The sequence below is a fragment of the Arvicanthis niloticus genome, chromosome 1, assembly GCF_011762505.2.
Source record: "Arvicanthis niloticus isolate mArvNil1 chromosome 1, mArvNil1.pat.X, whole genome shotgun sequence".
NCBI classification, from domain to species: domain Eukaryota; kingdom Metazoa; phylum Chordata; class Mammalia; order Rodentia; family Muridae; genus Arvicanthis; species Arvicanthis niloticus.
Genome location: NC_047658.1, coordinates 133,195,655 through 133,484,012, shown reverse-complemented (window position 1 = coordinate 133,484,012; position 288,358 = coordinate 133,195,655). Strand labels below are relative to the sequence as shown.

At 41.7% G+C, this 288,358-nt stretch overlaps 1 protein-coding gene and 1 long non-coding RNA gene across 6 annotated transcripts; one reads left to right on the top strand and one right to left on the bottom strand.

Moving 5' to 3' along the window:
* Positions 1 to 236,135: 236,135 nt before the first annotated feature.
* Positions 236,136 to 242,640, bottom strand: Dmrt2 (doublesex and mab-3 related transcription factor 2). Of its 5 annotated transcripts, none has more exons than XM_034511983.2 (5): positions 242,321 to 242,639; positions 241,092 to 241,643; positions 239,546 to 239,648; positions 237,858 to 237,939; positions 237,322 to 237,464 (listed from the first exon to the last, which is right to left on the bottom strand). In XM_034511983.2, exons 2-4 carry the CDS (start codon positions 241,605 to 241,607, stop codon positions 237,884 to 237,886), a joined length of 675 nt encoding a protein of 224 aa, XP_034367874.1. In that variant the 5' UTR covers positions 241,608 to 241,643; positions 242,321 to 242,639; the 3' UTR covers positions 237,322 to 237,464; positions 237,858 to 237,883. The 5 variants fall into 5 exon arrangements, with proteins under 5 accessions (XP_034367865.1, XP_076774813.1, XP_076774812.1 ...); XM_076918707.1 differs by having other exon boundaries at positions 237,323 to 237,464; positions 237,862 to 237,939; positions 242,321 to 242,640; XM_034511974.2 differs by lacking the exon at positions 237,858 to 237,939 and having other exon boundaries at positions 236,136 to 237,464.
* Positions 242,641 to 242,830: 190 nt separating this feature from the next.
* On the top strand, positions 242,831 to 245,784 carry LOC143435564 (uncharacterized). The gene is made up of 2 exons (XR_013105980.1): positions 242,831 to 242,976; positions 243,585 to 245,784. It is a non-coding gene; the product is annotated as an uncharacterized LOC143435564 (long non-coding RNA).
* The last annotated feature ends 42,574 nt before the right edge of the window (positions 245,785 to 288,358 follow it).

Genomic DNA, 288,358 nt, shown 5'->3' with positions numbered 1-288,358 from the left:
CATTAAGGCCATACATAAGGAAGGACCAGGACATGTGGACAACAGTTCGAGGTGATGACGTACAAATACACCCAGCAGTAAGCTGACAGTATCTCAATCCTGTGTCTATGTTGCCTACAGAAGGAGATGAGAAACAAACAGTCGTGTGACTCTGTCTCGTTTTTGACAGTCTGTTCTGGCAACCTCCTCAGCAACATCTACGGAATCCTCATTGGTCATAAACAAGTCACTTGGCTACCCTGAAAGTAGTAAGTAGAATTATTTTACTGAACTTACTGAACTTTGTACATTTACTGGGTATGTTTCTATTTCTCCATCACAATTCTCAGTTTGTATACTAAAGAAGAATGGGAAAAATTCATACTGGACAGACAACAGTAGCATCTGTCTCAGAGCAGAAATCAAATCCAGCCTCAGGCAACAGACGTGTTTCTGTTAAGTAATGATTAAGAAGAAGGATGTTTCAGCTGGTAGCCCATAAGCATAAGCAAATGTTTTAATTTTTAACCCATTATATGGCCCTATCACCTAATAAACTGATCAAGTATTGAAATACTTAGAAACAAAAACAGCTCATCCACCATGTGGGTGAAAATTGAACTTTTTAAAAATATATATCAATCAGGCAATGATTTGGCTTGTTTCTTCACTGTGCCTTCCCAAATGCAGCTATACGTGGTAAGTTAATCAAAAATTAACCCAAAGAATCCTAAACAATATGGCAATATTTCTCTAAGTATTTTCCTCATTCCTATGGCTCATAAATATCTTCGGGAGATACTTTAAGCATCCTTTCCATCAAGATAATAATTGCTCCTTTCCTCTGCTCAAAAATTATTTGCTTACTAAATTGAGAATATAGTTGATGCATGATGCCTTCCCAATTGGAAGACACAGCATGGAGCCCCACAGTGCCCCCACAGACCCATCTTATTGAGTCACACATTTCTCATTGGTTTTTTAAATTTTTTTAATTTAAAAGTTAGCATAAAAGTGATGAGTTTCATTATTGCATGTTCAGGCTTCTGTGCTGTTATACTTTGTTCTTCCTCCCACTCTGTTCACCTTATCTCTCCTGCCCCAGCCTTGCTAATTCCCTTCCTCCCCACAAAGAGCTGTTTCTCAGCTTCTCTCTGTCTCTCTCTCTCTCTCTCTGTCTCTCTCTCTCTCTCTCTCTCTCTCTCTCTCTCACACACACACACACACACACACACACACACTTCAAAATGAAACAAAAATTTGGGTTTTTGCGGGGAGGAGTTCAGCGTTTTATTTTGATTATTATTATTTTTTAGAATTGCATATGTATTTTCACAAACTTCATCCTCTCCACTCCATCCTTCCTCCACCCCCCACCACCACCACTTCCATCATAACACTTCACATGTTTACTTTGCCTGCTAAGTTTGCATTGCTCCCAGTATGTGTATGGGTGTGAGTCTCTCAGGAGAATTTATGTGGTTTTTAAAACAATTAAAAATAATCATCAGATTTAAAAAACAAGCTTGCTTTGAAAGCCTGGATTCCTGCCTTTACTTGAATACTATAGGACATGGCAGCCATGCATAAGTCACAACTATTTGTGGCTGATAACCACTACATACTACACCACGTTAGGAATTACATATAGTTGACATACAGGAGTAAGAGACTTAAGGTTCATACCTAAGTTTAGGGCAGTACAGAGTTATTAACTTTAATCCCCCCCCCCATTCCCACATTTTTACCTATAGCAAAACATTTTGAATGTTGTAATTACTTCAGAAATTTACATGAACATTCATCAATAGCTCTCTTATAAGGAAAAAAATTGCAGAAGATACACTCAGGCATTGGTAACTCAATGAAGTCTAAAGGTATGGCAACATAAGCATTCATTTCAGTGTAAAACATACATTTAATGTGTCAGACACTACAGGGCAAATGATAATTCTGTAGGCACTGGTGTTACACATATCACTTTTTTAATAAAGAAAAAGATGTAACAAAATGCATCCAAAAAAGAGATCATATTTCTCACTCAGCCTTTACACAACATCTGTCTTTACTGTTGGCCAAATTCTGAAGCATTCAATTATTTTAGCAGATTGGGCCCTCTTCAACCTGCCAAGCAGGCAGGTGTCCCAATGCTCAGCTAGAGAAGGCGAGCCCTGGGTAGACAGAGAGGGACACAGGAGGTCCAAAGGGAAATTGTCCAATTCTATATTGGGAACTATTCTGAGCCAGCTGTTCATCTGATGCCAAAGTATTACCCTTGTTTTAAAGAACTGAAATCAGGAGAGAATGAATATGTTTCTTGAACTATTTTTCATTATTTGCCAAGCTGAACAATGAGTCATTTTTTTCTGTTGTCATAATAACAGATAATATTGATTGAAAAATTTCAGTGTATCAAGTATTAGTCTAAGGAAATAGAAGACACTGTTTCACTTATTTTAATCTTCTCAAAAACTCTGTCATAGAAACAAGACAATAAAGAGTTATTGGGACAAAGAACAAGAAGAAAACTTGCTCCCCAAAGCCTTTTAATTCCTGTGATATAACACCTAGAAACAGTACAATCAGGACAAGTTTAAGTCTGTTGGACAAGAATATTTTGTGTTTTAATCAAACAGTAATCAGTATTTTAAAAAATACTATAAAACATAAGATAATCCAAGATGCGTTAATTCACTGATGGTACCCATCCTGAGGAAGGTATATATTAATATATGGTCTTTCATCTGTTTCCTGTTGGGAGACTTGTGTGATCGTTGTGGAACATGATGATGTAAAGACAAAAAGCACAAAAAAAAAAACAAAAAACAAAAAAAAAAAAAAAAACCAGCACACAGTCCTGATCCAACACAGACTTTCATCGATGCATATCGAAAAGCTTCTTACAATTTCTAGGAGAACTCGATCTTTTAATTAAAACAAAAGTAAAGTTGCTTGAGATTTCAGAGAGTGAATCATCTGTCTGGTCTGATTGGAGAAATTCAAGGCAGACAATAGAAGTGGAGGGGGATTTCTGCAGGTAGCAGTGGGGATGTAGCCCCATCCTAGGCTGAGGGGGCAGCTTAGTGGTAAGGCATGACATATGCATGAGTGAAGAGTACTCGGGTGTTTTCAGAACAGCTCGGGGTAGCTGTACCCAGTCAGTAAAGGAAAAAAGTAAGGAGGAACAGAAAGTGAGACGAGGCTACACAGCAGAGATGGAGAACATAATGGGCAACTGAGATGCTAACAGTCACTAGGTTCAGGCACCAGCACAGGGCAACTTAAATCAAAAGGTCAGCAAGCAATGTGGTGAGTAGACCAGATCATGGTATGCAATCTGGATTCTGGAACTTCATGGCTTGTCCATCCTGGAATCAAGTCTCTGTCCTACTTTGAGGGGAAAGAGTGGAAAGCCGTACTCACATCACTCTTCCCGTCCTAAGATATTCAGCCATTGTTTTGCTACTGATTCAACATGGCTTTCAAAGATGTTCTTCGGTTGTATGAGACAATTAATCTTATTTATTTCCTCCAAATTCCAATAAAGCTATTTGCCTTTTCCGTTGAGAATTTAAAAACAAACAGTAATTGGTAACTATATTTTTAGGTTTCCCTCAAGTAGACTCCATGAAAGAAGTACACATAGCACTGCCCTAAATAATCCAAAAGAAGGGGATAGAGAAGCCAGTCATGAAATTGCTTTGGTTTTTCCAGCATACAGGCAAAAATAAAATAAAATAATTGATTTGAAAAATCATGAGACATAGGAGGACTTGTCTTAAGACCACTCTGTGGGGACCTTAAGTTTAGGAATGAGAAAACACAGTCAGAGAGATCACAGAACTTGTCCACATCTTGATGCAAACATATTAAGGACACAAGACTGACTGCAGAACTATTTAAAGCCCTTGAACTTTAACGTGATAGAGCACATCATCTAGGTGAGAGGATGATAATGGAGGAGACACATGACAAATGCAGAATGTGTTCATTCTGATGATGTGATGGAAGGATGCAGGTCACTCTCTTGACTGTGCTAAGGAGTCTGGACTGCCATGTACTGTTTTTTGTCTTGTGCCTCAATCTCCTGGGATAATGGCTCTAAGACTCAAATATATTTACAAATACCTAGGCCATATTGCTAGGCATGTTCCCCGACTATCTCATAATTTAACATTCCATTTATTCTAATCAAAGTTCTCCCGTGTGAGAGGCTTACTTCTGGTCAGGTTCCATGTGCCTATCCTTCTTCATGTCCTTCTTCATATCCTTCTTCATGTTTTTCATGTCATGTTCTCCAACACTTGGCTCTATCCCAGAATCCTTTCTGCCTACTAGATGCCCCACCCTCTATTCTACCCTTTCTTGTAGGCCATTAGTTTTTTATTGACAAGTGATGTATTCATACAATACATAAATAAAATATTCTCTCTGCACTGAGCCACACACAGTAAGAGGTACAGAGGTATGAACAAACTTAACAAAGGCATGATTGGATGGGGTTTTTGACAATTATAACTTATTAAAACATTGTATCTTTTCAGAGAGGCTCTCACAAATCCCAGGCTAGCCTTGACCTTGTTATACAGCCAAGGATGACTTTAAACTTCTGGTCCTTCTGCTTCCAACTCCCAAGTGCTAGGACTATAGGGGTATACCACAATGTCTGGGTTATATAGTACTGGAGGTCAAGCCCAAGGCTTTGTGGATATTAAGCAAGCACTCTACCAGCTGAGCTATGTCCTCAGCCCCCCAAAATATCTTAAGACATGATATAGACCCATACCAGTAGTTACTGGTAGTGGCTTTTTTTTCCTGAAACATAAAGTGCCACCATCTGCACTCTAAATTAAGGTGTAGGTGTTTTCCTAATTTTTGAGACTTCTTTCACAAAGTGACCATAAACTCTATCTCTGTCCTGACAAAGATCACAGGGAGATAACCATAGTTGTTTATATTGAATCTCATGGGCTAGTTCTTCATTGTGTGAATGACCTCAGGCTTATATGCTTGACCCAAAGGAAGCTTCTTCATAGTGCCAGATGTCCTTGTAGCTCTCTCTTGACAAGTTTATTCCTACCAAGACTGTCACTCTCAGGAGAGTCCTCAGCAAGAAAGAAATCAAGTCTAGTTGGGTAGGTCAGGAGACACGACAATGAGGCAACTAAACAAACCACACAAAATATCAGAAGCATCATGCTACTGACAGATCCCAGAGAGAAGGGGCAATGGGCTAATGAGAGGGGGCCAGGGCTTGAGTCAGAGTCTAAAACACACTGCTCAACTGGAGAGAGGGGGGCCTGTAGGCAAAAGTCTTGCCTAGAGCCCAGGATAATATCCAAGCAGGCTTCTAACAGGAGTTCTAACTGGAGTATCTTAAAGCAATAGGCAAAAGTCCCCCTGAGTCTTGCTGTGAGTAAGAACAGCACCTGCCACACATTGGGTGAGTCCAGCAAGCTGGGTCCAGCAATCCCCTAAGGCAGTAGTAGCCCAGAGGTGGAATATGAGATAGAAATCTGGATTAACTACCCTGAACTGGGAGAAGTTTGAAAACCTGAAAGATGAGTCAGCCATCTAGATTAGATCCAGAACTGAGACTAAGGCAATACAATGTAGGACTTAACTACATGGAGTTTCTCAGAGCCCATTTTGGACATTTGGGGCTATGCTAAGCACTGTAGGATACCTGGCCATGTCCTAAGCATCCATCCAGTAGATGCTACAATATTCCTAGTTCCTGCAACTATGACAACCAAATGACACCTAAACATGCCAGGTCAAGAGGCACCAAAAATGGTCTTAATGATTGTAAAATACTTGAGCAGAACCTAATCACAGGAAACCTTACAAATGAGAAGTAAAAGATAAATAAATGCAGAGTGGTAGACGCGAGCCTCCCGATGTATGCAGGTGGTGTGAACATTGCATGTGAAAGCCAAGTTTGAGGGTCAGGGCAATGTAAGCCCTTCAGATGAGCGACTTTGACATGTCACAGAGCACTCTGTGTCTATTTCTGTGTGGGAGGCTGCATGAAGTTCTAATCTGCCCAGATCTGATTGGATGGCTCTCTGATTGCTCTATTCATCTGTTCGTTTAAAGTCTCTTTCATGCCAGCACTTTCTGACTGCTCTCATAACTGAGTAATCATCCCAACTCTATCAAGCAGGATAATGGGGCTTTGCTTTAAGCTGTGATACTCCACAAAGCATAAGCAGAAGATTTAGATTCAGTTGGAGTTTCTGAAAGTTAAGAGCATAGTGAGGGTTAGCATTTAGACAACAAACACCACCAGGCTGCCCTGGTTTAGCTTTTCCTCCAGTTGTAAGCATAATACTTTTGTGCTTTCTTAAAGCCTTTCTGTGAAGTGAGACCTTGCATGGCAAACCTCCCCTGGATTTATCCCTGGCTTCTGTTTAGGGTGGCATTGGTAGCTGACAGATGAAATGGCTAACGCATAGCATATGTGGCTGCCACACCCTTAGAACCATTCCTATTAGGTCTTCAAGTAGTGCTATGCTATAGACCACAGGACCAGCTTGCTTCCAAAAGAAAGGCATATTCTGTGTCATAAACAATGCTATGCCATTGGTGGAAAATGCTGTTTCACCCAGGCCTGGTAGAGAATGCCAACAGATCTTTCACCCCTGTCGGCATCCTAGTCACTCCCCGACCCTTACAGGAGCTCACAACACCTGTGCAGCCTCCTACTCCTGCCTGGACCCTGTGATTGCAGAAGCACATGAAGAAGTCACTTAACTTCTTGACCCACCCCAATCATTTGGTGGCTGTCACAGGAATACCAAATGTGAAGCAGGAGGTTGTCAGAGACGAGCTGGGTTCTGAGAGAAGTTCTGAGGGCAACAGAAACCCTAAAGAGCCTCCAGGGATCCATCCATCTTCCAGAAGAGCCTTGTGAACTGCAATTTAGTCAGGTGCGCCATCTTGAGAAACCATCCCACATTCCAAGCAAAATTAGTTTAATGTTCCCACATAAAACAGTCCTGAGCCAGGTGGGGGATCATTATATGCATACGCACTGTGGAACTAAAAAGGTTTGCATGCTGCTGGAAGGAATTTATGGGGGAAATTTATTACAGATCCACTTCTTATGTAAATTGTGTTGCCATATGATGAGCTCGGTGGAAGTAGCAAGGCCAAGAAAGGTTACTGGGCCCAAACATCATTAGAGCTTTCAGCATCCCCTTTGAGAAACAAGATATTCTTCATCCAGATATGCTTCCTTGTCCTATGAAAGGAAGAAAAGCAGAAGGAAAGACAGTACAAACATTCTACACAGATAACCTCTTCACTGTGGGGGAAATCTGTCTACTTCTATGCTCTTCCTGCAGACCAGGCTAATTTGGAGAACTAGAGAGACAATCAGAGGCCAGTGAATAGCTCGGGTTGACAAACATCATAATACCAAGCAGGGAGAGGATCTGTAGTGTTTGCGATTCTTGCCTTTTATTGTTTTTGAAAAGTATTGGAGATGGGAAGTCCTTCTCTATATCCAACCCCGACCCAATTATGTACATCACAAGTAATAGTGGAAGTCAAAACAGGGACTTAGAGATTAAACATATCCAGAGTCGATTTCTGATCCTCTCATTTGCTAATGGGAGGTCATTCTAACAAGAGAAAAATGCAGAGCAACAAGATCACACCATTCCTATGCTTCTGTTTTCCACGGGACCAGGTTATCCAGGGTTCAGACACTACAGTGACCCAGGACAGTGGGTAGCCTGAGCCTTGCTGTCTGAAAACATAGGACTACTATGGTCTCCTTAACCTCCTCTGTAACCCATGTTCCTAGGTCATGTAGCACAATGGCTTTGGGACCTCTGAACTAGCCCTATGAAATAAATGTAAAATATTCTCCAGATCCTCATACTTTCATGAGATCACTTGATCAAAAAAAAAAAAAAAAGTCCCCATTGTAAAATGAGGCCCACCTTTCTCCATCCTGTCCCAGAATCCCTCTATACCTCCTCCCTTGATTTTTTTTTTTTTTTATTTTACATTACACTTACAGGTACCAAAACACCATTCAATTATTTGCTCTACACTGAGTCCTGAACAAAGAAGGATACTCCAGGACCAGGTTTTTATTTGCTTTATCCGCTGTCAGAACCCTAGTACTTAAAACAATGCCTGGCATAAGGCAGTACCTATGTGGATGGATACAACTGACCACCTACTATGTGCCAGATACTTGACCAAGATGAGTGTCATATTGATCATACCAAGTAGATGCAAACAAAGAAGCAGTGATACCCAGAAGAAGCTTGACATAGAAGAAAGTTGACTTTTAACACATTGGTGTTTATTTGAGCTGCAAATTGGATCTTCCTAATACCCCAGCTTTTAAATTAGTGCAGAAAATTAACTTGTAACAATGGCTTGTGCTTGAGTGTTCTTTGTAGTTATTTTTCCTTACATAACCAAATCCTCTCCATAGCTCAGTGTCTTATAACAGCCATGTCATTCTGTTTCTCATCTGGGGGTTATCTGGCAAGTCCCTGCTGCTACCTCCATTGCATGTAGCATTCACAGAAGCTTCTTGGTGGCATTCAAAGTACTGGGGATGGTCTGGCACCACATGATGACAGTTTATAGAAATGAACCAAATGGAATCAACCAAAGATTATAGAAAGTCAGATGATTGAGCAGGACCAGATAAGAAAAGAATATCAAGATACTTTGAGCAACACCAGCAGTCCTCAAATAGCATTTGCCTTTTGGGAAATAGTTACATGTCAAAGTTCAACAGGCTTCTTAGAAGAGTAAATCCCCAAACTTGATGATGCCACATTTTATATAAGTGTTATTGAGTCATTAAAAGTATTTTATGCATGGAAAAGCAAAAAGTCCCTAGCTATAGATATAATGGGAAGTTAATTTTTTAATCAGACTTGCAGAAAGTACCTTTAAAGTTAGCCAACATTTGAGCCTAAGCATTAAGGTTTTATACCAAAAGAGCAACACTGTGCAAGATAAAGGGGCCAAACAGTAAAAGCACATCTGAACCATTTCATACATATTAAGGTTGGCCTAACATAACCTCAGGGTGAAGTAGAAAGCAGCTGTGGGAGTGTCTTTAAAAACAGAAGGGCCCATGTGCAAGAGCCTACCTACAACCTGCTTTTTCATTTCTGCATTGATGGCATTGGGGCAGGGAAGATATAATCCAAGGAAGTTCATGGAGAAAAAGCTTAGTTGTATTTGAAAACCAAAACCCTGTACATCTGGTGGTTTTTACTTAAAAAAACATCTTCACCAGTGTTTATTAGACCACTCCACCAACAGAAACATGTCTGCCTCTCAGGAAGCAGACATGCTCCTTGCTGCGCTGAAATACAACCAGCCAAGATGCTGATCATGGCAGTACACTAAATCCAACAGTGTGTATTGGTGCATTCTGAGTGTTGGCAGGTTCACACGAGCCCTATAGGAGGATGCAGGGAGGGTGCTGACAAGGCTGTAGGTGCTGGGCTTGCCCATCAAGGACCAGGCCTTATCTACTGCCCATCTTTATCTGTATCAGCAACACTTTTTGGCTTTTATTCCCTTCTCCAGATCCTTATATAGAGAAGAAATTGTTTGAGAAGTCCTTTTCCAGTTCTCAAGTTTATATCCTCTCAACTGAGCATGATAGTGTATCCCTGTACTCCCAGGACTTAGGAGACAGAAGCAAGGGTATCAGAAGTTCAATGCCAGCCTCGACTTCAGAAGTTTAAAGCCAGCCCGAAGTTTATAAGCAGAATTAGAATCAAATTCTTCTTGCTTTTACGCCTTGGGTTTACAACTGAAACTGAATGTCACTTTGGAATTTGTCTGTTGCAGGTGACCTGTCAGTCCTAAATGAAGGCCAAGAGTGTTGCAATTCTCTTGACCCTAGATTGATGACACTTCACAGGAGAATTTGCTAATGTTTGCTGAGGTAGGGCATTTTTACTTTCCTGGGGTTCCCCCACTTTTGACTTCCTTCGTAGGCAATACTTCAAGAAACTGTACAATTACGCTTTTGATCATAAATAGTCCCCCAAATTCATAGGTTCAAGATTTGGTCCCTAGCATAATAGTTTTAGAGTCAAAGCAGCTGAGAGGTTCCTGTATCATGACCACTGTGGCCTTATGGAGGGATCTGTCAGTTTATGGATTGATAACTTTACAGACACTTGAGAGAGGAGAGAAAGTTAAGGAGACACTGGAGAAAGCAGGTCACTAGAGGCATGGCCCTGAAAAGGTATACTGAGACCTCTGTCCCTTCTCTTTCACCTTTCTTCCCAGCTGTCATGAGATGGCCAGTATACCCTGCCACATGCTCTCCACCCTGATATTAGATATTCCATATAACTATAGGCCCAGCAATTTAGCCAATTGACCATGGGTGCGAGCCTCTGAAACAGGGAGTAAAAACAAACCTCTCCTTCCTTAAGTTCTTGCCTCATGTACTGTATCAAGCCATAGGTAGACTTGATACCCCAGAAAGCCCTGAGTAGTTCACTGCCTTTCTCCTGGAAAACTTAGCTACTCACAAATCCCCCAGTGCAAGAAGCCCACCCCCAGTAAGCCTCGATGTTTATCAACCAAAGCACCATTACAGAGGACAATTTTTTGAAAGGCTTTCTGGTATAAGAAAAACTTTCCTGCTCTGTGGAGAATCCCACCCCAAGTAGGAGAGGGTACGCTGATACCTGTCAGAGAGTCCTCCTAAGTAGTAGGGCAGAATCAAAACAGAAAACTAGGCATGAAATTTCTGCCTTAATGAGTTTCTCCTACCAAGCACAGTATTCGTCATCAAGTATTGAAATAATTCTGCTTAACAAACGGTGATACAATCTTGGTGACACACAACACATGGAAGAGTAAAATGTATTTATGTATTCATTATGTATCTGGTGTCAGTTGGAATTCTTTGGTCAGATGGCCATTGGCTAGGGCAACTGGGACTCCACTCCATCAGCCTATCATCTTTCAGGATGCTGGTCCAAGCAATCCTCATGGCAATGGCTAAGGAGCAGAAGTGATCAGGTCCATTTTTACAAGCAACTTTTAAATCTCTGTTTTATATTTGTTAATATCAAATTTCCCCAAAGACGAGATTCACTGAAGCAGGCTCCTCCAGCTTGCAGAAATCAGTCATTAAATATGTGGCAACTTGGAGAGTTGGCTAGTAGTGCTCTGGTAGATTGAAATGAAAAGTAAGGGGTCAGTGCCTCCAGAGAGCTGGTATACCACTATCCCAGAGCAAGCTACACGGATGAGGTCAAAAGGAACAATCCGGAGCATCATGCCTACAGGGGTCAATGCTTAATGTTACTTAGAAAGGGGAGTTGAGTTAAGGAGGGGCAATTGTAATGAACTGGGAACCTTTTTTTTTTTTTTTTTCATTTATCACAGATATTCAATAATGCCAGAACTGAGTGGTTTTTCAGGTTCCATTCAGTGTGGGACCAGTCAGGTTCCTTTTTATTTTTTTATTAGGTCATTTGAAGTCTCATGCTGACTCTCCATGTTGGCAAACTTTCTCCTTCTCATAAAGATTCATGTGGTCTGGGTGTTGCAAGAGCACTTTGAGTCTTTCCAAGGACAATGGGTAATAAAAAGCAGGGACCTGTTTCTGCAAGTGCCAAAAGCTCTAGGGTTGGGACCACAACCATTGCAGAAATGGAAACATATCTGGGAAAACTGAGAGGTGGAACCCATCCAAAATCAAAGCGTTGGAAAGAGGCATCAGAAAGGTCAAGCTTTCGGCTGGATCGTAAACAATGGCTTTTGGGCATGCACACAGGGGTGGATACAAGGAATATGGAAAACTCAGGGGAATCTCAGGGGGATCTCCTCACCACTCCATTTAACACCTGCCTCCATCACCTGTCACGGAGGCATCTGCAAATTACACATAAATCTGTTTTCTCAGAAGTTCATTAGAGTTCATTACATATTCAACAGGCAGTGTGTACTGTGACCTCATCTAAGAGAGTTTCGTCGAACATGTAGAAGTCTCTGGGAGCCTTCTAGGAGGAGAAAACCATCCACCCCGAATAGTCCTGCAATATTCATGGACAGAACTTCAGAGTATATGTCATCACTTCACGGGACTCTCCTGATCTATAAGGAAGCATGTGAGATTGCTTAGGTTTGGGTGGATGCTAATGTTCAGGGTGAGAAGACCACAGAACAGAGGAATATTTCAGTGGCACCTATTTTGTCCTCTCCAGTCAGAAAAGGTTGACAAAATAATCTTCAAGTTTTGGAAAAGTGAAAGATCAAAGTTTTTATAACACTGTGGGAGGATTTTCCCTGTCCAATCTATCTAAATATTAGTGCAGCAGGAGACCTGTGATTGGACAAAGAAAAGGGAGGCGGAGATAGGAGTTGTAGAGAGAGACGGATGAGAGAGAAGGACCCAAGATGGAGACAGAAGTATAGGATGATTCAGAACCAGCATGGCTTTAAATAGTGAAAAGTAGTTATGAATATCTTATAAGGTTAGAATAATTGGGATAACTTGTCTAATCTAGTTGGGCAGCTTGTATCATTATCAATTGGACCAAGAATTATTGTGTGGGCATCTTGTGAACTGAGAATTTATTGATACATAAATCTGACTTGTTAATTTTAAGCGTCAAGAGTTTTGTTTTACTGGGTTACTGGAATGTCGGTCCGCTGACCAAGGGGGTTATGTCTGAGGTGCTATGGGTAGTCCTGAGGCAGCAAACCAGAGCTGGGAAGGCTGCTATCGCTCGCTGCATGAGGAGAGCCGAGGAGGCAGTGAAGATGGCAGGCAGACAAGCCCCCCAGAGCACTGACTCACATACAACAGCCATTCCAAACGCTCGATCTGTAAAGCTGGAGCCAAACCGCTGTGGGAACTAGATAGAGACTGAGGCAGCAGGACCACGCCAGGGCAGAGTTGAGCACAGTAGCGTGGGAAGCCTACCGTACTATTTTTTAATATTTCCCCCAACATAGCACATATGTCCTTTAGGAGTCAACAGGGCTGATTGGCTCACTAGTTCTTTGTAGATCCAGGTATGAGGTTAGGTAGGTTGAATTTAGTGTGTTGATTTGAGAGATGCCCAGACAGTAGGTTAATCATCTTATCTGGATCTGTGGCCATATTTCCAGAAGAGCTTATCATTTCTATTGAATAAAGAATAAAGAATTAGTCTCAGTGATGTTGAGTGGGCATATTTTGTCTGAGTAAGACGTAAAGGGCACAAGATAGCTCCAATTCTGAGTCTCAATGGAGCTGCCAATCTGAACAGAACTGGGACTCCAGGCTCTCAGATCTCCTGATCTACACAGGGGATTTCTACCACAAGCCCCTAGATTAAGGCTTCATTGTACATTGTACCACCTGATTTCCTGATTCTCAGCTTATACATAACTATTCAGGAGACTTTGGCTTCGATAAATCACATAAACTAATTATTTTTTGTTGTTGTTTTTATGGAGAACTCCAAGAAACTAGAATAAGGAGGAAGCTATTATCTACAAATCTGTTCATCACTAAATAGAAGAAAGTATGAAAAATCAGGCAGGGCCTTAAGAAAAAATACCACTTACATATGTAAATTATTACCCAAGGCAGCCACATAGTCACAAACAACTTGTTGAAGGAACTAGTCCCTCATATTAATGACCAAAGGCTCCTATCACAAAGTTCCACAAGCTATTTGCTTATGATTCTGCCATCTAAAAAGACCAAATAACTAGGCTACATCTAAATGTTGGGAGAACCATGCTTCCTTCAGGGGCTCTATGCCTTCTCTCTTCCAGCTTCTGGTGACTGCAGGCATTTCTGCATTTATTCCCACCCTGCTCCAGCCTTCCAAGCTGTTACTCTCCAGATTCCCCTATTTTGTCTGTCCACATTCATCTCTCAATCTTTGTCTCTTGTAAGTATCATATAAACATCTAGGATTCACCTAATGATCTAAGATAATATCTAGAATTCAACATTTTTAATTTAATCACACCTGCAAAGACCCTGTGAAGGTTAATCTTTATTGTCAACTCAACTGGATGTAACATCCTGAAAACACACCTCTGAGTGTGTGCTTAGGAGTTCTAGAAAGCTTTGACTGAAGAAGGAAGACTCACCCCAAATATAGACAGCACTATCACATGGACTAGAGTCTTGGAAGAGGGAGAAAGCATATGGAGAGGCAGACATAATCTTCTCTGTCTTCTGACCGCACATGCAATGTGACCAGCTGTCTCTGGATGCTGTGGCCATGACTTCCCTGTCATGCTGGACCATAGCCTCAGTCTAGGAGTCAGAGAAGCCTTCACTTAAGCTGCTTCTCTCAGATATTTTAGAAGTAAGAGAAGGACTAAAAAAAAAAAAATACCTCTACATCCAAAAGGCAGTATTGCTGGCTATGGGTATTAGAACCATCTATCTTTGTGAATGTCATTCAGTATAAAGACTAGATTGAGTGATATTAGACTTTCCATAATCTTTGTGAACATCATTCAGCATGAAGACTAGACTGAGTGATCTTAAATAAACTTTCCATGTTTATTCTGTCATGTCTTATATTTGTTTGTTTTCTCAATAAACTTCCAATGGGAAGGCAAAAAATGTCCATCCTAATTATCAATGTATCCATCTCACATAGCAAAGATCATTTTGTTATAAGTATGCAATACTATAGCTAGAATTTCAGGTTAAGAGCATTTTTAGTCCATTTTTCCCTTGATGAACTACTGTTTTAAACATCTACAAATTAATCTGTCCCCTTTGGCTCCCCCAAACAATCTCAGAGTGGAGCAATAACTCCAACAAATAGTTTGTTATATAAACCTCTCTGACACCAGGTTCCATTTTATATCTTTGGAGCCAAATCAAGCAAAATAATAACTGTGAATTTTGTGGCTCTTTTTTTTTTTAATACGACAAAGGTTTCTGACAAACAGTAAAAGCAAAATTATGACTAAGCTGGAAGAGAAAACACATTGTTTAAACAAATAAAGCTCACATTTCTCAGTTTTAGAAAAGTCCATAAAAACAAAGTAGAACTTCATGTGGAGACAACTCACAAAGTCCATGAATGGAGGAAAAACTACAGTGTGCAATCAGGGGTCATGGTCCAGAATCTGAAACCCTAGGACGGATCGAGACAGACAAGTATGAGTTCCTAGGGGAAATGGACCTCAAGAGCTCACAGCAATGTTGTCTCGCCCTCTGTGCCATGCACTGTGCACTCCTGTCTTTCTGGGTAGCTCCTCCCCACCCCCCACACACACTTGCCTCTCAGTCTTCACATGTTCCTTTCCTTTTCCTAGGACACTCAGCTCTCAAGCAAGCTGCACCCCAAAAGCCAAGTCAGACTTCATTACGCCCCTGCTCAGAGCTGAGCTGGCTTCTCAGACTCATGAACAACTTTTGTGCTCACTGAGCAGAAGAAATAAGGTTGTTAAAATGTCCATAGGACAGAAAGGGATATACAATTTAATGAGCCCCACCAAAATGCCAATAGCATTTTATTTAAAGAAGATACATGCTTTTAAGATCCTGAAATGCACATGCAATCAATCAGAAAAGACCACGTAGAGGCAAAATGATTGTGAATGAAAGAATGAAACTTGAGGGATTATACTACCTGACTTCAAAATAACCTACCGATCTGAGTAGTGTTTGTCAGTGTGACACACTAGTTAATTGATAAGCAGAAGTTCAATGAAAAAAAAAAATGCCTTCAACAGACTGGCTGGAAGTAAAGCATTTTCTTGCTAAAGGATAGATATTGGAAGGTCCAGCTCCCTGGAGTGGTGACATCCCTGGGCCTACCCAGGACCCTGAGTAGTATAATGAGGCAGGCTGAATAAGCCACTGGGGAACAAGCCAGTAAGCTGTGCTCCCCTATGGTTTCTGCTTCAATTTAGGCCTCAAGTTCCTGCCCTAACTTCCTTCAGTAATGGAATACATCCTGAGAATTGTACGTGGAAATGAACATTTTCCTCACCAAGTTGCTTTCTATCATAGTGCTTTATCACAGCAATAAAAGCCTAACAAAGACAACAACAAAGCTACAGGAATCAAAACAGTCTGGCACTAGCATAAACATAGACATACAGACCAATGGAGTAGGATAGAAAGCCTGGAAACAAATCTATATGTTTACAATAGACTGCTTTCCAACAAAAAAAGTGCTATGAACCCATAATAAGTTTAAAAATACAATTTATTTGTTGAACAACATTGGAGAAGTTAAATATCTATATGCAAATGTATAAGGCAGTGCTATCTAGCATTATACATATACATACACACATACACATATGTATACATATATAACCAAAATGAATGAAACGCTTGCTAAAAAATCTGAAACTGTAAAACTTATAGAAGAAAATCTCTATAATATCATCTGGCCAGTGATTGACTTCAAAGCCCCAAGGCCCAGCAAACAAAAGCAAAATTAGGTACACAATTACACAGAATACAAACCTTCTCAGCCAAGGAAACAGTCAACAGAATAGACAGCCCCTGACTTCGCATGAAACATTTGCAGCCATTTATGTAATAAGGGTTCGATTTTCTTTTCCATTTTGTAACTTTAATTTTTCAAACCTTATTTTTTTGGTTTTTGGGATTTGCATATCTTTTTATTCTTTTTTAAATTTTTTCTTGGATATTTTATTTACATTTTAGATGCCATCCCCTTTCCCCATGTCCCCTCCCTAGAAAACCCCTATCCATCTCCCCTTCTCCTTTTTGCTTTTATACAATTATTTTTAAAATGTTAATTAAAGGCTTTATAAGTTTAGTAGTACTCAATAACAAGATGCCCATAAAATCAGAAGTGTAACCCAGTACCCAACCTAGATATATCAACTATCTTTGACTGGCAGAGACACGCGAACATCTGCCTACATGTCCCCCCCACCCCACCCCGACCTAGCTCCTCCTCTCGTCCATTTGTTGCAACGTTGAATCTCTTAGGTACCTGTCCTGGAGTGATGTGGCTGGGTCATAGGGTGGGTCTGCTTTTTGAGAAACCTCCATACTGATTTCCACAGTGCTATTCAGCTTATACTCCCACTGGCAATGTGTGAGTGTTCTTCTTCCACAGCCTTACTAGCATTTGTTGCTGTTTGTTTTCCTTCATGTTAGACACTGTGGGGTGCGGGGAGATAAAATCTCATGGTAGTTTTAACTTGAATTTCCCTGATGGCTTAGGGTGTTGAAAACTAAAAAAGAAAAAAGAAAAGAAAACTTTAAAAGGATGAGGGCAACTCTACACACACTGCCTCTTTGCTTGCCTCATCCAGAATTGCATTGCTGCTGTACCTCTACAACCCAGGCTCACTCCCCCTCCCTCTCTCTGGCTTTTGCAGCACCCATGAGAAGATTTTCCCAGCAGGTACAGTGCACCCAAGCCTGGCTCAAGCAGCGTGGTATAGCTGATTGTCCGTTTGGTTACTTCTTTAAAAAAAAAAAAAAAAAAAAAAAAAAAAAAAAAAATCTTTCTTTAGCTTTTACTCTTACAAGATTATGGGTTTTTTTTTCCACTTTAAATTGATTGTTTATTCCTTTTTAATTGGTTACCTTTGCTCTTTAACCATTTCATGCACATGCACTTGGGTTTCTCCATCTTTCCCCCCATCGTCCATTTTTCCTATCTCCCTCCCAACTTTATTACATACTCCCACCACCTCTACCAGCTTCTTGTAGACACTCATAGCTTTCCTTTTGGTTCTGAGACACACTTAGCAACACATTTGTAACACATCTGAGTGAACACTATACTAGAACTATCCATTGGGTCTTAGTGGGGTCCATCTTCCTGAATCGACTAGAAGCAAATAGTTTAGCAGTGAAGAAAATCGGCCCTAGATCCCTCCTAGATCCGTGCCTGACTGCTCTCAGGTTCATTCCTGCAGAGGTGCAAGGTAAGCATTCAGAGCAGCTGTGACTTGGTGATTGTAATGGTTGTATCTCTCCTGGAAGATGGCATTCTGTGACCCTTCTCTCTACTTTTGGCTTATAAACTTTCAACCTCCTTTCCCATGATTCCTAAGCCTTACATGGGGTAATGTAAATGCCTTGTTTACAGCCAAATATGCATCCATTATTTAGTCTCAGATGTCAAAGATAACACCTGGAGGAAAGACAGCATCTTCAACAAATGATATTGGGAACGCTGGCTATCCACTAGATCTTTATCTCCCACCTTGTACAGTAACAACCACCAACTCCAAATAGGGTAAAGTCCTCACTGAAGCTCTGAAACTGCTAAAAGTAAATGCAAAGTGGCCCCACCACACATAGGCATAGGTAAGGACTTTCTAAACAGGACCATAGTCACTCTGAAATATAAGATCAACACTCGACAAACAGGCCCTCATGAAACTAAAAAAAACAAACAGCAGATTGAGTGAAGAGGTAGCCTACAGCCTAGGAGAAAATCTTTTTCAGCAGTATACCCAACAGAGAATAAATATCTGGGGTACACAAAAAAAATTAGACATCAAGAAAACAAACAATACGGTCAAAGGGAGCTACAGATCTGAACAGGAAATCTCAAAAGAAGAAAGATAAATGGCTCATAAATACTTTTAAAGCTATTCAACATCCTTAGACATAAAGGAAATACAAATTTAAACTACCTTGATCTTGCCTCAGTCAAAATGGTATTCATAAAGAAATCATATGACAAATATAGGTAAGGATTATGCAAATAGAAGCCCTTATTCACTGCTGCTGGGAATAAAAGCAGATAAGACCCCAAGGAAATCAGTTTGAGAATTCATCGAATGCTAAGGATAGATCTACCACAAGACCTAGCCATTCCTTGGCTCAAAATCCTGCTTTAGGAATACTTGCTCACCTGTTCACTGCTCATCTGTTCATAATAGTTAGAAAATGTAACCAGGGGCTGGAGAGATGGCTCAGAGGTTAAGAGCACTGACTGCTCTTCTAAAGGACCTGAGTTCAATTTCTAGCAACCACATGGTGGCTCACAACCATCTTTAATGGGATCTGATGCCCTCTAATGGTGTGTCTAAAGACAGCTATCATGCACTCATATACATAAAATAAATAAATAAATCTTTTAAAAGAGAGAAAGAGAGAAAAGAAAGGAAATGTAACCAGCCTAGAGCTCCATTGACAGATGAATATAAAATGGACATGTACATATGAGAATGTTATATTGTACAGAAAAATGAAATTGGCAGGGGAGCTTATATGGAGTGAGGTTACCCAGGCCCAGAAAGAGAAGTAAAATGTTCTCCCTTATATGTGGATCCTATATTCCAGTCTCTTACTTTGTGTGTTCAACATGGAATACCCATAGAAGCCAAAACTAAAAAGAGGCCATTGAGGGAGGGATATGTCAAGGAAGAGTGAGAGTAGACCATGTTAAATATTTTTCACCCCATTTCACAGATGTGGCATTTAATCTGCCACCCTACCCAGAACAACTGTTTAATGTTTAAATCTATTAGGAATTCAAACTAAGAAACAGGAAGAAAGCACTTAATTATAAAATAGGCAAGGGACTTGAATAGATTTCCTCTAAAGAACACATAGAAGTTGATAACAGATATATAGAAAAATGCCCAGCATGTCATAGGTAACAGCTATCTTCAACTTTTGTCAATTAAAAAAATAAAAATAAATAACCTAGAAAGAGCCTGGGATGTAAAAAGCCTAGTAAGATCTACCTCATCCAATGGCTTCAAAGTTTATGTCTAAGAGGCTGATTTGCTGCGAATTAAACTGTATCTCCCAAAATTTTAACACTAAACACCTCCTTTCCACTGTGGTAGTTTTTGTAGATGGGTTCTTTAAAGGATAATTAGGGTTAGATGAGACATGCAATATAGGGGGGTTATCCTGGATTTCCTATCCTTGTAAGAATAAGAAAGACTATACCAAGTACTTAGCATGCTAGGAAAAAGGGTCCTCACAAAACCCAGCCATGCTGATCATAGATTTCCAGCCTTCCAGAATATCATTTTTTAAAAAAACAACCCACCCCACCCCACCCCAGGCTGTATTTTTCTATAGCATCACAAAAGGCCCAAGGCCTAAGCCTGGAGTATGTGACTTTCTGTTATTGCAAAGGAAAGAGACAGAAGACACAAATCCCAGGACAGCTAAGAGATTTTCTGGACATGGATGGAAAAGTGAGCTCAGCCCATGAAGCAAACAACACACCCTGCCACATCTGTGTATCATCTCTCTGACCAAGGATTTGAAAGAAACGACATCTTTCTTTCATACCTCCCGTGTACTTGCCAGGCACCGTAGGCCACAGCTCATGAAAAGGTCACCAAATAGTTTTTCTGGCAGTTACCAGGACACCACTCAAAGTCACTGTCAGACTCAAAGGATATTTATAGAGGTAACTGGTTCTCTCCTTCAGTAAACCCTAGATATTCAAACAACTACCTGCTTTTGTTACAGGCTTCATTGGAAGGAACAGAGTACCCGCCTCCTCTGAGTAACAAAGCCATGCTTTAGCTACCATGTTCATTGAGTTAAAGTCACAAATGGTCACTTCTGGTATATCTTAACCACAGAGAAAACGAAGCCATTAAACATGCTGCCCTCTATCTTGAAGTTCCTTTAATATAACTATTTGTTAAGGAAAAGAAAGATTAAATTAGAGCTACAGTGAATATCCCTTTATAGCTAAAGCCAAGCAGAATGGTTTTATTCTGGGGATACTGAAATATGGTGGGCATGGAGTCACATGTCTGTAATCCTAGCACTCAGGAGGATCATCACAAGTTTAGGGCCAGGTTATTATACATGGTGAGTTCCAACCACCTTGGGTTACAGAGTTGAGACTGTCTCAAGAACAATATCTAACAATAATAATAATAATATTGAAGATTTAACTATTTTAAGCCTCAAATTGGCTCCAGGTTAAAAAAAAATTCTGTCTTTCCCAAGATCACCTGCTCTTAAAATCCTTTGCTAATCTTCCATCTCCTCTTCCTTGCAGTCTCCCACTGATTTTTAAGAAGGGTATTATTCTAATGCTTTTTTTTGTGATTTAGTTTAGCATTGTTCTCATGTGTGTTGAGGCTTATTTAAAAGATGATATAATACACCTGTTTTAGATGGCTGGCCTGGCCCAAAAAAAAAAAAAAAAAAAAAAAAAAAAAAAAAAAAAATCTTTCTTCTAGAGTAAAATTTTCCAAATCTATATTTCCATCTCCAAAAATTTCTTGTAAGCTCCTTAGCATACATTTCTAGTTGGGACTTGCACAGGCAGATGGTTCTTATTTACCTTGTCATCATTAACTTCCTAGTCACCTCTGCTAGAATGCTACATGTCTACATACATCTCAGGACATGGGGTGTTCTATGGAGGATTAGTTTCTGGACCAGGAAAACCGTTTTAACAAATTCAAAAAAAAAAAAAAAAAGAAAGAAAGAAAGAAAGGAAGAAAGGAAGGAAGGAAGGAAGGAAGGAAGAAAGAAAGAAAGAAAGAAAGAAAGAAAGAAAGAAAGACACTTTAAAGAAGCCAATATTCAGAAACCATCAAAAGCTGGAAAGCCATACAGATGAGTAAGTAGATCTATATACAGAAAGTCACTTGACCCAAGATTGTAATTAAAGAGCTGCCATGTCCCTTATGGGCGAGATACAGATACAGAGATATCATAGTTGGACTGTAGATAGCTGCAAATTGCAACATTTTCTAGTTATAATTGAGAGATCACTCTAGGGTAGACTTGAGGCCATTGTCAGAGAGAACTTTTTAAATAAAAAAGTAAATAAATAAATATAAATGGCTGTGAGAAGCCAAGGCAAGTAGCTCTAGGACATGGAGAACTCACTATCTAGTAATGAGCTATGAGGATGCACACTAGTCCCCTACATCCCAGTCTAAGGGAGTCTTCAAGCAGAAATTGAGGTTATTTTGAAAATTGTATATGTGCAATAAATCCTAGATAAGAGGAAAACAGAGTAGCAATTTTCAACAACTGTGTTGACCAAAATTCATTTGTAGAGTTAACAAAGCTCAAAGAGGCCACACAGGTCATTGAAAGAGGGCAGACCTGAGACCTGTGTTTTCACCAACCCCTCCAACAGATTCTAACAAAAGAGACATTTAAAGATCTTGAATATATAGCGGTGGTTCTCAAACCTGACTCCCATTGGAAGTTAAGTATTATTGATTCTGACAGGCATTGGGAAACATGCCTGCAGCCCCAGCACTGATAAGGCTGAAGCAAGAAGATTGCCATGAGCTTCAAGCTAGCTTGAACTATGTAGTATGTCTCCATCTCTCTTTCCCTCATGTCCTGATCTGTCTCTGTCTATCTTCCTCTTACCATTGCCTCCCTCCCTCCCTCCTTCCCTTTAGATATATATCAAATCCCCCCTAGAAAAATAAAATTTAACTGGCTTGAATATACTTGGGCATCAAGATTTTAAAGGTCTCCAGAGGCTAAGAAGCACTGAATATAAAGAGGAGTTGGTATTCCCAAAGAACTATAAAGAACAGTCGAAATCTCCTAAGAAGCAATCTCTATGTGTTTAAAAATCCAGTCAACCACAATCCAAAACTCTTATTCCTATTTCCCTCATTTAAAGATGGAATGCATAAATTGGCAGGTTCCTCAATAAGATCCCGGAAAAGAATGAAAGCCATCATTCTTGTCTTCTACGCATTGGATGCAAAGTGACAATGTCTCCAGGTGTTGCCAAGTGCCCCAGAGGGCAGGAATCAGTGCTCACAGTGACACCACAAGTGGCACAAAAGCAAAATCTTGGATGCTCAACAGGTTGCTCAGGGACATAAGACTAATAATTATCAGTGATGAGGAGGGGAGAAACCAAAGACACATAAACATACCATGCACATGTACACACACAGCTCAACAAAATAGCAATTTTTCTATCCTAAGAAAAAGTGAGATTCATGTCATTCTTACCCTTCTTTGAAAGAGGAAAATTAATGTAAATAAAAACTTGAAGCCACTTGCCTTAAACATGCTCTTCATAAAATATTATTTTTCAATCACAAGATATGGGAAATCGGAGTTTACTTTAGCTGCCTTTATTGCAACTGTTTGCTTGTTTGTTGGCTTGCTTGCTTATCTTGAGACCAGATCTCTCATTTCCCATACTGGCTTCTAACTTGCCATACACTCAAGGATAACCTTGACCTTCCAATCTGCTGTCTCTCTTTCCCATAGACTGGGAGTGCAGACGTGCACCGCCACACCTAGACTGTGCAGTGGTAGGTGTCAAACCCAGGGCTTCATGAATGTTTTGCAAACACAGTATCAGCCAAGCTACATCCTCATCCCTAATTTAGTATTGTGGCTACAGACCCACATTGTTCTCAGACAAGGTTAGCCACCCCCATGTCAGCCATGTCTCCTTCATACAAATAGTCCATAAATTACCAGTGGGATGCTTACAGATGTTTGGCTCAACTATTCATGTTAACATAATTAGACATTATTTTACTCATTGTAAGTGAGTTAGAAATTAGTCACAATACTACATGTGTATAAAAGTAAGAGACAAGATTGAAGGTAGATTTGAATCTGTCAAGAGTGATGTTATCTTAGGTGAAAAATTAACACTGTCTGCCATTGGAAATGGAGCTGGTTTTGGGTTACCGCAGAGTAGCTTTGGATGTGACCCATGGAGCAGGGGACATTTTTCCTTTGAGTTGCCTCCATGAAGTGATATTTCCATATGGGTCACAGACTTATGTTACAGACAAACATTTCCTATCATGTTCTCTCATCTCTGTCTGCAGATTATTATAATACTTTCTGGAAAGGCTCAAAGACACCTAATAAGCAAAGAAGCCAACATGCAGGTACCAGAATGTCTTAGCCAAAGACAACAAAAGCAAAAGAGAATTTTAAGTAGAAGAGAGTATCAACCTTTGGCAATAGGAGGTTGAGCAGAAGCAGAAGTGACATGTCCCCCAACACATTACCTTATAAGAAAGTAAGAAAAACTCCTTGGAAACAAAGAGAGTAACGATTTTGTAATTCAATAAAACTGAAAAAGCCAAGCCTGAGATCGTCAACAACCATGTTCTCTCCCACAGTGTAGCTCCTTGCTCTGAGCCTGGGTTCTACTCCCTGTACATGGAGATGACAGAGGCCTGGCAAAACTAAGGTGGGACTGTGTATGTAAACATCCTAGCTCAGTGGCTAACATTTACAAGTTATTCTGTCATCTTCTTCATTTTCTTTCTTCTTTTTCCAGATCCACCCTGAGAAAATAGAAGGCAAGAGAAACAGGTATGTAAGGGTATTTTTTTTTTTTTTGTCAACTTTCCTGCCTGTTCCTTCAGTATCTGCTCAGGAGGACATGAATGCTGGCCTGAAATTAGACCTTCACTAGGTTAATAATAGATCTAAACAATTATTCCACCTCTGTCTTCAAAGCTGGTGTAGGATCATAATGTTCTAGTGGAAGTGGCCTGTACATAACCCAGCATCCATACTAAAACATACTGAACATACTAAACATACTAAAACATACTGAACATACTAAACATACTAAAACATACTAAAATAGTAGTGCTCAAGCACTAGGCAGAAACATCCAAATTCTGAGTGGAGGCAAAGAAGAGGACAGATGCAACCTTAGGCCAAAGGGAAAGGAGCCTGGGTCACTCCAACTGTAAATATTCTAGAGAATAATCTAGAGGCTGGCTCCCCTTCCTGATATATACCTTTCAGGGCTTAAAATAAAAATAACTTCAGATTTTATAAGGTTGGTGACTAGATCTTCTTTTTTTTTTTTTAGTAAAAAAATTGGTACCCAGAGATTTATGTTCTGCCTGAAGCTAGTACTGTTAGAACTTTGTTTTAGAAAGTTTGGCCTCTGAAAAGCTCCATTCTTTATGAAAGCTTTATTCTGCAAAGGGTTATCAGCACTGATTAAACAGGAAGCATCTTGCTTCTAAGGATAGGGAGGCAGCTGAGTACTTAGAGATGCTGCAATATCCAGAATCATATCATTCTGCTAAACAAAGTCAGAACTGTGTTTGTAAATAAGAGGAATTACACAAGACATTCCCCAATGACTTTTCAGTAATAAATGTGTGGGGACCCAATGGAGCACAACAGTCGTGACATGTTATTCAAACAAAGTCATTCAGAAATGAACCACTAATAAGGTAAAGGTTTGGGGCATTTGGTCATGTGGGGTGACATAGAGACATGGAGAAGGAGCTGCTAACCATGAAGAGTACAATAATTGGTTCCTCTCCATCTTCTGCTGGTGCCCCCATCATCCATGGCCATTGGAAATAGAAAACACAAGATTTTGGTAACACAGACTACATCAATCAATGTGATAAAAAAAAATGGTGAAAAAATGGATAATATGGCATGTAGCAACAGTTTACAGTGAAAATTAACCAAAGTGTGATAACCTTGATGTCTTCAAGCCTAGAGGTGCCCTAGATACACAATTTTGTATGGTCTTTGTCTGATGGAACCTCAGACACCACAGAGGCTACCTAGAGCACTAGTCTGCAGCTAAAGGCAGCCTCAAGTACGGGAGTAGGGTGGGATATGGACAACAGAGAGGGTCGGGAAAGGGGCTGTTACTGAAGCAGAAGTAGCAATAAGCCAGAGGCACAATAACCAGAGAGACTATGCTTCAGAGATGTGGCCAGGAAGCAACCTGCTGGAAATGAGGTCCTCCTGCAGAGTAATCCTCCCACTCTTCAACTGTGATGAATAAGAAGCTGTGCAGAATGAGAAATAGGGAGTTCTTGTCTAAGTGCAATCACAGAGATTGCCAACAGCAGACAGCAATAAGAGAGCAGGACCCAGGCATTCTCTGTTGGGTCTGAGTTTATCCAGCCTATCCACACCTATCCTCTGCCTCTCTACACACAGTTAGAGATGATCTTAGATGATCTTAGATAATCTACTCCGTCCTCCAGCAGGGATGCTGCCTCAGTCCATTTTAGAGCTCAATCTTCCTCCTGGTTTCTCCTCCCATGTACCAGTGTGTCCTTCCTGCTGCCTTCTGTGGTACCATGACTCAGTTCCGCTAATGTAAGTTCCAGTTTCTAGGACTGTTCTACTCTGGTTTCTGATCTGGACCATGGGCCTCAAGTATGCCTTTCCATCATAACCCAAAACATAACACTTGAAGTTACCTAGAAATGCATACATAATATGCAGTGAGCATCTAAGACTCCTATAATGACTATAGCATCTGCTATGGACTGGCTATTTTTACGTTCCAAAAAATTATATGCCAACTGCAAATCTCCAATGTGATGGCATAGCTTTTATGAGGAAATGGAGTAGTGAACATGTATCCCTTATGAATGGCATTAGCAACAATGAAAAATAGAAACAAAAAGTTTAGATGGCAGATCTATAGTGTGAAATGGACAGTCGGAAAGGACCTCCCGGTGCCAAGTGTGCCATAGTATCTATTATGCTGGGACAAGAAGGAGTAAACTCTACGTCAAACCACTTTGCCGGGAAAACAATTAAATGCCATATTTTCAAACCTTAAAGAGCTCTCCTTCTATGACTAAGAAAGAGATGAACAGGGAAATCATGTGAACATACTATGGAAGACAACCTGAACTCAAATTTGATGGGTGCAAAGACTGAGGGGCGATGGTGGACAGACACCCCGAGTTCCATCAAGAGGATTTTAAACACAAGCAAAGATTATCCACTAAGGACATCCACATTTTAAAACATTTTTTAAAATGAGAAACAGAAAAAAACTAGAAGATATATTCATTCCAACACATGTATAAATCACTACAGAGACACACAAAAATATAAGAGCAATTCAACATGACACCTGCAAAAGCCCATGACTCTCCAATACTAATAACTAGAATGCCAGCTAATAAGAATCACTGTGCCAGTCTTAAAACTGTCTAACAACTTTCAAAAGGATTTAAACATTCAAACAAGTGAGTAAGATTGTCAGTTCTGAATCTAGTTATGAAAGTCAGCAACACAGATGAGAACAGTAACAAAAGAGGGTGAAAAATTCAACAACGTGGAAAAAAAATTCAGCAAGTAAATTATGATTGTGATAAAAACAACAAATGGACATAGCAGAAATAAAAATATTAGTCAAATAGAAAACAAAGTGGATCAACAGACAAGATGGTGCAGAAGAGTGTGTTGGCCAGAGCAGACAGGGCACAGGAACTGTTACATTCACACATAAAGATAATGGGAAAGTAAGCAGGAATAGTCATAGCTTACTGAAGCCCTGAGATAAGATGAAGAGTCTAAAAAAACTAAGACTGTGTAGGGCAGAATGAACCAAAATAAAAACTAAAAGCATAGGGAAACCACTCAAGGAAATTATAGCAGAAATTACCCAAAGCCTAGGAAAAGATTCTAATATTCAAATACCAGAGGCTTTTAATCTTTTACATCTATTTGTGTATTTATTTGTATGTGTGTACACATGTGCATACATATACATGTGCACATGTGCATGCCTCAGCACATGCACATCACAGCTTATGGGAGGCAAGAGTGAAACTTGCAGAAGTCAGTTTTCTCTTTCTACCTTTCAGATTCTGGGTCCAAACTCAGGTCATCAACCTTGGCAACAACTCACTTGATAAACCATCTCACTGGCCCACAAGAGGTATTTAAGTGCCTCAAATGGGTACCATCATGAAGGAAATTTCACCAAGACATTAAAATATTAAAATGAAGGCTGGTGAGATGGCTCAGTGGTTAACGGCACTGGTTGTTTTTCCTCCATAGGACCAAGATTTAATTCCCAGCATCCACATAGCAGCTCACAACCATCTGTAACTCTAGTTCCAGGGATCCAAACCCTTTCTGGCATTGTTAGGCAACAGACATAGATGTGGTACACAGACATATAAGCAAAAACAATAAAACACACACACATACACACACATATACATATGTGTATATAAATATATATGTGTATGTATATATAAATATATATGTATGTGTGTGTGTATATATATATATACACACTAACATCAAAGCTGCAGAAGAAAGCATTAAGAGCAGCAAGTTTTATAAAAAGCCAAATTATGTATGCAAACTCATTAAAATATCATCAGACTTCTAGGAAAATTTCTTAACATCCAGAACAGCATAGAATGATGTATTTCAAGCCTTGGAAATAAGTAACTGTCAACCAAAATTATTAAATGCAACAAAGCTATTCTTAAATGGGTGGGTATATAAAGACTTTCTAAGATCAGCACATATGAAAGCAATTCATGGCTACCAGCATTACAGAAGGTTCTTGAAACAATTCAACGCCCCACAAAAGACAGTCATTAAACAAGAACACGGGATAGAATAAACCTCATGAGAGAAGAGTGTAACAGATGAGAACTAGGAAATGGTCCACATGTCCACCTCAGTGAAACACTTTGTTCTTAACATTAGTAAGGAACAAAGAAAAGAACAAATGCCAAGTGAACCAACCAGGAGAAGAACCCAAAAAAATTATAGGACTCACCAAATGGTTCCCCAAAATAACTTTAAATAGTAATTATTTCCATTCTCTAACTAAGAGATGTAGACTCACTCACTGGATCAAAACTTAATATCCAACCATTTGCAGCTCACAAAAGAAGCACCCCGGTGGCAAAGACTCACACAGATGAACACACAAAGAATCAGAAAAATGTACCAAGCAGACTGAAGCAGAAAACAGGAAGGTGTAGCCACTCCTATAGTCAAGAAAGCCAATTTCAAGCCAAAACTAGCCAAAAGACATTAAGAAGGTTACTGTGTATTAGTAAAAGTTACAATTTTTCAGGATGAATTCATTATATATGACATATATATGTGTATGTATATATATGATATATATATATGTATGTATACAAATATACATACATACAAATCATAGTATAGCTAATTTCATTTAAAGATACTACTGGAAATAAATGGAAAGGTAGATTCACATATAATAAGAATAAATAACATCAATGCCCCAGTCTCATCAATGCGTACATTGCCCAGACAAAATGAACAAATAAACTTCAGACTTAAACCATCTTACAGAACAAATGGACTCAGCAGACGTCTTTAGACTATTTTACCAAAAGTGATAGAATACACACTCTTCTCAGTATGCTATGGAACCTACTCCAAAGCAGGCCACATGCTGGGTCAGACGTCCAGTATTAATAAATAATAAGAATGAAATAATTTTCTATACCTAATTAGATCATAATGGAATAAAGTATAGGACAATGACAACCCTATAAAACATGTAGAAATTGGATAGTATACTCCAGATTGTCTAGACAAGTCACTGAGGAAATCATAGAGAAAGTAAAAACATTCCTAGGATCAAATTAAAGTAAAAATACAACCAAATAGAACCTTTGGGATACTGCAGGGGTGGTTTTTAAACAGAACAGCATGGCTACAAGAACCTATATCAAAAATTCAGACAAATCTCAAGCAGCCTAATGATGTTCCACAAGGCCTTGAAAAAACAAGGAAAGCCAGCCAAATGAGTAGCCGGAAATAATTAATAAAGATCAGGGCAGAGATGAATGGTGTGGCAACTGAAAAGAATAAATGAGACCAACTGTGGATTCTCTGGAAATAAAGCCAAGATGGGCAAACCCTTAGCCAAACTAATAATACGTAATACCACAAAAGGGAGGACACCATAAAAGATGCTAACAAAACCAGAGGATCATTAGACAGCAAGAGATAAACTCCTGGACACATATAACCTACCAAAGTAAGTTATAAGTAACTTAAGCAGACATGGGAATCTGTGGACTTGAAGCAGTGGTAGAGAACTGCAGGGCCCGTGAGATGACTCAGTGGGTAAAGGGACACACAACCAAGCCTGACAACCGGAGTTTGATTCTTGAGACCCACATAATAGGAGAGAAGCAATTCCTGCAAGTTGTTCTATGACTTCCATACTTGCCCCAAGGCGCAAGTAAATCAATAAATAGAATAATCATTTAAAAAAACTGTTCTTTTCACATTAAGTCCCAGGACCTGGCTCATCATTACATGAATATTTGAAGTAGCTGGGTGTGGGTACACAGCTATTACATAAAGCCCACACTCAAGGCAAGAAGATTGTGAGTTCAAGACCAGCACAGGCTACACAGGAAGAGCTTGTCTAAAAAATCAAGTAAACAACACAAGAGACTAGAATTCCAAGGCAAACCAACTTACTACTTTCATGATAACTTGGGGCAGTCAATAAGCCCTGCCCCCAGTCTCTGGCTCATTCCTTGTGAACCTGGGAATGAAGCCCACAGACGACTAGATGCTGGATACAGACCTGCAAACAGTGTGACAGCCCTGGTACTTTGTGCTGCCTCTCCCCCCCTTTTTTTGATGAAGTCACCAATGAAAATCCAGCTTCTTAAGGCTGACTGCTTCTATCTCAAAGGTACTTTACCCGTGATCACCTCCGAAAGATTCAGGCAAAATTAGTGGTAGATGATTAGGGCTCAAGTAGGGGGAAATACAGTAAGGAATGAGTGCAGAAAATGTCCAAGTAGTCACTTGTTCTGCCCAAACTCCCCCAAGTCTGACATCCTTCGGTGTGTACATCTTTACGTAGCCTTGTTTTGACTTGTTCTCACCGTCAGATCATGCCTCCTCACCTAAGGAGTCTCTCCTAGAAGGTGGAATTCTCCTGTGTGTGTCTTTTCTTTTGAGATTTATTTTGTGTGTGTTTGTGTGTGTGTGTGTGTGTGTGTGTGTGTGTATTTGTATTATGTGTATGAGTTTCTGTCTACATGTGTATTGATATACTTTGTGCATGTCTGGTGCCTGTGGAGCCCAGAAGAGGGGGTGAGACTCCCCCTAAAACTGCAAGCCAAGACGTTTGAGCCACTATTTTGGATGCTGAAACTGAACTTGAATTCTCTGCAAGGGCAGCAAGTGCTCTTGACCACAGAGTGCTCTCTCCAGCCTCTCTGTGTCTTTCTGGATGACTGGTTATTAGTCTGACCATGGAAGAGAGCGTTAGATGCGAAAAGTTTCAACTAACCTGAAAGTTCCAAGTCTACATCTCATCAACGATGTCTTCCAATGCTATTTTTAAATCATTTGCCAAGCTGCCATATTTGAAAGCGCTGGAATTATTCTAAAATATTTCTGGAAAAGAGTTAAGCTACATCTTGAGGACTTTTCAATTAAATCTGTGATTCTTTCCCCCCTCCAAACTCCTACCAGAGTTGAAGTGATTAAAGCTAAGAAACCAATCTATATGAAAAATAAAATCTATTGAACATTTAGTGGTGCCATCCAAGAAAGGCACAAAGGAGTCCCTTTGCCGCTCAGATGGTCCCAAAGAGTCGATTCCTCCTCTTGAATCCAGGAAAACAGAAATGGTACAATCCCAGCACAGAAGCTTTGTTTGACAGAGAACACAGCAGAGAGTGATGCTTCCAGGGACAGGGCAGGGGCTGAGGAAAGACAGCTGCAGGGCCTTGTTCTCAAAGGCCACCAGGGTTAACAAGTCAGGCAAACTGATGGCATTTTGTAGGACACGGTGGACGGCATCAAAGTGTTCTCTGTAAATCATCTGCTAAAGACTCCCCTTGAAGCTGCTTCAAAGGCAGGAGCTCAGCCCAGGAGTGATGGCCGTAAGCCAGATCACCTCATCAAGGCCCTATCTGCTAACGCTGCCATACTGGCAACAGCTCAGTTTTTTGGGGTGAATACATTCAAGTTGTAAGCGCTATGGAAACAGGTACTGCTTTGGATGGCTTAACTGCTTTCTTTAGTGGAGATGATCTCTTAAAGTCTGCCGCATAATCTGTACTCGTTCCTTTGAACACGGATTACAAGTGTGCTCACATTGGTGGAGATACAGATAACCTTCATCAAACATTAATAGTAATGACACTAATATTAGCCCTCAGAGTTTATGAGCATTTGTTTAGACAGATTCTGTTTTGAATGCCCACCTTATTTAACGCCTGCTGTGTAGCCAAGCAATTATTCTTGTTTGGGGAAAGAAAAGTGGAATTTGGTGAGCTTTAAGCAGTTTTCTAGATACTTGAACAATGGTTAATTTCCCTTTTTAATTTAATATTTGTGTGTCTGTGTGCCTGCACACGAGCATGAGTGCGTGGGTGCAAAAGTGTGTGAGTGCATGTGCATGCATGTATACATGCCATGGCACACATGTTGGGGTCAGAGGACAACTCTGGCTTGGGTTCTCTTCTTCCACCTTTATATGGCTTTCAGCTCATTAGTTTTGGGAGCCATCTCCCTATCCCCATGGTTGTTAAGCACCCAGAAGCACTCAGAAACAAAGCACACCTGAGTATGTCTGGAAGGGTATTTCCAAAGAGAATTATCTGTGACGGCGGAGGCCTGTGTGAGCAGAACCATCCTGTATGCTGATGGCCTGCATGAAATAAACAGAAAGAAGGCCCAGAACACAGGCAATCTTACCTCTGCTCTCTGGCCACCATGATGTGAGCTTCACTCAGACCCCTGGCCTGCCCCGACTCCAGGGTGAACTGATATCTTGACACCATGATCCAACATAAATAAGCCTTCCTTTTAAGTTATTTTTGAGATGGTTTTGTTACAGCTGGGAGGCCTCACATACACATTTAAATGGGGGCGAAAACAGGATTTGAATTCATGTGTTCTCAGTCCACAGAGCCGACTCCTGGACTTCAGGGAGCGGTCATCTGAAAATGCCATTAACAGTGCCAGCTCTTCGCCCACTTCCTTAATTCATTCCCACATGAATGAAGCCAGGTAGCCACTGCCTGCCAGGCCTTGGGAGAATTTTCTCCCTGTGGTACTTGTCTCTTCCTCGGATCATTCCAATCACAGCAGCACCTTCCTTTGATTCTGTGAGAGAAAGCTGCCAAAAAACATTAGCACCTACTGAAAGCTTGCCGGCAGTGCGGGAGCAAAACTCTCTCTCTCTCTCTCTCTCTGCTCCTCTTATGGAGATGAACTCAAGTACCCAGATGTGCAGCGATGTACAGCTCTAGACTCTCCAATCCATCACCTCCCTTTTCCTCAAGACCTAGGAAATTTTTCAAATTAGATGTCAAATGACTAGTAGAATTCCAAATCATTTTAAAACATGTGAGATTCGGCCAATATAGCTAGGAAGTAGGTAATTTATAGGTCACGTGGGAACTGTTTGGGTAATTGGGGCAGATTAGTTTCATTTTAGTGAGAGACACTATGCAAATACAGTCCATTTTTCCTGATCATGTGTCCTACTTACAGTTCTAGGTGGTCTGACCAATCAGTGCTACCCCTAGTTTTTATGCTTCTAAAAAGTAGATTCTCTAAGAAGAGGTTAAAATTTCCTAAAGCCTCTGTAGATCTCTTAGCAGCTACAAAAATTAGAGTTGATAAAACTGAAAGGATTGTATTGGAAATCATACACGTTTTTAGCTTCTGCAAGGAGCACAGTCCGTATTCTTTCAAATTACTTGTCTATTCTTCTCATCTTGCTAGCTTAGTACAGCTAGCAATTATTATTCACGTTGCACTTAAAATACACTGAGGTTTTTATAGAAAGTGGTAACTTTTGATTTGATGTTTGAAAATGTTATGATTTCCCTCGCTGTATAACGTACGGAGCTACTGTTCCAAGTTTCCACTGGCTTCCGCTGGCTTCCGCTGGCTTCCGCTGGCTTCCGCTGGCTTCCGCTGGCTTCCACACTCACTTCCTCAAACCTCAAGTAAATGTTTAAAGTCACTTCTGTGATGCCTTCAGATGCCCACCAACAGCTGACAGTGTCTTGTAAGTCGTTTTCTATCATCTATCGTCCTGTGACAGCCCCAGCCTTTCTTTTTACCATCAACAGCTCCTGTGTGCATCTGTTTACTGCCTCTTCTCTGAATGGAAACCTCATTCAACACCAAGTCCAGACATGACCATAGCGCCTGTGTGCATGCAGTAACCTGAAGCCGATTCTGATCCCCCGACTACTGGGCCAATGCTGAATTTACAGCTATCAAACTCAAGCAAAGGTTGATATACAGTTTGGGGATGATCTATGAAGACTGGGTGGATTCTCTAGACCCTCCTGAAGTAAAGTACATTTCTTTATAACATGTAAGGTCATGTAGGTTTTTTTTTCTTTTGTTTTATGCGGTGTTTTTTTACTTCATTTTTGGTGAGCTTTGGGAGATTGGTAGGATCTCTTTTAAACCAAACTAGCCTTAAACTCAATAGGTAGCTGAGGGTACCATACCCAGCACTAAGCTATGGTTCAAGAGGAAGGCATTATTGATATAGTATGGGCAAGGCCTGTGAGAAAAAAAAGGCCCAACCTGGAATCAACAGAAAAAGACCTACCTTCTGCTATACAAGATTCACTAGTAGCTCCAGAAATCAGAGAACAAAGCCAATGACCTAAAATGCCCCAGAAACCCAGAAGTGTCACCATATTAGAGATGGGAATGACTCCGCCAACTGCCTTTAAAATAAGGCTTTAAAGACCCTACCTGACAGTCTTCACGCATCAAAATGTACCAAGCCAGCAACATGCACAGCCTGAGCAGGAGCTATCTTGTGTCTAAAACCCTAAGGATTTTTAAATATGAATAATCTGGACTAGAGCAACTCCCCAGTATCTTTATAGAGCAATGATGTGTGTCTAATACCAACCCACGAAAGGTAGATGGACCAAGTAACTAAGCAACAGACAGGAAGTTAACATTTCTGTATTGATTCCTATTAACAACTGGAGAACTTGGAGCCTTTTAATGCTGGTGACTGGGGTTAAAAAGAGGTCTCCTAAAGTTACTCAAACTCGAAAAATACCATCCTATTATTTGAACTGACTTACATTGCTAGAGCTAAAAAGGACTTTAAAGACCATTAGTGAAATCTATTCAGTTCAGGAGAACTTCTTTTCAGTTGGCCAAAGCCACACTGCTGACTTTTCTTCTTTAACATTAAACAGCAATTAGGCAAGATTCAAGAAGAGCAAAAAACCAACGAGAACCTTTCCTGGGTAAAAATGGGTTTGAAAACCTAAAGTGACAAGTTGGGATTTGACACAGACAACCAGAAGTCAGTAAGAGCCCCAAAATGGAAAGGACACTGCAGCAAGGACAGGGTGAGAACTGAGTCACCCCTGGCCAGTACTTAACTAGTGACACATGGATTGTTTGGAAATCAGCAGAGCGGTGAGAGACAGAGTCACCCTTGGAGCTCATAGAATATTGGACCTGCAGCTAGATTAGCCCCATCTTGCTCAGATAAGGAAACTGAGGCTTAGGGAATAATAGGGACTGATTTACACATGTTCATACAGCCAATGAGGGGAACAGGATCCAAACTCTAAATTCCTATGGCCCTGCATAGGACACACGTGTGAGTACACATGTATGGGCATGATTGTAGAAGCCAAAAATGTGACCCTCCTGGCTATCTTTCTCTATCACTTTCTGCCATATTTTTTTGAGTCAGGTTCTCTTATTGAATCTGGAGCCCACCAAGTGAGCCAGACAAGTTGGACAGCAAGCCCCAGGGATCCTCCCTCCAAACTGCTGGGGTTAGAGCTGTCTGCCAGAGAACCTGGCCTTTTTGTAGTGCTGGGAATCCAAACTCAGGTCTTCATGCTTGCACTTTACTGACTTAGCCATCTCTCCAGCTCCTGGTTTCTTTATTTTGTGTTTGTTTGTTTGTTTGTTTGTTTGAGACATTTCTGATCTCGTAGACCAGGCTGGACTCCTGACAACTCCTGTGCCTCAGCCTCTTGAGTACTGTCATTACAAGCATACGTGGCCATTTCTGGAGTAAGAGAGATTCCAAGCCTGGATAAAGAAAGCAGATTTCAGGATAAAAAAATAAGTTCAACAAGGACATCATTGTTTTTCTATCTATACTTTCTTTGTGGACAATCTTGATGGAAGCTAGGGCACTTGGTGATTTCTTAGTAATATTAGACATCTATGATCGGGAAGAGAAGTAAATATAGGGCTGAGAGAAAATAACGGCGTTTAGATTTCAACATTTCACTGTCAGTCGGGACAGTGATCCATATAGAAGTAATGTGCTCATTATGAATGTGTAACCACACACATGTGGGGACAAGAAGTACATCTTTGCCCCGCGGGATAGAAAATCAACTACGATTTCTCTTCTGTCATACACTGTCATACCTGTGACTATGCTGACACTTTCAGGCCTTCTCCATCAAAAATTTTAGAAGCAGCCTTCTAGCCCTCTGTCCATGCTGGCTATAGTTACAGCGAGGTTGGTGATAGCCACTCAGTGTGGGTAATGGAAGCGCTCTTCTATCTCTGTGTCCTCAGAGTCTGAGAACCACTGCTCAGATTCCAGAGTAAATGTTTTGGGGAACAACCTGTCTTCCTCTGAATGTATAGGCCTCTCAGAGTCTTATCTCCATTAAAAATGTTGACAGTTTGCTCATCATAGGGAGTTTATGAGCATTCAATTTTTAATAACATACTAAAATATTATTTATATTGATCACTGGAATTGTATCCACTCAGGACTTCTGCACAAGCCAAATGTGCCACTGGCCTACATGAGTCCTGTCACTCACTAAGGCATGTGATACAGGAGGTTACAGAAGCCACATATACTATGAGCTTCTGTCTCTTCTGTAGGTTCCAGGCTGTCCTGTCTCTCTGGAGAGCCCTCTTTCCAGTGCCACTATCCCTATCCAGATGTATTTCCATGTCCTTCCTCCAGGAATCTAAGTTGTCTGGGAGGAGAAGGCCAGGAACTGGAGCAGGGTAGATACTGCTTCCTCAAGCACTCGTTCAGCTCTATCTCTATAGCCTTCGACAAGACAAGGATCCCAAAGTCAGGATTAGAATAGATTTGGTGGAAAAATAAACCAATTAAGATGGTTAAAGAGAGATGAGCACAGAATAAACATAATCACTGGCCCTCAAGAACTGCAGTGTCCAAATACAAGTGCTGTTGGTAGAGAAAACTGACTCTCACTGGTCTCCTGTTCTGAGGCCAACATCCAACTCATTAAATAGGGAAGCACAGTGTGATGGGAAGCGAATGAGATGATGGAGGAGACCAGCATCATGACTCATGTAACACAGGACAAGCACAAACGAAAACCAACAATAGGTCCCTTAAGAAGATATAAGAAATACAAGCAGGGAAGATATCATCTGGGATGAAATGGGGTTAAGTAAGGTCTCAAAAGAGCTGATGATAGGTTGGTGAGACACAAGAGAGAAGACTGAGAAAATCAAAGCAAATTAAGTAAGGAGACAAAAATAAAGGGAAAACAATGTGTTGCTATTCAGACCAGAGGGAGTGATCGAAGGGAGAAACTAACCCTTCTGGAGGACTCTAAAATTCCAAGCCTGGAGGACATTCACCTTAGGGAGGCATCCCACAGAAGATGCCTGTTTGCATGGAAGCTGCGACTAGAAACTGGGGACAGCAAGTGGCCATGTTGGCAGATATAAAGAGACACAGTAAGACTGAATCTCGTGTTAACAATTTAGAGCGATGTGCTCAGGAGACTGGGGATGGGAGATGAGTCAAAAGAGTTTCTCAAGAGGAACACAGACCACATGAGTCTAGAGTTAAGCAAGTCCTTAAAAGGTACAAAGGAAGAAAAAATAAGGAAAAGAAGGGGTGGGATATAAGAATGAACAGAAAAAATTACATCAAGGCAGAGAGAAGGTAGTATGGCCGTTGAGACTGGTGTGGAGAATTTGGGAACCTATTAGGAATTTATAAGCATCTACATCCAAATATAAGGAAATGTCTTTTAAGTATTTCTCTTCAATCCATCTGCCACTGAAGCTGCCAGCCATTGGGTAGGAGTGGATGCTGTGCCCACTGGGTGGGAGTAGAGACCCCAAGGCTCCTGATCTCTTAGCCCTAATTAGGCAGGTTATCTCTTGACTTTTGGACTGGTCTATAGAATTCCTTGTCTCTAGAATTTTCTGCCACATGTGCAGTTTTAACAGTCCTGGCAAGAAAAGTGTAAGCATGTCTGTGAGGGATATGATCCTAAAAATGAAAAGGAGAAGCTGGCTTAGCAGCTCCCTTTATATTTGAGTTAGTAAGAAGACACTGAGACAATACAGTAAAATAATAATGCATTATACTTTCAGTTAAATACTCTTGTGTGAAATGCATGTAAATAAAAGCATTAAAGAATTAAATCAAAAATTCTAACTATTCTTCCAAGCATGTATTTATTTGCATCATGTCTAACAACGAAGAAGCATTTTCAGAAGACATAAAATTTCTTTACAAAATAGTACCACCAATGTCTATCTACCAACTTCACTAATAAAATATGACTTTATCTGATTCATATTGCTTTTGTTGATCTTTTACTTATTTTTTATTTTATTTTATCATATTTTTATTCACTTATTACAGAAGTAATGTTTTGACTAATCTGTTAGGAAAGACTAACATTAGATAAAGCTCTGAAATCATATAATTCTTCCAGCTGATAGACTGAATTTCTCGGTCTGTTTTGACCTAAGAATCCTCAGTAATCTAAAGCATAAAGTTATGAATGGATGATAAATACATATTCTCCACATTGTGGTCTTTTCAATGTTTCCTTATTAAGGGCTCCTACTAGAGATTAAAACACTAAATATAAATGGTGTAGGCAGTTTATTTAATGACAAAAAAGGGAACATATCCCTCAGAAAGTGGTTTGGCTGAATAAAAAAAAAAATCCTTATAAGAGGAGTTAACAATGGCTGACTCTCTCCATATTGTCTGCTGTCCAAAAAATGGCAACAAATAAATTATCATAAGCCCCACGGGCTTTTATTGAGCAATGAGGAAGGGCAGGAGTCACAAGACAAAAGTTTGCATCTGTAAGCAAACACTCAGATCCAGCTCACTCAGATCCATAGCGGTAGTACAGGATGTTGGCCCAAACCTTGGTAGAAAAACTGTTGGATTCCACATTCCTGAATCAAACGAAGGGTTTGAACCAATCAGGTTTACAGGGGGTGGAGTAAGAATCTTGAGACTTCCTTACCCAAAGAAATAGGGAAGCCGTGGCTTTTCTGAAATCAAGTGCAGCCCCATTGTGTGCCTGCACCCCACTCTGCCAGGTTCCCAGCTTCTCAAAAGCATCTAGAAACTACACCTGAACAAGATGTCTCCTACCCTTTGGAGGGCTAGCAATAAGTTATGTTGCTAAAGGGGAAAAAAAAAAAATGGAAAAGAAACACCGAGTTAAATCTCTGCCTTTAAGCAAGAAGGAACCGCAGGGGTCAGTCTGGACTGCCTTCCTCATTCACAGAACAGTGGTTAGAGAAGACTGGTAGCCTGAGAGAAACAGAATATGAAATGAAGCCCCACCCACCCAGTGTTTGAGAATACACATGAGTTCGGTAGAGAAAGGATAGTCTTTCCAACAAATGCTGCTGAGAATAATTAGCTATTCCAGTGGCAGAAAATAACCCTTTGTTGATACTTCAGAACATTCACTAATTTCAAATGCATACAGACATTGCCTAGATTACAAAACTATGAATCAACAATGACAAAAAACATTACCGTTGCAACTTTGGGGTGAGTCTCAAATAAGTATTCAAAATTGGCAAAGAGATCCCACCCAAAAAATAGTAACAGCATACCACACGCTTTTTAAAAATGTAAAATGACCTGTAATGAATCAAAAAAATGTAAAGTAACCTATAATGAACTAAGCTAGGCAGAGCCGTGAATACATTTAATTCTAGCACTCAGGAGGAGCTCTGTGAATTCAAGGCCAGTCTTGTCTATATAATGAGTTCCAGGACAGACAAAGCTACCTTGTGAGACCTTCTCTAAGAAAGGAGTAGGGGATGGACAGGAACTGGGGGGGGGGGGAGGGGCCAGGGGCGGCGGGGGGGGGGGGGGGGCAAGGCAGGGACTCAGAGAGACAAATTCAGGCATTGTCTAGAGGGGCTGAAACAGGATTACCCAGGAAATATGACAACCTTTAGTGATAAGTGTACTAATTATCTTGACTGCAATGGTGGCTTTTCAACACTGAGTGCAACTTACAGTTTACTATGTGTCATTATGCCCTAAGATTCAGTCATTCTCTGTCTTTTCTTTCTCTCTGTCTCTCTCTCTCTCCTTCCCTCCATCCCTCCCTCTCCTTCACTCCCTCCCCAAACAATAACCAATTAAAGGCAAAATCTGGCATGCTGGCTTCTATTTCTCAGATTCCATGTTTGAAGGCATCTGGAGTCACTTTCTTTGAAATCGAGCCAAGACCACAGCTAACATTCCATTTCTAAAGATAGTGATGTTACAACAGAGAAGCTCTAGAAAATACTTGCAGTTGAAAAACCTGGATATATGGAATGTATTAGCATAGATAATTATTAGATGTTTATCATGTTATGTCATCATTTTAATACCCAGCTTATTTTCCACAGACTATTACTTCCTTGCTATTCGGCAAAGCCTAGTGGGTCTCAAGATGGGCGCAGGTGCAATGATACCTCGTGCTGCATTCCAGGACAATGAAATCTCGCCACCGCCAAATAAAACACGAGTTAGTATAGGAGGTGTCCTCCTCCAAAGGCCACCCTTCAGTACCGACCCTGAACACCAGTGGGCTTGGAACTTTGTCTACTCGACAGCTTCATGGTCATTTTTCTCAGGATGCTATAGAAATCGCATGGTTGTTTGCATACACCAACAGGGCCATGTCACAGACCACAGACAGATATATTCACAAACCTGTTTGCAGAAATTGCCAGGACGTATCTGCTCTGTGCGAGCACTTAATGGACATAAGATACACAGGTGTGCAGGCTTTCCTATTCTCCTCGTATAAATTTCTGGAAATGTGAGTGCCTCTCAAGAATATTGAGCATTTTTCCAGGTTTAAATGAAAGTGTCCAGAGAACACAGAAAAAGAGGTGAATGGCTGTCTGCCGCCCTCCCCGCCAGCATCGGCTTTCACTTGCCATCAGATAAGCCACGGAGTGATGGAGTTGATAGAACCCAGTTTTGCCAGTACAGGCATATTTCATGGTAGACTGTTACATGAAAGGGGGGAGGTGGGGTCTGAGGAATGTCATTTATTCTCTGTCAAAACAATGTGATAAAGAGCCCTACTATCAAAGGGTTACCCTCATTTTGGCCAGCTTGTTGTAGATAGGGTCCCATAAAACCCCATTCTGGAATGCTGTCCATGTGTGAAAGGTCACTACTTCTGGGCTGTGTGCTTTCTTTTTCTTTAGTCTGTTGTTTTGGAAAATATTGCTGGTGGCCTTAAAAACACAGACTTGAGACACTTTTTGTTGATCAGGTTACCGCCTGTGTAAGTGTTTTCTATACCTTGTTCGTGAAAGTCCAGACAAGTGCCTCATAAGAAAAGTAAACAACACCTCCCCCATAGTTGTTCACAGATTGTTCTGCTTCCGTTAGTCACTCACTGCTGCTCTGACGCTCTCTGTGGCTGTCTCTGAACAAGCCATTTGATAGCGAACCATTTCACAACGCTGATCGCCACCTTTAAATGGATAATTAGGGGAAAGGCCATTTTCTCCATTAAAGGCACATTGAAGAAAACAGACCAGGAACATATGTGCTGCTGAGACAAGCATGAAGATCTCTCGACACAGGAACTCTACAATTGCACTGTAGGCAGCGTTCCTCCACTTTTACAGGAGGAAATGAATGCTAACTCTGAATGTATATTACAGATGCAGATACTGGGGCTGGCCAGGTGGGAGAGTAGGTAAGGCTCTTGCCTCACAAGTATGACGGACCTGAGTTCTGGTCCCAAAGACCCACATAAAAAATCCATGCATTTAGAGTCCCAGTGCTAGACGAACAAGCCCTTGCAGCTCACTGGCCAGATAGCCTAGACTATTGGCAAATTCCAGAACAATATGACTCCCTATTTCAAACAAAATTGAAAGGTGTCTGAGGACTGGCATCCAAGGTTGACCTCTAATCTCCACACTCTTGAGCGTGCATGTACATCCCCTCCCCCATACACACATACACATACACCCACAGATAACACATACAAATACATATAGCATAGAATTAAAACCCATAACGAATGTTTGGGACATTTATATAAAAACATAGCAGGGCCACCTGATTGTTAACTACAAATTAGCAGAATTGTTAATCCAGGGGTACTAAATAAAGGAATCTCTCTAACAAGGAGCTGCAGTGGAGACAGGCATTTAATATTCTGGTTAAGAAAATAAGTCTTGGCTCTTGTAGAATCGAAAGGAATGTCTATTATTCATGTACCATTATGTGGTAGATGTACACTTAACTCTTTTATACATCTCATTCAGAACCCAAGACTATGCTATGATATAGTTACTGTCGTTAGCTCTCTTCTCTGACAGTACCACAGGGGCAGATCTATAGAAGCAGTTCAGAAGTGATGAAATAATGTCTGTCAGAACTTTTCCCCATTGTCCCGTGATTTAGAAGACAGGGACTACGGGGTGGTAAGGCTGCAGAAACTGGTATGATCTTTACTTTTCTGTACTATCCTGGTACCTATCATTGGTAAAATGCCATTGCCAGTGGCCTAGTGTACTTACTAAGGCCGCCTGGTGTGCACTTACAGCAGATGATGTAGAATGTGAATGAGGTAGAAACCATTTGTAGACAGAATAGGTGGAGCATGCAGGCAAACTTTCAGGTGTCCACTAATCTAAGACTAGACAAACCTGCACCCTTACTGGCAAACACATGGGCCAGGTTTAAGGTCAGCCACTGTTTCAGTACACAGTGCTTGGTTTTATAATAGTGTGTGGGTTGTTTTATAAGTTTCACCGTGGTGCTCTGCTGTAGTCATACAGCTACTTAATCTCACTTATAATTTGATGGTACAATCATGTTAGGAAGTTCCTGCAGTTGAGTTTTGGAAAAAAAAAATATTGAAAAATCCCTCAAGATTCTGTAGCGGCACAATTAAAAGAACTTTGAGATTGCAAAGTAATCTATCAAAGCTTCCTTTTTCAGGACTATTGTTGTTTTAAATATTTATCATTATTTCTCTGTGTATGGGCCTATGTGTATCTGTGTGAGTTTATGAAGTATGCACCTGTGTGTACCTGTGTGAGTTTGTGTAGATCATGCATGTGCAGTTGTGATCTAAAATTTCGCTGTTGGGAGCTGAACTCAAGTCCTTTGCAAGATCAGTAAGTACTCTTAACCGTTGAGCCATCTTTCTCATCCCAGAACTGCCACTTTTAATGAATAAAGATTTTTTTTTTTTTTTTTTTTTTTTTTTTTGCTTCTTTAAAACCAAAACATGAAAAAGCACGACTTACCAGCCTTCAAGCCTGGTTTTAAACATTTGGGTGCATTGTTTATTCCACTAAAGTCAGTGACTTCATCAAAGTGCAGAAGTGAAAATTTAATTTTATAAATGAGCTGTTTCCAAGATGCCCCATTTGGAGTTCCCTGTCCTTTCTATTGGCTTTGGAGTTGACTATGTTTTTCTCCAACGTCCCATTCCTCCTCGGAACTCTGCTTCTCTATGCAGCGGCTGAGATACAGACACGTGGGGCCCATGGGCACCTCCACTTGGGTTAGAGTCATCTGGGGTCATTCTCTCTGTTCTTCTGGGAAAGATGGGGATGGCAGATTAAGCCAGCCTCTGTCTATAGAAGAATCTAGTCTGACATTTACGACTTCTGGGCTAGAGCAAGCCCAGAACCACATGCAGATGTGCAGAGCTTCTAACAAAAGTACAGTTGTTAGAGCAATTCTTATGACACTGTCCACAAACCCCAGACAGCTTTGCCATCCAAGAAGGTGACAGGAAAAGGCTCTCTAGACAGAGGTCGCCTCCTCCCCTCCCTTCAGCATCTGGCCCATCAGCTCTCTAAGCATTCTGGTGGCAAGAACAGCTCATGACAGCAGCAGGAAGTGTCCAGGAAGCTTCCAGAACTTACCATGAGGCAGGTGAGGTGAGGGAGGGGCCACTGACCCCCCCTCCCCCTCCCCACCAGCTCTGAGTGGTTTCTCTCCACAACCTCCAGGGAGAAGACACAAAGCCTGTGTAAATAACGGTTCTTCTGGAAAAGTCAAGCCAAGTTGATCTGCATTGCTGGAACAGGGCTCCATGTTCCTCTGTAGCTATACAAGTGCTGGTTAATTGCATAATATTCTGCTCTTAGCTGGTGTTGCCTTCCGGGCCTTTGCCTGAAAGATCCAACAGCTGCTTCACTTGGCTCCAGGCATTTATGACTTTATTCTGAACAAATCTTGAACATTTTCATTCGATTTTTCCCCAACTCAACTTTGCAACTCAAAATTTGTTTTAAATTTTACGGTCCTTTTTCAATCCCCCACCCCCTCTATTTCTCTCTCTCTCTTTTTTTCTTCTTTCCTTCTTCTGCCAGCTGTGGTTTTAGAATTTGAGTAGATTTTAGGCCGAAGTGGATTTTGTGATGCCAAAGAAAGGAAGTTTGCAGATGGGCAGGGAGAGGGAATGGCGGAGCAGCTAGGCAGGGGCAGCTTGCTAACTCTCGGCGCCCCTCGGAACAAGCTAAAACCTAATACTATATAAATATTGAAGTACACAGTAGAAGCAAAATATTCAATAAACAATTGCTGTGAATGGAGGCATTAGGGGAGGCTTAGGCCCCGCCTGAATTCCCATGAAATTTGTAAATATTTCTTTCATTTGTTCTCCATTTACAATTAGTTGCGGTCAAGCTGATCAAAGCCAGAAGGGGCCTGCTGCCTGTGAACCCGCATCCCTCACAATGACATCCACAAAGCAGAATGAAATATGGAATATCGGGTTTCCACGGATGTATGAACTTGTAAAAAATCTGAAAGAATAGGAGGCTTTTCACACTGGGTAATGTGAAACATTTGGTGCAGATTGGAGGCCTGTGAAGAGGAAAAGAGAGCTCGAGTCCCCAGATGCTGGCCCAAGAATGCACCAGGGGCTTCCCTGGGTATCCAGAGGCTCCCAGCTGTGCAGGAGACCTGGTGCAGAAGCCTCTCATCGGTAAGGGGTGCAGGCTCCATGTTCCGACCAGGATGAATAGGCCAGAGTGCTCTGCTGGCCCAACTATCCAGTCCAGCTCCCACTCCGGGCTCTTGCATTGATGGACCACTCTGAGTCTGACTCTAGCAGGCATCCACACCTCTGCCAACTCACCCATTCCCAAACCATTTTCAAGGAGACAAGTATTGGAGTTAACTAAGCAAGCACAAATCCTGTGCCACAAAACAACTTTTGGTCAATACACACACACACACACACACACACACTCAGGTGGTCCCATAAGATCACACAGTTGAATGACACTGTGGTCATCACAATCTGGGATGTGTTTGCAAAATGCTGAAACTGCCCAAAGTCACATTTCTCAGTGTTTGCTCTGTTATTGGGCAACATGAAGCTGTGCTTGAGTAAGAGGACATACCACCATGGGGCCTCATGGACCGAATGGCTCCTCCCTGCCATCACTACTCCTTGCTCTTCCCTGTCAGCTAAAGCTGGATCCTCTTTTTTAAGCTAAATCGGGGTGGTTTAGTTGTTTTCTGTGCTTTTCCCAGCTTCCAGGACATCATGTCAGGAGCTGAGCAGGGAACATGGAAGCTTAAACCCCAGTTTGTGTTCTTTCACCTCCACAAGTGCTTAAGGCCATGAGGCAATGTCTCATCCATTAACTAGAAAACTGAGCGGCAAGGACTTCTACCCAATACTGGCAATGGCTCCTGCGTGTTCTCTGCTCACTATGAAAAGGATAACCTACCCTCTTCTTACTAAATAATCCTCCCCTCACCCAAAGGGGCTGCCTTCAAACTTTTCTCCTCTCCATATTCTTGAGGTGGACAAACTTTGTTCAGAATACATTCTAGAACCAAAACAAAGAAGAGAGATGCTGAAACTCACAGATTGAGGAACGGGTGGTTACGAAGGTTAAAAATTAGAGGGAAGCTGAGAGAGATGGGCATGAAGGAAGGACAGGTAGGGGCTAAAGGCTTAGAGGTAGAGCCGCTTGTCAAGCATCCATAAGGCCTCCCAAGAAGAGACTATGAGGAAAAGAGAAAAGGAGAAGGAAGGAGGGAAATAGGAAAGAGAAGGTAAAGAAGGAGGGAAGAGGGAAAGGGGGAAGGAAGAAAAGAGCAAGGAGAGGAAAGAACACAAGGGAGGGTGGAGGGGAGGAAAAAAAAAAAGAATGAAAAGGAGGAACTGTGCAAACAACTTCTCCACCCCTTACCCCTCCAGTTGTCTGCCTTCATTCACTCAGTAAAATCACTAGAGGAAGATCCAGTAGCCTGTACAAACAGCAGATGGCCTCGGTGGTGCAGAGAGGTCATCTTTGAACTGAAAGCCACTGTGCGACACCAAGCTCTTCTTTCAGGGGAAGTTTGCCAAGGCTGCATAGACACTGGCCAGAAGGAAGAAAGGCTGGCAGCTCTCCAGGCTCCCAAGAACGGATAGAAATGATTCTCAGTGCTGGAAGGTGCCCACAGACTCCAATTGGAAGAAAAGGATGTGACCTGGAGTGGAGGTCTTCAGCCAGAAAGTGCAATCATCTGGTCTTCAGATTCCTGGGCAGAGCAGGAGAAGATTTCAATAGTCAACAGAGTCTCCAAAGGCACATAGATCAAGAAGTTGGATTGCAATCACATTGCAGCAAATTGCTCACAAACCATTTGAAATGTCAGGAGTTGGGACCAAATGAATGGGGGTTGGTAGTCTGGCAGAGGGGTATGGCCCACATACGCACAGCTGTAGGTTCTGTAAAAATAAAGCAGGGCTTGGTGAATTCAGCCTGCTCAAATGTACATACTCTCTAGGCTGTAGGTGATTATAGATCCACTGGGCATTGCCATCCAGTCCCATGCAGGCAAGAAAAGCTGCTGCTGTCACTGGACTTTAATGGTTGCTCTGCATCCTTTCCAAGAAAAAAATTGTGGACAAACCCCAGAAGCTATCAATGTTGGTTGCAACCCACTCTTCTTATAAGAGGACGTCACCATGGACTGCTGGTGATAAGACACATAATGAAAATATGCATTCATACATATATCATATCACTAAACATATATGCTTAATTGTCTATGATTTATAATCATGAGATTAGAGAAAGACTATTTCCTAACACCTTGCTTTATTTAGCATTATGGTCATCTGGTTGGTCCTTGCTTATGTGCATAAATGTTCCTGTTTGTGGCTGTGTTGACATTCTAACATGTGACTACAGCATGCATTTTTATTTACAGATATATGCATACATACACACATATATAGTATAAAAGCCAAATTTTATAATGGCTTGACCTAGGTGCCTTTGGAGACTCATGCATATACATGTATATATGTCACATGCATGCAGGTGCCACAGATCTTCTAGAGATGGCATTAACAGACAGTTGGGAATTACCTAACATGAGTTCAGGAAACTGGTATCAGATCCTCTAGAACAGCACATGCTCCTAACTGCTGAGCCATTGCTCTAGCCACAATACATTTTTTAATATAATGTAAAATATTTACATATTATTTGTAATCAATATATAAGATATATAAATATGTCACATGTGTTGAGAGTTCCTCTATCTCCAGGTCTCAGTTAATCCCAAATATTCCCCAATGACTGGTGTGAAATGATAGGTTTCAATTTGCATTTCCTGGCTAACAATGAAACTGACCACCAATCTGCCATGCAAAAGGGAGTCTCTACAAGTCACGTCATTTGTCCATTTTTTTCAACCATGTTATTTTCCTTGCTTGTTGATAAGCAGTATTCAGATAGCATTTCCTTCAATTGTTTGTTTGGGCTGGGTTTTTAAGTTTTGAGACATTCTCTATGAAACCCAAACTGGCCTTAAACCCAGTCCTACTGCCTTGACCTCCTGAGTGCCGGGATTATAAGTCTGCCACTATACCTGGCTTTATGGTACTTTCAGTAACCAGAAATTCCAACTGTAGACCATATCAATCAGTATTTCCTTTTATACGCCATGCTTGCTTCGTCCTTCCTCAGCCTTACGTTGTGAGGACTTTGTGTGTAGTCTTCCATCTAATCTCCAATACATGTTATAATCTTGCCTGTCCATTAGGATCCTTGACGGACAACCTTTAATTTTTTTTGCAGGCGTGTACATGCATGTGGAGACCTGAAGTTGATGCTAAACTTCTTCCATCAATCTCCACTCACTTACTGAGGCAGAGTCTCTCACTGAGCCTGAAGCTTGCTAATCCTGCCTAGTCTAGCTGGCCGGGCCAAGCTAGAGATTTTCTGTCCCTGCCTCCCAAGTGTTGGGATTTCAGACAACCACCAGGCCTGCTCAGCTTTTTAACATAGATTCTGGGTTCCAAATTTGCCCTCAACTCTTGAACAACAAGCTCTTTATCCACTGAATCGTCTCCCCAATCTAAAATTTACTTCTTAGTATGGAAACATCATGTCTTCTATTTTCCAGTAGAAAATTTTTTCCATACACTATTTGTTTAAAAAAATAACCAAATTTTATAATGGCTGTTAAGAAATGGAGTACTACTATAATCCTTATTTAAAGGTTAGAAAAAAATAGACCAAAAAAAAAAAAAAAAAAAAAAAAAGAGTAGTTAGTTAACTTCAGTCAGCTGACATCTGGGGCAGAACAAACTGCTGCCTGGCTTCTGTTACAGTGTTTTGTCCTGTGTGAAGACTGGTTTAAATGTTTTCTATGGCAATATTTATTTTACTTTTCCCTCCTAGGTAATAATAGTTACTAGACTGTGTGTGCCTTCTGTATTCTTTGACAATGATTTAAAGGTCTTGGAATTTGCATATACCATATGACATGTATTTTGTCAAGGAAGTGGAAAATCACTAAATTTCCTATTGCTTCTTTCTAAAACAAAACGAAACAAACAAACAAACAAACAAAAACCAGTGTGCTCCACACAGCCCGAATTTTATAAAGTAGTGATGTTGTTGGCTGGTCCTCTTCATTCTTCAGGACCTGATGATTTGCAAGTGGAGTGCAACAACAAACTAAACAGTACTACATTATGGTTACTGAAAGAGGTTTTTAAAGTGTAATTTTTCCCACTGTATATTCAATAGTATAAACGTAAGTAGCCCATAAAGTTGAGGGACATGGAGCTTGAACCAGCCATCTTCTGTAACCAGGCAAGGCTTCAACTGGAGGGACTGAGACACCAAACCAGCCATAAAACCTTTGAACCACAGTTTGTCCTGCCTGCAAAGTATTCTGGGACCAAAGCCTAGCAAAATCCTCATCAAAAAGACCAGAGAGATTTCATCCAGCACCTAATGAAAGATGATACAGAGTGTTCCAGCCAAACATTAGGTGGAGCTCCAGGAGTCCTGAAGAGAAGGAGAAGAAACACCAGTAGAACAACGCCCACAGAGTCAACTGACTGGGACTCATGGGGACTCACAGAGTTAGGGAACCTGTAGAGGTCTGACCTAGGTCCTCAGCATATACGTTGTGGCTGAGTAGCTTGGTGTCCTTGTGGTAATTCTAACAGTGGGAGGGGGAGAGCACAAAACAGATGTTACAAGTGCCTGATAAGAAGGTAACAAGAAGCTCACACCTTCAGCCCAGCACTCTGGAGACAGAGGCAGGAGGAACTTGTTTAGTTCTTTCACCCTGGTCTACAGAATGGGTTTCAGGACAGCTAGGGCTATAGAGTAAAATGCTGTACTGGAAAAAAAAAACAAAATAAAACAAAACACAGTAAGTACTTTAATGAAGGATGAGAAAATAAATTAACTCAAGTTTGGTTTGGGGCTTTGGTTTTGCTTATCTTTTAAGCAAAGGACTAGTCTCAAAGGATATTATACAAACAGCCAACAAGTTTAGCAGGTTTATTATCTGAAATATATAAAGAGCTCAAAAAACTTAGACATCAACAAACCAAATAACCTAATTTAAAAATGGGGTATAGAACTAAACAGAGAATTCTCAACGGAGGACTCTCTAATGGCTGGGAAGCACTTAAAGAAATGTATAGCATCCTTAGTCATCAGGGCAATACAAATCAAAATGACTCTGAGTTCCACCTTACACTCATCAGAATGACTAAGATCCAAAACTCAAGAGACAGCTCGAGCTGGCAAGGATGCAGAGCAAGGGGAACACTTCTCCATTGCTGGCGGGTATGCAAACTTGTACAACCACCTTGGAAACCAATTTGCTGGATCCTCAGAAAATTGGAATAGTTCTACCTCAAGATCCAGCTATATCATTCCTGGGCATACACCCAAAGGATGCTCCACCATATCACAAGGATGCATGCTTCAATTATTTTCAGAGTAGCTTTATTCATAATAGCCAGAAACTAGAAACAACCTAGATATCCCTCATCCAAAGGATGGATAAATAAAATGTGATACATTTACAAACGAAATATTACTCAGCTATTAAAAATAATGTCATCATGAAATTTGCAGGCAAATGAATGGAACTAGAAAAGATCATCCTGAGTGAGTAACCCATATCCAAGAGAATATGCATGATATGTACTCATTGATAAGTGAATATTAGCCATTAAGTATAGAATAATCATGCTATAATTCATAGACCCAACAAGCCAAATAACCAGGAGGGCCCAAGGGAGAATGCTTGAATCTCACCCAGAAGAGGAAATAAAATAGACATTGGAAGTGGAGGGAGGGAAGGGTAAAAGAAGGGAGGAAGGGAGGGGGGAGGGAACTGGTTAGGAGAGGGGGGGATGGGAATGGGAGGGGTCAAGTGTGGGAGGATGAAGGAAGAGGGTATTGGGAGAGAGAACTGAAATCAGTATAGAGGCATCTCTGAGATGAGCTAGAAACCTAGGACAATAGAAACTCCCAGGAATCGATGAGGGTGACCCTAGCTAAGACTGCTAGCAATAGAGGCTATGGAACGTGAAATGGCCTGTAACCAGGCAAGGCTTCCAACGGAGGGATGGGGACACCAACCCCGCCACAGAACATTCAACCCATGATTTGTCCTGCCTGCATATGTGCAGAGATAAAAGATGAAGCAGACATTGAGGGACTGGCCAACCAATGACTGTCCCAGCTTGAGACCCATGCCATGAGAGAGAGCCCACCTCTGACACTATTAATGATATTCTGCTATGCTTGCAGACAGGAGCCTAGCATAACTGTCATCTGAGAGGCTACACCTAACAGCTAGTGGAAATAAATGCAGAGACCCACAGCCAAATATTAGGTGGAGTCCAGGAAATCTTGTGAAAGAACAGGAGGAAGGATAGAAGCCAGAGAAGTCAAGGACACTACAAGATAACCTACAGAATCAACTAACCTGGGCCCACAGGGCCTCACTTGTGGGTTCCCAAGCCAGATGAGGAATGGCAGAGAGCCTTCCATACTCTGGACAGCTCTCAGCAAGTACTGCAGGAGTGGCACCAAATCAGGCTAGGGGCTTAGTCAACTCCATAGAGACAAAGGTCACATCATAGTAATAAAGCCAGATAGACTTCTGTTTCCCCCATCAGAGAACTGGCTTCTCGGAAATCATGTGACTGGCAGTCTGCTAATCTAGTTGATATACTTAGAAGCCCCTGACCCATTCAGCACCTCCTCCCTAGTCCTCCCCTTCCCCACTTTAACACAATCTCCTGGGTGGTTTACACCCTTATCCCTGCTATTGAAGCCCGAGATCCTGTTCCCCAGCGCCTTAACATTATGAGACCTGGTGCACAATGGTCTATTGTGGGCATGGGAATCACACTCACCGAGACTGAGCCACTAGCCAGAGAACATACATGGGATGGACCTAGGCCTCCTACATATATGTAACAGACGTGTAGCTTGGTCTTCATGTGGTACCCCTATCAGCAGGAGCGGTGGCTGTCTCTGATTCTGTTTGCCTGACTTTGAATCCCTTGCCCCTAACTGGGCTGCCTGTCTAGCCTTCTACTGCAATATAGTATGCCAAGGTGGCTTGATATTCATGGGAAGCTTCCCCTTCTGTGAAAAGAAAGGAAGGGGTGGGGGAGAGAGGTGAGAGGGAGGGACTTGGAGGAGAAGAGGGAAGGGAAGCTGCAATTGAGATGTAAAATTAATTAATCAATCAATTAATGAATGAAGAATAAGACAAAATATAAAATGAGGCAACAAGATGGTTCAGAAGGCAATGCCTGGCAACCTGAGATCATTCTTTAAATCCACTTAATAGGTAGAAGGAAAAAAGTGACTCTGCAAAGTTGTCCAATTCCCCACTGTGCACCTGCTATGGAATGTTCACACACATGCACACACACAATAATTTTAATTTTAAAAAATGACCAATGTCATTAACCATGAAGGAAATATAAATTAAAAGCACAATTAAACATCACCTTACATCTGTTAGAATGGCCATATCAAGAAAGGTAAAAATAACAAATGCAAGAGAAAATCTTGTCAAAGGGAAATGCTTTTAATTTTTTTATTACATTGATTTAAGTGTGCAGATTTATTATGTCTGGAATAGGACCTGAAATTCTGCATTTCTAGGACTTTCTCAGTGAATGCAGTGGCTACAGTGAGGAGCAGAGTTCCTTCCTCATGGTGGCACTGGGCTTACTGTGGAGCAGCCTGCTGTCACCTACAGGTCACTAGAACTTATTAGATCAAATGTCTTTTCATCCTAAAGCTGACACCTTATTCAAGAGCATTTCTATGATATCCTCAGCCTCTGTGCAGTCTTGTGCTTGCTTCCTCAGTTTACTCTCTGACTATATCTTTTCTCATCCATACTATTAATCACTCAATTCTCTGAGTTCATTAAAAAACTGGGGGTGGGGGGAGAGTGCATATGGAACTGGGTCTTCTAACAAATCCCTTAGCTTCTTCATATGCTCACAGCTACTGGCATCCCCTTAGCCTGGGAGATACATTTTAGCCAACTCTGAAGTCAGTTAGGTGTTGCAAGTGCTGTTGTCAGACATATCCTTGCATGCATGCATGCATACATATTTGACCAAGTACTACCACTCCGGATAGACATGTGACTTGGCAGATTCCTGCCCACCCTATGACTTTAAGATTTCAGAGAAATGAAAGGGAGTTGTCCTCTCCTTCACATGAAAGTTTGCTGTCACTCTGCCTGAGCCATAACTACTTTGAATGCCACCCCAATGCCCCTGGCATACATGGCTACCTCCACCACAGACCTAATTTTGCATAATCCTTTTCACTAGCAACAACTATCATTTGGCTTGTGCAGAGCATATAAAGATGGTCACTTTTGATCGGTATAGTTAAGAGTGTCTTTGGTTATGGAGCAAGGAAGGTGTGAGATCTTCACTGGGAGAACCCAGGGGTCTTTAAGGAAAACAGAAATCCCAGCCACAGTCACTTAACAGTCTGTCATCTCAGTCAGCTACTGGATTCCTCAGAACTCCATTTTCCTTATTTGGAAGGTGCTGCCAATCATGCCTACCCTCATAGAGCTGTTACATGTTGCATGAGGTGTCCATGAAGTCGCCAGAGACTGCCTAACATTGGCTTTATCAAAACTAACAACCTAAATCAGAAGCCTAAATGAATCTTATCTGCTCCTATGGATTTTTTTTACTCTAATAGAGACCAATTGCAGGGTGCATATGCCCTGTGTCTCATCTTATAAAGCTCTGAACCACACTGTTGGGCTTTCCCATTACCATGCTACTAGTCTACCAACCAAACAATAAATAGATGAATGAATAAAAGAAATAAAAGTCACCTCTGTCTTCCATTTATGCTAACACCAATCAGGCATGAAATCACCCACAAAAGTCACTCTCCTTTCCAGTTTCATTTCTCTTTCTAAGCCTTGGAAGAATTTGACAGATTAGGATATGGGTTAACAGAGTCTTGGAGAGAGTTCAAAGATATATTTAGGACTGATAAGGGGGGGAGTAGAGAATTTCAGAAGCTCTAGAGCCAGAAGTTGAGGAGAGAGAAGACGGGTGTAGGGAATCTTCTGCAAGATAAATAAGAAAGAAAACAACCTGAGTGAAGGGACTTCAAACAAAAATATTCTGTAGTTTCCAGAAATGTAAAATAATCACATCTTAGAGCTTCCAGTTTTAAGAAGTCACTTCGTTATACTGTCCTATCATCTAACCTTCTAGATCTAATACATTTTTAAGTAGTGTATATATTATCAAAACAAATAACATGAACTTTCATGAGCTCATCCTTCAGCAAAGCTGCCAGCCATTGGTGAAAAAGATACACTCACGTCACTAGAGGGAAGGAGCCTGAGAACCTTCCCGGCAAAATGGACTAAGTTCAGTTGAAGGGGAGGGGGATGAGGAATACTGCAAAGTCTCCATGAGATTCTGTTTAGTGAACAGGACAATAATGCAAAGCATTCCCTGAAAACCTCTGTCTCTTCCCTGATCAATACTAAAGACACATGGTGTCACATTAGTACATTATAATCCCTATTTAAAAATCACATTGCAGAGAGTATGTAAAATACAGGCAGATACTCACCAGGGGCAAGTCCTAGAAAAAACAACAGGGTGAGAACAACACACTTGACCATGATGCTGGCCTCACCTTTAGACAGTCCCTTGCTAATTCCTGAGTCCCTCCCCAGCAGGTGCCAGAGATCTCTGTCATCCACACACATGGAGCCATGCATCATGACCTTGTTTTTGCCTGGAGCTGAACCAATCAGTTTATTGAGGAGAGGTGAGAAATGTGGTGGAATTGTGACATCTGGAAGGTATTTGAGAAGAATAGGAACCAGGACCCTGACACCCCACAAATACAACTGTGAAGGTGCTTGTTGTATATAGACATAAGCTGCAAGACCACAAGGGACTGTAACCAGAGCCTGGATCCACAGAATTGTACGACAGAGGCTAAGAGGTTCCAGGATGAAGATTTCTAATAATGAACTCCAAATTTTCAAATCAACCTTTAACTTAAAAAAAAAAATCTAATTCATTAATTTAGGGTAGCTTTTAAATCTACAAAGGTAATGCAGCAATCCAACCCATATTCTTTGTTGCATAGAAAGCATATCTGATTAGGAAGAGATTTTTTAAAAAAACCTAACTTTTGCTTTGGGAACAGTGACAGATAAGGATAATGTTTGGAGCCTCTGGTAGTCTCCCATAAGTGAATCACAGTGGAGGCCCTTGGAAATTTTAGAACAAGGTCCTGCTATCGTATAAAAATAACTCTTCCCATTGAGAGGCAGCCTTGGCCTGATGTTTGTCCTTTAATGGAAATTAAGCAGCAGACAATGGGCCTCCAAGTTATCATGTGATATGAGATACCTAGCATGGTCTGTGTTATTTGGTCTACTGTTGGGCCTTGGACGAGGTAACTCCATTTAACCTGTTACTTTCAATCACGTAGGACAGGTAGAGGGCGTGATTAACAAGTCTCTACCTCCAGAGATTTAAATATTAATGAATTATCAAAAGGCCAGGGGCGTAGCTAATTAAGTTATTCCCTCCCCTTTCTCCCTTCCCTATAAGACTGGTCTCCCCTGGCCTTTGTCGGGGGAAGCGCACAACACCTGCATCCATTCACCATGCCATGAACAATAAAAGCTTTGGAAAACTTGACTCCACGTGTCCATGGTCTCTCCGCCTGATTCCCAGCTTTTGGAACCCTGGAACCTTGCCGATGCAGCCGCCGGCCAGCCCACCGACAGCTGCGTGAATGTGGGATCCTCCGCTGGCAGCTCGGGAAGCCCTGAGACTCTGTCGCCGGACTCCCTCCCTTCCCCCCGCCCGCGAGATTTCTCCCCACAGTCTACCAAGCCATAAAGTTAAGTGTGTACAACATCAATCCATCACAAAATGAGTGATACATAGGTGTTCTGACCCAAATAGACCCTAATGGGACAAATAAGTAACATCAAGAAGTTGCCTAAATGCTGGTAGCTTTTGTGCCTGCTATAATACCCTTGGTTTCCAAGAAGGCCCATTGGGTATACCCAAAAATTGTCTGATTGGGAAAAAGAAAACTATAGCCCAGTTTACAGATGGTACGCTATGCAAATGCCACCAAGAAGTGACAGCTGCAGTCCCACAGCTCCTTTCTGGGACAACAGAGAAGGGCAGTGATAAGAAGCAATCTTCACAGTGGTTGTGCATTTTTCTGAGAAGGAAAACAGCCAGATGTATAACTGCATACTGACCCATGGGGGGTACCCAATGGTTTGGCTGGATGGCTGCTGATTTGGAAAGATCGTAACTGCAAAACTGGTAAGAAAGGTATTTGGGGAAAGAGTGTGTAGATAGATATCTGAAAACTGGCAAAATATATCATGACATTTGTGTGTCATGTAAATGTTCTCTAAAAATATGACCTCAGCAGAGAATTTTAATAATCTAGTAGATAAGATGATCTGTTCTCTAGATAGCAGCTAACTTCTTTTCTTAGTCATCCCTGGGCTCATGACCAAAGTGACCAAGGTGGGAAGTATGGAGTCATGCACAAACTCAACAACAAGGACTTCTAATCACCAAGGCTGACCTGGCAGCTGATACTGACTGACAACCTGCCATCGGCAGAGATCAATCAGAGCTTTAGATATGTCACCATTCCCTGGGTGACTAGCCAATGTTCAGGTGACTACTCTGGACCACTTTGATCAATCACATAAAAGGCAGCATTTTGTCATTCCTGGAATAAGATACTTGTTCTGGGTATGGATCTCTTTTTCCTGAATGCAATGCTTCTGCTGAAACTACCATCTTGGACTTATTATTAAAAAAGCTTGTTCACCGTTTTGGTATTCCACACAATGTTGTTTCTAAGCAAGGAGCTCATTTCAAAGCCAGAGAAGTGTGGCAGTAGGTTTGTGGTCATGGAATTCATTTCTCTTACCATCCTAAGGCAGCTAAGGTGAAACGGCCTTTTAAAGACAACATTATAGTACCAACTAGGTGACAGTGACCTGGAATGATAAGACAAAGTTCCATAGAAAGCAATAAAATACACTCAGTACTATTATTTCTACCTATGTAAGCTCCTCTGTTTTCTCATTCAAAAGCAAAGGAATAATCAATGCTTACAATATAGGCCTTTGATACAATGTAAGCCCATTTGCTAACAAGAAGCATGCAGTAAACATTCAATAGGTGCTATAGGTGTGCAGCGTATACACTATCGTGTGTCTGCCTACCCTCCCATCAGTTATAATTTTGACCTGGGTATTAAAAGGATTGTATTTGATCAGTTTTACTTCTAAATTCCAAAATGATTTAGGAAGTCATATACACAAAAAAATAAATTGCTAAATGAAGCTGTAGAGTCTTCTTTTTATAAATTACTCAGTGATGTGTGTTCTATATTAGCCATTTTCCAATAAATATATTGAACACCAAAAGTCAGAATCTAGAAGCTTCTGCTCATTGCCTTTAAAAACCTCATCAGCACCCAGACCGTTGAGGGTAAGGGAAAAGCATGAACATATGCTGGTCCTGATCTTTCCAAAGTTCCCAAATGTATTCTGTTCCTAGACAGAGCTTCCTCCCACTTATTCCTCCTACTTATTTTGACAACTCTTGAAACAAAGCAGAAGAAGCCAGTGGCGAGATTCCTGCTTTGCCATAAGGGTTCTCTACCATTTCCTGCTGGTAAGAGGCCTTTATACCAAAGTGGGCTGCTTTTCTTTCCAGGGTGCCTTTGGTCTCATTAGTTTCTCTGACCATATCCTCATTTCTCAGAGTGATTCCCCCATCATATGTCTGCCTACCTATGCATCAGCCATAATTTTGACCCTCTAGGTTCCAGAAGGATAGATAGTATTTGATCAGTTATACTTATAAATTCCTGGATATTGAATCTTACAAGCCCCAGTAGCTTTTGATGAGAGAAAAAACTAACTTCAGAATTAAGGTTTAACCATTACGAAGACTTCAGAGTTTGCCTTCAGCTTATTTGCATTATCTATGATCGATGTTAATGTATTTCATTTCTAGGGTTATGAATGACAAATTATTGGTTAAAGGATACTCAGTGATACACAGCACACGGGTCAGGTTTTCTATTTACACTTTCCTCCAGCTATTACTATTCAACCCATTCATTAAGGAGCAGTTGCCTTATTACAGGGTCTGTTGGGGATATATAATGGAAGAGAATCCTGCCACATATGGATTGCTTTTAGGTGCTTGGTTGTTTCTTATATAACATCTGCAGATTAGACCAGGATAGAGAACCCTGTATCTATAGAAATCCTGGGTAAAGGTAACTTTGATGTCACTGCTGAACTGACAGTGTTTTCAACTCTTCGGCCACTTCCCATGTTGATGATGAAGTAAGAGTTTTACGAGAGGCTCTGCTGTGGTGAAGCACATCTGGTCATATTCATGACTACATGAAGAACACTTAGTACTGTCGTGAACAACATCAGCACCAGGGCCCAATCAGGGAGAAGACTGGACCTTATTAGGATATGTAGAACAGAAAAGCCAAGAAAAGACCAACTCAGGAAAGCAAATACATGTTTAGTTGCACATGACTTTGTGCATATAAATTACATCACAGAGCTAAACTTCACTCAACAACAATGAAAGTTGTTCCACCACACACACACACACACACACTCAAAAAAAAAAAAAATGTCTGGAGAAAAAGTATACTATCTCCAGACCTGATCTTATTACAAAGTAACAATTACATTTCTATTCTCTGAATCATCTCTATGGATAAATCCAGACAAACTTCCATGATATCAAATTGTTAGGTAGCTTTCAAAGCCAATAGGCTGGTCCCTCTCCATTCTCCTAACAAAAGACATCAATGCCTGAAGAATGTGAAAAGCATCCTGAATTTCAATGAGAAAAGATTCTCGTTTGACTAAATAAAACAGATGTTTGATGCTTATACCTACATATGTTGCCTAGTTTTATGTCAAGCTGGAGCCATCTCAGAGATAGATTTGAGAAACTGCCTCTATAAGATTGGGCTGCAGGCAAACCTGTAGGGCATTTTCTTAAATAATGATTGATGGGGGAGGGCCCAGCCCATTGTGGGTGGGGCCATCCCTGGGCTGTGGTCCTGGATGCTATAAGAAAGCAGGCTGAGCAAGCAACATGAAGCAAGCTAGTAAGCATCCCTCCATAGCTTCTACATCACTCCTACCTCCAAGTTCCTACTTTGCCTGAGTTCCTGCCCTTTCATTCAGTGACAGACTGTTATATGAAGCTGTAACTAAAGTAAATCCTTCCTCCCCAAGTTGCTTTTGGTCATGGTGTTTCATCACAGCAATAATAACCCTAAGCCTCCGTGCTTAAAAATACTAATGAATAAATACAAAGTTAATAATTAATAAAAAAAAAGAATGATTAAAACTAAGGATAAAATATACCTTTACAGTAACACAATCCTAATATAACAAAACCTGGAGGAGCCAACATGCTTGTTCTTTCAGGTCATTTAAAAGGAATGGAGGGTAGATGGTGAGCCACCCCAAAATCCATAAGTAGTTAACATGTAGAGAGTAAGAGAGTGGAATGTTCAGTCCAAAGCGGAACATCTAGATCACAATCATTCTTTCCAAGGCTAAGGGACCATTATGAGGGAAAGAGGATAGAATTAACAAGCCAGAGATCATGGAGGACTGCCATATAATGGTGATTTCTGACTTGAGAAGATTGCTACACAGAGAGTAACATGCACCATCTGAGACTGCATACAAGACCCATACAAGGTCAAGGCAGACAAAAATTCAAGGATGGATGGGGGAGGGAACACAAAGTTCCATCCTAAGGAGCTCTTGGCAACTGATGCCTGGTAGGATAGAGATAGTCCATTTCGTTCAGGGACGCAGCCCCTGAAAGGACACTCATGCTGCAAGAAATGTCCCTACACATGCTGGCAACACTAAGTGAACTCAGAAAGTGAGAGGCGGGAGGGAGGAAGAGTACCCACATTTCTAATATGAATTATTTCAAAGGACTCCTGAACCGTCTACTCTTTTGTAGTCTCTACACCACAAATTCACCACATGGCCAGGTTTGTCTTTCTAATGACATGTCACATTCCTGTATAAATTATTCTGGTTATCTCCATTCATTCTCTGAGAAGGAAAGAGTCAAAATCCCCCTGGCCCCATCTTCACCCAAAACCTTCCCAGTTTTATTTTCTATGGCTCCGTTTCACATGCCTTGTTTTCAGCCAAATGACGTTTTCCTTGTCCACTCAGCGATGGTGACATCATGCATGCCTCTATTCATGGTATTCCTTCCCAGATCAGAATAGCTTCCTGTCCCAAAATGCACTGTTCCAACCACAGCCCTTCACAGATCAATCCAAGCTACTCCTTCCATGAAACCTTTCAAGGATGCAGTAATCTCCAAATATTGCACTTTGCACAGAACCAGTTGCTTCCCTAAACTATAGCTCTGTTCAGAGCTTATCTGTTCTTTTGAACTGATAGCCTGCACTGAGAGAAAAGCATACTTAGGTACATGTAATCTCAGTTCTAAGGAAGGTGAGTCAGTAAGATCGTCATGAGAAGGAAAGAGAGAGAGAAGAAAAGGAGACAGATTTGGATTACATTTTAGCCCCTGAGTTGCATACATAATGACTCTCAGAAGCATTTGTTATTGAACAAATAAAAAAGAGAATTATAAATTATGGTGACTTTTGTGATATACAGTATGGGAGGGCATTGTTTAAGCAAGGGTTAAGTTGTTGTCGCTTAAGAACAACCGCAGGGTACAACTGAGGAAGAAAGGATGCTAGAGTAAATAATGAACACAGTCACTAATGGCCATAGTGGCTTTAGGGAATCAATGTAGCCTCAGGTGGCCTCAGTATTGTATCTGCATCACTTACTTTACAAAGCTGTGGTGAGAATTATGAGGGGAATTTTTCTGAGTGGGATTTTGAAATAAGTAGGTGTCCAACAAATGTTAACTGCTGCTGGTGTCAATTACTTCTTTGCTGAACATTTCCTCTTTGTTCTGTAAGCCAGCTCTAGTGTGATGGATCCTCAGGTGAGTTGTTGATAAGAGTTGCAGGTGTCCAGACTCAACAGAAAGAAGGTGCCTTCCCATCAGAAGTAAGGCAAATACACTCCAATATGTGGGAGATCTGAGGCAAAGCCAAACTCAGCCTGAATTAGGCCTGCCCCAATATACAGTAAGCAGGTCAGTATTCTGCATTCACTTGTCTCTACTGTATGATTGTTTAAAAGATGATTTATTGATGGCATCCCTTAAAATTCCTTTCACTTTTACTCTTAATTGTAGACCATGTAAAAATAGCCCATCGTATGTTGTCCACATACTTGAAACATAGTAGTCACTAATGATGCTGTTCTCTGCCTGCCAAAATATGAGCTGTTAGATCCTTTTCACATCTTTTTATGACTTTTCAACTTTTGCTTGTGGAGAGGATGTTTTCAATGACTTCTTTTCTTATTGGTTTCAGATTTTAGTCTCTTAATGTTTAGAAACTGGAAAAATTCTCCTGTGAATTATGTAGCAAGTGGTTTTCCAAATTCTTTCTTTTTTTATAAAGGGCATCTTGATACACAGAAGAGACAGAAATACCAAGCTGTTCTCAGCTAAGCTGCAGAGGTGACAGTGAAGGACTATAACCAACCATAGGAGGGATCCTGCTTTCCCCTGGCCTTCTGTAAACCACCAAGAGTCTACAGGTAATCCCCAAGGGCTTATATCAAACATTAGTGGTCGCTGACAAACATGAGAGCTTCTAGAAATCAAAGGAAATCTATCTATCTATCTATCTATCTATCTATCTATCTATCTATCTATCTATTTGTTGGTGGGCTGGGTGTAGGGTCTAATTATATAACCTTGTCTGCCCTGACTCACTGTGTAGAACATTCTGGCCCCAAACTTACAGAGATCTACCTGCCTCTGCTTCCTACGCCAAGGTAAAGGCTTGCACCTCCTTGTGTAGGCTTTTATTTCCTTTAAGAAACATTTTTGTGAGTTTAAGCCCAGCCTGGTCTACAAAGTGAGTTCTATTTGCTAAGAATAAAATAGATGAGCTTAGTGAAGAAGCTAGATAAATTTAATTCAGAATTTTAAACCAGCTGAACCCAGTTTCTCTAAACTCTGGATTTCATTCTTTTCTTTCAAGCATGCTAATTGGAGGAGAGCTAATTCCTATGAATATTGCAGGGCCTGAGTTAAATAAGGACATTTCCTTACAGAATAGTATTATACAAATGTTTTTACTATTACTATGCACAAATATAAATGACCTTTGGAGTGTCTGCTGTTGGACACCGTCTTGCTAATCAAGCCCTATCAGCCTCCACAAGTATACTCTGCTCTCCTCTATGAAAACACTACTCTGTACATGTTACCAACACTAAAATATAAGAAACTACTCAACAAATTTTGTGCTTATTTTCAAAAGTACCACAACTTTTCATTGCATAGTCGGAAGCTGGATATGATATTCAAGCAAATTTATATCTGAAAGCACAACCCATTGGACTGCGAATAGATCACACTTGCATAAGCTCCTCACTGGCTCCTCTTTCTTCCCCATCACCTCCTAGACATTTTAGCCTATTGTAAATGGGCATAAATTGAATAAAATACCCATAACTTCACCACTAAGTGCTATCAGTGTGGCTGGCAGATCTTACAGGTCTCCAATTTGTAGCTAAAAACCCGAGGGTTCACAGGTCAAATATAGCCAATGATATAGTAACAATACAGGGCAAGACAGGACTAGTCTTCACAGATCCTAACAGCCCAATAAGCAAAGCCTACCTCCCCTGTCATTGAACTTGTGACCTGTAATGGGTAGGCAACTAAGGAGCTTGGAGGAGTATCTACTAGAATGGTGACATCCAATGTTGTCCCTCCACAGCATTTTTTAGTACTCATAAAGTAGTCTCATTCCCCAAGTCTTGCACCCTGCCATATATGCATGTTAGAATCAAAGGTGATTGAATTTTAGTTACATAAACCATGACTTGATAGCCCTGAAAAATATAAGACTGTTAATGAATTTCTAAGTATCCCTTTCTTCTCCCTCTTCCCCTCCAAAACCCTCTCCATTTCTCTGGCACTCACTCTCATCCTCTCCTTCATCTTGGTTATTTGTCCTGGTTTCACAGTGTCTCAGAGACATTCCCATTACCAACTATATCCTATCAAAGAAGATGAATATTGCTAGATGAAATATCTATCTGAGATTACTTATATGACACCCTCTTAGTTAACCCACTGCCACTTAAGAGTCATTCAGCATAAAAACCATTAAGATGATCATAGCAGACAAGGACCTTCACCTCCACGGTCCAGGCTACACCACACATCCTTGTCCCACTGGAATTTAGGACTCTTGATCTAAATTCACAGTCTTAAGCAAATGGCAGGCTGTGCTTTGTGACTAGAACTAGAACTTCCACTTTGCCACTACTGGGCACTTAAGCAAGCATGTGCACACACTATCATCTCTTGACTTCATGGTTCCCACATCTATGGCAGAGATAGGCATATCACCTTGTCAACAAATGTTAAGGAGATTGAATTGACTTGACTTGCATAAGCCATTTAAAGCAACCAGAGCAAGCTGGGGTATTTAAATTCAGTTCTTTAATTTCCTATATTGAATACTTTTATTGCAAATTTAAATCAAAATCAGGCATATACATTATCCTACATTTTCTGATAACCCAGGCCACCTAGCTATCTCTGACTTTATGCACATAATCAAAACCTGTGGTATTTGAATGGGGCTTTTGAAAGGTCCACTTTTATCTCATGACCATATTAAATCTGCATTTATTAAAAGGATATCACTTAAGGATGTTTCTAGCCTCAGTCAAGCTTGTAGGAGGATGTAACGGTGAGGTTATGATTAAAACCTTTTGGGAAAGCACGAACACATGATAACCAGCTAGGATACTTTTCCACATTTTTGTAATATCTAAAAATATGTTCGGATATCCAGAACTGATCCCACAACTTGATTTATTCACAAGTCCCCCGAAGTGCTTAATAAGTACAATATGGTACAATGAAAATCATGCTTATTACTGCTATTGAGTTGGTAATTCTCCAAGATGAAATCATACTTTTCAGGTTATAAATATATATTTTATTGTTGATTTTATGCTGCATTTTGAAATACTGCTTCTCTGCTTTCATATTTTCAGGACCTTACAAGGGCACCATAAATCAGCTATAAACTGGAGGAACGCTAATTGATATCAGGTGATTTCAAAAATGAAGGCTCCGTTAAACTTGCTGTGTGCTTCATGAATTTCAGTTAGTATAGAGCTTTTTCAAAACCAAGACATGCCAAAAATTCATCTTCCAAGATTAATTAAGTAAATGTTTTCATGTTAGATATATTAGAGGACTTAAAGAAGGCATGTGTACAACCCAGCTCCAATGCCAAGTGTATAAAAGATACAAAGATGTGTCATATCCACCACATGACCATGGGGTCCAGTGTTTTCTTAGTAAAACAAGGAAAGTTGTATTTCCCATAATTTGATCTGAATAATTGTTATAGCTTTCCTGACCATTTTTCTTGCTCTCAAACAGTGTCATCATGCTGTTTGGAATTTTGGGTGTAGATCAACAGATAGCATGAGAGAGACAAAATTTACTAGTTTTCAAATGTCTTAGTGCAAAAGCAATCAGGTATTTCTGGTTGTTTGGGGGCAACTGGCAACAGTTTAAATGGTACTTTAACCCATGATCCCAGTGACAAGCTACATAGGGGGAAAAATAAACTTTATAAATAGTGATGATTAGTTAGTGGCTGGGAAGGGTGAATGACAGGAAGGGTGGGGGAAGGGGCAGAGTCAGGACAATGCCTGCTATATGTGTGTTTAAAAGTTACACAGCAAGTCCCATTAACGATATACAAATCACTGTGTTATAAAAATCTTAATAGTAAATATTTGAATAGTTGTAAATTGATCTCTCCAAAAATACTATAGCAACATTTTATAAATCTATACTAATAATAGAAGAATTATAGTCTTCTAACCTGTTCATACACATACACCAGCCGAGTCAGGAAACTCTTATTCATGCTTAACAAGACAATATACTTGAGAAGGTAAGGGAAAATTTCAAAAATGGTTACTGCAAAGTCTATATTTTTCCCAAAAGAAGAATCTGTGGAGTAATTTGATATATAAGTTAATTTCACGTGTAAATTCTAGTACAAATACTAGGACATATTTCAAAGAAATTCCGAGTGAGTCAATGCTAGCACTAAGAATCTTAGAAGTCAATCCAATCCCTACCTCTGAAAGGTGAAAATCAGAGACTAGAAATTTAAGACTAACTAAAAATGGAAGTTGTTTTGCAGCAAATCAAGGACAGTAAATGAAGTTTTTTGCTCCTACAGAGAAAAACCACTAGTTTTCCACTCACCTGATAGGAGTAGGGATCCTCCATGGGCCCCTTGCCAAGTTTCCCTTTCCAAGAGTGACAAGTGAGCATTGGACTTAGGGGGGCAGGATGAGGTGTGGGAGGAGATGGGGAAGATGTACAGAAGGTCGGGAAATTGAACAGAGGTGCGTAGCAATGGGGGATGGGGAACAGGGGTAGCCAACAGAAAGTCCCAGATGCCGAGAAAGCAAGAGGCTCCCAGGACCCAACGGGGATGACATTAGCTGAAATACCCAACAAAGAGGAGAGAGAACCTGTAGAGACCAAGTTGGGTCCCTGGAAGAGAATCTAATGAGTGCTCTTAACCACTTAGCTGTCTCTCCAAGCCTCTTATTTGCCATCTTTTAGGTTGTTGAGAGAAGTAAACCCCCAAAAAGGAGATTGTAAAAATGCTATCACTTTTCTTCAATTAATTATGGATTTACTATGATATCTCATCATCAATTACTACTTGAACCTTATTCTCCCTTCAATGTCATTTGTCTTTGCTACATTTCCTGTCACTTCAATAAAAGACCCTTATAAAGCAAATTAAAAAGCAAATTAAGGAAGGGTTTCTTTGGCTGACAGTTTGAGGGTACAGTCCATCACAGCGTGGAAGTCAAGCAGCTGGAGCTTGAAGCTGCCAGTCATATTATATCCAGATCATGAAGCAAAAGGAGGTGAATATTGGTATTCAGCTTACTCCCTCCTTTTTAGTACTTTAAAGCCCAACTCCAGGGAATGGCACCACTATCCATCATGGTGGATCTTCCCACATCAATTAATTGAATCAAAATAACTCAACACAGGCATAGCCAAAGGCTAATATAATCTAGATAACCCCTTATGGGTATACTTGGAAGATTGATTGTCTTCTACATAATTTTGTATCCTGGTATACTGACAATTAATAAGGACTATCATAGTTTATTACTCCTCATCTGTATGTGTTCATGGAAGAAAGACAATAGGGGTCAGAAAAGCACAAACTGGCTCACTTAGTCTCCCAGCCATTGAGCCCAAACAGAAGGCGAGCAGCAAGCATGTGTACCTCCATGTCTATGACCAAAGCTGGGTGACCACCTAGTGTAAAGAGTCACAGTGTATGGTGTGTGATAGATGTTTTCAAAAGATCTGTTCCGGGCATATCGTTTTTGGTCACTAAAAGAACAGGACAGAGGAATAGTTCTGCTTTGTAAAAGATAAAACAGTCTCCAAGAAGGTAGAGAATTGAATCCCATGTTGGTGTTCCTGAGAAAAAAAGAACCACCTCTCAATACTAAAATGTGTGTGTGTGTGTGTGTGTGAGAGAGAGAGAGAGAGAGAGAGAGAGAGAGAGAGAGAGAGAGAGAGAGAGAGAGAGAGAGAGAAGGAGGATATGGGTAGGGTTGGGGGAGGTGAAAAATATAACTAAAATATACTGTATAAAAAAAGAGGTTTTTAAAATAGTACATGTCAAAAAAAAAAAACACAAAGAATTACATAATCCACTTGAAACTCACCTTGACACATTTGCCATTGAATTCCTGCTTCTGCCTTGAGAGGAGAAAGGAATTGTTCTCATGCTACAAAGGGGAATGGGTGGTCTGAGAAGCTACAGAACTGACCCTAGTCACTCAGGACATCTGACTCCAAAGCCCATTCTCTCGAGGCAATTTCAGTTCATAGTTGAGGAAATTAAGGTCCAAAGAGACGCAGTATTTTCTAGGGTGAAAGGTCAAGTAGTAGCAGAGGTGAGACTAGAGTCCATGACTATAGCACAGTGGGTTTTGCATAACTTTTGACTCTCACAGCTTGCAAATTCAGAAATAATGGCAAAACAGCACAGGGGGCTGTGGAGCATCATGAGTTATGCCAAAGCAGAAAGGCAATATACATTATATATGCCTACCAGCTTGAGTCGTTGGCATAGGTGTGCTGGGGCCAATATATTTACATGGATCACTCATGTCGTGTATCTCTGTCAGTTTTGTATGTGGCAGGGAAAATGTCAAACTTTAATAGGTTGAGTTTTCGCTTTTTACTTCCATTACTAAAGATTATTGTTTTGCAAGAAAAACACTGCTCTCTTAAGAAATCATCTCCATGCATTACATTGGCAAGTAAGGGGGCACACCATAACTGACATTCCAAGGAAAGGGGTGAATAAGAACAAAGAGTTAGTTCCTCCACCTGCTTGTCTGTCCCAACTTGGTTGTCTGGAAACTTTGGTTCCCTGAGAAATGAATCTTGGATCAGAGAGGACCTGTTCCTTGGAATACTTTGACCTAGTTACAACAGAAGAAGGTGAAACATAGTGGAATGAACGAAAAATATATTCCACAAAAGGTGCTTTCACTAAGAAAGATGGACCCACTTGCATGAACATGAGGAGAGTTGACTGAGTGTAAGTGTGTAGAGGGTGCCCTTAAAGCCTATGGCTGAAAGCATCACTGGCTGTCTACCAAGGAAAGGTCCAAGAGTCTAGTGGCTCTTCAGTATACAAAGCTAGATGTCTCAGAGGGTGGTCTTCAGTATATTCCAGAATCCTGAAGTAGGCTCTAATGCCAGTGAAGAAAAGAGCTTGCCAGCAACGTGAGTCAACTTCAAGTCAACATCCCCCCCAAAAAAAAATTCCAACCAGATAATTTGGATTTTAACTTTCACTGTGTGACAGATGGCTGAAAAATCCCTTTTTTATTCGAGCATCTGACAGAATGTTACCCCTCGTAGAGGGCCTCTTTGCCCACACCTCCTATCTCCCTACGTGTCCTTGCCACTCTCAATCACATTGACCTGGTACTTATTTCCTGAATGCATTATGGGTTTTTTTTTTAAATATTCTTCTTTATATCTTCAACAGAATCCAACCCCAAGTATGCACAATAAGCTTTCCCCACTTGTCACTGCTACGTTCCCAGAGCTACTTATGACTGAGCCAAGCAAAAGTACTCTTAAAGTATTTTTGTTGAATGAGTAAATGAAATCCTTCAAGTCTACGTTCTATATTCAAAGGCCTGAGATATTGATACAGAGCAACTCAAACACAGAAGTGAGAGAAAGACACTTTCCATTCCTGGTAAAGGGTGTCTACAACACAAAATCCAATAAAGAATAGTTAAAACTCGACAGGAAATAGGAAACAATTCACAATGTAAAGATTACCCATGAGCAACAATTCAAGGAAAGGGCCAGCTCTCCTCACCCCTTAAACAACTGCACACTGTTGGTGAACCCAGAGGAATGCTGACAAAATAAAGCCAGACTGGGGAAGGACATTTGGCAGGCTGAAACTTTAATGTCACTCTTAGCCTCGAAGTGTAGAGCCAGCAGTGTCCTTACCTGTCAACAAACCAGCTGGACTTTGGAAATCAACTCTTTCCAAAGCTGTTCCTTCCTGCTCATCATGAACAAAAGAACAAACTCTTGTTCTTCCAAGGATAAGGAAAATGGGTCATCAGAGGGTACAGATGGCAGGCATTGCAGGATCTACTACAAAAGGGAGTTCGGGAAGAATGAAGGTCCTGGAGAATTGGGAATGAAGTTAACCATGTTCATACAAATGACTGGTGCTCAGTGAATTATAACACAACTCAAGGTAGCCATGCTTGCCAGAGGTTGAGAGCTACTGGTGCCTTGAAAACAATCTCAATACATTCTACACAGGACTCAAAGGATATAGCTATTCCAAGATACCACAAAGAGTTTAATTTGGGGATCTTGGTTCCAAAGGGTTAGAGTCCATGACCATCATGTTGGGGAGCATGGCAGCAAGCATGGAACTGGAGTAGAAGGTGAAAGATCAACCACCAGAAGGTAGAGAGAGCTAAATGGGAATTTCATGGGCTTTTGAAACCTCAAAGCCCACCCCTGGTGACACACATCCTTCAACAGGGCCTCACTTCTTAATCCTTCCCAAATAGTTCTACCAGCTGGGGACCAAGCATTCAAATATACAAACCTATGAAGGCCATGATTATTGAGACAATCACAACCTTTAAACAGCAAGGCTTCAGCTGCTATTGCTCTTCCCAAACCCATCCTTGGTTTTGTTCCTGCCAGCTATACCAAGTGTTCTTAAATTTTCTTCCAATGTCTCCCCCTTCTCTTAAAGTCCCAATGACAAACTGAGATACATTTCCACCAGTGTTCATTCTGGGGAAAGCAATGAGTTTATTAGGCTTACTTAGATAGCTCTGGCAAGGAGTTACAGGCAAGAGTATGGGTGGTCTCCAAGCAGCCACACTGGAAGATCTGTACTTACCATAGCTGATGACTCCCACATGGCCATATCGATGGAGTTTTCCTGCCTAATCCTTCCCAACCTATATACTTTTATCACTTCCCTGAGGTCATGTGTAATTAGGGCAAAAAAAAAAAAAGCTGCAGAAGAAATTTTCACAAGGCATTCTGTCCCCATGTGGCAGGTAGTGGTTGGTATGCCTTTTGGGAGTAGTTGAAGTCTCATGGGTCATGGAGAAAGTAATGAAATATGTAACTCAGGTGAAGCCATCTGAAGTTTGGGCATCCACAGGGGGAGTCCCAGGATAGAAGTCTTCTGTGTGGTATGAAATGGTACAACTTGCCTGTTAACTGGGATTACAGAGATGCTCTGAGAACAGTTGAAGTTCTAAAGCAGGTACTACATTTTTTTTAAGACTAGCACACCAGAGACAAGGTTATTGAAAAGTGGCTGCTGAGGTTGCCTGGCCACTTGAGTGAATAAATACCTCCGAGGCTGAGATGGCTGCCCAGAGTGACAATGTGTGTTTAAGGAAGAATTATGACAGAAAACGGCACATGGCTAGCATTCTCCATGTTAACCCCTAAATTGGCAGGGAATTGGATAAAAGATGGGGTGAGATAGGGGTGTTGGCTTGCTGCTTCTCATGGCTGGGAGGTCACAGAGTAAAGGAGTCACAAGTCAGATCTGTGTTTTCTGGGACTCCAAACCTAGAAGCCACGGGGGAAGTTTAGTAGTGAAGAGAAAGAATGAGAAACAAAGGAGACAGAAGATACCTTGTGGTATCCCCTCTGATACATAGAGAGAAATGTGACCTGGCATAAAGGTACAGCCTTTAACAATGGTCTTGTCACAGAGAGCACAGGAATTTGGGGGAAGTTTCATCACTGGACTCAAGGTTAAGCCTTAAATGAGCAATGAAGCATCTCTCGTGGCCTGGCTTGTGAGACTGTGGGATAAGAGGCAGATGGAGTGAGTCTGAGCACTGCAGAAAGTGAGTCATGGTTTCTGGGGAGAATTAAGACGCATTCTTTCTCAGTTGAGGATCCAGCGTGCGGTAAGATGTGCTAGCTGGTGTGACAGTGGCCTGAGTAAGACTGACAGAACCATCTTTCTGATTGGACTTGTGTACCTCTCAAAAGGGGAACACTCACATTTGGTCCTGGGAACTCATCACCAGGGAAATCCCGGGCTCTAATGGAAAAGCTGATGTTATTGAGTTGTTTGATGATGTTCCAGTGCTTCTTCACATTTGTGTTTTTAATCAAAGGTTATTATTGCAGTCAGTGTCCTTTCGGGTAGTTTTCTGTTTCCCATTTTCCACCCATTTGCTCTTATGGTTTTTAGTAGAAGGAATACTCCTGACAGTTGCCAGCATCCCTGCTCCAGAAACAGGGGGATAAATGATAGAGCTCCAGGATTGGGTTTCATGCCTGGAGTTGAAGAACAGCCAGACATCTATGTTACCCCTCCTAAAGCTCTAGGACCCTTGTGGAAGTGGGGAGGAATGGAAAGAACACAAGAGCCAGAGCAAAGGTGTGTGTGGTGGTGTGAGGGCTAAGCCAAACTTAAGCCTTTGAGCCAAACTCCCACTATTTCCATGACACCACCTATGTCAACTTACAAAAGTTCCCTATAGCTGGTCTTGTTGACTGTTGGTCCTTCCTTAATAAATGGAGGGTCATGTGTCCCTCACCTGAGACTCCAAACACTCTCAACAATAGTTGTTTGCAATTCTGCCTTAATTGGAAATAGTCTTTGGGGGGGGGACTATAAATATATAAGGTGCATCATATATAGGATATTAGGGAGGAAAACTAACTTATGCGGCTTTTGAGGGAGTTGTCATCATCTCTGATGGGTGCAGTCTTTCTAGTGTGGTTGTTTTGAAGCACCCAAACTCCTGCCTGCACACCTCCTCTCCCTATAAGTAAGCCTAAGGAACTCATTGGCTTCCTAGGATGAACTGTGGTGGGTTATCGTTGGGACCTGAGGAAGGGAGGGGCAGACACCTCAGGGAAATTATTTTAGCAACACCTGCTTCTGTGCTCCCTCCACAGAAGTGTGTGCTTCCACAGGCCTTTTGGGAAGGCAAGCTCAGCTTCCCCGACAAAGACCTTCCAAGACCTCAGGGAAATGGAGGCCCTAGGGCAGTGGTTCTCAACCTTCCTAACGCTGTGACCCTTTAATATAGTTCCTCACGTTGTGGTGACCCCCAACCATAAAGTTATTTTTGTTGCTATTTCATAACTGTCATTTTGCTACTGTTAGGAATCATAATGTAGATATCTGGGTTCTCTGATAGTCTTAAGTGACACACTCACACCTCCACTGAAAGAGTCACTTAACGCTCCAGAGGAGGTCACTACCCACCAGTTGAAAACCACTGCCCTAGGGTATGGAATTCTCAGACATCACTGGGGGGGGGGGGGGGGAGGAGGAGACAGTTTCCCAGTTGTTATTTAACAAAACAAATGGATCATTCCATTAGGCAACCATTCACAACCATGGGCAGGGGGAATGAAGAAAATTATTTTCTTCTCCATTGTTGCTGTTAAGTCAGAATCCCTCATAAAGTACCATGAGACAGTCAAAGCCAGGTAGATAAGTAGACTTTCAAAGAAAACAGTGCTTTCTAAACATTGGCAACATGATGATGATGATGATGATGATGATGATGATGATGATGATGATGATGATGTAAGTAGGTTTAAACTTGGCCCTTCTGTCAGCTTGCATTTTACACAGGAAATTAATTTTCTCCATCTTGTTGGTGTTGTAGGGAAGAAGAGAATGTTGAAGAGGACTGGAATTCCGAAGAGCTGCCGTATAAACTTTAAAATTAAACAGATGTTTTGTGGATCACATGTAAATTGGAGCCATGGGGACCTGGGTCATAAAGTGAATGGGAAGGAGAGGTGGGTAGTTTGGGGCAATTACTGAGGCCTGTGGGTCAAAAATACCAAGGAAACGCTGATCTTGGTGTTTCGGCAAGTTAGTGATTATTCCAGAGCATTTTATTCCACAAATCCTTTCCAGGGGATTTTAAACTTCCTGGGGGCACAGGTCATGTCATCCTCTCTGTTTTGTTCTCAACACTTAGCCTGGCACAGGCAAGACCTCCAGACTATTTTCTGAAACCAGTTCTTGGAGGAGTTGGATGAGGCTGCAGTCCCAGAAAGTGACCTTTCAGTGCTTAGACTCCTACAGCTGACTCCATTTCAGTTTTACTGGTTTGGTTTGGGTCAAGGTTCTCAACCCTCCTAACGCTGCTGCGACCCTTTAATACACTTCCTCATGTTGTGGTTAAACGCGCCCCCCCCCCCCCCGCCATAAAACCATTCTCATTGCTACTTAATAACTCTAATTTCGATGCTGTTGTGAATAGTAATGTAAATATCTGTTATGCGGGATATCTGAGATGCGAACTCATGAAAGGGTTGTTCCACCCCCAAAGGGGTCACGACCCACAGGTTGAGAACCTCTGGTTTAGGTTTTCCTACTCAAAGCCTGAGGCAAGGACCTGGGTATAAGCAGCATATAGTAAGGGTGATTCCAAGAAGCATGAATTTAGTGGGAAAGACAATCAAGAAAGATGGAAGTTGAAGACAGAATTGCTACATCCTTGCACAGCCTCAGGGTCTTGGCAGCAGGCCATGAATGAAAACAACAGATACATGGACTCAGAAAGAGTTTCCTCTACTCCCCAGAGTTAAGGAGCATTATTGAGACCTTGAAAGTCACAACAGTGGTGCTAATTTTATTGAGACCCTTCCCAAGTTCATCCATCCCAACCAGGAAAAGCTGGGCGTTTCTTTATTGGTTCTAAAGCACTCATATTGACAGAAGGTACCAAGGTGGAAACACGAAGTGTTGCACAAAATGTGGGTCCTGTTCTGATAAGCTGATGGCAGGAACTAGAATCAGAGGTTGGCAGAGCAATGTGGTGTGGGGCAGAAGATCAATTTCTCCCCTTCTATGCCAACTGCTCTTCCCTCTTCCTCCGAGGACGATAGTCTTATTTCATCTGTCCTCAAAAGCATTGATGGCTGCATCAGAATAGAAGCAGATTCATTCTTTATTTCAAGCAATTCATTTTATCGGTTGAAGTGACAAGGTAAGCAAAGTATCAGAGAGGCTGAGATCGCCTTCTGACTCTATCACCCTCAGATGACTATGGCAGGCTTCATGGGGGGAAAATACCAGAAGGTCTGTCTACTCCAAGTCTGACCAGGTCAGCTTCATTGCTTCACCCTTCCCACTGTCTCCTCCAGGGAGCGCTGTCTCTGCCATGGCCGTTCTAGTTCTGCCTATATCTTTGCTGCTTCAAGTTGGTCATCTGTCACCTCCTCTCAAGAAGTCTCTCACTTTTCTACCACTTTGCAGGTATGACAGGCTAGTTCATATGATGAAGTTCCAATCCTGTGTACCATGCATGTAAGCTTATTAATGAACAGGTATTGACAGATATTGTGAGTCTGGATGAGGTCACCCTGAAGTGAGGTGGTTCCCTCATGAAGTATGTCTGCTATCTTTATTGAAGGGGAAATTTGGATCTTGGGAGAGAAGCAAGGAGAAGAGAGTGTGAAGACAAACAGAGAGATTATGGTTATCTTGTAGCCAAGAGAGATTTGGAGCAAGTGTTTTTTTTTTTTTTTTAACTTGTAGTCCCAAGAAGGGACTATCCCTTGCCCAAGCCATCAATACCTTCATTTCTCATTTCTAGTTTCACACACATTGAAACTCAAACTCCTAGTGACTCTGAATATGACCTTCATAGCATACAACAATCATTCTTAAGTGACCTCACTGTATTTTTACTATTTTATATTCTATTGTGAAGATGTACTCTCACTTACTTGACCGACTCTATTTTGTTTTATTTTACTAATCTACTTTGTGGTAGGGAGGGTTTGTATGTGTGCCATGGTACACAGATAGAGATCAGAGGACAACTTGAGAGAATCCATTCTCTCCTTCTACTGTCTCCAGGGATCAAATTCAGCTTGGCAGGCTTGGGAGCCTTTACCCACTGAGCCATCTTTCTAGCCCTTAACCAGTTCCATTTTAGTAAATGTTTAGGTTGTTTCTCTTATAGAATCGCATACATATTTGATACTTATGCAAATACATCCAATTGTCCTAGCAGAAATGCTAGTCTTAAAGAAAAGTATAGTCAAAGTTTTGGTACTTACTGCCATATTGCCTTCTAAAAAGTCATTGCTGATATATGGCACTACCAGGGGTATATTAAAAGACCTATTGAGAAAAGGTAAGGTGACTTTGCTTGGTATAGATGCCCAAGCCCCATGCCCTTTGAAATTTTGACGAAGTACATCTAAGGCAGTGCCCAAAGAATGTGTATTTTTCATACATGCCCAAGGGACCTAGAATAATCAATCAGAATTAAGAGCCCTGGTGGTAAACCATACACCATGGCAGAAGGTACCCATTAGCTACATATCAGTTATTCATCTTACTGAGAATTACTTACACATGTGGCTCTGACCTGTGTACAAGAAAGTAGCATTTGAATACCAGCTCTTCCCTGGGGAGACAAGCTCTGTCTGCTCATCCTATTTCTTACATATAGCTGTGAAATGACCCAGCTCATGTTGCTAGGCTTGGATCGAAAAGATTTTTTTTCAATGTTTTCTGACATTTTATTTTAAGAATGCTGAAAAAGATAGCATATGCCTGCTGTAATGGGGAATTAATAATGTGACTCAAAGAAACATTGGTGCTTTGAAAAAGTTGCATAAGCGAAGCAGTCTTTAGACAGTAAATACTGAAAACTGAAGGTATCTGTGGCCATATGCACCTTCTCACCATGGTGGGAAGTTATAAACCCCTTATCCTGATGGTGAAAATACCCGCCCTCAAAATTTCCCAGCTAACCCTAGCAAGATACTTATCAGATGCATTTCTGCATCAGTCTGTAAGATTAAAAATACTCTCAAGTTCAAAGACCCAACCAACCCTCCATAAATCTAAAAATCCTACCCCTTAGTATTCAACCTGGATCCACTACAGGACCACTTACGTGGGCTCAGCAACTACCAGTGCCACCATCAGAAATGGATCTATATGGTCCATGTAGAACACTGCATTGGGTACCTTCAGTGACTATACGATTGAGCATGCACCAAGATCAAGAGCCACTATATAACCTATAGTTGGTGGGGAAAGGCCTGGCAAGCCTCCTATCGCTCCCTGTAAGAGAGGAGCTTGAGGATAAAGTTCAATAAAACAGGAAAAGGAAATGTCCTTGATCTTCCCTCTTCCTTCATTTCAGTTCTCCAGCTTCAACGCCTACCTCAATGCTGCCCAATGCCAGGCTCAAAGAGGGTTTGGATGGGGGTGGGGTGGGGTTAGATAAAACATGACAGAAAACTCCCAACACCTCAGAGTGAGAAAGCAGCATACAGGAAGGAGACAAACACACACAAGGGATGTGGCGAGTCTCCACCCACTGGCCAGTGCTTAGTCCTGACATGGCACCGCTATATATAGTTATTCAATTCTAATGGCCCTATGTGAGTTAATTTTTCTAAAGGTACCAAAACCAGGTTATACGTGAAACAGCACAATTTGTAAAGCTTGTAGACCAAGTCCTTTATTTATTTATTTTTTGCCTTTGTTAACTCTGATTAAGTTAGCCAGAAATCTAAAAATGGATCAAATAAAGGCCCCAAACTGCTAGATTACAACTCACAATACAAAGTAACCATAGTTCAAATCTGAAAACATTGATCTTAAGAGTAAAGACTGTAAAAATACAGCTAGAACTCCAATGGTGACAGTTTGGGTAGCATATTAAAGTGCGGGCCTGTTATCTCAACCAAGTAATGTCCATAAAACTGTGGATAAATGGTTCAAGCTTGCGTTTAAGAGCTCACACAGATGGGATGGGTGGAGCTACTTAAAGACCCATCTTTCCTGGAAATCATTTCCCTTTCATTTCCTCCCCATAAAAGTCCAGGTGTGCCTAGGCTCTGCCGCATGTCACAGAGGCTCCTCCCAGCGCGTTTCTTCCCTTGGTCCACCATCTGGACCCCAAACCCTGCATCAAGCAGGCATGCAGTTGTCAACACCAGCAAGACAGAAGCATTCCCATAATAAATGCCTAGTATTCTGCTGATTCCCTTTCCATACAATGTAGATTGATTGGGGTTTTTTTTCTCTAGGGAGTGCGTAGTTAAGAAAGGCCAAAACCAATAAGTACAAAGAGATGGGGGAAAATAGATATGGCATCAATTAAATAATAAGGAAAATAAAAACACTAGATAAAATTAACCCCCATAGAAGGTATGGTTGGCAAAGGTTTTTCTCCCACACTATAGGCTGTCTCTTGTCAATTAAGAAATTTAAAAAATGAAATAGCAAAATTAAAAGGAGAAAAAACTAATTTAAGGGGTTACAATTATTATATAATAGAGAAGGTCTCAGAAATACATGTTATGACTGCACGAAGTAGAAATGGCTCCTGCTGCTATTCTCAGTTCTCGGTTTGTGAATGAGGAACAATATCCCGTTCTTTGTTCCAGATTTTCTGTCCCCCAAGGGTGAGTATCCTATTATAATAATGTACATAAAGGGATAACAAAGATCTGTTTGGTGAAAGTATGATCAGGGTGGATGTCCTCACAGGGAGTGTCCTGAGCACTTGGCCAAATGGGAAGCGCAATGCACCAGGGCCTGGCCAAGGAAAAGAGAGAAGCTGGGTTACATATATGCACTCCCACCTTTCACTGGCCCCAGACTGATAGCAAAACTATGGGTCATGGAATAAACATTTCCTATGTTTCTCCACCTTTCTACAACATAGTTACTGTAGCCACTTGAAGACCTAAAAATTGAATACCACTCTCATTTTCTTCAATGCAGTATTTCACCTGCATAGTTAATCTCAGATGAACTCAGCATGGCTGAATTCTTTCCCATGTCTAGCATAGAGTCACACTAGGAGAGAATTCCTCAAAATTATCCTCCTCTCCCAACTCAGAAAAGCTAACTTCACCTATGTTAGGAAGGATAGGAATCTACTTAAAGAGATAAAAAGGTAGACCCAGGAGGAAGAGAAAAAAGAATCTAAGAACTGAAAGCCATTGACTGTGTTCGGCCATTGGGTCTATGGAGGGGTACAAAGCAGGGTGCAGGGTTGCTGCAGGAGAAGAAAGCTTACCCGGTCTATCAGGCAGTATCACCCCCCTGGTATCTAGATGACTATAACAAAGATACAATGGATATCCCATTAACTGTAGAGTTGAATGAAAATATTTTCTAATATTTCACAACAGAAACCGGCCAGAACAAGAATTTGCTGTGAGTTATAATCAGAAGAGTTAATTCAAAGTTCAGAGCAGTACTAATTTGTTGAAGTAATGAGATGTATGCTGTCACCAAAGGTTGTAAGTGATCTGAAATGTACAAGCCCAGTGTGACGAGAGCCCCAGGGTAACACAGCCAAAAGAGATTCTGACAATGCAGAGGGGTTTGTTAGGCTTGGAAGAGAGGATGTCTACAGATTTTCTGAAATGTAGGGAAAGAATATAAGCCATAACAACTACAAAAGCCTGCAGCTTTACCAAACACGGAGCATTTTCACAGAAAATCTGATCCCACGTGCCATTTTCCCATTTCAGAGAGTAAAAGACAAAGTTAGTCCAAAGCCCTGCTTAGCAGCCTGAGCCAATAAAATGGGAGAATTGGTTCCCTAATGAAGGAGAGTTCTTTTCAACACGCTTGGTTCTCAAAGGTAATTGGGATGAGCTGAGCCCTTCATATGCTTCTGAACTGAGCTTCTAAAATTTATCCAGATAAGAAGTGAGTGAGGAGGCAGGCTTACTGGCAAGTAAGAACTCTGAGCAGGTACAGGAAGAATATCATTCAAGGAAAGGGATTCGAGATGATGGAAGACCTGGAAAACAGACTTAAGAGAATTTGGCCTGGATCCTTAAAGCAATGGATGGAACCCTAGCCACCTACCTGCATACACATTAGAGGAATACGCTATATGGTTCACTGGATGTAAAAGCATAAACATGCATCCAGACAAGGCTCCTATCTTCACTGGGCTGAAAATTAATGAAAGCATTTCCACAGGACAATATGTGCCTGCAGCAGCTAAAGCTTGTGGGAAATCGACCCACGTAGAGGGGTAGAAAGAAACACAGCCAGAGAATGCTGCCATGGCTGGTAAGAAATGTCAACACACCATCAGCTCAAACACCAAGCTGAAAAGTATGAGGAAACCTGATAAGTCCAGTTCGCTCTTTCAGAACATAAGCTCGTTGTAGAACAAAGGTATTAGCATCCCAGCATCTAAAACTAACTCTCTCCCCACCTCGGATTTCTTGGGTCTTATCATGTTGAGAAATCAGACACTGTCTCTGGCTTAACCTGAAAGGCATTTGCTTTCTATGCATGTGAACACATACACACACAAACACAAACAGTACAGAATTTTTGCAGTTTAATGGCCATGGAGAGGAAGAATCACTGCCCACACTGAAAGAGTACTAGGTGTTCATTTACCACCCCATTCTTAGAATTTTAAGCAAATGAAAAAAGAGAAACAAATTAAGCCCCCATCTGTAATGACATGACCATGCTAAGAGGAGACAGAAAAAGAAAGAAAGCAAGCTAGAATGCAAAGTATGGGTACACTTTCTACACAGACTCATCAGCCCTTAGAAAGAAGTGGTGGTTGCTCTCAGCTGGCCTGGCCCACGGACTTAGCCGCACCTTTTATGGTTCCCTGACTACCTACTTACTGCCTCTTCTAGTCTGCTTTCTGTTGCTGTGGCAAACACCATGACCAAAAGCAACTGGGGAAGGAAAGGGTTGATTTCATCTGACCCTTCCAGGTCACAGCCCATCACTGAAGTTGGACAGGACCTAAAGCAGGAACTCAAGACAGAATCATGGAGAAATGCTGCTAATTAGCGCTCTCTCTGTCTCTCTGTCTCTGTCTCTGTCTCTGTCTCTTTCTCTCTCTCACTCTCTCTCTTTCTCTCTCTCTCTTGCTCTTGCTCTCTCTGTCTCTCTCTCTTTTCTCTCTCTCTTTTCTCTCTCTCTCTCTCTCTCTCTTTCTCTCTCTTCCTCTCTCTCTCCACCCCTGCTCACGCTCAACTGGCTTATAGCCTGCATAGGAATGGTAAATAATGTTATACCATGAGTGAGGTCCTACTGTGGGTTAGAACACAATCAGTCCCTTCTCAATTAGCTACATATAGAATAATTCAGTCTAAACATAAGAAGGAAGTAGCTCACAGGATCCCAGGCTATGGGGCTCATACAAGCTCATCTCCAGAGCTTGACAATCCAAATACATTATGTGCTACAAGGCAAACAATTTCCATAAAACATCATAGCTTTTTGCTCTTGAGAATAGAAGGGGGATAAAGAGGTTTTAGAAGAGTGAAGTAGAGGGCCTGACTAATGCATATGGAGTAGAAGCAAAATTGTAAGACATGGGGGGCTGCTGAGAAAGAAAGTCCTCTGGACATGACAGGACTACCACGTGCTTGAACTCACAGCAGCTAGGATTGCCTGTACAAGACCTGAACAAGATCAAGCCATTTGACACTGCAAGATGTATGGGTGGCATATGAAACCTGTCCCTAGACAAGAGGTTAGTGATAGTTGATGTCTGCTAGGAAAAGGAAAATCGGTTTTCTGTAGGGGTGTGGCCCTGGTAAATTGGCCATGTTCCAGTGGGTGAACCCATACGTGGGTATGTATGGGCTGCACTAACTGGGCTCAGTGGAGTTATTTTAAAAATAAAAATGGACATGAAACTAGTAGGGAGATGAGAGATCTAGGAGGAGTTGGACAGGGTATGAGTATGATCAAAGCACTTTGAATGTTGTGTGTATGTAAAATAAATGTTTAAAGACATAAAAAAAGTTCAAATAAAGTTAAATGTTAAGTAATTGGTAAATATATTCATTATAAATAGGATAAAGGTTTAATATCTATTCTACCTCTAATTTTATTTTTAAAAATTAGTAAGAGAAACACTAGCTTTAAACAAAAGTAGAAAGGAAGACAGAAAACCTATGAAAATATAAATAGGACATTATATATATGAAAAACAGAGGAGATATTTACTAGTAATTTTTCAAAACACAAATGAAAATTCCTAACAGATTGACGAATATTTTAGAGGTGATATTTAATACCAGTAGGAGCAAGCTTTCTCGTATATTACTATCAGAAACTTAACCTGGAAAGCTATTAGGCAATGTGCATAAAAGTCATAAAAATGTTCATACTTTAAAATCAATAATACCACTTCTAGAAATCTATCCTAAGTAAATGAGCGATGTAATAAAAGATTTATGTACAAAAACATTTATCACCCAGTTAAGATCTGCCACAGGAAAAAGATTCAGTAAGTTATAGTGTGGTCCTGTAACTGAATATTAGGCAGAAATTTAAAGTAATATTGTTGAAGAATATTTAGTAACAGAGGTAAATGGTTATGATAAAATATTAATGTTAAAAACACATGGTACAAATTATGTACACTAATGACTCCAATTTTATAATATACGAATGTATCAAATTTTGTTACCTGTGCACATATATTCTATATGTGAGTCCAAAAGACTGGAAAGAAATAGATGAGGGGTAGTAGCTGTTAAACCCAAGGAAAAGGACTATGGGTAAACTCTACTTTCCTGTTACAGTTCAAAGTTTTTCAAACATCTTGAAAGTGAATATGAATTAGTTTCTAGTGACAAATGCTAAAAACAAAAATAAAGTGGTAATTATCCTTCCCATAAAATATGTAAGTATTAATAACATACATAGCTGCTTATCTGATTTTATGAAAAATTAGACAATGGATAGTTGTGCATGCCTCTGCTTAGTGCTCCTTCATGAAGGACAGAATGTGTAGCTATAGCAGGTTTACAAAAGGAGACATAGTAGAACTAATGGTTTTCTGAGCACAAATACTAAACCCATATATGGTCATGCTTTCTCTCATTCATGAAGGTTCTATGATGGCCATGTTCACAGACCTCCGCTTACGGAAGCATGTCGCTCTTGACATGCCCTTTGTCCAAACAAGCGTGCACCACAGGGAAACAACAGTAGCTCCCATTGTAGCATCCCTTCTCTTACCACCTTAGCTTCTCCCTGGGAGGCAACAGCCCTCAGTGCCCCCATCCCCTCAGTGGGCCTGCAGTTTGGGTGACATGAATAAAGTGGTCCACCCTTCTCATTCACCACATCACAGGAGATTCCAGCCTCTTCCCTTAGCAACCAAGATTTGCTGAAGGCTCCCTAGCTGGCCACAAAAATATAAGGTATCATTCACTCTGTTCAGACAAGGGACTCCAGAACATTGAAACTATGCGGTGACCATAAGATAAAATCATTGCATTGCCTTTCAATGTTTTGTTTGGGCGAAGTGTATATGACATAAACATTTGCCATCATACCAATATTACCTGTATTGTTTGGTAATGTCTTCACCCTTTTCTTCTTGTAAGCTAAAACAGCACCCGTCAAACACTGACTCCCCATGCTCTGCCTTCTCAGCTCCTAGCAACTACCAGTCTGCTTTGTTTCTGTAGATCTTACCACTGAAGATGGCTTGCTTCTTGTAGTATCATGCCCTCAGTGCTGACCATGTCCCGGCATCAGATCTTCCCTCTTTCTGAAATATATATATTTACGCTACCACCGATGGTACATAAGGGTTCTCCTTTGTAAAGGATAAATAATAGTTATGTTTTTTCAGGAACCTTAATTCTATTTTTTCCCCTTGGAGTCTGTATGCTTTTACTCTACCATGAGGTACAATGCACCATGGGTCCAATTTTTCACATTGTCAACAGTTGCTGTTGTCTGAGGTGGGCGTGATTTTTGCTGCTTATTTTTGACAGCATCCATCCTACTAGGTGTGAAGCAGTACTTCACTGTAGCTCTGGTTTGCATTGTCCTGGAGGTTAGGGAGGTGACCATCTTTTCATGTACTCCCGGGTCACTTTTTATATTGGAGACATGTCTGCTAGAGTCTCTCTCCCAGTTTTTAACCAGTTTGTTTGTTTGTTTGTTTGTTTGACTTGATATTTTCGTAGCTATGTGTATAATCTGGCTATTAATAGACATAGTTTTCAGACAATATCTGCCAGTCTGTTGGGTTGTTTTTATTCTGTCAGTCAAGTAGAGCACCCCTGTTTCAACATCTGAAAACCAAACTGTTCTGAAATTCATTGAACATCAGCATAACACTCACTTTGGATTTGAGATTAAAGTCTACGAAACACTCATTCTAAAATCCAGGGAACTATGAAATAAGAAACCCATCTTAAATATTTCAATTAAGGGATACTCAGTCTCTGCTGACTTTTTATGCACTTTTTAAAACTTTCTATGAAGTCCAATTGTGTGTGTGTGTGTGTGTGTGTGTGTGTGTGTGTGTGTGTGTATGTGTGCATGTGTGTGTTTAAATTCAGTTGCCTTTGGTGTCATATTTAGGAAACCATTATCAAATCTAATGTTATGAAGTATCTGATATACTTTTTTCTAGAGGTTTTATAGTTTTGGGTCTTTCCTTTAGGTCTTTGGGCCACCTGGAGCTTCCATTTGTGAAGAGTTGCATCAATCCAGCTTCTTTATTTAACATGTGGGCACCTAGATCTCCAAGACCATCCGTGGGATGGACCCACTGCCTTTTCACTTGTTTAGAGGTAGAAGAAAAATTTTCAAAAATAGATTACCCTGCATTATACTTGTATGCATTATATGTCTTTGTGGAAAATTTTTAGCACCCTCAGGAATTTTTGAAGCACCAATCTGCATAAGCTCAATCATTAAACCAAAACAAGTTGTCATTACATCTGATCATGATGGGCTCCAAAAACCACAATCAGAATGACGAGAGGAAATGTATAAAGAAATGAATGAATGGTGTTCTCCAGCCACTACTGTCACAAAGTACATTGAAACTTACGTACCTATACTATCCTTCTTTTAAGGAACTATAATGTACTAGAGGCTTTCCTTACTCATATTCACTATGAAAATCATTAAATGCTAACACCATCAAAATTCTGCCAAATTCCATGTGCGATCTAAGAGGCGATAGGGCAGGCTTCTGCAACCAGTGACCTTGCCAACTTTATGCTCTGTCAACTCGATCAGTGACTTTATTTATTTATTTATTTAATCATTTATTTATTTTTGAGACAGGCATTCCAACTGAAAAACCAAAGTTAGACTAGGTCAAAAAAGAAGTTCTGCAGAGAGCACCTAGAACCCAGGTCTGCAGAAAAGATAGCTCTTGTCTATTCAGTGAGAGCAGTCCGGTGTTTTCACGGCCATTGGTCCTTTCCACAAACCTCAGGGAAGGTCCTGCAGGCTCTGACCCAACACCCACCATTAGCGCAAACACGGGACTGCACTCAGGGGTCTGGGTTTTCAACAGGAGGCCTGTGGCTCAAATGATTCATGGAGCGATTCTGCCTCGGCTGAGATTCAAGCCCAGTGGTGATGGTTTGCATATACTCAGACTCCATCTTCAAACTCCATAGAGGACTCGGACTGGGCGGAGTGAACACAGGGAATCCTTCACTCAGGAAGAGGGTAAATTTTTAAGGAAAATCTCACCAGCAGCAAGAAGCTTTAAGACATGAATAGAGTCAAACACAAGAGTTTATATGTCAAAAAAGGGCTGAAAACATTTCACCCAACACATCTTAGTGTGGCTCACACTCTCTATATTCTTAGTACAATTATAGCTGAAGGACTCACATGGCTACATGGCTACGCTCACCTTAAAAAGTGGCATTTCTTTCTTTCTTTCTTTCTTTCTTTCTTCCTCCTTTTTCACAATGAAGGAATGGATTAAATATTTAAAGAAAAGTTCACTGTTTCATATTAACCTTAAATAAACAATATGCAGCCATTTATAGGTGTTACCTGTGATCATTCTGGATTTGAAAATTGCCTTTAAAAGGTGCCCGTGTTCACTAAGACTGTTGTGTACAAAATGCATTTCCACACTGTGAAGATCTTGGCGTTTTGAGTGTAACTTCTAACTTCTCTAGTCAAATGTCACCAAATTTCAACTAAACAGAATGTACCTAGCTGGGGGCCATCCTGGAAAGTTGAAGACCTTGGAGTGTTGCTATGGCTTTAACCTCTTTTATTCTTTAAAAAAAAAAAAAAAAAAAAAAAATCAAACTTTCATAGCATAACTTGGAAGCAGCAAATATTTAAGCACAGTCCTCAGAAGAAAATAATTCATGTCACAAATATTCAGCATTTTGTTCTTAGGCGTGAAAGAGGAACAGAGACTTCTAAACATCATTTTTAAAGTTTACCTAATACTTTCTAACAGAAAAAAAAGTTAAAGAATGCCAAAATGTCAATATAAGATGTCAAGGACCAATAATATTTTAAAATACTAGTCTTGCAAAGTCGTTAATGTTTCTACATCCAGACATTGTATCTTATTTAGGGATAATTAGAATTGACTCCCTGGACAACTCACTGAAATTCATATCATGTATTCAATTACAGAGAAACGTCCCCCAATGCAGACGATCAATTACGTGTGACTGCTGAGTTGATTAAAGCTTGCATGCTCCTTCTACCCAGGTGATTTTCTTCCTTCTTGTGCATGTGTTTGCTATAGGCTGGATTTAGTCAGGCATCACAAAAATTTACATTTGTCAGGAATCCAAACATTATCAGAAAGTGTGAAATGCTAAACACTGCCCCATAGAGCCATTCAGGAATTTATACATCACCTATTCCATGCTCAGCTATCTGCTGGGTAACGTGAAACTGAAGAGGGGGAAGGGGAAATGTGTGTGTGCTAGTTCTGGCCGTTGAGAGACAGGTCTGAGTTAGGAATCAAGGGCACAAAGATTTCAGTCAGACCCTTCCAAGTTCCAGATTAGTGAACAAGTCATTGGTTCTCTGAGCTTCCACATTCTCAACTCTGAAGTGAGGGGACAACTAGGCTGGGCTGTGGGAAGCTATGGGGTACACACAGGTCATGTGCTTAATACAATAGACGGTAAACGAAGTACAATGACTGCTAAATGGTACTAAGTCCTGAGAAAGAAAAATGAACTTAGAATTATTTCTTAAAAATCTATAAACTTGGCCGGGCAGTGATGGTACATGCCTCCCAGCACTTGGGAGGCAGAGGCAGGTGAATCTCTAATTTTGAGGCCAGCCTGGTCTACAGAGTAAGTTCCAAGACAGCCAAGGTTACACAGAGAAGCCCTGTCTCAGGGAAAAAAAAAAAAAAAAAAGAATCTGAATTCAGTGAGCGTTACTGTACCTATGAGTGTGGAGAATGAGTGAACTGGAAAGAGTCATCCTCTAAGTCCCCAGTGGGAAAGGCCAGACCAACATGGTGGTGACGACAAAGAGCACCAGACCTAAGGAAGGACAATGGCTTTGAGCAGAGTATGTATAGAAGACAGCTCAAGAAAGTCTGCATCTCCGCACATGAGAATCCATTTATCTGGTACTCCTGATGCTAGGGAAGAACTGGTTCGTCTGGTTGGAGGATAATCTTCTCAACTCCATCAAGACAATGAAGTCTGGATTTTCTCCTACAAGCAGATTTGTTGTTAAGAGAATAAAAAGAGGAGGGAAGAGAAGGCCAGGGACGGCATGGTAGGGAAAGGAAGACAGAAACTTGAAGAGGTTAAAGACATTCATTTCGTTGTCCTCCAGACTTCTCCCAGCTCTGGAGATGGAACCCAAGGTCTTGAGCATGTGGAACTTGCTTTATCTCTGAGCTACAACCTCTGTCCAGCCTGATTCTTTAGCACAGAAGCCTGCACAATTTTCAAAAACAGAGCTCAGATCTCTGACTGACACACTATAGTAATTGCAGCAGATTGTTCTGCTCTGCTTTGTACGATGTCCATGCCTGCTTGAGTACAGAGCCAACTCAATATACCGGCGTTTGGCTGAAACAGGGGCATCTACAAAACAGGATACAGAAGCTAGTGCAGCAACATGGTTATCTTCCACTCCAAGTCCCACAAGGACAGCCTGTCAGAGGAGCCTACAGTCTGTATTTAATCTCAAAGCACTGTCCTGGAATAGCACTCCCTCTGTCAGAGGGGAGATGAAGTCTAAAGATAAGCAAAGGTAAGAGAACTCCACTGTAGCCATTGCTCGCCTGAATCCACTCAGGAGGGACCAGCAGGCAGGTATGAGTCACCAGTGAGAAGGCTGTTACCTCACTCAGGCAGTTGCCATGTTTCCTGGAAGCTCTTAGCAGAGACTTGAGAGTAAGTTTGAGATGCTGTGTGAACTGTTGAACTGCAGACTTAATCCTGGCCACTGCCAGCTCTGCTCCACTAAGGAAGAAAGCATCTTTCTCCTAGTGCCTCCCACTAACAGGCTCACTGAGGCAGGCTTCTGAAGACAGGAGATTTGCATCAAGCTATCAGTTCCTGTAAATACCATGAATGAGCAGTTTACTGCTAGCCAGCCATGTGAGCTGTGATGTTTCAGACCACCCAAGGCTGACGCAGACTCCAGAAAGCCCCCAACCACAGACTCCGGCAAATATGGTGGGCACTGCAAGGAACTGAGAAGTCCAAGGTCTATTTTCATATCAGGGATGCTTTAGCCAAATTGCCCTCTCATTCTAGACCAGTTGCTAGGATACAGTAAGAAGATGAATGCTTGCCACCCAAGTTACTTTAGTACACAAATCCTTTTTTTCTGGAAGTTTTGCAAATGATGCATGCATTTTGTTTGTTTGTTTGTTTGTTTGTAGTTTTGCCTTCAAGGTCAAAATGAACTTGTGGATGTTAGTTTTCAAATTATGAAGCACTAATATGATGATGATATCAACTTTTTTTTAATCACACCGATGCTGAAAACATCCATCCATGAATACACAGACAGAACCAAGAGGTGTTTTATAAGGAGGAGATAGAAAAGGGAGTAAGGAGAGTATGAGAGAGAAGAAAGAAAAGGAAGGTGATATCAGGGGGAAACAATGGGGAAGAAAACAGAGGCCATGGCCAACCAATATCTGAAGATAAAATATTTTTTTTCAAAAACGTTAACTCCCGTCTTCAACTTCTGTCTCTTGTCAAGAGTTCCTCGCAAGACTTTTACACGTGAAACTTAACTCTGGCCTGTTTAGTTAATTATGGAAATCCAACATGGAAACCATTATTTCCCAGTGTAAATTAATTCACCAGGTGTTGTCCACCCACTGCCCTCCTGGTCTCAAGCTGACAAGAGCAGCCCGAGGCGCCTGAGGAGCGGGCAATCCACAGGGAGTCTTCACATCATTCCTAGAGATGCCAGCTGGAGGAGGCAAGGCTGTTCCCTACCCCCACTGGGCTTGCATTGTTAAAAGATAAGTGGATGGTGAGACTTAACTGTAGCACAAGGTCTGTGTTGGGAGGAGTTTCCCCTGGCTTAAAAGCTTACAATGTGTTCTGCAGGCAAATCCAGGCACTCCTGCTGTGGGGGCTGAGGGTAGGCTAGAAGCCTACCAGTGTTGTCTGAACTCACAAAGGTTGCCAAGCCATATACCAACCTTTTTTTATTGCCAGTTGTCTCTACTGGGTCCCCCTATCACAAGGGTAAAAGATAGTTTCTTAGAGAAGCTTTTGGGAAACTTGCAGGCATCTGAGAGGAGCAGAATTACAGGCAAGGGGAAGGAGGGAGGCAAGGTATCCTTCCAGCTGATTCTGAGTTTCACCCTGATCTTTGCATGGAAGCATGACTTGTAACTGAGAACCACATGGGCTGGACACCAGCAATACTTGGTAGTATACCACACAGTTGCTATAAACAGTGATTGCCTAACTCCTTTCAAGAGAACGGGAATACATACCCTTCCATCTGGCAAGGAAATTGCCCAGGGCTGAGAAGATCCCAGAGACTTGATCTACCATACCTAAAGCACTTGCTCCAGGAGATGGTCTAGGCCGATACTGCCAGCAGTTCGCACAGTCTGCTCAGAGCTCTATGTTTCTCCCATTGAATTCAGTCCTCTGAGCCCAGCTTCTCTAGGGATTCTGGTTGGTCAATACTTCATGGAAACCTCTAAGAGGAAGGTTAATTGGGGGGCAGGGGGGGAGTGTAGTTTCTTTTGCTCCTTTAGTCCTGACTAGAACCAAGAATTTATCAACTCATCCCTCATTGAGGAGCGCTAGCTTTTTTCACCCTTTGCATTCCTTTTGGTCTAAGTGCTACACTAGAGGAAAGTCAGACTTCTTCCCTGAAAGACCCACCTCATGCTTATCATGCCTTTATCAGACAGTTAAGTCCACACAAATGGGAGACCCCAGTGAATCCAGTGTAATTCCTTACATTGATCTTGTCAGTTACGCTCACCAATAGACTTAATTCTTTTTATCCCAGCTTTACTGCTGCATGAAGCATCCAAAGTGACCAGCCACAAAAATCACTTTAAATATAGTGTGATTTCTACTTTGATCCCCATGGAAGTCCCTGCTCTGCTCAAGAATCAGAGCCCATAGAACCACAGAACCAAAAACTTCAGAGACAAAAAGAAAATCTCCCAAAGGGTTACCTAGAATGATGGAAAGCAGCTTCACTATTCCCATCCCCTGATTTTAAGCCCTGTGTAGTCTACCCGATGGTCACAGGTCTGAAACATGTATCACATACTAAAGAAGCATACTCTTTCCTCTTAGAATAGTAGCTACAAGCTGGAGCCTTGGTGGAGGTGGGGAGGGGGGAATTTATGCCACCATATGCTGGAATTTCTAGGTGGTACTTCTATATTTCTAAACATGTGTTCACTGCACTTTGACCAGCTGTGAGTTTCTTTCTGCATTAACCAGTATCCATTACACAAAGAAACTTCTCTAGTGAGGTCTGAAACCTGCACTAATCAACAGGTGAGAAGATACAAACTTAGAGAGAAATTTGACACTATATCCATTAATAAAATAATAATAATAAAACAACTTACCCCGGGGGGCATGTGTGCTCCCTAGCCCTGGATTTTGGGATATAATTACAGTTTACTTCTATAGATCTTAACCTATATTCAATCAGAAAGTGGTTGGCTACCCCCATAACATTCACACTACTACAGCACTCAAGGGTATGTCTTACTATACGAGACATAATTGTAGTTCACAGCTGAGTAAAACTGTTGGTGATCCCCGGCTCCCCATCAGCCTATATAGCACCAATCAGTACTCTGAAAGCTAGCCAGCGAGGAGAAAGCTTTCTGGAAAGTACTAACTTGCTTTCTCCATGCTCTGTGACCAAAGTGGTATCTTCAGCACTAGGGTTTTATCATCGAGTTCTGATAGGCAACCAAGAGCAATGGAAATAATCTGTATTATTTGGGGGGATCACCAAGATACCCATGATAACAACTTGAGGGAAAGTATCCCAATCTGGAACTGGGCTTTTTATGTGCCAGTCTATGGCTTCTGAGGGAAGTATTATCTCATATCTGGAATAATTTCTGTACAAGTAGAAATGTTCTATCACTAACTTGCTAGAGTGTTGGCCCAGAGCGCTGCCAGCTGTCACAATATTCATTAGAGACAATTGTGCAGGGATATCTCCTGGTGAGCATCACTGTGTGACCTGAAGTTCCTCATAATTTGTTCCTGTTCCCATAGGTTGATCCAAACCCTTGCTCCTCAAGCCACCTTCTGCCTGACCTTCTAACCAGTCTCTAATGAAATCCCAACCAACAGCTAAGGCAATCTCTTGTGGCCATGATTCTTTATTTTACCTTTGACTGTTTGTCCCACCGCACAAACCAGCTATTCAGGCTCTCAGACTAGAACTCCATCCTTCCTTGAAGCTCAGGTTTTAGACGCGCACCCAGTTTGACTGTTAGTACAACAGCTATCTAGTTTTGCCTTGCATTAACAGTTTGCTCCAACCATGTGCACAGGTTTTCCTTTTACTGGCCAGCTATTCGTAGAGAATCATCCAAGACACCACGAGTGCACTGTTGACAGGGAGCACGCAATCCATACCATCTGTTTGTTCAGCAACTGGAATCCTCTGACTGACTTCTCAAGCCAAGCCTACTACACCCTTCGACAATGAATCTTTGTCTGGTGGACCTTGATACCTCAAGCTCCCAGTGGATAAATAGTCACTGTCTTCCCATGAGTAGGTACTCAGTCACTACTCAACCAAACACCTCGTCAGCAATGGCTTTTCGATAGTGACTAGTCCTCGGAATCAAATCAAAGATAACTTTCCCAGGAGCCCCAAGGATCCGAGCAATGGATGACTTTTCAGAGTTGCCTTATGATTTCACCTTCCAGGGTTCCTCTAACACTAGAGTAGTTACTTTTCTCATTGCTATGGCAAAATGCCTGATGAAAACAATTTAAGGAAGGGTTACTTTTGGCTAACAGTTTGAGGGTACAGTTTATCATATTGGATGCTGGTAAGAACAGCTCTAGCTATGGAGGAAACCTGTTAAAACAATCTACAAGGCTTCCAGCTCCCCAGAAGTTAAACATTAATAGCCAAGTTCATAACTACGAACCTGTCTCTCTTTCCCCAGGCTGTGAATTTACCTGTTCGCAGTAGGATTGTTCTTTGATGGAGAGATTGTTAAAACCCAGGCTGTAGGCACAATCCTCAAATCATCATGTATGTCTGCTTTCATACAGAACAGAAAACCACACACACAAAATGATAGGTAAGCCATGTCGTGTCACGCTGCATGTAGACAAAGCCAGAGATACCTAAGCTGACCAAGCTTACTGATTATCAAGTTTGCATGTTTTGATATAGTAATAACCATGCCTAGTCTGTTCAGCATGGACCAATGATGTCTCAATCCTGGTTTTGAGAAACTGCAGTATTTCTATTTATAATTTGTATTCAAAAGAAACTCTGATGACAATAAATTTATATATTTTTTATGTGCTCGGCCCAGGGAGTGGCATTATTATTTTTTTTATTAGATATTTTATTTACACTTCAGATGCCATCCCCTTTCCCCATTCCCCCCCCCTTAGGAAACCCCTATCCCATGCCCCCTTTTCCTTTTTGCAATAAATTTATATTTTTAAAAGGCCCAGATAGGGCCAGTTTTGTAAGGCTTTTTTATTTCAGTTCATTTTGCTTAAGTTTGTGTGTGTGTGTGTGTGTGTGTGTGTGTGTGTGAGAGAGAGAGAGAGAGAGAGAGAGAGAGAGAGAGAGAGAGAGAGAAATTCTCTATAAAGTTCAGACTGGGATCATCCTACCTCAACCTTCCTGCTAGTGGAACTATAAGTGTGCCAGCTCATTTTTTTTGTTTGTTTGATTGATTGATTGATTGATCTTTTTAGGACAGAATCTCACTATATAGCCAAAGCTGACCTTGAACTCATGTTCTTCTTACACCACCTTTCCAACAACTAGGATGAACTGGCATATACCACTACACAGGGCTTATTGTTAGGAGGTTCTGTTCCTCCTAAGACCCAGCCTCTCTGGTCATCAGGGACCAGAGACATTCACTCCAGTTTGGCCAGACAATCAGACTGAAGCCTGGCACTAAGGTAGGCCATGTGGAAGATGTTCAGCTGCACATGACCTATGTGGTGGGTGGATTTGAACCCAGAAGTTCGATGTAAAGTGTTAAGTTAATTGCAGAGAATGGGTACACAATGAAACCGAATAAAGAACAATGTGTGTCCCAGTCTCTGACAGGCAGTAAATCGCCAGTCCAAAATCACATTCTCAGTTTCTGTTTTAATTTCTTTTTGAGCTCTAAGCTTCCTGAAAAAAAAAAAAAATGAGTTTCTCAGTAGGGCCCCCAAACTGACTGATTTATTTGCTTCACAAAGGTTTCAAGGACTTGAAAAAGAAATGTGATTTTAATTTACAGCTTTTAAAACTCACTCTGCTTCAAGTGGTTTACACATTAAAGTTGTAGCTACATGTCAACATGGCTTGTTGGAAAGTTTAGAATTCAACCTTTAAAGCTTGTGGCAGTGACGATGGCTATGGTGGTAGCTATGTTCTTTTGTTGGTTATAGAACAAGTTGAGCAACCAGTCTGGCTAGTTTTTCTCCTGACTGATTTGACAGCTGATCTTGATATTATTGTTTAAACAACCTGCTTTTGGCTGCCAGCTCCCCAGAAGTTAAACATTAAGGGCAAAGTTCATAACTACATAAAGCACATTCATACTTCAAGCTGGACTCACCATCAAGATTTTAGCAGCTCTTAAAATGGGCTTATTAGAGTTAGATCTTACAGGATACAGTTTCTATCCCATAGCTGACACAACTCGGTGATTAACACATCCCTGCTGGGGGACTTCTCCCCTTGAGAGGAGTTCACAAGATGGGAAGTGGGGTGTGTAACGTGGGCTCAGAACTTAGCTAAGCATGGAGTACAATTTCTCTACTTAAGGCAACCACTTTCAGATGTTACCCTCAAGCATTCCTGTTACCATGAGTCGGCCACAGACACAGCTGCTTAGGAGGAAGCAAGTGTTTTCTTCTCCACTTCTCAACTCTTATCCTTTCTTAACCATACTACGATTTTCAAAAAAGATGAGGGATGTAAGTCCAACAGTCAAAATTCCTACCATATCTGTCTTCTGCTGACCCTTCATCCCTTCTCCCTCTGAATACAATAAAAACAACAAAACTCCCTCTCTTCTAAATTAGTAACTGACCACAAACCTTTCATTCTGGGCTTTTTCTTCCATGGTCTAGCTTCCTGCCTTCTAATCCCACGTGTTCCGCCCTAAGGTTGTCATTGTCAGTGTTGGTATCTAAGGATGGATAAAGCTTCGTGTGAGGGTAAGTCATCTCACTGAATGGGTTCATACAAAATTAAATGGCTTATGGATAAGGAGGTTGAGGTAGAGGCGTGTTGGGTCTCCTTGAATCTTGAGATTCTGTCTTATTGTGGAAAATCAGTTTCCCGGGCAGCATCAGCATAGTGGGATCCATACAGTTACATTAATAGCAATGAACACCTTCCTGGTTATTTCTAAGCATCTCTACGGAAATCTCACTACGTGTGTTTGTGAGTCCTAACATCTGGCCTCTTCTTTCTCTCCTGTGCAACTGCTTATTATGCTGACTCCTTTTGAAATTTTTGATACAATAAACTGCTTGTCAGCAGCACATGGCATGACTTCCGGAACACACTGTCCAGTTGCCCCTATCAAGTATATTAATCTTGCTGGCCGATATTATCAAATCTACCAGGTGCTGCCTGTGATGCATGGAAGCATCCAGGTACCAAAGCAGGTCTGAATTCATTGGACTCCTCAGCATGAAAGGTACAGGATGCAATGTGGCAGAGGGACAAAGAATACCACTCTTCCTATTGGTGATGATGCTACTATATGGTCCAGGGCAGAGGGAGTGGGCGGTGCTGAATCATTGGCTCTTGTAGTAGCAGTGTTCATTCCATCCTCTCCATGACCTTGTGATGGGCAGAGTATACTTCCTGTCCTTTTACATTTCCTTTGGCCATAGAACTTGCTTTGGCTAATGAGATATTGGGAGATAAGACATAAGCAGATGCCTTTGACTTATTCTTTGCTCTGCCATCACTGTGAGAACCTCTCTGGGTAGCCTGAATCTCAACATATAAAACCAAGTGTAAAATTTATACCCAGATATTGACAGATCCAAAACCTACATCAGAGTCACTGCTGTTCACCTCCAGAACATGGATATGACAATAAGGGATGATTTGTTTTGCAGGATTATTGAAAATGCATTAAAGTGATCCTGCTTTAAAACTGCAGTTCCCAAACCCTTGCTACCAAAAATGATTCTAATGTTTTCTTTGCCTTTGCAGCATCTCCAAACTCATAAACATACAAGGATTTGAAGATTAGGCTATTTATAAATCTGAATGCTAAAAATAGCATTACATGTGGAGTTCATTGTCTGCTTTGATGCCTAGAAGTTGACTGGGATGAACTTTTTAATACCAGTCTCCACACTGATTTCCCCAGATCTGTGGAGAATCTGTTGAGGAACCCAGAAGAAATTCACAAGAGGACTGGGGAAGGGCCGTAATTTTAGAAGGGCCTTGCCTCAGTTTGGGCTTCTTGTTAGTGTGTGTGGGGTGTGTGTGTGTGTGTGTGTGTGTGTGTGTGTATGCATGTATGTATGTTAGAGCTCTCTATAATGTTTCTTTGAAGACATGGTTCATTCCCCTCCTTAACAATAAAGGAGTCCTTGAAAATCAGAGCAGCCTTGTTAGAAAATAACATCATTTTCAGTCCCTTGAGTGAGGATTCTCCAATCCTTCAGAGCTGTCTAGGAATCCTACTGTGGTTTCTTGGTTGGCACACTCTCTCACTCTCTACTAGACTGATTCATACTTCCATCTTTAAACCTCTAACCTCCCTGCCCCATCTGTCTCATACCTCTTGCCCTTTCTAGTTTCTTACTAGTTCCTCAGTCAAGAAAATGTCCCTACCATATTGGCCTATAGGGAGACCTCTGGGGCATCTTCTAATGATTTACATAGGTGGGCCCATTGAATGGAAGAGGAGTACCACCTCTGAGCAGGTATGTAAGAAAACAGACCGAGCAAGCCGTGGGGATCAAGCCAATAAGCACCATTCTTCCATGGTCTCTGTTTTACTTTTTTTTTTCCTCTAGATTACTTCTGTCTTAGGGGTTCCATTGCTGTAAAGAGACACCATGACCAAGGAAATTCTTATAAAACACAGCATTTATTGGGGCTGGCTTACAAGTTCAGAGGTCCAGTCCATTATCATCAAGATAGGAAGCATGGCAGCATCCAGGCAGGCATGGCCCTGAAGGAGCTGAGAGTACTACATCTTGTTCTAAAGGGAACCAGGAGAAGATTCAGCTAGGCAGCTAGGAAGAGGGTCTTCAAGCCCACCCCCACAGTGACACAATTTCTCCAACAATGCCATACCTACTAATAAACAGTCCTACTCTCTGGGCCAAACATATTCAAACCACCACACTCTTCCTGCTTGGATTCTCGCCATGTCTTGCCTCAGTAATAGACTGTTACATAGAAGTATAAGCTAAAATAAACCATTTCCTTCCCAAGTTGCTTTTAGCCTTGGCGTCTTATCACAGCAACAAAAAATAAGACACCTCTCTAATAAGGACTCTCTATTCCACTCAAATCTGAACTATAGTGGATGTGTTCGTTTTCAAATTGCTACGACAAAATGCCTGACGAAAAGCAACTTGGAGGAGGAGGTATGTGTGGTCATGATCTGAGGGTCAGTCTATCATAAAGAAGAAAGCGTGGCAATGGGAACATGAGGCATCAGGCTGCTTGCACCCACAGTCAAGAATCAGAAACAGGTGCAGATACTCAAAGCCAAACACTGGATGGAAGAACTCTTATGGAAGAGCTGGGGGATAAGAAACACAGGAGGACCAACAGAGTCAACTAACCTGGACCCTTGGAAGATCTAAGAGACTGAACCACCAACCAAAGAGCATACACAGGCTTAACCAAGGCCCCTAGCACATATGTAGCATATGTGGGGGGTTCCCCCCAACAAATGGAGCAGGGGCTGTCCCTAAAGCTGTTGCCTGTCTCTGGAATCTATTCCCCCAACAGGGCTGCCTTCTCTGGTCTCAGTGGGAGAAGATATGCCTAACCTTGCAGAGATTTGATGTGCCAAGGTAGGGGGATACCCAGGGGGTCCACCCTCTCAGAGGAAAAGGGGGAGATGGGGGGATGGACACTGTGATGGGGGGATGGGGGCAGTAATTGGGATGTAAAAGGAAGGAAGGAAGGAAGGAAGGAAGGAAGGAAGGAAGGAAGGAAGGAAGGAAGGGAAGAAGGGAGAGAGGGAGGGAGGAAGGGAGGGAAGAAGGAAGGAAGGGAGGAAGGGAGGAAAGAAGAATCAGAAACAGGTAGATTCTGGCTCCCCACTCACCTTCTCCTTTTTACTCAGTCTGAGTCTCAGCCGGTAGAATTGTGCTACTCACAGTCACTACAGGTCTTCCCACCTCAAGCATTTCTAAAGTCACCCTCGCAGACACACACCAAGAGGTTTGTTTCCTAAGTGATTTTAATATTATCAAGTTAGCAGTCGTATTTAACCATCACAGTGGCACAGTGGGTACCCAAGAATTATTCAGCAGATGAATGAATAGACCGTTTTCTGAGGGACAGCTAGCTACCAGTGCACCTCTGACAAGAGGATACGCACTTGAAGGGCAGTGATCCAAGAGAAGAGCTTGAAAAGATAAAGCTGGAGATCTAGTCCACAGCGCATCACGTGGTCCTGATGTTTCCTCCAGCTCAGCTTCTGTGCTTACACAATAGGAAGGTTGGGAGACAGAGAGAGAGAGAGAGAGAGGTGGGGGAGGGAGAGAGGGAGGGGGAGGAGGGAGGGAAGAAAAAAGAGAGAGGGAGAGAGAGAGAGGGAAAGAAAGAGAGAGAGGGAGGGAGGGAGGGAGGGAGGGAGGGAGAGAGAGAGAGAGAGAGAGAGAGAGAGAGAGAGAGAGAGAGCCCTAAATGTACCCATGTTTCCTGCAGACAGTCGCACCTCCTCAGTCAGGGGTTTCTCAAGGAATGCCTAAGATCCTATATTCAAAAGAAGGGCGTCTGGTCTTCTGCTAAACAAACTTTCAAACTCCTACATCAAGTGATCACTTGCAACACAAACAATCCAGAGCACCAAGGGATCTGCTTTGTTATTGCAAGAGCCTAGTTTGTACAGGACTTTCCCAATGAATAAAGACCCCAAGTGTCTCAAAAACCCTCAGTTCTGGGCCAACCATGACAGTAGTCACCCTACTTTAATGCATTCTCAGCAGGTAAGTTTTTCTAAAGAAATGACTGGGGCTTTCTGGCACTTTCCACTGCCTTCCTTTCTGTTCTTTGGACTGTATCCAAATACTACAAGGTCTTACAGGCTATTTCTCCATTTCTGTACATCTAAAAGGGGCTGCTAGACCCTAAGCTTTAGTCCTCAAACTATCCCACTTACTTCTGATTACGGTGCCAGGGAGCTTCTAGGACTGGCCAATAATGAGGATTGGAGGGAAAGCCCAGGGTACCAGGGGAAAGCCTGGCCTCTCCTTCTGCTTCCTGTTATAAGACAAAAAATGGAATCTTGAAAAACCTTTGTCTAGTGATGGAGCTGAGTTTAAAACATCCCACACTCATCTCCTTAAAACAACTATGAATATAGAAGCTTTGCTCAGGAAAAACACATGTCCTTTTGGTCTTCCATACACTAATCTGAAAACATGAATTTCACCAGCTTGGCATTTCTCAGACATTTGTTTTGAGCAACACCAAATAAGAATGGAATCACTCAATAGCTTTAAAGGATTACTTGTTCCATTTCTCCTCCTGATCACTAATTGCTATTTCACCTATCATTATTAATAAACATGCCTATCATGGTTTCAAGACACAAAACCTAACCTATCCTTTAAAAGGCAATCTGGGGACTAGAGAGATGGCTCAGCGGTTAAGAGCACTGGTTGCTCTTTCAAAGTCCCTGGTTCAATTCTCACCATCCACATGGCAGCTCAGAACTCTCTATAACTCCAGTTCCAAGTAATCCCATGTTGCCTTCTGGCCTCCACAGATACTGCATACATGTGGTATACATGCATTCAAAACAGTCATAAGTAGACATAAAATAAAAATAAGAGGTCAACAAAATTTTTAAAGACAATCTGATTTGGACAGTGAACATCAAAGGAAAACAGAATGCTTAAGAGAATCCGAGTTTTCTAAATTTAACCCAGCTTCAGGCTGGCCAAAGAGAAAGTCTGTGTGTCCATCACTGCACAATGGTTGATGAATTATTAAAATGTTATTTCATAACTAAAAGTCAGTTTGTTTAAATTTTTTTAAAACTAAAAGCAACTGTAAGATGGGTGAATAAATCGTGATATTTGCAAAATAAAATTCTATACAACAAAGAAAAAATGCAAATTTGTACAGGAGCACACTGAATCCTAGATGTGAAAACTAAATGAAAAGGCCAGATATACATATATATATATATATATATATATATATATATATATATATATATATATAAAATATATGTATATATATATTATAAATACAGTTCCATATATGTATATATACAGTTCCTAGTATATAATCCCATTTACATGAAATTTAAGTCTAAGCAACACTAATTTGTAGTGCTACAAAAATCAGCAACCTTCTTACTCACCATAAATGAAAAAAGTTGCCAAAGATTTTTTTTTTTAGCTGCAAGAGAAAAGTTGGGAAGAATCCTGAAGATCTGTGGGGATTCTGCCACCACAGAACACCATTTCTCCTCCTCCTTGATTTCTTCTAATTTAACAATGTTTTAATTATCTATGCAACTATCTAATCATCTGTATAACAAATCTATGTAACTGAAATCTATCTTCTGTTTGAAGGTGATGTTTCTCATAGGAACCCTGTCTTTGCCAGCCCAGAAAATTAAAAAAAAAAAAAAAAAAAAAAAAAAAAAAAAAATGTCACACTAAATAGTAGAGATGAGGATAAGAAGAAAATTTTATTAAGGTTAAAATTACAGGCACTGGGGATGGAGAGATGGCTCAGTGGTTAAGAGTACTGGTTACTCTTCCAGAGGACCTGAGTTTGATTCCCAGCATCTCCATGGTGGGTCATCACCTTCTGTAACTACAGTTCCAAGGGATCCAATATCTTCTGGCTTCTGTGGACACTAGGAACACATGTAGTGCCCAGACTTAGATGCAGTCAAAACACTCCCACATACAAAATAAAACAATAATAGAAGCTTTTTCCTTTTTTTCCTTTCCTTTTTTCTCTTTTTTTCTTTTTTTCCTTTTTCTTTTCTTTCTTTCTTTCCTTTTTTTTTTTTGCAAATTTGTGGCACTTGCCACAAATCAGTTGCCAGAAGACACAAGTAAATATTGGCACATTCATATGGCACTTAGCATGTACACTAAGCCTGCTCTATTTAACTGTTCTATGACCTAGATAATGTTTTTATATTCATCATACAGATTAGGGGCCTAAGACTAATAAGTAACAGAGAAATCAGGTTTGGCTCAGGAGATTACATACTAGAGTCTCTGTCCTCCACCACTTCATATTTTAATATGTCTAGCCTACTTGACATTTCTGTATATTGTCCCCCCCCCCAAGTTACATTTACTGAACTATAATAAACCAGGTTGCTATGTGTTGTTGTTGTTGTTTATTAGAAAGGTTTTGTTGTTTTGCCCTTGATGCTATTGGATTCATGATAGACCTGGATCACTGAATGTCTGTGTCTTTTTTTTACCTTTCACTTGTTTTTCCTTCTTCTTGTAGCAGAGAAATGGAAACTTGCCTCTTCCTTTCCATCTTCACATACCACATTGACGAAGGCCAAGACTCTCTGGGCAGGCCAGGCCTGGCATTTCCAGCAGTAATCTAATGTGCCATAAAATGTTTCAGAAAGATATTGATTTACTCCTTAGAGTGCTGATCAAGTTCTCCTAAACAGGATCACGGTGAATTTTATACCAAACCAAAGCCAAACAAGGGAAGGAGTTAAGGGTCTCTGCTTCAAGGTAGAGTCATCTGAGCCCCCTTTCTTTTCCTACTCTGTAGCGAGAGAGAACCAGTGCCTTAAATCACAAACATTGCTGTCAATACATACAAGAAAACCTAGCGCACCAGAGGGCAGAAAGATCAAAGCTTCACACCTGGAGAGCACCACATGGTGAAGATTTAATAAAACAATGCCACCTTGACATAAATCCTGAAAAGATTGCTCGTGGACACACGCTGCCCCCCAAATGATTGGAGGGGTCAGATAACGGATATCTAATACACACGGCTTCCCAATGGGAAGTGTCCCTTTCTACTCACCTAGCTGCTGACACGAGGCAGAGAGACTATTTTGTTTTAAGCTCCTTGTGTCTAAAATTGACATTGCAGATTTTTGGATCAGGATGCGGCACATCTGCAAGCTGGCGGAAATACCAGGGTCCAGCATGCTCCTTTGATTGTTACATTTAAGATATCATGTGTGCTACCAGCTCAGCTGCTGCAAGGCATTAGTGACCGATCCTCGGGCTTGTAAAGTACTTTGGAAACACTATAGACCGGGATTAGAGTAGATGAGTATTCCACATGGCTTCAGGAGAGATGATAACCAAAAGGAGGGCTGGATAGTTAAATTGATCTATGAGCTGCGTGTGGGAAACAATATCTTCAGAATCCTGCTCAAGGTATGCACATGAATGTGTGGTGGTAGTTCGGAAAGTAACATATTGGTTAAGCTATAGAGAACAGGGACGGCAGGGAGAACAGGAGGTAGATATGTGTCCAACCCTCTTATCGTTTTTTGTTTTTTGTTTTTTTTTTTTTTAACAGTCTAAAAGCAAAACCAAAACTGAATCCCAGTAACCACTGCTGAAATGTCACTTTGGAATCCGGCTGACATGTTCTGTGGCTTTTTTTTTACACAAGTAAGAAGCCAGTCATATGGAAATTGTGAGTGGAGTGTAAGGTAGCAGGGGGTTCGGTATTACACTGAATGTAGGAAACTTTAGCATGTGTTGATAATGGCCTGGAAACATTCCCAGTGATAAAAAATAAGATCACTTTCATTTGTATAGGTCACTCAATGTTGCTGGATCCCAAATAGCATAGAGAAGTCTATGTGGGCATATCTAAAAATTATAAATCATTCTAGTCATATGATTTATACTTACATGGTTTATCTGATACTCACATGATGAGAAACAGGCATCTACATATAATAAACACACCATCCATGTGACCTGAGGCTTAGTGACCAGGCAGCATGGCTCCCAATATTTTTCTCATGCGACTTACCACCACTTCATGTGTTAGGAAAAATAAGCGTTGTAATTCATAATTTACAGATTGTGAAACTGCGTCCCAAAGAAATGTAATAACTTTGACAAGTTTTCATAGGGAATACGTAGCAGACATTCCACCGAGGCTAGGATAAATTCTAGAATACCAGACTTGGGGCATGAACAACCAAACTAATTGGCTCTGTCAAAACCATTGTCAAGAAGCTTTTGGGATTCACGGATACTGCAAGAGATGGGATGATGGTAAAGTCTTGTAAGGTTATTTGCCACAGCATTACCTCTGTAGTAAAATACATGCACGGCATCATTTACTGGGAAGAGTTTAGTCAGGCCCTGGAGGCTACTACAAAACAGGCATTGACATTCACTCTCCGAAGTCAAGGTTTGTCCTATGAGGAGAATGAGTGCTTACCTCTTGTAATGTCTTATACAACAAATACTCCAGCTCAGGATGTGCATTTGAGGGGCTTGCTGTTCTTGTTGAGTGTATGTTTGTGTTTTAACTGGAAGTTCCTACACTGTTGGAAATGAGTTAAAGAGCACGGCCGACTTCTCAGGAAGTGGCAGAACATGCAGCAGCCTGAGGATAGCTTTCTATAGAAGTGGGTCTGAGTTACACAATGTTGCTCGATTGATTTCATTGTAAGATATCATAAGGAGCCAGGAAGAGGGGGTTGGGTGCTGGAGAAGAACACAGTGAGGTTCTACAGCAGATTCATTTCTATGCTGTCTCCAAACACTGGAGGTGGATAAGCAGAGTGCTCTGGAGTGTGTATCCCACTGGGCAGCCACTCTTGCCAGGACTTGGAAAGAGGACAGGCAAGATGCACTGAAAGGGAAGGAGACAGACACTCAGTGCTACCTGTCTATGGCTCATCTGTGAAGCAGAGAAAGGCTAAGGCCAGCCATGCCCTAAGCAAGAAGTGTCTACATCATGCAATTCAGAAGACGCAGCTCTTGTGTGTTGACTGTACTCTTTTCATAAGCAGAAGCCCATTGTCACTGTCCAGCTTGAAGACATCGAAACCTGACAAGGGTCTTTTAAGTTAAACAGTCCCAGTGGTTCTGATTGGGGTTTTAGTTAACTTGCGATGGCCCTTTTCAGAATGGACAGGCCTGACTAGGGAAGCCCTCAGATTTTTCCAACAGCTGGCCCATGGATGGCAAAGTGAGAGCCCTGAGCAATTGCTTTGATCCACATTTCTTGAACTCCAGGACTGCCTCTTGCGAATGGCCTCCCGGCAAAACCTGTGAGTCCTGAACCCCTGGGAAAATGGGCAATACAGAATACAGCCCTTTGTTCTTTAGCTGGCCTGTCAAAATTCTTTAATTTAAAATATATCCCCTTTCTCACTTGCATTCAGTTATTTCTTGGCTAAAATGTCTCCATGAGTGTATGTATTTCCTGCTTGGGTTTTTCTTTAAAAAAAAAAAAAAATCTTTCTATATTGGAGAACAAGTATGTCTTGCACAGTTTGAAGCAGAAACCGAACTGACAAAAAGCTTTTTATTTTATTTTTTTAACTACATTAGCTGCGGTTACAACTTCAAGCCCTGGTAGGGTTTCAATCACACTGAGATACATGCAGTTTATGACAAAATAAAATAACACTAAGACACTTGAAATATAAGAATATTCTTAATTTACCATTTTTGCAATACTGTAAAAATATACCTTGGTGCTTAAGTGAACATATCAGGTTTTAAAAGTTATTTTCTTCACAACCCTAATAGAGATTCAGGCATAGAGGCTGTGAATGACTTTTCCGTGAAATTTTAGGGAACTTGGGTTTCTGTCCAACAGTCAGCTGTGGGGACATTCTGCTGAGCACAGTATATTTCCATCTCCCTTCTGCCCCTAAATTCTGAAGGACACAAATTACTAGTCATAAATCTGCCTTGTCCACTGAGGGGGAAATTATATCATTTGGGTGACTTTGGTTTTCTAGTGGGCATTTTTCCTCTTATCCACTTGATAAGCTATTTCCTCAGCTTCTGGGGATTTCAGTTATATATGCTTTTTCCAGTGTAATCTAGTCTTTCTATCATGATTCAATTTCATTGGCCTTCATTTATGTACAAAAGAATATAAACAACATGGATAGAATATTCTCTCAGTTGGTAAGGGTTTGGGCTACAGGTACAAGGACCCACATTAAAAAAAAATATGTAGTTATATACCAGATATGGTATCGTATGCCTTTAATCCCATCTTTCAGGAGGCAGAAGCAGGCAGACTGTGGAGAGTAGAAACTAGCCTGATTGATACAGGAAAGTCCAGGCCAGCCAAGACAACACAATAAGACCCTATCTCCAAAACACAATAATAATTAATTAATTAAAAATATATATATTGTGGTGGCATGCAGTTGTAATCAGAGAGCTAGGAAGCCAGATATGGGTGGATCCCTGGGGTTCACTTGAAAACCAGCCTAGTCTACTTGACAAGTTCCAGGCCAAGAGACCTGGCCAGGTCTCAAAACCAAGGTGGAGAACAGCTGAGGAACAGCAACTGAGATTGCCCTCTGTCCTCTGCAGTCACACACACACACACACACACACACACACACGCAAACACACAAACACACGCGCAAACACACACGCAAACACACACTCATATTGACTATAGATTGGACTTACCCTTATCATTCAATGGATAACTGACACAGAGTATATTCAGATGGTTAAACTAATGATATGTGTTAGTCAGTATTCAGTATTTAGCAATAAATGCTACCAAATAATGTTAAACTAAGCTCACTTTTGTTTTCTTTTTTTAAACTGGCCAAAAAGGAAGGTTAAGAGGGAAATCATTCTGAGTGAAGGTCTACCTATGTGGGGCATATCTATGAATGTAATATAAACGCATATCTTATATACTATATAGTATATGTGTACACATACATAACTACACATCATGCATGCCATACTAGAGCATCTATGATATTATAATGCAAATTATGCCTGTAATTACATATATAAACACATAAAGGTTTATTCTAGAGTCTCAGCCAAAATTGACTGCATTCCTTTACTTGCTAAGAGCAGGGACAGAGATTTTCTTTTCCCCACAAGGGAAATCAAAGCAATTTCTAAAGTGCTTCACTGCAGGACTGTGTTTCTCTTTCGCTGCCAGCTGATCCTGCCTCTGTTAAGTCTGTAGACCCACCAGGCTGTCAGAATCCACCCCTTCTGCAGCTCATTCAGCAAGGCAGCCAGGAGCTTTAGTGCTTAGCAGAGACGCAGTAAGAAGGCTAATGTCTTGGCAGCCATTTCAATGTGTAAAAAAGGAAAAAAAAAAAAGTGGCCCGAACAGAACCTCATCAGATGTCAACGCTGGCGTTTGAGGGGTATTGAAACCTGCCCAGAACCATAATTTATTTTGCCAAGAGGTAAGAAATCAACTAGAGTTCAGAATGTAATCCTTCTTCAAATATTATTTCTGGGAACACTTTTCTCACCAAGCATGACCCCACAAATTGAATCTTGCCTTTCCATCTCAGGTCTACATTCCATAGGTTCTGTTCTAACAGTAAACTGTTTATGAAGGCAAGAAGTTGGTTTTCATATGAAGCCGAGAAAGACTTGGGAGTTCATGCTAATAGCTTTTTGTTCTTTTCTTCTGCTTTCTCCAAAACAACCAAATAACCAAAGCAACCATTGGAGCTCACTGTAAGTAGAGCCTGTAAAGGTTGTCCATACCACATTCAGCACTTTGACTGATCAGGGATAAGGATATTGAGGAGAGCAAGTAATAGTACGAACCTCTGATTGTCTGAACAAAAGCCTTGGGTAAGTGGGCAAGCTCATTTGCTCTAGCTGTCAAGAACCCTTCCCAGGTTTGATGGGCAATACACATGAGCAGAAGGACAAGGCTGCCCAAACTGTAGTGCAAGAATTCCCATCAATAGTACACACATGGTGAGCATCAACTATTACTATCTACCATTTGCCAATCTCTATGGCTTGTCTACTAGTTATCAGCGGCCTACTATGAAAGGAGTCACATGTCCTCATTTTACATGCAAGGAAACTGAAGCATAAGATACAAATAAGTAACTATAAAATCAAACAGCTGTAAGCAACATCTTTTGACCCAGCAACCCATCACTGAGAATAACCCAAAAGGAAGCACACATATATGGCTTTGAGATGATAATATATCCCAGATCATAGTGCTAGTAGAGAAAATATTTTCTGTCTATATGGATGTGGTACCTGTCAATAATAAATCTGATGGCCTACAGCTTAGGCAGGAAATAGGAGGTGGGATATCCAGGAGGCAGAAGGATTCTAGGGTAGAGCCAGGTATGGGAGATTCACCTGGAAAGATATGACAAAACAGACACATGGTACCTAAGTACAGGTAACCAGCCATGTGGCAAAATGTTGGTTAAAAACTGGGTTGTTTTAAATTATTATTTACTCAGCAAAGAGCCTAGCTATATGGCTAAGGTATTTGTAAATATATTTTGTGTCTGAGTCATATTCCTAGGAGCCTGGGGCTGGGAAGAAGACCCAGGCCTAACTTCTACAAGAACTCATTTATAGAACTGAGATTTGAACCCAAAAAGACTCTACTGGGACCAAGCACTGAATTGTACAGTATGGTGTTTAGTAGTATACCCTTGGATATCAGTGTGGCACAAAGAGAACATGAACACCTGGAGATAATCAGAAGCCAAATGACCAAACCACTGTGTGGTAGACATGCTAGCATGGTTGCTTGGTAAAGAGTTCAAAGTAGCACCCTGGAAGAGGTGACTCAAACCAGTAGGAGGATGAGAAGACCTCAGAGCCAGGAAAGTAGCACCCTAGTGAATAACTGCTACCCTCCACTGAGCCATGACGTGCACTAGATGTGTTTCTGCTTGCTTTCTATTTGTCAACAGTTCACCCAAATAAGATGTGAGCCTTCTGCTCAGGGTCATAACCTACCGTGAGGAAGCATTGAGAAGGACGGAACCTTAACTGTACTCTAGCTGATGGAGGATTTCAAATAAGGTGTTGCCTTCCCATCTGTCTCCTCACCCACCAGACTTCATTTGGAAATCTAATGGAGAGAAGAGCCGAGGCAAAATGTGCTCCGTTTTTCAACCTCAACTCAACTGGGTTGAGGTTCAAGACTCCCCCCACCAGTTTTGTTGTCCACTGAATTTCAACTCTGATTTTCATAATTTTAGACTGAATCTACCCATTTGATTGAATCCATGACATAAATTTTACAACCAAAGGATATCCAAATATTTTTAACATTAAGAAAGTCATCACTGTCCTAGTACAGTTAATAAATGTTTTTTTTAAAAGTAGGGCTTAGGCAAAGAGTCTGGGACTCCATGTTAGATTGTTCTTGGAGTATATATACAACTTGAGCAACCTAGGGGTCGGTCAGAGGAGATGCTTAAAACTGACCTACCAGACATTCAACATAGTCCTATTTACCATAATCCTATTAAGTATTCTATTTTATTAAAATCTTGTCTAAGCTTATATGGAGTGGTTTGATTTGCCATACAGACATGTTCAAAGAAATCATCTATGATCCATCAGTATATCACCTTGTATTTCCAGCTTTTTTCTTCAACTCATTTGGCTTGCAGTCCTAGTCCTTTCTGGCTGCATTGAACACCACAACATAAACCTGCTTCTCACAACGCTCAATGCTGAGAAGTCTGAAACCAACACGCCAGGAGCTTCAGTGCTCAATAAGGGCTGGCTTCCTTCTTCACAGATGGCAGTCTTCCTGATGTAATGTCACATCGGAAGGTGTAAGAAAGCTCTGTCACATCTCTTCAAAAATGTACTTATCTCATTCTGAAAGGCAGGACCCTTTCCAAGGGCTAATCAATTCCCAAAGGCCTCACAGTTCCTGATGCTATCAATTTGGGGGATTGAATTTTCACATGTGATTTTTTTGAAGCAAAACAAAACATATGAGCTGCTATCACCAGTATGATTATATACATGAGGGTTGCCAACTGTCCTGTGTATATTCTGGACTAAATGTAAGTATAAAATGACCCTTGTTGTCCAGTTGAAGTACTGCTTTAATATTCAGACTTAGATTTGAAGGCAAACCCAACCAATACTGATTTATCAATGCAAACACACTTATTTCCCTCACATGTCAAGTCCAGATATAGGTGATGGTCAGCTTTAAATCAGAAGTTCAACAATGTCGTTATCCAGTACTTTGTGACCTTTCGTTTCTGGTCACAAGATGGCTTCTGCAGCTCTGTCTATGCTAACCACAGTGCAGGGCAGAAGAAAAAGGGGCAAACACAGAAGCAAATGCCCGCATCAAGGAGCTTTCAATAAACCTCACCAGCAACTTCAGCCAGTCTCTTCCATCAGAACTACGTCACATGGTCACCTACAGGAAAGTACCCTTATATCCGGACACCTCGCCTTTCTATCCTCAACTAAATAAGAAGCTCAACATCTCACCACTGACCAGCCATGCTCATCCAGCCCGCATCCTGTGCTTCCTGATAATCAACTTCCTCCCTTAGGAAGTAGGTATTGAGTTCAGCCCCGTGTCAGCTCGGGGCCAGAGCAGACTTGTTACATGCTCAGTGCCAACGCTGCCCCGTCTTCTATTTTATTCTGACTCAACTAAGCTCCCACAGTAGTGGGTTAAGTAGAGCTGGGAGGGGAATTTCTGACTTTCAATCTCATGACACACATTAGAGAAATAAGTAGGTTTCAAGAATCTGTATGGCCATCCCTCATATATTCTGTCTTAAGATTGCAGAAGGAGAATAAGCTATAGAATAAAAGAGATCCAATCTTAGCTGTATATGATTAGCCATACAACTTTAGGCAAACCATTGAAAATACCTCTCTCCCTCTGCCTCTCCTCCTCCTACTGTTTCTCTCTCCCTCTTTCTCCCCCTCTCCCCACTCCCTCACCACTTCTATCTCCCTTTCCCTCTCTCTCCTTTTCCCTCTCTCTCACTTCCCCTTCCCCTTCATTGCACTCTTGGTCCTAAGCAATAATGATTCTTCTTTCGAGTTTAATTTGTCTAATCAAGCTTGGAAATTTCATTAGCTCTTACTTTGGGTGCAGATTATCACTTTGATTGAGCATGGTAGCCATATTCATGAGAGACCAAGAAGCTACAACGAAGACAACAGAAATTCTGGATGATTTCAGATGGTCTTTAACCAGCCCATTTCAGTTCAGCAAACCAGGATGTAGTGAGCCGCTGTTTCAGTGGCTACACATTTGCATTTCCAAGATGGCACTGGCCGCGTGTCTTCTCCAGATGTAAACATTTATCTGCGCAGTTGCTAGGCAGATAGGCGTGCTTAGTCACTGCCAATCCCGAGGCATGTGGTGAGCGAACAGCCAACCAGAAGTGAATACGTCACTCTAGACTGTACTTAAGCCGGACCCCTTCCTCAGCCCTTCCCTTCTGTGTCTCTCCGCGTTTCTCCACGTGGGTGATAAAGATTAAAAAGCCTCGTTTTGCAGTAACTACCTGATCTCTGTGGATGCAAAGCTCAAAGGGGGGGCGCGCTAGACCAGGAAGGTAACACATTTAAGTTCAGTCTTCTTTCTTCGACAAGAAAAGTTGTTCAGTTGTTCAGTGTGGCAAGTGAATCTCTGGATCTAAAAGAAGTAGCTAAAAAGGATTTTCTAAGAAGTTTCCAGATATTTCATGATCTTCCTGCATTAAAGCTGAGGATGACTATTCCTGGAGACAATAACTCTGCTTGCATGCACCTTTATAGGAGACATTATCTTTATATTTATGAGTTTAGCATATCAAACTCAATAATAAGCCTGGGTGACATGCCTGTGTTCTAAGGAAGGAATGTTAAATTCACAGAGACAATAAGCAAGGGGACCAGGATTCCACCTCTGAACATAAGAGCCATAGCACATTGTTGTCTTGAGCAGCTGGTCAGATGGTTAAATATCTGCCTGCTGAAAGTTACTCTTAGGTGACCACCTTAGGAAAAATCTTCTATTAAGCAGAGTCTACAGCCCTTCGTGTGAGCATGGAATCATTTCTTTTTCTTTCTCACTTGAGAATGAGGTCATTTTAAGGTCTCAAGTACTAACAAGGCACTTCACACAGAAGCCTTTGAGAGGTGGTTGAGTCCACAACCAGCGGGTGCGTCTATCTACTGTGGTGCCTGGTTTCCTCAGTACATGGCTTCCCCCATTAAAGTCCAACAATGAGAGTTTTTAAATTGCCCTGCTCCTTTTAGAAAGAAAGCTCAATTCACTAGAGAAAGGTAGCTGGGAGCCACCAACGTTTCAACAGCCAGAGGATCATTGCTCTGGCCCAGTAATGAGCTGATGGGAGCTTTAACAGAAACCACTGAGGGATGGAACAACCAAACCTCATTCCAAGCAGCTGAAAGGAGCAAGTGGCAATCTTATTCGCTTTAAGGACATTTCCCAGAAGGGATTTACAAGGATTTTTGAGCATCCCATTTGTCAGAAATCAATCTCAGGGCCAACAAACAACTTGCAAGGGACACTGAAGAACTTGGTCTTTATTGTAGAGGCCTGTTTTCCCACACATAAACTGGAAATTTAGTTACTCAAGACACTGGGAGAGAATTAGCAGTCTGTAACCCTGACTGCCATTTTTGATCCACAGGGGAAGTCCCTCCCATGAGTGGGTGTCTCCACATGCCTGAGTTCCTTCAGTGATTCCAGCCATCCTTCCCACTGGGTTAGCACCAACTTTGAGAGGTGCTTGTTGAAGTGTATCCCAGTCTCATTCCCACCTATGAGGGGCTTTGTACACTGACAACTTACAGTTTGATGTCCTCATGTTGAAAAGCACTTCTCTCTTTTACTTCCCATGTACAGTCAGTCCCAACTGTCAATCCTGACTTTTGGAACTCGGACACTATTTTCCTTGTATGGTTGAAATAAAAAAACAAAATCACTTTTAGACAGCTCCCTACACACACTCTAGTGTAGTGTTGCCCTTATCTGCTGCCCTTCCCATAATGTCATGAAATTGTAATTGCACACAGGTGAATACCTCGCTTACACACAACAGTGGTAGAATTACTAGGTTCATCTGAATTTGGAGCAGGGAAGCTCTCTATTAATTCCAAAGTTTAAGAACTTTTAGTGACTCCCAAGAGGCCCATGTCTACTGTAGAACATGTACTACATCCCTTCTCATATGTGGCTCTTTCCCATTCTCTCCAGTCCACTTGGCTTATATCATATCAAAGCATCCCCTAACTCTCTCCCTACTCCACCAGGCTGAGATCAGAGTGACCCATGCCCTAATAAAGTACATCTTTGTTTTATTAAAAAAAAAATAAAGAAAGAACTAACTTCAAGGCCACCACTGCATTGCGAGGGTGCACGTCAATTGCATTCAACATCATATTGTTAAATTATAAACCAAATTATAAAAAGATGCCAACCCTTGATGGTAAAGTGACCAAAATACAGGAACAAAAGCAGAAACATAAATGGCAATAAATCTATGAAAGGAATATTCAACTCCATTAATCATCTCAGAATATGAAGTTAACAGTGAGACATCTTTATTTACCTTTTATTTATCTTATTGGTAACAATTAATAAGCATTGCAGAGTTATAAGAAAAGATACACTGTTAAAACTCACTGACTCAAGTGGAAACTGGTAAAACCTCTGGGAAGCCAATTAAAAACTAATCAAAACCCTCCTGGATCTCAAAATATCTGTCCACATACACTCACATTACCTGGGATATTGCTTTTTAAGTCATGAAGCACACAAACACACACACACAAACACACACACAATGAGCAAGTAAAGGAAAAGTTTGCATAAGGCTACTTATCTCAGAATTCGTGATAAGGGATAGATCCCCAAAATGATCAGTGCTGTAGGCATGGAACCCAGACCTCCATGTAATGGAATATTAGGGAGTCATTCAGAGTTCTGAGAAAAATCTAAAGCTACTGAAGTAGAATGATATCTGTCACACTTTAATTTAAAATTGTTTTTAACTTACAAAATGGTACACACCCTATAGGGTAAATCAGACTTAAAAAGACCAAACTCTCATGCTCTGTCTCATGTAGATTCTAGCTATGTCATTTACATGTGTAAGGGAGGATGGACATGGAACTGGGAACAAGGATGGATGCGATAAAAGGAGGAAGCCATGTGTTGAGAAAGTGGGAAGGGCAATTGGTCACATAAAATACAAAAGCAGAAAGGTGGCTATCAGTCAGGGGATGGTAGAGGTCAGAGAGCAGAGGAAAGCAAAGTTTGTTTCAAGATATTATAATGAAGCATCATACTGTGTGCTAGAGGTAGAACATACTTTCTATGCAATATTATTTTCAGAAAATGTGCATTTATATATGTATTTTTTTAGATATTTACAGTATTAGTGATCTGTCTGAGCTAAGATGTCAACACATTTCTTGTGATTTTTCTCTAAGGTGTAGAACTTCCATTTCCTTTTTGCATATCTTTACATCCTAAACCACTCACAAAGTTTTCACATTACCTGGGATGTTGCTTTTTTAAGTTATAACAAAATGTAGTCAAAATATTATTGAAAATGTACCAATACTATAGAAATTCAAACTTCCCATAACTCCAGCTTTAGGGAATATGATGCCCTCTTCTGACCTCTATGGGTGCCTGCATGCATGTGCATATTCACACACATACACACACATATACACATAAATATATAATTAAAAATAAACACACACATAAATACATAATTAAAAATAAAATATTTTCAAATAAAATGGAAAAACCATGAAGCATGCAAACAGATAACTCTAAAAATGAGAACACCTATAAGAAGCACATAAAATCACTATTCATTTGGTTATTAAAAATTAAAATCATAATTATTATGTTAGGAGTTGTGTGAAGCCAGTTTATCACACATTTCTTTAGCTGTGGAAATTGGTGCAATACTTCTAGAAAACCATGTGGCAAAAGTCATCAGAACCCAGAAGACTAATTAGCTTTTGACCCAGTAATATTATAGAGAATTAATTTAAAAAAATTACAAGCAAGATGATGATTCTGAAAGCTTTTTAAAATAGAAAAGTGGAGGAAATTTTTAAGATTTATTTTAATATTTATTTATGTTTATGTATGCATGCACATGTATGTGCACATGGGTTAAGGAATCCAAAGAAGCCAGAGAGAGCATCAGATCCCCTGGAGAACAACTTACAGGCATTTTTGGACCATCTTACATGGGTGCTAGAAACCAACTTAGGTCTTAGAGAAGAACACCATTGATTTCTTAAGTGCTAAGCCATTTCTACAACCCCTAGAAATGTTTTTTAAAGTCAACAAAATAGTTTACACATTTTCTATATAACAGGATTGTAATTACAACATTTATCCTTTCTCTTATCTCCCTCCAAACCCTCCCATTTAGCCCTCCCCAACTCTCCTGCAAATTCATGGCCTCTTTTGTCACTGATTGTTAGTGTGTGTGCACGTGTCCGTGTGTGTGTGTGTGTGTGTGTGTGTTCCTAAATATAACCTGTTTCATTCTGAATAAAAATATTACTTGTATGTATGTTTTTAGGGCTGACCATTCGGTACTAGACCATGAACTGCTGTTTTCTTTCCTCAGCCCAGCTTTCTTCGATTGCCTATAGTTCTTTGCATAGGGTTGAGGCCTCATGGGATTTTTTTTTTTTTTTTTTTTTTTTTTTTTTTTTTTTTTTTTTTTTTTTTTTTTGTCTACCTTGGCGTGTCCATTAGTGTCATCCTTGTTCAGCTCACATTTGGGCAGTCATGTTAGTAAGATTTACAGGTATGGCTCCTAATGTTTCCAGAAGACACAATCTCACAGCAAACTCCCTGATCCTCTGGCTCTTAGAATCAGCCGCCTCATCTTGTACCTGAGCTTTGGGTGCAAGAGTGATTTGTAGATCTGGGTTCTACAACTCTGTTTTGATTGGTTGTAGTGGTCTCCATCTGTTGCAGAGACATGTCCTTGATACCCGGTGAAGAACACTCATCTGTTGGTATAAGGACAAATATTTACAGACTATTGATAGGTATTATGCTAATCGAGAAAATTAGTGGTTGTAGACTCTTTTCCACTGTGACTTCACTAACCCAGGTAGTTGAATTATGCCTGGTACAGGTTCCCAGTACTAGGCATAATTTCCCTCTCATTTAATGGGTCCAACTAAAGAGTTATTGGTTACCATTAAGGCATCAAAGCCACTACTGCATCCTTAGGACTATCATGCCATACTGGTTGTTGATGTGATTCGTACATGTAGCAAAGTAGGACTGTTAGTTGCCTCCTTCCTTTGGAAGCCAGAATGGTACCTTCTGGTACCATGAAAACTAATCCTCCAGGAAAGGACATTCACATCAGTTCCAGCTCAGGAGTTTCTGGTCCCTGTTTCTGAAGTTCATGGCATCTTTAGCAGTAGGAACTTGCCTTCCATGTCTGGTGAGTAACCTGAGACAACAGCAATAGGATGTATTTTGGGAGTCTCTTGGATAGCCCTGACCAACAACTTAAAAGAGGGATTCTCATGGCTAGTATCATGGTTTTGTTAGATAGTCTTTGGCTCTTGGAGGGAACACTATCAGTCCAGATGAGAAAAGTTTATTAAAACTATATATATATTTTATACAATAAATTACATGTATTATGGTTTTTAGATAAATAGTAGTCTGTAAAGTATTTTAAGAGTATTTTTTAAATATACACTAAAGCAAGATATACAGATATGTTCAATTAACACCTTTTTATATTACCTATTGTCTCCCATGTCAACAAGTCTGTAAAGAATCTGTACCTTTTGTGTCTTTGTCAGGGTTCTCTAGAGAAGAGAGAAAGAGAGAGAGAGAGAGAGAGAGAGAGAGAGAGAGAGAGAGAGAGAGAGAGAGAGAGAGATTAGAGTAACTTAACTTACCAGCTGTGATCCAGCTAGTTCAGCAATGGTGGTCAACCAAAGTAAAGTCCAAGAATCCAGTAGGCTGTTTTGTTTGTGTCAGCTAGTCTTGAGTACTGCTGGAATCCTGAAGATAGAGGTTCTCATGCCAGTGAAGGAATGGACTTGCCAGCAAAAGCAAGGACAAGCAGACAAAGCAAAAGCTCCCTTCTTCCATGTTCTGTATATAGGCTGCCAGTAGAAGGTATGGCCCAGATTAAAGGTGGATATTCCCACCTCAGCAGATCTGGATTAAAACTAGATCTTCCTACTTCAAATGATTTAATTATGGGGAAAAAACGCAGCCACTGAGGTTTTAGTTAATTCCAGATATAGTCATATTAACACCAAAAGTAGCCATCACACTTAGTAATATGTTTTAAGTAACCACCAGGAAACTACACAGTAAATTATGTTGTGTGAATATTTCATGTTCAGATGCATATGTATAGTAAAACAATATTCTCTCCTTAGAAAACCGTCTGCTATAATGAATTTATATGTAAAATTTTATCACATCTTGTTATCAAATGTATATACTATTGTAAAAACTTATTTATAAGTACAAGGTAGATACAGATCATAATGAATAGCCTCTAAAACTTCATGGGCCAGGGTGGGGTGATACCTGGGGTCCCTTCACCCTCTCAGAGGACAAGGGGAGAGGAGAGAGGGGGAAGAAATGTTGGAGGGATTAGTTGGGAGGAGGGGCATCAAGCAAGATATTAAGTGAATAAATAAAAGTAAAATGAAAAAAAAAACCAAATAGCCTCTAAATTTAGAAAGTCTAAAATATATAAAGGAAGATGACCAGATCTACATCTTTCTTACTATATATAGAACTACAAATCATTAATCTAACATTGGCCTTTCCCACCAAACAGAAAATAGTCTGGCCATGATTTTGATGGGAGCATAGGAAAGAGAGATAGACACATATTAGTGTTTTGAAAACTAGTTTTTGAGAGACAGGAAGCAGCCTGGACTGTAGCGTGAGGGATGACAGTGAACACGGTGATGATGTCACTTCCTACTTCCTAAGCGCTTTCTAATTCCTTCTTGTGATTGGCCATCCACCAGCCTGGCCTCAGTCCCAGAAAATACAAAACATGCATTTTCAATTTCTCCCCCAGCCTCTAAATCCAACTCAGAGAAAAGGAAAAGATGCCTCCAGTCTCCTTTCTTCCTTGTCAACCGTTTCCAACCTGCCAAACGCTCCCACATGGCTTTGACAGGACTTGTCAGTTACCTAGTCCTTCTCAGAAAACAGAAGACACCCCCCCACCTCCCCACCCCCGCGCAGCTTCAGTAGAAACAAGGAAGCCCTTGCCATGACAGCCTAGACCTCTAGGCGCACATCTGCTAGCCATTCCTACCATGCTGAAAGAGGGAAAAACCTGGAGAAGACTGCCTTCAAGCAGCCATGAATACTCTGCTTACTGCCACGATTTTGAAGAAGATGCATTTGAGAGAAATCGGAAGCGAGTAGCAGCTAAGGAAGACTCTGGCTCCTTGACAGCCTGGCCTCTCGTGTTATCTAATAGCTGTGATTTCCACAAGAGCACTGTAGCATAGCCATAATCTTTTCCAGGATGCCTTCAGCATGGTTGCAGCTCTTACTGAGATTCACTCGCCATTACTGACTTAACCTGATGGGGCAGATTTCTGTGTGCAGGTATTTTTCCAAGCAGCCTGGCCCTTGGTCTAATAAAGTACCTCGGCCCAGCAGTTCTCGATACTCTAATAGTTACAAATATGAACCATGGTCCGATCCCATGGCCAAAGTCAGAACCAATGAGTCCCACATCTACACATCTGCAAGAACACTCATCAGAGAAGTCAAATGCTCAGCTTGTTCCTAATAATCATTTAAAGTACAGTACATTAAATAGCAACCTTTCCTCTCCCAGTAAAAAGTATTTTCAAATTTGAATGCACACGAACATAATATATGGAAAACTTTTAAGCCACTGAAGGTTTTCCATTTTTAAATCATTAGGAACTAAGTGTTTTAGATATTAGTAATGAAAAGTTACTTATGACATAATTCAAAACTATACATTACTGTGACTTAATTGCCTTAACCACTCAGTAACCCAGGGCCAACTTGGACTTCAGAGATGTCAAAACATAGCCGGGTCCATTCTTGCTGTCTGGGAGCTAAACAGCCTGGGCTTTTGTGGCTTCGTCTTCAGTTCTTTGCAAAGCGCATGCATTGCTCAGATTACTCTTCCCACAGCTGATTCCCATGGGATTCACCCAGGATTTTCCTTCTCTCATCAATTGCTATGTCCATCACAGGTTATGAGAGGAGTGGATCCCAACTGAAGGATCTCAGGGGTGACACTGATCCCAGGGGTCGCTAATTGAAGTTCATGGTCCAAGCAGTGACCTGCTTGGCATGTTCTTTCCATCCCTACATGTACATGTCCTAAATGTTAACTGATGCCACATGTCAAATCCTGCCAACTGTGATCTCTGGTTATATTTACTTTGAAATGTAGTATGTACAAAAGAACATATAATACACACATAGAGCTTAGAGAATAATAATAATAATAAAAAAAGAATATCCACAATACCAAACCTTTCTGACAGGGACACCCACTACATTGGATTTTTATAAGCATCATTCCTTCTTTTCTTTAAGATTTTGTTATTAATAACAGAGGTCTATGCAAAATGCTGTTGGGTTGCTAGGATTTACATTGGTTTTAAATCTACATAAATGGAATTATATTATTCTGTGACTAATAAGTAATATGTGACAGGAGTGGTTGTTTTGTTTGTTATATGATGGTAGAGATAAAAGCCTGAATGTTAGGCAAATGCCCTACTACAGAACCACGCCCTCAACCCAAAATTACATTTTTGAGATCACCCTAACTTGCTATCTACAATTATAGCTAATTATTTTCACTTCTACATGGCATTCCATTATATAAATATGCCCTACTCGATTTGTACTGCGGAAATATTTCCAGGCTACCAGCTTGCTTTTATAAATTATTTTGTGAGCATCCTTGAACCTACGTCTTGATCAGCAGGAGCAAAGGTTTTTCTAAAAGGTTTTCTTGAGGGTATAATTGCTAACTCATAAGGAGTCAGATATTCAGTTATATGGTGAAGTACATTTCTTCATATCCTGCTTCCTCTGAGTTTTCAGCTTTAGCCAACTGGTCTTACATATATTCCCACACCATTATCAAACCTTCTTAACTGGGGCTGGAGAAATGGCTCGACAATTAAGTGTACATATTGCTCATACATAAGACCCCAGTTTGGTTCCCTGCCCTCATGATGGAAGGCTCACAACCACATTCCAGATTCGACATCCATTTCACACCTCTCTGACCTGGTCACACAGAGATACACATGCACATAAAGACGTGCATATAATTTTTAAAGCATTTAACTAAACTCAATTATCAAAACTTTATTAAATGTCACAGTGAAATGGGCCATACTCTTCTTTTCCGGTGGGTTTTTTATAATGCAAATGATTGAATCGAAAGCCTCCATGTGCTAAGCCTGTTCTCCATCCCTGAGCTACACTGTAACCCCTTTCAGATGGATATACCCTTCAGAAGCCCTTTGCTCACACCCAACTAGATTTTAGAGTGTGTGGACTTGTTACCCATCCACCAATGTGTTTCCTCTTACTGCACCACTAGTTCAGATGTTAGTTATAACTACTATGAACCTGTGAATAAATAGGAAGAAAATTCAAATCTTTCTACTCAGTGACATGAAACATCTTTCCTTTCAGTTGGAATTTAAGTAGCATCTAAGTTTCTTGATGAAAGTTTGCACTTCATCCTTACAGACTGCTATGTATTTAGTGATTTTGCAGTTGTTGTAAAATATAAAACTCTGAAATTACACACAACTTTTTATGGCATATGGAATGTTATTGTCTTTGATATACTAATTTTAAAACATATACGGAATGCTACTGACCGTGATAGATAGATAGATAGATAGATAGATAGACAGACAGATAGGTAGATATGCATTGCTATTAAATTTTAAAACTCTAGTATTTTATGTAAATATTTTTACCTTAAATAATGACAGTTTGGAGCTAGAAAGATGGCTTGGCAGGTAAGAGCACTGGCTGCTTTTTCAGAGGACAAGGTTCAATTTCCAGCATCCACATGCAAGTCATAATCATCTGTAACTTCAGTTCCAGAGAATCTAACTCCTTCTTTTGGCCTCCAGATGAACTAAACATGTACATGTTAGACAGATACATGTGCAGGCAAAATACCATACACATAAAATAAAAATATTAATAATTTTAAAATGTTAATGGCATTTGCCTCTTTATTTCCAATATATAATCTATGGTGGGTTTTTGTTTCCTGGTTTGTTTGTTTGTCTGTTTGTTTGTTTGTTTGTTTCATCTCCCTCAGAAGACTAGCTAGACCCTCCAATATAATGCTGAACAGAAGTGGCATGGCCTCCTAATGGGATCCAAGTTTTTACAATTTCCCTCAGTCATGTTAAGAAAGTTCCTTCTAATTCATAGTTCATTAAGAATTTTTGCCATAAAACATTCCACTATTCATAGGGGATTGCTATGGAATTCCAATTCCTAGTTATTAAAATGATACAAACCTATTGACCTGCTAAGTCATCTTGCCAGAAAACACCCAGGCTAAACCCAGCCAGAGTGGAACCCACAGCCGGTGTCTCATTGAAGCATGATCATGACTCTAACCCCTTGGTCTCAAGTTGGGATAACTTTACAGTTCAAGCCTTCAACTCTCTTCCAGAGCCCAGAGAATCAGCTGAAGGCACTTTTATACTTAGTTCCTGTCCTATCTCTGCCTCTCTCGCTTGCTCACTGACCGTCGTCCCTGAAGCCCTCAATAAGGCTCTTGTATATGACTCTCCATCTCTGCCTCTGCTTCCAGGAAGCCCTACCTAAGACACAACCAGAATACATAAAGGAGGAACTGTGTTTGTAATAAATAGTAAATGACTTTGCTATAGCTCTGGCCAATTTCCTGCTTAGATTTTGGCTACAAAGTCTATGGTAAAACTCCACCAAACCAAAACTGTTTCACCTCACTGCTACCTTCACCATTAGAAGAAGCAACAACCAAAACAGACAGATTGCCACTGGGGCAATTAAGTTATTTTCTCAGTGCAGTAACCACTGATCAATTATTCATGTGACTTATGGTTGTGTACTGTGATACCTTGACCTGTAGCTTAGGTTTGAGTTTGATTAGCTGACCATTTGATTGCCCCCTTGTTAGGAGCCTCTCTCTGTCTTGTATGGAAAAGACAAATGATATACCACAACAGAGTACAGAAAAGGTCAGGAGGGTAGAAGACACAGCCATATTTCAAAGAATAATTCATGAACTACAGTTCAGACACCATCATCCTTGCAGTGAGAATAGTCAAGTAGTAGAAAGACATACTTTTACATCCCAGCAACACCCATGTCATCTAAAGTCATCTAAACTACATCAAAACTACATCTAATGTCATCTAAACTACACGGACCCTCAGAACACCTGGTTCATCCAAACCAGGCACCCCCCAATCTTACTTTTAAAAGTGACATCCTAGGTCTTCTCTGTGATAATCTAATTGTGGCCATCACTGGTTCATTTATGCATAGTGTCTTGTGTGTTTAAAAAAAATATCTAAGTATGAGAAGCTATGTTTCTAGTGGGCATGCAAAGTAAGGCTTCATTCTTCAAATTCATCAGAATTCAAGAAAAGAAAAATGAGGGTTTTCTTCATAAAAAGAGTGGAAGTTAGTGGTCAAGAGTATGGGATTTAGAGGGGAGGAAGTCCTAAGTTCAGATCTCAAATTTGTCATTTATCAGTTGAGAAGGCATAGGTAAATGATTTAACTTCTTTAAGCTTTTTTTTCTTCATCCATTAACGCGAAAGTAATGCTTAGCCGTGTTGACTTTAAACACACTCAGTGCTTATACCGGTCAGCACCAAAATACAATGTCTGACACACAGGAATATCCACAGATGCCTGTGCTTATTTTTTCTTTTCTAGGCTCATACTTAAAGGTAAATTAAGTAAAATATATTCCCATTTATAGAGAAAAGAAACTGAACATCCAGTGTGTGGATACAAATTCATAAGAAGCAGTGACAGTAACTGACTCGGGAACTGAATCTCATCAAGAACTATTCTTATGTGCCTATTCAAAGTTCCCAGCATGGTGATAGCCACTCTACTTCAGCCATTGCAGGAGAACTCAATCTAAGCTCAAAACATTGAACCTAAAAGACAAATCCTTCTTTCCTACATATCAACTTTGAGTTAATCATCAAGCTGGTGGGAAGTGTTTTGGGGTGCTGTGGCTACTTCTCCATCCTTAGTTTGCATCTCAGTGCCTATGGCATGGAGAAGAGAGAATGTGTTCATAATAGGTCATTTGTCTACAAACTGCCAAAGAGCTGGTCACAATCTTGTCCCTATGGTTTTCTGAGGCCCAATTCCTGAACTCCTGATGCAAAGTCCAATGACACTGATTTGAGAGAATGTCTCCGGAATTGTCCACCTGGATACAGCATTTGGGGCCTTCCTTCCTCTGCAGGATGCTGTCAGGATCCCCACTTTTCTAGGACCCAAGGGACTCTTTTACCCTGACCCAATTCCAGGCCTTTTAGTGTATAGCAAGCAGGCCACTCAGCTTCCTTCTGAGAACCACTGGCTATTTGCCCACCTTTGTTGGATATTTTAAGCCTTCCTATGGTTTGGCCTTTGAAAACAAAGCCGGGATAAATAGAGGACTCAATTTTTCTGTTTTAACCCGGCTCTTGGTTTCCTCAAGGAAGCCAAGTGACATTATATGAAAGGAACCGGAAACAAATTATCACAAATTACTTTCTCAAAGTACTTGTAGCTACACTGCCCTAAGCAGTTAATTTGAGGAAAAAGCTACCACATGTCTGAAATTAGACCCTCAGGATCCACATCTGCCTTTCTGTGGGTACCAGCTTTAACTCTGCTATGCTTGCCCATCCCAGCAAGACAATGGTATAGGCTTCATGATACAGCCAGAAGTGTATCAAGGAATGGGCACTGGAACTGAAATACAGTATTCTACTTAATCTTATTTTCTATTTAGAAAATAACATTAATTTAAAGTAGCCAATCTGCCATATATATTGTATGTTATATTGTATATTTTATATATTATAGTTTATGTTATATAATATATATGCACAATATAATATATCATATATTAATTTTACATTAATTTAGTATATAGTATATAGTGTGTACTTATATATACTATATAATATAGTATATATTTACATAGTATATATTATATATTATATATTTATTATATGTTATATATATTATATATCTATACATACATACAAGACAAGATTTTCAAAGCAGGTTAACTTGTTCACAAATTTTTTAAAAAATGACTTGACCCACTTTTCTTGTGTTAAGATGCCTTTCTTAGTCTTTCTTAGCTGGAAAAAAGTTTTGACGCCTTCTCAGAAGAATCAGGATTTCCTCCTGGCATCAGCTGCCAGTACAGTTTTATTTGATGATGATTGAATAATCAGCCTCTTAACCATCACACCAGCAAACATCACATTCACTTCCAGAGGTTTTATGCTTTAGGAGTTTGTATACTTTTTCCCCAGATTGGTTTATAACAGTTTTTAAAATACTGAAGATGGTTAATTACACTTATGTTGTGAGGAAAATTCCCCCCAAGATGTTAGACACACACAAGCTTTTTTTCCCCCAATCAGGTACTTGCTCTCTGTGTGGTAATGAGAAGCCCAGCTCGGGGCATTCTTGGAGAGCTGGGCCTAGGAGACTTTGAAGGTGAACTTGAAAAGACAGCAAAGGAGTCTAATATTGAAACCCAGCTTGAGAATGCTACACACCCTATAGAGTTCCTCCAGTATGGAATAGGATTCTTCTTATTTCTGGCCATCAAGGCAAGCTTCCTCTATGTCATATACCCTGGAATCCTACCTCTTCCTCATATACCCTGGAGTCTTAATCAAGCTTCTATCTCCTAGTGTCACCAAGCCAACCTCCTAAGCACCTCCACTGCTGACTTAAATCCAAGCTGTGGGTGAATACAGCTCAGAGGCAAATTCCTAAATCCATTAAGAGCCATCCTAAAATGATAGATTCCCACCAAGAGAGTCCAGAGATCAAAAGCCTTGAGAAAGAAGAAGAGACCTTCCATCTATTACAGCAAAAGCACCCCAAATCCACCTCCTCCTGCAGACTTCATTCAGAACAGGGCAACCCAGGTGGCTACATTCAATCCTTGAATCTTCCTCATTTGCAGTCTAAAGAGCAAGGCTGGGATGGATCTTCTTAGAATGGTTCTACAGGCAGACGGTGACAAGGAATAGACTGCCTACACACTGCCTTCAGGGCTACCAATAAAAGTTAATACATATTAAAGTTCTTAAAGTTGTGAGGAGAATATGCTAGACAGATTTCTGCTCATATTCAAAACACGATTGTCTCTCATATTTATACCCTGTGGAATGGATGTCATTGTCCAGCGTTGTCCATTATTACATAAACCCAAAGCATTCACCTTCCTGTGACCTTTCTGCAAAGGTCACTAATGCCTCTCTTCAGTCATTAGCTGACCTGGGAGAGGCAGAACCACTGAGTCTGTAAGTCTTAATAGAAAGCTTTCAACAGATTCTTTCCACTCGTTTGGGCTTATTTAGTGATTCTAAGGGGGAAAAAAATTAAGTGTAACGTTCCACAAACCCGCTGACACCAACACCATTTATTCTTCCAGCACCTGGCTTAGCTGCGCAGAGAGAGTGGCAGGAAGACTGAACCGAAGGGAGTGAGCCCTGGCCTGTTTTCACTTATGAAACCGTCTCCCCAGCAGGCAGATGGAGAAGCAGGCCAGAGCCTCCCGGAGGCATCAATCTGCTTGAATGAATGTGTTAGTCTTCAGAATCTGAATGCTGGGCCTAAACACTTGCACTCGGGAGAAAACACCATGTGTGTCTAGCTATGTGGCGTAGAGTGTCGGGGAAACCAAGGCATGTGGTCGACTTGACAGAGCATGTCTGGATGCCATCAATCACCACTTTGCATGTGTTCCTTACAATGGCCATACAAAGGGAACATGAGCATTGTTATAATATTAGAACCATCTCTGCTTCCGGGGTATTTTTTTGAGACCTAGCTTATTGAATTAATTATTCATTTTTCTATGTCTTTTTTTTTTTAGCTGTTTGCTTTACCATATTCCAAAATTACTCTTATTTGCATATGCCAATTTAGAAAAATAGAATGTAGTAAAGGTCTCTTACAATTAGCAAATTTTAGCAGAAAATATATGTGAAATTTTAATATGTAACATGTTATGTGTACCTATCTGATTTTTATTTTATGAACAGCAAGAAAACAAAGCAGGAGAAAAATGTATGTCTATTTAAATTAATAGTAATACACAATAGTTGAAAATCACATTAATGAAAAATATAAAGATGCTTTTAAAGAAAAATGACAGGAGATTATTTTTAAAAATTAAAATTTAGGGGAGCTAAATGAAAATACATGTAATTACCTTGATGGAAATAATTAATATTTAATAATTGGAATTGTCAAAATGTCAAATTTATGGTAAAGGTTTACTACAGTGCTAATTGAAAGAGCAGTTTAATTTATCTTTTGCTAACAGACAAAGTGATTTTGAAGTTCTGAAAGAACAAATAGGCAATAACAACCATGAATAAGAACTAAAAAGTAAGTGCACATGTACTGCTAGTAGTTAAATATAGCACCTCAAAAACAGAAAGTAATTATGATACCAGCACAAAACAATACAAACAACCAGAGTACTTACAAGCCAGAACTGACCTACCCTTCTATATTTGCAAATCCCAGTATACTGTGTGAATAAGGCGACTCCATTAGTCTGTGGTAAAGCTGCTGAAGTGATCAGATTCATCGCCGGTTTGCCACGTGCTCCATCCAGTCTTAATACATTCTCCTTAGATCTTGACAGTCCCTCACATTGTCTTTCTCAAGTAACCTCTTGAAAATTCCCTCTCTCCACTCAGACGCAGCCATGTGAGGCTTTTCCTCAAAACTGAGACTGGGCTGAAGAGATGGCTCAACAGTTAAAAAGCACCAATTTCTCTTCCAGAGGCCCAGGGTTTGATTCCCAGCATCCACACAGCAGTTCACAACCATTTTTAATTCCAGTCCAGGAGATTCCATGCTTTCTTCTGGCCCCTATGGGCACCAGGCATTCATGTGGTATACAGGCATATATGAAAGCAAAGTACTCCTACACATAAAATAAATAAATCAGTTCTTTAAAACGTAGATAAACCATCCCTAAACACACTGCTGGTCCATAGCTCTGGACATAATTGCTCAAAGATCCCCTGGCTCTGGTCGTGGGAGGGATATGAGATCCCCAGCACTGGCTACTCAAATCAGCTAGAATGGGTTCTGTTGTTTGCAACTAAAACACTAATAAAACTTGATCAGTCACTTTAAGAAAAAAAAAAAAAAGTTTAGAACCTCACCTCCTGCACGTTGAAATAAAGTTCATGTATATCAAATTCCATGGCCTCTGAAAGGAGGAAAATTCTAAAGAAGAAAAGCATGATCAGACAACAGCAAATAGATTTCAACATTTAGTGCCGTGTTTCTGGGGCTGAAGAAGACTGTTCAGTGGATAAGAGTATGACCTCTGTCAGCATGAGGACCAGAGGTCAAAGCTGCTCAGCACTGCCATCAAAAGATGGGCACAATTATATAGCCACAGCAGTAGAGGACAGAGACAGAGACAGAGACAGAGACAGAGACAGAGACAGGCAGAACCCAAGAGTCACTAACCAGGCAGTATAGCCTCAATGGCAAGCTTCTGTTTCACTCAGACACCCTGTCTCACAGCAATAAGGTAGAGAATGATAGAAAAAGACACAGTGCTCTGTTCTGGCTTCTGCATGCATATCACATCTGCTCCTTCAAACAAGACATGCATGAGCATGTTACACACACACACATGCAGGGTCAAACAAGAGGGTTGTTAAAGCCCTAACCTTCTGTGGGGAAGACATTCAAAAAGCTAATAAATGCACAGTACTTACCTCATTTATTTTTTTACAAAGGTCATCAATAACTAGATACAGTAGAAAAGACAGTTTTACCTATCAAGTTAGCCAAGATGCTATTAGTACTACTAATAAATCAATTCTAAGAAAAATTCGTTCATTTGTTCAGTTTGTGGGAATGTGTCTTGATGCAAATTTTCTAAAACAGTTTCATAATGCTATAATAACAGTCCCTTAAATATTAATGCTTCGGGGCTTTTACTTCTAAGATTCTGTAAAAGAAAAGCATAAATTATTTATACTTTTCTGCGCTGCTTTTACAAGCAGAGAAACACAGGTATTATAAGAGGCCTAAGCAACGACTTAATGAAAAAGAAAGAAGCTCCAAGAAAAATCTCCCTGCAAGATTGCTTTAACATAATCTCTCCCTCCCCACACATTTAAAATTACACATTACGGGGAAAGCGAAAGGGGAGTCGCTTTGGTCTGCCAGGCCAGAGTGCAACAAGCCAGGTAACTCTGCCCTGGGACACACCAGAGGCAGCAGCCTCACCCTCTTCTCTTCGGAAGCAGCAGGAAGGAGAACCTGGCTGTGTGCACCTGCTTTGCTGTCCAGCTCAGCACAAGGGGAGAAAATAGGAAAGTCCCTAAAGTATTTTAGAAATGCCTTCTGCTTTTACAGTATGGTGGAAACTCAACCCAAACTGCCAGAAAAAGAAAAAACTACCATAAGGAGACCAGAGAATGGTTTGAGCTATTTAGCTGATGCTCTTAAGGATTCCTGTGTGTATTTCTTTATAAAGCAAGTCAGGTCTTCTTTACAGACCTCAAAGGTGAGGTCCGTGTGCTGTGTAGAGCCAGAGCCAGCCCAAGTAGGCAGGACAGCGGGCATTTGGGGGCACCACAGCCAAACCAGCTGGAACGTTAAGTAAGAAGGAAAGAGTCATGAATTATTTTCTACATTAAAATGGAAGGCACAGACTAACAATTCCCAATGTATTTTTAGTAAACTGCACGACAGAAACACTTAACACCAAAACAATCTCAAAACACCAGTTGTCATGTGATCCTGACATAGCTTCCATATTTACAAACTGATGTCCCAAAAGGGTCCGTCTTAAAGGGTAGGCATGTGCTTAGAGATGCAGCCTCAAGCATAGCTTAGCCTCAGTTAGCTGAGGAGTGTGATGCAGGTGTAACAAAAGAAGCCAGTTCTCTTCTACAGCATAAACAGGACAAAATTCTAAATACAGTGAATCTAAACTGCACTGTGCTGGCTAGGTGTTGTTGGTGGTGGTGTTGGTGGTGCTGGTGGTGGTGGTGGTGGTGGTGGTGGTTGGTTGGTTGGTTGGTTGGTTTGTTTGGTTTTTGGTTTTGGGGTTTTGGGTTTTTATTATTTTTTTTGTTTTGTTTTGTTTTGTTTTGTCAACTTGACACAAACTAGAGTAGTCTGAGAGGAGGGAACCCCAATTGAGAAAATGCCTCTATAAAATTGAGTTGCTGGTAAGCCTGTGGGGAATTTTATATTATTATTAATGATTGTTGTAGGAGGGCCCCGCTCATTACAGGTGATGCTACCACCCCTGAGTGGTCCAGGGGTGAGTAAGAAAACACTCAGAGCAAGCTAAGAGAATCAAGCCACTAAGCATCACTTCTCTATGGCCTCTGCTTCAGTTTCTGCCTCTGGGTTTCTGCTCTGAGTTCCTGCCTTGTGTTCCCTCAAAAGGTGACCTGAAAGTTGTAAGCCAAAATAACCCTTTCCTCCCCAAGTTGCTTTTGGTCATGGTGATTTATCACAACAATAGAGAGCAAACTACTAAGACTAAGACGCATATGGTGAATTGTAAAAGTTCAGCCACACATCTGAGCTTTATAACAGTGTTGATGTACTTGCTTCAACCTGGAATAAACGCCTGAAATTTTAGATCATCCTCCCATGACTATTAGTGAGATATTAATTCTGTTCTTTACTTACAGCTACTTCATAACATTTTTAAGTATCACCTCACTTATGACTGGGAAACCTCCGTCAGCCATTTTCAAGATACCAAAAAGCATCCCCCACCAGGCAAAAAGCTCCAGGACCACATGCCTCCAAGATGCACATTTGGGGACAGGACAGGAGTAAAGCTGGCAGTGGCCAGAGAGAGTCAGATCCTGTGGTCTGGAACTGCTTTCTACAATGAATGCTACATAGTTTCTATCTTTTCAAACATACAGGTGAATGGAAAATGGCATTTGGAACATCATCCACGGCCTCTAAACACATAAAGGAAAAAAACAAAGAGGCTTCGTTTATTTTTAACTTGTTCTGGTAATTCTAAAATTTTCAAGTTTGAATCTTTGTACCTATAAACTATAAATGTAGTTGACACATAACTCTTAGCTTTTAATCATCACTGTGTTTATACATGTGATCAGAGATGAGAAGGAATACAAGCTCATTTTTCAGAAAGGAAAAATAAGAGATAGACATCATGCCCAAGAAATGCAGCAGTATGACTACAATCTACACCTGACCTGTGACAAATAGTGACAGAAAAAAAAAAAAAAAAAAAAAAAAAGAACACAAAAGCAACACAGATTCTTTCAAACAGGGACAGCCACAATTCAAAATAACAAAAGTAACCCTATAATATCAGAAAATAACCAATAATCATGTCCTTTAGATTATCCAACAGACAGATCATAAATCAAATTAAAGTATATTCAATATGCATTTAAGCCCCATGATAGTATTCTTTATTAACATATGAAATTCAATCTATTTTGTATCTGCACAAAACTTGTCTTATTGTTTGATGAGGAAACTGGCACAAGTTGGGCATTTTGATCTAACCTAAGGTAAAAATGTTTCTCCTTTATGCATAATTCCAATTCCAAGAAGATATGGTTATAAAACTTTTTTTAGTTTTTTCATTGGATATTTTATTTACATTTCAGATGTAATCCCCTTTTCCCATCCCCCGACACAGGAACCCCCTATCCCATCCCCTCTCCTCCTGCTTCTATGAGGATGTGCCCCCACCCACCCTCCTACTCTAACCTTTCCACAGAGGATTTCCCCCACACTGGAGCATCCAGCCTTCACTGGACCAAGAATTCCCTCACCTACTTATGCCCGACAAGGCCATCCTCCCCTACATATACAGCTGGGGCCCCCATGATCAGCTCAATGGTTAGTTATGAGCATCCACCTCTGTATATTTCAGGCTCTGGCAGACCTCTAAGGAGACAGCTATATCAGGCATGTACTTCCTGGCATCCACATCAGCGTCTACCTTTGGTGACTGAACAAGGGATGGATACCCAGGTGGAGCAGTCTCTGGATGGCCCCTCCTTCAGTTTCTGTCCCAAGCTTTGTCTCTATATTTGTTCCCATGCGTATTTTGTTACCCCTTCTAAGAAGGACCAAAGCACCCATACTTTGGTCTTCCTTGTTCATGAGCTTCATGTGGTCTGTGATTTCCAAGATAAAACACTTTTAAAGGGACACTTACAGAGGACCATGGTAGAGCAGTGGACAAAGCTTGGGACAGAAACTGAAGGAAGGGCCATCCAGAGACTGCTCTGGTTGGTTGGTATTGTTGCTCTCCTCATGGGGCTGCAACCCCTTTCAGCTCCTTCAGTCTTCTCTCTAACTCCTCCATTGGGAACCCCTTGATCAGTTCAATGGTTAGCTATGAGCATCCACTGCATATATGTCAGATTCTGCCAGACCTCTAAGGAGACAGCTATATCAGGCTCCTGTTAGCATACACTTCCTGGCATCGACATCAGTGTATACCTTTGGTGACTGCAAATGGGATGGATACCCAGGTGGAACAGTCTCCAGACAGCCTCTCCTTCAGTTTCTGTCCCACATTTTCTATCTCCATATTTGCTCCCATGAGTATTTTGTTACTCCTTCTAAGAAGGACCGAAGCACCCACACCTTGGTCTTCCTTCTTCATGAGCTTCATGTGGTCTGTGAGTTGTATCTTGGATATTGCAAGCTTTTGGGCTGATATCCAATTATCAGTGAGTGCATACCATGTGTGTTCTTTTGTGATTGGGTTACCTCACTCAGGATGATATTTTCTAGTTCCATTAAAGGAAATTATAGAGAAAAAAGTTCTCTCTCCTCAAAACTACCACTTTTGTCTACTGCTCTACCATGGTCCTCTGTAAGTGTACCTCACCTGCTACCCTGAGGATGCAGGTTGATGGCAGGGGAAGGAAGCCTCTTACGAGAACTAAGATCATATAAAAGCTTTGGCTGTCACATAGCCCATCTTCAGTTTAAGGCCCCTCTAGGTGAATCTGTTGCCTTGTCCTGTTCTTTACTGCCCATGGTCATTTCAGAGGGTAGAAACTAATGTATAAGCTCTTCGTCACTCTCTAGTTGCACTGGAGTTGCAAGGCCTCTCTAGTCTGCACCAGTTAATGAACCATCAATACTGATAGCATGTCCTTCATGTCAACCAAGACTTTCGTCTCTACTTAGCAACAACTCCAACCATTAAACTCAGAAATCCGCATTTTAGCCCTATTCCTAAGACCATTGAGATGCGTCAGCAAGAGCACTGGCATCCTTACCTCCATCCCAACCTCATGCAACCAAGAACCAACCAAGTCAACTGCAGACATCTAGAAAATTGTACAAACCTCTTTCTAACCACAACATCCCAAGCACTTCGCCATCTTTCATCACTCCAAGCACTTCACATAAGGTATGTACCTCGGCTACCTGCTTAGCACTGGAATTGTTACTAGAAAAAGAATGCCGCTTATTGTAAGGTAAGTACAGACATGCCTAGTTTTTGAGAATTTTTATGATGAGTTCTAGGCAAAAAGACACTAGTTACCTGTCCCTGGATAGCTGCCATCTAGCTGGTTCACATATATGCTCGTCCTTCTTTGATTACCCTCTTGACCTCATCCCATTCCATTCCATGCATTCTTTTGTGCCAGAAAAGATGGCCTCATTGATTCCTTCACTGCTGTCTTCCTGTTGGATTCGACTAGCAGCAAAGGAGGGGAACTCAAAGATAGCAAGGAAGGCCGACAAGAGACCAGGACATTTGCTTTACACACATATGCACCCTACATATGGTCTTCTATTTAGCCATAGTCATGAACTATGTAATTACAACATTGGGCAGGAGTAGCAGGATTCTTATTCTGCTACATTGTATTTGCAGTGGAGCTTGATGATTAGGCAGTAGAAGAGGAGGTAGAGCTGGGAGAGAAAGAGAGGAAGGGGAGGGGAGAAAAAGAGGAAGGGGGAGGAGAAATAGAGGAAGGAGAGGAGAAGAAGGAGGCTATCAGCCATGGAGAACCACAGGTGGGTCGAAAGCTGTCCTGGGTAGCAACTTCTATCAAAAGGTTAGATACTGGATAAAAACTAATTGTGTGGGCATCTTGTTGATTGAGCAGTTCTAAATATATAAATCCTTTAGATAATCATTAAGCTTTAAGAGTCTCATTTCTACTGGGTACTTCAAGGATGGCAAATATTGTCTGGGTTTCAGCTGAGCTTTGTGGATGCAGCATGGGGCATTGGCAGAGCCATCTCCCACACTGGCATCTCATGGGTGCCAGGGCCTGTGCATCTAGCTAGCTGGAGGCCCAGTCAGAGCTGAGGAGCAGCAGGAACATGGCGGCTGCGCAGGAACAAACCAGACTGGGCTCCATTTTCTAAATATTACCCCTACAGGCAGGTAACCTGTTCTCAGTGGTCTCCATTCTCATTGGCTTCAAGGCACATTATATTCTCCCTTAACTCTCTAGATCTTAGTAGTGGTAACTCCCATATGTCCCTAGTCCCTGAATATTCTACCATTCCTTGGTGACTCTCTTAACTCTATTTTTATTTTCTAAGTTGTCTCTTCATCATTTCATAGACCATATAAACTTGATTCTGTTTTCTGAAAGGTCCCAGGCACTTATCTACCACTAGGTTCTTCCTGTTGTTCCAACATTCTCCTAAATTCCCCCCCCCACCCCTTAACTAAGCCACTATAGCCCCATGAAAAGTGCAGTATCAGCCTTGGTCTCCCACCAAGAATTTTAACCATGCTATATACTATAAACATGTTATCTATTCTATCAGGAATACTGCATAGCTTCAATCCATGAGTAAGATATCCATGACCTGTCTACCAGTTCTGACCAGTTCTGACCTGCAGCTGACACCAGTATATACTGTATTTATGCACACTACTTTTGATCCACCTGTGCTCAGCATCAGTGTGGTAGATGTATCCTATTCTAGACTCTTCTCTTTGAATTGATTCTCAGTCAGATCCTAAATACCAGCATTCAAGTACTAGCCAAGGTCTGGACTGTCCTCTTCTCCTCTATGCTCTAACTATCCCAGCTAACCCATAAAGAAACCCATTAACTGCCAGCTGCAATAAGGAGTTGGACATCACTAACAATGCCCACCAAGTAAGAGCTTCAAATTCTATCAGTGTCCATATAGCAAACTGAGCTACATTTAAGACTACATGAAGAAACCTCATGGCCTTGGGTAACTTTGAAGAAGTTTCTTTTAGAGTACCATGCTCTCTGCATTTAAAAACATCCTCATCTTGCAACAGAGGTCTGCATGCCCAGCTCTGCAGCATGCCTCCATCTGTCCAGTGTATGACCTCTCTGTAAGAGCCCCCCCCCCCCCCCCGCCTCCACTTTGGCACCATCCTACCCTAGACACAAAGCAAATAGAACTGCTTCTTCCCAAGAGCCTGACTTCTTTCGATCCAAAACACCACTCCTTTTCCCTTGCAAAGGCCTCCCAGCCCTTCCTAACCAGAACACTAGCTCCCTGCTTAATAAATAATTCTTACATCTTCATCCAATATTCTCCCTTTCTTCCTCTGTTCTTCTTGATGCTTCACTTACACAGTGATGTCAAAAAGAAGGTGGGGTAGGGAGGGTTACAGCCAGGGGGGGAAAGGATGTATTATTATCTTGCTGGCATTTTCTAATAGGGTCTTTAGAAATAAAAAATAAATAAATAGAAACTTTGAGGGGAGCTACACAAGCTGGAACAAATTTCTTTCAAGCCATTTAGCCTTTCTTGTGCTTTTTCCATTATCATTTTTATAGCGGAGATTTCGGTGAGGATTCACAGTGAGTCATTTTATGAGGCAGCTCCATCTGTACCATCTGCAGGCATGACTTTCCCATCACTCTAGACATTACGTATCTCCTTGTGGCAGCCTGGACAGGGGGTGGAGATTGCCAAGCCAGGTCACATGCCAGGAGTCCATCACTCATCCAGAGGGGATGGGCAGGGTCTGCTTACAATTAGGTTCAACTCTCGGTTCTGGATAATATGTCGCTCTGGCTGCAAATTCCTTCTTGCCAGCTCCCTGCTGGGCCCAGGAGGAGTTTAAGCACTGCCTTCTTGGTTTCTTTCCTTCTCTTTTGCTCTCTGATGTTTCCCTTTGTCAATTTCTCTTCCCACCATTCCATCTTTATCTCCCATGGACCTTTCTTCCTTTCTTTTTCCTTCCTTGTCTTTTTAATTTTTAATATCATTTCTCTTGCACGTCTCTCACAGTTGCCTTCTTTCTTCATGTCTCGTCCCTTGTCTTTCCTTCTGGATTTGTTATCTGTCTCTGGTCCTTTACAAAGGAAATTTTCACATCACACTAACAGAGAACACAGCTGTTTCTCACCATGTAATCCAAAAACCAGGGAAGAACTAAGAAAAAAATGATCAGTTTCTAATGGAGAAAACCTCACACTGAAAATATTTTGAGACTAATTGGAGCTTATATGTAATGCTAATTACTAATGAAAACAACCTGACACCCCTAGGGGTAATGGATAAAAAAATATTATTTGTAAAGTAAGAATTGCAGAAGTTGGGTCACTATGTAAAGATAAAGTAGAACTCCTATGGGCAGTCATTTCAAATCTATTTATCACTAATGGAGCCCCTAAATTTAAACACACACACACACACACACACATATATATATAATAAAAATTTCTATATTTATAGAAATACATATTTATAGAAATATTGATTTCTATAAATCAATAATTGAGGGGATTTATTTTTAAACCAGCAATATATATGTATATATATATACATATATATACATATTATATATATTGTGTATATATATACAATATATATATTATATACATAATATATATATTGTGTATATATATACAATAAATGTATATTTAAATATATATTTAAATATATATACAATAAATGTATATTTAAATATATATTTAAATATATATACAATAAATATATATTTAAATATATATACAATAAATATATATTTAAGTATATATTTAAATATATATTAAGCAGCAATATATATTGTATATATTGTATATATATATATATATATATATATATATATTGCTGCTTAATTCTCCTACAGCCTATTCCATTTATTTGTAGAGCAATATGTCCAAAAACTAAATTGTGACTGTGGTTTCACACCAAATTTCATTCATTTGCATATAATTTGAATCTTCCTTATAAGAGGCATATAAACAGAGCCTTCCAAACAGTCAACACTGTCAGTTCCACTTAAAGGATCCCCAACACTGGAAAAGGGCCTGCCTTTCAGTTAGACTATTATCTATTAAACAGATGATGAACCTATTTTATGATTTTGTGACATTCACCACAGCAAATCTAAAGATCAAGGGGATTTATTTTTAAACATCACAGAGATATTAACACAACTGGTACCAGAAATTCTCAAGGAGCTAAATCCAAATTAATGTGTGTTCAGATCCCTGTTTGGTAACTTACATGCTACATGGAAGTTCACACCCAAGAGTCTGTGTCCTTGGCTGGAAGTTCTGAAGTGATTGGAAGAACATTTTTAAATGAAGTTCAAAAGTCTCAGCTCTCATCACAAGCTGTGCACTCTGGGTAGACTCATACTGTCTCTCTAATCCTCAGGTTTTAGATGTTGAAACAGACCTAGGGTAAAAGATGAAGATTGAAGCAAATAATATATGAATATCGTTTCCATGAATAGTAAATATCTTTACTTTCCAGAACATAAGTAGTATCAAAATGCTAAACATCCCTGAAATAAATGATGGTTTGAGCAATATTTAGTCCAGGAATCACTTGGCCAACATAAGAACATTAAATATGCTATTATCCACCAACCAAAACCTCACCCCAGGAAGAGTTAAAGATGGGGATAATAATGGCATTTTTGACAGCACACCAGTAAGAAAGAGAATAATACACTAATTCATGGAAATATAATAAGTGAATGTACACTAATTTATACAAAAATAAGTATGATTCATGGCAAAGAAAAATAAGAAGTCTGCTTTATTTCTATGTACTAATGTTTTCTATACAGTTTTCATCCATACATTCAGATTATCTTATTATCTATGGGGTTTAACTTGAAATCTGCTAACTAGAAAAAGAGATAGGGCTTGAAATTTATGTAGTATGTTTGCCTCTACTGTAGGTGACTCGGGGCAATCAACCACTGGTATCACTGGAACCAAATTTTGTTGACTCACCTGCTAACTCCTTGGGGGGGGGGTGGGTAAAGGAGTCATTTGCAGTGTTGTCCCTGCCTCTTCTCACTTGGGAACTTCCGGATCTGCCTTGCACAGGCTCTCCAAGGCCCCAGAGAATGAGCTTTCACTTTCTCGGTGCATCACACACACAAGGGTTAACCGCAATCAGGAAACGGCTCGCAGACTCATGATGGATTGGAGCCTTCCAAACACAGAAAGCATGGCTCTGCCTGCCTTTTCTTTGGGGTTCAGGTGGAAAGATTGACTTCATATCCATTTCCAATGAAACAGAAGCAGAGCTTGGGTGACAAGGAGGAAGCAGGATGGGCTGGTAGCCAGAGGAAGTAGAATTCTCCTCAGATGGCCTCCACCAGAGGACAGAGGAGCAGCTTTCTAGAGCTGGACGACATGAAACCCAGACAAATTCTTCAATCCTTCTCATCTCTGCTTTCTTACCTATAAAAATACAGGCCTCAAGGAGATGGCCTCTTTAAAATTATTAAGCCCAGTAATTTTAAGTATTCATTAGATTAAACAAAGCCAAACAACTTTGACTTCTGAGTAAACCATGATTTACTCTAAGAGGAAAAAAGCAACTCCTTTGGGGGAAAAAAAAAAAAAAGATTAGGAATCAGAATTGCAGTGTCCAGTTTCGATTTTAACTCTGCAAAGCAACACATGCTAAACACAGGCTCCAGTCAGCCCAGTCTCTTTGGTATGACCCTGACACTAGTGGAAAAAAAAAGTTGGGGAGCCTTGTATCTGTCCCCTTGACTATAGCCCTCTTCCATGCAATGCCAGCAATGCCAAAAGAAATTCCAATCATGCAAATGCGGTGGACCTCACTGTCTAATGGCACAGAAAAGATCTCAAGTCAAAGATCATGCTCCTTCTGCACAAGATGAATATTCTTCCTAAGAGCAAAGCAGATCCATCTCCATGGTGCCTCAGGATGGGAGGAGACAATCTTAAGTCGGAGAGAGGGGTTCTTTTCACTTTGGACCTCATCTTAGAGCATGTCTCTGTATCCAGACTTCTCCAGTTGCAGGGCAGCAGGATGAAATGTGACAAGACTGTGAAAGGGGGGCTGTAAGGATGCAGGTCCGGAACCTAACTACCATTCAGCTTGAGCTGCCCTTGGCTCTCTTAATAGGCATTCCTTGCCCACCTCGATGTCTGACCTAATATCCTTGTGGCTGTCAGGTGAGCCCTTTTGAAACTTATTAACTTAGTGATTCGTTTTTACCAATCTGAAGACTTAAACACATCATCAGATAGCATCTGAAACCTACAGCAGAGGTTTCCCCACTTCCCTGTAACCCACCATGCCTGTTGTTTCTGACAATACTTTTGAGAGGCTTCTTGATTTATGACTTTCCTTATTCGATTTTTTTTTAAGCTTCAGGAAACAGCAGACCATAATACAGGGTAACCTAGATCTGTGATCCCAGCTTATGGTCACTCATGTTTGGCTCCTGAATAAACCATCATGGTGTCTTCTGTTACAATGAAAAGAGCTCATAGGTCTGAGAATCAAGACATATAAAAGACTAAAAGAGATGAAGGTATCTACAGTTATTACAGCAAATTCAGGAAAGCTAAAGTTTAATTGTGCAAAGTCAGCCAAGATCTTACCAACCAAGGCAGCCATATTCATTTATCCATCCTCTGGAATTCATCCCCATACTCATAATGAGCACATACTTAGATTACCTACTAAAGGAATCGAATCGATATGCTATCGCTTATCTTCTGTGTGTGCTTGCAAGAGTTTACATGCACCATGTACATGCAGGAGCCCATGGAGATCAGAAGTCACTAAATCCTGGACTGGGTCCCAAACCTGGCTCCTCTACATGAATAGTTAGTATGCTTAGCTACTGAGCCATCTCTCCAACTATTCTTTATCAAATCCTCTATCTGCGAACATCTATGTTATTTCCAACTTTTCTTTGTTAAAAGTGTATGAACATATGCTTATCTGACGTTATACTCTGAAGGACACAGACAAAACATAACACACTGTGGGAAACACCTTTGAACATGCAAAGCTCCATAACCATCCTTTTATGATTTTTTTCTTTGTAATATTACAAGATATTACAAATTCCAAATCTCTGCGTGGCTTGAAGTTTCTGAGATTTTTTTCCCCCAAACTGTAGTGAACACAAGTGGCACTCTTAAATTTTTCTTGCAGAGGAGCCACTCCCCCCACGCACCCCCCTGCCAGGACTCCACCTTCTCAGAGAAGCAGCTACAAGATACCCAGGACCGGATGCTAAATGGCATGCAAATTCCAGCTGCCAAGGAGCCGATGGGAAATAAATTGGAACACTTTTGAAAGTACTAAGGTGATTATTGCTCAGTGCCCAGAGGTCTTTCAGCAATTCGCTTAAAATATTCCTTCATGTCAGAGCCATAATCACCTTTTCAAAATTGTGCCGTGGAGAGTCGTGGGTATGCATTTGGTGTGAGGGGCATAAATCTCTCTGATCCACACTGCAACCTGCAGAGCCTCCCTTCCCACAGGAGTGGCTGTTCTAGGCTGCACGGGACAGCTGAAAAGCACATGTCCGCTCCCCAAATCTTACCTCCTCTGGGGCACCCTTCCCCCAACTTTCGAGCCTTGGGTTTGCACATTTCCGCTTGATAATTCCTCTCAAAGACAAAGCACTTATCTATGCAAATCTGACTTTCATTATGCAAACCACACCTAAACACACAAAAGAACAGCCGCACTTAATGGACGGCAAGCTCCATGTCAGGATGATCACACAGCAGTAGGACTTGGTAGCAACTGTTTAGTTCCTCCATTAAAAAGCTTCATATGTGTCTGGCAGCTGAGTAGGAAAGGTCATTCTGGTCTGGTGAGATGGCTCAGCAGGTAAATATACCCGACACCAAGGCTGATAACATGAGTTCAATCCCCAGGACCCACATAGTGGAGAACAGCCTCTTACAAGCTGTCCTCTGACCGGTACCTACACGATATGACACTTTCGTACACTAGGGGAAAAAAGAACCTATTCCATACACATGCAAACAGCCCCTCAAGCCATAGGGTAAGGGTTTTGAGTCCCCCAAAAATTTAAGAGTGCCACTTGTGTTTCTGGGGGCTTGGGGTGACCTCACATACATCAGCAAGTGAAGGCTTGCCCAACTTGACTTGTCCACAGATAGCACTTGCTATCTTTGAAAAAGTTTGTCTTTTATGTCATTACAGCCTATTGTTGATGTCGAGTGACTGATAAAGCCCCTGAAATGCATACAGAGCCTTTGGCTTGGCAGAGTTATTAAAGCCCATGCTTGTGTAAGACCTGGAGTATGGAGTGAATGTTCTACCTCTGTGTCCATGGTCATTCTGAGTTTATGGTCATTCAGAGCTTCGAGGCGGTTACTAGGGGCTAAAGACTTAAACAACTCTACCTGTGTTGTGGCAGCTGTATAAAACTGTACATTTCATGGAGGGAGATATATGGATATGGGGACCCTAGAGGCTGTTTAAAGAATATGCATCTCTGGGAAGAGAGCATCTTTCTCAACAAGGCTCTCTGGAAAGAGTGGATGCATTTATCCCAGCTCAGCAGCTTCAAAGTGATGGCAAGTGTATCAGCAAACACTCTCAGCCAGCCTAAGTCCCTAAGGACAGTCTTCAGAGTCCAACTCCAAGAACTGATAAACAGTAGTCACAAGGACAGCCAGGCAGCAGCGGTAAACGCAGTGATAAAGTGCTGCTCTACCTGCCATTGTATGCTTCTTTGTAAATGGAACTATACATGACTTATGTTGAATCCTAATGTTTATGGGACAAGTGCTGTTTCCAATTTCACAGGTGTTTATCCTGAGGCTCAGAGAAGTGTCATCGATTAGTCAGGTCTACCAATTAGAAAGTGGCGGATCTGGGTTTGGTTCCAACTCAAACTTTGAAGCACCTGCAGGTAACTTCTAAGCCATGCACACAGATGCCTGATCACTCCCAGCTAAACATTATGGCCTACATTAAACAAAAAACAAGAACATTTACTATCAATTCTCATGAGGCGGGCTTCCTTCTCACTGGCAGCTGACCCAGATCCTATCTCCACATACTAGATCACGTAGACATATCACTGGAAGGCTATCTCCAACCCCAAACAGCCATCCAAAGCGCCCAAAGCAAGTGATATCCTTTTATCCACTGTTTCCCTCTTCCACTCTTCCCACAAAACCATTACCCATATCAACCAAGTGTGAAACTAAAGCCCGTATTTATCTAACCTTTCTTCCTCAACTCCATGCTGTCAATTGAATCCTGTCTTTTCTCCTTAAGACTCATTCATTACCTCCTTGTTTCCTGTCCCCACTCCAGCACCAAGCCCCCCAGACCCCTCATCTATCCTTCCAACGAGGCCTCTAGAGATTTCTATTGCTTCACACCTCCCCCGGGTGCTAACCTCACAGCAAATTCCTTCTTCTGGATAACAAGATCCCCCCAACTGTTTCCACTCTATACATCCCTCCCACATAAAGACAGCTGTGCATAATAAAAGAGAACTCTTCCACTATGCTGCGCTGGGAGCTGTGGATGTTCGCTTGACCGTGTGTATGCTCCATATTATTCTCCTCATCAAGAAAACCCACCCCAGAGATCTGCACCAATCCAATCCAATCGCTGTTGAAGACTCACCATCCGTGCCCCTGTACATCTGTAATTGGCACCTTTGGTCTATTCAACTTACTTCCTCATATATGAACTTCACCCTATTGGCATTTGCCTCGTAACTAGATGCTATAGTTATATCGATTACAATTATGGTCAGATATACTGTTTTTCTTAATTACATGAGTACTAGTATCGAATATACAGATAGATAACCAAGTATGTAGGGAGCGTCTTCATACTCATTTCTAAATTAACTATGATAAAGTCAAGAATTTTTTTTTCCAAAATCACCAATATTGGTTTGGTCTGACCTTGTAGGAAACATCTCTTGGCCACTGGTTCATGACAATCTTAAGTGAATGAGTTGAGGGACACGGCCAATGAAAAAGCCATGCTGAACACCTAGGACTGTGTTTTGAAAAACATGGAGACTAGATAATGAAATAAGGCCCATTACTTCATTAGATAATGAAGCCTGTACTGGCCTAGGCATATAAGTTCATTCTGAAAAATGTGTGTCACATGGACCACCAATAGAAGTGGGAGAGAACTGAGGAAGGAATATTTAAGTGATTCCGGGTTAAAAGCTATTGAAAGAAACAGTACCTTCAAAAACCCATGCCATAGAAGGCCATTCTAGCAGAGCCAAAGATACAACCACTAGGTGGAAGATTTAGGTGTACAATACTCCCAGTTTGGTGTGTATATGAAGTATCTATGTTCAACATTAAATGCCTACATCAGAAATGCTTTAGAAAGGTTTCCACCTTAAGTAGAAACTTCGGTGTGAGCCTGATGTAGAAGCATATGCTTGTTATCCCAGCACTAGGAAAATAGCAACATGAGGATCAATACAAGGTCATCCTCCTCAGATCCAAAATGAGTTCAAGACCAGCTTGGTCTACATGAGACCACACGTTATAACCAAAAAAGGAGGAGGAGGGAGGGAAGGAGGAGGAGCAGGAGGAGGGTGAAGGGAGGAGGAATAGAAGAAGAGGAGGAGGAGGAATGGAAGAAGAAGAAGGAGGAGGAGGAGGAGGGGAGGGGAAGGGGAGGGGAAGGGGGAAGGGAAGGGGAGGGGAAGGGGGGAAGGGAAGGGGAGGGGAGGGGGAGGGGAAGGGGAGGGGAGGGGAAGGGGAGGGGAGGAGAAGGGGAGGGGAGGGGAAGGGGAGGGGAAAGGGAGGGGAGGGGAAAGGGAGGGGAGGGGGAGGAGGAGGAGACATACAAGCTATACTTATTTTTGAACCAGCCACAGTGAGCTTCATTTACGGTAAGAAACCCAAATACTTAAAGCAGGCAGGCAAGTAGCTAGTTGTCTGTATCAAACTGAGAAAGGGAGCATTAGAATAAAAGTCCAGTTCAGAACTAAGTTCAGAGATTGCTCGGCATATCACACTCTAGTTATTTTTAAAAGGTATGTCAGGGAAACTGAAACAACTCATTTCCAACCCCTGATGTGTAGCACCAATGATGGCACTGAAGAATTCTGGTTTACTTTGCTCCGTTTGCTATAGCTACAAGTCAAAGTTGAGTAGTATAGACTTCAAGTCTGAAGGACTGACTTCATTCAGAGTTAATAGCTGCTTTTCTATCAGCTGTTTTCCCTGGCCTCTACTCTGCCATGGTTTCTCTAGTTTTTTATATCGATCCTGTAACCTACACATACATGTAGTCTAATTATTGTTGATTCAAATTATGAAGTCTGAGAGTTAATACGCAAGGATTTGTGCTTGCCAGTAGGTAACTACTGAAAGGAACTAGGACTACTACTTGGTCAGTTGCAGCCAAAGCAGCTGACATAGCTGGTGGGTTGATTGTTATTCAATCAATTGTGGCATTATAGAAAAGCACAAACATGTCTGTTTCTGAGCTAGTGTACCTATAAAATTATCTTTTAAAAACCTAAGTTCACCAAGTAGCTCTACTCAACTTTTCAATTGTCTAGTTGTTTACTAAATTGTCTAGTTGTTTAAATTTAAATCTAAAAGGTGAACAAAATGTCAATTTTGAGAAACAAAAAGCTGATGTGAAGTCCCGAGAGACTTTCATCCTGATTTCTCTGTACTTTGATGAAGCTTCTTATAGTCTCAGCCTCCCAAGACATCAAACTGCTCTTGCCTCTATCCCCAGTACCTTCTGGGGGATTTACATGAGCTTTCTAGCAGAAGTGAATGGTGGAAATTGGAACATTACCCAAATCTGGAGCCATTCAAAGAGCTGTGCTGCCCCCCTCCCACCCCCCACCCCACCCCCACCCCCCCGCACACACTTACAGTATCGCCCAAGTCCCAAGCTTAACAGGAGGGACTTCAGACTCAGGCAGTGTTCTTTGCAATTGGAAGCACATTTCGAGTTGTGAGTCATCCTGGACATCCAGCATGTGCTTTGCCTGCCAGAACACCCATCTTTCTCACACTCCCTACCCACGCCTTCAAAACACCTTTGATAATTGGACCAGGTGCCCATGAGAGGAAGAGGAGGAGAAGTCATTCTCCTGACCCTACAAACCATTTGTTCACACCTGGCAGCTCGTGCTTTGATTATCCTCAACTCTGGTTGGGTAACTACAGATGTCTCTAATTTTCACAAAGCAAAGGAGCCCTTGTCTGGAGTAAATGAGATAGATAAATTAGACAGGGAAGGGAAGGAGTCAAAGGTGTCTCCCCACTACTTTTCATCTGTGGCAATCCAGGGCTCTAATCTATTGTACAAATGTCTGCACACAGCATGCCCATGCTTGCTTGTAAACTTGCAGGCAAAAATCTCACCTGGAGACAGTGAATAATGTCTGTTTCATGCCTTTTGCCCCTAATATACTTCCTGTTTTGAAGGCATCATATGGATTAAGTTAGTAACACCCATCCTTACGTTTTCAAGCCACTATCTTCCCCTAAATCATCCCTCTTTGGAACTTGGCAGGTGATCACACCTTGTTCCATTTCATGCCACCTCTTCCCATGAGCAAATTAGTCTTGCTTCACAAATCACAGGCTCTTTTCCTGAGTTACAGGAACTCTTCCCTCCAAGGTGTCAAAGTTCTGCTTTCTAAAGTCTGTGGTGTTCCACCGAGGGGCTTCATTGTTTTAAAACACCACATCTTGCTCCATATCCTTGGCTGATGGTATTATCATAAAAACTCCAGAAGAGACTTCGCCAAGCCTGTGACAACTTCATCTCCACATTTAACAGGGTATCTTCTGGGCAAGGCTCCAGGTGGCCCCAGCCTTCCAGCCTTCAGAGGGACAAAGCTTTACCTGAAGCTGCTCTCCCAAGTCTAAGGTGCAGAGAGAAGGGAAACAGACTGTCAGCATTGGCCCAGTGTAGTTTACAAAGTTAAACCACAACTGCTTGTAATTTGCCAGCTCATTCCAAACCACGGTCAGACCAAATACAACCAGATGCGGCAGATTCATGTAAATAGATACCACAGATGGGTCAGGAATGTGCGTCCTTCTCTTGCTCCTATCAAATACCTCATGCTTACACTGTCCTGTCTCCCTACATAGTCATTTTTCTGTCCCCTCACAGAAAATAAGCTTAGTGTTCCTATAGAATTACATTCTACCTAATGCAATTTTGTTCAAGTTGGGTAAAACAACCAACCCCAAGATCCATGGCATTCAAGGTGAATGTTTGACAAAGCCTAGCCAGTAAAGTCATTCCTTCATACATATACATATACATAGCCATAGTATATGTGACCCAGATCTAAGCACTTCAAAAAGTATAGGGGAAAAGACACAAAATTTCTAAGCCAATAAAATATAAGCCTGAATCTGCTTGTGAATAATTTTGTCACCGAGAATCAAGGGCCAAGAAAAAATTCTGTGTGAGGATAGCACCCTTGAAGTTGGAAGCTCTGTCAACATAGAGAGGTAAACCAGGTGTGGTAACATATTACTGTACTCCTAGCACTTGAGAGTGGGCTCAACAATAGCAGGAGTTCAAGGTCATCTCCAGCTACACAGATGTTGTAAGCTAGCCTGTGCAATGTAATACCCTGTCTCAAACACACAAACCCAAAGATGAGACATAAATGTGAATACACTGTTGAAGGATTGTGTGCAGCCATTGAAACACGTGAACCAATCAATGTGCTTCCTGGCTTAAGACCATTTTATCTAGGTTTCTATCTGAGTAGAAATTCTGCTAAACACCCAGTGACAGGAAGGAAGTCAAAGTCATTGGCTGTCCCACATAATTCATGCACCGGGTCACTTTTAACTCACATGTCCAACACTTATGTTAAAGCCTACGTTTGATGTGAGACACTATCTTTACCCTGATGGGTTTACTCTCAAGAATCCAATTTTAACCTGATTCTTGATTTGAATGGTTTTCAGAGTTCCAAGTATATCAAGGATTATTGAGTTCATTTTTACTAAGAAATGAAAGTGCATGGATTTGTACCAAAATCCGGGATCTTCACACAGTTCACACCCATGCGCTTCTGTTCCTGATATGGAGCTTACTCCCAGTACATTGATGAAAAGGACTAAAGTTGTGCCTAATAAATCTGACAGAAAGGAATATGGTGGCCACATGTTATTTATTCGCACACAGAGTCGGTCCCTCTGATGTGATTTTGGGAAACCCCTCCCCATCTATATCACCTACATGGCTGATGAGATTTTCACATATAGGATGCTTGCTTTCAGCCCCAGACAGGACCACAAGATGCAAGATGGCCCAGTCAGTGAACTACTCCTCAGTCCAATTTTGTAGCTCCTCCTGTCATCTTCATGCCTCAGGGCTCTTCTGTTTTTCATCTACATTCACTCCTAAATTGATCTCCGTCAGCCTTGTAGCTTTCAACACCACCCATCCGCTGTTAGCTTCCACTTTACAGACTCCATTACAGACCTGCCTGTGAGCCTCAACTGCCTACTGCATGTCCCATTTACTGTCACTGATACTTCCATCGGCTCTCACCCTAACATATCCAAGCCAGGCTTCGCAATGCCCTCAACCCCAGATTAGCTCTTTCCTGCAACCTGTTCCATCTTGGAAAGTTATTCAGGCCAGAAGAGTCAGGAGTCACCAAAAACTAATCTCTTTCCTTCAATCCCATATCCTTACTACCATCAAATCCTGACAGCCGTTTCTTCATAATCCTGAACTATTTATTCCTCTTTGCAGCACTGAGCTCACTCTTGTTCAAGCCTAAACAATCTCCCACCTGGAAAACTGCAGCAGCTTTGTTACTCCTTTTGCTCCACCCACCCATGCTTTCTGTATCCTCCATCCAACAGTTAAAGCACTCTTCTGAGAATGCAAGTCATGGGGCTGGAGAGACACTCCATGGTTAAGAACCCTTACTACTGTTGCAGGGGACCCGAGTTCAGTATGCTTACAGGATATTGGGCGTTGTCTATCTGTTCACGACTGTAATCTGAGAACCTACAACAGTGGTTGTGCTCAATTGGGAAATGAGTGAGGAATAACCATAGTTCTCATTAAAAAAAAAAAAAAAAAAGCTGTTGGAGCAGCTTCTGAGACCAAGGCCTGAGAGAAAACCAACCGTTAGCAGCTGCCTCTGCAGTCTAAGCTCTCCTCTGGTTTATCTGGAGGCTCAGCTCTTCTGTTTCTCTGCACAACCCAGATCCAGCCAGTAAGTTTCACTCCCACAAGATTGCCCAGTGGTTAGGGGAACTGACTTAAACATATAACAACAGACGGCTTCTCCCTGTGACTTTCGTGAGGTGAACATCTGGGCATTGAATGTTCCACAGTAACTTTAACTCACTGTGGTAGGATAGCAATGCTGTCCCTTATCTCCCTAATGTGAAAGGTTAACTCAAAATAAACCATAGTATCTGAAACAGCTTCTTGAAAACACTACAAAATCCCTGTGGTTTTAGGTTGGGCAGATATTTTCTTTGCTAGGCATAGAAAGTATAAACTATTACAGAAAATGTTATAACTCAGCTGTGAACTATCCCTCCAAAGGCTCATGTTTAGAAAACTTAGTCCAAAGTGATAGTGCCATTTAAGAAGATTCCAGTAGCTGAAGCAAGCAAGTCCTTGGGAAGATGTTCTTGAGGTCTGTACCGTGATTCTTGGTTAATATTCATCTCTTTCTTTTTCTCTCGCTCTCTCACTGCATGTGTGTGCCACATACTTCCCTCCTTCCTTTCTGTCAGCTACCATGAGATGTTCTGCCTCACCACACACCTAGAATCAATAGACCCAACGACTACAGACCAAACGCTGTGAACTGTGAATGCAAATAAATCCATTATTGTAAGAAGGGAGGAAGGAGAGAGAGAGAGAGAGAGAGAGAGAGAGAGAGAGAGAGCAAAGATGTTAGTCCAGCTCTCCTACAGAGAAAAGAAGTGTGAAGAGAAATACCTTTTCCTCCACATCAGCAACTAGAACTTCAGTCTGATCAATCTAAACCTGACAAAACTCAAGCATGAGGCCTATGAAAAATACTATATGGTCTTTAAATACACTTGATCTCAATCCTTATTAAAGAGAAAAAAGAGGAAATAAACCATAATATCATTAGTGGTTGTCTTGAGGATAGAATAGGTAATGATTTGTGCTTGTTTATTCATCCTTACTGAATTTTAATAAAATATCTAGTTAATGAACAAGTGTTCTTTTGGAATAAAAAAGAAAATTTTAAATCTGGGTGTGATGGTGCACCACTTCAGCCCCACCACTGGCAAGGCAGAGGCAGGCAGATCACTGAGTTCAAGATCAGCCTGGTCTACACAGTGAGTTCCAGGACATTCAAGGCTGCACAAAGAAAATTGATCTCAAAAAAACAAAAACTTAAGAGCTACAAGGAAGGTCTAAAAACCATGACAGGGACAGACAGACAGACACACACACACACCACATGCAGAAGTCACAAGATGTGAAGTGAGATCCTTGTCTTTAGAAAATCTTTCACTCCTGGAAAACACTAGAACACAGGGACAGGAAAGGACAGGAAGTCCACAAAGAAAAGCAAGTATCCACCAGTGCTTCCCAGGTGACACTCAGGAAACTATCTGTCTGTAGCAGAGTCACCAGATACCTATGAAGAAGGAACATTCCTGACACCCAGCCCAAACTTCTAGGGTCAGGCCCAGGGAGGTGAGCTGAGCAAGGCCCCTGTGAATGTAGTGTCTGCTTAAGCCTAAGAACCACTGGAGGAGAGACGATGGGAGATGCTTTAAGCCTCTGCCTGGGATTCAGCAGAGCTCTGCTTGAGTGGCTCCAGCTGACTAATAAAGTGTAACTGAGTAGGGAGAGGAAAATGCAATCCATCAGCAACATCACTAGGTTTGCAGTGTGCGTTCTGTTGTGAAGAAAGAACCTACATCATATGCCAGTAACACATCTGCTCCACCAAGCGCCGCCGTCAATCCGTCAGCCAATTGCGAGCTAATACAGGAGAATCTTCGTGTGAAAGCTTCTTTGACAAGTGATAGTACTTGAGGCTTAAATCATTTTTCCCATGGTAACAAAACTTTCCTCAGTAGATGCCTGATCCACCCAATCAGCACTGAATAAACACATTTGTTAGACTTCTCAGAAGTTTAAGAAGACAGTGTGTTAATAGATAATCAGTTTGATATGTGCCTAGCCTTGCCTCCCTTTGCACTGGGGGCTTTCCCACCAGGGGCGATCACTCTCCATGCTTCACTAACCACTTCTTTCCTGAAAACTTACAGGTACCATGCCTGTTGCCCATTCCTCTCCCACAGAAGGGCCACCTCTTCTTCCTCTCCCTTCCCTGGACCTCTCCTTCAAGGCCACATCAATTAGGATTTGACCACTACAAGCACAAACCCCATCCTGGTAGCTTATAACCTAGACAGGATAGGCATGTAAGGACTTCATCCATTTCCAGGGTTCCTCAGTCCTCCTACCCTACCCTACAAAGCTCATGGATTCCACCTTCTCAGTTATAAAATGGCTAACCCCACTGCTGGGCACCATATCTACAATGCTAGACAAAATAGAATCAAAGGGTACAGGCAGAAGCCTTCCAGGCTAAATCTGGCGACTTTTTAAGTTTTGCTTACGCATGGCTGTGCAGTTTGTGCATGCTTGGTATCCACAGAGGCTGTAACTGGAGTTACAGAAGGCTCTGCACCATCATGGGGGACAGGGATGCTGGAAGTGGAACCAAGTTCTCTATAGGAGTAAACAGTACTCTTAACTGCTGAGCTAGTCCAGGCCCAGTCTGACCCTCTTTGTACTGAGGGGCAAAAAGGACTAATACTTCCCTAGAAACCCTTCTGGTGTTTAATTTATTGGCAAGGAATTTTGCCTAGTCTAAATATTGAGAAAGGCCATAAATACAAGTTGGAGGTCCAAAAGCCAGTGAGCAGTTCTTAAAGAGATTCTGGATGGCGAGAAGGCCATGGAAGAGTCGTCGAAATAGTGACTGACCATCATAGGAAGAAAGTACACAGACTTAATAAGTCAGAAAGATCTGGCTAGAAATTGCAGCCCGTGACAGGAGCCAAGATGGTGATCTATGCACCCGCCCACTCCCAACCCCCCCTCCCCCATCCCCATACCCCTGTCTCCTCCTCTGTAAAGGAGTGATGGAACTTTCCAGAGTACCACTAACCAACATACAGCACCTAGTTCAGAGGCAGGAGCAGAGGCATGGTGGTTGGAATACAAAATCAAAACCGCACAACCCAGAATTTCCCTGCTTCATATTAACCCAAAGGATTAAACACAACACAAACAAACAAAAAACCCAATGGTCAAACATTTATAGCAACTTCACTCATAACTGACAAAAACTTAGATACAACCAAGATGCCCTTCAGTTGAGTGAATGCGTAAACAGTGGAATGCATTTCGGTGTCAAAAATAAAAGAGCTTCATGGCATTCAGTGACGTGTAAGTTAAATGAATATTACTGTTAGAGAAGTTAGTCTGTATGTTAATCTGTGTAGCATTCTGAAAAAGAAGGAACCATGGAGACACTTAAAAACATAATTAAAATAATCAGGGATTAGAGGGGAGGGAGGGATAAATTGTAGGAAGATAAAGGATTTTTTTTTAAAGAAAGTAAAACTATTTCAAATGACACTATAATAGTGGACCCATGTCATTATGCACTGTCTAATCCATAGGATAGAGATGACCAAGAGAGACTCTGTGACTATACACTACAGTGAGAGGGACATACCAGGGTGGTTTATCTGTGCAGCAAATTCACTACCTCTAGTGGAGGATGCTGTAATGGGGGGTGGGGGGGGTGAGGGGCTGTTGCTAAAATCCTCTCCCTGGAGGAGACAGAAACAGTATCTATTCCTCATCTGAAGATCCCAGTGACTAACTGAGGTTTGATTCTATCTGTTCACTCTGAGAAACAACCAGTTTATTAGGCTTGACTTGTAGCAAGAATAGACCTCAAACCAGCCAAACTGGAAGGTGTGAACCTGGAATATATACCTCCCCGATTCTGTCCCCTCCTTTCCCACCTGTATACTCTATGGACAGGGCCCTCCCTGCCCCTTCTCTGGGGGAATGTCAATGATCAGAGATCCCTGCTATGGTGATCTTTCACAAGCAGACACAGCTAAACTCTTCAATATGGTGGCAGCTTGACCCAGAGGATTGTCCTGTATACCCCGTGCCAATGGGAAAGCTCTGTATGTTCCCCTCAACTACACTCTAAACCAAAAACCTACTAAAAGGTAGTTCTGAAAATGTAAGTAGATCAAACAGCATGCAAAAGCATGCAGCCCATTACCCAGGAGTTGGTCTGCTCTACAAGAAGTATTTTCTCCCTCTGCATTTTCTTTTCTTCCAGTGTTTGCTCTAACGTAAAGTGCCTAGGCTGTGAAAATGCTTCTCAAGCCAAAGCCCATTTGATTAAGATTTTAAGCACAAGCAGCAGCATTCTCCGCTGAAATTAGTCAAAGCTTAAGCATTTCCTTCTAGATAGTCTAGAATCCCCTTAAAGTCTCTCCCTCTGAAATTAAGCTTGCCATCTTCACCGTCACTGCTCCTGGGACTCCTTTATTGCTGTTTGTTAGTCTGGGTTGAAACAGACTCATTTCATTTTCCACTAGACTAGGCAGTGGTCCTGATGGGGTCTGGGGTTTTGTTTGTGTTTCCCCTATTTGTGTATTCGGGGTTTTTTTCAGCCAGGGCCTGACAGTTACATCCTTTACCTTGTGACCAAAGTGCTGCATAACCTTTCTGTCTCACTCTTCTTGATGCCTGAGTCACACTGGGGGCTGCTCTCTGTTTCTGGCTTTGAGTTTTACAAAGCATTCATCCTTTACTCTCTTCTGCATCCCTGCATGGTCCCTAACTACTTCACAACAAGGGCTTCACAACTCAGCCCTTGGAGGTCAGCTGTGCATTGCCATGGTGCATCACACGGACCCATGTCTGTGTGAATACTGTGGTGCCTTCCATTTGTTCCAGACAACATTCAAACGTTTGTTCATAGTCCAAAATGGTACCTCGCCAAAATGTATTCTTTTTTTTTATTATTATTCTTTTGTATTTTTAAAACCTTCCTTTTATTTGATAATTTATACAAACTTGAAATTTAAAAAAAACCTCTTGGAATCTTTTGGGTGAAAATATGTTTGAAACTGACAGTTTCTCATTTTGGCAGCCTGGGAACAGGCTTTCAGATAGAGTTTATTTTATGTCATTCTAATAGTTTACTTTCCTTGGTAAATTGTCCCCAGCTCATATACGAGCCAAGGTGGCCATATCTCAGTTCTCTTTCAGCAGCTTGGCAAATCATTTTGTAGGCCTCTTCCTAAAATGCTGTTTCCTATTTTATTTTTAATTTTGTTGTTTATCACTTTATTATGACATAGGTCTGCATACATGTGTCATGGTGTGCATGTGAAGGTCACAGGACAACTTTTAGGGGTTGGTTCTCTTCTTCCACTGTGTGGGCTCCAGGGATGGAACTCAAGTGGTCAGGTTTGTACATCTGTGTCTTCTTCATCTACTGTTAAGCCATCTCGTGTGTGTGTGTGTGTGTGTGTGTGTGTGTGTGTGTACTTCTAATGGGCCCTGTGTGATGGTCTCTTTTTATCACTGAAACTGTCACATTCTCTCCCAAATCAGCAAAGCTTCACTTGATCACCTCCGCTCCCTTTTGATCCTGTCTGACTGATCTTGTCATTTCAGGCAATGTTTCAGAGAAAAATAAGACATTTGGGGAAGTTTTCCCTGTAAACAGTATGCGTTGTGGGAAGCATAGGAACCAGTTAATGTCTATCCATAAACACCCGTCCTGTGGTTACAACAAAGGTCATGGTTGTAAACAGTTTACAGTCAATTGCTTGGTCAACAGTCATTGCAATGAAGGTATTCTTAGCTCTTGTTCTGCCTCTGTGCCCACTGCCATCCACCGTCGCCAGCAGGAAAGAGCCTTCTAACTGGCCACTTGTTCACAAATGTTTCTAATTTAGCTAAACATCTTGATAGGAAATATCATAAATTATATGTATAGGCCTGTCAGTACAATTTTCAACAGCAGTAACATGAGTTCAGTTGGAAATAAAATGAAAACTTCAGACCAATTTCCAGACTTGCTACCTTGAATTTTAATCCAAAGCACATTAATGTCAACAAAGAAGAAAAGTCTGGGAATTCTTGGATTAAAACCTGAAACTAGGAAATATACTTAAGAAGTAGTAAGCCATTTTTTTTTGTTACCATCTTCTGGGAGTTTACAAAATATACTGGAAAACCTAGACATGTTCCAGCAGGTGAAAGCCTGCCTCAAGACCTAGCAACACTGTCAGACTGAGTGAGTATATATAACTTACATTGAGACGTGGCTTCCATTAAAGGACCCTGAGCTTGTTCCCACACAAAACCATAAGAAAGGGACCACTAGCACACTATGCTGCTCATGGTAGGTGCTGGCTACATAGGAGAGAGGAAACGAGGGCTGAAGAAAGAAGTAGATTTGAATTTCTTTTTGTGGGAGCGTATAGGGTGCATAAGCCTTTTGTTTATGCAAAAGCAAGCAAGTCTTCCCTCAGTCCCCATTCCAAGAGAACAACCCTCCAGTTCATGAAACAAGGACAACAGTCAGTGTTCTCTGGTTTTGCTTGTTTTTAAGAGGTGAAGTGTTAAAGTGAAGATACAGGCTTCAATAGGCAGATAACAACTACATAGTTTCTCCTCACCTTTCTCTCACAGAGATATGTCTCCTAAAAATTCTTTCTTGGATGGGTGCGAAGATGACAAAGCCAAAGTCTAAGATGACATCATAGCCAAATTCTGACATAGCCAAAATCTTAGATGACAACCAAAGTCTAAGATGATATCATAGCCAAAGTCTAGGATAACTTAGTTGAAATCTAAGATGACATAGCCAAAACAATCTACCTTGGAAGATGTCACAGACTGGAAATTAACATGAGGAGCTAGTCCCATGAGTACTGCCTTTCTGTGAACAAGCTTGGTATCTGTACAATAAGCTGAATTCCTCTTCCAAACAACGAAGGCAACTAACTTAATATTAATGTTATTTTAATATTAATCCCATGCTTGGTGCAAGCTATAATTAAAATCTTTCTCTTAAGAGTTCATTGGTTTCCGTATGGTAGTTGAGGGAACTGGAAATTGCCTTTAAAATGTCTGTCATTTCCTGTGTTATTCCACGAGTGTGACATTCTGGAAAAGGCAGAGTCGTGGGACCGACGAGACAACACATCCATCATGGTCAGAGACAGGGAAGAGGGGAAGCAGACTACAGAAAGAACAAAGCAACATCAGTAGGCAACAAGACTTTCCACATCCTAACTGCGGTGATAGCCATGTGGCTGAGCATGTATGCCCAAATCCTTAGAACTATAAGCCTCTATAATGATATCTCATTGCCTCTGACATTTAAGAATATCTATGGAGAAAATAATCTGTTGCATAGTTCTAATATAAAAATAAGACCAGAAACTATTTCCCAGTTAGAAAGACAAATTTTCCAAACAGACTTTAGACACTGTTTGCATGAAGATTTCAGCATAAGGAGAAAAGGCTAGACCACTGCTGAACACCCTAATAACAATAGTCCAGTAAGAAGGACCCAACAGATGGTTTAAGCACATTCTCATTGTATAATGATGTGGAAAATTTTAAAACACATAATAAATAATTCAAATTACATTGCATGGCTGGGAAGATAGTTTAATCTGTCAAGCACCCGGATTGGAGTTAGCTCCCCAGAATCATGTCTTTAAAATAAAATTAAAATGTGGTTAAAATAAGTTTGTAATTCCAAGAGAGGTGGGCCCCAAGGGCTCCTTGGTCAGCCACCCTTGCCTGCTAGGATAATTTCCAGACCAGAGAGAGATCATCTTTAAGAAACAAAAAATAAATAAATAAATAAATAAATAAATAACAAAACAGCAGACAACACCTAAGGAACAGGATTCAAGACAGTCTGGTGGCCCACACATGCACATGCATGCCCACACATGATGCATATCTGCACACATGAGTGCACAAACAGGAACATACATGCACACACATACTAAATAAGTGCATTTTTAAATACACTGCAATCAAGCCTGCTTTTTCTTCACTTGTCCAAATTAATAATGTTCTAGACTAGGCTAGCAGTGGGCACGTTTTTAGTATAAAGTACTAGGAAAATGTTTCAAATACCTCCAAAGCAGCTATAGAAAATAGTGGGTGTGGTGCTGGCCTAGTAAAACTTTATCTGAATCGAAATGCATTGAAACTGAACTTTACATAATCCTCACGTGTCACAAAATATCCTTGTCATTTTTTTGCAGCCATTTAACCATTTTGAGATCAAATGCAGTGGGCTGGATATGACTTGAGGGCCTCAGTTTATCAACATCCACTGTAGGGTCTTAGTAGACAATTATGGGCACCATTCAAGTATGAGTTTTTTCTATGTTATAGATTTCCTTCCTGCTAAAGTTGCCCATTCCTGAAGCCACAGAACTGTGCCCACAACTACTCATGTTGCCTAGACTACAGTTTTGTAGGAATGAAGGCATGAGAGACCTCTGAAAATACATAGAAAATGAAATTCTGACTGCCCTAGGAAGAGGCAGAAAAAAAAAAAAGTAGATCCACGCATATATCCTTATAACTAAGTTTTTCTCAAGTTTCCAGATCAAAATGCACAAGGAAGTCTTGCCTGTGAAAGCTCCAGGTCCTTTAGTTAGTGTCACCTGTTGGGACAATGAAGTCTGATATTAGCATTCTTTCAGTATTTAGACTGGCCACAAGTTGCGTGTATTGATTCTAGATACATCAGACGGTTTGGCCTTCTCCCTGACTGGGTGATGCCAGGAAAGGCATGCATTCATCTCTCACAGATGTATGTGATGGCAACGCTTCCACCTGCGCAAGGGAGGCAACATCTACACCCAAATTAGACCAGGAGTCAACACATCTTGTTCGCTTATTACATTTATTGCATCAATTATCTACAAATTAAATACAGCTGCATTGTCAGTCACCCCAAATCCAAGCCGGGGCTTAATGAGCTTGCAAGGTAGGCCAAAGAGCAGGAGTGTTCACTGTCAACAAACAGAGGAAACCTGATCCTCCTACACACAGGACTTGGCCCAGATGAAATCCACTGCTTCTGTAGGCAGTGAGCATCGTGTTTTAAAAGAATCTAATCAAGTTTTTATCCCAAACATGAGAAGCAGTACATTTGATGTATTTACTAAATAGAAATTGGGTAAATCTGGCATCCAAATCAGAGTTGCCAAGGTCACTTGAGTCACCCTGATGTGAGGGAAGGACCAAGGCAAAAGACACAAGCCAAGTTTTCCAGCTCTGCAAGGACGGCCCAGCCTGGTGTTCTAATAGAGCCTTTCTAATCTTTTCAACATTTCTTCCTACAAAATGGGGTTCCAGAACCATATGCTCCCAGTTTCTCCTGCTTTTTTTTTTCTCAAAGAGAGACAGGATTGGGGGCCTGGAAGGACTGAAATGAAGTCAGATTTGGGAATTGCCTCCATATTTCTACTAGCTGAAGGAATTTCCAAGAATCTCCCCTATTGCCAGTATATATTTTATAGGCACTGGATGGACACCTGTTTTCAATCTCACCTTCAGATCAGATGAGCCCTCTAAGGAGTGGCCTATGAGCAAAGAGAAAATGGCCTGTCCGTGGCTGTCTTTTCTGTTTGCTTTGTAAATGATTTCTGAGCCATGTGTGGGCAAAAGGCCTGTCCCAGCTCTGGCTTACATCATGTGCGTGGAACTCAAGTCCCGCCATGGAATGCCATGGAGGGGCTGGGGGGAGCGGCATTTGTTTAAGCCTCTGGTCAGCTGAGGTCTTACTCACTGCAAATGGATTTGGGCTCATAAACTATGGGAGATTAGTTTTAAGCCCTCACAGTAGACCTCTAGGAGCAGACTCCAGGTGACATGAAAGGCAGATGCGGGGCAGCTGGAACCTGGCCTTGTACCCCTTCCAGATGGCTTGACCCAGAATCCAGGGCTTGGGGATGGATATCCAGGGCAGCTGGATCATGAAGATGTAGCCCGAGCGGGCTCCGCCTAACAGCAGCCACGTGTGACACATCTCCTTTCAAAGTAATTCATGAAACAACAAAAACCTTTGATCTCTGGTTATAGATGGGATTGTCATTAAGGAGGCCTCTAGCCAGCTCTCCTAGGCCTGAGCTCCTCAGCACACACTGAGAAACTACTTAACCACCAAGTCTCTTAAGACTGAAAGCTACGGTTTAAGACACCTACCCCCAGGGCTAAGGAAGTCTTACCTTGGCTGCTTGCTTTGTCTTGCTTGAGATCAAGGCAATTTCATGACCTCCACACCAACGCTGCAGAAATTCCGGAGAGTCTAGTGACCAGCTGGAGTTGGGCTGCTTCCTGATGCCAGCTGAATCCCAGCAAAATCTGGACTTGCTGTCTTCACACAACACATCTCTCTCCCATCCTCTAAGCTCTCTCTTGCCAAACCCTGCTCTCGAGCAGCTCTGCTCCCCACATAGAATCTTGGCTTCACACCTCAGTTGAGTGTTGTGCTGAGAACACTGAGACTGAGCAAGATCAGAGCATGTCTGAGAAAAGCTGCCAGGGATGCATGTGGTAGACCAGAGAACTCATTAAACCAAAGGACAAGCCCAAGTAGCTTCTGTCTCCAAACAAAGATGACCAGGGACACTTTGGGGACAAAGCTTCCCAGCAGCTTTTTATGAGGCCTGCTGTGTCATCTTTTAGATAAGACAAAACACAATCTGGGACCAAAGTTAGGAGTCAGGACAGTATGTTAGTACTAAAATTTTCTGACCTAGACAACCCTTCAGCACACTCAAGTTTTGGGGTGCAAAGAAGGGTGTCCCATCAATTGGTGGCAGTGTAGGATGGACAAAGACTGAGGTGGCTGCGGCCAAATGATGCACAATCTAAGGTGACAGCTATGTGGCTTCTGTCATCTCTCTTTCCTACTTACCAAGCCTCCTTCCACTGAAGATAATGACATACACAGCAAAGCCCACGCGTTAGGACTAGACATTTGTCTGTGCCTCACACAGCCTCCCCACACAGATATGATTGTGTTTTGTCTTACGACTAAAAGAATTCTCCAGTCCAGAAGCCTCAGTCAACTCAAGAGGCTCAGTGAAATCCATGACTTGGTTTGCATGTCTACCCATTTTAAACCACTGATTAATGGTGGCTAAGCATCCACAAGGTTTATATTCCTGGACACAAAGACTTTTGGACATGAAACACCAGTGTTTTCTTTCCTGTTATCATAACATCAGACCATGTAATGCCACCCAGTTCAAAAAATAACTCGTCACTATTGAACTGTTTCTCTTCTCTCTCTCTCTCTCTCTCTCTCTCTCTCTCTCTCTCTCTCTCTCTCACACACACACACACACTTGTCATTGTGGATCTGCCCATCTGTCCTTTACAAGCCAAAAACAACAAGATCAAAACATTGTGAGTGACACAGAAGTCAAGTGGTCCCCCTGGACTCCCACTTAACCTCCTCCAGAGGTCTGGCTGGAGCCTGACAAGGAACTGATTTGTCGAGGAAAGCAGCAGGTTTCATTGGTAAACACATCCCCACCCTCCTTGTAAATCCCCAGGCTAAGGACAGGACAAGGACTTTACACAATTACCATCTGCTCCTGGAGAAACACACACAACTGTTTTTTCAAAGGCAGCTTTTGGCTGTTCCACTAATTGGAGCCATTTATAGCCCAATGTAACAAAATTTGATGTTGCAAACTATAAGTATTTTCCCTGTTGTTGTTGTTGATGTTGTTGTCTTTTCCTTAGACCCTCCTCTGTTTTTATTCTTAAAATGTTATCCCAAACCAGGTGTATGAAATATCTAAGCAGCAGTTATGTAATCAGGGTCTTTTATCTATCTGACAGAGATATATGGATATTTTAAGAGCTAATGACTACAAATAGGCAGGGAATTAGCATGAAAAAAAATTTCTATATCTTACCTCTAAGCAGAATAAGCATCACTAATTTATGTAAAGATCGGGGCTGGACTAGAGTGCCCTACAGCCCTAATACAGTAGCACAGTTTCAGGTAATGTTGAAGCCCTCAATGCCATCCTTCCAAGTTGCAGCTCCTTCTCTAACCGAAGGAATGTTTCCCCAGTTGTATACACACAATAAGATGAAAACATGGAAATTTTCTGTGGCTGCTTGGCTGGAACAAGCTTACAAAACATTCATAGTAACTGGACAATCAAGTTATATCCTGTAATCAGATAACTTTTGCCTTTAGCAAAGTGGTCACTTAGCAAAGGAGAAAGTATGTTTGCAAATCAAACATAGACTGTGACGTAGCTATAGTTCAATTTCCAATTCCTACGGTCACTAAATAGCCCTCAAAGGTTCTAGTGACTTCCTTTCCTTTAAAAACATACTTGAAACAGTTACCTTCCATGTGGCTTTGGAGTAGTTCTTTTTTATTAAAAACATTTGATGGTCATTACTTACATGCTTTTCACTGAGTCTAGACTGTTTTCAACCTTGTTCTTTGAATGAAAGCACCACACTCAAGCCTACAGCAGGTTTTATTGGACTTTGCACTTCACCTTTTTCCCAAAGTCAAGGGAGTCAGGCTGCATATGAGCTGACAGGCATCTTCGATGGAGAGTCAATTGGAGATGATGGCCAGTAGGGCTTGTGACAGTCAAAGATGCAGGCAGCCATATTTGAGGGGTGCAATCCAGTGATGTGTCTGATTTCATTTACATGTGTATGAATGCTTTGGTTCCAGAACTGTTATGGACTTTGACATCTCCTGGGGTGCTCCAAAGATCTACAGATAGATACACACACACACACACACACACACACACACACACACACACAGAGTGCCAAATGACACCTTAATCATAACCAGGAGGCACAGTATTGTGTGGCTGGACACTGTGGGCACCTTGTTCCCAACACTCAGTTTGCCTCTGCCATTGTGTGCAGGAGGTGGGTTCTCTGAGGCTGCCTGACCACAGGAAGGGAGCCATAAAGATGGAGGTTCCATATGTCATGTAAGATGATGACCTATGACATGTTTGGACAACTGCAAAGGACCTCCAACCCTGTACTCTGTCCTAATTGGCCCATTTGGGCGATACATTCTACACTCTTCCAGCAGAATGGCTTATGGAATATCATCAGTACATCGTCCTCCTCTCTCTGTGCCTTTGGTCTCCCTCATTCCTCCCCAGAAATTCCTCCTCCTCATCCTAAGATCCACATGAAGCACAGCTCATGTTCCAGGGTCCCAGGTCAATTCCTACTTCTTCCAAGAGCTTTCCTAGCATTAGCCAGATGTGCTCCGGAGTCCCTTTCTCCTGAGAGATGTAGAGTTAAACTTGACCAGTTTCCACTTCCTTACTATGGCTGCCATGAAGTTCCCTTTGTTGTGTCTGTGGGCTGCAACCTACAGTCTCTGTCTACACTCAACTGCCGGTGCCTTACATTTAGCCCTTCTCTGACATGGCCTCACTAAAGCCAAGACACGCAACTCTGTCTAGTTCGCCATCTTTTGCATAGTGCTAAAGACTTAATGCTTTCTGAGGAGCACAAGCCTTAAGAATTTAACTCTGCATCCTCTCCTCACCACAGGGCAATAATCTTCGCTTTTCCTCCCCTCACCACCTCCCCTCTTCTCCAGTCCCCTCCACTTCATTCCTCTCCTCTCTTCTCCTCTCCTAGCTACAATGGACAAATTTCTGGCTTTGTCCTCAATAGGAAACTTTAGTCAAGACACTGAGATCTCAGTTTTCATTCATAATGTGTCAGGAACTTAGTTTTAGAAAATAACACACCACTTACCTAAATAAAAATTCCTCTAAAGATGGGAGTTTTCACAAAATTACCTTCCAAATTAATATATCTCCCAAATTCTCATGCTGTATGTCTATATGCTGGTTGTTCTTCTATACTACCATATATAAGTATAGTATCTATATATGCACTCTATATATCTTTATTCTTCTCTTACTTGGAGAATTTGTAAGCTACATGACATGTATCCTCCTTATCCCTACTTTCTTTCTCATTTTCTTTCTTCCTTTTATTTTCCTGGGTTTTTTGAGACAGAATTTTTCTGCATAGCCCTGGCTGCTCTAGAACTTGCTCTGTACAGCAAGCTGGCCTGGAACTCAGAGATCTGCCTGCCTCTGCCTCCCGAGTGTTGAAATTAAAGGTGTGCACCACTACTACTTTACCAAAATTGAACATCTGAAAGTTTCTGAAACTGTCAGAAAAAAAAAAAATGCTTAAGGATAACCCAATGTTCTTCCAGGTATTGTACAGCTATGCTTTCCTCCACTTAGCCTGAAGAGTTATCTTAAGATGGCATTCGCAGAAGAGAGTTCAACACCATCCTTGCCATCACAATCCAGGTCCTTAACCTAACACAAATATGCCTGAAAGAAGACAATCAACCTGCCATCAGACTCACTTTGGGGTTTTTTTGTTTTGTTTTGCTTTGTTTGTGGAGAGGAGTAGGTTCTTGGTGGTGGTGGTGGTGGTGGTGATGTGGATTGATTTTTGCTTTTTCAAGATAGGGTTTCTCTGTGGGTCCCCAGCTGTCCTGAAACTCACTCTATAGACAAGGCTGGCCTGAAACTCAGAGATCCACCTGCCTCTGCTTCCAAAGTGCCAGGATTAAAGGTATGTGCCACCATTACCCAGCAAACACACTTTTAAGTAATCCATTTTTTCTGATCATTTCAGTCTGAATATTTGTATAGTTTAATACTTCTCCACAAAGACTATTTGTCATTTACTTCTTTAAATATGGTAAACATGCATTATATTTGATATTCTAAATATAGCAGTATCTGAAACCCAGGTAGATCCAGGAATTGTTTCAGTTTGTTCTTCCTCAGAACTTTTCTCCTGACAGCCTAAAGTTTAATACATGGGTCCCACACCTGGCAAGAGAGAACTAACCCCTAAGAGCTGTTCTCTCTAACCTCCACATACATGTTGTCACACACACACACACACTCAAGAGTATATGCAAGAGTAGAAAATGAAATCTAGAAATCTTGTTCTTTTTGGAAAGAGAATATTAAGTTTTTTAGAATTTAATAAGTCACCACAGCTAATTCCAGAACTGATCATAAGTTGTTGAGGACCACTCTGTCACACATTTGGGGGCCAAAATGTTTTGGCCTGCACTGTCCCACACTTTGGGGCTACTAATTTGTTGTCTACAACTGCCCCACGCTTTTGGGGCTAAGTGTTCTGGTCAAGAGAGAGAGTAGAGAATGGAGGGCCAAGAGACTCGAAGAATGGAGACAAAACAGGGTGTGTGGTCAAGTCTCATTTACTGTCTCCCATTCACTATAGCCACACCTCCTATGGACTACCTATTGACTATATTGACTCTCATATAGACTTCTTGTATTGACCTCCTATATACTATACTACAAGGAAATCCTGGGTATTTATAAGCACAAACAGGAGAACACAGGTGAAGACACTTTACCACGTGCACCATGCAGCTGGGGTCACTAAACAATAAAACAAGCTATGTGAGATAAACAAGATGTTTGTCAGAGTGTGCTTCAGCTGTTGTAGGCTGTTGAAAAACAAGTCTCTTATCAAGATATATGGTTTGAGATGGCTGCAAAGTTGATAGCTGCTTTCTAGCCGCTTTCTGCTTAAAGTCGGCTCCCAACAATAAGTAGAAATAGAATCTTGTTTTTTAAAAAAATCAAAAAAATGACCAATAAATTTAAAATCAATTATGCAGTAAAAGATAATAAATATAAATGCAAACATATTCATAATGTAATAGATGTAAGCAGACAAGAAGCACCAATAGAAAGACCGGGAAAAAAAAAAAAAGCTTTAAAGGTAAAGATGACATAACCATTTTTTCATACCCATTACATGACCGAAAGAAATCCCACTATAGATGTACATGGAGGCATATAACTTTAATCCTAGAACGCAGAGGCAGAGGCAGAGGCAGAGGCAGAGGCAAACAGATTTCTGTGAGTTCAAGGCCAGCCTGATCTACAAATGAGTTCCAGGACAGCCACAGCTGTTACAGAGAAATCCTGTTTCAAAAAAACTAAAGGGAAAAAAATCTCACTATAAATATTATTTATCCTTTATGTTCACCATCATAGAGTAAGAAATATAAGCTGAATATGCCCTGAAATATCAAAGGTAAATGAAAACTAAAAAAAAAAATCCCTCACCTTCCTCAGATGAGCTCTTCAAGAAACCGTCTTGGGGCCGTTACTGCTGCAAACATTCTCCTGCCAACGTGTCAACAGCCCAGATAACAAGCATGATGGCTAATCTTGATTAGCAACTTGATAGAATTTAGAATCACTATGGAAACAAAGTTCTGGGTATATTGGTGAGGGATTATTGAGATGAAGCCAATGGGGTTTGAAAGACCTACCTAAAATGTGGACAATATCTCATGGACTAGAGTCATAAGCTGACTAGAAAAAGGAAGTAACAGAGTACAAGCACTTACCTCTCTCTCTCTCTGCTTCCTGACTGACAATACATTGTAGCCTGCTTCCTGACTCTAGATACAGCTTAACCCTCACCCTCCCTTCCCTGCTATACCTTCCCTGTGCAGTCATGCCTTCCCTGCTGTGATGGACTTCATGCCCTGGAACCCTGAGCCAAAATCAACGCTTCCTTCTTTAATTTGCTTCTTGTTAAGTATAATCCACAGCAGCAGGAAAACTAACCATGGCAACAACTGACTGCGTTAAAAAAATCATAAGGGAAATAAACGGGATGAGGGGAGGAGGAAAAGGAAGAGCAGGCAAACCATCCTCACACACCAACATATTCCCCTACCTAAATAATAAAATCCAAACTTGATCGTCCAAGTGTCCCACAATATGGCTCAGCTCAGCTCCCACACTCCTCCTTCTTACTCAACCTTTCCAAGCTCATGGAGATTGTTGGCTAGGTCCTAGATGCATTATCTTCTCTCTCTCTCTCTCTCTCTCTCTCTCTCTCTCTCTCTCTCTCTCTCTCTCTCTCTCTCTCCTGCCTAAGTCCCTCCCATCTGTTGTTCAAGTCTACCTAGAGCCCTACCTCCTCCTCACAGCCTTTCCAATCACTCCATAATGATGTTTACTTCTTGTTGATAGACCCAGAAAGACAAAGGCTGGACCAATATGTCTACTTCTGTGAATGGAGGAAGCACAGAGTTGCGAGGGAGGGTAAATCCTGCCAAAGGTAGATTTTCAAGTTATGTCTCCCTCCTCAACCGACTGTTCATTTGTTTCCACCAGTTTTCTTCATGAGCTACACACTGACATGTTCCTTTCTCTGAAACGCAGATATCCTTATTTTCTTTCTCACTACTCACCCTGGACCCCTGTTCTGCACATTTCTGCTCTCTGGTCCCCTGACTAGGCTAAAGTCTGATTTTGCTGGCCCAATGTTAATGGTCTACCCAGAACCACAAATATGATTCCCACATGGCTCATAAGGTGCCACCAAATACTATAGGAAAAATCCACATGCTCTTGAAAGCCCTGCCTTAGCAACTAGACACACACTCTGCAAAGATACCTCTTACAGCCCCTAGAGCTTTTCAACAATAAAATGATAATGATGCTGATATTACTAACAGAATATAAAACATTTATTGTGCTCTTATTATAACCCAGATTCCATGTCAAGAGGTTTACAAGTGTTACCCATTTAATTTCCACAGCAATCCCCTGCAGTAGTATTATATCCCTGCTTTATAATGAGGTTGGACAATAGGAGCCCAGGAGAAAAACTTTAGTAAGATATCTAGTTAATAAACTTTGGTAGTGAAATAAAAAGGAAATAACATCTATTTTTCTTTTGGGCTCTCAGAAATTATCTATGCAGCCCTTAACTTTCTTAACCTTCTTTTTGTTCATTAAGTTTCAAAATCTTCAGAATGCAGAAGTGTATTTATTAATCTCACTTAAGGTTTCCAAATTCTCTCAAATAAGAAACTTCATAAACCTCAAATACATGAAAACATGTCAATAGACACCTAAGTTGCCTTTGAAATCTTTCATATGTAGCTTAAGGCTCCAGTACTATAGTAAGATCACTTGCTTAATAAAGAAAGGTAGATTCCCTTTCCAGCTAATAATCATCAGAATAATATGAGAGAACATTGTAAACGCACATGACACTTCATCAGGGTAAAAAGTATAGCCAAGGTATCTCTGCTTGATAAGAAAGGCATGACTTTCAACAGTTGGGATGCAATATCGACTATGGAATTAGATAACTTCTTCCCCAGAAAGGACTGAATTGCCTGCCTATCTACAGCACCCATATCTTTGGTAAATCACAGTCTTATAGATTTGAGTAAGGAAAAAGCAGTCTTTTGGCTCAGCATGAAGTTTTGGAGCACCGATGGATCTAGGACACCAATTAAAGCAACCAATCCAATTGAATCAGCTCTAATGACCATCACAGCCAGACAGTGATTGACACTGGCCATCCACTTGATTTTAATAGTATTTTTTTGTTGTTGTTGTTACTGCTGGTAAAGATTATCGTTTACCTATGATTTTACTTGAGATGAAGTTTTTTCCAGGTACTTCTAGAGACAATGCCAGCAAATCCTGGAAATCTGAACCAGTTATTAATAAAGTTAGAAAGAACAATGAAGTAGTTCTAGAATTAAAGGTGAATCGTGATAGAAGGTCCTAGACTGTGTCACTGTGCCAGGGCAATCTAATTCTAGGATATACAGGGAATATATTAAATATTCAAGTGGCCACTGGGGGCATGGAATCATATGGGGGTAAGAATGAGCTCAGATCTGACCCAGCATACAGATGTATTTATATTCAAACTCAGAAGAGGGGAAATATAAGAAACATGAAGAAATTTATACCAAGACTATCTCAGATAGATCTTATTCTCTAAGACTTTCTCCACTCAAACCTCACTAATTCAGGTTACTAGTAAATAAAACCAAATTTTATTTTTACATGTACCTTTAGCAATGAGCCAGAATATATAGTCAGGGACAGGGCTTGAAAATAAGTAAGCTGCATTCAGGTCTCTCTTCCATGACTGAAATCTAACAGATACTTCCATCATCTTTCCAATGTGTAGGGCTGTCACTGTGCTCACAAAGCAAATACGGCTGCTACAGAGTCACCCACAGGATCCAGAGACTCTGACAGAACACTTATTTCTATAGCTTCTATTTCCTTAATACAAAAAAAAAAAATGCAATGTCTTTTATGTAAGATTTTTTTATGTGTATAAGCAGAGGCAGTGTCATCCTGGATAGTGACGTATCCTACCATTCTGTTTTCAAAAAAAAAGGGAAGGAAAAATAGGGTTTGGGACAATAACTATTCTAGTGATTTAATCGCTGATATTTTGTCACTGCTGGGGTCAGAATCCAAGTCTGCCCAGTGATGAACACCACATTTCATCCCCAAGGCTTCACTGCCTCTAGAACTTCTACAGAGGGCTAATGAATCACATCAGCTACCTAAGATGCTTCTCACAGGTATTTAGAGACAAATAAGTCATTCTGCAAATTGAGAGTCCACCTCCATCAACTTGCTCTAAAAAGGGCTTACACCAACCATGCTTTCATTGAATATCAAGAGCTGTTTGTGTTAAGTGTGAAGGGCAACCTGGTGCTGACAAGTTCAAAACGTGAAGTAAATGCAAGGACATGATGAGCAGAGGTCCCAAAGAATATTCTGGAAAAGTAGCAAAATACCACAGATGTTTCTGTAGCCAAGTCACCCAGGAATGAGGAGTGGGCAATCCAGCAGAAGTAATAAAACAACCAGGGTCATAAAAACAAAAGAAGAGGAGGAAGAGAAAAGAAGTGAAGGAGGGAAAGAAGGAAGAAGGGAGGAAGGGAAGGAAGGGAAAAAAGAAAGAAGGATGAGGAAAAGGAGGAAGGGAAGAAATGAGGGAGGAGAGGAGAGAAGGGAAGATGGAAAGAAGAGGGAAAGGAAGGAGGAAAAGAAGGGGAAGAAGGACAAGAAAAAAAGGAGGAGAATGAGGAAGAGAAGGAGGAAGAGGAAGAGAAGGGACAGCAGAAGAAATGAGAGTGGAAAGGAAGGAGAGAGGGGAAGGCAGAGAAAGTGTTGGGGGCCGACTTTTAGCAGAAAGCGGCTATCAGCTTTGCAGCCATCTTGAGCCATATACCCTGACATGAGACTTGGATTACAATAGCCTACAACAGCTGAGCACACTCCGATAATCTTGGTTTAGATACCTTGGGTGTGTGAGATTAAAGGTGTGTGAGATTAAAGCTGTGTAACTTAAGAGTTTGACTTAGAAGTGTAGAGATCAGATTTAGAGACAAGACCTAAGGGCATGATTATAGGTGTGACCAAAAGGCATGGCTTAGAAAAAACAAAAAACAAAACCAAGAAAGCAGCTTGGATTGCTGGTTAGTTTTCTGTGTCACCTCTGAAGGCAACATGAGCCCAAAGATGATATTTCACTCTGAGCATCCCTGAGCTTCTACTACTCAATTTACACAAGACAAAGCTTTTCTCTGTCACTGCTACTGTCCGGCTCCCTCATCATCCATAGCAGCTGTGAACTCCACTCCTTATCACTAAACACTTGGAGCCCCAGCTTGTCTTACACTGACTTGTACTAAGAGTGGGTGAACAACTTCTCTGCAGGAAAATGTATCAGGAACGAATGTTTGCTGTCTGTATTTTTGTTTCTAATTGCTATAACTTTACGAGAGCTCCATGTGTTCTTGCTTTATTGAAAACAGCACACTAAGCCAAGTGTTCTATCACAGCGCTACAACCCCAGACTAAACATAGATCTTAGAGTATCATGTAGATGTGTACAGGTACAACCATCTGCTCATGCACACGGCCACAAGTTGACTTCGGGTGTCTTCCTCCATCTTTCTCCATCTTGTTTTTTGAGGCAGGATCTTTTCATTGAACCTGAAGCTCACCAGTTAGCCAGACTGGCTGGCCAGTGAACGTCTAGGATCTGCATTACTCTGCCTTCCCATGCTGGGGTTACAGTCACTATCTTGGTTTCTTTTTCAGTGGTTTTAATTTTTTTTAATGCCCTGACAAAGGCAGAGAAGTTATAATGGCAGGAGTTTGAGAGAACCAGTCACATCGCAGTCAGAAGGAGAAAATGGTGAACTTCCTGCATGCAGACTGAGCTCAGAGATGGTCACAGTCAGGTCTTCCAACTGAAATACCCACTTGAGAATCTCTCAAATGCATGCCAACAGACCAGCTCAATCTAGAAAATTCCTCATTGAGACTTCTTTCCCAGGTGTAACTATCCAAACTAATCTGGATAATCTCTCACAGGCATGCTCAGAGGTTCATCACCTGGGTGATTCTACAGCAGTGATTCCCACCTTTCCTAATGTTGTGAGTGTCTAATACAGTTCCTCATGTTGTGGTGACCCCACCCTCAACCACAAGATTATTTTCATTGCCATTTCATAACAGCAATTTTACTACCATTATGAATCGTAATGTAAATATCTGATATGCAGGATATCTGATGTGATACAGGACCTCGGTGAAAGGGTCATTCAACCCCAAAGCAGTTGTAATCCACAGGCTGAGAACCTCTGTTCTAGATCATGTCAAGTTGACAATATTAACAGCCAAAGTTCTTCTCCTTCTTGCCTCCCTAAATAACTAATAATTCTTAGTTAAGGTCTCTTCCTGAGGAGCCAGCAGTCTGTACTCAGATCAGAATAACTTAAGCATATTTTCCAAGTCAAATAGCCACATACAAAACCATTTTGTGTTCTAAAAGAGGCAGTTAATCAAAGTCCGGCACTCACTCCTTCCTGTTCTCACTCCTCTCTCTCCTGCTTCTCACATAATCCTGGGGAGATATAATCCACAACTCGCATAGCTGTTGACGTTAGCACATGCAAGCACCTTTCCTTTAGGATTAGGTAGTTGAAGAAATAGACAGTGTGTCAATATTTTACTTCAGCCTGAATATTGCCCGTTCATAAGTTATATAAGGACAATTTAATGTCCCAAGGCACCTGAGCTCTGTGTGGGTGTCAGTACCATGTATTACTTACACATACAGTTTATTTAACTCTGAAATAGTCATCTTTCTCCTCATCTTCTAACTGAAGTCTAGCACATTACTAGACTCAGGGACTGCCTATGGCCTCCCCAAGGAGCTCATGCATAATAAGTAGCCATAGTCTATGGCCAGATTCAGCTCCCTGCTCTTATTTTCTAAGGAAAGATTTATTGAAACACAGCTCTACACACTCTTTCCATGCTGTCCATAATTGCCTTTGTTTTAGTACCAGAGTTGAGTTGTAGAGACACACAAAGCTGGGGGTGGGGGGCGGTGGGAAGCTTACCTAGCCCTTCACAAAAAAGTTGGCTGCCAAAAAGCAGAGCCTAACATTTACAAAGCTATGCTCTGGTAATTTTCATATAGTACATTGAGCCTACAGATTCTCTAGAAATCATAGGAATTCTTAAGCTAGATAACATCTTGGGATAAATGACTCTCTCCACTGAACTACACGGCCTAGGTTCGTCTCCTCTCTGGGAATCCCCAGCTATGCCATGCAGAGGGCAGATCAAATCACATCACACAGCACCAGGGCTGGGTAGTCCAAAGCACACCTGTTCCATCTCTTCCCTGCAAGATGGAAGAAGGACAGGCATACATTCAAGACTCTTGAAATTTTTTTTTTTTTTTTTTTTTTTTTGGTTTTTCAAGACAGGGTTTCTCTGTGTAGCCCTGGCTGTCCTGGAACTCACTCGGTAGACCAGGCTGGCCTGGAACTCAGAAATCCGCCTGCTTCTGCCTCCCAAGTGCTGGGATTAAAGACGTGCGCCACCACCACCCGGCTGACTCTTGAAATTATGAAGTCCATCTTGGGCCTGAGTAACCCCAGAGGAGACCTTTGGAGGTGACCTCAGTCAAGCCACTACAAGCATCATCCCTGAGATTTACAGTGTTTGGTGTTCATGATTTTATGTTCATGACTCCTGTCATGAGCTGGTCAAGTTGTGTTTAAAAAGTTGACTCCTTCATTCATAGAAATGTAAAGCTTCTTAATCATGTGAATGAATTTCTTTATATATATATATATATATATATATATATATATTATTTACATTTAAGATGCCATCCCCTTTCCACATTTCCCCTCCCTAGAACACCCCTGTCCCATGCCCTCCCCTTTCCTTTTTGCTTTTATACGATTTTTTAAAAATGTTAATCAAAGGATTTATAAGTTTGGTAATGCTCAATAAGAAGCGTAACCCAATACCCAACCTAGATATAAAAACTATCTTTGACTGGTAGAGACATGTGAACATCTGCCTCCATGCCCCCTCTCTCTTTCTCTCTCTCATCACCTAGCTTCTCCTCTTCTTCATCTTCTCTCCCTGTTTCATCTCTTCCTCTCAGTACTCCTTCCCACTTAGCTCCTCCTACATATCACTCTTCCTGTTAAAGTAGAACTTTTCTCTCAAAATACAATTAGAGCATACTTATTCCTAATTGTACCAGTGAGGTACAAGATAGTCCTAATACCCAGTCCATCATTCTGTTGACTAACCAGAACCTCTGTCATCTCTTCTAACTAAAACACTTACTTTTGATCCTGGCTTTTTGGCTTTAGAATGAATGTCAGCTGAAAACCATCTACTCGGATCTTTTCTCTCAAAGTAAATAGCCAGGATTGGTTATGAGACTATAGGTCTTCAACCCCATCAGAAATCCAGAATGACTGAGTTAACTGAAGTTATGGGAAGCACTAAGCATAGCTTCTAAAACTTAGCCAATTTATAGAGACCACTGAACACCTGAAAAGCCCCTATACTACCGAACGTTGGAGCATCAAATCTTCAGCCTTCTGGCCCAGAATCATCTGACAGACCTTAGTGATGCAGGATTATTAAGGGCTGATTACTCTGTCTAGGCAGATATAATCAGTCGACTATTCTGCATGTGTGTCCTTTTCTGGACAGTAATTTGTCTGTAGATGGAGAGAGGCAATTCTTGCCTAGTGGCTGTCACCGCACAACTGGAGTATCTCCAAGGATGCTCAATTTCTTCTTAGAATCCACGACAGGAAGCTGTCAGGAGCAGACAGGTCTCTAATCAAAATGAACATTAATATATAAATATTTGTAGCGTCAGTTCTATGGACTTCTGATGTTTTGAAAACCAACTATCCATGTAAGGTAACCTGGACTGTTGTCTGTTCACTCCTCTCAGCTATTTCTAAATAAAATATGGAAAACACCCTAACAATAAACTCAAAACCATGAATTTGCTATAGTCCCTTAACTCATAGGTTAACCGTCCCAAATCAGTTTAAAAAGTTAAAAAAGGGCTGGGTCTAGGCCTTGTATTCCTAAATGTGTTATACAGGCACAATGCCCATGAGAGTATCAATATTCATCTCATTTTTATATTAATAATAGGCTCATACCAATGAAAACCTTAAATTTGAAATCAAAGTAAATTTTGTACCATTTAAGAAATTATAACTTCATCTTGTGCTATACATGCATACACTTCAGCAAGCATACATACACAGAAAATAAAATAAGTACATGTTTTTAAAAGAGAGATGGAGAGATGCCTCAGTGGTTAAGAGCACTAACTGCTCTTCTAGAGGTCCTGAGTTCAATTCCCAGCAACCACATGGTGGCTCACAACTATCTGTAATGGGATCCAATGTCCTCTTCTGGTGTGCATGAAGACAATAACAGTGTACTCGCATACATAAATAAATCTTTTTTTTTAAAAGTTCACAAGTTCAAGCCAATGGTTTAAACTGAACATTTCTGTTCCACAGGTTATTTTTGTTAGCATAACAAGTGTCTTCCAGAAATAGTCTTTAAATTTATAAATTGAGGATATCTTTAATACCGCTCAAAAACAGAACACTTCAAAATTTATATAGGCTTATGAATGAAGAAATGTTTCCGATGTGGGTATTTTCTTTCATTTAAGCAATGAGGTACCTTATCCAAAAAGTAAATGAACTAGCCATTATAACTGAGCCTACCTAAAATCTACAATGTCAGTTTCTTGTTCACCTACTGAAGTTGGAAATTGTACCTTAAGCAGGCATAGTAATGAACGCATTAGTAAGTTCTTTTATAGCTTGTTCAAGGATGACAGTTTGATGCTAAAACATAGGAAAATACTAGGCTCATAATCTACCAATTGACTTGGAAAAAAATATTTTTGCAAATTCAATGAAACAGAACTGATAAGAATTTTAAATATTTGAGGCACATCAGATTTTAGTGACTTCTTTAGGAAAAAAGTCTGAATTGCAAGATTGATTTAAACTTTTAACAATTGGTATTTTGGTACTTGATTTATTAGATTTTAAAAAAAATAAATAAAAATAGAATGTCTCCTCTCTTTTCTACTCACTAAAAGCTGGTGTAAAAATATTATTATTTTTTATACACATTGGTAAGGTCATCTGAGCCAGGCATTTTACTTATGTGAGGGCTTTTAATTATTGACTGGGTTTTTTTTAATTATTTTAGAACTTTTCAGAAGTTTTATTACTTTAAAAAGTTGCATTTTACATCCACCTTTTATTTTTTAGTTTGGTGTCAAGTTGCTGTGAAATCATCCACTGTATTCTTAAATTTATTTTTAGTCCTAGATTTCCATTTGTTCCTTTTGTCAATTTTTTTGCTTTTCTTTTTAATTCTTTGCTTCTCTCATGATGGTTAATGACAGGTACCTGATAATTTCCAATATCTGAGTGCCTTAGGAGTCTGTTGCTATCGTCTTGAGTTCTAGAGAAGTCTTATCTCTCTTTATAATATATGGTTGACTTTTTATATTTTGAGCATTGCTTTATAAACTGAGAGATGATTTCAACTCCTGTAGCTTTCTAAAGAGGATTTGCCTTTCTTCTGGAAGCCAATCACATTGTGACATAAACAATCACAAATTAGCACAATCCAATCAGGGTTTAGACAAAGCTAAGCTTCAGTGCTTGCTCAGCTGGGCCTATGTAAGTTTTGTTTCACCCTTATTCAAACAATGATTCTAACCCAGATATTTGCAGCTTTGCAAAAAGTTACCATTTTCTGGAGTTTCATAAATCTCTTTTTAGAAGTATCTGCTCATCTCATTATCAGAAAATGAAATAAGCAAATTCCTTGAAAGAAAAAAAAAAAGCCAGTCCCAAAAGCTCAACTCACGGCTCAGAGCGATTGTACCCAAGGAGTAACCTTATTGTGTCTCTAGAGCCTACTTATAGATTGACAGGGCCATTACATTTGATTAAAAATATTTTTTCAGGTTCCTAGCTTCCTTGAGGGGCAGGGTGATCTAAAGCAGGCATTACCAGAAGGCCTCTTACCACTGAGTTATTTTTAAATCAAATCTACCATATCCTTTAGTCATAATCTGTATTTGAAAGTTTATATTCACAACATCTGCTCCTTCACTACATACTCGTGTTATACCCATTCAAACTTCAACAATCTACAATAATAATAATAACAATAATAATAACAACAGTGAATAGCATCATAAGTGCCTTCTGTCTGGTTAAGCCAGAATGCTGTTTCTTATTCCTCTTCTGTTTCTGGCATCTACACATCATTTATCACTGTCTGTATCTGCCCTTTTTCTCCGGAAACCATCTCTTTCCCTTGTGTCCATATTATAATTTTTTTCCTCTTGTTGGCTCATCTTCCTCTGTCAAGAAAATTAATGTTTTATTTCTCAACAGTTGAAATACAGCCCTGTCTCTTTCACACTCTGTGTTCTCTTTGGTGATCCCATTCAGACAAGAGAAATAACTTATCTATATTTGAAAATAATTCATATATTTTTATGTCCAACTCAGATCCATCCTTTCAGCTCCAGATTCATAAATCTAAGGAGTGCTTGAAACTTCCTCCTAGATATTATAAAAGACACCTGAAAAGAAGAGAGTTGGAAGCCAAACTGGTAATTAGTAGTAATTAAAGAGAAGCAGCTAGAATGATTATTAACAAAAAGACAAATAATAATAAATGCTGAGTAGAGTGTGAAGAAAGAGAAACTCCTATGCCCTGCTTTTAGGAATATGCATTGGTATAACTGTAATGAGGGTCCTCAGAAGAATAAAGTAGACTATCATATACTCCAGCAACTCCACCTGTGGAATATGTACAAAGTAACATTAACATATCAAAGAGCTGCTTGTACCTCTATTCATCATAGTCAAGGTATGAACCAGGTGTCCATCAGCAGACAAATGAGTGATTTTCATATATCACGCCTTTAATCCCAGCACTTGGGAGGCAGAGGCAGGCGGATTTCTGAGTTTGAGGCCAGCCTGGTCTACTGAGTGAGTTCCAGGACAGCCAAGGCTACACAGAGAAACCCTGTCTCGAAAAACCAAAAAAAAAAAAAAAAAAAAAAAAAAAAAAAAAAAAAATAGTGAAAGTCTGTCATTTATGACAACATGGATAAGCCTGAAGTATCTGGTAAGTGACACGGGCCAGGCAGAGATAAGCAGTATGAATTCTCATTCAAATGCAGAAGCTAAAGCTCCCGATACACTGTTAAAATAGTAGAACCGTGAGTACATAGAGGAAACATGGAAGAAGGTTAAACAATGGGGTTAACACTGACTTTAATTAGACAAAGAATTTCTAGTGCCACACAGCACATCGGGGTGGCTAGTCTGTGACAATGTGGGTTTTACAATGAACTGAAGAGTGAAGCAACTCTAAAGGAGTGATAGCTGTTTGAGGATCAAACTGCTAATTCACCTGATATGATCCATAAACACTATTAGATTCACTGAATAATCACAATATACCCATTGAATGTATACAGTTATTATATGACAATTCAAAACTTTAAAGTGGAAAAAATGGGGCCACTAATCAGCAAATCACCCTGGGAGAGGGAATGAAGTTACAAAGCAACATCTGAGGCATCGAGAAAAAGGAATGTGCTCGAAGTGTACCATATACTTGCATGAAAATGACCCCATAAAAACTGGACATCAACGAAGAAATTTAATGTTACTATTGCATTACTTAATGTGCCCCATATTCAAATTTTTCTAAACATCCTTCATAGCTTTTTCTAACATTTTTCTTCTGAATAGTAAGTATCAAGAATAGCAAAGTGTCTTTGATCGTCATGTCTTTTTTTAAACATTGAATATTGAGTGTGCATGTGCGCTCTCTCTCTCTCTCTCTCTCTCTCTCTCTCTCTCTCTCTCTCTCACACACACACACACACACACACACACACACACACGGTATTTTTAATTGTTTTGGGTTTTTATGATCTGACATGATTGACAGTTTTGAGAGCTATAAAGCAAAGGTCTTGTTGAGTGCCCTACATTTTGGATTTTTCATATTGTTACCTTCTAATTAGACGTATGATGTACATTTCATAAAAATACAATAATACAATACATTTTGGTGAAATTAAAAGCCACAGTTAAACAGTAGTGGAAAGCTCAATATTTAAATCTTATTAATTTTCTCATAACTTGTTGTCTTAGTTATTTTTTTGTTGCTGAGGTTTAAAAAAAAAAAAAAAAAAAAAAAAAAAAAAAAAAAAAAAAACACCTTACCAAAAGCAACGTAAGGGGGATAGTGCTGGCTTTGGCTCAAGGTCTAAGGTTAAGTCTGTTGTAGGACAGGAAATAGCAGCAGTGGCTTGAGACAACTGGTCATAGTGTAACCATACTCAAGAAGCAGAGAACAGAGAAATGCTTGTATTCAGTTCACTTTCTCCTTTTTTCACAGTCCAGCATCATTTCCAAGAGAACAGTGTCACCCACAGTGAGCACCTTTTCACCTTTTCACCTCAATTAATTTAATCAAGATAATCCCAACAGGTATGTCCAAAAGCCTGTCTCCTAAGTGACTCTAGATCTCATCAAGTTGACAAGTGAGATTAACTGTCATCACTCCACACTCAACAATTTGACATCCAAACACATCTTTAAATAATAACCTTCTATCCCTTGTTCCCAAAGTCTCATATTCACCTCATAATGCAAAATACAACCAAACTTCAAATGTCCCCATAGTCTTTACCAATTCCAACAGTTTAAAATTTGATGCAGGAGCAATGAATCAGTGGATAAGAGCACATATTGCTCTTGCAGAAGATACAGGTTTAGTGCCACCATCCATGTGGTATGTGGTACCAGTTCTAGGGAACCCAGTGTCTTCTTCTGGCCTCCATGGATGCTCATATAAACATGAATGCATGTGCACATGCAGGTGTGCACTCGCACACAAACACACACACACACACCACACACATACACACCTTAAAAGAAATGAAATAAAATTTGGAAAAAAATAAACAACAAAGAGTAGTATACAAATAAATAAAAATAATTTTCTTAAACTCTGGAGACGAACACTAAATGACTGAAGAGTAGTCAAGCAAAAGTAAGAACAAGTGCACTCAAAAACAGAATTTTGGAAGTTATCTAGTCAGACAAGAAAAAATAATGTTAATTCCTTTCATTATTTAACTATTTAAAGTCCATTTTGTATTGTTCTAACAAAATATCTGAGGCTTACTGAGATATAAAGAAAAGACGTTTGTCTAACTCATAGGTATGGAATTTCAAGTGTAAGCTGATGTAGGACTCTTGCTACTTCATGACATGGTAGACAGAGGCTCGTGGAAGGAACTCCTGCCTGAGTAGTAGACAGGAGCCTGTGGAAGATGTTGAAACATCATCTGTAAACTTGCTTTGTAACTTTTTGCTCTCATGGAAACAAAGCCAAGTGTAGACCTACAAGACCTAACCAAGTCTCATGACCCTTAACTCAGCCTCTTAAATAAATAAAAAAAAAACAAAAAAAAAAACCACTAACCAATATATTTATGTCATAATCATTTCCCAAAAGCCCTGCTTCCTGGCACAGCTGCATCAAGAAAATGAGCCTCAGTATGAGTTTTGGGAGCTCAAACCACACTTGGAGCATAGCCTGCAGGAATTATGAGGCACCACCAAGAGAACTAACAATCCCCACAATGGGAATTACAGGTGAGAAAGAAAAGGATGAAGACTCAAACCTTCCCAAGTCTGGGGATATATGGCAATATCCATGCATAAAAAGTGAATAAAGCTCTCCCACCAAATTATCAATTTAACAAACCATATATGCTATCACAAATCAGATACAGAGGTGAGCCTATAATTCAGGAGTAGAGCTCTTGTTTGAGACTCTAGGTTCAACCCTTAGCACTGAAAAACATAAAAACAAAGACAAAAAAAATGTTTGAGAGCAATGAGAGATAAGAAACCTATGACATACTGGGAATTTCAGTGTGGCCACAAGAAGAATTCTAGGGAAAAAGTCTTCAGACCAATCAAGAACATTTTCAGTTACACTGTTCTTCAGAAAAGAGACATAAATAAAATTTTTTTCCAGACAGAGTAAAGCCAAGAATGCATAGGACTACCCTACAGAAATGAGTAAAGGATTTTTTTCAAGCTGAAATCAAAGAATCCTAATTAATAACCTATATGAAAGCACAAAACTCATAGTTTCATGTTCAGAATAACCAGTGACTAAAACAGTGGTAAGTATGGTACTGGATGCTACTGTGAGACTTAAAAAAAAAAAAACAAAGCCACTATAAACAACCACAGCCAAAATAAGTCCTGAGGACTTCAAATTCATAATGGATGTTATGACATTTTCATGTATATATCATACTTTGTATTTACCCATTAAATGCTTTGCACTATGACTGCATTTCCCTCATGATTTAGAGCATGTTTAATATACCAGTGGCCGTGTGTACATATTCTTTTATGAATGTCTGTTTGGATAAGCACCACCTTCTTCATATGGTTATATGTGGTTTTGTTATCGAATTATATACAGTATGTATTCTGGACATTAACTCTCTATCAAATTCAGAATTTAAGAACTTTTTCTCCCTTCTGTAGGTTGTCTACTTTCTCTGGGTATTATCACATTTGGCATGAATAAGTTTTTTAGTCTGGTGTGGTTCGTTTAGGGCACTGAATAAAGCAAGCCACTAAGTGTTAGAACACAGTCCAAGAACAAAGTCATGTGAGGAGAATTGTGAGTGCTTCAAGCTTCTCCCAGGTGTAGTAAATAGAAGTCTTTGAGTTCATTTCAAATTATTCATTAAGACTAGCCAGTGTTATTTGTTTTTATATCTCTATGGAAAACATGGTTTTTTACCTCATGCAGCTTGTCCTTGTGATTATACACTTTACTCCGGTGACTTCTCTTAACCCTCAGGGTATAAATTGTCTGATGCTCTGAATAAAGTTGGCTATTGCATGAGACTTTATTCTGCCTCATTTATTAGCTCCCAGGTCCCACTGATATTCTAAAATGGTTAACAACCAAGGACATTAAATTAAGTGAAATAAGCCAGAGATAGAGAGTTAGATATTGCACTGCTTCATTGATATGTTGAAGCAAAACAACTGACAACAGGTAAATAAGGGAAAACAGTGGTTCCCACAGGTTAAAGAGGGCAGGGAGAGAGGTTTCCAATGGGTACAAAGTTATCATTAGATAAGAAGCATAGGTTTGAGTGTTCTACTGTGCAGTAGAGTGACTAAAGTTAAGAATTGAAGGACTATTTCAAAGCAGAAGTGAGATGATTTTTTTATCATCTCAAAAGTAAATAATCCTAAAATTAGAAGACATGTTAACTGCCCTTTTGACCATTACACAATGTATACATGAACAACAACAACAAAATCACACTGATATAAAAGAGCCATAGGTTGTCAAATAAAAACCTTAATGCAGGGCGTGGCATGCTTTTTCTCCAGTATCTGGGAGACTTTCAAAACAATAACAGCCTGTCCAGCATAACTTGATGTTACGGCCCTCTAAGGCCCTATTCCTGGAGACATCACATGCTTTGGTCATAGGACATGGAGAAATCAAGTTGGTGCTGACCAGGATGCTTCCTCTCTGCTGGCTACCTTTCATAGTAGTAGAAAGTGCTGTGGGGCTTCTGGGGGTGGAGAAATCGTGAACCCAGCATGCTACAATAACAACCAGTGTGGCAAGATATAACCATGTGTGCAATAGCAGCTCTAACGTTATGAGGATAACCAATAGCTTTCTGATTGGATGTAAGTTCCACAGAAGGAAACTCATGACTGCTACTATAAATCTAACTAAGAACTCCCCTCCCCACCATTGTTTCTTCCTGATCCCTTGCGATATGCCATTTTTCCATAGCCATGAACTGAGATGTGCCCATGTCATGATGGACTGTAATCTTGAGTTAAAAATAGACATTTGGGGACAGGGATATATGCTCAGTGATACAGTTTTGCCTAGCATGTAACAAACCCTGAATTCAATCCCCAGTAATGATAAGATAGATTTATAACATAAGTCTTTACTCCCACAGGTTGTTCCTGCCAGGTATTATGACCACAGAAATTGGCATGAGCTTCAACACAGGCTTTGTTTTCTTGAAAGTCAAGGTTTCATGTGTTGTCATAAGGAATTCTAGGGTAGGCCAAAAGGGAATTACTATATTGGGTTCTGGAATGCTAACAACCCACCCTCATGATAAATCAGTGCTGAAAGGATCTTGTTACATACCTAGATTTCAAATCAGTAAAATTCCTTAAAAAATGAGCTATCATTAGTGGTCGAGTTATTCTCTAGTTTTAATTGGGGGCAAAAAAGGCATGGAACAGTCAAACTTCAAAGTCAAATCCCCATGTTCTTTATCAGCTGGTTTTTCCTTTTAAGCCAAATCATCACCATGCGGCTGACTCTGAACTCCTGACAAAAGCGACCATGACCTCCTTTTCTTTGCATCTTTACACCAAAATCATAATTGGGACTCTGTGAGAGACTCTCAAACATCATCACACCAGCCTGTCACCAGGTCACACAGCTGTTCCACAGCCTATTATAAATAAAGCCATGAAATTGACATTATTTAAACCCATGGTTTCTTTCTGGTTACTTTCTATCTCTGGGGAAGGAAATTACTGTGGAATTCATAACATAACTTGGGGAGGAGAGGACGTCACAGGACATAAGGGAAGTCCTGGCTAGAGGTCTTGATTTATGGGGCAATGGAAGAACCTGATCCACATATTTACAGCAGTAGCTGGAGGTAAGTGTATTCAGAGAAGTGCTATTGACGTGTGTTTCCCTCATTTCCCTGACAGGGAAGGGGAGCAATGAATGCTCTAAATCACTGCGAATATTCAGAGCACAAGGGATAGATCTTCCTCACACTGCAGAAGGGCCACTGCCTTACAAGGTTCACCAAGAGTTTGTGGGAAACTTTGATCTTTCTGCTTTCCGTTCCAGAGGAGCCTGTGAAGCCCCTGTTTATTCAGCTGGCTCTGGCAACAACTCATCACTGAAGAGACAAAGGTAATGTCAAAGGGACGGGCACTACTGAAAAGTGTGTTCCTTCTTCGAGTCTCTCAGACCTTCATAGGTAATAAATGACATTTATAAAAGAAGCCTAGACCTTCTGTCGGTTCTGTTCCTCTACTTTACCCCATGCCAATCCTCAAAACCAGAAAAGTTAAAATGAAACACAGCCTTAACTGAATTTCACTATCTTAGGACAAACAAGTTCACATAATATATATACACATATGTATATATATATACAAGGATAAAAGAAGAAAAGCTGGGGCCTTAGCTCTTGGCTCCTAATACCGTTATTTGTAGTCATGAGGTTTCATACCTACTTGCGAGCTTATACATTTTCATATATTGGATACACACATAACATTTTTCAATTGCTGTTGTCCTATACATTTCTTTTTTTTCTCCCACTGCAACTACTCACTGCTAATTTAGATCCTAAACTACCTAGGAGTCCTTTTTAAAATTGTAAAAGAACTACAAAAATACATGTACGCACTGTTGCAAAAGTTTCTAATGAAGAAATAGTTGAGTTAAAGGGGGCACTTCCCTTCAACTCTCTTCCCCATAACCCACCCCACTCCAAGAAGTAACTAGTGTGAAAACAGGAAGCGTATATTCCCTGTCCTTCTGGTAACCCATAGGCGTCTTTCACATGAATTGGATCATACCAGAACTTGCTTTCCTGTTTTCATTCAACAGTGCCTTCTAGACTTTTCTCCTTCTGCGCATAGAGAACCACTTCTACCTTTTCAGCAACACACTGAAATCCAAAGGCCACGTGTCCCACAATTTAAGTATTTCAGCTCAGTATTTGACACATGTAAATAGTCTTTCCCTAACTGCTAAACATGAATATTCTTTTTGCATATGTTTCTATCCACATATGTGGTCCCAACTTGAGCGTTTCCACATAATAAATCTCTTGAAATGGTTTTTAAATCTTAACAGCCTCGTCCAAGTTGAACTCCAAAAAGGATATGTACCAGTTTACAACTAAGTTAATGTGTACATTTCCCCTGTTCCACCAACTACTACCCTTTGAGATCGGTTTGATGGGCACCTGGATGTGGCTTCTGCTTTATATCTCTTCTGAGCTGTTGCCTTCTTCCTCACTGGTCTGCCAGAATTCCACGTCAATTCACTGTGTTACATAAAGAACCCTCTTGGGATTTTAAGGCTTCCTCTGGACAGGATGCACATCTGTATCTGTATTCTAGTTTCTATTATGTCGCTGTTTTCAATGTTTTTCTATTCACTACAGCTTATGCCTATTGCTTGTTACTAGTCACATTGCTAAACTCCTTTTATTGGCCCTAATAATTTCTGTTGATGGTCTAGGGGCTCGTTATTAGTAAACATAGTTTCTTCTCTTCCTCATTATTTCTATTTTACCCATTGCACGGACTACGACATCCAAAAACCGTTCACTCCTTGTCTCATTCTTGATGTAATTGGACATGCTTTCTTTCTTCATTTTATATGTGAATGTGATATGCCTGTATGTGTATACATTTGATGTGTATATAGATACACATGTGTGGAGATGCAGGTGGAAATCTGAAGTTGATGTTGGATGTGTTATTCATTTTACTTATTGAGACAGGTCTCTCGCTAAACCCACTAGTCTAGCTAGGCAGCTTGCGTGCTGTGTGCATGCGTGCATGTTTCATTCGGGAACCCAGAACATTGGGTGGGTAGCGAGGAATACACCGCCACTGCCAAGATCAAATTGAGTAGCAATAATTGGATACGACTACATCCGTTGGTTAAATTTTATTATATATAACTTAAAGCCTAATAAAGTTGTTATACACCAAAAAAAAAAAAAAAAAAATCATGCATCCCTCACGTGAAATGCAAAGGGAACTGAGTAGCCTACACACCTAGCTTCGCTCCAGCTTAACTTGCCTTAATTTCTATCTAAGTCTCATGTCTTAGTTACTACGTGGCCTTAATATATTGGAAGCTCCAAATGAGTTCCCTCAATGACAGATGAGTTGTTTTAAGGATTAACAGACCTGAGGCATGTAAAATTCTTAGCACATAGGAAACAATGCCTGGTAGGAAAGGCTTAAGATTTAAATAATGGTTACACTGGTGGGTCTGGACAAAACTGGACAAGAATACTGGTTATACGAGAGGGGCGGAGCATAGAGTACTGGACAAGGAGTTTTTTTTTCATTCCTGTGAGTGCTTGGAACTAGGTCTGTGACTATAATGAGTCCCTTAGCCTTCCTCTCTCAATTTTCCCATCTATAAACTAAGAAGGTTGAATTAAGTGATCTCTTTTTACTCTTAAAAGTCTCATTCTGTAGTCCCATTTTGCTTGAACCTTGAAGAAATATACGAAAATGTTGTTAATTCCCCATAAGTAAATTCTTTCCATAGAACAGTCAGTGATGAATATCCTCTGAACACAATCCAGAGTAAAGTTATGCAGAATGGAGATTTTTAGTTGCATTAGCTTTGAGGAATACAGGTGCAATTGGTCATACTCATTCTCAGACAACAGTCCGTGTGCTTTCATGGTTTCACCTCAAGTTATAAATCAAATTCTGGAGCCCAAGCTCAATCCAGCACCCTGAATGTGAGTTACAGCATCTTCAGTCATAACACAATATGCACTGTGGTAGCCTGGTTGTCAGGCCACAGTGTTTTATCATGGTCAGAGGTATGAATTGTATGGTTTCCAAATACATGCTGCAATATACCTTTCAAATTAAACAAATGTTTTCCTCAGATTTCATTTTAATTTAACCAAGAATAAATTTTAGGGGTTTTTTTTTTTTTCCTTCTATAAACCACTAAAAAGCTTCTGGTTTTATAGTGGTTATTGTTGTGCTTGTCCAGTAGACCAAAGAGAAAATAGTGAGTCCATTTACAATTGAGCAGTCCTTTAGACCATATGCATTTGATTTTCAAAGTTGTAAAACCACCTTTCATATATTATGCCTCCAGAACAAGCCAAGTATGCACACATACACACATACACATATATCCAATGTCTTAATAAAAATTCCTATTATTGAAGAGTCCATGCTTTGGGGTTTTGGCTATTGATTTTGTTTTGTTTTGCCCCACACACTGTCAGCACAAGAAAAAAAAAATGCCTAGTCTGATTTCCTTGTTTGATGAGAAACTCAGGCCCAGGAGTGTAAATTAAATTAAGAGTTCTTGCTAGCCCATATAAAAGATACAATCCAGGTATTTTGTTTACAAACTGTTAGGCCTAGATTGGGCAGGTTTTAAAGCTTTTCTAACTTACACTCCAGCCCCTGTTACTTCGCTGTTTCTCTTGGTCACATGCTCATGGTCTATCTCCCCTCATGGCATCTTCTTCCTTTCTTATTCCTTTTCTTCTTCTCCCTTCTCTCCCTGAGACCCTCACTAAGGTAACTGAAAACCCACCTGCCTCTCTCTACTGCCCAATCACAGGCTTCAGCCTTTTATTGACCAACTAACTTGGGGATCAAGGTTCTGTAGCATCACTTAGTGTACTTGAGGATCTTCTCCAGGCAGGGCAACCAGATCTTGGGGGCCAGGATTTAGCATTTGAATACATGGCAACGTCAGCCCAACTCCCTACATTTCCCCCTTTCTGGAAATAAATAAAAAGGTTCTTTTTCTTACAATAGCAAACTATATATAGTATGAACAATGACTGGTAAAAATAACTTGCAACGTCTAAGCCTCTGAGGAGCTTCCTGTACAGAGAACCACAGGAAACACTGGGGTGGTAACGTGGACTAAGAGAAGGTCCTGCTTCAGGTAGGTAATTCTTCATGTTAACTGAAGACTGGGAAGCCTGGTTGTCAGTCCATTTCACATCCACAGCTATCCTATAACATGAACTAGAGGGCACTGGGTTACTAGGGATCAGAGCTCATACAAGATTATTAGAAACAGCTTTCCTACGACATCATATGACAGTCCATTCCTGAAAGCCCTGTCTACTGTTACAAGAGTTTCTCCTGACATAATTTATGTTGCAAGCATGCTTGCAGGTAGCCAGGGCACAATGCAAGAAAACATGGCATTTGCTCCCAAGCCTGTTCCTAACTCTCTGGGGTCACCTGGAATAAGTGACTAAATTCTAGCTCCCAGATTCATTGTCTATGCAAAGAGAAACCTGATTTCCAGGATCCAAAGTCTCCTCCTCACATTATAACATCCCACAGTTCTCTTTAGAACACAGAATACAAAGTCAACACAAGATAAATTATTTCTCCGCCAATGAAATAAGCCAATTCAAACCAGATTAGATTATATTACATGCAGGCTTATTGGGAAGTGGGCAAGTTCACTGGCCCCAAGGAAAGGGAGAGAGAGGAAGATGGAGGAATGGGAAAGAAAGACATTTGCACAAAGAGAGAAAGAGAGGGAGAGAGAGAGAGAGAGAGAGAGAGAGAGAGAGAGAGAGCCAAAATGTCTGGATTATATAGAGGAGAGCCTCTGGAAGAAGGGCAACCCAGCCCCTGGGCTGGAAAGTTCAGGGTTAGGGGCAGGGTATGCCAGGTGGAGACTGAGGGATGCTGGGAGAACCTAGAGGCCAGGTCTGCTTATGTAAAACATACACCTCAGTCCCCTGCCCCTGAATCCTGAAACCGAGAAGGCAATCAAGAGGAAACAGAGAAGGGCTGAGGAGCTCTAAGACTGGAACTAGACAACACAAAGTACCAAGCCATGCACAATTGTTTCAAAGAAGCATCTCAGAAGTAAGGCTAACAACAAAAGAGTGTTCTCTACTTCTGTTCTGGATAGTCTTGCCTACCAACACAAATACAATTCTTCCGGGAAAATAACCCACCCTGCTTCTCAGCTCAGCACCTGTCCCACATGCTGAGCTACTGTCACACATCCATTCTCTGGAGTTGGGATGTCTGAAGCTGTCCCCACAACTCTAATCACTGACTTAATGGGCAGACGCCAATGTTAAGCAGTACACTGAACTAACCTGGATTAGAATAAAGGCACAGTGTGGGCATGGGATTCTACTAGACCATGTCGTCTTTGCACTGCTATTCCAGGAAGCCATGGGATTTCTCAGCTCTCATGCTGAGCCCACCTGCAAACCCTTGGCATCCAACTTCAAGCAAATGAAAGGGAAGTGGCTTGTGTCCATTGCTGCTGACTCAGCAAAAGGAAGACAGTCACACTTGCTTAAAGACAGAGGGCCCTGTTTTCTTATGGGCTGTGTTCAGGAAGACCTGCTGGCGAAGACCAGTTTTACATACGTTGTAATAAATTTCAACCTCAAAAAAAAATGAATCGGCATAGATAGTTTGCTGACATCTCTTGCCGTAAGAAAATGGAAAAACCATCACTCTACGGAAGCACAGCGCCATGCAAATGCTACAGGATATAAGAAAAAAGCAGAGGAGTTAGACAGGCATTAGTCATGTGATCAGAGAACCTAGGTCAAGCCCAGCCCTGGAAGGAGAACACTGCAACTGTGGGGGAGTTGCTTCCCCTCCTGAGCTGTAGTCATATCCCCAGGTAAGACCTGGGCTCAGACAAACTCAGATTCCAGTCTGATCTCCCTATCCAATGGGGACCTGACTTTCTCTCTCTCTCTCTCTCTCTCTCTCTCTCTCTCTCTCTCTCTCTCTCTCTCCCTCTGTCTCGTGTGTGTGTGTGTGTGTGTGTGTGTGTGTGTGTGTGTGTGCACTCTCTCTCTCAAGAAAACCTGGGCTGTGTGTCGAGGAAGAAATAAAAAGAGCCTGGCTTTATAATTTCCAGGGAACCCCTCCCCCACACTACACCCTTTTGGTCCTCTCTTCTTTTCTCATCAGAGGCTAGTAAATTACCTGCTTTGGACGATGCATTAACTCTCCTAGGACACTGAGGTACCATTTAACACTTTCTGGGGTGATAAATCAGCCATTCTCCTTTCCCTGTACAAACCTTGCGAGGTTTTTACATGTCTCTAGCCATAGAGAATTACAAAAGAGCAGGTGCCTCTGGATTATCAGCAGGGCAAATCCTGGCACTGGAGCCTCCACGTACTGGCTCCCTGACTAATGTTTCAGACAAAATGGAGTCCCCATCTGAGCCTTGTGTGTAAATCAGGAGCTAACTGAAAATTACACAAATGGAGCATGGGAAAGAGGCAGTGGCCTGACATCTGTCCTTCCCACTCAGTCCATCGGTCCCTCACTCACCCTTGACCCCACACTCAGGACAGGTTATGTAATGAGAAATGAAAACGCGTGGTGGGCAGAGGAGAGCTCTGGAATTGAAAATACTTCCCAGCCTTCTTCCTAACCTGTCACGGAAATCTTTTTCTGCTCTTTTAACACTGAACTCCCTCAGCACAGGGGCACCAGCAGGCAGAGTTCTAACCCTAAAAGGTTCATCTTGGCACATGGGCACCTCTGATTGGCAGCCAGGCCCTCTGCGGCAAGCTTTCTCTTCTTCTTCCCACAACCTGCTACCCCGATCCATGGTAGATCTGTGTCCCCTAAACACTCCTGCCACCTCTGTACCAGGCACAATGGGAGTGTGAATCAAGAGTGACAACCAGTCACCAAGTCACCTGCTGAATGTACCAATGTGCTACCAGCCAGGGAGGCAGGGATAGCAGTGCCACACCCAGCTTGACATCTGCAGGGCCCACGCAATCCTTCCCAGCCCTCCTCAAGCTCCCACTGGAGCAAAGAGCAACACTGCTCCTGTATGTAAAGAAAAGGTGGAAAGACAGCAGGAAAGTAGGTGGAGGCTAGAGCTCCCAGAGAGGGGAGTAGAGGTAGGGAAAAGAAGCAGGCAGGTCATTGTGAGCCATCTCTCTCTCTCTCTCTCTCTCTCTCTCTCTCTCTCTCTCTCTCTCTCTCTCTCTCTCTGTGTGTGTGTGTGTGTGTGTGTGTGTGTGTGTGTGTGTCTTCTGTGTGTGAGAGCATGTCTGTACATCTCTCTTAGTCTTTCTTGTTCTCTCTCTCTCTCTGTCTATCTGTCTCTGTCTCTCTGTCTCTCTCTTCTGTGTGTGTGCACGTGTATATCTCTTATTCTCTCTCTCTCTCTCTCTCTCTCTCTCTCTCTCTCTCACACACACACACACACACGCACACACACACACACACACACACACACACACACACACACGGTCCATCTTCCCTCTAACTATATTACAAATGTCAGTACCAAGGTAAAATATCTAAGGATTGTCTAGTTATGAGCACAACGCATTCACTGTGCCTCGGTCCCATCTTCCCCCTAGTGCTCAAAGCCCAGACTCTTCCATACCCCTGGGGGTTGGTATGTGCTAGTACCTGTTCTCTACAACATGTTTCCCACTTAGTTAACCTGTCAAACTCCCCACAAACCCAGAATGGCGTCACCTCTCCTGTGGATTCCTTCATGTTCATCCCTGGGCCCTGACTAATCTACTCTTTGTGTTCTCGTGTTGTCTTAGACAAGTTTCTAATATATTATTAAATTTTATCTGCACGCATTTACTTCAATATGTCTTTCCTATGCCCCTCTGAGAAAGCAGAAGTAAGACAGATGTTTTCTTATTGTCATGTCTCCAACGCAGACTCAGTCCTCAATTCTGAAACTTTTCTCACCCTTGTAAAACAGGGTAGTATCAATGTGACCACTGTTCATTCAGGATTTCAGTACAAGCCATAACCAATCAATTTAGATTTTCTTCTTCCAACACGAGCCCTGGCAGGCCCTTTCCACTGGACTAACCCTCCTTATGCAGACATCCTCTGAGGTCTGCACGCAGTTCCATATGATTCTAAGTCCAGGAAGCTATCCTGCAACCCTTGGTTTCTGTCCTCACAAGCTTGGACCACCCACACTGGGAGTGCTAGCCACTAGGCATCCCAGACACTAAAGGTGTCATCACAAGGAATGTGAGTCTCTGCATACCACACATGAGCCAAAACGGACTAAAAAGCCAAAGAAGGTCAGGGCTGCCACAGACAGCAACTAGAGAGGACAAAGAACCCCTGAAATTTCTGTGAGTGCTGATCTCCAAAGCAGCTCTCTCTACATCCTGCAGAACTGCATGCAGCTACCTAGACTCAGGTCCTCCCCTCTGCCTGACTGCATAATAACAACAACATCCTCTGACACACAAGGGATCCCACTGGCCTGTTTCCTGGAAAACTCCATCTGTTTTCCACTTTCCTCTTAATGCATCTATTATGCTCCTTCCTTGGGACCTGGGCCTTAACGGGTATCAGGGGACTAGGAGCACAGTCATAACCAAGTAACCAACATTTCTCTGCTTTTGCCTCTGTCTCTCTTCTTCCCAAAAGAGCCTGGGGAAGCTTTTAATTTCTTCCCATCTGACTGAACTCCCCCTACACTGCATCCTTTTTCTTTTTCTTTTTTTCTTTTTTTCTTTTTTTCCCTCTTCCCTTCTCCCTCGTGCTCTAGCCCTGCTCCCTCCAGCCCAAAGGTTTTTGTTCATTTATTATATGTGAGTACACTGTAGCTGTCTTCAGACACCCCATAAGAGGGCATCAGATCTCATTACAGGTGGTTGTGAGCCACCATGTGGTTGCTGGGATTTGAACTCATGACCTCCAGAAGAACAGTCAGTGCTCTTAACCACTAAGCCATCTCACCAGCCCACATCCTTTTTTTCTTAATATTAGGAAATGAATTACAGGAATAGCCTTTCTGTAGCATAAAGGAAACTCTCCTCAGATTTAGCTCTTGGTAAAGAAGCATGGAAACTGAGAAGTTTCTTCTGTGTGGTTAAGCATGTTCCATTGTCAGTAACTAATAGCCTCTTCCTCTGGTTGTTAAAACTTGACTTTTGGGCCAGTCTGTCGAGATAGATTGGCAGGTGAAGACACTTGCTGCCAAGCCTGAATACCCGAGTTCAATCCCCAGGATCTACATGGGACCGGGAGAGAACTGGCTCCTGCAAGGTGTCCCCTGACTTCCATGTGTACACTGTGACACACACCATGCCTGTGCATGATACACGCACCAAATAAACAAACAAACAAACAGCAATTTAAATCTTATAACTAACTACTGAAGGCCACCCTAAGCCATGAGGGAAAACAGAAGACTCTAGCCAGACTGCCAAGACTCCCATTCTTTTCTCCCATAGGTGGGCTTGAGGAAGATAGACTAAACATGTATCAGGTATTGAGAACAGTGTGCAGTATGCACCATAACTATTGACGTGCTCTTTCTCTCTCTTTTTTAAATTATAAATTTATTTTATTTATTTACATCCCAAATGCTGACCCCCTCCCTCCTGGCCCCTCCCTCACTGACTCCATCCCCTATTCCCCACCTCCTTTGCATCTGAGAGGGTGGGGCATCCCTGAATATCCCCCCACCCTGGTCCATCAAGTCTCTGTAAGATTAGGCTCGCCAGGCGGTGGTGGTGCACGCCTTTAATCCCAGCACTTGGGAGGCAGAGGTAGGTGGATTTCTGAGTTCGAGGCCAGCCTGGTCTACAGAGTGAGTTCCAGGACAGCCAGGGCTATACAGAAAAAACCCTGTCTCAAAAACCAAAATAATAATAATAATAATAATAATAATAATAATAATAATAATAATAATGAAAAAAAAAGAAAAAGATTAGGCTCATCCTCTTCCACTGAGGCAGAACAAGGCAGACCTCTGCTACATACGGCACCCTTTTCTTTCTTAACATCTGTACTATGACCTACAAATATCTCTGTGACATGCATGCATATGTGTGTGTATGTAAATATCATACACATAAATATCCCCAAATCATAGGAAAAAGCAATTTTAATTTGGTATTCTACCTAGTTCTTTTGTCTTCCAACTTTATATAATTAAATATTGAATTAATACCTTCTCACTGTAATACTAGCTAATATCCTCAGGAAAGCACACTACTACCTAGATATGAGGATTTCATGCTCTGGACACTTCTGATCATGTTCTGTTACACACGTGATCTCATTTAACCTCCAAACCATTAGAAGAAAATAACAAATTAAAGGAAAGTAACAAAAATGTAAAGCATGCCAGTGGGGTTACAGTGTTACAAGGGGCCCTTAGGGCCTACTCCATCGCAGCTACAGAGCAGCAAATGAGACTAGACACGTAGTCAGAGCTCACCATTTGCAGACTCCACTTCTGCAAATGTTCCTCTCTTTAAAATGTATCTGTGGCCACAACCGCAGGTATGTTGACAGTTGCATCCATTTCTTTTTGTTCTTTTTATTTTTTATTGGTTATTTTATTCATTTACATTTCAAATGTTATCCCCCTTCCCAGTTTCCCCTCCACAAACTCCCTATCCCCTTCCCCTCCCCACTGCTTCTATGAGGGTGCTCCCCACCCACCCACTTACCCACTCACTCCTGCCTCACCACCCTAGCATTCCCCTACTCTGGGGCATCAAGCCTTCACCGGACCAAGGGCCTCTTCTCCCATTGATGCCAGACAAGGCCATCCTCTGCTACATATGTGGCTGGAGCTGTGGGTCCCTCCATGTGTACTCTTTGGTTGGTGGTTTAGTCCCTGGGAGCTCTGTCTGGTTGGTTGATGTTGTTGTTCTTCCTATGGGGTTGCAAACCCCTTCAGCTCCTTCAGTCTTTCCCCTAACTCCTCCACTGGGGTCCTTGTGCTCACTCAGATGGTTGGCTGTGAGCATCTGCGTCTGTATTTGTGAGACTCTGGCAGAGCCTTTCAGAAGACAGCTGTACTAAAGACCTGAGAAAATCAGCTAAAAGAAATACTGATTTGACCATGCGCAGGTTTCATCTATGGTCACTTGGCTCTGTGTTTGGGGGGAATGTCATAGGGCAGAATATTATTGTCTGCAGGGAATGGCAGGAGAGAACAGCTTGCCCTGCAGCATCCAAAAAGCAGAGAGCCAACAGAGCACATGCCTGCACTGAGAGACCCCCTTCTTTGTATTTTTGTCTGTTCTGGGCTCCCAAACTACTGGACAGCTGTCTACTTTCAGGGTGAGTCTTTCTCTTCAGTTGCTACCCTGGAGCCAATCATCTCTGGAACTAGCCTGAAAGATACACCCAGAAGTTGGTTTTCTAATCCCTGGGGCATCCATTTCTCAGTCGATTCCAGTTGACAATCAACATTAATATTAATTATCTGGAGGGATTCCAAGTAGTGACCACATGAGTCACACAGAGGACACGTCCTCCTCAACTGAAGTCAAGCAAGGACACATGCCACCTTTCTTATTTAGCCTTTATGCTAAAAACAAGTGGCTTCCCATGGCTTACCTAGAAACTCTTCCGGGTTTCTATTCTTGTTGAGGGTTTAGCTGTTTACATAGCCCCCGCCATATCTGAAGTGTTGTCTAGGGTTCTTAAGCACAAGAAAGCCGAAGGTCCATATATGCTTGGCCAAGTGTTGGAAAACTTTGGTCAGTATGAATTGGCATACTGTTGACAGTGAGTTCAATACTAGTGGATCAATAATATGTACTAAGGCATCTTTCAACAGAAACCGAAACAAGATTGGTTGGTGAACATGACTATTTCCAAGAGCAGCAAGCACTGTTAACTGCTGATCCATCACTCCAGTGCTGAAACAATTCTTCACTATTTGATGACTGAGTGTTTCCAGAAACCTTATCAAACATGATTACGGTGATAACAAGAATCAAGTGTGCATACATGTATACATATTTATATATAATGTATACAGGAGCATGTATGTATAGCAGATAGTAGACAGTTACCTGACTACCAATAAGAGTTTCACAAGGACACTGAATTTTAATAATTCAGTTATCAAAACCTTATGACTGGCCATGTGTCAATCATAGTCATAGTAACTGCTCTAGTTATATTCTGCTGCATAAAGCCACTCCCTGTGGACTAACCCTGTGAGTTCTAGGGGTCAGGATCTCTGACAGGGCACATGGAGGTTCCTGTCCTTACTCCATCAAGATTGGGAAACCAAGGACAGGATAAGAGGAAACTATTATTCTGCTGAGAAGCAAGCTGTAAAGACTTTTTTCTAAGCCCTCCCCTGCCCCCCCCCCCGTTGCCCCACATGATGAGGATTCGGTGATAAAGCACACAATGCAAAGACCAGATTTGAAAGACAAGGGCATGTGTGGTGCTGAGGGTAAGCAGGGACAGGTTAGAAATGTGTCGCTGCTTCTTTAACTTCGTCATGGCCTGAGGTGATTCCTCCTCAGGAAGAGGTAGGTGGTAAATTGAAGAACTCAACACTCTTTGGAAAACTCGCTTTGAAACGTGAATGTAAATGGATTCTCTGTTCATAAAGCTTGAGATGAAATGCCTCCCGTGGCAGGTGATGGATGGAGTCTTGCAGCCTGGGCTTATGTTGTCAGCCTGCATCAATACAGCACCAATCAGAAGAGATTTGTCTGACGATTGTCAAGATTCTTGCCAACAATTATAATTTAGAACTTAAAAGTGCTATCTCATTCTCTATCAACATTGCTGCACAGGAACACTGAATAGAGAACAAATTGTGTGCCGAGAATAATTTTTGACATGCGAGTTTAAATATAACAATAGAAGCCTTTTAAGGTGTCACCGCATTCTGATTAGAAAGCCTGTCTTTTGTCACTCTGACCATATGAATGTGAGCATCTTCTGAAGCAAAAAAAAAAAAAAAAAAACTCTAGGTGAAGTTGCTAATTTTTAAAAAGAATATACCATTAGCTCATGAAGGAGAAAAATGTCACCTTTCAACAAATTAATCCATGGCTTCATTAGAACATTTGATTCTTTCATTTGTGTCTCTTAGCCTCTGCTCTACGTCAAGATGGTAAAACGTGGACCCATGCCAAGAGGTATTGCGTATCTCATCCTAAGAAACCCCTCCATCTTCGGGGTTTTAGAGGTTTAGCTTTGACTCCTAGGAGAACGACGTCAGGTCATTTGGCCACCCCAAAAACTATCTCAAGGGAAGGACAAGGCTTCCCTTGACTGTCAATGATGTCATGAGCAGACAGCCAGCCCAGGATGTTCATCTGACTCAGGAGCACTCAGCTTGCAATCTGCTTCTGATTCTCATTTACTCACAGAATAACTCGGTTTTCTCAGAGGTCTATAATTCCAATGCCTGCTTCCATCTTTATCCCACGTGACACCTTATTCCAGTCGAAGAGAGTGTTCATTGTTACCCCAAATACCCCCAATGCCTCCCCAATCCTCACAATGGCAGTTCTTTCTGCAGAGCCTCCAGACAACAATTTATCTACATGCCCTCCTCCCCGTTGGGTGTTGTTTCTCCTCACGTGTCCCACCCTCTCCAGGCTCCCACCCAGATCACACTCTGACAAGAGTACATTCTTCTGTCTTTGCTTCAGCTCCATCATATCAATGTTTTTCCCACCAAATTAAAATTTCCTGTGCATCTCTGGAATCAGTTTTCATTCATGCTTAACCCCCAGCAGCAAGAAAACGCCAAACAGCCATTTAATTCAGAAACACTTTCAGAGCATTAGAGAAAGAGGATCCTTGAACTGGGGAGTCAAAATTAGGAGGCATTAGAAGTGGAAAGGGGAAAGGTAAAATAATATAATTGTATTAAGTTTAAAAGAGAGACACTAAACTGAAAAAAAAAAAAAAAAACAAGGCAAACCCATGAATGAAATAAATATGACTAAATGGAAAACAAGATACATCCACACTTCTGGATTCTTTCGTGCTGGTGGAATAGATCCGTTAACAAAGGAAATTTTGTAGGAGTTAATAAAAATCTTATAAAAATATTTTTAAGTAAATGAAAGCACTTATAAGAGTTGTGATAGCCTGAGATCCATTTAAAAAAAAAAAAAAAACTTAGTGCCAATGCACAGGATGAATTAGAGGAAAAACAAGGCTAGAGGTAAGGATGCCAGTTAGCAGACTACTAAAATACTCTAAGAAAGCCATAAAAATATACATCTGAAGAAAATTGGGAGAGGTGGTTGGTCAGGATTCTTGATCCCATCATGTTGTTCTGTAAAATCAGATATAGAGATACTGCATGGTCTCCCTTACATGTGGAAGCTTAAAACATTTGCCTAAAAGAAAAGAAGAAGAGTGGCTACCAGGGACTAGAAGATTCAGGGAGCAGTGATGGAGGAAAGTTAGGTAATCGAATCTGAAAGGCAGCTGGCGAGGAGGAGTAAGTTCAGTGCAATCAAAGTTCCTAACAACCTGTTGCATACACTTTATAAAGAACTAGAAGAGAGGAGTTCAAAGATCACAAATATCAAGAAACAATAAGGAACTGAAATTGTTAATGACTCTGATATTATACATTGTATACCTGTATTGAATTAACACATGGAAGCCCATAAACATGCACCAATTATTATTATGTGTCAACTTAAAAGAAAATTAGCAAGCAAATAAACTTCAAAAAAATAACATTCAGTGATTTGTGGGACAAAAGTCAAAATTTATATCCAAACTCTTGGCTTTAACAGATAATTGCATAATAAGCAGAGTCTATTGTATTAGCTCTGTCCAAACAGTATGTATGATCCCTAATTTGATGCACATATGTGGCCATTACCATTCTCTGATAGAAGTTTGATTTGGTTTGGTTTGGTTTGGTTTGGTTTGGTTTGGTTTGGTTTAGTTTCTTTTTCTGAAACACATCAATGAAATTCTTTTCCCACTGTTCCTGCCACAGTGAGGTTTTGGGGGAAGTTAACTTCTAATGGCCCATCATAGTCTAGAACCACAGAAGTCTCGGCCTGCCATAGAAGACTTCAGCCAATTAAGATGCAGGTGCTTGAGCCAGAACTCTGGCACTGAGGAACTGTGGACAAGGTATTCAACATTGTGAGCCTCTATTTTCTTGACTGTAAATAATGTTCATAATAATATATCTGCCTCAGGGATGGCAAGTGAATTAGCATAGAGTGCTTAATGCAATTGCTAATTGACAGAAAATAGAGTCTAAGTGAATTAGTTGCTGGAGACAATGCTACATCAACCCAAGTTCCCAAATGCTGATCAGAGATACACTTCCCAGTCCTCTATAAAACTCGCACCTCTAACAATGTGGCACTTTCCTAGGGAGAATCATTCTTTCTCTGGGTTTACAGACTTCATATCTGCTCAAAGAGAGGTTAAAAAGGTCTTTCCCTTTATAAACTGATAATAAGGGATCTAATAAGAAATCACTATTTGGGTTTTTTAATGTCTACATTTACAAAGTCAAAGTTAGAGGCCTTGGCCAACCACCAAAACAAGTTTAAGTTGTTATCAATCTATGAAATTTTTAATCTGAGAATCAAGATGAAGATGATGATGTCATCCGGGAAAAGAAATGTCATCAAAACTCTACTGTGGTGAAGAAACGACACCAGAGGGTGACTCGAATTCAGAGAAAAGGAAGAGTCAAAAATGAAGAGTGGGGAATTGAAATGGGGAGGAGGAAGAGGAGGAAGAAGAAGAGGAGGACGGAGAAGTCAGGAGGAGAAGGAAGAAGGCAGATGGAGGAGGGAGACGGGAGGAGGAGGAGGGAGAAGGCAGGAGGAGGAGGAAGAGGAAGAAGACAAGAGGAGGAGGGAGGAGGCAGGAGAAAGAGGGAGAAGGCAGGAGGAGGAGGAAGAAGACAAGAGGAGGAGATGAGAACTTGGATTCAAAAGAACACAAGTATAACAAGTGTGTGTGTATGTGTGCGCGCACGCGCGCGTGCTCACTCATCTTTCCATTCTATCAGTATTCTGAAGACTGACTTTGATATAAATGAATACTTTAGAAGTGAACTGTTGAGTTGGCGATACACATGAAAATAACATGTATAATAACTTTAACATAAAAAGAGAGGAATGAAGAGTGCTAGGAATAGTTTCTATATTCAATTGGAATTGAGGTTTTTGTAAGTATAAAACAGATTTAGATAGTTCAATGTGTATATAATAAGCTACAGGACAAAGGGAAAAACCATTTTAGACTATACTCTAAAAGTTATTTAAGTTGAAATATTAGACCAGGAAAATCCACTTAGTGGAATACAAACACATAAAATAGAGTCTGGGAGTATAGTTCAGAGGTCAAACACCTTCCTAGCACTTTCAAAGCCCTGAATTTAATTAATCCCATGGTTGGGACAGGGAAGAAAAAGAAAGAAAGACAAAATAAGGGAAAAGAAACAAGACATGAGAAAAATAAAACGTGAACGTGGTTATAAGCCTAACCACATTGGTAACTGCAAGCAAAATTAGATTTAACAGTGTAATCAAAATGTGAACATGTCATTTCATTGTATTACCAATCTAGATAAAATTGTGTGATAGCTATAATAGATATCCTTTATATTCAAATGCACAGACTGAAAGTAAGATATGGGGGGAAATATTGGATAAATAGAAATAGGAGAGTTGGAATAAACAAAACTTCTTTAAAAATTGTCTATATTTTATAATGATAAAGTTAATTCATTAGGAAGACCTAGCCATAATCAATATAGGCACCAAAAGGAAACACGGAGTAACATTAACAATTGGAACATTAACATTAACAATATACATACATATATACATTAACATAACATTAACATTAACAATTGGAACAAAAATTGGAACAAATATAGAAACAGATAATTTACAAAATTCAATGCCACACTTTTGATAATAGATTTGACAAAAAATCAGAAGATCAACATGAAAATAGCTGACCTGAAAAATCCTACACAGCTACTACACCCACGACATCTCTAGGTGTCTCCAGCACTACACACAACATTAGAGCGCATGTATTGTCCTGTGCAGCTTGAATGAGCCATGAGACAAGTCTCAATAAACAGGAAGAGACTAAAACTGTACAATAGAATTGTCACCATAGAAGCAAACTAGACAGCAACAGCATAAAAACACAAGACATTCACACACAGACCAAAATGAAGCACAACCCCTAACCAATCAATGGGTCAGAAGCAGGATCACTGAGAAGTTAGAAAATATGAGATGAATGAAAGCAAAAACACAACAAAATGTATCAGATGTCAGACATCTATAGCTTTAATAATATAAGGTATTTTAAAAGAAAAAGGATTGCAAGTCAAATAGAAAGCAGAGAAATTATACCCAAGTCAAGTAAAATGAATACAATAACAAACATTAGCTCAGGAATGGTATAAAACAGACTATAGCTATCAATAATAGAAAAACACCAATTTTGAATATTTAAAAAGAGCCCCCCGAAAAAATTGGCAAACCTTTAGCCAAAAAGAGAAAAAAAAGGTTTAATTAAATAGGCAAAATCAAGGGTAGAAGAGATGGCTCCATAGTTAAGAACATTTGTTGCCTTTACAGAGGACTATGGTTCAGTTCCCAGCACCTATAAAAGATGACTGACAACCATCTGTAACTTCAAGTCCAGGAGAGATGATACCCTCTTCTGGTCTCTTCAGACTGCATGCCCATGGTGCACAGACATAACATGCAGGCACAATAGCCATATGCATAAAAAAAAAAGTAAGTTAATCTCTAAAAACAAGATGCAAAATCATTGCTGGAAGAAATGAAAAGGGAGCATAAGAGTCCACCAGGAAACCTTTTCTGCAAAATAGCAGGATATAAAACTAACACAGAAAAACAAGGCGCTCCTGGTCTACCATCAGCAGATAATGCAAGCAATGAAGACAAGAAAAGAAACATGTTCAAAAACAATTAGATGCCTAGGAATGAATGCAAACAACAAAATAAAAGACTGCCACCATGAAATTTTTAACAGACTGAAGATTCTGGATTGGCAGAGCCTCTTTGAGAAAATGGCTACATTACCAAAAGCGATGTAGATTCACCACAATCCCTCCCCAAACCCCAACGCCATTCCTTACAGAACTAGAAAATGAATCCTAAAACTTCTATGAAGCACAAAAAAAAAAGAAAAGAAAAGAAAAAGAAAAAGAAAAATGCTGGCGATATCAAAATACCCAGCCTCACACAGCATTACAGAAGTATAGTGGCAAGGTCGCATGACTCTGGCACCTAACCGGACACATACAACAGGGGAACTGGAGAAGGGACCAGGAAATGAACCCATACAGAAGCTTATGCGTGATTTTAGACCAAAGTGTCAAGAACACGTGGTGAAGGCAAGGCCGCATTTTCAAAAATGTTGCTGGAAAACCTTGATTTCCTTGTATAGAAGAATGGATCCAGAGTTTTCTCTCTTATCCTACACAACATCGGATCAAAGCAGATCAGAGGCCTTATTTTAAGACGTAAAACTTGAAAATTGCTAAAAGAAAACACAGGAAAAATATTTCAAAATAAAGGCACACGAACACTAGGAGTTTCTAAAAATGACTTCAAAATAACACACTGAATGCTTCCAAGAATCAGCAAGTGAAACTACATGAAATTTAGAAGCTCTGTGTGGCAAAAGAAACACTTATCGAAGGAGATGAGATCCGCTATGGACTGAGGGAAAACGTCTTTTTCTAAATGTACATTAGGCCAGATTATTATCTAAGATATAGAAAGAACAGAAAATTTAAATATCAAAACAATGAAATCATCAAACTAACAAATAAGTCCACAAAAGAATCGACAATTCTCAAAGCGAGAAATACAAATATAACCCATAAATACTTGAAAATGTGTTCAGCATCCTTAGCCTTCAGGAAAATGCAGGTTAAGACTGTGCTGACTTTCGATCCCCACCCCCCTAGTTAGAACTGCTCCCATCAACAAACAAACAACAATAGTGTAGATCAAGTTTCCTGGTAAGCGGAACCCCTATACCCCGATGGTGTGTCACTATGGAAACCAGGATGGACGTTTAAAAGAAGAAACTAAAAGCAAAACCTCCATAGGACCAGCTATAGTCCTTGGGAGCAGATTGTATTCTCAAAAGACTCTAGGTAAGCTGAGCACGGTACTAGTTCACATCTCTACTTACTCTGATAGAGACACAAAATTCAGGAAGTGGAACCACCCTGGAGGTCCATCCACAGACAAATGGCTAAACAAGATGCGCTATGTACACAAGACAGAATTGTATGCAGTCAGAAAGGACAATGGAGCTGTGAGCTTTTTGGGAAGCTGGATAAAACCAGAAATAACGTCAAGTGAAATAAGCCAAACATAGGAAGACATACATACATGCAAAACTGAACTTTAAATTATACATGTGTACATATTTTTGTGTCTATACATGTGAGAGGAAGTCCCAAAACTAGAAAGTGACCATGAGAAGAGAGGACGAGAGCTTTAAAGGGGGAGGGGGGTGTGGAGGGGATACAGAAACAGAATACAACTGATAAGAAAACAGATAAGGAGGAGGGGATGGGATAGGGGGTTTCTAGGGAGGGGAAATGGGAAAAGGGGATGACATCTGAAATGTAAATAAATAAAATATCGAATAATTTAAAAAAAAAGAAAACAGATAAGAAGGCAAGAGTAACTGGGTGAAGATAGGGAGGCAGCTGGAGGGGGAGGGGAATTGATGTAATCATAGTAACCATGTATATGAAGATCCCATAGTGAGACCCATTACTTTTTATGCTAACTAAAATCCTAACTTAAAAAATATATATATAGAAAAACTATCTAGACAATGGTATCTCTCAATATGGAATTTTCATGCATGTGGAGTTTCTTTTATGGGTGATAAAAATCCCCTGGACTTAGATTGCAATGGTGCTGTACAGCCCCTATAGACCAAAGGATCCCTCAAACTGTACATGTAAACTGGTATATGGCTTTTTTCAATAACAAGTTTGTTTGTAACAAGAGCCAAGTGGGCATAGAGAACAGGAGAGGATGTGCCATGGATAGAAAATGTTCAGGGATTGCAGACTACAGATGCGACACAGCCATTGTCAAGCCCCAGTGAAACAGAGACTGTAAAGACAGTCCATGGCGTGGGAACATAGACAGCGAGAACATTAGCAGAAAGAGTTGGAAACCTAACTCAATATCAGGCCCCCAATGGCAGGCAGGGATGTGTATTCTGATGCCAACGATGAGGGACAACGGGATGTTACCTTAATTCTGCGCCATTTTCTCCCCAAGAAACACAGCAATTTTCAATTTAAAATTACTAAGAACTGTACCAGGACAGAGCTGTCCTTCAGAATGAGGACTTTGTAAAACAACCACCAATACCACCAGCACCACCAGCACCACCAGCACCATCACCACCACCACCAGCACCACCAGCACCACCAGCACCATCACCACCATCATCACCAGCACCACCACCATCACCACCACCATCACCACCACCACCATCACCACCATCACCACCACCATCACCACCAGCACCATCACCACCACCACCACCAGCACCATCACCACCACCATCACCACCACCATCACCACCACCACCATCACCACCATCACCACCACCACCACCACCACCATCACCACCACCATCACCACCACCACCATCACCACCACCATCACCACCATCACCACCATCACCACTACCATCACCACTATCATCACCATCACCACCACCATCACCACCACCATCACCACCATCACCACCACCACCACCACCATCACCACCATCATCACCACCACCAGCACCATCACCACCAGCACCATCACCACCAGCACCATCACCACCACCACCACCACCATCACCACCACCATCACCACCACCACCACCACCATCACCACCACCATCACCACCATCACCACTATCACCACCATCACCACCACCACCCTGGCTTAATAAGTGCATCCTATAGTTTCAGGTTTGTTTATTGCCCTCTTCCTTGTGCAGCTGCCTGAACGCCTCTAAAAACGCATGCTTTGCCCATGTGGATAAACGCTCCCAACCCCTCCGCTTTGAAAATAGCAATTTTTATTTGCACTGAAAACAGCAGGAAGAAAACACTGTGAATGAAAGAGATTTGTCCTTCAACTTTCCCTTCCCGCCCCCAAACCCCCCCCCCAACCCCGGCAGAGAGAACTAAACTAAACTACATTGGCCTCATTTTCTTTTACCTCCCCTAAGAAATACCACTAGTCGTAAATATTGTAGCTGTCCCCAAGACTCTGGCTGACATTTCATGCAAAATTCATTTCAGAGAACATCCACCCTTTAGTGATTTATAGCCAAAGTGTTGAGGATTTGAGAGAGCGAAAGATATGAAATACAACCAAACAAAGACCTCACCTTGTCAGTCACCCTGTGATCTTTTTCCAGTGGGTGGTGGTGCATTGCAGGAGTATTGTTCTGAGATGAGGACCAGAAAAGAAAAAATCCTCTACCTTCTCGTGAAAGGGATTTCACAGTCATTCTGTAAATGGAAAATGTCTGTCTGCCTGCTTGACTGCTTGCATTGCCTTCAACCCGAAAAATGAGCATTTCAGTGTGGGAAGGATACCACCTCTTCAGGGGGTCCCCATCACCAGTGTGGACAAAATCTAACTGCAGAATTTGAGGGAAAGTCGCATTAATAGGGTTAAGGGTAAAGGGCAGGGATGAGAACTAAAGACAGCCTAGAAACTCAAAATGGAGGACCTCATGTTTCCAGTGTGGATGCCTATCCAGTCAGTAACTGCCTATCCATTAACTTCCCTAGACCACAGCTTTCACTTACGATGCAGAGATCATCACAAAATCTGTCTTCTGATACATAGAATAGTTTAAGAGGGAGATGTCAGCATCCAATAAACTACAGAAAGAGACCAAGTCACACAGCAGGCTCAGAACAGTGCTAACATTAAGCAAGTTGAGGGTAACTGGAATAATTATACTTTCATACACACTCACATACCCACTGTCTGTTTATTTTAAAAACTCAGGATGTTCAGGAAGCCCTGACAATAAATAGATAGATGATAGATACATCATAGATAGATAGATAGATAGATAGATGATAGATAGATAGATAGATAGATAGATAGATAGATAGATAGATAGATAGAAGATCCACAAAACCTTCTTAACCTTGACTGTCACTTTAAGTATTCAGCCATTTAAAAGGCACTTGAACACCTGCAATACAGGGAGAACGTTTTATTTCCCTACTAGAAAAACAATCAACCAAATTTAAATAAATCACCTCCATGTATCTCCTGCAATGGACCAGCTGCCTGGTTATTTGTCCCTGAATTGCTATTGCATTTATCTAACAAAAGTACAATGGACTGATGCCATTCTTTCCAGTGAAGAGAATGCTGGGAGAATCTAATCAGAAAGAGGTGAAGTCCCTTTGGCTACAGCTTAAGAGGGAGTCTGTTTATACCAATTACAGCATGGTCTCTGCCTCTCTGTTTCCTCTCTTCCACATACAACTGCACACTGTTGGACTGTAATCTGGGGGGGAGGGGGGGTAATGACTGTTTAAGTGAGGTCCCCAGACTAGCCTTGTTAGAAAGGTGTTAGAGACAGAAAGCCCCCTTCCCACTACCTAAACCAGAGAGTGTGAGCAAAACTCAGAAATCAGTGTGCTCCCAGGTGATTCTGAATCCCACTCAATTTCATAAGCCACCTAAGCATGACAGGCAATCTCACCTGTCTCAATCTTCTTCCCAGAAAGTTCAGTTTTACCAGGATTGGAGATTAGGGGGAGAATCACGTTTGTAAACCTGTGAGGATCCTAACCAGAAATCTAAAGATGCTGGGCTTATACAGGTTTTGGAGTGTTTTCTGCTTTTATAATTCAACTGAGCGGAAACACCAATGCCTTCTCCCTGAAAGAAAGAAAGAAAGAAAGAAAGAAAGAAAGAAAGAAAGAAAGAAAGAAAGAAAGAAAGAAAGAAAGAAAAGTGAGAAAACTACTCTCTTGGCACTCTTAGGATCTGGGCCTGAGGGGAAGGAGAAGGCAGCTCACAGGTTGGAGAGCCCGCTCCATTCTCAGGCGTCACCTAGTGGAGCTGAGGAGAGGTTGCTGCCACACTTCCAACACAGGCACTGTAGGTACAGAGAGGAAGTTGCTACAGAGAAAAACTGCAGGAAGCACAGAGGGCAGAGGCACAGAACTCAGGCTAGGGAGGCTACAGAGGGAGCCAGGGATTCTAGCAAGAGAAAAGTCTAAGACATTTATCACACCCTGACCTTGGGGACAAGCAATCTCTGGTCTGGCTGTAGCCAAATGACAGTGCTGTCTTTAGGTCCTGTATCTCCTGTTAGAATCACCACACTGACAGCTTTTGTTCTTAATATTTTACGATGCTGTGATTCACCTCAGAGTGTCTGATACAGGTGGTGGCAGATGACTGCTAAACCCTTGTGACCCCTAAACCAAGAACATTGGGCCTTCATCTGGGTCTGTTGCTTGCTGCCCAGCTTTTCCTGACTCTTCAGCATGCTGGGAATAACTCCACCCTATTCTTGGGAAATGCAATACCATTTTATGTGTAACTCAGAGAGGGCTCACACAAAGGTGAACGGGAGCCCCTGAGGCCAAGATGTACACCTGAGGAAGCAGCATGCTTCTGAGAACTACTCTGTAGCCCTAGACTATGGTGGACATTAAATAGATGGTGTCCGGTACTATCAAAATGAAACGTCCACGCTTCCTTCCTAGAATCACAAATTAAAATGGAAAAGAATGGACATCTTTATATACTAGTCAATTGTAAATATTTGAAAGGGAAACAATGTTTAAAAAAACAAAGCTGCTCCTGAGAGAGTGGCTACATTTTAGCAGGCTATAATATTAGCTATACAACCTCATCTTGGGAGATTAAGTGAGCCTCCTTCTATGGAAAAAAATAACCCCTCAAAGAACTTAATAACTTATGATCCAAAATGCCTCCTACTTTATTAAAGAGCACAGGTCTTGTAGACGATGTAACTGAGTACGGAGTCCCTCTTCCTTTTTCTAATATGAAGGAAAAATCCCCTTCCTCCATTGCTGATGGCGACTGGGCTATATACTGCTGGCTTTGGTTAATTATTGATTAGAAAAGAATATAAATTATTTATTATGAGTATCTAAAAAAACAATAAGACAAACATGTTCACAGTATTAACAAAACTTCTGAAATACCCTATGTCACCTTCTCTACTCCTCACTACTCCCCAGTATCGGGAAGATTTCTTCTCCACCCTGACTGTGCCCAGTTCTTCAGATTAACCAGCTGCATACTCCAAAGTAGGGACCTGCTGTACACATCCATCCTGCAGAGGCCATGGAGGAGGAGGCAAAACCAGGCCTCACTTCAGTGTTGAGCTCTCCCGTTCCTAGACATTGCCGTGTTCTCCTGACCTTTGACCTGGATGCTCACCCATCAATTCATTTTGAGCTCACTAGCCAGTGCTTTCTGATCAACAGTTTTTGAGCACTCCCTGGTCCAGCTTACTCATGGGTCTGTTGGAGGTGAATAAGCTGTGCCCTTGGGCTGAATGAACAGGAGTTGGAGACACAATCCTGGAGAGAAAATGAAGAGTACAATGCCAGGAGCCTGAGAGAGAGAATTCTTTAGAGCAGTGGTTCTCAACCTGTGGGCTGCAACTCCACATATCAGATATCCTGCATATCAGATATTTATATTACTATTCATAACATTAGCAAAATTACAGCTATGAGGTAGCAATAATTTTATGGTTGGTGGTTAATGCGTAAAGAACTGTATTAAAGGGTCAAAGCATCAGGAAGGTTGAGAATCTCTGCTTTGAGTTGATGATCATCTTGACTAGAACACCCTCCTCTTTTTTTTTTTCCAAAAAGTACAGTGTGCTGCACAGGTGTGCTGAGTCTCCAGGATTGGGAGTTGGAGGACATGAAACACAACAAACATGATAGTGTGTTTTCTTTCCACCTTCATTGTCCCAGCTCTCCAATCTTCCCAGACCAACAACTCTCTTGTAAGTCCTTCGAGTCATTTAAATGATGCCGAATCCACACAGTCAAAGGGAACCATCTGGTCTACAGTAAGAATCATGTTTTCATCATGGCATTATGAGCTAAGGGAAGGGGGAGGCCTAGCCTATGCCCGAGAGAGTTTTGCAACACCAGAGACACACACATGAGCAGCCTAATTAAATAGGAGTGAAAACATAGACTCGGGAGGTGCCAGTAATGTGAAGCTATTCATCTTTAAGCCAGTGTTCTCTGTACAGCCGCCATATTCACTGTATGACCATTACCTCAGGACCTGCTAAATGGCAAGTCTTCAGTCTCCTCCTAGACTTGCTCAATCAGAGAAAGAGGGGAGAGGAAATAATGAATCTTTTTTCCTAGCAAGCTGTACAGAAGATTTTGATGGCTGCTAAACTCAACCCACTGTTCTAGTACATGGTTTCTAAGCCTTGACTGGCAGTGAGGCATTGTGGGAAATATTTTATACATGCTGTATGTCTGATAGCATCTCTAACTTCTATTCACCCCATGCTAGTAGCCACTCCCTTCTAGATATAATAATTTTTTAAAAGTCTCCCAACATTGTGACATGATCTATAGGGGACAAAAAAAACATCCCTTTTGACAACTATAGTTTTAGGATAAAGTGTTTCCTGTTATGACTAAAACTATTATGAATTATTGTGAATAGATAGATTAGATTAGATAGATAGGTACTTATGTGCATACATATATACATACATACATGATAGATTAGATAGGTAGGTAAATGATAGATAGATAGATAGATAGATAGATAGATTAAATAGATAGGTACATACATACATACATACATACATACATACATGATAGATTAGATAGGTAGGTAAATGATAGATAGATAGATAGATAGATAGATAGATAGATAGATTAAATAGATAGGTACATACATACATACATACATGATAGATTAGATAGGTAAGTAGATGATTGATAGATAATAGATAGATTGGTAGATGAGAGACAGATGAATGAATTAGATTGATAGATTAGATAGATGATAGGAAGATAGAAGAGATAGAGAGATGAAATAGATAGATAGATGATAGATGAGATGCAGCACAAAGTCCTACAGGTGTGCTTTTCTGTACTGTTTGAAGAAAGAGAAGGATACCAACTCACACACACTCTTGGGAAACCTGAGAATCTTTCCATTGCTGGGTTACAGATGGCTGTTTGCTTTAAGCTGATCATTTGGGTTTCCAAAGGATCTAGTCTATGTACGAATAATGGATGCGACAAATAGAAGACTTAAGGGAAATTTTCTAAGTTATTTCTTTTTGTCAAGGACTTTACATCAGTCTAGCAGAAGTAAGCATTCTGGTGATGTAAGCTTCTTACCGATTCTCCCTGCATCTAGACATGGAGCTTCACTATCTGGACATGGTGGTCTTCAAGTACACACTTCGGTCACTGTGTCCTCTGCTTTCATTATCAAAGCAACCTTTTAAGAGAGCTGGACCACCGGGATCTCGCCACTCATAGGTCTCTGATCTTTAAGTTTTATATTCAGATGTCGCTGTCAAGCATCTTTTTATGGCCCCAAACCATTTTGCCATTATAACAAGCAAACTCATTTGATGTTTGTAGTTCCCCGGCCCTATAGCGGACATACATGCTGAATTTTGATGAAACCTGCCTTACCTCAACTGAGAACCTCTTGGACATGTAAGCACTGAAGGTTACCTCAGTGCTGGCCATCAGATTCTGCATTTGGGAAAGTTTCTCCACATGATTTCCCTGCACACTGAAATCTAGGGATCACCAACTTGGGCCATAGGGATGATAATGATGTAAAGATTAGAGTCAGATCTTGGCCTCATGCTTCTCAGCCTACTGTACCATTTGGTACTTGTTCACTGTGTTAGCTCCTTGGTGTCACAGTGATTGCCACATGCTCAGAGCTTCAAACATGCATTGCCTTGTAGCTCTGCTGTCCATTAACCAAACACTGTGTTCACTAGGCTGAAGTCAAGGTATTCTCAGGGTTCTAACCCTCTGAGGAGATGTAGAAAAATATTCTTCCTTCCACATTTGACTTCCAGGTTTACCTCTGCACTCATTCCTTAGCTTGCCTTCTTTCCAGTTGCAAACCCAATATCATAACATCTTCCAGTCCTCTCTCATGAGCTAGTTCCCTCTGTTACTTAATTAAAAAAAAAAAAAAAAAAAAAAAAAAAAAAAAAAAAAAACCTTGTCATCACTGTGACTCCACCTAGATTAACCACATCATCTCTGCTTCAATATCACTAATTTTATTGGATTCTCAAAGTACCTTTTGCCAAGTGAGGCAGCACATTCACAGATGCTAGGGTTAGGGCAAGGATGGAAGAGAGGGGCCATTATTCTATCAATGACATCTAACAAGTGTTTCTTGAACTGAATTCAGATGGGGTAATTGATGTACAGTGCATCTCCCAAACTCTCACTTCTCAGAAGCATCAGTTCCTTTCAACTACCCGGCCTCCTGTAAGTCACCCATCTCCCTACCATTGTCTCCTTTTCCATTCCCATGATCCCATCCACTACTTGCCAGCTCAGCTCTCAGCCCTGTGTTTCGTGAACCCATTGGTTTCAGCTCACACAGCTGACAACCAGCCACAAGACACACCTCCTTCTCGGATTCTCCTACTTCCTTTAGTGTCTCCTATGCCCCAAGCCACCAGCCTGCTGACCTAACAGCCATCCACCTTCTTTTAAGTCTTCCTGATTACGAGTTAACCTTTTTAAAAAGAATAAATAATTTGTTCTTGAGAAAATATCACTTCTCCACTCCTGCTAAAGCTCACAATAAGAAATGAGATGAAACCACCAGCCAGTATACTATGCTATGTTTACAGCATTTTTCCAAGGAGACTAAGTTCCACATATAAACAGGACTTCATTGATTTTTCTCCTTCATAGTGACTGGATTAAAGGACTAAAAACACACTAACTTAACCCTTGGTTGAAATACAGACTGAAAGAAATTATCCATACAATAATAGCCAAAAGGTATTTTCAACTTGAAACTCTTAATGTATTTTTCCCTTAAATTGGTGATTTGCCACACTGCCTAGAGGCAGTGGGATGCAGGAAAGGCTGGCTATTGACAGGGAAATGTGAAAAGCATGCCATGTTCTGAAAGGGGCCAAACGTGATGACAGCCAACATAAAGTCAAAAGACAACAAGGTAGGACTCAATGGAGACCCAAAAAAAGGCAGCACCACTCTGACCCACACAGTGAGGCCCAAGCTGCCCCCTAAGTGTCTCAGAGAAACAACAGAGGTAACAGGGATGAAATAGAAGCTTCATTCTGCTGTACATACAAAAATATGAATACTAATACTGATGGCAATACACAAAACTAAAAGCACTATTCTTTCCCATTGTATCAAGACTCATGGAGACTCACAGATATGCCTCGTTAGCTTTTCTCAACTGTCCACGGATGCTCACCATACTGCCACATTTATTTTAGTCACTTAAGGATGCCCTTCTCTAAATATTTCAGCATATATTTCTTAACAATAAGCAGGACTGGAGGACCAGCCCAGATGTTAAGAGTGCTTACTGCCCTTCCAGAGGACCTGAGTTCAGATCCCAGCACCTACATCAGGCCACTCACAACTACCTGTAACTCCAGCCCTAGGATATATCAAGACTTCTTTGAAGCTCCAAGGGCACTCCACTCATACATAATGCTCCCACACAGAAACACATGAATTCACATAAATAAAAATAGAATGAATCTCTAAAAAGGGGGGGGGAGAAAGAGGAGGAGAAGGAGGAGGAGAGAGAAGGAGGAGGAGAAGAAGAAGGAGGAGGAGAAGGAGAAAAGGAGAAGGAGAAGAGAAGGAGGAGGAAGAAGAGGAGGAGGAACAGGAAGAGGAGGAAGAGGAAGAGGAGGAGGAAAAGGAGGAGAAGGAGAAGGAGAAGGAGAAGGAGAAGGAGAAGGAGAAGGAGAAGGAGAAGGAGAAGGAGAAGGAGAAGGAGAAGGAGAAGGAGAAGGAGAAGGAGAAGGAGAAGGAGAAGGAGAAGGAGAAGGAGAAGGAGAAGGAGAAGGAGAAGGAGAAGGAGAAGGAGGAAAAGGAAAGACAGGTACATTTTCATGATGCTAAGGTAGCTCTCCAAATCAGAACACTTAGCAGCAAAGACAACAGTTTAGTCTACAATTTGTAATCCAGTGCTGTCAATTCTGTCTTTGAACAAATTTTCCTTACCAAGGGAAATGACCAGATCCTGTCAAGGACCATACATTCGATTGTACGTGTCATATCTTTTTTGTTGTATTTAAATCTGGAACAGTTCCACAGCCTTTCAGTAGAGGTCATCTGTACTACAGAATGTTCCTCAGTCTGGGCTTGGCAGATGTTTTCTTTCCATTGGCTTCAGGTTACACAGGCTCAGCCAGGGGACACATGAAGTCACAATGTCCACTTAGAGCCCTGTATCTGGAGCCATAGGAGGCCATCACTGCTGGTACAACGTCTATTAGCATGGAAAAGTGTTACCCAGTGTCTCCACTCCATATATACTGCTTTTCCCCTTTGCATCTAATACATAATTTATGAAGGGACATTATGAGAAACTGAACATATGTGAAGCTCTACATATAAATTTACACTTATGTGGAACATCCACTGAGGATTTAAAACTGGAACTGTCTTTGCAATAGTGTGTGTGTGTGTGTGTGTGTGTGTGTGTGTGTGTCTGTCTGTCTGTGTGTGTGTGTGTCTGTGTGTGTGTGTGTGTGTGTGTCTGTGTGTGTGTTTACATGATTTTATTTGTACATGTGTGTATGGATGTAAATGTACATGTGAAAGACAGAGGTCTTCATTGGATGTTCACTATCCATCTTACTTTTTGATACAGGGCCTCTCATTGAACTTGGAGCTCATTGACTGGGCTTGATTGGGCTAGACCTATTGGACAGGAAGCCTCAGGGATCCATGCAGATCAGCTACCACTGCTCCCTTTCCAGTGCTAGGATCACAGACACATGCTCTTCATGTGGAGTCTACGAATCCAAACTGACGTCTTCACAGTATGTACCAAGTACATCTCCAACCAAGCCATCTTCCCACCTTATGATGGCTTTAAATTACTTAGTTTTTACCTATACCCCTCCTTCCTCACGTATCAACTTCAGACAAGAAATTTTCTCTCTTCTTTTTGTTTATTTCATTACCTTTAGTATATACTCCTGAGATCTTATTTTGTTCAATGTGTTGCTTTTTTTCTGTGTTCAAAGTTTCCAAGATGTGGCAAACTGGGAGCCACTCCAGCTGTTCCTATCATCCTTTTGACAGGGCTCTATCACTTTTTATGAGAACATCTTTACTTTCTGGCATAGCAATGTATTCCCACTAACCTCTTTTTTCAGTGTTTCAATCAAAATTTACTCAAATAAAGTCTCCACTTCAAATAATCTGAAAGTCATACACTTGAACATTTTTGTGTAAAGCATACTACATGGTTTATTATTGGCTTGCATTTTGTTTTTAAATAAAGGAACTGTCATTTCTATGATTATGTATATTTACATAATCTCCCTGTTCTGACAATAAAAATAAAGACCTTCTATATATAAATGTTTGTTTATAGCATTAAAACCACTAATGATTGACCTTATCTTTACTTCTGTATATTTTGCTGAGCCATAGGGACCATGTAGCCTAACTCCTTTTTCTGTCTTTGGTTCTTTCCCTTTATCTCAGAAAGAAACTGTTACATTTTGTCTTTGAAGACTAAGAAGGTGTCATCATCATGAGAAATCTGCTGAGAAACAGAGTACAGAGTCTGGGAAAGACACAAGCTTTGGGAAGAGACATGAGCTTGAACACAGGTTCTACCACCAAAACTTACAGATACAAGAACTTAGACACAGTGTTATCTTCTTTGGTCTTTGTTATACTATATACCTTATACTATACTATATCTCATACTATCATATATGCCTCAAAGATTTGTTATGTGGTCTGGAACATCACTTTAAAATCTCCCAACTCATATCCTGACAAATAATAATAAATACTCAAAAATCTGCATTACATTTTCCTTTTCTAATCAAAGCATTATGCAGTTTTAATGTGATTCCCCTTCTTGTAGCCCTACAACTGCTCCCTTGAAACTCTAAAAGAAAATTCACAAACCGACAGGGATACTGTTCACTGAAGTCTACCCATTACAACAGGGGTGCTGGTGGTCACGTATGGGGATTGCCAAGTTCATTCTCTGGCACCAACGAAAAACTGAACATGGAAACAAACTGCAGACAAAAGGAAAGTAACAGCTTTATCCCTTCAGGATGCAGGAGATCTACAACGGGAAGTCCAGTATACATACACTAGCTTGAGTATTTTATAGGGACCTATGTCCTCCATTCTCTCCCACTAGTCCTGTTTAGAAACCAATCCCCATATCTTCTCACTACTTCTTCTTACAACGTCTTCTGCAAACAGAAGCCTCCATTGCAGAGAGCCCTTCTCTTCCCTTGGCTACCTATGTCCCTCTAACTCCTTTACCATAATCTCCACTTCTAGCTTAGAATACCTGGATTCCCTAGCGTGGGAGAGATGCTTTGTGATCCCACCTTCTCCTCCCTGCCTTTCTTTCCATATGATATGAAGGGTAAAAAGCACTTGGCTATCTAAGCACTTGACAGAGCTTGCCCCCAGGGAACTAGGCATTTGAAAATATATTCACTGGCTATAAATTCCTGTTTCCTACCAAAAATCCCACATCAAACATTTTATATCAAGGAGAAATATATTCTGAATAGTACTGGACAGAAGACACGAATCCTGTTATCACTTCTCCATTTAAAATAGTTCAAAAAGAATTTTAAAATCCTATAGGTTTTCCAAAAGAGTAAGTGAAATATTAGGATAAGTTAGAAAAGGGAAAACCTATTATTTTCAAATAATAGTACTATCCACATGGAAAATCAGCAAATGTATTCAAATGTAGAGTTTAACAAAAGCTACAGCATTATAAATTTAACAAAACTAATATTCCTATGTATTAGCAATAATAACCTTAAAAATAAGATGCCACTTATAATAGTAACAAAGTAGTGTATCTAGAATACATATTTCCCTATGAGGATGTATATAACCTTTATCATATTAAAAATCACAATGTCCTATTGAAGAAGATAAAAGAAGCTTGGTGTAAATTGAAAGCTCTCGACGGTTTGACCTTTGGGAGAATGACCTATACAGAACAACCTTTCAGAGAAATGGTGTCAGGGCTCACCAAATTAATCTACATGTTCACAGAATCCCATCAAATTTCCAAGGCAAATATTTTAAAGGGAGTACCTCTAACCCATTCTAATTTTTTTTTAATTTTATGTCTATGGTTGTTTTGCCTGAATGCATGCCTGTGAACCATGTTCATGCCTGGTGCCTGTGGAGGCCAGCAAAGAGCATCAGATTCCCTGGAACTGGAGTTACAGACAGTTATTAACTGTCATATGGGTCCTGGGACTCAAACCTGAGTCCTCTTGCTGAGTGCTCTTAACCACTGAGCCATCTTTCCAGCTCTCACACTCTAATATTAATATAGAAAATAGCTAAGGCCATTCTGAAATGGATAAACCCCACCATCCATGGAGACACGACAGGGCTATGAAAACAACCTGGTTTCAGAATCAGGAACAGACGCATCAACCACTGGACAAAGCGGTTCTCATGATCAGTACAACACAACATGGAAACAAGAACTTCATGGAAGTCCAGTGCCGTGAGGAAATGACGGCCTGAAAACTGTGATAGGAGCCAGGCACGGTGCTCCAGGCACTGTGCTCCACGCCTTTCATCCTGCACTCCAGAGGTAGAGACAGGCCAACCGGGACTGCATAGTGAGACCTATCTTTAAAAAAAAAAAAAAAAAAAAAAAAAAAAAGTGAAAACTATAGTAGAAAACAAATCACAATAAGGTTAAACATGTGGACCTGTAACTTAAAGGTGTTCTACATATCACCGAGAAACAAGAACAGGAGGAGTCCAAGTACGGAGACAATGTAGAGCGATAGAAAGCTAGGGTAGCTGCAAAGTGAGAATTTAAAAAAAAAAAAAAGTAGGGCATTTTTACATGGGCATTGAGAAAAGAATCCTTAAAAACAAACTGAATGAAATACTTATAACATAAAAAACAGCAAGCATTTACCATGTATCATATATATATATATAAAAAAAAAACCTCCTGAAAATCAGTAAGAAATAAAGCATGAAGCTCGAGTTTTTAAAAGGAGAAAAATATGAAGCAGACAACTCCCAAATAACTGCTGAGAACATTATGAAGTGCCCAGGCTCTTCCATAAACAACAAAAAATATTGGTATAAAATAATTCTATCCGGGTGGGAAGGGTTGAAATCATTTCAGGGACAACGTGTTGTAAGAAGCTGGGAAAACCGGCATGCTTCCCAGGACACAGGAAACTGGCACAGCCAGTGCAGAATAAAACGCGTCCTCTTTGTCTCTCAAGTCTCTTCTGAATCTACGTGACACAGAAATTCTTGCACATTTCTTAAAAGCAAAGGCATAAGGTCACTGGCTACAGTGCAGTACATTTCTAAAGGACAAGCTATGTGTCCATTCACGCGGAAACAATAAAACACAGTGGGCACGATGGCCACCATCAAGGTCTGGGGTTCAGGAAGACTGGGAAGTTAGTGTTTAAAAGATAGACGTCCGCCAGGCAGTGGTGGCGCACGCCTTTAATCCCAGCACTTGGAGGCAGAGGCAGGTGGATTTCTGAGTTCGAGGCCAGCCTAGTCTACAGAGTGAATTCCAGGACAGCCAGGGCTACACAGAGAAACCCTGTCTCGAAAAACAAAAATAAAACAAAAAAATAAATAGAGGTCCAGCATGGAAAGATGTAAATTCTGGAGCCAGATGGGGATATGGATGCAGAAGAATGCGAACATGTCTCATGCCAAAACCTCTACACAGACACACACACACACACACACACACACACAAAATGGTAAGATTGGGTTTTTGGTTGGTTGGTTGGTTGGTTGGTTGGTTGGTTGGTTGGTTTTTGTTTTGGGTTGTTTGTTTGTTTGTTTGTTTTAAGACAGAGTCTCACTGCGTACCTCTGATAGCCTGCAACTCTGCATATAGACCAAGTTTGCCTAAACTTCACAGAAATCCACCTGTTTCAGACTCCCAAGTGCTGGAATTAAAGGCATACATAACCACGTTCAGCTTATATTGTAAGATCTTTATTATGGCTATTTTGCCACAATTTATAAAAGACTTTTAAAAAATAAAATCAGTTCATCCTAGAGAGTAACTTACAAGAGTTAAAAATAGAGGGCCAATCGTAGTTATAGCAGAATCAGTCTTAAAAATGGGTTTGAACGATGAATGAAGAGCAGAAGCACGTTCTGAAGAAAGCTGGATATTTTACCAATTTTCAATATTTTCCAAAAGCTGTGTTATCAGCACACTAGCTCGGAAACGTATTGAGGCCAGGGACCATGAATAAAGATGAAAATAACAAAATGAGAAAGGAGTCTCCTGGACCAATGATGAATGACAACAAAGTGTTATGGACTGAGAACTTTTCACTTTCAACTGAAAAGAATTCGCCTCCCACCATAAAACAAAAGAACCCCTCTGAAAGAATATAAAGTCTACAGTTCATAGTTTGTTATTTCCTTCATTAGGAGTGGAGTGAAATGAACTAAAGTAGATTTTATTCTTGGCATTCCGGATCTTTGGTGTATTCTGACAAATGGTGATTTACACTCTGGCTACACACATTGCAAATTCAGCTGTGTTTTATGAGCTTTTAAATATCTCCCGTGATCCTTCATTACCACACATTTCTTTTTTTCCTCTTTTTTCCTCCATTCCATATGGAGCCGTATTAAGGGGTGGGTCAGACAAGAGTTACCTAGGGTGTGACTATTTAAGAGGTGCGAAAAGTATCACTAGAATTACAGCGAGATGGAAAAATTATTTTTCCTAGCACTCTTATTACAGTAAGCACTTTGTGAGGGCTGAAAGAATCTGGTGATGAATTGTACAGGGTGGGGCTGTGTGTGGCCCCTCTCCCAGGGAAATATATGAATAATACTAAAAGTTTTAAAAAAAAAAACATTCTAGGACACAATGCAGAGTTAGACATGTCAGCTGTCCATGATGGCCCTGTATAAACTATGTCCTTAAGAAAAAGCCTTAACCGTCTCAGTGAACAAATATCCAACTTAATCCACACAATCACAGTGTGACGTCTTGTTGCTTATATTGCTGAACAACGTTCTTGTTGTTCATCTTTAAGACTCCAGAAAAGTTTAGGGAGGGGAACAAAAGGGGCAAGAGAGACAATGAAGTGTTTGCTTTTCCTAAATGTGGCCTAAACAAATATGGAATGTGTGTGCAGATGTTCAAGACTGACACCCCCCCCCCCCAATAAGTCAGCTGCTCGTATCTGGTTCTGCCTCCCAGTAAGAAAAGAAAACATTTCAGATGTCCCTTCATTTTCCAGTGTTGAAACCCGTGACTCCCTGAGGCAGGTATTTGGTGACCAGCTATGCCCTTGCTCTGATCACCCTACCTTACTTGGTTAGAAGGGGTAGGAATGGCGGATAAGGGTCACTGTGGGTTTCATCTGCTGAGAGAACAAAGCTGCTGGCTGACCATGACAAAATCCAGGAGTCTGTACAGCACCTTTTAAAAGAGTAGTTTGGAGAAAAGACCAGCACTGGCTTTGCGAGGTTGAGGGGTATTTTTTTTTTTTTTAAAACAAGGTGTCATGTAGCTCAAGATGACCTGAAACTCACTAAGTGACCAACAGTGACCTTGAACTTCTGATCCGTATCCATCCACTTTCTCAACTACTAGAATTACACATGTGTGCCATCATGCCTGGCTCACTCGCGCCTTTTTAAATTTCTTAATTACTAAGAAAAGGAAGCGGAGACTATAACTCTGGAAGGCAATTTGGGAATATCAGGAGACTGTCTGCCAGAGGATGTCTCTGTGGGCTGTCTGGCAACCCATAATTCTGTAACTGCCGCTCTCTACGCAACACAGTGACTCAACTTAATCTGAAGTATAAAAGTAGGCATCCAAAAGCGTGCTTTCTGCTCGCTATAGAATAAATCGGGTTCCAGCCGTATTTTCACATATGGATTAGTGATTTTCCTTAATATACCAATTTTTTTCACTTTCTCAACATATTAAGCTGTTTAATAACCTGTGTGGTGCATTAAACAGTTTGTAACGCTATGCTCATTAACTCTTTGGAAGTACTTAAAAGCTGAAACCCAAAGGGAAAAAATAAGTCTAGTCTGATAGCACACTTTGGTTGTATTCCCTACTGAACAAATTTGAGTGGCAGGCACCACAACAGGTACGGGAAACACCTTACGGTGCTGTTTGCAGCCACTAGAGTCTAGGAGTAGTCTGGTTTCCTAGAAGGAAGATTGAGCTAAATCGGGCATGCAGACATGCTGAAAAACCATCTCAAAGACCATTGGCACATGGTTCCAAAGGTCCTTACAGCTTTTGAGTTTCATTTGTTCATAGTCACTTAATCAATACCAGTTTCTTGAAAAGCCGTAATGAGTCCTACTGTTTTTCAAGACATGGACGCACTAAGCTGAACATTCTTCGCACGTTATTTTCTCACTCCTTCTCAAGAGCCCTCTAAAGGCTCTTTTCTCCTCGGGATTCTGAGCAGAAACTATGGCATACCTTCCCTAAGGTCGAAAGGGCAGATGGAACTCAGCCCAGACCTTCAGGAAGAAATGTCTGTCTTTGCTTTGCTGACCCTGAAGTGTACTCCTAATTATATGTAGTACAAGCTGTCCCCGTGACCCATCTGCTGCCAGGTTTCAGTGGTAAAGTTCCCCACAGTGCAACCACTTACCTCTTCCCCGTGAAACAGCGTGGCCTGCTTACAGGGTTCCTTTTCATCAGCTTCGAAGGATGGAGCCAGCCTGAAGGAGGAGCTATTCCCAAGGTGGTGGGGAGCAAAATGACGGACAGCAGCAGGTCACGCGCTTCTGCAACTTTCCCAGCGGAGCTGAGACAAGTTCTCATAATTTACATGCTCCATTTGAAATCTAGATGCTGAAGCACCAGAATTATACATCTGTTCCCTTGACTTTTTAACCAAAGAGTGCTAGTTTATTGCTGAGCTTAAGGATAAAAGAAGCAAGAAATGAAAGTTGGGTTGAGTTTTTTTTTTTTTTTTTCAAGTTTCCTCCTCGCTAAGTACAATCAGATGTTGGACCCTCAGCCTGACACAGAGTGGATGCCCGGTTTATCAGCTAGGTTTTTTTTTTGAGGCAACGTTTTTCATCACAAGAGAAAAAGGAAAGGCCCTATACAAATAGCTTCAGTTAAGTGCATCAAACAGCCCCAATATTATGGTGCCAGAAAAAAAAATAAAATAAAATAAAACAGGAAAGATATCTAAACTGATTTATGGGGTTTTGTGGGGAAACAACTGTCCTTTCATCTCTGGATACACAGTTTATCTTTGACCTTGGAGTACTCACTGGAATTCTGGGCAAAGGGCACCTACTCAGAAATAATCTATCCAAGACCCCAGGAGCTACATCATGAGCCAAAGATCAAACGCCTTTTATGTTCCTTTTGGTCCAAGATGAAGTCTGTGGACCTATTATATTTTAATATGCAAATAAAGACTCCATCAGGGAAATCTGCTGCCTCAGCAAAGACTTTCATCCAAAAGAACAGTGTCAGCGTCTCTACCCAGCATCAGAAAGATGGAGAGATGGATGGTACTGCCCTGAGGGTGAATTGTGTGTTATTGGTTTGACTCATCTTTCCTAAAGAAAGCATCAGAATACTCACTGAGTTCATCTCCATCCTGACTCCAAAACTATGTGTGTCTTCCCATTTATGCCATAAGAATCTTTCCACACCTTCTCCTACACTTTCTCCATTAGACGAGACCAGACTTAAAAGGCCTAGTTCTTCTAGGCTTTACATATAGACTGAAGATAAAACACCCAAAATTCCTCCAGACCTCTCCTCTGAACGACCAACCCAGAAACACATTAAATGCATATGGCTGCTGTGTGTTTAGTTGGTTGGTTTGGTTTGGGGTTTGTGGGTTTGTGGATTTGTTTGTTTGTTTGTTTGTTTGTTTGTTTTTTCAGGAAGCGTAAGAAGATACTAGGACATCTGGAAAAAGTTATCATGGAACATTGTGATGGGCAGCAAATGGAGATCTACCTGTCATGAGAGACCCTTATGATCTCCAGCACCCTTGTCTCTGTCTTGTTAATAGCCTGACCAATCAATGATTTCCCAGGGTTTATAAAAGGCAATAATAAGAGTTCAGTATTCTTGGGGATAAACACTATTAAATGATGCTCAAATGGAAACTGGTCTGGAGAGACAGACAGACAGACAGACAGACAGACAGACAGACCCACAACAAAGAAGATATGGTAGATGAACAGGAATCCTGGCGAGACTAGTGTCCTGTCCTGGATCCAACTGATCCTAGGTCTTAGATGTTTCTCTGCCTTTTTAAAGACTTATTTGCAAATTCTTCTGTGATTTACAAGAAACTCATATAGTCTAAAAATCCTCATTTCCTTAATTAAGCTTGATAAGTCTAGGGTGCTATATGCAAAGCATAATGGTCCATTCTGATTGTAATATAGAAGACTGGAAAAATGCAGACAGTAATGGTCCAGCACATGAGGCTGCAGACAAGAGCAAGGGCTCATTTAAGAACTGGCCTAATGGCCTTTGTATTACATTCTGTCAAAGAATGTAAAAGGATGGTCTGCATCCTCAAACTTAGATAAAAATGTAGTGGCATAGCATTTAGGCTATAGTGTGGTTATCATCAGCTGCCTTTAGCAAAATTTATGATGAAACTCTAGAACAAAAAGCATAGCATGTATAGTTTGGTACATAAAGGATCATAGACATGGCACTATGTCTGTGGACATGGTGGACAAGGCACCATGTGTAGACAATGAAACTGTAGTTATTTAAAACCTTAGGGATATTAAAGAAAAAATATATACTTGTACAGGACAATAAAAATGTATCTGGACTTCAAGCCCCTATCCATCAAAGTTTCCAAAGTATAAAAATGCAAACTCAAATCGAGTGTCTGAAAGAAGAGAGCTTTCAGAGTATCCTACTCTAAGAGGGCAACTTAAAGAAGTTTATTTCCCTGGTTACATCAAAGGATGCTGTAACACTGGTCCAAGAGGTCCCAGCTACATCTTAAGACTGCAGTGTGGGGAGAGGGGTTACCCTCTCAGCAGCAAAGGGGAGGGGGGAAGGAACTCTGTAGGGGGGACCAGAAAGGAGGACAGCTTTTGGGATGTAGATAGATAGATAGATACATACATACATACATACATACATACATACATACATACATAGACTGCAATAGAAGTAGGCATCACCAGCATGGTCTGGGTTTTGTAGGAATGTAAAATGTAAGAGTGGTATAGTTCAAAAGGTTTATAACAACGTTCCAGAGTAACACTGAGAAGTGAGGCAAGGCTAGGTTTTCTACAGAGAGGCCCTGAGAGTTCAGTGTGTGATGCTTTGGGATGAAGCCTAAGTTTCAGTGGAGACACGAGCTGTTGGAGATGACATAAACATGGGTTATCAGCCAAGGGGAGCTACGGGCACCAAGCAGAGCCAACCCACAAAAAAAATCAAAACAAAACAAAACACCACATAATCTGTAAGTGCTGGGAGCCATAGGCTGTGGCTACCCAAGACTATCAAATCACTATACCACCTGCCCTGGATACTGGACATGGTGTTTGCAGGTATGTTTATCCTGCTGTGCTTTTGTGCGGCTTTAGTCCGCTTTGAGATGCTTATTCAGCACCATAGAGTATTAGAAGCATGCAACTTGCCTTTTTATTTTACAGAGGCCTCAACAGCTAAGGGTTTTCCTTCAGTAACAACAGAGGCTTCAACTCCTGAGTGGTGTTGATACAATTAAGACTGTAGCGGAGTGGTTCTTAACCTTCCTAGCATTGCCACACTTTAGTACATGCTCCCCATGTTGTGATGACTCCCAACCATAAAATTATTTTTTTTTTGCTACTTAACACCTGTAATTGTGTTACTGTCATGAATTATAATGTAAATATCTGTTATTTCCAATAGTCTTAGGTCACCCCTGTGAAAGGGTTCATCGATTCCCAAGGGGGTTGTGACCCACAGGTGGAAACTGCTGCTGTAGAGACCTTTAAAATTGAACCGAAGACACTGCATTCTGAGCCAGCCATGAGCCTGTGCAAGACAAGAGAGGAATGGTATGGTTTGTTTCTAAAATGTCCCCCATTTTACATGTCCATCATGTGTTTGCACACCTGATCTCCAACTGGTGGCACTTTTTTCAGAGGCTGTGGAAACATTAGGAGAAACTCAGCAGGAAGAACTAGGTCACTGAGAGCAGACACTCATTACCCCTGGCTGTTTTCTGTCATGTCATCATCTTTCTTGGTCAGCACTGTATAAGAAGTCACAGCTACACCCTCCCACGTCTACTGATTCACTTATGTCTTTACACCTTCCCCACCATAATCAACTGAAATTCCCCAGAACCATGAGCTACAATCAATCTTCCCTCCCTTAGGTTGCTTCTACCATGTATTTTGTCCCAGTGCTGAAACAAAGTAACTTATATAGATAGTATGAAATTTTTAATTATTTTACCTTTATGACTAATGCTATTCGGTACTTTGCTATCTTTTGTATTTTATAATTAAATTTATTTTAGTTGTTTATAAAAAATCATAAAAAGTAAAGAACTGGTCATAATAGACATGTAATTTGGTGTCATGCTTATTTATGACTTAGAATGAGAAACAATTTCACTAAGCATTAGTCATGTCACAGTGACTGACAGTCACCAATGGTAGTGAATAACTTTTTACCAAATATTGACTATCTCCTCCTTCCCCTTCCCCACATCCTCTGGAGACTTATTTTCCATTCCTTCCTGCACCCCACCTCTATCCCCAGCCAGGACTTCAGACTTGGCCGTGAGTTGCTTTAGACAATAACATGAAAACAGCTCCTAACACCATCAAGCAGAACTTAAGTCATCTTGACCCTCAGTTCTACCTTTTTCTCTGCAGTTAATAAGTTTTGTGACCTTGACAGTATGATTTGAAGCACAAGACACATCCAAGGGCCCCTCTGGTTCTAATGGTGAGTGTTTACACAATGCATGTGACATCATGAGAGAGAATGTCACAGTGGACTAAGGAAAGCGCTAATAACCACAACATGAAGACTAGCCTTGACACAGCCTGCAGTGTAACACAGGAACAATTTTGGGCTAGTACTGAGCCCTACTTATCTCCTGGGTTATTTTAGAATACGCCAATTTTTCTCCTCTACCTTACAGCAAGCATGATTCCTGGGTTTCAACACTGAAGCTTCTTCCTCAGCTGTTGGAGTTGGTTTGCTGCTGCTATGTATTCTACTGCTAACTACTGACCCCTAGATCTGGTTGCCACGTCAAGGAGATCCTTATATACACCAACTAACTGATGCTATGGAACCTTGCTCTCCAAGTTAATTGGTCAATAAAAGGCTGATAGATGTAGGTAGGTTTTCAGTTACCTGATTGGAGATTGCAGGAAGAAGAGAGAAGACCAAGGGAGGAGGATGCCACCATGAGAGCAGATGAACCATAAACTTGTGACCAGGAGAAACAGCATGTAACAACGGACATATGGCTGAGAAATAAGTTAGAATAGCTCCAAAACCTGCTCTATCTAGGCTTAAGGCTTATAAATAAAATACCTGGATTGTGTGTCTTTCATCAGGACTAGTGGCCTGAGTGAACGTGTATTTTTGACATGAATTTGTAATTCCATTTATACTCAGCTCTGAGCAAGAGCCAAGGCCAATGCCTAGACTGGCTCCCCTTTTCTCTCTTGGTATCATATCTACTTCCCAAGACATCCTGGCTCTCGGCCTCCTTCCTTTTCTGATGTGATCAGAGAATTTCTCCTGCTAATATTGCAAAATGACCCTTGATGAGCTTCGGGGCTCTAATTCCTTTGAGTTATTAAAACACCCCTTTAGGTTTTGTTAGACATAGTAGCTGCTATGTTCTTCCTTCTCATCTTGACAGTCTTGTCTTGAGCATAGCAGCAAACTGCCCCTAGACCAGTCATGGAGATCCACCCCAGACATCTAAGAAATAAGGGAGATATGTAGGGGGCAGAGGCAGTTAAAGACCGAAGAGAATATGTATTTTTGACATGAACATGGACATGCCTAGGGCTCCAAGACCTTGAACCATAGAAAATTGGCAAACTTGAATCAATAGGGATTTCAAAGCTCTCCTTGGGGGTCTTAGTGCAAGAGAGTGATCACTGTGTACAAAACTACCAACTGCAGCGTCCTCCTCCTGGATATTTACAGCCTGAGTCTGCGGCCTATAGACACCTCCCACTGAAGCTAGCTAACCCCTCCCCCCTGTGCTATACATAATAAACATGCTAACATTCCAGGTTGTAGACTGTAGCATGTCCTTTCATCAAAGCATACCCCCTCCACACACACACACCTGATCCCAGCTTTTCTGTATGTATAACTGTGTATCTATCATTTTTCTATGCCCTTGTTACCCCTAGTCAGAATCCCAGGATCCAAACCATAAGAATTGTAACAGGATTTCATTCACTGTAGACTGAGGCATATATAAATTAGAGACCTGTCAGAACCAACTGGAGATGTCTCCAGAAACACCATGTCTCAAGTCCCCAAGCCGTTGTATCAGAATTTCCAGGAGTCAGTCCCAGGGAGAAGAGCCTTGAAAGGTTTTCTAGGCAATACTGATGATATACAGTTCTTGATGTCTGATCAACTTCTTTCCCAGAACAGGAATTGCAACCCAGTATGCATCTATAGTAAGTCACTTTGGATGGCCCATCCATCCCTCTTTTGGAAAGTATTGAGATCAGAAAGATTTTCTTTTTAACTTCTACCAATGCTTTCAAATCCCATTCTGTAACCCTATGAAATGAGAAGTTCATTCTGTTCTCAGGGGAAGTCTTCAGTTATAAGCAGAACACTGTTATGTTCTCTTGTCAGAAGATGTTCTACGACTTTGCCATTTGTATACTTCTCCTCTGGGTTGGTCCAGCTTGTTAGTGTCTCCTTTCAAATGTTCTTTCAGCACATGATACTATCAGTGATAATATAGAGTCTGTCCAGGACTGACATGGTTTACTTTTTCTAAGAATGCTGACTCCATACAAAAGCTAGAGGCAGAAGTTCAGGAATCCATCAGAGAAAAGGAGAAAACTTAAGGATAAGTTTGACCTTCTCAGTGCTTCCCCAAATAACAAAGCTTGAAAGGAAGAACATGACATAAGCCAAGACATGCCCTTCCTGGGAGCTGGCCTGTTCTTCTTACGTTCATCACAGGATGGAACAAGAATGACTCTAGAGACACTCTTTAATCTGCCTCCAGAATATCCAGCTGGAAGCACACCTCTCCATTCTGCACAGGATGTCTTCTAGGGCAAAGAAAAGACTCAACCTTGACCACAGAGAGGGTCCCTATGAATGCTCCTCTTGGCCTGAGGCTCACAGTTGCCCTACAGAACAAAGACCACCAGGCTAACAATGCTTTCTGACATTGTCTTCCACTTGACAAGGTTGTCAGTGGTGACAAACTTAAAACAGCGAGCCTATCTTCTAAATATAGATGAGACGCTTGAGGGTGCTTTCCTCAGATCAGTGCCACCACACAGTGAAGGTGGCTCCAGTGACTTCGTGTTTCATAGTCAGATGAATTGAGCTCTTCCCAGATGAGAGAGGAACAATTTTCAATAGGTTGAGGAGTCAGTGTGAGATAAAGGTGGCCTATGATATAGTTTAACACTAGGAGTGGAATGCCAACCAGGCTGCCTGGAAAGTTTGGTCCCCGTGGATGCAAATCCAGGTATTGTGACACTAACAGTCTACAGGACTATACACACGGTCATGTGTTCTACTACCTCTAAAGCAGCTATGCCTGACAGTCCAGTAACCAACCTTCTCAGTTTGCTTGCCCCACCCCCAAACAAATATCTTTCAATCCAGGCAAGGTCAACTGTTCTAGACTCAGAGAATAGAAACTTAGCAAATTATTTTACTCTTAAAGGGTCTCCATAACTCTTGTCATGCCTTCAAAACGAAACCTGGTATACTATGAGCTATCAGCTAACTCATTGGCCCAAGATGCTCAAATGTGTTAGCATGTACTCACATGTGCATTCCTATGTAGCATGCTGACATGGAAAACGCTCAGAATAAAAATCAAAGAACCTGAAACATTGAGCAATTCATAACTCCTTGAAGGGACACAGTGTTCTCATCTTTGCAATGAAAACTTGTATTGAAACTAGCCTAAAATCCTCTACACGATGAGGCCAACAGTCTAAGTTCACATTAAAACAACTTATAGGCATTGTTTTGACTAGTTTTTGTTAACTTGACATAAGCTACAGTCATTTGGGAAGAGAGGAAAAAGTGACTCCCACATACACTAGACAGGCCTGTGGAAAGACCTGGGGGACATTTTCTTGATTGATTATTGATGTGGGAGGGCCTATGTGGATAGTGCCACCTCTGGGCTGATGGTCCAGAGTTGTATAAGGAAGAAGGCTGAGCAAGCCACAAGGAGCCAGTAGGCAGCACTCCTCCATAAGATTCTGCTTCAGGTCCTGCTCCCAGGTTCCTGGCTTGAGTTCCTGTCCTAACTTCCCTCAATGATGCAGTGTGACCCAAGAGTTGTAAGCTGAAATAAACACTTTCCTCCCCAAGTTATTTTTGGTGATAGCATTTTATCACAGCAGAACCACCAAGGCTGGCGTGAATGTGGAATGTTCTTCCAAGACAAACCAGTCAGTGAGGTAAAACAAGATGCAGCGTTTAACTCAATGCATGCTCCCATTCAAGTCACATAGAAAGACAAGGCTGGCTGTGCTTCTATGTTCCAATGGGTCAGGGGAAATACATAATGGTTTGGCTTCTGCAGATGCAGTTCAGGGTGTATGAAGGACACTTACTGTTCTCTAAATATAGTATGTAGTCTTTTACCAGATGTAAGATTCGCCTTTTAAAAAAAAATTGTATCTAGAAAATAGACCTGTGTGTTTATTACAAAGCATTTCCATCTACATGTAATATATTTTATAGCAAACATATATTTGTTATAATATTTAAAATTTAGATGACATGAGCAACAATTCTGAGGTAACAAGGCCAATTGTCCCCCTAATACTTATTTCTTAAAGCCAGACACAACTCCCAGTAAAGTTACTGGCAGTATGTGAAAAGGAAATAGTTGAGGAGAAGACCACGGGTGGAGTCCCAGTGGGCAGAGAAGTTTTATTATTGGTCAGGTACTTAGAAAGGGTCTTAGCACAGACAGCAGGAATTAACTGAACCCATTAGATCACATCCTTAGATTTGAATGAAGGATGTGCAGCATCAGAGGACAGCCAGTTGTAGAAACAGAAGGCAAAAGATTGCACACAGAGAAAATGATAAAACTTCAGGATGAATCAGTGGGGACCACAAGAAAGGTGGGTATGGTCAATAGAGTCCCCTTTATCACTATTCAGCTGCTTTTAACCAGGACCTATAACAGTGACTTATTGTGTAAACTTATCTACAAAACATGAAGGGGAATGAAGAACACAATCTAGAGCTGATTTTGCAGACCCTCAGAGTACGCAAGCGTCCCTAATTCTTTGTTTTTTTTTTTGGGGGGGGGGGTGTTTTTGTTTTGTTTTTCTTGTTTTTTTGTTTTGTTTTGTTTTGTTTTGAGGGGGTGGGGTTTTTTTGTTTTTTTTTTTTTTTGTTGTTGTTGTTGTTGTTGGTTTTTTTGTACCAGCTTTTTTTAAACCATAGCTGTCAACCTCCAGGTCAAAGGATGCTGACAGAGGTCCAAATTCCAGAAAGAGAGAGAAGAGTAAAACACCAAAGTATGATCATACTCTCTGTTCGCGTCTTTCTAGAGATGTTTTTCTGAAGATCCATGAACAACCTGCCACCTGCACCTCAGTGGCCACACCTTGATGCAAATGCAAACTAGCCTAGCAGGCAGGCGTTGCCTTTTACCTGGGCACATAGCCAGTCTAAAAGCTCTGTTACCGACAGGTCAGACATGAAGAGGCAGTGGAAAGTTTCTGGTACTGTCCCTACAGGAAGCATTCAGCAGCTAAAGGAACAGTAAGAAAGTAAGATAACCAAACTTCATTTGAACTACCTTTCCATATCCAGGCTGAGCCTGGTACCTACCTGGGAGACCTGCTGTGTGCTGATATGTCCCATTCCCTATTCTAGTGTTAGAATTTAAATAAATTCTGTAGGGTGTTTGTTTGTTAAATGACTGGAGTTAACTTCTGACTCTTTTCTACTTAAAAGAAACAAAATCAGCCAGGCATTATGACTTACACCATTAATCCCAGCTCTTGGGAGGCAGGAGGCAGGCAGACCTCTGTGAATGCAATGCCAGCCTTGTTTACAGAATAAATTCTAGGAAATCCAGAGCTGTTACACAAAGAAACCCTGTCTCAAAAAAAAACAACCGAAAAAAAGTCACATAGAAACCCAATTTGGAGCATATAGCTGGTACATAAAATGTTCTTACTGAATACTCATTGGACTGGGGGTTCAAGAGATGGCTCAGCAGTTAGGAGCATTGGTTGCTCTTCACGAGGGCTGGGCATTGGATTCCCAGCATCCACATGGTGGCTAACGGCTGTTACTTCAGTTCCAAGGGATCAGATGCCCTCTCCTGGCCTCTCTGGCACTGTACACACATGGTACACAGGCATCCATGCAGGCAAAACACACATGCACATAAAATTTAAAAATGTGTTTTAAATACATTCATTCAACTGAACTGAATCTTACGGGAACTCACACCACTCTGTTGCTTATCCACAACTACTCTCTGCCTGCCTCGAGCTCTCCACCCGTACCTCAGGTCACCGTGCCAAGGGCTTGGAGCTGTTTTCAAATACAGAACTTTGCAAATACAGAACCATAATTGGCAGAAGGCTTTTAATACCTTCTGGTGTGTGGACTGCCCTGGGACCCCAGTGGCTTTAGTGTAGCGGTTAAAGTTCCACTGTGGGTTGGAAGATGGCCCCATGGGTAAAGGCAAAGATGGGAGATCCTCCTCCCAAGAAGAATGAGGAACAGTGCCCTGGTGTATTCAACAATGAACAAGAGATATTGTCTCAAATAAGGTAGGAGGAGAGGACTGACTGACACCTGAAGACACCCTAGGTTGTCCTCTGCATCCCTTGATCTCACACACACTATGGTATTCACACTCACATGTGAACACACACACACACACTTTAAAAAATGGTTTGTTCTCTATTGGTTTTGTGCTCATAGTCACCATCCTTAAATATCTTAGCAATTTGGGGAAACTGAGGCAAAACCCTCGATGACCCTACGTGAAACACCTCAACCTACAAGTCTCGTTTTTAAAGCCCTGGTCATAAGAAAGTGTGCAGAGGAAATCAAAAGAAAGCTGAGTCCTGTCCACGTAATCCATGCCCTGAAGTAACAGTAAGTAATCATGGACTGTTGTCAGGTGACATACAGAGGAAAAGGGTTGCCTGTGTTTAGAGAACTTGTGGAAAGAAGTATACTCAATGTGATTCACTAAACTTTCTGACAACACATTTTTGCTTGAGGATTGGTGTGCATGTGTGTGTATACAAGCCAGAAGAAAAGTTTCTGTATCTTTCCTCATAATCCATTCATCTTGCCTTTTGGAAAAGGATCTCTCATTGGGACCTGAAACTTGCCAATTAGACTAGGCTGGCTAGTCAGTAGACTCCTGGGATCTGCTCATGTATAGCTCCCCAGTGATGGGATTAGAAGCACCAACAATAGCATTTGCCATGGGTGCTGGAGATTCAGCTCGGGTCCGCATGCCTGTATGGCAAGCACACTATCAAATAAGCTATCTCACCAGGCCCCAGACTGAACATCTTTGTAAGCCATGTCTTAACTGATGATTCCTCTCATAGCCCAACAGTGTCCAGCTTATAGAGGTGCTTAATAAACATTCATCATTTATGGAGCTCATTCACGGCCGTGTAGACAGACTGTTCACAGCAGTCTGTAAAGAATCAGATTTACAGATTTGACTAAACTGCAAATGAAACCAAAGCTCAACTCTACTAAACTTGAATAGAGTCATATTTTACCTTAATAAATATCAATTAAATCTATACTGACTTGCCTTGGTCCCATGAAAGCTGGATGCCCCAGTGTGGCAGGAAGGCAGGAGTGGGTGGATGGGTGGGGCACACCCTCATAGAAGTAGGAGGAGGAGGGATGGGATAAGGGGTTTCTTGAGGGGGGAGATGGGGAAAGGGGATAACATCTGAATTGTAGATAAATAAATTATCCAATAAAAAAAAAAACAGATAATGGAACTGGCTATTGCAGGCAGACATTCGAAACTTTTTGCCAACAATTTAATATTACCCACATTACTTGGATTCCTTATAATCCTCAAGGACAAGGTATTGTGGAAGAGGCCCATGGAACTTTAAAACAATATCTTCATAAGCTAAAAAGGGGAGAGGTAGATCCCCATAAACCACAAATTTATTTAAATCATGTTCTTTTTATTTTAATTTTTTAAAAGAAATTTAGATGCCAAGGAACTTTCTGCTGAGTGTCTATGGCACCCTATAACTAGGCATATGTATGCATAGGTGAAAGGGAAGGATCCACTTACTGGCATATGGCATGATCCCCATCAGGTATAAAATATGGGAAAGAGGGCATTTTTGTGGGGTTTTTGCAGAATACTGAAGGAACATGGTGGCTGCCAGAGTGATTGGTGAGACATGCTAATGCTGAGACAAAGAATGGTGCTGACCTGTGAGCTTGCTGAGTGCCCTGACAATGGTGATTGGGAAGCTGTATTGGACATATGTTTCTGACCCACCTTTGCTTGCCTATATCCCAGATGGGACAAGCTGCCTTGCCGAATGTTTTTAAACCCCGTGGAACAAAAAGAGAAGTTACAATGACTCTTGTATTTTTTTTAAATGTGACCAGTTATTTAGACTCAATCATCTACTGGTCTAGAAATCAATCCAATATTGGAAATAATAGTCTTCATTTGGAAGGCTGGTTCTGGATATTTTCAGAGACATATTTGGAAGTTAGCTGCAGTTCCCTATGATGTTATGTTAGCAAGAGATAAAGTTGGGACAGGATCTGGATTTTAAACAAGTGTTAGTACATATGTTAAAGCTCTTTTAATTGCCAGGTTAAAACTACTTTGTTTTTTTCTACAGTATCTAATCTAAGTTGCATTGATTGTATACTTTCTAATTGTGTTAGTGTGTTGAAACCTGGCATGTCTGTTACAGAGGTCTATCAACCAGCTTTTGTTTTATTGCCCTGAGTATTATAGAACTTTGGTATTCTGAAAAAAGCTTGCAAGTACTAGAAGAAGTCAGTCAGTCTTTAAGCAGAAGCAAGAGGGTAGTGGGCTTGATTATTGCTAGTATAACAACTTTAATTACATTAATTGCTAGCAACACTGCTTCTGCAATTGCTTTGACACAACAAGACAGCTACTTTTGTTAATCACTTAGCAAAAAATGTTACTAATGTGTTGAGAATACAAGAGGATTTAGATAGGTGTTTGGAACAATGGATTGATGCTCTTTTTCCTATTCAAATTATTGGAAGGAGGTTCAGAGTTTAAGAGTAAAAAGCCATCTCAAGTGTCATACCAAATACTACTGGATTTGTGTTGTTTCTAAAATTTACAATGATAGTCACTATAATTAAGAAAAAGTTTAAAGACACTTGCAGTGTATTTGGTATAATTCTAACACCTCTCTGGATATTTTAACTTTGCATGGTAAGTTTATGAATTTAATGAATGCTGCTCTGCTGAGCGTTGATGCGCAGCTACTGCTGATAAAATTACCCATGGCCCAAGGTCAGTATTTCTATTTTGGTCAAGCTTCAAGAATGGCATATATAGCTTGATCATGTTAGCCCTTTTTGTCCTGGGAATATTTATTCCTGCCCATCATGTTAAAGCTTGTCTTTAACAACATCAACATGTTGACAGCCAAAGTACATGTCTTGAAACTGAAAATGGACCCCCCCCCAACAGAGTTGTTAAATTAACAGGCTGGCAAGTCAAGGATGCACAGAGCCTTAGCAACCTAAGACATGAGTGCATTGCTTTTGATAATGCATATTCCACGATGGGTAAGGAAGGCATTCTTAGCAGACCAACCTAAGACAAACTCAGTCTTGTTCATGAAATAAAAAGGGGGGAGATGTGGAGAGCTTTGGGGGCTTCAGACAGAAATCTGACATTAGGCTAGAACAAAGAAGTAATTTCAGGCAGAAATCTAAATCTTAGGCTAGAGCAAAGAAGTAGGCTTCAGACATAAAAATGACTTTGGGATAGGACAGGGAAGTAGGCTCAGATATTTTGGTCATCCTGATAAGCCCTTAGAAATAGTGATCATGGGAGTGATCATGGAACTTTGTTTATTGCCTTTCTTGTTCTTTGACTATTTGTGCTTATTGTCTTGCTTATTCCTTGACTATTTGCATCTATTGCTAGTTCCTCAACCTAGAACTGACTTGCATGTAATTAAAATGGTATAAAAGCAAAAAGGAGGAGGGATGATGGGATGGAGGTTTCTGGAGAGGGAGAATGGAGAAAGGGGATGACATCTGAAATGTGAATAAATAAAATATCCAATAAAAAATCTATATTAACTTAAGCCATAATAAACCTGATTTTTTATTCAAAATTGATCAGCTATTAAGTTGGCTAAGCTAAGAGAACCCTTTTCAGAATTCAGTGTTTATTATATTAAAAAGTACTTTAAACCCTAAGAATTTATAGATAAAATTAATTTTATTTTAAAGCAAATCAATAGGTTGTATATATGTATGTTCCATACTACTAAACCCCAAAGAATATCCTAATAGAAAAAAATTAGCAAGTGTAATAAGGCATTTGTTCACCTAGGTACTTGAGAAGAGGCGTATCATTCAGTTACACATACCTGCAACAGAGGTGCAATGTTCTTATCTACAGTGATGCTTGACTTCCAGTCTTAAGTGAATGGTTTCTTTATGCCCTCTTCTTAACCATAAAAGTAAATTTTATGATAAAAGTACCTAAGACTACTCTCAGCAAATTTCTGATCTGCAATCGAGTAGTATTAGGCATGATTACTGTACATTTGCAACTTTCAGGTTTTCATCCTATCTCACATGCTTTCATTCTCTAACCCTTGAACGGACTTGTCCAGTATCTATTTGCATATATTTTATATAGTCCTAGATCCCACATATATGTAAGATCTATATCAGAGTATAACATCAATTTGCTTGATTATTTATAAGCATTTCAAAACATTATGTTTATCTTAAATATTATATATAAAGCAAGAATGCTCTGTCTAAAGACAAAACATTTTAATTTATTCTAAAATATTCTGAAAATTGCTAATCATCTAATCCTTCTTATGGATGGTTGTCATAAAATTATGAATTACCAGAATTGGAAAGAATTCTTATTCAATAAACACTTTTTGTGTTTAAAAAAAAAAGTCTTACTCTCTAGCCCAAGCTGCCCTAAAACTCATGACAATCCTCCTGCCTGAGCCTCCCCAGTATAGTAGCTGAAGCCAGCTGGCTTCAGCTAACACTTCTCCATGCTGCTTGTGTGCCAGCATGTGTGGTAGGACTCCAGCTGGAGCAGCCTCTGCTGGGCAGTGCAGTGCAATATGTAGTGCAGGGTGCCCCCCTCCTTGTTTCTCATAAAGACCTTCAGACATGCTTTCATGAACAGACAAACCAAACCTAAAGGCAGCCATCCTTTCATTGTGTCTCTCTGACCCCTCCATGTCCTCTTCTTAGCCAATCTAGTTTCTTCTAGAGACTCCAAGGAACTTAGCTCCCCATCTCAAGATGACATTTCCTTTACATGAAATAAGCTTTCTCCCTTGAGATAGCTCTGCTCAGGGCTGCATCTGCAACATCCTGAAGCTCATGATTAGACAAAACCTTTCACCACCCTCATTGCCAAACCCATCAATAACTACATTTACCGCGCTACACTCAAAGCTTGTTACAGACTTCCATATCTGATCTGATGCAAGGGAGGGATTGTAGCTAGCGGTTCCTTTGATCTCCATGTTCAAAAATGGAATCCAAGTTTGCATTAGCAATTGCTTACAATCTTGACTTATTCTTGTGTTCCCTCTGGGGCTTTGCACTCCCCCATGACTCTCAGATCGGCTTCACAGAAAACTAACATGAAGTTAACTCTCTTTCAACAAATTGCTTCATAACTGGGGGAAAGTTGTTTTTAACGTCTGACATAAGATTTGCCCTTTGAGCTGGACCGAGTGATGAATAGCTTTAACCTCAGCCCTTGGAAAGCAGAGGCAGGTGGATCTCTTCTAAATTTGAGGCCAATCTGACTTACATAGTGAGTTCCAGGACAGCCAGACCTCCATAGTGAGAAACTGTATCAGCAACAATAGCAGCAGCAAAACACAAACAAAACAAAAACTTGCCCTGTGATGGAGAGTTTTAGACCAATCCAACCAGCCCCACAATAGCAGCCACACCTCCCAACAATACTATCCACAAGTTTGATAAGCAATGTTTATTTACCCTTTCACCTGCTGACTAGAATATAAATGAAGACAAGAAGATCTGAAAGCAGGAATCAAAAGACCTTCCATGAAATCAATGTTGATAAATCATTCGATGTTTTCAAACAGCTACAAACCTCCATGGCTTCATTGTTATCAATTCTGAAACCCTTTATTTTGAAAGACTTTGCATAGCTGCCTTACTAGGCTGCGCCTGTACCACCTCCCTGGTAATAGCTGTTTCAAAGAGTAAATGCATTAGTTTGGAGGCCCAGCCTCACAGCATCTCAGGTACCTTCTTATGATAATATCCTATATAAACAATGTGATGAGGACTGAGAGATCAGAAACCCTCTTCCCATGCTACTTAATAACATCAAGCAGTGACCACATGGTTGCATGGTACCTCGGTGCTTGTCAGCATGCTGTCTTAAGTGTGCTTGTTCTAACTAGAATAGATGAAGTCACTTCTCCAATTCTCTTTGTGACTCTAAATATATTAATAAACATAATCTTCAACCCAGTTAGTAAATCTAAAGTGACCCCTTCCCCTTGCTTATCTTCAGCAATGACTTAAATTTTTATTGCAGTCCTTAAACGTAAATACATATGGTCTCTGGATTGACCCAAAAAAAAAAAAAAAAAATGAGTGCATACGTGTTAAGTGAGAGGTTTAAAGAAGAATAACTTTCCAAATTGGTGGGTCTTCAGTAGGTAAAGTGTTTGGGGACCTCTTCCCACTCCTCTCCTTCCTGTCAAGAGCAACCTGCATGCAGAGACTTCAGATGCTCAGTCATTGTTCACAGGCTGGGCAGATGTGGTGGGTTAGGTGTTTCTAGGTAGGTGGTCTGTGTTACTGGAGAATTTAGTACCAGGAAATCTATATCCTGCTAGTTCTATTCTCCGAAGTAATGGTAATCAGTGACAAAGCCGGTAAGAATAGTCCCATCTCCAAACACCAGGCCCTGCATTTAACTGGCCTGGTTAACTGGTTAACTGGTTATCTTAACTGGGGCATGCTTTCCACCCCTAGGTCTGAAACAGGGGCTCATTTTCAAGCTCACCAAATATCATAAATAGTGTGCTTAGTTCCCCAGCTAAGGATGCTTATTAAAGGACTCTCATAGCCAGCAACAATGTTCCTCTCCGGTCATGTGCTAAAGATAATAACTGCAAATATGCGCTCTAAACTGGAAGGCTCTAAATGCATGTACTTATTACTATTGCACAGTCACCTCTACGTCACGCCAACCCATTTCCAGGTGTCTCTGTCTGGCATGTTCTAAATGTATTTGAACAAAACAAGTTCGAAGCCAAAAGAACAAAGCAGGTAAAACATGATAAAAAGCTTAATATAATCATAAAAATAAATATCAGTAGGCACCATTGGCCCAAGTTTATATAATGCAGAGTCCAGCCATTTCAGAAATTATTAGCTCCATGAACTGGGCTCCAGTTTTGAAAACTAGATGCAGCACTAAACCTAGAATAGAAATAAAGAAGTTGATCCAAAATCCATGAAATCTGTTGGGTTGTAATAATTCTTGTCTCAATTGAAAACACAGCCTTGACATTAAGTGATGTCTTTATTGTTCTACAGGGAATTGTGGATTCTGATTTCTTCATCTTGACCTTCAGCCATTTCTTTTCCCTTTAGCACCTCAGAGACTCTGCTTCAGGACTCCTGGAACATTTCTTAATACAAGTTGCAGCCTTTCCTTACACAATTGGAATTTAGCTCTTAGGTTCAAACGACTGATAACACATTCAGACACACACTGAAAAGTGTATAACAGATATTGGAGCCTCTACGGGTGATGACAATATTGAACGGAAGTGCTGCACATGCCGAGGAAGGTACAGTGTGGGAGGGATGTCTAACTGAGAAATTTCCATTTCCAAAGAAAGAAGTGGGTGGATAGATTGGTGGCACTGATGATCAGTGGGTGAAGAGAGGCGGGATGTCTGTATCCAAACGAGTGACAAGGAGCATTTCACTACCATGTGCACGCTGCCATGGCTTAGATATGGTCTGAGTGTGCCTGTCAAAGCATCAGAGGGCAGAAACATGGCCCCCAGTGTGATGGTGTTAGGCTGGTGGGAAGCCCTGGGAGTTAGACTCTCAGCAGCATCAACCTCAGAAGACATGAATGCAGCTTTTGTGGCCTTTGCCTAGAACTTAACCTACTCAAGCCACCAAGGGGTTATCAGAAATCAATATTAATGTATATAAAAGTATTCATGCTAATAATATTATCATTGCATTAGTACCTACAATCTACAGCACATTGCTTTAAATGTGCTATAAAGTAATGGAAATGTAATCATTTGCTACTGAAAGCACAGTCTGAAGTTAGTAGCATCAACATCTGGGAACTTGTAAAAAAAAAAAAAAAAAAAAAAAAAAAAAAAAAAAAAAAAAAAAAAAAAAAAACTGTAGGCCCACCCAGACCACTGGGATCAGAGTCTGCATTTTACCAAGGGTCCAGGGAATTCAGTTGTCCATTAAAGTTTGAGAAACACTGTTGTCAGCCTTTGAAAACTGCAAATAGAGCAAAAAATAACACTTGATCAATTGACATAGGAGGAAAGCAACTCATTAAAACTGCATTATTGCACTGTGAGTTAAACTGGGGTTGGGGGGGCGGGGAAAGGCAAATGTTTTATTAGCCGTTAAGTTCTCAAGAAATGATTCAAGCCAAATCTATCCATTACCTTGAACATCGAAAGTGATCAAAGTGAATCTGAAGTTTGGCTTAATATGTCAAAAGCAGAGTTCTTTGAAGACTAGAAGCTTTCAGGGGAAGCTCAGTGATTTTAAAAAGCAAATAGCAGGCCAAGAGCAGAGCTCTGATTACGTGGCTGATGCTAGATTGGGTAGGTTGAAATTCTAAGAACTCATCATCACAGCAGAACTTATAAATTTGCCAGGAAAAGTATTCACCCTCATAAACATTCAAAGACAATAAAATTCCAGTCACTCGTATTGTGAGAAAACCCACTAACAGCCACAGCCAACTGGATTCACTTAATGGGATTAAAATGATCCAGAGGCAGGACAAAGAAGATGTCCCAATATGGTCACTGGACACAAAGGGGGAAATAATTGACGAATATGAGTACTCAAAATTAAGATTTCCCACAGTTGGTAGACAGCTTATCTAAGGTGCCCTGCATTCCATCGCCAGCGCCGAATAACCCCAGGCATGGTAGCACATGCCTCTAATCCCAGTTTTCAGAAGTTGAAGGCAGAAGGAGGCAGAAGTTCAAGGTCATTCCTCACTCAACAGCCTGCTCTACTCGAGACCCTGAAGAGAGTGTGCCTGGTGAGGAGGGATAAGAATAAATCCATCTTCGAATTAAGAACCCCTTCTCATTGAGACATTTTAATATGTTTTGTTTCTAATTAGTTGATTCAGTGTGCAGTTCCCATTCAAGGCTTTATACAAAAGGCAAATTGTCAATAAGAAAACAAAACCTGAGTCAGTGCAGACAAAGCCCAGGTGACTGAAGGCAGACCTAACACAGGGACAGACTTGGCTGGAAAACACCTCTTCCACTTAATGATAACTCTCAACAGCTATTGAAATCTCTGCCTGCGTTCAGTTCAGTGTCGCTGGCACGCTTCCATTCGTTCGCTCTGGCTTTTGCAAGAGTAACAGTAAGTAAATTTGACTCAACAAAACCAAGTATTATTTTACAAGTACAAACTGAAAATCAACCTAAGTTTGGGCTTGGGTTTTTGAAACGGATGCTAATTTTAAGCAGCAACCCCGAGAATCCCCGGAGGCTTGCATGAGCTAGTAGTCGGTAGCACACGCATTTTCCAAAATGTTTAAGTGTTTTCAAGAGCAAGCAAGAAACACTTTATGCTGTTGAAACCCCTGTCACTTTCCACAAACCCCAAATTGGTTTGATATCCAGACTTACCCCCTGGCAGCCCTTTAGGTCAAATATCTGAACCTTTGTCTTTTGTAGTGAGATGACTTTGATATCTTAGAACTTCAAAGGTTCCATTACATTTATGTGTGTGTGTGTGTGTGTGTGTGTGTGTGTGTGTGTGTGTGTGTGTATGTGTGTGTGTGTGTGAGAGATGTTCATCTACTTACACCCCAGTACACATGTAGAGGTCAGAGGACAACTTGCAGAAATTCTAATAGGTAGATCCTGGGAATTAAACTCTGGTCATGGGTACAGTGTCAAACACATTTACCCACTAAGCTATATTATTAGCTCCAAACCTTGAGCTTGATTGGGGATCCACAACTGGAGAAAGGATGCTATGTTCATCTTCTGTGGCTTTGTTTTGAGACAGGGTCTTGTGACATAGCCCAGCTTCAAAAACACCAACCTCCCGCTTCCTCCTCTCAGTCCTGAGATTACAGGAACAGCCTGTAATCCGGCTTGTGTAGTGCAGGGGTTCAGACCAAGGGCTTTGCACATGCTAGGCAGGCACTCAAATTGTCCCTAGCCCACAGACGACCATAGAAGATTAGTTTCTTCACACATATCTCACACTCATTTTATCAAACTTCTCACGCAACACTTAATATTTTGTTAAGCAAAATAAAAAGGTAGCAAAGAATTTACAGATGGTCGGAGAGAGACGCTGCCTGCATTCTGTGACAAATATTCACAGGCTCCAGCAAGGGTCAGTTGATAACATTTGAATAGTAAATGTTATTTTTTTTTTTTAATCTCAGAAGAAAATTATGCTGACAGCCTTTGACACAGGTACACCCATGAGAGGAGTAAACTGGCAGCTAGGGACCAGCTGAGAGTTGTCACAGCCTACATCTAAACGACTGCTGTCACCAAGCCTTCAGGAATAGTGAACTAACTGGAGGGGGGCGGGGGGGGGAGATTTGACACCATCATGGGCTAAATGGATTGATCCAACAAGAGGAACTTACTGTGGCCACCAGCAAGTTAAAGATATGGTGTGCTCTATTAAACAGCTAGAAGCGTTCAGCAGTGTGTCCTCTTCCTAGAATGGAGGCTTAAAACTTGACATACAGAACTTGACCTGAGGAAGAAATTGGGCCCAGGTATTCACAGTCATCCATCCCCAAACACACTGTCAAAAGTACACAATCTTGTTGTACCTGGTTTCCCTTTTAATTATTTCAACTTTGTCAAACCACATAATAATTAAGGTCTATCAATATATAAATAGTCCCAACTCTATCCTCAAACTCCTTTTGCCTTCACCTTGAAAAGTTAAACACACACACACACACACATATATATACATATATATATACATATACATATACACACACATCCAAAAAACAACAGGAATGTCATTTAGAAGAAGAACATTCACCCAGCATGTGTGAAGCCCTGGATTTTCCTCATGCTACCTGTAAATTTTAAAACTTTCAAAACAAAAATGTCATTAGAAGCTCATAGGTAATCTCTTGTGACTCACAAGGACCATTAAGAGTGCTTGAAAGTGTGTAGACTCCTAGAAAAATAAAGAATGAAATTCTAAGACACAAGCTTTTTTTATCTAGCCAGAGACAGCTGTTTGCTTCAACAAATATTGGGTCTTTAGAAGACGGTGTTATTTTTATTGCTTTTTGGAATGCTGTGTAAAGCATATAGATCCTTACAGTTTGCACAGTAAGTAGTTTCCATCTTTAAATATACTCGTATGATAAGAAAAGATACATGCAGAGGAAATACGTAGGATCTTAAGAATCGGTCATTTACATTAGAAATTTCTTTATATACACATCTTAACTTTAAAAAAAAAAAAAAAGCATCTGCCAAGAACCCTCTGAGAGTGGAGAAAATCCAGCTTCCCTTGTAAGCAGCCCTTTACTGAGAGACGTGAGTGACGGCAGATGAAGGCCTCTTAAGAATAGATTCGACAGAAAACGACAGCGGCTCATTTGAGGAGAGTTTCGTTCCAACTTGTTTGGCTACGAAGAGGTCTTTTGCGCATCTGTCTATTGTAAATGTGTACTTCTGGTTCTCCCTGACCAAACACTCTCTGTGTTTCTTTGGGGTCTCTTCAAAGACTTCTTTGACAAATGGTGCTTTCAACTCGGGGCCTGATTTGTCGTTGAGCGTCTGCTGGAATACTGAGTGGAATGGATTATGTTTAAGTGGTAGAGCATGCCTAGTGTTTTCTTTGCTGATCTTGGTTAAGACGTGCCCTTGAGCTGCCAGGCAGTCCATATCAACAATGGGAGAGAAATTCCGACTGGGTGGGGAGAAGGCAGACCTCTCTGGGACAACCTGGTGAGCCTGAAGGTCAGTTCTTGAGGTTGGGACCTCAGGTAGATGAGGCAGCACCAGAGAGCCTTCCAGTTTGGGTGGCATCATGTCATGCTCTGCACTAAGCCCATCCTGAACTCGGGTTCCTTTCAAGTCCCAGCCAGCCCCGGGCTTCAGGGCTTGGACAGAAGTGGTAGCGTTTAACAGGTATTGTTGGTAGAGAAGGGTGTCACTAATGGGACCGCACTTGGGCCAGACTAAAAATCGTGAGGACAGGGGATATTGTCTGTAAGTTGTGGCCACGCTGACGTTAGAAGAAATCAGTTCCATATTCCCAGACCCTGAATACTGCATGGTAAGATCAAGACAGGTAGGTAAAAAATTACAGAAGTCCTTGCTTGGCAGCTCTCCTGCAGTGGGGCTGTAGGCACCTTTATAGGAACTGTACTCGGGTCCGGGCACCATGCGGTTGGGCAGGAACAGGGCAGCAGCTTGAGATGTTTCTAACATCTCCCTCTCTTTATATTCTCTCTCCAACATAATGTTCTCCAACTCCTTGTCAGCAAAGGCTCTTCTCTTCCTCATCCTGTCACTAACAGGCGGGGGTAGAGGAAGGGTCCCTCCCAGGTAAGTCTCTGCCGTCATTGGGCGATAGCCTAAAATAAGCAAGTGTCAGAAAGAAAACAGGTTAACACCCTGACGAGAAAAGTCTGGAAACCCAGAAGGCAAAACATCACAAAGCACAGGATGATCAATTACGATGCCTATCGCAAATATTTTAATACAGAGAGTGATACAGGTTTGATTTAATATAGTTTCACTTTGAGGAACCGTTCCCATATGTTAACTTCCGGCAGCCATTGGTTGTGTTGGTGTAGGTTGTCTGCTTGCCTGCTTCAGCAAGTGCATTGTATCGACTGAGATTTGAGTATTCTTCCCAGTTCCATAGATATCGAAAGACAAATCTATCCACCTTATTGTAATTAACGTTTCATTGCCCGTATCAACTTTTTTTTTCTTTTTTGGATTATTATAAAAGATATCTATACCTACAGCTGACGCCACTTTTATTTTTCTAAAGATGTCTCATTATGTACACATTGTTACAGCTGTAGAATAATCCAAGGAGAACTAGGAGAAAAAGAAAAAGAAAGTTAAGAAAGATTAGTAAGGAGGGAAAAAAAAAGAAGAAAAGATTTGAGGATACAGAGAAGCAAAGAAAAATTTAAAAGAGCCATTAACTAGCCCAACCACAAAGCCACACAGGGAAACTAACAATTTACAGGCTTCCCCTTGACCTCCAGAGCAAACAAAGCCAGGCAAAGCAGTGTAAGTGATGGGAAAGACTTCTCCAGCTACACTGAAAATAACAGGTCTCAAGCTTTTTTTTTTTTTCCAAGTTCATTCACTTTGGCCAAATAGAAAAAGGGCTGAACAAGCAGGTAGTTAGGATGCAGATGGCATCATGCAAACACAGTTCATGAACAGAGCAAAATCTAATACAACATAAATAGAATGCTTGGAGTACCTCGCCACTCCCACTCACTTACTGGTAGCAGATTTTTCTGAAGAATCCAGTGTAGCATTTGTATTTACACAGTGACAAACCCATTATACTCATTTGCAAATAAGATACAAGTTGAAAATGATTGTTTCCACTGGGCTAAGTGTTTGGCAGAAAGTTATTTACTTGAATTGACGTTTCCGTTGAGACCTCAAGTGTCTCAACTTGCTTTGGCAAAATTTCAATTTATCAATGTAGTCCCTATGGTTAAGAGATGTTTACCTGCTTTGCCACCAAATTAATTCTGAGTTCTCAGGAACTCTTTCTAAGGTCAGAAGTGCACAGCACAGGCTGAGACACACACTTTAAAACTGTTCAGGGTCGGCTAAACTCAGAAAATTCACAGGAAAGGAAGAAAAGAAAAAAGAAAAAGAAACCCTCAACTGACCACTTCAAGGAAGGAAGCCCTTCTTTTTAAGCTGAGCTGTAGGAAGTGGCAGCTTAAAGCAGATTAACATGAATGTAACTTCACTTTGGATAAAAGGGGAGGAAGATGGTGATGGTCAATACAGTGCTTAGGCAGCTGACAAATAAACACCATGCTTTAGAAAATCGTCACTATTTTAAGAAAAAATGAGCGTTTCTCTAGGATTTGTGGGAGATAGAAGCAAGGAGAGAGGTTGCTGTGCAGCTGCCCAGTGAGCCTTCAGTTTGCTTGTTTGACTCAAAGCCTTTCCCACTCTGCAGCCTTGACTGACAGAAGCCGGGGAAGAAAGAAGTGTGGAGAAGCAGCACGGAGGGGAAAGTACAGCACTAAAGAGTGAAACCTGAGGCTAGCGGTGACTCTTGGTCACAGTAGCTATAACCTCCTTGCTTGGTTTACTCTGTCTGCCCATTAAACTCCTTCAATAACTAAAAGATTTGGGGGGGGGGGTGGCTTCCAGGATCACTTGGCAGTGATTTTTTTTTTCCCTGTGTCCCTCACACTAGGTAAATTTCACCAGGCTCGACAGCGGAGCACATTAACTAGTCAGAGGATAATATTATCGGGGTGGCAAACACATCCTCGAGTATGTGGCACACACTTTCCAGATATGAGTTCCCTTGCCCAAAGGAAAACTTTCTAATGAAAATTAGCCCCTTCCTGGGTTAATACATAGATCATGCATGTAAATAATAAGCATCCCTCAACTCCGTTTATAAAAGCCAAAGGACAACCTGAAGTTATTTTACCTTCTAAAATGCTTTTGGCCAGCAAACTCGGTGCCCTGACTTGCCTCTGGTACACTGCTTTCCGATCGAAATTATTCTGTTTCCCAGAAAGCCCCTTCTTGTCCTGTAAACAAGAGAAACAACTGAGAGTGGCGGAGCGAAGTGGCATCCACAAAGCCTCTGAACCCTCCCCGACCTAGAACGCATTTGTTTTGCCATTTCTTACGAAAAAAATTATTCCAAAAAAAAAATGAATGGTAGTGCCTCCTAATCTCAGCGCAGCTAAGAACACAGAGGAAGGTGAGATCCACAGTGAAGGAGACTTTAGGAACAGAGCCTGGAAGGACTGGATGGGGGGATGGGTGTCTCCTGGGGTGCAACCATTAAGATGAAAGTGCTGAGGCTGTCACCCTACCTTGACACTAGGCAGAACTTGATGTCATTAGGCAGAACACTGACTGCCTCTGAGGACACGATGAGGTGCCAGAGATTGGGGGGAGGGGGAGGGGGGTCTTCTGTATTTGTCTAGGCAGAAGAAAGTCTTAAGGGACACTAGCCTGGGAGCCTTCTGGTCATTGCCAGGTTATTCCCAACACAATGGGCTGCCGAAAAGCCTAGCAAGGTAGAACAGGATCTAGCCCAACTAAGAACGAGGTTGAACCCAGAGCCAGGGCCACCTGAGGTCCCCAGCACTGTCCAGTCAAGTTTGCGTGGTTTCTCTTTGGAGTCACCGGTTACATTTGGTGGTCCAACTACCTCCCAGCACCTGTCAGCAGGGGAAGTCAAATCGAAAGTTTTCCCGGGGACTGGGGTAGAAGCTCAATAGCCGAGCACTAAAGCCCATCCTCGGCCCTTAAAACAACCGCAGTAATAACAACAATAAAGAATTCAAAAGTTTGCCTAGCCTCAGGTCTGAGGGGAGAGTCTGTGAAGCCTGCATCACTTCCTCAAAGCAGCAAAAGAAGTATAAACTCCAGGGTTCCAAAGTCTCTCATGGAGAAATCCTGACTTCTCACATCAGAACCACACTGTGGAGGTGGCAAAGATCTCTAAGCATTCTCTGGCAGGTCACACAGTCAATAGCCTTGGGGTGAGGGAGCGCCTAACTCCACCGCCTTTTTGGTCTCATCTAGAAAATGGGCATCAAGTTCTGCCTAAGTGTCAAGGTAGGGTGACAGCTGCACAGTGACAGCACCGCATGCTGCTTCATCCTACCTGGACATACCACTGTCAACCACCTGCCTCCCTCCCGGACCACCCGCAAAACTACCCCCCCCCCGAAATATTTTTATAGACTTTTCCGTGCTGTCTCAAATGGACCTAATTACTTTGCCTCTCTTCGCTTTTTAATAGGAGACGTTTCCAGCACGTTCTGCAGCCACGGCTTTCCCTTCGGAGCCCCCACAGGCTAGTGTCCACAGAGTGCCTGCACCTCTCCTGCCAGGTGATCCGAGATCGAAGGTCACTCGGGAGTGTGAGTGGAAGCCCAGCTCCCTGCTCTAAAGGGACTCCCCATCCCTCCTGGGCGCGCACCCTGGAAACATACCCGGAGCCTGACGGCACCCACCTCTGTGGCCTGCTGCCTCCGGAGCGCCACCTGGGCGGCCATGACACGCTGGCGCTCTACCACGAGCAAGCAGTTGGCGCACTGGCAGTCCCGCCAGCGACAGAATCGTTTGTGGCCCTTGAGACAGGACACCACGCCGTGATTGCGGCAGCGTGCGCACTTGGGCGTGCGGCTCAGTTTGCGCGGCTCTGAGCCGCCACTGGCGGTGGCACCGCGCTCTGGGGCCCCCGCAGCGGCTGGCAGCGCCTGAGCGGCGGGCGGTGGCCTGGGTGCCAGTCCCCTGGACTGCTCTGGCCGGCCTGATACCTCCGGGGACGCACCGGGCTCCTCGCCCTCGTCCTCCGCGTCTTCATCCTCCTCTTCTTCGTCCTCATCTTCCTCCCCATCGGCCGCCGAAGGACTGGGCTCCTGTAGCGTGGACCGCATTGGAGTCCCACGGCCATCCTCCTCCAGCTCAAGGCTCTCCACGTCGATCTCCCAGTCCCCGACTCCCGGGACTGCCTGCCCTTCCGTCATGGCACTGGGCAGTCGTTCGGCTCGATTGCTCGCGCGCTAGGGAGACAGAAAGAGGCCCGTCGCAATCAGGGACCCTCTCTGAAGCTCGGTCAGCCCAGAATTTCTGCAGTGCCAGCCTCCCCCTTGAGTTACCCAGTTTTCTTCTTTCCCTATGATACGGGTCACATGGGTCTAGAGGACCCCAGAGATCCGCAGATCAACTTAGGTTGTATTTTACTAATTCTAAGTGGTCTGGGCACCTGACCTTTAACCGGGAGCCCTGTCAGGCTTTTCCAGACAAGTCACCCACTGACCTCACACACTTGTCAGTCTAAGCCAGCTAACACGGCCATGACAAATATAAAATATCGATAGAACAACTATCTTTCTTTTTATTACAAGGGACCTTGAAACCACGTTTCCCAAATGTCCCTCGTTGACCTACACCACCACAAAGATTCTAAAGAGGTCTTCTCATCCTTCCCCTTTCCCTAAACCGATGCTATGCTATTATAGGAGGGCCCACGCACACACAGGGAGTGAGGGACACTGGCCATAAAGCTGAAGAAGTTGGTCTGGTATCAGTAGTGCTTGGGCCGCACAAAGTTGATGGAACTTGATATTCGTCTTTAAGGCAAGACAACCAGAAAGAGAAAGGAGCAGAAGTGAAGATTCCTATCCGGTGCCCTCCCTGACTCCTGACTCCCGAGCGGCGGCAACAACACAGCACTCACCAAGAATCAGGCTCAAGCTAGCAACCCCGTTAAAAGCTTCAGGATCTGTCCCGGGAGCTGCATGCAGCAGGAGCAAACTGAATTGTCTCTGAAAGCAGGAGGCGGGATGGTGATGGGGGACGGAGGCCGGAGGCAGTCAAGTCCTCAGCAACCTCACCCCGAACATTCCAAATTCTGCAAAGTTCTGTTCGGTCCTCTGCAGCCTGGGTCGCCTCACTTCGCTTTCCACTTCTGGTCCAAAGTGGATATCGGAAAGGTCGGGCCGAGGCCCAGGACTCCGCATCAGGCACACTCTGCCTGTCTTCAGTGCAGAGTCACTCACTGCAGTCCCGGACCCGAGCTCCCCTTGCTAGTATTATCCACCACCCACCCCCACCCCGAGCTCCGCGTCCTCTGATTGGTCGGTTGTCAGGCGGTGTGCACGCCGATTGGCCAGAGCGCTCGGGCTGAGCGCCCTCCTTCTCAGCCCAGTGGACGCTTCCCTCTAGTGCTACCGCGTCGCCAGAGTCCACCCGCCAGCCTTCGCAGCAGCCGGGTCCCTGATCAAGAAGCTAAACCTGAAAGTGTGGACAGTGGTTGCGGCGAGGAGGTCGCCCTTTATCTCGCCGATTAGAGAACAAGCTGATTCTCTTATACACCGCGTTGTTCTCGAGAAGGTAACTAAGAGGTAGAGATCAGAAAGGTTAGCGTTGGTTTCTATCGATATTATCAGGTATTATCATCGTCTCTGGTGTTTAACCATCGACCGGCAGTTTGGGCAGATAGAAGAGGCCACTCTAAAGGGTACACTGGCATCCTTCTCTCGGCACGAACAAGTCCATGTTTATCTTGCAGGACAGCAGGACAGCGCCTAGTTGTCTTACAAATATCTGTATTTTGTGGATAACACTAAAGCACAAAGCATTTCCTTACTTTCATAGAGCTTGCGAGGCAGGTGGAAGCAAAGACTATAGCCCATCTATGTTTTCCTGTTATCAGGGGATAGTACAGTTCTTTAACCGAAGCCATTAGCAATTTTAGATACAAAAATAATCAATCTAAGCATGCATTTATACAAAACTTTAAAATATAACTGCTTTTTAGTGTGCATGAATGAGTGATTATCAAAAAAAATAACTTTCTTCCCTCTCTCTTTCAAAATATCCTTCACAAAAAAATGTTTGAAACAAAGTCATATTTTCCACGAATCACAGAGAAGTCCTTAAATCAGCGCTACATTCTGTTATCTTAAGCTAAATGTAAAATCCCACCTATGCTTTTCTAGGCTCACCTTTAGATTCGACCCTCCGCAGGAAAAGCGGGATAGAAAACACATTAGAAAACAGATTGTCGGTTTCCTGGACATGCGGTAGAGTGGAGATGGATATTTGTTGAAGGGAGAAAATTCCGGAGCTGATTGTAACTTTCCTCTAATCCGAACCTGTCAGAAAGTTCCAAGTCAATCAAGCTCGCCTAAGTGAGAACAAAGACCAGCAGCCGGCCTGCCTGCCGGAAGCGCAGGTATTCTCAGGCCCTTGTGAGGCTGAATTCCTCCTAGGTCAGGCTCTGGCTCTGCCTTTGTGTCTGCTTCTTCCTAGAATCAAGGCAACATCCAGCTAATTATATGAAGATGGCTTTCTGTATGTTCCTGCAGATTTTTTTTTCTTTCAGTGTCTCTGGGGGTCTTGAGGGGCGACTTCTTAGTCGCTAGGCTCCCCACTGAGGCGCTCGAGAACAAACCCTTGGTACCCCTACCTCCGCACCACCTAGTAACACAAGTGCGTTTCCTCATCTGTGGTCTTTCTTACCTAACTAAAGCGCTGCTTTCTTTTTTAACATGGGTGCGAGCGTTTGAGTTCTTGACTACAGTAGAAACATGTTTTCTAACCTCCGTTTTCTCCAGTGATGGAAAGTAAGGAGTCCTGAAAGACTCACTGTCCTCCAGGAAAACCGGGGACCTGGTCAAGAATCTTGGATCTGGATAGCCTCTGTCCTGAAGTGACGTGACAGAAAGTAGCGAGTCCTCGGCTCTCAGCTGGAAATAGTCGCAGATGGTTTGCGGCGGTTTCTTGGTTTTTTGTTGTTACTGTTGTGGTTGCTTTGTTTTTGTTTTCGTATCTCCCTAGCTCTCCTGCTCCCTTCAGATTTTAGCACTTGGAGTTAGGGGTAGAGACCCCCACTCCGTGACAGGATTAGGCACTGGTCTTCTGTTCGTTGTTTTGTTTTTGTCAAATCATGCAAACAGGCAGTTTGTGCACATCTGCCCTCCGGATGAAAATGAACTAACTTCACCACCACTACTACCCTGCCAGATCATGAAGATGACAGGCTAGGTTTTATTTACGGCTTGTATAGCCCCTAAGAAGAAAGAAGATGGAATCATTAGCCCTTCACCAGTAATTTTAAATATCAACAAAGTTAAGAAAACAGGTTTACTTGCTACAGACGGTAGAGAGTGAAGCAGGGAGAGGAGCCTGTGAGTAGCTGCTTCCTGAACTGAAAGTAAACAGATTGTGGAGGCCAGGAGCCTTTGTACTGGTTCAAACTTTAAACAGCAGTTGAGGGGGAGACAAATAGCATGTGTGTCAAAACAGGGAACAGGGGTTTGGGGTTAGGAGAAACTAAGATAGGGAACCAGCCCTTGGGAGTGTTCTAGGACAGAGACCAGGCTCTCCTATCGTGGATGTGCTGGACCAGACTAGAAAAGGAGTGCTAGCTAGCCCTCTAGCAGGTGGATGCTCCCCTCTGGGAGAGGCATCTTCTCCAGCACCCCAAGGACAGGGAATAACACAGGGCAAAAACTTCATTGCTGTCTACTGAGCCCCTTCCCCACCTCGCCTCTCTCCCCTGTGTGACTTCCTTCCTTATAAGACCATCTGTGCGCTTCAGGACACGCAGCTGTAATCAAGATCCTGTTGAATTACACCCTCTGGTCTTGAGGCCCTGCAGGGAACCACTTTCCCACCATCGGCTGGAAAGTGAGATGGTTCTAGCGACAGAGAATGGGGATTTACCCTAGGACAAACTTCAGGAAGTCCAGGACACTCCCATACTAGAAGTGAAATCGGGTGTGCTTCTTCTGGGGGTTAATGGCCATGCCTTTTATTGAACTGCCAACAGATTCCACAGCTACACAAACTGTTCAGTAAACTAAATATTCAGAGGAAATTAGGGGTGAGGAAGCCCAAGCTCCAGCTGGTTATTCCACAGATTCTGTGACTTTAGTCAATTATTTCTCAGCATCTTGGGAAGAGTGACTTTTCCTGGCCTGGCATATGAAAACTTCAATTAGCAAGTTCTCCAAAGCAGAACTTCTCTTCCAAGGGGATAGCACTTGCATCCAGTGAGAGCCTGGCTTCTCCTCAGTCACTCTTTAAAAGACCTAAGGGGGGGGGGGGGGAAACAAATCCCTAAAAGGAGCTTGAAAGCACAGTTTTTTCCAGTGTTTTCTGAGCTGCCACAAGGCTCAATTGCAAGCTGTGAGGTTGGTTTTCTTCCTCTACTGACCCACGTGGGTAAAGGTGGCACATGCCATGGTTTGCTTCTGGCTTCCTTCACCCAATCTACAGAGAGAGAGAGAGAGAGAGAGAGAGAGAGAGAGAGAGAGAGAGAGAGAGAGAGAGAGAGAGAGAGAGAGAGAGCTCTTCTTGCCCTAAAACTATTTGAGCCCAGCGGATAAGTTTGTCCTCAGAAAGTCAAAGGGAAAGAACAAAGGGAGGGGGAGTCTTTCCTTGGTAAGCCTGGCTTGTTTGCTTACTCTAAACACATGTCAAAAAATAAATTTCAAAGAAGGCAAGCATGTGTCAAATTGACTTCCATTTGTTGTAAGATTCCTTAAGCAAATTCCACTGGAATGGCTCCTGAATCTCCCAGCTCTGGTACTCCTGTCTTTAACACCTAAGGCCTGTTTGAGTCCCCACCCTGGTCCTTCAGACTCCACTTGCTCAAGGAGCCCTAGTGCCTCCAAGGTAACCAAGCTTGAAGATTCATAGAGGGGACCTAGGACTCCACCACCACCACTACCACCAACAGCAGCAGCAGCTTAAACTACTTAGCTAACCCTAACCCTGAGTGCCAGGTGGTGACTGACTATTGAGCACTTCTGGGCACCTTGGTTTAAGGTCTTTGGTCTGTGGCTCTGATTTCTTTAGAGATGACCTCAAACCCATGTCCTCTTGTGGAAGGCAAAAGTGTCACAAGGTCTGACAACTTCAACTGGCTATGGACACACGCACAGAGAAATAAATAATCCCAGATGGGACCACAGAGATAAGACTTTCCCAATTTACTCTGGGAAATTAGATGCAGGGCCTGTCACACTCATTGGGGGTGAGCAAGGAGTGCTTTAGAGGGTTAGCAGCTTTCCACTAGGATGTTAGCACGCACCCCTTCCCCTGCCTTGACAGCCTAAGTAACAAAGGACAAGAATCCTCCTCGCTTCTTCTCTTCCCTTCTTGTCTTTCCGTGAGAAGCTGGGTAAAAAAGGAGCAACAGCTTTGTCCCTGATCTTACATTTAAGGGGAACTGAAACTCAAAGGAGTGAATCAGGAACTTGGTAGGGTGTGGCAGACACACAGCAATACAGAGACAATGGTATAGTTATAGAGGCCTTACCTATTTCTGCTCCTATGTTTTGTGAAACATGCCCTTTGAGGCAAGACACAGAATCCCATGCACAGTGAGGCAATCTTGTAGGTTATCTTCAGGGTCTATCTGCCTCCCTGCCTTCCCCAATCCCAGACAGCCTCCAAGGGACAATAACAGGAGGAGAGGCAGGGCTCAATCCACTTGGAGGTCTTCTAGCAGCCAAGGGAGGAGAGAACTGCAGTCATCTTTCAATACCTATTATGGAATACTTCCCAGGAGGCATCAGGACCCCAGTGGTGGCAGCCTTGTTCTAGAAAGCAGTCATGAGACTGTATGAGCCTTGTACACATACCCCTGTGAGAGAGGTGCTGGGGTCTGAGTACAACAGAAGCCCTGATCTTGAGAACTTTTTACCCTCTATCCTTGTGTTGGAGTAAGACAGTTCAAGTGTTCAATATTGCCCTCATCAAGACTTTATGTCACTCTTCATATTCCCCCAACAGTCTAATCAGCAAGGTAGAAGGAGATCAAGAGAGGCTGAGGAGCAAAGTGTTGGTCCTGCGGGAGCTACAGGAAGAACAAACCATCTTCTTTGTATGTGAAGTACCACTCTGTCCTCTTGAGTGTAGACTGAAAGCAACAAGTTCAAATTTCTAGGTATTCTTATAGAGTACATGAAAAATGTACAGAAATTACACAGTGATGGCTTGATCGCTCGGGGTAACAAGATCAAGAAAGTGGAGGAGGGGGAGGGGAAAAATAGAAACACAGTTTGGCACCAATTTTGACCTACTGGTGACTTTCTTTCTGCTATTGATCCCATGCAATCCAAAACAAAAACAAACAAACAACGCCACCCTGAAAACTAAATCTATCCATTAGAGCACCAGAGGACGGGTGACTCCAGTCTCAAAAATAACTCACTCCCAGAGTTTAGACCAAAGGAGCCCCCACAAGTCACAACCTGCCTGTGACCCTGTGGCTTTTAGATTAGGCCTGTTCTGCCTGGGTTTTAAGCAGAAACCCAGCAGGCAGGTTACACAGACCTCTTTAGTCCTAGCTTAAATTCGCTCTGGGATCTGGATTTAGATCCTAAAGCGGACCGTAGTCATTTTTCCTTACTATAGATTCAGGAAGTCTTTCTGAGTAGCGCACTTGCTGAGAGGAAAGTCTCCCACTTTGCAGCTCAACTCCTCCAGCCTGGGACGACTGGCCCAAAGCAGACTCCAGGGCCTCTGAAAGGATGGGTGGGGACAGAAGAGAGAATAGAACTTTATTTGGCTGTGTGTCTAGCTAGAAAGTGACTGTCCAGGACCTCGGGGTGACTGAAGTGTGATCCTGAATCTCCAATCCAAATGGCAAAAACACAGGTCCTAAAAGGGGACAAGACTTGCCTAAAAGAGATTCTTTCCATCCATATAATAAGTTGCAAAGGGGGAAAAAAACTAAAAGGAAGAGGGAAGGGGAGGGAAGAAGAGAGACAGGAAGTGGGGTGCGATTGGAAACTAGGTCTCTGGGGAATCCGTTCTAGTCAGTTTCTCCAACTAAAGCAGCCCTGACCTTGGGCCATTTTCTTCATCATTACCCACCCGTGAGGCTTCTGCGTTGTGAAGGGGTTGAAAAGGAATGAGAATCATTGCTGAAATCTTTTCCTAAATTCTGAAAACGTCTGGGTGGGGTCAAACAAACAAGAGGAAAGGAGGAATGGAGGGAGGGGGAGAGAGAGAGACAGAGAGACGGAGAGAGGGGGGAGGGAGACTTGTCTAAGTGCTTTCCTCCCGGGATTGTAGGGAAGCGAGAGAAGGGGAAGAGGGACTCTGGCCAGCTGGAGCGCGCCTTTACGACAAGGCGCTACATAAACTTTAAGAGCCGAGGAAATCTTCTCTTTGAAGGTGCTGACCCCCAGAGAGTAGGCGGGCGTTCCACGGGAGATGAGCCATTGGAAAGGGGCGAGCTAGGAGATGTCACTTGCTTCACGCTGATTTAACGAGGCGGGAGCACAGGTGCAGGAAACTCCAGTCCCTTCTCCCGTCCACCTAGAGCCCCAGAGCCCTCCACCCCTGCCCTTTCTTTGGTAGAAAATTTATTGACGGGGTGAGAGCAAGCTAACAAAAAGGCAGCCTCGTGACCATCGGTCTCTAGAAGAATGCTTTAATCCCCTCCAGTATCCAACAGTCTCCAAAACGCCTGAGATCCCTGGGCAAGTTGCTCAGCGGTTCAAGCTTCCATAATGCCAGTGCCTGAGCACCGCACAAGATGGCCGCGAGGGGGCGCTGTGGGTGCCCACCTGCGGCAGTGGTCCAGGACCCGGGAGGTGCGTGTTGCCTCTGGATTGCATCTTTGATCCCTCCCACTAACATTGCCAGGCAAGCCTAGTAGGTGGTACTCATTGAAGGAAATATGCAGGGTGTCCAGATTGCTTCTTCTAGCTGCCTTGTAGCCTCTACTTGCAAGAACCAGAAGGATTCACTGGTTAAGGTGAAAGGAGTCAATATCATTGCGGACCCACATTTTGTCAGCTTCAGAGGCTGACCCTTGCAACTGGCAGCAGGTTCCAGAAGGTTATCCTGCTCAGAGCACTATCGGAGGAGCATGAGAACAACATCTCAATCTAAGGCAATCCCTCTTCAGAAGAGCTCGCTTCTCTGCAGGACTTAGCTGCTGAAGCGACCCTGGAAACGGAAGGTAAACCTTGTTCCATCTGCTTCTGCATAAAGCTTCCCCATCAGTCTTCCACATGAAGCTATATTCAGAATTGCCCCCATCCCACCCCACCCCTGCACCCATCCCTCCTGCTTCTGCTTTGTAAATCACACAAAAACGGTTTGAGAAGCGGAGGACCTTTGGGGGGGGTGGGGGACAGGTTTTCAAAATCCCACTCTGTAGCAAATGATGAAGGTTCAAGTTTAGTGGTATGAAATGCACCCAAGACTGTTTCTCTAAAGAAAGGGTCATAATGAGCTGTGTAGACCAGTCAGGGCTCTGAAAGCCAGCGGTACCACAAATCATTGCTGGGAACCCTGAAAAGTTTTTTGCACAATTCGCTTTCTATGTCTTTGTTTCCTCATTTATAAAACCCAAACTCTGGGCAATATAAACTTTACAATGGCAAAAAAAAAAATCAAAGTAATTGACAATCTGAAAGCATTGTGAGTATAAGGTACCCAGGTCTCCATGTCTAATTTTTTTTTTTTTTTCAAGTCAACAACACCATGTCCTGGGTTACCACTAGATAAGGTCAAAGGCCGCTTCTGGAAGATCACAGATGAAGTTACCGGTCCTATGTTGTTAATGTTCAAGCAACTCGGGGACTGGAGAGATGGCTCAGCGGTTAAGAGCACTGGCTGCTCTTCCAGGGGTCCTGAGTTCAATTCCCAGCAACCACATGGTGACTCACAACCATCTGTAATGGGATCCAATGCCTTCTTCTGGTGTTTCTGAAGGCAGCTACAGTACTCATATACATTAAACAAATAAATAAATAAATCTAAAAAAAATGTTCAAGCAACTCTTGTCACTCAAAGGAAGCTACCACTCCTCAAACAAATAAAAATGCAGAGTTAACTTTTTTTTTTTTTTTTTTTTTTTTTTTTTTGGCCAACAAGGAATCAGATTTTCAAGTGTTATACAGAATTGCTTGTTCCTGCAAAGCATGAAGGACACATGTCCCTCCTCACTTTGAAGAGCAGTAGAGTTGCAGCAAGGGGACAAAGGGGACAAAGCCTTTGTAAACAAACAGGTTACTCTCAGTGCTCAGCATCTCTCTTCCTGAGAAACTGTTCCTGAGGCAGGAAGGGACAGACAGGCTGCCATTCTTATACCTTTGAACTTGTTTCCCCGCTGGAACTTGCAGCTGGGCTCATTTCTATTGTTTGTTTTGCTGGTCTTGTTTGTTGTTATTGTTGTTTCAGTCTCCTACTTAGGGAAAAACTTGACAATATACAAGAGTAGGCCAGATTGCATAGAATCTACTAAAGTAATCTAACAGAATGAATGATACCTGCAGTGACCCACACGAATATACAATATCTCCACAGCCCTTAGGCAGATCAGTCATGGCCACCACTGATTCCGCATCCTTGAGAGATCCACTGCTGCTGGAGTTGGTAAGATTTAATTATACCGAATGAATGGAATACCTGGGGTCTGGGGTATGATACATTGTATGCATCATGATCATGTGTTGAATCATTTGAGCAAGTCACTCATCAACAGATCACCCAGCTTGATGCAAGGGACAGAGACACAGGTGGCCTAAGGGAATGGTAGATCTACTCTAGAAACTTAATTATATGCTACTTGATCTTCTAAATAACTTGGGAGATGTTCTCTAAAACACAGTCATGACAACCTCAAACAGTAGGATCTTACAGCACAGCTGTAAGAAGTTAAAATTGGCTCCCTTAACAGACAAAACTGCAGCCTCAGTCCTCCAATCAGAAACCATCTCTTTAAGACCTCTTCAGTCTTGTCTCATGCCTATCAGCAACCTTCCAGCATTGCTAACAAACAGGGTTTTATTGGGTTTTGGTTGCTTTTTTTTTTCTTCTCTTTTAGTTTTTCTCGATCCCAGTTTGCACAATACATGGATACATCTGTACACTTAACTTTCATCCACTTGAGCATTGCACAGTCACTAAACTTGGCTTATCGGTTCCAAAAGGAACCAAATCTGGCTTCAGTGTGGAGTCCAACCCAATACATGAAAGCACAGAATCAACTGTCCAGTTATAGTATTCCCAGATGTCCTCATGTTGTTTGGCAAAATCTATAATGTAATAAATATTGATGATTCCCTCACATATGGTGTTAAGATTTGCTCAGCCAAAAAAAGACTTTTTTTCTGCAATCTTTTAAAAATATATCACTAGGTTTGTTGTCTTGAAATTAGTTTGTACGCTGGCAGCCTTCTTTAAATGTCAACCAGATGTGGAGTCCAGTTACAATGTTCTGCTTTTTTATTATTATTATTATTAATTTTACTCGTCCCCACAGATTGTTGGTGTTTTAAAACAGTTGTTCTTCAAGAGTCTTCCGTCTGTTCCTGACTGAAGATAGAGTATTTTAAAAGTCAATGAACTTCCTCACAAAACTCATGTTCTAATTTTCCTTTCTGGCTACAGGATTATGGCTCCTGCCATTTCAGATTTTTTTTTTTTTCCAAGTCACCGCTGGGGTGGAGGAAGCAGTGGTCCATGGAAGGGAGCTGTCAGTTATGGCCTTTCCCCTTCCGTCCACAGACACACACACTTCATTCAAAGCTCCTGTTTTCCCTCCTTTCCAAAAATATTATCCTTCTGGGATAAAATTTTTCACGCATAAACTCAGTTCGGTTGAACCACCTTTTTTTTTTTTTTTTCTAAAGAAATTTTGAAAAAACAAATCCTTAGCTATTTGAGAGAGTTCATACACATTTTTTTCCAAAGATGTATGGTTGTATTAATCACGAAAAAAGAATTCATGAATTGACTCTGTAAGTGAGCAAGACTCTTGAACCCTTTGGAAGCAGCCAAATACTTACTAAGTGAGAGTGGCCTATAAATCACTTTAGATTACAGATCCTACAATTTTATTAACTCTTTAGGATGACTGGTTTATTCTCATTTCTCTATGGAGCCACAATAATAAGCATTCGTGGCCACAGGAGTATGTGCATTTGATAGCGCAGATTTAAAAACTATAATTTTTATCACAGCTAGAGGAACAGTTTGTCTGTGTAGTAGTAATTATTTAAAAATGGCGGCCATTTAAGCCGACTGTCTAGGCTGCAGTGTCTCTGCCTAGATCAGACATCATGTTCCAAGGGTATGAGGCCACGGCCAGCCAGAAATACCAGCCCTGCCACCCACGAGACGCCAGCATGGGAGATGGTTCTGCCAGTCTTCCACACTGTCTCTACAAGACTGCGCATTGCCCAGACTATCCCACCAACCACACGGTCTCGGTACAGATGAGACTCTAATGCTTAGATTATCCAAAGGCTTATATATTTAGTAATGATCAATAACAAGATATCCTTACAATCAGAGGTGTAACCCAATACCCAACCTAGATATATCAACTATCTTTGACTGCTACAGACAAGCAAACATCAGCCTCCATCTCCCCTCTCTCATTATTTATCTCCCCTTAACTCTTCCTCTTTCTTCTCCTGTTCCTCTCCTTTCTCCTCCTCTTCCTCTCTTTACCCCTCCCACCTTAGCTCCTCCCACATGTCTGTTTTTTCTGCTTTGAAAAAAGTTCCTCTATTTTAAAAATACACAAGGACATAAAAGTATCTCTAATGCTATATTGTACAGAAATATAAAATGAGATTCAGAGTCTTGGGTGCTACAGATATAGCTTAGTAAATGCTTGCCTGTCATGTGTAAGAACCTGAATTTAATTACCAGTGCTTGGGGATGATACCTGGGATTTTCACAGAAAATTCATATTATGCATATATGTCACTTTCTGGGATTAATTCTTAAATGCGGAACTTTAGGTTTGACAGATATGCATGACAATGAAACTGACATCATCCTCGTCTTTGCTTGTACTTGTGTTGTTGTCTTTTTAAAAGTTTTATAGGTATGGATGTTTTGCCTGCATGCATGTCAATGAACCACATTTTCCTGGTGTCTGACGAGGCCAGAAGAGGGCGTCAGATGCCCTAAAGCTGGAGTTATAGGCAGTTGTGGGCTGTCAGTGTGTGTACTGGGAATCAAACCTGGCTCTTCTGCAAGAACAAGTGCTCTTAACTGCTGAGTCAACTCCCCCTCTCCAGTGTGTACATTTTTAATGCATAGACATTTTATTTTTCAAATCTTTCGTATTTGATACAAATAAAAAGTAGAATTTAAAATCTTTACCTAAGTTATACATTTTTGTGTTATTTTTTAATGCTGGGGACCAAACCCCGGACCTTGTGTAGCCTAGGCACGCACCATGTTGGCTACATACCCAACCCAGTAGTTATCTTTCATTCCATTGTAACTTTTCTCAAATGTATAAAAATAACCACACTTAAGCTTATATGAACAGTATTGAGTCTGTGGTAGTTGGTTTAGGGAGAAAGAAGTCTCTGTAGAGCCAATCCATGTCTTCTTAATTGCTTACTGAATTTTTAATGAGGGTAGCCAAAATAGAGTATTTTTTATTATTCAGTTATGGCTATTTTCTAACCAAGGATGATGAGAGAACAATTCAGTGTGTGAGGAGTTACTTGGGAGTGACAGGCAAGGACTACTGCATATGATGTCATTTACCTTATGCTTCTGTGTTATTAGAATCCCCCTCTTGGGGACTCTCCTTGCAGTCCTGCCTTCCTTTGGAGTCTTATCCAAGCAAGCAGGAATGAATTTTAAGCCATGCCAGCCCTGTTAAGGTTTGACACAGGCTTATTGAGAGTCTAGGCAGCTGCTTACAGTGAAACTGGAGTGCAGAGACAAGCTACACACATACCCCACCAGCTCTCCCTTGTGGATGCAGCCCCACCAATCCTGACCAGCTTTGTCAGGCAACCAGTTTTGTTGGGCAGTGTCTGTAAAGGCATGTCTTGCTCTTTGTTGCATCACTGCTTGCCAGGGTTCTACTGCTGTGAAGAAACCATGTGACCACAGCCACTCTTTTTTTTTTTTTTTTTTTTTTTTTTTTTTTTGTCTTTTGGTTGGTTTGTTTGTTTGTTTGTTTGCTTGTTTTTCGAGACAGGGTTTCTCTGTATAGCCCTGGCTGTCCTGGAACTCACTCTGTAGACCAGGCTGGTCTCAAACTCAGAAATCTGCCTGCCTCTGCCTCCCAAGTGCTGGGATTAAAGGCGTGCACCTCTTATAAATGAAAACATTTAACTGGGGTTGACTGACAGCTTCAGAGGTTAGTCCATTATCATCACAATAGGAAACATGGTGGCATGCAGACAGAAAATGTGGTATTAGAGAAGGAGCTGAGAGTTCTACATCTTGATCTCCAGGCAGCCAAAGGGGACTGTGAACCACACTGGAAGAAAGTTGAACAGATAAGACCTCAAAGCCCACCCCGACAATGATACACTTCTCCAACAAGGCCACACCTACTCCAACAAGGCCACAGCTTCTAATAGTGCCACTCCCTATGGGCCAAGTATTCAAACACATGAGTATATGGGGCCCATTCCTAGTCAAACCACCACCATGCCTTAATCTGCTTCTAAGTAGAAAATACTGAGCAAGTTGCTTTCATTGTATACAGTGATGTATGATTGTTTTCTTTCCCCAAAACTCAACTGTCAGTGAAATTATAAGGAGACTTTTAAAGCCAGATCTAATAGTGTTCCAAGTTAGAATCAGATCTTTAATATGATGAAAAAAATTAAATCTGTATCTCTAACATATGCCATTAACAGAATACAAGAAGGCCATTGGGACACATGAATGTGAAATGTCCCCCATAGGTGCATATGTCTGAACACATGGTCTCCAGCAGGTGGCACTGTTTTAAAAGGCTATGGAATATTTAAGAGATAGAGTCTTGCTGGAGGAAGTGTGTCACCAGGAGTGACCCTGGAGGTTTTATAGCCCAGATCCATTTTGTGTCTGCTTCTGATTTCTTGACTTCAGACTAAGTGATGGGTACCTCTTGTGTCTGGCTCCAGGTCTTTCCTGACATCATCGTAAACTCTATGCCCTCAATCTGAGAACCACAACAAACCATTCCTTTTCTAAGCTGCTCTTTTCTTATCACTCATTTGATTACAGAACAAGAAAAAGCAACTAAATACAGAGATCTAAATGCTCTGCTTCTGGGGATTGGCTTTAGGGACTGGGGAGAAGGGATAGGCCATATATCCAAGCAGATGGGAAGATTTATTACAGACGGGAGCAATCGTCCACTGACCCACGGGCCTCAGAGGCCAGCCAAATCAGCTCCACTGTGCCTTACCAATGGAGCACTTTCTAAGCAAAATAGGTTGTAACAACTAAAACTGTAAACAACTAAAAGAGTTTACAGGATACGTAGCTCTTGTCTCTGACTCTTCCTATTAGAAAACTGGGGTAGGTTGGTGGCTTGAAAGAGCCTCACAAAATAGTGCTTTTAAACAGTACAGTAAGCTAATTTTTAAAATATTTATTCAATTTCTTAGATCTTGGAATATATCTCAGTAGGAGAGCATTAGCCTAGAGTATGAGAGACCTTAAACTCAATACCCAGCTTGGGCCAGCCATTGGTTAAAGGCACTTGCCCCCAAACCTGACAACCTCAGTTCTATCCCCCAGAACCTGTGTGAAAGGAGAGAACCAACTTATAAGTTGTCCTCTGACCTTCACAATCACCATGCCACATGTGTGACCACACAATCAATCACTAATGCAATCACAAGGCCCTCAGCCTACATCTCTTCCCTTCTGCAAGACAATTTTAAAATAGATGTTAAGAAAAAAAATTTAAAGACTAGGTTTAATTCTTCGGATCTTCTTAAAGATGCCAAATACCAAAAACTAACCAAAAGGTCAATGTCTGTGTAAGAAAAATAAAAAGAAACTAATGGTCCCACACTCCCTTACTAGCCTCTGTATAGTGAAGTCCACCTGCAAGGCCAGCGTCTCTCTTTTGCGTGGCTCAGCATCCACGGCCCTCAGCCTGAGCTGTCTCCATAGCCTGCTCTGTTAGCATCCTCTGCATCCTTTGTTCTCCTGTACAAATCAGCTGCACCCTCCAGAGCCACCTCTGTGTGAACTCTAACCCTCACACCATCACCTTCCCCGGTTCCCTGAGTCTAGGGCCACCATCCCTAACTCTTGGTCAGCCTGCAAACCCATATATAACCACAGTTTTTTTCATTTTTGGCTGTTGGAACCATGCATGCTGTGACGAGATCCCTCTCAATCCCCTGCAGGTGTTTATGGACACCTGGACTATATATCTCCTTCCCCTGTTGTAACACCGGTTATCCAATAATCATAATCTGCCATCTTTTTAAAGATTTGCTTAAATTTCATCTTTCATAGCAAATCTTGCCTGTCCTTCCAAGACCTCTGGTTTATTTGAATGTCTATAATCTATATCTATTATAGATGTAGATACTTTGAATATCTATAATCTACCTCCACGTATGTTCATTTACTTTTATGTCTTTTTTTACCATCTTGGTAAGTTGCCATTGCAAAGATAGGTTGTAAGTTTATTAAGGATCTTAAAACCCTTCCAGCCCCCAATAACATCTAGAGATATCTAAAGAGAGTAATGTGGTCAGTGGTTATCTGCTGACTAAATGAAAGTGTCATTTATTTTTGTAAGTGGTAAATGAAGACTTTCTTATTTTGACCCAACAGACAGTTGTTGAGTGTCTATCTGTTGAGCCTAGGTCTAAGATTTAGGATTACAGCAGTGAACAAGACAGACAAAGACCAATGGTCTTGTATACAGCAGACAGACAATAAACTAATAAACAAGAAAATACAGACTATGTCAGATGGCATGCATGCCATGAAGAAAAAGTTAGATAAAGAGAGTCTGGGTGGGGTGACATTTTATACATTGGGGCTACACTGATAAAGGGAGAGGTAAGGTGAGAAGAGACTCGAAGGAGTTAATATTCAAGGAGAAAGAATCCCAACAAGAAAAAAATAAATAGTAAATGTAAAGACCCTGAGAAAGAAGAAAGCCCAGAATGAACAGAGGAAAAAAGGAGTAGCAAACGTTTCTTCTGGATAGAAAGGAGGGAAAGAGGAAGGGAGGGAAGGAAAGAGGGAGGGAGGGAAGGAAGGAGAGAGGGAGGATTAAAGTCCATCTGGGTTAGAAGGATGGTCTTACAGAGGCTAGAACTTTCACTCTGAAGAAGACCTTTGAGCACATTGGCATGACGTCATTTCCTTTTCACAAAAACAGAAATATAAAGATCCAAGCCCTCCTTGGCGTCCCTCAGCATGAATTCCGGCATCTAAGATTTAACCAGAACTAAAGGCATTCAATAAAATTAAAATACTCCTGCACACAAAAGCAATTTTGCTGGGCTAGGCACATACTGAGAGATACACTTCTTGAAACAGAACATGTATGTGGTCCCTGTGATCTAGCACTGAAAGATTAAAAACTGAGACACAGTGGCACAATGTTCTGAGCCCAACATAAATGCTTTGAGGGTGATGGATAGAGCAGTGGAGGTGGGTAAGACCCTGCCCCAGTCACACAGCGGATGCAGGTGGACTCTGTTTCACAGCCTTTGTCTCCATGGTGATTGCTGATACATAAAATAGGCGTCAGTGTGTTAGCAGCCCCACCCTCACTGCTAGAATCCCTACCATTCACAATCTTGACATCAATTGCTGACAAGATAATGGCAAGCTAAATGCCTTCAACTTATTTCAGGAAATTCTGTCATGGAACTAAGTTCAATGGAGGCCTGAGAACAAGAACCCTGGACCTAGAATTCTTAGACATCCAACTATTGCAGTCTGTCACTCACCTCCTTAAGACCAGAGGGTAAATAGACACCACACAGACACACACGCACACCACATACACATAAACACCATACACACCACACACACACCACACAAACACATAAACACCATACACACCACACACGCCACACACATACAACACACACACCATACACATACAACACACATGTACACCATGCACACACACATAGACCACACACATACACACATACTCCACACACATACCACATACACCAAACACTCCACACACAGGACTTTCTCAACTTCTCTCTTATATAGAAATTAGGTTTGAAATACTCTCTCTCCCTCCCTCATAATATGCTCAGCCCAGACTCCCATAGGTGCTGAGCAACAGACTAAACTGGGCCACCAACTTTAGTGCCCAGCGGGGATTAGAAATCACTATGCCAACTAAGTCTAGAAGACTGTTAGTGCCTTGGGAGCAGGGAACCTGCCCAGCCTGACTTGATCACTGAAAGGGGCACTAAATTAAGATCTGTGTAATGATTAACTTTAGAATCAAAACATTGCATCACTTGAATAAACTTCTAGAATCAGAATTCAGACTTGAATGCAAAAAAAGACCTCTAATGGGAGGGGGGATGAGTAAGAAATCCAGTATTGACAACAAAAGGGACCCACTGAACAACTGAATCCTTCCATCAGAAAGTAGTAGTGGGGGTGGGGCAGGATGGCAAATGGCTTTTGGTTCCAGAACTAACTCAGCTTGACAACATAGCCCCGTGGGAGACCATGCTCAGGAGGCTTCTGAAGCTAGGTAGAGAAACTAAAGAGTATACCTAGACAGGCAGCGACACAATCGTCACAATCGTCAAAGAGAAGCCAAGCTACAGAAGGCATCCAACCTGACTGGAAAACAAGTTACACTACACTCTGCTCTGAATAGGTAAAGCCCACCCGTTCTCTCCACAACCCCACAGCGTTCAGTCTGCTGTCTGTCAGATCTTGATGGAGAGTCTGATCTTTATAATTGAGTGACTTAAACAGTGCTGTAATTGACAGGAAAGCTAAGTTTAATTGTGTGATTTATCAAGTGTCCCAGGCCTAATGATACGATTTCTCTGTAATCCCGGATCACGATCAAGGTCATCAGCAATTAGCTGCCCATAAGATTCTCTACGGGCTGTTGGTTTAACTGCAGGCTGCTGCCTCCGTTATGGGCTTCTGGCCTCGGATGTTTTTTGAGCTTGGAAGTGTGATGTTGTTTTTCTTCTTTGTTCTCCAAGCTCATCTTCAGCTGGTTCTGGTAGCCTCTGAAGTGCCTGCTTTAGAACAGTTGGTAAGCACATCCTCTGACAGAGAATGTCTAAAAAGAAGCCAGTGCCTGCCAAAATCATGATCTTTAAGATATTAAACCAATCACTCTCCAATTATCTTTCTCTATTCCTCAATATTTTTTCTGCTACTTTTATAGAACTATTGATTACACACACACACACACACACACACACACTCGTCTGTAATGATACATATTTATATTCTCTATCTCCCTTCCTCCCTTCTGGATATTGAACAGGGCCCTGTGTGCATCCTAGGTCTCTCTCACACTGAGCGTTACCTCAGCTGTGGTATTTCTTATTTCACACAAATGAATCTTAAACATTGCAATATCTAAGACTGCAGATAACTGTGATTCCTCCTATATCACACATCAGGCACACTTCAGTGGAAAGGTTTTTGATGCTGCAAATCATGAACACCTCACACTAGAACACTAACACCTAATGGAACTGCAGGGACACGTGACAGAGAGCTGCAGAGGGGGTACGACAAAGCGAGTACTTGAGTGATTTGAGCCGATTTAGCCCAATAGCCTTTTCTGCACAGAAGATCCCAATATGTAACAATTAAATTCCAAATTACCCTGATCAAAACAGAAGTGAGAGTCCCAAGTTGCTCAGCTTCCCTGTCTCCCTCTTGCCCAGCTCCGCCCAGCACAGTGGTCCCTAAATCACTAGAAACGGGAAGTTGAACCAGATGTTGTCTTTTTTAAAATTTATTTATTTTATGTATATGAGTACACCGTTGATGTCTTCTGACACACCAGAAGATGGCATCAGATGGTTGTGAGCCACCATGTGGTTGCTGGAAATTGAACTCAGGACTTTTGGAAGAGCAGTCAGTGCTCTTGACTGCTGAGCCGTCTCTCCAGCCCCCCAGATGTCTTAAGCAACACTTTCTTGCTAAAGCTTTTCAACCCTAGACTAGAATTCTTTCTCATTTGTCCCTCAGATCACCCCTTAATGAGAAGATCCCCAAAGTGGGAATCTTTAATATTGCCTGTAACAGTCCTTGCTTAAGGTCCAAGTCATTAGCAAATAAAGGCCTCCAGATTTGACACACAAGATTGTGGGTACTGTGTAAGCCTCAGCATCCACTGCTATCTATAGCTTGTTCTAATAATGAGCCACTTAGAGACCCGTGGCTCCCTCAGACATGTGGCTACAGACATTTTCCAAACATCCTTACTAAGGATAAAGTTATGCACAATGAAATCACTAACCCTTAATGCCATGGAATGATGCTTGACAAACATATATATTAACTGCTCAGTGAGGAATGTCCCAGCCAGGCTACTGATCCATGCATTGCTGCTTGGCTGAATTTGGTGGGGGGGATAAATGCTTGTTTCAGTGTGGTAGTAAACCAGTTCTCATTAAGACAGAAGACCTTCCTGGGAGGCTTAAAAGCTGGGAACCAAGCAGGCTCTGAAATCCCAATGGGAACAGTAGCCCAGGGGCGGGGGGTGTCAGAGAAACATTACTGGCTCTCACCCAGGCACAGCTGGGGAACCAGGCTCCCAGGAAGCCCCCCACCCAGTCACAACCCTGGGAACTCAGCACCAGCACAAAGCCCAGACATTAAGTGGGCAGCAGGCACCCTGTTGGTGACACTCAGTGGCCCTTTTTTTTTTTTGCCTGGCAGGGAAGACCAAGCCAGAGAGAAGGGCTGAACCTCCTTTTCCCAATGTGTGCCCTCACTGCCTCAATAGCAAGACTGTTAGGAGAGTGAAACCAGAGCTGGGTAATGTGTGTAGGATCTGTGGCTTTACTGTGTCCCTGCTATGTTAATTAGTATTAGGAGTGTGATGGATGGGCAACACGTGTGCGCTCTGAGTCTTAAACCAGCCCTGAGAGTTTAGCCTCCATTAGTTACACACCACAGAACCCAGGGGATGTTTATTCAAAAAGAGGATCACTTACAGGAGGGAAACAAGCTAATTCATTCCTGATACCGTCTGGGGAGAGGGACACCCCATCCCTGCTCGTGAACAGTATAACCTGTCATCTAAGACAGAACTGGAATTAGAGGCTGGCGGGAAACTACAGAAAATCAATAGCCCGCCCCCCCCCCCCGGGCCTGGGAACCCTGAAATCTCAAATCCTCAGTTGTTCCTATGTGAATCCCTCCGAGACAAGTTCAGAGAAGGTTCTGTGTTGACATTTCAATCCCAGAGTCAGAAGCCGGGGAGCCTCCCTCACACCCTCCAGGCCACAGAGAAGCCAACTCCTGCTCTGGCTTCGCTAACACCCAGGCTTGCAGCAGCTGCTGCCCCTCAGGCCTGCACCAGCTGGGCCTACCTCACCACAGTGCAGGGGCCGAGAGGACCCCAGAGGAGAATCGAAAACTAAGACCTTCTCAGAGACAGGTGATCCTTGCTGAGCTGTTTTACATTTAAAATTATAAAAATGACTAACTTTTTTTTATTATTATTTCAGGAGCTGCTTGAGAAGAGAACACAAACTCCATTCTGATTCTAAATTTCTGAAAGGGTTTTTTTATGATTATGTTTCAGATTTTTCAATTTTATTTTGTGTGTGTGTGTGTTTACTGCGTGTATGGTATGTACACCCCAAAGGTGCAGTGCCCGAGGATGAAGGGTATCAGATCCTCTAGAACTGGAATTATTGATGGTTGTAAACTGTGTGGGTGTTGGGAATTGAACGCAGGTCTTCTGCAAGAGAAGCAATTTCTCTTAGGCACTGAGCCATCTCTCCAGCAGCAGGTTCTAGAACTTTAATCCCACAGGAGCAACTGTGGAGACACAAGAAAATACAGGTGTGGCTAAAGTACTAACAAATTCGCAAAGAATGCTGGTTTTAAATGAACAGTATAATCTGTATGTAATATCTACCAAGAATATACCATATAAATAGCAAAATATACACATTAATATAGCTGTGCACTGGATAGTCTAATGTTGGCTAACGGGTAGGGGGCAGAGCTTTGATCTGCGGTCTCTAGTTCCTGGTGTAAATGTTTCCATAATAGTGAGTTTCCATCTTCAAACCTGACTGACATCACTGGGCAGAATGGGGGAAAGGAGATGCTCACCACTGGCCTCTGCAAGTATGTAGAGGTATAATCAGGATGCAAGTAAAGACAGACAAACAGGAAGGAATATTAGCCTCTCTTCTTAATCTAAATGTGTGTCTCCCTCCTCTTGCCCCTACATCAGTCCCTGTGATAGCATATCTGGGCTTGAATCCAAGCTCTGCTGGTGTGAGATATTGGATGTATTTTCTTGTCTTTTCTCCCACCTACAAAATTAAGAGTTTGGAGTGTAGCTTAGTAGTGGGATGGTAGCACTCATGCCAAACACATGAGCCTTTAAATTCCATGCCGGGCACAAAAAGAGAGAAAAAAAAAAGAAACTTAAAAAAAAAAAAATCGATTCATAGAGAATAGAAGGGAGGTTAGCAGGGGTCAGGAAGAAGGAGAAACAGGATGAGGGAGGGGTTTAAACCCCCCCCCCCGCAATCAAGATGAGTGCGCATGCTCTGAGGGCCAGTGCACAGCGCCGTGCGCAGAGGTAACAGCACCGTGCTGTGTACTTAAGAGTCTGTGGAAACGTGTGTAGAAGGCATCTTCCACCAAAGGAGGATGGGAACAAGAGCAACTGTGGGGCAATGAATGAGTTTCCTTGGTTCGCTCTGTGTGTGTGTGTGTGTGTGTGTGTGTGTACCTTACATAAAGCTGACAGCATCCTAAACAGGAACACTGCTGTATGGACCTAAAGCTTTACTAAGCATATCCTAAAACAGTGATGTTCAAACCTCAGTGTGTATCCTGGTAACCCAGGCAACGTGCTGAAACAGTTCGCTGTGCTCAGATCCCTGCATCTCAGATGGAAGGAACTAGAATGGGGCTGGGAAGATGTGTTTCTAAGACCTGAGTCGTCAGGTCCTATAAAGCTGGCCTGGAGCCCGCAGTTAGAGTGAGATAGCCCACAGATTTCACTAAGATATAATAGAGGTTTTTTAGTATCAGTTTCAAGAAGACAGAGTTATCAACTCTCATGAAAGACCTATCTCAAAATCCCCAGGCCTGAAACCAAGGTAGGATTCTAGAAAGATTCTCCTTGGCATCATAGAACACACACACACACACACACACACACACACACACACACACACACACACTGCACTTGATCAAGGACAGGCGAGGAGAATCACCATACTTCCTCACTGCCTGATTCATTTGTCAGTCAACAAACCAACATCAGCAGAGTGTCCGCTGCATCTGCCCACTCTTGAAAAAAAAACTGCACACTGAAGCAGCAGGGAGAACCAATCAGATCTGTTCCTGAGGACACCGGGCAGCAGTACCCCACAGAACCCTCAACTGGGTGTACGCTTTCAGGTGGCTACTTGTTTTATTAGCTGGTCCTACAGGTGCCTGACAAGAAGCAACAGTTCTTACGGTGACAGCAGGGGGTTCTACTCTTAGCTGCAGATGTGACTCAGTCTCCGAAAGAGGCACCAAATCATCACTGACGCTCAGTGTCACTAATCCTTTGTAAATGCCCCATCTTGAGTGCCAGCATCTCTTGTGCCAGCCAAGCTACTCCTTCTTCATGGCACAGACACATGGCCCTTTGTAAATCTATCTCACCTCATGATTGATCACTGACTGTCCCTCGCCCACTGTACTTACTGTATAATCGAGAGGAGAGGTCAGAATGGTTAGGGCTTTTTCCCTTTTCTCATTTTGAGTTGTATATAATATCTGTACAGATTGATGGGTATAATATAATTCAATACATATTTACAGTGTATAATGATTAAATTGAGAACATTGGCATTTCCCTCTTCTCAAAGTTTAACCATTTCTATGTGCTGGGCACTTTCAGACTCTTCTGGTTATTTTGAAGTAGATCATAAGCTGTCGTGGACTGCAACTGCCCTGCAGCACTATGGACCACTAGAACTACCTCCTCCTACCCAACTGCATCTTGATAGTGTTATCCAACCTACCTCCCCACCTCTTCCCAGGCATGATAAATCACCATCGATTTTTTAAAGCAACTATTCCACTCTGCCAAGAGATTGGTTCGTGCTAACACAACACACAACACACACTCCAGACCCAGGCCACAGGGTAATGGTAGCATCGTGCTTGTAGTAACACACAGAGAAGCAAGGCTCACCAGCTGAGAATTTGTGCATACCCCTCAGACCCACATAAGCAGACTGGGCAAGAGTTCGGCTGCTGGAGAGTTGAGGTACATGCTTCTGTTTGCTCAGTAAACAAACAGCACTGGGCCTTACCCTGCTCACTATGGGCATAGGACATGTGCCCAGAGTACTGCAAGCCCACGTGGGGACCCAGGGGAGCCAGGCCCTTCCGATCTGTATGGATCTCAGCTTACTAAAGGATCTGTGTTCTGGCTTTCACATCCGCCCAGAAGACTGGCCTACCATTTCCATCTTTCTTTAATAACGTTCTTCTCTTCTGTGTGTAGTAGTTCCACACGGGAGCCAGTATAAACACAACCACTAAGACCAGACCTCCTGACTGGACCATCTCTGCCTGCCACGCCAGAGCCAAGAAACACTGACTCCATCCTTCCTCGGCTCCTTATTTTCCACTAGGAAGGTAATCCCTTTCCTTTCTGTGGTACAGTCCTCTCCTGCCTGCCTCATAACTCCAAAGGAGAGCGTGGAAGGAGCCAGGCCTGCTGCCTGTCTGATCATCGATCCTGTGGAACAAAGACACAGGACAGAAATGTCTGAGACACATCATCCACTTCCCAATATAAACCAATCAAACTGCTGTCGAATTCCTATGAGAAATCTTTCCTGACTTGTGTTTTATGTGTCCCTTCGCCCTTCTGATGGTTAACACATTCCCAATTTATGGAACAAGTCAAGAGAAGATCGACACCGTTAACTGTGTGAGCCTCAGAACCATTGAAGGATACAAAAAGGAAGAAGGCCAGTGAGATGGCTCAGAGGGTAAAAGCGCTTGCAGCCCAGCCTGAGGTCCTCAATTCAATCCCTTAGGACCCACTTGGTAAAGAGAACTAGCTCCTAAAAGTGGTTCTCTGACCTCCACAGATACGTGCATGTGCACACCTGTGTGCATGTACACAGACACACACACACACACACACAGCACAGAAAGAAGAAGAGGGATTTAAAAAAGAAAAAAGAAACTAAAGAGCACATTTGCAACGCCATTGATAGTTGAATTGGGTGCGTGCTCAGTTGATATCAGAAAACAGAACTCATACAATAACTAATAGGAAAACTACTCAGATACAGAACAGTATCTGGCCCCACTGGAAGTTCAAGAAATGCAAAATTAAAGTAGAACTTTGCATGAACATCCAGAAACACGTGGAGCTGGTGCTCGCACGTGGTGGGAGCTTCAGCTTTGGATACAGTCCCTGGCAAAGCACTTTAGAAAGACACAGAATTGACATAATATATGTACACCCTTTGACCTAGAAATCTTGCTTCTGGAAAAAAAAGAAGTGACATTGCTTCCATATCAAGGGGAAAGTGCTGACACGGTTTTAAGAATGGAAGCCACCTAGCTCACTCATCTCTTTACTGTCTCCTAGTCACCCTCCGAGTGGTGTCATTCCTTCTAAGGGTAATCATAAACAGGTGAGAACAAATGTAAATTTAAATATTGTGCCTTGAAAGTCAAAATATGTCAGCCTTTGGGGATCCTTAGTGTGTGCATCATACCCAGATCAGCAGAGAAGAAAAAGCCTGGCGTAGAAATATCAAGGGATAATATTGGTGCCCACTTAACTCCTTAAGGCACCAAGGCCCAGAGTTCCCAGTAGACCAGAAGTTGCAGCTCACAGCTTTAAGTGACTTTGATGGAAGCATCTTAGAGCTCTGAATCTAAACAACAAGGTACCTCCAAGGAGTCCTGTAAATATCTGCATGACACCCCTGTCGCTGGGACACTAAGGATACAGGCAAATGAAATACCATGGTTCTCCAAAGGAGTTCCTTTCCTCAAAACACATTCCCTTATCCCTTAATCTGTGCCTGAGCTGGGACAGCAGCTCTCTGGAGACCTCACTGACTGTCCAGTCAGGATGTCAGAAGAACAGAGTGTGAGCACCCAGGTGTTACACAACCCAGACCTTTGACCTCAGGCCACTGACCTGCCATGGGCTGATGGCTACTTGGGCCCACCTTTCCAAAGAGAGCTCTTTACCCTGTGAGTAGTGTGCTTTCCCCACAGGAGCCAAAGTCATATGTGGACACCTGCTCCTAGAAGATAAGTCGGCATGTCAGCCAAGATGCCAAAAAAAAAAAAAAAAAAAAAAAAATTCTTAGCCAGGCAGTGGTGCATGCCTTTAGTCCCAGCACATAGGAGGCAGAGGCAGGTAAATCTCTGAGTTCAAGGCCAGCCTGGTCTACAAAGCAAGTTCAAAAACAGACAGGGATACACAGAGAACCCTTGTCTCAAAGTAAAAAAATAAAGAAATAGAGAAAGAAAGAAAGAAAGAAAGAAAGAAAGAAAGAAAGAAAACCACTTCTCTTGTCTCCACAGAACCTACACTATCTTTTCAGCAGGAGACAATCTTTCACTTCCTAATCGGAAATAAGACATAGGCTAAGCTTAAAATCTGTCAAAGTTAAGAATTCTTTGTCACTTATATTTATATAATTATATTATTGAAATTATATCATATATATGAGAATATATTATAATTTCATAACACTCACAGGAATTAGAGACAATGCTTGCTATGTGCCAGCTATTAATCTAAGGGTTTTATGTACAGTAACTCACATGAACCTGTGGGGAAAATACTATTCATTTCTATCTCCTTTTACACATAAGGAAACTGAAGCATAAAGACATACCAGCATCATACACTGTCAAGTGACCTTTTGGCTCCGTGGGAATAAATTAGTTCAAAGACAAAACTTTCCTACGTACAGATGAATGTATAGTGGCATTGTTGAACAGGAAGAAATTTGGAGAGTAAATATATTCACACAACATTTGTAGCAGACAGACTGGCTCCAGCATCCTTAACCAGGACACCACGGTGGGGATGGGGGATGCTCTAGCCAGAGTACACAAGTAGAAGTCAGAAAACCGCCTCTGGTGTCACCTTCTTTCACACAACCCTTTTGCTGTTGGCTGATACTGACTCCATGAAAGCTTCCAGGCATTCTCCTGTCTCCACCTCCCATGTCAAGATCAGAGCATTGGGTTTTTGCCAATTTTGGGAATCTGAATTCAGTGCTTTGCACAGCAAATACTTCATCCACTAAGCCATCCCTCCTACCCCATCACACCCTTTACAAAGAGAGTAGCTATAAAAAACTTGTATCAGAGTAAACAGCCAGTGTAGAGTTTCTTCCGTAAGCAGTCTAGGGACATGGGGAGAGTAACACCTGAAAGATGGGAGTCACAGACAGCAGACTTCAGGCAACACATTTTGCTGACCTCAGTTTGGACTGCAGTGGGTCCTGATCGTCTACCTCTTCCCGGAATCAAGCTCCTCCCACCTCCTTCCTCACCTTCAAGATCCAAAAGAAACAGTTATTAATCCGGTGATCTATTTTTAAGGAAGTAGTAATCTATTTATTCTCCCTCAAAGCCTTCACAAACCTAATCTAAACCAAAACCACACCTTTTGTCCCCTTGGCTCTGGTAAAGGTATATATGGTATCACTAGCTTTCTGTGTAGTTTTCTGTGTAGTTTCTGTGTAGCTTTCAGCCTCAGGCTATACTATCCAAGAACCTAGCAGACCAGGCCACTGGGCAGAAGGAGTCCTGCACAGGTTTCCCTGAGGTTAACCCTGTCAATCAGACTACTGATGGGTCAGAAGGAACACATAAGATGGGACTGGCTTGTCAAGGGCAGTGGCCTCACCTCCGACACATTTCTGCCTGAATCATACCTTCCAACCCCGCAGTGCCTGGGTTCCACCTGTATGCACCTGTGCTGGGTTCTCAGCTCCTCTGCAAGCCTCCACCAGGCCACTCCCTGCTGGACGCTCGTCCTCCTCTGAGGTCCAATTGACAGGTGCTCAGAGACCCAAATGTGACTTCCTCTGCTCTCCTATGCTCTTGAATGTTTCCCACTTTGGCTTTTGAAGAGAACTTTCCTTGTTCCCCCTTTTATTTAACTCACTGGGATATTAAAGTGTTCCTTGGCACAGAAATTAAGGGCTGTCATGGATTCTTAGGATTGCCATCTTCCATATGCATGACCCCAGCTTTCTAGGAGTAACGTGGAAGACCCAAGCAGACAGACTTCATTGAGTTTCCTGGGGCATAAACATGAATCAGATTCATGGCACAGCTGGTACGCACAGAAGTGTAGACCAACACTCTGAATCCTAGTCCTGAAGTTAGCTAAGTGTGTGCCTCTGAACCCTGCATTGGATGGAAGAAGAAAAGATATTCTGTGCTCCCAGGGCTTCAGGAAGGAATGATGAGTCAGCCTTTTCTCTTTCACAAAGTGTGGCTGGGGAGATATACAGTAAGTTCCCAGGATCCTGAGTTAGAAAAGCCATGGCCCCCCACATGCATCAGCAGAGCAATGGCAGATAGAAGGGAAAGGGGGTAGGCCAATGACAATAACGACTCTCAAGAATGGAAATGGGGGTCATCTGTGGGGAAGGGCTTTTGTGATGTCTCATAGCAGATGTGGATTTAATACTCAGCTCTGTTATTACTGTTACTGTATTTAGCTCCCAGTTTCCTTCCTTCCTCACAGAGTAGTTTTGAGATGTTAATAGAAAATGTGTGTGAATAATGGCACGTGGTAGCCGGAAACTACTAAGTCCTCAGTTAATGTTAAATAACATTTTTATTATTTCATTTTCTGTTAGAAAATGATGGAAATTGGCATTTTCTCAGCTGCCAAATTACCAGTTTCTGATGCCCCTGCTTTGGATTAAAGGTCTCTTTTCTTCCTCTTATAAAATGCATCTGGGATTCTACCCCCTGGGGCTATAATGGCCTCCAATACGATCCTCCCAGACAACAGCAATAGAACACACCTTAAGGCCAGTGCATAGCTTTAGTCTCTGATGTCCAAACTGAACAGATGACTAACAAATAAAAGCCAAGATGCCTCAGAAGGAAGAAACAAAACATAAAACATCAGAGCTACTGAATCCCTCCTGTGGGGACATCTGTTTGTTCCATCTTGTAGACTTGGGAATCCTGGGGCTTGGGGTATAAGGTAGAATGTTGTTTCTGTGTTTGGGAAGGGTGTCTTTTCAAGTCCAAATGTAAACACCCAGAGCTGAGAGTGGAAGGAATACTGGGGCAAGTAATTACATGATACTTTTAAGGAATGCCCCAGTGTGTGACCCTTTGATGGCAAGTTAACTCTTGGTCAGTATCCATAGCACTTGGAAGGAGCAAAGACTTTAAAAACCAGCCTGGTTCATCTGAAATGAAACATACTGTATGTTTGTTTAAAGGTGTCCTTCTCAAGGTGTCCTTCTCACATGTTAATAAAAAGGGACAAGCAGGTCTAACTGAAAGGAAAATGGAGCCAGGCATGGTGGCACACACCCCTGTGATCCTAGGCAGAGAGACAGGAAATCAAGATCAGCCTCAGTGACACAAGGTGAGTTCAAAGCCAGCCTGGGCTATTTGAGGCCCTTTGTCAATAAAACAAAAGAGAAAGACTAATGCAATGAAAAGGTTTTAAACAAAAACTTTACCAAAGATACACAAATTGGTGCAAGCCCATGAAAAGGTGTCAGGCAAGGCCTCGTAGTTATGAGATGTGATTCAAACCCATGATGAGATAATAAATACACCTACTCAAACACTGACAATACTCAGTGCTGGTCATGACACAGAGGAATCAGAACTCACAGTGACATGAAAAAATGACACTTGTGCCTTGGAAAATACCTTGGAGTATCTGATTGTTTGGCTGGTGAACATTTATCAAGAGAAACAAAAGCATGTATTGCAAAAAAAAAAAAAAAAAAAAAAAAAAAAAATCCCTTCCCAAGGGGAGACATGAACAATGTCCACCCCTTCCTTCAACAAACCAAATTACATCCCCACCATAGTTAACCATTAGGTTTACTGGTCTTACTTATGCCTCATGGGTAAGGGGCTGCCTGCAGGACCATGGGAGACCCCCCAAAACAGCTGCAATGGAAACATGGGTGATGTCTTCCCTGCAGACTGATAAATGAAGTCCCCTTACCCTATTTCTCCCCACCCTATATATTCAAGACCTTCTCTGAAACCCTGAGCCTACTGCATTAGGGCAGAATTGCATGCAGATGACTGGGAGACATAGCTGGATGCATCCTTCTTGTTGGGAATGTCAACAGTCCAATGTGTGATGGACTCTGGCAAGTAGACACAGCTGATCTTATGAAGGTGTAAAGCAGTCAGTGGGTGAGGCTATTGCATTGGTTCACCTTGCCACTCTTTGCTGGTCTTCGTTGGGCTTCAGTGACATTGGTCATTGTTGGGCTTTGCTGATGCTGGTCTTCGCTGACATTGTTCTGACATTGGGTCATCTTGCCTTCTTTGTTAATCATCGTTTGTCATGACTTAATACACAGAAACACACCAAAGAACTTCTCGTGGTATTCTGGCAGTTTCTTGCCACTTCTGTGAGCCTCATGGTTTCTTCTGGATCAAACTGCCTTTGCTGACTTGTGAATGAATGGTGTTTGCAAGTGGCTCGAGCTACCACTGCTGATGCATGTGAACAGAACTGCTAATATCATGACAACAAGAAGTGTCTGCTCAGCCGGGCAGTGGTGGCACACGCCTGTAATCCCAGCACTTGGGAGGTAGAGGCAGGTGGATTTCTGAGTTCGAGGCCAGCCTGGTCTACAGAGTGAGTTCCAGGACATCCAGGGCTACACAGAGAAACCCTGTCTTGAAAAAAAAAAAAAAAGTGTCTGCTCTAGCCAAACATCACATGCCTTTTTTTCCAGATAGCTTCCAGAAAAACACATGTCTGTTCTCAGCAAAACACCCTCTCATAAGACAGCCTCCAGAAAAATATCACATGACGCAACTGAGTCTCCAAAGAAACCAGAAAATTTTACTTCAAAGGTTGAACAGCTTTGAAAGATTTACTGGTCACCTGTACTTATTGAGTATTGTCTATTCAGTTCACATCTCACTTTGAAGATTCATTTGGTTTTGGTGTTTAATTTTTTTTATAATTTGTATATATTTTAGACATTAACCCCGAAGTACAGCTGACAAATATTTTCTCCAGTTTTATAGAGTGTCTTTTCGCCCTGCCAATGGTTTCATCTGTTGTGCAGACCTTTTAAATTTCACATAACTCATCTGTCAGTTCTTAGGGTTATTTCTTGTGCGAATGGATCCCTTTCCAGAACGTTCTTGCCTATGCCTGCATTCTCAAGAAGTTCTCTTGTTTTCCTCTAGCAATGTCCATTCTTATATTAAGGTACCATTTTATTCTTCTTCATGCAGGTATCCAATTTTTCCATTCCAATCATTTATTGAAGAGACTTCCATTTTCCAATACACATCAAAAATCAAGTGGCTCTAGCTGTGTTTGTTTGTTCTCTTGGTTTACATGTCTGTTGTATGACCACTATGCTGCCTTGGTCACAATGGCTCTGTAGGATAACCTGAGGTAAGACTTTGTGATACCACCAGCATTGTTGTTTCTGCTAACATTGCTTTGTTTTTGATGAGTCTATATGAATTGTTTTCTCTAGATCTGTAGATAGTGTCATTAAGATCTATGTTAGATAGATAGATAGATAGATAGATAGATAGACCAAGAGAGAAAATATATATGTTACACATGTGACTGGACCTTTTCTAGAAAATTCTCTGAAACCTGTGAAGAAACTGAGGTACATCAAGGACATCTTAATTACTAAATGATTGGGGCATTACTTACTTAATTACTAAATAATCCAGGCAATATGGCCATATGAAGTCTACTCCCCTAGCTCTGTACTGGCTACCCCCATGAGAGTGGGTGGCATTTTAGCCTCAGAGTGTAAAGGGGAGAGGCTAAGCAAGGCAGAGGTGGGCACCTCCTAAAAATGACAGACAAATTGTCCCAATGAGGAATCCTTGAAAAGTACTGGGCAACTATGTCAGGCCTTTATTTTTTCCCTAGAAGCAAGAAAATGGCTTGAAATACCATTGGAAGTTTCTACCCATCCTTCCTGCCGCTGTAGTTTATATAAAGTTTGTGTCCTGGATAAGAGAGCCACACACCTGGGCCACATACTTATTCTTAAACTAGCTGATTCAACAAGGGGCAAGAAATTTGAGGGCATATGGAGACATGGGTTGCTCAAAGTGTATTAAGCGTGAAAGTGGCCTAATGTAATCCTGTATAACAAAACATAAGATGTGAATGTTGACTGTACAATATTACCTAAGTATAGACACTGAGGAGGCAGGAGGAGAAGGGGAAGAAGAGGAAGAAAGGAGAGAGAAGGAGATCAGAAGGGAAACAGTGAGAAAGGAGGAGTCCACGGGCCCAGACAGGGAAGGAGCCATTCTCAGGAAGATGCTTCTTGAGACTCTTCTTGCACAGCAGAGAGTGGGGTAGGAAAATTAGGAATTAAAGGTCAGTACCAGCCTCACAGGGTATAAGCTTCTTTCTGACTCATTCCTAGGGGCAGGATCACAAGAACCTGATAATCTCGTTTGTCCTTGGAAATCAACCAGGAAAAGCCATGAAAGAGGATGAGCCAGCCCCTTCCCCCCAGCAAACCTGCAGGAGAGGTTGTGAGGGAACCCCAGTAGACTAAAGTCTTTAATAACCTTCACCTGTCAACATGAAGCTTGTCCTGGCTGTGAACTCCTTTTTTTTTTTTCTATAGTCTTTTTGTTTTGGTTTGGTTTTTGTTTGTTTTTGCTGGGGGGGGGAGGGGTTGTGTGTGGGGGGGTAGTTTTTGTTTGTTCGTTTTGTTTTTGAGACAGGGTTTCTCTGTGTACCTCTCACTGTCCTGGGACTTGCTATATGGAGGAGGCTGGCCTCGAACTCACAGAGATCTGCCTGCCTCTGCCTCCCAATTGCGGGACTGAAGGTTCGGACCACCACACCTCGTCTACAGCCAGATTCTGCTGTGCACACACAGTGCACTGTTTCCCACGTGGGCCCCATCTCAGCATCTACTGTGCATTAACAGAATATGCTTGGCAAAATGGATAGAAGAGGAGAGGAAAGGAGGCCAGCACAGACGAACACGTCTGTATGTCCCAGTGTGAGGACAGTGGCCTCACACTCAGAGGCAACCTCCCCAGTTGCCCAGGCCCGAGACTTCAGGGTAGTAAAAACACCCAATGGCTTCTGTCCTACACTGTGACTCTGCCACCCAGCCCTGGCTCACAGATAACTCTAGGGACGGTCATCAATGAGGAGCTCACAGATAACTCTAGGGACTGTCATCAATGAGTAATATTTTCCAGGTGCCGAATGCTGAATGAATACATTTGTCTTCCTATAAAGTTCAGGAGGGTTTTTTTTTTCTTTTTTAAAATGGGAAACTGTAAAACTCCAAGTGGATTTGTTTCTCCTGCTTCAGTCCTGCTCATGTGTCCTCATCCTGGTCGGAGTAACAAGAACCAGATGAACTGGAACATTCGCTAATTTCTCTCTGGACCCTGATTTCCTCCAAGAGAGGTAGACAAGTGACATTTCAAAAGAGATTCCTGTGATTTATGTTGGTGTTCTGTGCAGTCTTTCGAGAGCCCAGCACAACCTGTGGAAGCTCCTTTTGTCTGCTTTTAAACCTATATATTAGCAGGATAATTTTTGTAGGCAAATTTTTAAAAAGGTGGGGGGGATGGCTTTTAAGTAGAAATAAGAGATGTCAGGAAAAGGAATAGGTCTTTCTTGGTTTCCAATGGTTAGGAATTGTCTTACTTGGAAATATATATTTACACATACATCATATATCTACATTGTGTACAATATACATTTGTACATGAGTGTGAGTATATGTATGTATGCATGTGCATGTGTGTGTGTGTGTGTGTGTGTGAACTCTCATGGTTCCAAAGCATGTTATAGGGGACATAGATAATACCCAAACAAGGCTGTTGAACCCAAAATGACTTCCTAAGGGATTTGTCCTTAGATCATGCCCTGCCAGGCCCCTGTGACACACACTAGCGTTGCTGAATCTGAGAAGCCTCTTTAAAAAAAAGAAAAAGAAAAAAAAAAAATCCCCAGCTCTGCTGTGATAAGTTCCTGTCTCCATGGAGACAGTTAAGTAGCACATGCTTGTACAATCCTATCACATCATCCTCTTTTGAGAGCTGAGGGTGGCTTTGCCCAAGACAGGAGGTCAAAGCCTGGAGCCCAGCCTTTCCAGCCCTCAAAGCTCCATCTACCTGCACTGGCCTCGCCAGTTCCTCCAGGACTGCAGGCTTCCTCTCAACCTGAGCCCTTTGCACCTGTCTTCTGCCCCCTAGTGCCATCTCTTGCCCCCTGTCCCACTTCAAGTCTCTGGCTATAGGTCACTTCCTCAGAAAAGCCTTCTCCTGCCTGTTAGTTTTGTTGTTGGCTGCATCTTTTGTGTTTTTTCATCAGAGTGCATATCAAAATCTTCAGTGAAACCATTTCTAATCCTAACACTGCCATAGTGAGATTGCAGGATTGGACCAGAGAATTGTCTGGGCGTTTATGGGCCAGCTACTACACAGCATAGCAGAAACAGACTCTGTCTCAACAAGTAGGATGAGAAAGCCTATTACCAAACACTCCACATGCACACCACGCCACACCCTGTATGTTCACGCATTATACTCACATACATTCACAATAATAACCAGTATATTAAAAAAGATCTAGATTGGCGTTTCACCAAAGAATACATGTGAATGGCCAGTAAGTTAATGAAAAGATATTGCACATCATTAGCCATTAAACTATTTAAAAATCACTCACTGCGAGGTACCAGTCCACTGTCAGATGTCCAGAATGATGATGATGATGATGATGACATAGAAATTTCTGGAGCTGAGCCCAGAGAGAAAACAACACAGAGATGCTCCTCTTGACACTGGGCACCCTGCCCTTCTGGTGTGTTTCAGTACTAGCTGTTGAATAAGGCTGGAAAACTTAGCACTGTGTTGTAGAACCAAGGAGACAAAACAGACACTTAGGAGATGGCAACCTCTGAGCCATGCAGGTTTTCTGCTGTGATACCTCTCCAGGTAATTCGTGCTGTAGCTGTCACCCTGCTGATAGCTTGTCCTCCAATTCCCCCAACCCAGACTGCATAATCACCCACACCCAGGCCAACTGAGGACTGACTGAGGAAGTAAAATGACCCTGCCTGCGGGTCAGTCAACGGGTCTACAAAGGAGATAGTGGGGACAGGGAGGGGTAAGAGATGCAAAGAATGGAGACAAGACAGGGTGTCTAATCAAGTCTCCTTTATTGAAAGGCAGTTATGGGTATATAAGCATAAGCAGGGGAGTGCAGCTGGAGACACTTAACCACGAGTGCCTTGCAGCTGAGGGCACTAAACAGCAAGTCCAGGATATGTCTGAGAAAAACAAGATGTTTATCAGAGTGTGCTCAGCTGTTGTGGGCTGCTTGCAAAAATATCCTGCTAGAAAAACAAGTCTCTTGTCAGGGTGGAAAAGTACCAACCTGCAAATCTATGGCCCGAGATGGCTGCAAAGATGACAGCCTTTCTGCTACAAGTCGGCTTCCCAACAGTAAAAGAGCTGGAAAAAAAAAAATCAGGAGAAACACAGTTATCAACAAAGGAGTTCAGCCAAGTCAGAGGATGGAAGGGGGTGGCACACGGCTCACCTATGCTTATGCATCAGCGAGAAGACCTTTCAGAAAGAACGTTTTCAAACGATACCATTTACAATAACATCAAAAAAAGATATCTGGGCTGGACATGGTAGTGCATGCCTTTTATCCCAGCACTCAGGAGACAGAGGCAGGTGGATCTCTGTGAGTTTAAGGCCAGCCTGGTCTACATTACAAGCTCCAGGACAGCTGGAGCTAGAGAGACCCCCCTCCCCCATCTCAACCTGCCCATCCCCAAGATATCTGGGAGCTATAGAGACAGCTTAGCAGTTAAAAGTCAGGACTGCTCTTTCAGAGGACCTGAGTTCAGTTCCCAGCACCCACAGTGGAGAGCTCACAAATGCCTAGAACTCCAGACCAGGGGTATTTAATGCCCCTGGGCACTCACTGGCACATACTCATACACACAGACACAGGCATAATTAAAAAGAATACAATTTTTTTAAAAAAGAAAAATATATCTAAAAATAACCCTGGAAAATATATGACATCTCTATAGAATACCATAAAATATTACTGAATATAATTAGTCAAACTTTAAATATGTGATGAGATATAGTCTGAGCTGAAAGAATCTGAATCACAGAGAGATCAGTCCTCAAATGTGTTTGCAAAATTGTTACAGGCACTGCCAAGAGGCGGAGCTTAGTGTGAACTCCTGTTGTGGGCGGAGCTTATTGTGAACTCCTGCTGTGGGCGGAGCTTAGTGTGAACTCCTGCTGTGGGCACAGGGCTGAACTTCCAGAATTGACCAGGTGGCAAAGGAGAAAAAAATCAACAGACTTGGTCTGACAAGATTGACAATATAAATCTAAAACTCATATAGAAATGCAAGTGGCTGAGAATATTCAACCGAGTCTTAGCAAAACCAAAGGGTTCATATGACAAGATACAGAGATCGATCATGACTGATCTAAGACAGATTGTGATGTCACAATCTGAAAAGCTCGTGGTCTTAAAGCTCACCAGAAAGCTGCCCTTCCTACTGTCGCCTTCCTTATTTACAGCATCGGTGAAGAGTGCTGAATGGCAGGTCCCTCCAGGAAGGGGTTCTAGGTCAATTGGGAATGCACACCATGGAGAAATGGGCTTGATTTCTTACCTCACCCTCCACCAAAGATCCATTCCAAATGGACTGCAATTCTGAGAGTTCTATATGAGTACACAGACTATTTTCAAAAATTAAGACATCATCTAAAATTAAGAATTATTGACATATCTACCTATAGACTCAAATTCACAAATACAAAGGGTGATGTCAATCAATAAGAAAACAGAAAGTTTGTTTGAATGAGTAAAAACTGTGAAAAAGAGAAACAGGCCAAGAACAACAAGAAACAGTTCACAAACATGGGAATGGTGCCCAACAGCATTACTTTTGGGGGAAGAGCCGTGAAATTACACGAAGATAATCCCCAAACACCCCCAGAATGGATAAAATTAAAAAGACAGACAGTACCAACTTTTGGCAAGGACACAGAACATCTGTGACCTTAGTGCTCTATTGGGGCAGGACAAACTCACACAAATTTATAGGCAACCAGTGGCATCTATCCAAACTGAACGTGTTCTGCTTCTATGTATATACGCAACTTGTTTCTCCACCCAAAGCTGTGTTCCTCAAAGCCAATGGCCAGAAACAACACAGGAAATGGAAACAAATTACAGCTAGGTACAAGCACACCAGTGGAGATACTGCAGGTACCAGCCGAGGGGAAGGTGAGGTCTGCATGAAGTATGAGAAACCAAACCAAGAACACTGGGGCCTGGCTCAGTAGCAGGGTACTCACCTGTGTGCCCAGAGCCCCGGCACACACCCTCACCCACAGAAAGAAATGGGAGAAAAAAACAGAAGTTCTGAGATACCGGGGATGGTTGCATTCTGATCCTGGCGTTGAAGACATAACTGTGTTCGCTCTACAGACTGCATTTTACTCTACAGAGATGTGTGTGTTCTTTACGTGAGTGTGTCTGTCTGTCTCTATCTTTATGTGTGTATATTTCTGTACGTTATAATTGAAATCTATTTTTAAACGGTTGTGAGCATCAACAGATGCATGGATAAAGATGAGATGAGCACATACGTAGAGCTTGACTTAGGTATGAAGAAAAACGGCATTGTATCACTTACAGGGAAATGGGTGGAACTGGAGACCACCACGTTAAGAAAAATAAACTAGACTCAGGAAGACAAATAGCATGTTTCCCTAATATACAGAATCTAGATTTAAAATAAGATATGAAAGCACAAAGGAGCAGTGTAGGGGGAAGGGGTCTGTGGGGGATGAGAAGGAAAAAAGAAACAAATACATATTTCTCCTCTCACACTAGATTATGTATTTTGTGTTATATGATATATATATATATATATATACATATATGTACATGTATGTGTATGTATTTGTATATGAGGTCAAATTAAGAGGTGAATGGTGAGAAGTGAAAAATGTAAATCAGAGGTAAGGATAGATAACCAGGAGCCCTTTAGAGACAGCGCAGAAGGGGGATTATTCGTGGGGAAGAAGGGGATCAGAGGAACGACTGAAAAGCAGGGTGACAGACAGTGAGTGTGAGCAAGTATGATAGCGTACATGCATAGAAATGCCTCATTTCAGCCAGGCAGCGGTGTGTACTCCTTTAATCCCAGCAAGTGGGTCTCTGAGTTCGAGGCTAGCCTGGTCTATAGAGTGAGCTTCAGGACAGTCAGGGCTACACAGAGAAACCCTGTGGGGGCGGGGGAGGTGGAACATTATTCTGTACGCTTACTAAAAACTTTTAAGAAGCTGTGAAGATATGAACATCGTATCTAGCTGTGCGAGCACATAACACATAAGATTAATTGAAGAGGCCATAACTATTAACATATCAACACTGCAACTGAGTGAACAAGCTTTTGTGAGCCAGCCAATCAGTGCCGGCGCTTCCACTCTGGCAAACTGAGATCAGGAAAGGAAGCTTCTTCAACTGCTTCCCAGCTCATCCCCCTAATGCGTTCTGCTGGGTTAGATAGGTTGTCTTATACACTTCTGTGCTAATCAGTGGTCAAAAGTCTCCTGGTTATCTCTCCTTACCTCTGATTTACATTGTTTACTTCTCACCATTCACCTCTTAGTTTCACTTAGACTTTTTCATTCCTCAATTTCTTGAAGGACTGAGACCACCGTTCCATATCAGAAAAAAAGCTGGAATCCTGTGTAAGGAAGAACCTTGCTGGTTCTTCCAGGTTATGGAAGGCTTCTGGGGAAAGTGGGTCACATCAGAAGATTGGGGTGGGGAGGGGGTAAAGTGACATTACCAAGTGAGACTATTGCTGATTGGTCGGCAGCTGGAGACTATTGCTGATTGGTCGGCAGCTGGAGACTATTGCTGATTGGTCGGCAGCTGGAGACTATTGCTGATTGGTCGGCAGCTGGAGACTATTGCTGATTGGTCGGCAGCTGGAGACTATTGCTGATTGGTCGGCAGCTGGAGACTATTGCTGATTGGTCAGCAGCTGGAGACTGTTGCTGATTGGTTGGCGTGTTTAGAGAGACCCCCCCAGAAAGGCTGACGGGCTTTTGGAATGGAGGCGTATGGATTGATTTTCTCACTCAGCAAGCGCCTTCACCTTCCATTGAGGCCGCTCTCTTCCTTGCATTGGTGGATATCAGCAGGAACCTCAGACTTATCTGCTGCTCGTCTTTCCTTTGGAGTCCCTCTGGTGGGCAGAATAAAGTTGGTGAGGTCCCCTCTGGTCCACGCCACGATCATTTGTGAATTTTCTTGGCCACTGGATTTTAACAATTCTACCAGGAATCTGCACCTGTTACTTTGTCTGCTATCAGACCAATGATGCTGAGATTGGATGGTTCGTGTTGCCTCTGTGAGATCTTCCTTCAGGCAGGATCAGGGGTCCCTCGGCATGATTATGGGGGAAGGCCAGCTAACTCAGTGAATCTCAATCTGTGGGTCGTCACCCCTTCGGAGTTGAACACCCCTTTTATGGAGATTGAATATCAGATAGTCTACATATCAGATATTTATATTATAATTCATAACAGTAGCAAGATTACAGTTATGGAGCATCAATAAAATAATTTTATGGGGGGAGGTGGGTCACCACTACAAGAAGAACGGTACTGAAGGGTCACAGCATTAGGAAGGTTGAAAACTACTGGTCTAACTGGATCTTCATCCCCATTCCCAAAGATTCCAGTGATATCAGTTAGGTGATGCGGGACACCCAAAACTTGGAATGGTCCCTAGAGTGTGCTAAGGTCCAGTGGGAGCTGACAGCATTGCTGGGCTCTGTGCGTTTTACACCTGTTTTGAGACAGGGTCTCACCACGCAACTCTGGATAGCCGGGAATATTTTATTCATCAGGCTGGCCTCAAACCCACAAAGATTCACATTACATCACCAGATAATCGAAAGAGAACCCAGGCCCTGAGCAGTAGGGACAAGTGTGAAGTCTGCATCTTTATCTCCCTCTACATCCCTGTGTTTGCCAGCCTTGAGACCACACTGAGCAGGAAGAGGGTGGAGTTAGCTGGCCCCATCCTCTTGGGAATCTGGTGGCCTCAGACTGTCACAGGGGCCACTGTCATCCCCCAGGGTGGCAGATCCCTGCCAGACGCAGATAAGTAATGGGTTTAGACTGTGCTTTCTAAACATTGCTGGGGATGCATGCATGGGAGGTTACGACATCAGAGAACAAGAGACAACTTAAGCACTGGATCTTGATGTTGTCGAGTCTTGATTACTCAAAATTCACACAATGTAAACTGTCGCTTACTTTCTCTAAAACCCTAAACAAAGCTCAATAGTTATAACTCAGGTCAGTGCTTCTTCTGTAGAAAAATTAATCACATCAAAAGGTGTATTTTACACTTGGCAGCAGCTACAATGTCAGAGGCACGGGAGTGACGTGGGACCAACAAGAGAAAAGCGGCGAGAAATAGTCCGTCATCCGGGAAACTGGTAGAAGACTGCTCACCTGACAACCGTGCATTTTCTTGTAAGCATGAAAGACAAACTACAGCTCTAAAGCAGGGATCCTTGGGAACGCCTGGATGTTTCTGAGTAGGACGCAAAAGCCATTGTGTTGAGGCCATATCACCACAAGATGGCGCTGTAGGCTCGAGGAAAGCACCGCGCGGGCGTGGCTTTTGTTTCAAGCCAACAGCAGGCAGCAAGCAATCTTTAGACTACAGTCAGTGGTGGGATGATCCGGTTGAAAATACTGCCAGAGCTGGTTTTCACCCGGCAGCAACTGCTGCGTTTCCTTACGACCTGTTAGCATCCGAAAGGCATTCTGTGTGGTGGGGTAGGGTGACGTGGGTGTGAGGATATCTGGATAGCTCTTTTTGCAGGATGGATGAGGGATCCTGGAGTAACTTTGTGTGTTCTCAAACGCCGGTGATTTGGGGCAGGAGGTGGGAGGGTGAGGTCCCTTTTTGCTGTTTATGTATTTATTTTGAGTGCCCGTGGAGGTCAGAGAACAACTTTCTAGAGACTAGGTCCTCAGGATTTGGAATCGGGTTGCAGGAGTTGCCTTTACCTGCTGATCCACATCTTAATGGCCCCTCCCCTTTTCACTTTTATTCGGTTAGTGTATATTGAGATCTTAGGTGAAAAGAAATATAGTATTTTAAGTTCATTATATCATTTGATCTTTGCCACTTGGTGGCCTATTGTTACTTCAAAGGTGGAGAAACTGAGGGCAGCAGAGAGACACAATGGCAGACAGAGTCTGTCGGCTCTGTCTCTAGCTATTGTGTGGTAGGCGAGAACGGCCACTCAGGACAGGGACACCTGACTCACTCCTGAGCAGGAAAACTTCCCCAAACAGGGAGTTGATTTGGGTGACAGAGTGCTTACCTAGTATTTGCTAGGTTAAATTCCCAGAACTAAACGCAAACCAAACACTGTGGAGTGGGGTCGGCAGCACAGACGTACCTCAGCTTGCACAGTGCCTACTTTGCATGCATGCAACCCTGGACCATAGAACTACATGAACAGACCTCAGGGGTGCACCTATAATCCCAGCACCCACGAAGTGGCAGAACAATAGAAGTTCAGGGCCATCCTCAGGTACATAGTGAATTTGTAGCCAGCCTGGGCTACATGAAATGTGTACAATCAAAAAGCTTCCTGAACATCTTATTTCTCTCCCTCCCACTTCCAAATTCTTTCTTGTGATGTGAACTTCTCCATGGTGATCATAACTCCAATCTTCCTTACCTGAAAAAAAAATCAGATAGTAAATGTAGAATGACAAAAAAAAATGTTTTAAAAAAAATCTTTTTTCTTCAGCAGTAACTGCTTCAAGCAACAAGATACAGGTGAATTCATTCCATGAAAGGCTGAAGAAAGACTGAAGACAAGGTTTGTAATAGAGGGGTTTGCCGGCAGTCCTGACCCACCGACCTTGATAAATGGGACAAAGGACCTCTCTGCCCCTTCTGAAGGGTTACGGTAGAAAGGGGTCTCAAGTCCTGTGAAGGACACTGACTCAAACCCTCGAACCCACACTAGACCATAGGTTCTCAACATGTGGGTCGCGACCCCTTTCATGGCAGTCACATATCAGATATCCCACATACCCAATATTTGCATCACAATTCATAACTATAGCAAAATTACAGTTATGAAGTAGTGTGATAGTTTGTATATGCTCAGCCCAGGAAGTGGCACTATTAGAAGATTTGGCCCTGTTGGAGTAGGTGTGTCACTGTGGGTGTGGGCTTTAAGACCCTCATCCTAGCTGCCTGGAAGCCAGTATTCTGATAGCAGCCTTCAGATGAAGATGTAGAACTCTCAGCTCCTCCTGCACCATGCCTGCCCACATGCTGCCATGTTCCTGCCTTGATGATAATAGACTGAACCTCTGAACCTGTAAGCCAGACCCAATTAAATATCATCCTTATAAGAGTTACCTTGGTCATGGGTTCTGTTCATAGTAATAAAACTCTAACTAAGACAAGTAGCAACGAAAATAATTTTATGGTTGGGGGGGGGGGGTCACCACAGCATGAGGAACTGTATTAAAGGGTCAGAGCATTAGGAGGGGTGAGAACAGCTGCACTAAAAGTAGCTTGAATGGCAGAAATACAGAGGCTGAGGGAGTCAAGTGACTGTACACAACCAGAATGAACCACCGCCCTACACAACAGCTGGTTATCTAATTGCTGCAACAAGTTAGTTTTAATGTCACCTGGCAGTGTGCTGCCATCGAGTGTAGGCATCTCCAGGTTTTAGAAGTGTTTCCAAGTGTTTAAAGGTGAGATGACATTATCTGCCTTGGTGACATTACTTGCTTAGCCATAAGGATTTAAGACAGAGTCGAGGACAGGATATGGTCACAGCTGCTTAGCAGAAAGAAGGATGCGTAGGCTGAGGTTCGTCTCACTTCCTCTTCCAGTTATTCTTTCAGATTAGTCAAAAAGAGATATGCTTACTTACATCCAAGTGGAACAAGAAGAATTCCATGGACCAATAAAGTTCCATGGAAGACCGGAGAGCTCACGTGGGCTAGGTCCTCAAGTTCCCCCTACCATAGATAGATGGCGCCACCAGCCTGTGTAGCTGGGATTCCCTGACCAAGACACTGAGGAGACCAACAGGCCTTGCACATGACACCATCTCTAAATTTGGGTGTCTGACCAGAGTAAGTTCTGCCAACTTTGAGTCTGGTCAAAGGTCTGTGGTCAAAGCTGGGATTCCCCAAAACTGCAGTGCTGTTGAGGTGCACAGATCTAAAACATGAAATGACATGCACCTCCATTCTCAGTAAGAGAACACAAAGCGGGCTGGAGGGATGGCTCAGCAGTAAGACCTTTGACTGCTCTTCCAGAGGTCCCGAGTTCAATTCCCAGCAACCACATGGTGGCTCACCACCATCTGTAATGGGATCTGATGCCCTCTTCTGGTATATAGGTGTACATGCAGATAGAGTAGTCATATACATAAATTAATTAATTTAAAAAAATATAAAAAGAGAACACAAAACACTCCTGACAGAGCATGGTGGGGTTAGTAGCCTGCAGATCCTAGCATCCAGGAAGCTGAATAGAAAAGTCACGAGTTCAAGGCCAGCCTAGGCTGTAAGTGAGACCTCCTGTGACAAAGCTCAGAAATGGATTAGTGGATTAAATAGAAGACATGGAGATGTTGGCAGAAGAGCTACATTGTAGAGCATTTGCCCAGAGTACGTGAGACCCTGGTACTGACTGCCCAGCTCCAAAAGAGATGAAGGGGAAGGAATAGAAAAAAGGAGAGAGATGGGTACAGGAGGGGAGGGGAGGGGAGGGGAGGGGAGGGGAGGGGAGGGGAGGGGAGGGGAGGGGAGGGGAGGGGAGGGGAGGGGAAGGGAGGGGAAGGGAGGGGAAGGCAGGGGAGGGGAAGGCAGGGGAGGGGAGGGGAAGGGAGGGGAAGGGAGGGGAAGGCAGGGGAGGGGAAGGCAGGGGAGGGGAGGGGAGGGGAGGGGAAGGGAGGGGAAGGGAGGGGAAGGGAGGGGAAGGGAAAAAAGGAGGGGAGGGGAGGGCAGGGGAGGGGAGGCTTCTGTTTCCATATGCCTAAAACTCTTCTGGAAGATGCTCAGTGCAATAATACTGTTTGCTTTCAGGTGGCTGGAAGAAGAGAGAATTTTCACTCTGAACCTTGATTTTATTTTCCCATAGGAACCCTATGGATGCTTGACCTGTTCAAAAGATACAGATAAAACCTAAAGTAAATAAAACTGAAGCTACTGTTTCTTCTGTTTGAGCCGGGGCTAGAACAGGAAGCTGGGAATTGTGGCTGCTGGAACAAAACAAAGTAAAGTCTCCCTATGGGGGAAACACTAATACATTTTATGTCAAATTAAAACCACCTCACCATAGCTGGTCAACACAAAGCAACATCGGGCTTCTTCTTACACAGGGCTTAACTCTCCAAATGCTCCACTCCCCTGCTCTCCCAATCTCTGAGGTCCCAACGAGTCTGCCCTGAAGCCTAGACTGTTAAAGCCACAGAACCTGGGTTCCCAGAGTCAGCCTAGGCAAGCCACAAGAAGCCAGGCTCTGTTCTCACTGTTGGAGCAAAGGGTAGGTGATGGGTTCTAGGTTCATACCAAATTTCTTTGACCCAAAGTGACTTGGTGACTCTGGGCCTCTGCACACAGAGACAATGAATGGCTGAGAGAATCTGCAGGGGACCGGTTTGTTTTTTCAAATGTGTTAAGGGAAAGAAAAACAGCCTCGTTTTTTGTTTTGGTTTTTAAGTTTGCTTGTTTTCAATTCTATAAAGTAGTTCAAAGGGTTAGTGTAGTGCAGAGAAAGGACTGTTTTCAAAAGGCTATTTTGAGGATAAGTCTTCCTGCAACCATGGTGAGGCCTAAAACGAAGACCAGCCCTTAGGTGGTGGGAGGGGAGATTTGGAAGTGCTCCCAGGTCAGAACATCTGTAGCATCTTTCTATTCAGTGGCTGTCAATCATGATAAAGCTACAGCCAGGGCATGCACACATCACAATTCTGTGTCTATGACGAGACACAGCATGGAGGATTTGGGAAAGGGTCACACAAGTGTCCTTGTGGTGATGATGCTTTGGGCTTACCATGTTTTCTACGCATATAGAACTCCAAGCCCCTTGTAGTAAGAGAATCCACTCGATAGGGTCAGCCAATGGAATTCCAGCACCCTTAAGGCTCTGAATGGCCTTCAAGTTCTTGCCTGCTGCCAAGGAAGCCATAGCCAGAAATGTCAGCAGCCCCAAGAGAGACAGAGAATCCTGTCTCACTGCCTAGAGATTTGCCAGCAGGGTGGCTGATTTTGTATAGGTCTGAAATAAATGCAGAACCGTGGACATTCTGGAGTCGTGTAAACTTGTCTGAGACCGGCCTCCTTCTTCCCCCACCTAGTGGTTCTGAAGATAGCAATGAGGACCCTGAAGGTCTTTTCAGTGCAATCATATGCGTTTATGAATTGATCCTGGTTTCTGAGATACTCAGAACCACAGTTAGCTTTCAGGCCTGTCAGACATCACAGGGGCAGGCTTAAGAGTGTCATTTTCTTGGGCAGGCAAGGCCTTTCAAAGCTTTGGACCCACTGAGGCAAAAATAAATCAGATTTGAGGTTTGGATGGTCGTGCTTTCCTTGTAAAGAAGAAAATGGGGGCATCAAAGGGAGGGGTCACTTTCCAAGAGGCAAATGAAGGTTGAGGGTGAAGCCCCACCTCAGGCTTCAGGACAGCCACAGCTGAGGATCTCAGCACCAAAAACCATTCCTCCAGAGAGTCGTTTTCCAGATCCATCTGTCTTGAATTCAGCCACAGGAGCCAGTCTGATTTCCTGCACCATTTCCACATTTGCCACGCTTACCAGCAAAGTCTCAATATAGCACATAAGTGAGGTTTTCCAATGGGTCAATGTTAGCAGCTGTTTGAGAATAAAACAAAACTCCACATTGGTTAAGCAAAACACAACTAAGAGATAAATCAGAAGCCGGGCAGTGGTGGTGCACGCCTTTAATCCCAGCACCCAGCACTTGGGAGGCAGAGGCAGGCGGTTTTCTGAGTTTGAGGCCAGCCTGGTCTACAGAGTGAGTTCCAGGACATCCAGGGCTACACAGAGAAACCCTGTCTCAAAAAACGAGAGAGGGGGGGGAGGAGGAGGAAGAAGAGGAAAAAGAGGAGAAAAGGAGAGAGAGAGAGAGAGAGAGAGAGAGAGAGAGAGAGAGAGAGAGAGAGATCAGGCCTTTGAATCATCTAGCTAGACTCTTGCTGGCTTTTGTTTCCTTGTGCCCTGTGACTGTGGGTAAGATCATAGAAACAGGTCACAGGACAGGCCTCTCTGGGAAGGTTGGCCAAAATCGGCAAGTAGATGCACAGTGAACCCTGAACTACAGCAAGAAAGAGGGGCTGGAGAGACTGCTCAGTGGTTAAGAGGACCAGGATTCTATTCCCAGCACCTGTGTGGTAGCTCACAACTGTCTGTAACTCCTGTCTCAGGAGAGTGCAGTGATTTGGATATACTCACATGAGATACAAGCTGAGAGAGTAGCCTGTTCTTCTAGGTATACACTTTATTTATTCATGTGTTTAATGTGTATGAGTGCTCTGTCTTCAGACACACCAAAAGAGGGTATCAGATCCCATTATAAGTGGTTGTGAGCCACCATGTGGCTGCTGGGAATTAAACTCAGGACCTCTGGAAGATCAGTCAAGCACTCTTAACCACTGAGCCATCTCTCCAGCCAGGTATGCACTTTAAAGATGATATCCTCTAATGTTATGACTAGAAGTTTGTCACTTCTTCCTCAATGAAGGGCTAGCCTGGGTTCCCTAAGGCTCTTCTCTGGTGGGACTAGACTTCAGTGGCTGTCTTTACAACTGGGGATCCCTAGAGGGAGGGGCTGTCTACTCTTGGAGCGATAAATGAGAAAGCTTGTGGGAGATCTGGGAAATAGATTATGAGCTGACACACAGGAGCATCTCAAATCCAGGGAGACACACTTCATCCATTCCACTCCAAGTCACTCCTGGGTACTGCTGTTCAGTGCCACCTGTGGGGCTGGGTATGTGCTGTCATGGCCTCAGTCACAAGTGTCCCAACAGAGAGAGATGCTTGAATTTGAAGGAAATGAATAAAGAATTTGTATTCTGTTTCTTTGAAATGACCCAGGCCTTTCTCCTTTACCAAAGGACTACTCATGAATTTCACTCCTTCCACCGGCCCCTAGGGGGCAGCAGAGCAATGAAAAACAGTAACGTGGCCATGGCTTTCAAGCTGTGGCTGCCTACAGGATGGACCAGGTGGGTTCCTGATGCTCTAACTCCAAGATTCTGTTGCCATCAACCTCTGAGGCACTGAGGCACCACTCCCAACTGCCAGGCTGTTATTGACCTCATCGCTGGAGGCTTTTCTTAGCCCAAAACTAATGGGAAGAGCAATCCTGACCCGCCTTGCGCAATCCCCGAGAGGACGCAAGGTGAGGTTACTTAGAACAGTGGCTAACACTGGGAGGTGTTCTC

Bases quoted from the DNA above. Each gene is read 5' to 3' on its own strand.
- Dmrt2 (XM_034511974.2), bottom strand. From the start codon at position 241,607: ATGACGGAAGGGCAGGCAGTCCCGGGAGTCGGGGACTGGGAGATCGAC. The intron at 239,649-241,091 runs GTGGGTGCCGTC...TCTTGTTTACAG, and splicing joins GGAGGCAGCAGGCCACAGAG to GACAAGAAGGGGCTTTCTGG. The intron at 237,465-239,545 runs GTAAAATAACTT...TGCTTATTTTAG, and splicing joins GGCCAAAAGCATTTTAGAAG to GCTATCGCCCAATGACGGCA.